The 288,358-nt window shown below is 39.5% G+C and overlaps 12 protein-coding genes across 15 annotated transcripts in view; 7 read left to right on the top strand and 5 right to left on the bottom strand.

Annotated features, from left to right (window-relative positions):
• The window catches only part of odc1 (ornithine decarboxylase 1), a 5,338-nt gene extending 2,072 nt beyond the window's left edge, over positions 1–3,266 (top strand). Inside the window, exons 4-11 of the mRNA XM_062440247.1 lie at positions 1–19; positions 144–316; positions 433–649; positions 737–820; positions 978–1,140; positions 1,262–1,377; positions 1,500–1,714; positions 1,810–3,266. The exon at positions 1–19 is cut by the window's left edge and continues 155 nt beyond it. Of these exons, the coding sequence (XP_062296231.1) occupies positions 1–19; positions 144–316; positions 433–649; positions 737–820; positions 978–1,140; positions 1,262–1,377; positions 1,500–1,714; positions 1,810–1,948 (1,126 nt within the window). The 3' untranslated portion in view covers positions 1,949–3,266. The remainder of the gene's footprint in view (positions 20–143; positions 317–432; positions 650–736; positions 821–977; positions 1,141–1,261; positions 1,378–1,499; positions 1,715–1,809) is intronic.
• A 1,630-nt stretch (positions 3,267–4,896) lies between these two features.
• Positions 4,897–9,049, bottom strand: LOC134000457 (G-protein coupled receptor family C group 6 member A-like). Its single transcript, XM_062439798.1, has 6 exons — positions 8,910–9,049; positions 8,504–8,813; positions 7,487–8,290; positions 6,483–6,700; positions 6,294–6,406; positions 4,897–5,822 (listed from the first exon to the last, which is right to left on the bottom strand). The coding sequence occupies exons 1-6, from the start codon at positions 9,047–9,049 to the stop codon at positions 4,897–4,899; spliced, it is 2,511 nt and encodes an 836-aa protein (XP_062295782.1).
• A 4,637-nt stretch (positions 9,050–13,686) lies between these two features.
• Positions 13,687–27,259, top strand: LOC134000456 (matrilin-3-like). The gene is made up of 8 exons (XM_062439797.1): positions 13,687–14,017; positions 16,942–17,622; positions 19,631–19,750; positions 23,254–23,373; positions 24,458–24,577; positions 25,191–25,316; positions 26,879–26,980; positions 27,207–27,259. The coding sequence occupies exons 1-8, from the start codon at positions 13,687–13,689 to the stop codon at positions 27,257–27,259; spliced, it is 1,653 nt and encodes a 550-aa protein (XP_062295781.1).
• Positions 27,260–29,657: 2,398 nt separating this feature from the next.
• On the top strand, positions 29,658–46,355 carry wdr35 (WD repeat domain 35). Of its 2 annotated transcripts, XM_062440201.1 has the most exons (28): positions 29,658–29,681; positions 29,783–29,900; positions 30,997–31,068; positions 31,176–31,268; positions 31,355–31,483; positions 31,641–31,774; positions 32,631–32,796; positions 32,903–33,048; positions 33,225–33,350; positions 34,380–34,565; positions 34,802–34,837; positions 34,946–35,006; positions 35,863–36,007; positions 36,387–36,456; positions 36,730–36,783; positions 36,880–36,989; positions 37,076–37,295; positions 37,411–37,491; positions 37,737–37,873; positions 39,342–39,545; positions 39,695–39,841; positions 40,761–40,893; positions 41,042–41,152; positions 41,910–42,074; positions 42,466–42,606; positions 44,312–44,468; positions 44,941–45,178; positions 45,811–46,355. In XM_062440201.1, the coding sequence occupies exons 1-28, from the start codon at positions 29,658–29,660 to the stop codon at positions 45,959–45,961; spliced, it is 3,555 nt and encodes a 1,184-aa protein (XP_062296185.1). In that variant the 3' UTR covers positions 45,962–46,355. The 2 variants fall into 2 exon arrangements, with proteins under 2 accessions (XP_062296185.1, XP_062296186.1); XM_062440202.1 differs by lacking the exon at positions 34,802–34,837.
• A 2,555-nt stretch (positions 46,356–48,910) lies between these two features.
• Positions 48,911–50,261, top strand: kcns3a (potassium voltage-gated channel, delayed-rectifier, subfamily S, member 3a). Its single transcript, XM_062439796.1, has one exon. The coding sequence runs from the start codon at positions 48,969–48,971 to the stop codon at positions 50,259–50,261; it is 1,293 nt and encodes a 430-aa protein (XP_062295780.1). The 5' UTR covers positions 48,911–48,968.
• An 8,071-nt stretch (positions 50,262–58,332) lies between these two features.
• fosl2 (FOS like 2, AP-1 transcription factor subunit) lies at positions 58,333–65,938 on the bottom strand. Its single transcript, XM_062440222.1, has 4 exons — positions 65,263–65,938; positions 62,316–62,570; positions 61,883–61,990; positions 58,333–60,315 (listed from the first exon to the last, which is right to left on the bottom strand). Exons 1-4 carry the CDS (start codon positions 65,389–65,391, stop codon positions 59,743–59,745), a joined length of 1,065 nt encoding a protein of 354 aa, XP_062296206.1. The 5' UTR covers positions 65,392–65,938; the 3' UTR covers positions 58,333–59,742.
• Positions 65,939–84,387: 18,449 nt separating this feature from the next.
• babam2 (BRISC and BRCA1 A complex member 2) lies at positions 84,388–164,540 on the bottom strand. Its single transcript, XM_062439927.1, has 12 exons — positions 164,456–164,540; positions 163,841–163,996; positions 161,674–161,750; positions 156,286–156,380; positions 139,388–139,582; positions 138,333–138,407; positions 111,701–111,810; positions 98,677–98,776; positions 87,322–87,392; positions 87,111–87,193; positions 86,842–86,995; positions 84,388–85,339 (listed from the first exon to the last, which is right to left on the bottom strand). Exons 2-12 carry the CDS (start codon positions 163,975–163,977, stop codon positions 85,276–85,278), a joined length of 1,161 nt encoding a protein of 386 aa, XP_062295911.1. The 5' UTR covers positions 163,978–163,996; positions 164,456–164,540; the 3' UTR covers positions 84,388–85,275.
• rbks (ribokinase) lies at positions 164,052–201,629 on the top strand. Of its 3 annotated transcripts, none has more exons than XM_062439929.1 (9): positions 164,052–164,074; positions 167,317–167,378; positions 176,581–176,713; positions 177,748–177,811; positions 178,335–178,397; positions 179,354–179,518; positions 185,436–185,527; positions 192,622–192,810; positions 200,987–201,629. In XM_062439929.1, exons 2-9 carry the CDS (start codon positions 167,320–167,322, stop codon positions 201,158–201,160), a joined length of 939 nt encoding a protein of 312 aa, XP_062295913.1. In that variant the 5' UTR covers positions 164,052–164,074; positions 167,317–167,319; the 3' UTR covers positions 201,161–201,629. The 3 variants fall into 3 exon arrangements, with proteins under 3 accessions (XP_062295913.1, XP_062295912.1, XP_062295914.1); XM_062439928.1 differs by lacking the exon at positions 164,052–164,074 and adding an exon at positions 164,765–164,822; XM_062439930.1 differs by lacking the exon at positions 164,052–164,074 and having other exon boundaries at positions 167,317–167,373; positions 176,585–176,713.
• A 120-nt stretch (positions 201,630–201,749) lies between these two features.
• Positions 201,750–203,697, bottom strand: mrpl33 (mitochondrial ribosomal protein L33). The gene is made up of 4 exons (XM_062439931.1): positions 203,560–203,697; positions 203,161–203,179; positions 202,959–203,065; positions 201,750–201,887 (listed from the first exon to the last, which is right to left on the bottom strand). Exons 1-4 carry the CDS (start codon positions 203,579–203,581, stop codon positions 201,838–201,840), a joined length of 198 nt encoding a protein of 65 aa, XP_062295915.1. The 5' UTR covers positions 203,582–203,697; the 3' UTR covers positions 201,750–201,837.
• Positions 203,698–225,347: 21,650 nt separating this feature from the next.
• si:dkey-16j16.4 (uncharacterized) lies at positions 225,348–246,014 on the top strand. The gene is made up of 5 exons (XM_062440500.1): positions 225,348–225,963; positions 235,332–235,413; positions 235,594–236,105; positions 240,131–240,184; positions 244,744–246,014. The coding sequence occupies exons 1-5, from the start codon at positions 225,895–225,897 to the stop codon at positions 244,867–244,869; spliced, it is 843 nt and encodes a 280-aa protein (XP_062296484.1). The 5' UTR covers positions 225,348–225,894; the 3' UTR covers positions 244,870–246,014.
• A 1,651-nt stretch (positions 246,015–247,665) lies between these two features.
• slc4a1ap (solute carrier family 4 member 1 adaptor protein) lies at positions 247,666–255,152 on the bottom strand. The gene is made up of 14 exons (XM_062440397.1): positions 254,231–255,152; positions 252,953–253,175; positions 252,723–252,851; positions 252,572–252,632; positions 252,341–252,480; positions 252,093–252,253; positions 251,137–251,206; positions 250,851–251,040; positions 250,593–250,689; positions 250,211–250,484; positions 249,737–249,835; positions 249,569–249,645; positions 249,342–249,411; positions 247,666–248,852 (listed from the first exon to the last, which is right to left on the bottom strand). The coding sequence occupies exons 1-14, from the start codon at positions 255,041–255,043 to the stop codon at positions 248,803–248,805; spliced, it is 2,454 nt and encodes an 817-aa protein (XP_062296381.1). The 5' UTR covers positions 255,044–255,152; the 3' UTR covers positions 247,666–248,802.
• A 131-nt stretch (positions 255,153–255,283) lies between these two features.
• supt7l (SPT7 like, STAGA complex subunit gamma) lies at positions 255,284–260,448 on the top strand. Its single transcript, XM_062440398.1, has 5 exons — positions 255,284–255,345; positions 256,389–256,877; positions 256,969–257,293; positions 258,922–259,159; positions 259,986–260,448. Exons 2-5 carry the CDS (start codon positions 256,441–256,443, stop codon positions 260,282–260,284), a joined length of 1,299 nt encoding a protein of 432 aa, XP_062296382.1. The 5' UTR covers positions 255,284–255,345; positions 256,389–256,440; the 3' UTR covers positions 260,285–260,448.
• Positions 260,449–288,358: the final 27,910 nt, after the last annotated feature.

Below are 288,358 nucleotides of genomic sequence, written 5' to 3'. Positions count from 1 at the left end.
TTTTGACTGTGCCAGCAAGGTGCGTGTTTTTAAAAGTTGTCTGAATAATGTGATACAAAGCTCTGTTGGTGAAGTGCTGAAATGGCATTTTAAATTATTACTTACTACTTTTCACTGACTGTTGGTGTCACCTCTTCCTCCAGACGGAGATTCAGCTGGTTCAGTCTCTGGGCGTGGATCCAAGCAGAATCATCTATGCCAACCCTTGCAAGCAGGTTTCTCAGATTAAGTATGCGTCGGCCCACGGCGTCCAGATGATGACTTTTGATAGCGAGGTGGAACTGATGAAAGTGGCCCGCTATCATGACAACGCCAAGTAAGGCTCTTTACAGCAGGCTAGTCATTATCATCCATGATATGAGGGCGTTAGCAGTGTTTACATATCAGCCATTTATGACATTTCCACTTACTGATTGCTTGCTTTGTTCTCAGGTTGGTGCTGCGTATCGCCACGGATGACTCAAAGGCTGTGTGTCGCCTCAGCGTGAAGTTTGGGGCGCCACTCAAAGCTTGTCGGGGTCTCCTCGAGCGGGCCAAGGAACTGGGGCTGGATGTGATTGGTGTGAGCTTCCATGTCGGCAGCGGCTGCACTGACCCAGAGACCTACATGCAGGCTATCACTGATGCCCGCTGTGTCTTCGATATGGGGGTGAGTTGTGACAGATGTATACACATGAAACAGTGATTGATGTGGGTTTTCAATCGGCAAAGTAAACTAAGACATGACTCCCTTTAGGATGAGCTGGGCTTCAACATGAACCTGTTGGACATCGGCGGTGGTTTCCCTGGCTCAGACGATGCTGAACTCAAATTTGAAGAGGTGTGTTTAATATTTCTCAGGCTAAGTATCATTCCCACGATTGCCTTGTCAGCCTAACTGAATCTAACATGGTAGTACAGCTAACAACTTTGTGTGTTTTTTCTTTTTTTTTTTTAAATATTCGGTCTTCATTTCAACACTTTTTTTTTCATGTTAGATCACAGCTGTTATCAATCCAGCCCTGGACAAGTATTTCCCCACTGACTGTGGTGTGAGGATCATTGCTGAGCCAGGGCGCTTCTATGTGGCCTCTGCTTACACTCTGGTGGTCAACATCATTGCCAAGAAGGTCATCATTGACGATGAATCAGCCTCTGATGGTAAAAGCCTCGATTTAAGGAAACTTGGCAATATTTTTGAGAAAAGAAACCCTGTTTATTCTGAACATTTGTCATCAGCAATTTCCAGTAGTTAAATGGATGATTTATGCTTTTGTCACAGAGGAAGATGAAGGGACCAATGATAAGACCCTGATGTACTACGTCAACGATGGAGTGTACGGATCTTTCAACTGTATACTTTATGACCATGCTCACTGTCTGCCAGTATTGCATAAGGTAAGCAAAAGTCAAGAATTAAAATGGCGACCATGTTTCTTGTCTCATGGGTCAAGACAAGTTGTAATAAACATGTTTAACCTTGTGTCCCTCACCTTTTTTTTTCTTTTCTCTACCAATAGAAGCCAAAGCCAGATGAGGTCATGTACCCCTGCAGTATCTGGGGCCCAACATGCGACGGCCTTGATCGTATTGTCGAGCAGTGCAGCCTGCCGGACATGCAGGTGGGTGACTGGCTGGTTTTCGAAAACATGGGCGCCTACACCGTCGCCGCCTCCTCCACCTTCAACGGCTTTCAGAGACCAGACATGCATTACGTCATGTCCCGCCCCGCCTGGTGAGTACATGTCACAGAAGCATTATCTGGCAGGTTCAAATGCATTTTGTGTTCCTGACTGAATCTTTAACTCTACATGCGTTTTCCCTCTCCAGGCAACAAGTGCAGCAGATCTGTTCCCAGGGCCTGCCAGCTCCTGCGGAGGAGTCCTGCCTGTTTGAAGTGCCAGCCTGCTGTGGCCGAGAGAGCAACTTGGAGATGCCCACCAAGCCCTGCCAGGCCCATGTGGTTTAAACACATTCTGTATCACAGCAGTGTTTCCCAGATCTAGCATCTCTTGCCATTTAATTATTGGACAAGGTTCTTTTAATTTTTTTTTCCTTCTTCCAAAATGTACGTGAAATTTCAAGGCCAGTTACTTGACAGGAGAACGAGAGGAGCACGTTGTCGCACACATTTCGGTGTTCTGTATGGAAGTTGGGGATCAACCCTCGATGACATGAGGCTGAATCACACTCTGAGTGTCTCTGTGGGTTCCAGGCGTACTGTTACAGGGCAGCTCTGTACATGAAATTGGTACTGAAGTCGTTCAGACCTGTATATACGGTGAACGACTGTAAGAACTGTATTCATGAATAACCTATTTGCGGAACTAAAAGACAACAGGGAGAGAAACAGTTGCTTTCCAAATAAACTTCACTGAAGGTGAATCCCATCACCACAGGACTCACAACACTTGAAACTTGTAGCAATAAGTCCAAGAGGTGAAGGGTTACTTATACACTATTAACTCAATAAAATAACAAATAATCATTCTAATAATTCTCTAGTTTACGTTTATTGAACTGTTGCCCCCTCGAAGCCTTGTTAACAGCTGATTTCACAGCCTTAGCTAGTAACTCGCAAAGATGTGGTCGGAGGAGTGATTTAATTCCTCAACAATGGCTGCTATTTTTATATTTATCTTTTTCCATGATCTCCACTTCTGTACAGAACCCCTCAAGTGTTAATCATCTAGATTTGAACATTTCCATAAGCACCATATTCAATATTTTTTGACTTTTCTCGAAGCAATAGGATATCAGTGTTTGTGTTCAGTTAATGGCTCCCATGCAAAAGTTAATTATGTGCAGTCCCACTCAGAAACTCGCATTAAATAATATATACATGCATCATACTATGCATGTCAAAACATCACAGAGTATTACCCTGTACTGAAATGGCTTAAGCATGTGAAACTTAGTTGGATCCAAACACAAGACATTTTTAGGTCTCTATGTAAAGCATGTGTTTTATCCTATTTGTTGTAGTCACTAGAACACTACAGATGCCACCACATCCAAAACAAATCTTCAAGGTTAACACTTCTCCATGGGGACTCAAAAAGCAGACTGCACCTCTCCTCTTCTCCTCCTTATTTTATGTTATTATCATGTTTTCTAACCTGTAGAAAGCAAGAAGTCTGTTCATGATATTAATAAGAAGACGTGTTTAATCATACATTCAAAATGGATACGAAAGAGACGGGATTGCAAATTCATATGCTTTCCTATGGAAACTTTTTTGAAGTTTTGTATTTTTTTAATAAATAAAACATTAGGTGCAGAGCCGAATTATGGTTGTTGTGTGTTTTGTACGTATGGAACAAAAATAAAAGCCACTGAGATATATAGTTGGATGTTAAGCTTCACTGTGCAGAATTTTTAAGGAGTGGGCCAAAAAGCCTGATTTGTGACATCACAGCTAGTCTGGAGCCAATCCTGATTAAATATTTGACTTCCACAAGTGTGATGTGGAAAATTGAAGCCTCTAATGCACATACACTGATAATGGACTTTAAAGTGAAACAGGAGACATTTTGTGTCCAGCAGTTAAACTTAATATAATATTTACACATTATAGAGGTGAAGGAGGAGATATAATTTTAAGAAACAAAGTGATTTTAGTTAGTTACTTTTTGTGGAAAACCATTAATCAGACACGCATTATTATTCTGCTTGTAACAGTAATGTGTCTTAAAGCATGTTTGGAGGGGATTTATAAGTAAACTGGAAGCAGGATGTTTCAAGAGCTCCATCTAGTGTTTGTAAAAAGGAAGTGTTTTAATCATCTCAACATTCTCAACATGGCATATACAGTTGAGGTGCCTTTTAAAAAGTCAAATTTCAGTTAATTTTCCTTCCCAATCAACTGTGCTTTAAACACAATGCAAAGTAATTGATCTGGCATTGCAGTGTGCAATCCACACACACTAACAAATCTCCTTTCTCAAATAACGTTCATGCTCAGACATGTGCAAGTCATTTCTGACCTTTATTTTATACAAAACAAAAACTGGATTGTGACATGTCAAACTTGAAAGGTTCATCCATTGCAGTTTCATTGAGAAGAATTTCACACCAAAGTTTTCTTTAAATTTAAACTGTTAAGGGTAAGAGAATTAATGTAGAGTTAAAGTAGACAGTATGATGAAACATTTCATATCTTTCTTTACAAAAATGCTGCTTAAATCTTCTAAACAATTGCAGTACAAAATGGTAAATCCTACTTTAAGTGAAGGACAAAACTATGTTTAAGAGATAAAACAAGCCAACTGCTGACAATACATTTTCATAAATGTACCAATTTTTTTTTTTTAAAGCTATACATCTCTCACACCAGTTTGCATATACACTTAAACAGAAACTGTATCACTCAGTAATGTCAGTTAGTCACGAGTTAATCACAGTGATCACGTCACATTCATATATGATTGTCTGAGTAATCCTATCTGAAAGAGAATATGATTGAAAATAAAAATAAAAAATACAGAAAAATGGACAATATACATATTTATAGGTGGGTCACAATTTAAGACAAAGGTCAGTAAGGATCGTATGCAAAAGCTTAATGTCTTTACAAAACATCTCATGATTTAATAGTGGTGGTTGTAACCAGGGATGCACTGATATGACACTGGGCTTTGGGTATCGGCCAGTACCGAGTCCCGATCTGATACCAGTGTTTAATGAATAAGCTGTATGTATCATTCTTTTATGTGCAAAGGCCTTTAAGCATTGCTTTTTTAACATTGTCAAACAAAATGGAACAAATAATAACATAGATATAAATTTGCTGAATTGAAACTTATAATGGTATCATACCAGATCGGCCCATATCAAATATCAGTGTCGGGATCAGTGCAGCTGCTCAGATGATAATTACCCTGCAACTGCAAAGGATTTATGGATGTGCGTATTGGATCAGGATTTCACCACACTGATACCTTTCTGCTCATAATGCTTCCTAATATACTCAGTAATGGCGTTCTCATTATTAATCTCCTTTTTGAACACCATAATGTAACACTTGGGGGCCAAGTGACATACGAGGATGCTGTAGGTAGAAATGAGAATGGCGGCGATTTCTATTGCTTGTTCATATTTCCCAATCGAACTGATATAAACAGGGGTGAAGACGATCCAAATGATTAGAAACAGAAGCATACTGATGGTGATTAAACTTGCATTTTTATATAAATCTGGCAGTTGCTTTCCTTTGAATGCAAACAGGAAACAGATGAAGGCCAAGAGAGCATTGTAACATAACATGGCTATAAAGAAAGCAATGGAGCCTTTATGACAGTGCAGCAGGATGGTCTTAATTGCTCTTTCCTCTTTTGGATATGGGTGGTTAAAGTACAGCCATGGCACACACAAGGCCAACTGGATCCCGGAGATAATGGCCACCAAAGCCACCGGTTGATTGAGCCTCTTTAGCCAGGATCCTATCTCCAAGTCAAAGCTGAAGCCTACTAAGATTTGGAGCAGGTTGGCCAGAATGCAGGAGATACAGAGGGAAAAGGCTATGCCGAACAAAGGCAGGCCAAGCATGCAGGAAGCCTTAGTGGGTTTTCCTATGAAGCTGAATGTAAGGCAGAAGCAGGCCAGCAAGGAAAAAAGCTCCAAGAAACACAAGTAACCTCCGACCGCCTTTACAACGGGAGTGCTACGATAGATCGTAAACAAAACAGCAAACGCAACAGTAATAATGATCCCCAAGACTGCAAATGAACTCAAAATTACAGTGAAGGGATCTTTCCAAGCTAGGAATACAATAGTTTTATTCAAACACTTATTCCTTTCTTGAGATGAATACTGATCCGTGCTGCAGGGTTTACACTCCCCACCTATAGGAACACACAAAGAAATGCAGTTTCAACAGTGGAATCATTTAGCATGAATTGGAGGATAAAAAGGTTACGTGAGACTTCTAGTCTACTGATTTTCATAAATGAGGAAGTACTAAACCACAGCATCTGATTAGCATCTGATTAGCATCACATGCAGTTGCGTGACAGTAGAGTAATGCAACATTGAATGCGGACCTGTCTTTGGATACAATGATAATTTAACCTGAACATACTTTTTGACCTATGAGAGAGTTTCCAGTTTTCAAAGTGTTTAGTATGTACATTTTCTTTGAGGATTATATAATAATGTAATAAATCAGACGTTTTTTAATTTTTTAAATTTTAGATTTTTAGAGATGGGATGGGACTTTTCCTATTAGAGGTGGTGGATATTTTATACGGGAAGAAAACTGTTTAGTTATGTGCAGACAATGTTATGTTGTTTGAGATTATTATTACAATACTTACGGTCCCCCAAGGAAAAGTCTCCTTCTAAACATGAAACACACCGATAGCAGCAACGGCCATCTTGCTTTTTCAGCTCTTGTCCTGGTTTACACTTCTTAGAGCAGTGGTAAGCACTTTCCTTTAAAGACAAAACAGAGTCAGCACTCATACATTATTTGGGGGGCATAAATATGTAATGAAATTTTTGACCTCACCATTTCTGTGCGCATTTTTTTAACAAGATCATCTGGGACGTGAATTTTTCCATTTGGCCAGTACTCTCCAATGGTTTCTATGCGCATGGGCTGCATGGATTGAGTCATGTTCCAATATACAATGTCATATCCCAAACTGGGGTCTCCATGGGAGTCAAAGAATATATGCGTGGTGTCCACAGTGAAGTTGACTCTCCTGATTTCCATGAGAAGCTGTGAAGAGAGAACATAAACAACACTACACTGATGTCTGGGAAAACCAAGAAATATTAAATGACAACAGCTGTAATCCATAAAGGGAGAACTATCTCATATTTTTTAGAGAATACTTCCAAAAAAGTTGGAAATTTTGCAGTATGTTAGTATATTTTGTCAATAACAAAAAAATACATTGTAATTTTTGTTTGTTTACAGAAATAGTTAGACATACTGGGAAATAACTTAATACCACTATTTTCACAACTGTCATATAAAAGGTAAATCCAGCCAGCAGCCACTTATAGCCTAGCATAAAGACTGCTTATTTACATTACTATTATTGTTATTATTATTTACATACAAAAACCAGAGAGTTACAAATTAGGTGCAATTTCAAAGTTGTAAATTTAGCAATTTGTAAGAAATAGACATAGCACATAACCCCATAAAAACACAAATGACAAATTTTTATATATGTATTTTTAAATACTTTATATTTTTGAATGGATAAAAAACTTAACTCCATAAAAAAGGAAATGCATACACCAATGTGTATTTTATTTTACTTTATTTCTTTGTTTGATTTGTTCTTATTTCAGCATTTTAAATCTTCCATACAATATTTCCCAATTTGTAGTCTTTAATCTTTACACTAAACTTAACTGGTAGCCATAACCTTATATTTACTGGACTATTATAACAGTCTTTTGATTTTTTCTTCTACCTCTGCAAGACAGCATTTCCCAAAAAAGCTTTAATAACATACTACCATAATGTGCCAGAAAGATAATTCTACTGTACCTCGGAGGCTGTAAACTTGGCACTGCGTTGACACTGTTGGTTGTTGCATTTCAGCAAACGTCTGAGACCTTCAACGATGACTTGTACAGCTAAGTACAAACTGTATGATTCATCCTGGTCAATGTAACTGGCCAAGCAGCTTGGGTCCAGACACCGCTTTGACCCCCGTTGGCAGTTTGTGAACAAGTTGTTGTCCTTAGACTGACCCGAACAGAATGGATATTTAGTCAGATAATGTTCAAGGATGGTATTGGTGGTTCCACTGAACATTGACATGACGTAGTCCTTAAAACCAGGCACCTCATTCTTCTTAAAGATGAATCCGAAAACCTGCCCGGCCCTCTCAATGTCTCGCATTGCTGAGATCTTTGACGAGGTGGACCATGTATCACTTGCAATCCAAGTTCTGTTGATGTTGTATTGAATAGCTTTTTTTATAATGATTGCAACATTGGAGGCCTTGGTGAACAGGACAATGGCTTCGGCAGAGGAATTTTTGAGTTTGCTGACCATATTCTCCAACTTCTTAACGGCTTGGGGTGTGTTCTTGGAAAAGTAACCGGGCAGTATGTCAATAAATTCAATGCAGATGTCCTTCATTTTAATTAAGTTGTCCCTAAGCCGATCACTGCCATACTTCCCATACTCATCATCACTTCCTATAATGGCCACTGTTTTCCAGTTGAACTTCTTCACCAGCTCAGCAATGGCCTTTGTCTGATATTCATCACTCGATACTGTACGGAGAAAAGTGGGGAACTTCAACTTCTTGCTGAGAAGCTCACTCGTCGATGCATGACTAATCTGTGGAAAACAGGAATAAACCAATTGTTCTGCATGCAGTTCAGGAACAGTGATGCATTCAAAGTCAAAATAATTGCTATTATATTAGTAAAGTTACAAACTCGTAGATTAAGACAGGAATCCTGTCATAATCCTCATTAGCTCATGTTAATCATTAGCCCAAAATTATACATTTTGCAAATCTGACAGTATCAAGTACAAGTGAAGACAAACCTGGGCAACTGATGACAGAGCAACAACTCGTGCGACAGCTATGGACACTTCAGAAAACCTCTCACCAATCACCACCTTTGTTCTGGGTTCAGGTAAAGCAGATTGAATGTTTACAGGGAAACAGCTCTGAGGGTGTGACTGGTTCTCCAGCAGCTTCAGTGTGGCTCTAATGGCCAAGGTGACATCTCCACAAGTGTCATAGATGTCATATCCAATGGTGATGTTGGGTAGAGCCCTTGGTGTGCCTCGGTTTATTTCTCTGATTGCGTATATCAACACTTGAGTGTGTAGGAAGATTTTAATATCATAGCTGTGAAAATTGGTATAAGTAATGAAATGAATACAAGTTCATAAAGTGAAGTTATACGTCATTTAAATGGATTCATTTCAGTGAGGTCATACTTACGCAGTACAGGAGATTGGTCCTGGCGTTGTTGTTCTATTGGTGTTTAAGTGAATAGGGAAAAGTCCTCCAATGATGATATCCCCTGGAGAATATGCATGCAGAAAGACATTCTCTCCTGAACACAGGCAAAATATGCTCATTACGAAAAATAACTTGAACCAGAACATTGTGGATGCACAGGCTCAAAACACATGTGCATTGGTTCCTCTCTCAACAGTATGAACCGATTCTTGAACAACACCTCAATAACTTCCTCTTCTGGGGAAGTCAGACAGGATCATTTGCATTGTCAGACACATTCAATATTCTAATGCAAAGCACAAACACATCGCACACATCAAAGGTACTCGACTGGCACGAGAACAACATGGTGATTTGAACTGTTCACAGAGGATGATTCATTCCTCATGAGTCTGTATGAACCTTGTGTTCAGTGGATAAACTGGTCTAGAATTGGGCAGGTCTCTGAATTTGACTGCATTTTGAATGTTGGAGTGCCCCCCCCAAAAAAAATAAAAACCTGCCTGCACTATAGTCCTGGTAAACTGTGCTCACTGAGTATTAAAATATTCTATTAAAATAGGGATTTTTATTTATTATTGTTTTTTGTTCACAACGACTCAAACAATCTTAGAAATACTAGATACTGTGTCTGTGAATACATCCGAGGCCCCAGAGGTCATTTATAGTAAGTTATTACTTATACCTACCAGTTGAGGTCAGGATTGTGAAACTTATTCATTTAACCAGGAAACATATGGTATATGTAGATATGACAAAATGGATATTTTTACTTCTTACTTGTTCCAGTCAATTACAACATATTCTGACTAGACTGTTCATCATTCATGACTATTACATTGAAGACAATGAATGTAACACTTTCATGATTATTGCTCTCTCATGTTTCTATTGCAGTAGTCTATTGCAAGTATGAATGTTAATACAATTATATAGTATGTATAATTGTATAGTATGAAAATGTGCACTATTAAAGGCTATGTAAGAATGAATTTAGGGGGTCTTTAATTTCCTAATAATTCCCATGGAAGGTTTTGTAGGAAGAAAAGAGTCATTTGTGAAGAAAGAATATTTATTTGTAAATGGAAAATGTGTTCTTTGTGTATGCTGAATTTTACGATAGCCTGTAGACATGTTCAGCTGACTCTTGTGGTAAAAGGACTCATTAATGGATTAATGCTGGCAATTAAAGTAAAAGTTCACAATTTTTCAAGTCTGTCTAAAAAAAACCAGCCAGGTTTGGCTGGTCATTTGGATGGCTGAAGGTTCATATTAGCTTCAGATCAACTTTGAAATACATTTTTGCACAGAAGGAGGACTGTGGATTTTGTCCCCCACATTATGAAGGGGTCTTCTAATGGTCAGTGTGAACAGGAGGAATGGTTATGGCAAGAAAAATGTGTTTCAGTTCCTTTGGGCACCTGACTGTTGTTTTATGAAAGACTTGAAAAACTGTGAGCCTATCCTTTGAAAGAGCATTGATCATTTTACACATTAGTTTCACTACTCGGCTTGTAAAAACAGCCTAAATATTTATTCTGTGGCTCTTTGATTTTGACCTTTGTTTTTTAGTAGTCTGTCTTGAGAGTCCCCAACATTATGGAAGTATGATTCCAAATTGACTTGGCTAAAGTTAGAAAGAGATTGGCAGATTCGAACGTCAGCGATCAATAGCTCACAAACGAAACATTGTTAAAACTCTCTTTCCTATCGTAGTAACGTAGAATATTGACTACAAACTAATTTTCGCCAAAACGAGTCATCCTCCAGGCTGCAGGAAATATATTGCTCTCTATGCGCTGCGGGCGGAGAAGCGAGCGATTAGGGACCGTTTACAAAGTGCATTACCAAAGCGAAAAATATTCAATATCTCCACTTTTATTCACTGTAGTCTCACCAAATTCACTCCACACATCAACGGTCACCTGATAATCATACTACTATAGTCATTTCAGGAAAACATTTTTTTTGCATATTTTTGGGGAATTTTATTTTGAAATATCGTCAATAGTGTTAATATTATACAGTGTAGGATGACCAAAATCATGCTACACAACAAGGGTCACCTGATAATCATACTACAACAGTCATTTCAGAATAATGTGTTTTTGCATATTTTTTGGGAATTTTATTGTGAAAAATCGTCAATAACGTTAATATTATACAGTGTAGGATGACCAAAATCATGCTACACAACAATGGTCACCTGATAATCATACTACAACAGTGATTTCAGGAAAAAAAAAAGTTTGCATATTTTTGGGGAATTTTATTGTGAAAAATCGTCAATAGCGTTAATATTATACACTGTATACTCACCAAAATCATACTACACAACAAGGGTCACCTGATAATCATACTACAAGAGTGATTTCAGGAAAAAAAACTTTTTGCATATTTTTGGGGAATTTTATTTTGAAATATCGTCAATAGCGTTAATATTATACACTGTATACTCACCAAAATCATGCTAGACAACAATGGTCACCTGATAATCATACTACAACAGTGATTTCAGGAGGAAAAAAAAGTTTGCATATTTTTGGGGAATTTTATTGTGAAAAATCATCAATAGGGTTAATATTATACAGTGTAGGATGACCAAAATCATGCTACACAACAATGGTCACCTGATAATCTTACTACAACAGTGATTTCAGGAAAAAAAAAAGTTTGCATATTTTTCGGGAATTTTATTTTGAAATATCATCAATAGCGTTAATATTATACACTGTAGGATGACCAAAATCATGATACACAACAAGGGTCACCTGATAATCATACTACAACAGTCATTTCAGAAAAAAAAAAGTTTGCATATTTTTGGGGAATTTTATTTTGAAATATCGTCAATAGCGTTAATATTATACAGTGTAGGATGACCAAAATCATGCTACACAACAAGGGTCACCTGATAATCGTACTACAACAGTTATTTCAGAAAAATGTGTTTTTGCATATTTTTGGGGAATTTTATTGTGAAAAATCATCAATAGCGTTAATATTATACACTGTAGGATGACCAAAATCATGATACACAACAAGGGTCACCTGATAATCGTACTACAACAGTCATTTCAGAAAAAAAAATCTTTTTGCATATTTTTGGGGAATTTTATTGTGAAAAATCGTCAATAGCGTTAATATTATACACTGTATACTCACCAGAATCATACTACACAACAATGGTCACCTGATAATCATACTACAACAGTGATTTCAGGAAAAAAAAAAGTTTGAATATTTTTGGGGAATTTTATTTTGAAATATCTTCAATAGCGTTAATATTATACAGTGTAGGATGACCAAAATCATGCTACACAACAAGGGTCACCTGATAATCGTACTACAACAGTTATTTCAGAAAAATGTGTTTTTGCATATTTTTGAGGAATTTTATTGTGAAAAATCGTCAATAGCGTTAATATTATACAGTGTAGGATGACCAAAATCATGCTACACAACAAGGGTCACCTGATAATCATACTAAAACAGTCATTTCAGAAAAAAAAAATCTTTTTGCATATTTTTGGGGAATTTTATTGTGAAAAATCGTCAATAGCGTTAATATTATACACTGTATACTCACCAAAATCATGCTACCCAACAAGGGTCACCTGATAATCATACTACAACAGTGATTTCAGGAAAAAAAAAAAGTTTGCATATTTTTGGGGAATTTTATTGTGAAAAATCGTGAATAGAGTTAATATTATACACTGTAGGATGACCAAAATCATGATACACAACAAGGGTCACCTGATAATCATACTACAACAGTCATTTCAGAAAAAAAAAAGAGTGAAGTAATATAGTGAAGACTACTGTGTATAATATTGAAGCTATTGAAGGGAAATCAATGGAACGACAGCACATGACAGTGATGATATTGAAGTATTATACACAAGCACATTTTGTAACAATAACTGTTGTAGTGTGATTATCAGGTGACCGTTGGTGTGTGGAGTGAATTTGGTGAGACTACAGTGAATAAAAGTGGAGATATTGAATATTTTTCGCTTTGGTACTGCACTTTGTAGACGGTCCCTAAGCGCTCGCCTCTCCGCACGCAGCGCATAGAGAGCAATATATTTTCTGCAGCCTGGAGGACGACTCGTTTTGGCGAAAATTAGTTTGTAGTCAATAATCTACATTACTACGATAGGAAAGAGACATTTTTTATGTTTTAACAATGTTTCGTTTGTGAGCTATTGATAGCTGAAGTTCGAATCTGCCAATCTCTTTCTAACTTTACCCAAGTTCCAAATTGATTGAGAACTCCTTCAGTTGGAATTATTCAATTGAAGGTGTGGCCTACTGGGCACTCGACACTTTCATGAAACTTTCCAGGAAAATGTAAATGATAATTTTATAATTACAATTACGATATAGTAATAATGTAATTGGCTATTTCTTATGACGGACCCATAACAGAAATACAATTGTACATTAACAAATAATCAATCTTCATGCGCGTGGCTGTAATGTCACAATTTCATCAAATCCTGAAATCTGGGAGAAATAAATTGATTCCTGTTTTTCAAGCGCAGAATGATGTGAAACCAACACAGCCACACTCACTCAAACTCACCATACACCTCTTGCACTTCCCTCACATGTCAGTGGATTGGGCCTCTTGTTCCCCACGCCCTGTGCGCAGTGGTGGAGCAGATCATATAAATAGGCTACAGTCCGCTGAGGCAGTGGACCGAAGGACACCCAGAGCCAGAAGGAAAACCCATCGTGTGCAGGCGACATGATTTCATTAACGTGGGGACTGATGTGTTTCATTTCCATTCAAGTATCGGGATCCCTGGCAATTGCCCCCAAGTTTGGGTCACGCCACCGGCAGATCCACTCAATCAGTCCCTCAGTCTCCCGAGTGTCCCCGCGTGTCTCTACAAGGGGCCATCAGCGCCCTGGCAATGTCAAATCCATCGAACTAACCTCTGATGAAATGCCAAGTGTTGAACGTTTTCAAGACGTCCAGCTGATTGAATACAACGGCCGAGGCTTCCAGCAGAAGGGTGGACGGACAGGTACCAACAACTACCTGACGCAGGACATAGGGACTGCTGTCAATGGAGGTTAGTTGGTAGATGTCATGTGTCTTGTATGTTTGTTGTCAGTATCCATCCACCTGTGTGTGCTGTGCTGCAATAATCTTTTAATGTATCTTTCCCATGCATGCATGGTTTGTACACATTTGTGAAGTTGTGAACAGTGGTGGAAAAAGTATTCAGATCCTGTACTTCATTAAAAGTACCAATACAGCAATGAAAAAAAAAACTCCATTACAATTAAAAGTCTTGCATGACAATTCCTGCTTCAGTAAAAGTACTGCAGTATTATGAGTGATGTAGTATGCAGTATTACAGTAAAAGTACTGCAGTATTATGAGTGATGTAGTATGCAGTATTACAGTAAAAGTACTGCAGTATTATGAGTGATGTAATATGCAGTATTACAGTAAAAGTAGTGGTTTGGTCCCTCTGACTGATATATTATTATATATGACATCATTAGATTATTAATACTGAAGCATCAGTGTGTAAGCAGCATCTTACTGTTGGAGCTTGTTTCAACTACTTTATATACAGTTAGCTGGATCAGTCCAGTGATTCTCAACCTAGGGATGGGGCCCCTCCAAAGGGTCAGCAGATAAATGTGAGGGGTGGTGAGATGATTAATGGGAGAGGAAAGAAGACAAAACACAGTTCTGATACACAAATGTGTTTTCAGTTTTTAGACTTTTTCTCTAATCTTTTTGGTAAAATATTGGAACAAAATTATACTTGATTAAATGTACTAATTACTTTGTAGCAGTGGTTGTGAAATGGCCTAAAATGTTTAACTTTTTTGGACTAGCTATAAAAGTTTTTCGTCTTTTTGCATACTTTTATCAATTTATTATAACTTATCATATCAGGGACCTGAGTAATTATATAATGTATGCACTGTAGTCTGTGTGCAGTCAGTATCACCCAGTTTGTGCTTTGTAATGTATCTGCAATGACATTCATACTTTCCACATTTTTTGAAAAACATGTGTTCAGATGGTATTTCCAGAATCCAGAAATGTTTTATAATCCAGACAGCTGGGTAAAAAAAATCTGTCCACTGCAAAATAAAAAATAAAAAAAGGCTATAATGTTGTTCTCATGTTGCAGCTATAGCCAGAAATGAATGTTTTGTATGACAAGAAACTCATTATTTTTTAATGAAAATATGAAATAACGGAATGTATTATCAATTTAGACAAAGCTGCAGCATTTAGTAGATTATTAGTAGTGAATTAAATATGTTAGTAAGTCACAGGTTCTAGCTTTTCAAATGTGAAAATGTGCTGCTTTCTGTCATATCAGTAAAGTGAATATCTTTTTTTTTAACTGTTGGTAGTAGTTGGAAATTACACAACTGGCATTTTTCACTATTTTCTGACAATTCATAGACTAAATCAATTAATCGAGAAAATATTAGTCGCATTAACCAGTAGCCCAAGTTACTTATAATAATTAATATTTCATTTTGTTTCAGTCGGTACAAGTTGAGCATACACATGTAATTTTTGGCTACTGTCTTTGGTTGGATGAGGAAACAGTGGTTCAATTTAGGAAATAGGGTTAAAAAACTTTTTTTATAATGCAGAGGATGAAATATTTTAAAGGTTTCAGGGTTCTGGGAATACATTCAGAGAAGTGTGGTGTTCAGTTGGTTTTTAGTTACCAACGAAACTTATACTTAGTTCTGTAAGTTAAATGTATGGGTTATAGATGTGTTGTTCATAATTTAACAGCTAGGCCTATAAGAGCATCAACAGAGTACAACCTAAAACTGTCAACAGTCATAATAAAAATATCAATGCCAACTCTACATTATAGATTTTAGTTATAAGTTATTAGCTTTCACAAGGCTGTACAACATTCAAAATTAAACAATATGATTGCATCACTGAACAGTAAAAGATACACTAAACATTTGTCCTCTGCCCAAAAAGCTCTATTTCCTTCTGTGACACATATGGAAAGTGTTATTAAGCTAATAATCATGTATGTCCTTGCCCATGTCAGTTTGCTTGAGTTAAATCAAAGCATGATCCAACACGTCCCCCCAGTGCCTTTTTCCCTCTCTCTTGGCAAAGCTGGTGGCACTAATTCTGGGTTTTATTGCTATTAGCCCTCCCATCACCAGCCGCTCTCACAGCTGCAACACAAAGCAGCACCATCTGCATCTTGTCAGCCTGCTCGAGACTGGAGCAGCTCTCCTGCATCCACCAGAGACTGAGCATTAAAGTTGAAATCTAATCATGCAACCCTCAAAAGGCATAGTTGGAGTTGTGGACAGCCTTTACTGGCCCATTTTAAAGACCTTGTCCGGATATGTTTTAAGACATCATCTGCTTTCGGTAATAATTTGTGTCTGATGTGGACATTTTCCACAAACAAAACACATATTTGAGGGTAGGGGGACTTTAAAGTCTCACAATTAATTGGCATTAAAAGCCACTGCAGCCCTCTTAACATATTCATCTCATAAAGTTTGTTTCTCATTTATTAGGTTGAAAAGTTTAACATTTCTTGGAAAGGACTTCATGGAAAAGTCCACTGATACTGAAGTTAGGAATTAGTTGAAAATGAGTCATGCTGTTCAGAATATTAATTTACGCCTTGGTTAATGGTATTGATTGACTTTAAGGTACTTAAAGTCTCTTAAAGTCTCCCCAGGTAATAGGTGTAGGGGTTTTGTTACTAGTATTTCCATCATGATGTGATGAGTTAAAGTAATCAACACTGAGATGAGATGAGTGGGATTTAAGAATGCTGTATTGAGATACTGTATAAAAATTTCAAGGAATATCTTCAGCCCCAGCAGATGAACACATACACATGAACCTATTGATCTATCTCAACATCAGTTAACACCAGTAGCTCTGGTTATTTTTTAGTATCTTTGGTGGTTGTAGTATTGTAATGTTAATCCAAAAACAATTCATCACATCTATTTTTTACAGCAACAAGATCAAACTGCAGAAATCGGCCTATAGACCTGGTGTTCATCATCGACAGTTCCCGCAGTGTACGTCCTGCTGAGTTTGAAAAGGCCAAGGAGTTCCTGCAAGACATGGTGGACAGCTTGGAGGTCGGCTCAGATTCCACACGAGTAGGCCTCGTCAATTATGCCAGCACAGTGCAGATCGAGTTCCTACTCAAGACCTATTTTGACAAGTCTGCCATGAAACAGGCCCTGGCCCGAATTGAGCCCTTGTCTTCAGGTACCATGACAGGCATGGCCATCCAGACTGCCATGGAGAAAGCTTTCACAGCGGAGGCAGGGGCCAGAACTACCTCAACGAGCATCACCAAAGTAGCCATCATAGTGACGGACGGGAGGCCTCAGGACAAGGTGGAAGAGGTATCGGCCGCTGCTCGGGCATCTGGGATTGAGATCTACGCAGTGGGAGTAGACAGAGCTGATATGATGTCCCTCCGCCTCATGGCCAGCCAACCTCTGGATGACCATGTCTTCTATGTGGAGACCTATGGTGTCATAGAGAAGCTCACTTCCAAATTTAGGGAAACCTTGTGTGGTAAGGATGATGAGGGAAGTGGAAATGATGATTACGGACTAGGCCTAGGTGACAGAAAAGACGGTAATGGGATAAATAATGAAAACGTCGATAAAGGAAATGATGGTATGTCAAATTCATCCTTTTAAATACACTTGTGATCATATGGGCAGCACCATAGGGGGAATTTCCATTCTAAAGTGAGTGGTCTTCTTCTTTGGTCTTAAGAACAAGGGCAGGGTACTAGTAATCAACCGCCACTTGTTGTGTTTAGATTTCCCTCAAAAAGGTGTTCACTACATTACTGTTGCCATGCAGATGGTGATACAGTAGTGTTGTGTATTTAATGCAGTCAGCATTAAACATGTACAATATGCCATGTGCTAACCAATGTAAAGAAGAAGAGAAACCACTGATTACAGGTTGATCTGCCAATTCAGAGCAAATCCTACAACCTTGAGTACTTTAAAATGGTTTAAACCTAATATGATGCTGCCTATACGTTTCACAGAGTTAGCACTTTGCGCTGCTTCTTTTGCCTTATGCCGTGCTGTCTAGGCCCACAGTTTGGACTGTTCTTACTGAACATTAATGGCCATTTATAGCTGAAATACGCCAGGAACGGACGTGGCATGTCACATAGGCAGGCCTGAGCTTGGTTTTCTACCAGCTAAACCAGCTCCATCTCCATAACTGCATGTATAATGAGTTGGTTATGCAGGGTTTGGAAATGTGGGCTTTATTAACTAATATTGAATGAATTAACTACATTGGTTTGACTAAGAGAACATGGATACACATTTGATTGATTTTATTTAAATGTGCAATGAAGAAAACCCCACAAGGTTTCACTGCTGTGTCGATTGCTTCTAGTACAAAAACAGATATATTATGATACACATTTTTCTATACAGTTGTATGTAGTTTTTATCTTTTAGAGGGCCACGTGATCACATGTAGAGAAAAAAAATAGACAAGCCACACAAAAATAGATGTGTCAGTGTAGCGGCTTCAGTTCATTATAATGGACACATTCTGTTACGGCCATGCTGCAACAGACACGCCATGCCATGTCCGTGCCTGGTGTATTTTGGCCGATATCCTGCGGGGCAAAACTACACTAGCTTGTGAATTAGCTTGCGCTAAATTCGACTAAAACTTACTTAAGCTGAAATTTTTAGAATTACAGATATTTTTAAGAAAACATATGACATTATAAACGAAATATGCCCTGTTTAAAAGAATACCATGACATTTTGGGAAATATGGTTTATTTGCTTTTTGCAGAGCATTAGATGAGAAGATTGATTTAGAAAATGGATAAAAATTACCTGTGATGTGAGACATTTACATATATTCTACATATACTTATTTATATTTATTTTAATACTTAATACGTATTGGCTACAGGAATGCCTGATCGTTGCCATTACAAGTTTGGGTGATATCCGAAATTGGAAAATAAGAACTGACTTTGTAGTTCAGACTTTCTCGGTGGAGGTACAGTAACGCAAAAGTATCCAATTTTAAAATAATTACATTTCTCTTTCCAACTTTTGGTAGCACCCAAACTAGCATGATAACTGCTAAAGTTAACGATGCTAGTCACACAACATCCTCTGTGGTGTCAAATTTATTGCGCACAAATCATGGCTTACTTTTAGCCATGTATATGACAGCTTTAATCGGAGGACTGTGTTAAACCAATTCCTCTGTGTTTCACCAAGACCAACGCCTGTCTATCTACAACAGTGTCGTTATTACTGAAGACGTGGCATTAGACTGTTGCTTTCAGCAGAGTTTGTGTTTGCATGGTCTGCACTGCATGGAATTTCTGTCGGAAAATGAAGATGGAAAGATTCAAAAAACAGTGCAACATTTGAAAGTGACAAATGACTGTGTCTCCTCCTTTTACAAATAACACAGGATTTAAAATAACAGCAAAAAAAACCACTATAACATCCCTAGAGTTGAAGCACAGAGATCAAGCAAACTAATCTGCATGCGGCTACGTAGAATTCAAATTTGCACAATGGCAAATTTGCATACTTACAACTTACTAATATTCCTGTAACACAAAATTATTGATTTCATTAGACTTAAGCCAATCAGACATTGGAGTATTTCTTTTCAGGTCTGGATGCATGTGCCCGAGGACACAATTGCCAACACATTTGTGTCAACAGTGGAGACTCATACAACTGCCAGTGTCGTGCAGGCTATGTCTTGAACCCGGACCAGAAAACATGCTCACGTAAGAATCTTTGTCTCTGACTTCATGTTTTTGTCCAGTGTCTCAGGGTCACAAACCCCCACTGTTTTTGCTTTTGCATGATCATGCAATGCAATGACCAATGCTGAAGGTTAAATGTTGAATGAATCTTGTTTAAACATTGATTTTAGGTTGGAAAAAGCCTCATTAAAGGTAAAAATCTGGATATGGAATAAGTTGTAAGTAAGTTGGACACTTTGTTTTGCAGACACACTGCATACCATCCCTTGTTACTAATGTTTTGGGTTGCCCTAAATAGATTGGCAGATTCTATTCAGCATCGCAAATGAGCGGGAAATAATAAAGGCCTGGTGTGATGAGAAGCACAAATGCCAACTGTTATCTCTAGACTGAACTATTTTAGTCAGACATGAGAGTGTTTCTTTCCAGTTTCAGATGCATGTGCCCAGGGACATGACTGCCAGCATATTTGTACCAACAATGATGACTCTTACATCTGCTCATGTCAACTGGGATATGTGTTGAATGCAGACCAGAAAACATGCTCAAGTAAGAACATGGATTTTCTCAATAGTTTTGATATGTATGTGTCAGTAAATGGCTTTTCACCATATTTCAGATGCTTGGAAGGCATTCCCACACACATTAAGGCTGGTGTGTACTGTCTTAGGTTCTGAGACAAATATAGTGTCATAAATACATCAGGAAAGGTAACGCAGTTCTCAGCTTGAATGGGAAAGAGACTTGAAGACTAAATGCAACACTCTCTGTTGCTCATCTGCTAACATCTTCACTCACTACTAGGTTAGCAGAACGTTTCTGTGTTCACAATTACAATTCATGATCATGCTTCTATTTTAGATAAATTTGGCCCTCTGAAGAGGCTTTGTAGGTCCAGTGGGGTAGAAGCACCAAACTGTGCAACCAGTCTAGGCTGCTAGTCTGTACATGGGCAATAGCTTAATCCTGCATTACTTTAATTTTCTGGCCACTTGGACACAGTGGAACTCATGCTCCTCACTTAAGTAAATATAGGTCCAATATTTACTCTCATTTCAGCTCTGTTTTGGTCTCCACCAACCTCGGAGAAAAACATCTTCAGCTGTTCAATGCTTCACTTAGTTTACCAGCCAGCTGCTTACTTTGTCTGTTTGCGGTCTAGCATACAGTTTTCACTGTTCACATGTTCAACATGAGAGCGCTGAGACTGAATCAGCAGAAAAAATCTACAGCCCCTAAAAACCAAAACAAAGAGCTAAAAGAAGCTAAAGAGTTCATGGAGCTGAGAGGAACAGAGAGGAGTGATTATCCTCTGTTGATTTGTCACTATGAGAGTCAACAACATTACACAGTCATTTGATTCATTGCTAGCATGGAAATATTGATAGAGGCAACTTTAAGCTTTGGTTATGTACTGTGGAGCCAGAAAATACAAATTTGGGCTGAATACTGTTGTGTAGAGCTCATCACTGAAAGTTAACTAAACCTCTATTCCCTATACATGAAGAGTGGGCAGTAAAAACTTAATGGGTCTCAAGGAGAGCATTAGAATTACAGGGACAACCCCTCATCAACTAATCCTGATTTGCAGAACCTACGCAAATGTTTAGTACCCAGAGCACTGATGTACCATTTAGAGATGGATGCGTGTTTATACAATACAATTGACTCAGAGATGCTTGACTTATTTAATTAGACAGAGCCATTCACATGTGAAAGCGTTCTTTTCAGGTAGAGATACATGTGCACAGGGACATGACTGCCAGCATATTTGTGTTAGCAGTGATGATTTGTATGTCTTCCAGCGTCGAATGCAGATCAGAAAACATAGAGGCAATCTCAAAGTTGAGCTCAGCCTGAATAACTTGGAGACTTGGGGGCGATAATTACTGCCGAAGCATGGAGCATGGTGTAGTTATAGTTCTTATGAATCGCCAAAGGCCAGTGGCCAACAAGTCAACCTGTCTTTGTCTGATGTCATGTAACATCAGTTACATCATCTTTTTTCAGGTGCTGGTCCATGTGCCCATGGACATGATTGTCAGCACATTTGTGAAAACAGTGATGACTCATACATCTGTATGTGTCATGAGGGATATGTGTTGAATGCAGACCAGAAAACATGTTCACGTAAGACCCCTGGCTGTACATGTAATGTACATGTCTAAGTGTTGTGACTCAGGTTTAATATTAATAGTTTGTTGGCTAAATGCAGAAAAAGGTAGAGAGCATTTGACTGTGAGCGTCATCTTTCTTTTCAGTTAGTGGGTCGGATACATGTCCCCAGGGACATGACTGCCAACAGATTTGTATAAACATTGATGGCTCGTATGTCTGCAAGTGTGAGATGGGATATATTTTGAATGCAGACCAGAAAACATGCTCACGTAAGAACCTGTGCCTTACGTTTTGTGCATATGTTTTATTGCTTATTTGCTTATCATAAGCTCAACATTGGGTCTTTTTCTTTTCTGATGGTGTTAGACCATGTTAGATATGAAAGTGTCTTTTTTTAGGTTTATCTACATTTTGAACCTAATTTTAGTAGTTTTGGCAATGATTTTTCTTGGTTATCACAACATTGTACTCACCAAATCAATGACTAAGATGACTTTTCAGGTGTGGATACATGTGCCCAGGGACATGACTGCATGCATATTTGTGTCAGAAGTGGCGACTCTGAGATCTGCATGTGTCATGAGGGATATGTGTTGAATGCAGACCAAAAAACATGTTCACGTAAGACCCCTGGCTGTACATGTAATGTACATGTCTAAGTGTTGTGACTCAGGTTTAATATTAATAGTTTGTTGGCTAAATGCAGAAAAAGGTAGAGAGCATTTGACTGTGAGCATCATCTTTCTTTTCAGTTAGTGGGTCAGATGTTTGTCCCCAGGGACATGACTGCCAACAGATTTGTATAAACATTGATGGCTCATTTATCTGCAAGTGTGAGATGGGATATATTTTGAATGCAGACCAGAAAACATGCTCACGTAAGAACCTGTGCCTTATGTTTTTTTAGGTTTATCTACATCTTGAGACTTATTCTCATAGTTTTGGTAATGATTTCTGTTGGTTAAGATAACATTTTTCTCACCAAAGTAATGACTAAGATGACTTTTCAGGTGTGGATACATGTCCCCAGGGACATGACTGCCAACAGATATGTATAAACATTGATGGTTCGTATGTCTGCAAGTGTGAGATGGGATATATTTTGAATGCAGACCAGAAAACATGCTCACGTAAGAACCTGTGCCTTTTATTGGACTGTTTATGGTTTACTACAATCATATTTTTAAATGTAAAAAAGACATAGAACACATGGCAGTGGCCTTTATTATAAGCTCCACATTGGGTCTTTTTCTTTTCTGATGGTGTTAGACCATGTTAGATTCGAAAGTGTCTTATTTTTTAGTTTTATCTACATCTTGAAACTGATTTTCGCAGTTTTGGCAATGTTTTTTCTTGGTTATCACAACATTGTACTCACCAAAGTAATGACTAAGATGACTTTTCAGGTGTGGATACATGTGCCCAGGGACATGACTGCCAACATATTTGTGTCAGAAGTGGCGACTCTGAGATCTGCATGTGTCATGAGGGATATGTGTTGAATGCAGACCAGAAAACATGCTCACGTAAGACCCATGGCTGTAATTTACTAAGTCTAAGTGTTGTGACTCAGGTTTACTATTAATAGTTTGTTGGTTAAATGCAGAAAAAGGTAGAGGGCATTTGACTGTGGGCGTCATCTTTCTTTACAGTCAGTGGTGTGGATGCTTGTCCCCAGGGACATGACTGCCAACAGATTTGTATAAAAATTGATGGCTCATTTATCTGCAAATGTGAGATGGGATATATTTTGAATGCAGACCAGAAAACATGCTCACGTAAGAACCTGTGCCTTATGTTTTTTTTTAGTTTTTTTTTGGGTTTATCTACATCTTGAGACTTATTCTCATAGTTTTGGTAATGATTTCTGTTGGTTAAGATAACATTATACTCACCAAAGTAATGACTAAGATGACTTTTCAGGTGTGGATACATGTGCCCAGGGACATGACTGCCAGCATGTTTGCGTCAGAAGTGGCGACTCTGAGATCTGCATATGTCATGAGGGATATGTGTTGAATGCAGACCAGAAAACATGTTCACGTAAGACAACTAAACTGTAAAAATGGTGCATATACCCAAATTAAATTCTTTTAGGTGCTTGACTACATTTTACAGAAGCATTCTTCTAGGGGAATGAACATTTATGATAGCACTGGTGTTAAAAGGGACTCCAAAGTGTCATTTGGACAGCAAGCACATATCAGTCACATATAGGGTCTTTTTTGCCTTAATTCTTGACACTAATAGTGGAGATATGGACAGGAAATATAGAGTGAGAAGGGGGATGATATGTATCAAAGGTCCATTGACGAAATTGATGTTCAAGATGTCGTGGTGATTCGGTGTACGTATTAACCACCAGACTACAAGAGCATCCCAATAATGACCTTATTTTTAACAGGTAGGAAGGGGGGCTGAAACACCTAGAAGTATGATATACATAGCCATTGTTGACTGGTGGCCCACTAAAAGCTCAAGTGCTCCTTGACAGATATCATCAATTGTAAAAGGAACAAATGCAGTTGCCAGACAGAGGCTTCAGTAGGCCAAGCTCCTCTACACTGATGCCATGAGATGTCAGTCACATATTAACATGTCTCTTTTCAGGTTCTGATCCATGTGCCAATGGACATGATTGCCAGCACATTTGTATAAATAATGATGACTCATACATCTGCGATTGTCATGAGGGATATGTGTTGAATCCAGATATGAAAACATGCTCACGTAAGAACTTGGACTCTTTCTTCTAGATGTGATGAAGTGCCTCAGGTTTGCTTTGAAGTGCACAAACATAATGACCCACCATAGACTTTATTGCTCACTAAGGGCTTACTGATTTATGCAAATCGAGTCAGTCAGATGTGGAAGTGTTTCTTTTCAGGTTCAGATACATGTGACCAGGGACATGACTGCCAGCATATTTGTGTCAGAAGTGATGACTCATATATCTGCAAGTGTGAAGCAGGATATGTATTGAATGCAGACGGGAAAACATGCTCACGTAAGCACCTGGACTTTTTCTATATACCTAACAGTATTTGATGACTATGAGTTGATCCCGCATCTCAGATTTTCAAAGCACCACTTATCAAGCTACAAAGCATCCCTACAGGATCTGGACAGTTGGAGCTGGTGAGGCAGGTAGTCTTGAAGACACCCCACATATCTCCTATTGTGCATAGTGTCTTCCATTGTTTTAGGCCTGTGCAAATATGCAGAAATGTGGGAGCATATGGCATGTGGCTTCCCTCTCTTGTAAATGTGGCTCTACAAAAAACTAAGTGATTGTTTTTCCTGATCATAAAACTGTTACTGAGGTACCACTTTCTCTTTGCAGGTTCTCAAACTGATGCATGTGCCATGGGACACGACTGCCAACACATCTGTTTCAACAATGGGAACTCGTACATCTGCAAGTGTCAAGTGGGATACGTATTGAACATGGATCAGAAAACATGCTCACGTAAGAAACCTTTCGAGTGAAAATTGGTGCAATATCAAGATATTTTGTCTTATTCCATAACAGCTCCAAAGACTTCTGCAACAAAACGTGCTGAGGCACTTGTATCGAGCTAGACACATATACCTGTTGTTACAGTTTGACAAGTGATTCCATGAATATTATGGGAACAGTAGTCAAGTTCCTTGGCTGAGTTATCAAGCCAGTTAGATGTGGGAGTGTCTTTTTCCAGGCTCGGATGCATGTGCTCAGGGACATGACTGCCAGCATATTTGTATCAGCAATGGTGAATCATACAGCTGCAAGTGTCGAGTGGGATATGTTTTGAATGCAGACCAGAAAACATGTTCACGTAAGAATCTGCTCTTTTTTCCTCAACATACATAATCATGACTGTGGATTGAATGTTAAGTTGTCTATACTGTACAAGTCCTTCTAGCCCAGCATTTCTCACCAAACCCTGAGCTCCAGAGCATTACAGTCTACTGAAACTAGTATTGAGCTCAACTGGAGCTGAGGAGATGTGTCAGACCGGTGCTAACTTACCAAGTGGTGTGGCATATATGGACATGGTTTCAATGAACCCTCAAAGGAAATATGATCAACCAAAGTTATAACAACTGACCAGGAGTGCTCTTTATCGATGATATTTGAAGAGGCTTTATGAAAGAAGAGTTGAACTGTGTGCTGGACTAAATCTTCCTAACTATGCAAAAGGATTTTAGGTGAGATTCCAGTTTTCCAAATGCTATCATATCATTTCATATTTTACGCAAGCTTAAATCATCTAAAAGGGTATATAGGTTTGACCATTTTCTAAGCAGATGTGTCTAAATGTCTTTCTTTTTTTAATCTTCAGTTGTGGAGAAGTCTGCAGTTGACTGCAACCAAGACTACTGGGCCCAACATCATTTATAGCAAAGAATATAACTACATAAAAGTGTGCTGTGCTTGGGGTGTGAGGAATGAGAGACTGCTAAGGCACTTGTGGTGGTGGTGTGAGGTCACAGGGAACTTTGGTCCAACAAAGGACCAAAGAATTGGTTGAAATTGGTTTGCCTCTTCTTTATGTTATTTGCTGTGATTGTATATGTGTCAGTGATTTGGTGTATCTGTGTATGTAGGTATATTGCCCAAATGATGTTAACATGGATCTTAAAATCCCAGTTTAAGCTAATCACACCTGATGTCAGTAACTCCTTGTTTTAAGTTAACAAAGTGATTTTAAACATATTTCCTGATCTCACTCATATAAGTGGAATCATGCTTATGTCTGATCTTAGCTATACTGTTCAGTCATATCCATTGTGCTTATGTTATTTATTCAAAAACAACACAGAACTTTTCAGATTTTGTCATCACATTGTTTTTGTCACAAAGACTCATATTGAACATGGAGCCTACACAGGTTTCTAGACTCGATCCACAAAGAGAAACATAAAACGGCGTCTGTCGCTTTTTCTTCTTAGCAGCCCAATCGAGTATTACAAACAGGCCATGCTACAAATGGTAAAATGACACTGACGTACTTTGACTGTCTCTGTATTTTTTGCTCGTTCTTTCAGAGGAAATGAGAAGTGAAATAACTCAAGATGCCTGCAAGTGTGAAGCTCAGATTTTGTTCCAGACGAAAGTGCAGTCGACTATTCAGGAGTTGAGCAGAAAACATATCCTTTTGCTTCTCATAGTGATCCCAAGATGACGCAGATTGAATTTAATATTAAGATTATAAAATATCTGGTTAACATTTTCTAAAGGTTAGCCATTTGGACAGATATCTTTTTGTTCTATTAGTATATTGGTGTCAATCTCAGTGTTAATTTTGAGTCTGCTGATTTCTAGTATTCTTTAATGAATGTCAAGTATTGTGATGTTCCTTAACTTTCTGTCCACTTGATGAACTTTCAGAGAAAGTGAACCTGCTCGACAGCCAGCAGCAGTATTAAAAACAGCGAAGACGTCAGAGGACATGTTGAGGGCTAGCAATGTATTCATTTTTTTGACCAGCAGAAATCATTTGAACCCTCAAAATCTGTTAACTTTTAGTAACATGTCTAAAAACTGGTATTGATTCATCATTCAGTATACTGTTAGTACCTTTGTTTTATATTATAAAATCATATGTTTGCAGTCACAACACTGTTTTGAGGTTGGCTATAACTGGTTTAAATGTTTACATGTACCTGTCTGATTGTAAGAAAAGCAACATTTCCCCCAACGGTTGTATAAAATTTAGACCTTGTAAGATAATTAGTGAATTTATCTAATAGATAGAAGTGTATTTTTTGTTAAAATGTGACATGTTTCAAGTTTAAACTATACTTTTACAGTGAATGATTTAATTATTTTTGGTGGAAAACATGTTGTACCACATCCTTGTGTATTAACTGCTCTGAGAGCAGTTCATTAGTTTTCTAGGTACGATGCAAAGCCTCAACCCATGAATATAAAACAACTAATCTCTTATGCAACAAGATGTTCGTTGTTACCCTTCTGATGGCATTACTATACAGAAAAAACCCAAGCCTGAGCCAGTTGGCCTACAGCAGAGTTACATCATAATGAATTACTGTAATCCTTTACATTGATTCCTAAAATATTTCGGGAAAAGAAATGTATTACACAACGTTGAATGGTACTTTTCTGTTTGTTACAAGTAGCCTACATTTGTTTTTTGGAGAGTGGGAAAACAACATAGGGAGTTAAAGGATTGATTGGACCGCATTACTTACAATACTCACTTCAATACAATACACACTCATGGCAAAAGTTTTGGACCAGAGTTTCTATTTTCTAAACTGGCTATGTTCATGGCATATTTTGATGCTTTTGTGATAGAAAACAACTTGTCTGTATAACCTGTTTTCTATTGTAAATATAGTTGCACATGGACAATAAATATTCTGAGACAATGGATCCTATAACTGTTGTATTGTGTGTTTTTACCCTTAGCTTCCAAGACACTTTTTATGTATGATGTGGACTTTTAGCATCTTAACACAAATCATTCTTGAGCAGAATTACTTAAAATGTACTTAAAATGTTGAAGTACGTCTACTCCACTACAGTTCAGAGGGTCACATTATAGTTTTAATCCACTTTATTTATTTGACAGATGGCTACAAGTAACTATAGATTTAAAGTTTACATTAAAAAAAAAAAAAGATTCACTGATAAAATACAACAAATTGTTAATATTAAATTGATGGTAGGCTAGGCCAGGGGTTCTCAAACTTAATGGGGTCGGGGACCCCTAATGGCGCAAAATATTTTGCAAGGACCCCCTCTTAATCACAACACAAATTTAGGCTTACAACTTACATCATATAGGCTTAATATCTGTTCTGTCAAATACATTGGAACATTTTATTACCAGAACATGTTATGTTGATACCTCAATAGTTTCAAACAGAATCATTTCATTGCATTTTGGCCTAACTTGACCTGTAGCAAACTGTTTCAAGGACCCCCTGGCAATGGCCTGGGGACCCCCGGGGGTCCCCGGACCCCACTTTGAGAACCACTGGGCTAGGCTACTCAACCATTCGATTTGTGACCCCTTGTGAAAAAGCAGTCTTCTGTTTGGACTCTTGTATAATACTCTAGTATTGCTGTAGAGATTGATAAGGCCCCTAAGACAAATTTGTATTTTGTGCTATTGGGATATACAGTTAATATTGACTCAAGGATTTTGAATGCAGGACTTTACTTGTAATGGGGTACCTTTTAGTAAGTAGGCTTAAATAGGCTAATATTTCACCATACTTTTATGGACTCAGTTTTGCAATGGCCAACATCAAGTATATTTATAATGTTGCAGTAGATTCAAGTAAGTGTAACCCTGTGAAGCCAAATAACGTAGAAATAGCTTTTCCTCAAAACTGGAATCAAACTAGAGTACAAAAAAATTCGCGCGAACAAGAAAAAACTACAACTCCCATAAAGCCCCATTCAATTCCAGCGCTTCCGGTTTACGGTTACCACGGGAGACCCAGGGAAGCTACAGCCTCTGAGTCTACACATGAGACGAAAACGTCGCGCTTGACACGTTTTCACATTAAAATGTTCTAATGTTATTCAATATTATCGTAGCCGGACTTTAAATATATGACGTTACATATAAAGTTAACCGTCTTTTGTACTTAGTAGCTGTGTCGCGTCAGGCAGTCAACTAAACGCTAGCTAAGCTAACGGTGCAGGCTAACGTTATATACACTACTTCGAGGCCAGAGGATGTGGATAGGAAAAGTTGGCCCAATTTAGCTGTCTGGTTTGATAAGTTAGACTAGTGTCTTCACTCATGTTAATTAATATAACAAACTTTGGGTTGACGTCATTACCATCATGTTTATCTATCTCAGCAAGAAGGTGAGTGCTGCACAACAACCTGTGACACCTCCTGTGTTACTAATAATGTTAAATAAATGAAGGTTAACATGTCTTTGGCCGTCATTTCCTGCGTTTTATAGATTGCTATCCCCAACAATATTCATCTGAAATGTGTGTCCTGGAACAAAGATCAAGGCTTCATTGCTTGTGGAGGAGATGATGGTCTCCTGAGAGTGCTCAAGCTTGAAACTCAAACAGGTGAGTTTAGGGTGTGGAGTGAACAGCCTGCACAGCCCTGGATTACTTTCATGATTCCCAGGCTACACATGGATGGAATTGCATTTAGCATGAGAGTGAATACCTGGCAAACTGTATAAATATCACACATGCAATACACAGTGCACACACAAATTATAATGTTTGACCAGTGAAATATTACTGAATCAAAAAGGACCCATATGCCTCCTAAAATCACTGCAGTACAGTCACAGTGTCCACATGTCTCTCATGTGCCTGCAGACTAGCTCTGAAAACTCTTATTGAGTGGTTGGGGTCCCTTTTATATGCTTGGTAAGACTTGATATGACATAATAATAATAATACTTAAATGTCATAATAATATTTTAATTAACAAAAATTACATTCTAGCCCAAGGACAATGGGCAACATTGGTAATATGGCAGATGTTTGAAGAGTGGCAGCATAAATACTTGTTTGTTGTTTAAATGTCCACTGCTGATTGTTTCCCTATACTGTGATGCTGTGTGTGCCTAGTTTCAGGTATTTGCATCAGTGATATTGCGTTTCTCTGCTCACATTTAAATATACCACCTTTTTTTTGGCTGTTATTTTACTCAGTGTCAGAATACAATTGGCGTAAATGATACTACAAAAACCCAACATTTTTGGCTCTGGTGAGTAACGTCACATACATTTAGGTATGTGTTCAAGTTTATTTGTCGCAGTCTGAGCAGTTATGTAATACCCATGTGATTGAGATTTGAGGGTTTTTGAAACAACAGCTCTTACAGCTTGTAAGAAATCTTCTGAAACTTTCGAAACCCTTTTTGGCGCAGTTCTGGTGCCTCGGTGTCCGGTCACTGTAAGTAGAAACGGTAACACCTTGTCCACTCCATCTGTTTATTGGTTATTATGATGGAAACCAAACAGAAAAATGACAAACAATGAAGTGAAAGAAACAGAAAAAAAATGGTATTACCATAAACTAAAATACTTCGATACTACATGTTGGTGTCAGCCTTTTTGACACATCTTTCACATTCCCCTCACTGAGAATAGTTTGAACATTGTTGCTGTTCTGAGCCTGATCTCTTTCCCTGTACTTTCTCAACAGATGATGCCAAACTTAAAGGACTTGCTGCACCCAGTAACCTGTCAATGAATCAGACTCTAGATGGACACAGTGGTGAGTAATACAGTATGATAGCTGCTAAACCTTATGTCATTAGAATAGTAGTACAGTAGTAGTAGTAGTAAAATATCTGACACTGATGATTATTATTCCACTTGCAGGTGCAGTACAAGTGGTTACATGGAACGAACAGTATGAAAAGCTTACTACCAGTGACCAGAATGGACTTATTATTGTATGGATGCTTTACAAAGGTAATGACTGCAGTCTAACCTAAACTACAGGTTGTTTTGGAATAAATCTAGTTTTTATAGTCGTTTGCCTTTGTTTGTTTTGTAAGGTGCGTGGTACGAGGAGATGATCAACAACAGGAACAAATCAGTGGTGAGGAGTATGAGTTGGAACGCTGATGGTCAAAAGATCTGCATCGTGTATGAAGATGGGGCGGTCATTGTCGGATCTGTAGACGGTAAACAACCTTACAGCATGATTACTAAAATGTAATTAATCACTTAGGCTCCTTTGACAAGGATTGCTTTGTTCACATGCTGTGGGTGAATAGAAATGAGCACATACAGAAGGATAAAGACCTTTTTTTTCTTTTCTCTTTTTCTTTTTTTTTGTAGGTAACCGGATTTGGGGAAAGGAGCTAAAGGGAAATCAGCTTGCTCATGTGGCGTGGTCACCAGACAGCAAGATCCTCCTCTTCGGCATGGCCAACGGGGAAGTCCAAATCTACGATAATCAAGGGAACTTTATTGTGAGAGCACAAGCTTATGTTAAATAGAACTGTCATGGTGTCTAGTATGCACTCATGTAGTACTAAATGGCTTCCCTACTTTATTGGCAACAAACTTTTGGTATTTTGATAGCTATCAGAGGGCATCTTATCTGACAAAACATTAGTCTCTTTTAGCCTTTTCGTGAATGAACATGATCTTGTTTATTATCCGCAAATATATGCATGATTTTAAAATTGGACACAGAAAAGACAGTTTTGCACCACGTCTATATGAAATGGATTTGTCATGATAACTGCTTTTTGTTGGACGATATATTGTCTCAGAAATAATCGTGATAAACAATATTATTGTCGTTTGAAGATCATTTTATACCACTGATATAATGATAATATAATAGCATAATAATGCAAGGGGGGCAGGGGGTGGGACTGGAGAGTGGGTGCTACTCTTCTGTAAAAACACAGACTGCCATTATGGTTGGGGACAGAGTTATTTACCTTTAATTCTTCTGCAGTCTCCACTTAGGGCATGCACAGTGAGGAATGGAGGACACTACTTACTTAGCCAATTTGACATGGATAGCTGCTCATGTGAAGTGTAGCAATATTGAGGTCATGTCCATATAAAATAGGATAAGTCCATATATAGACATGATGATGCTAATAATTACGTTATTTTTTGATAAGTCAATAATGTAATAATTGTGACAGGCCTATTAACAAATATTGCGCCTCCTGTGATTTGAAAATTGCAGTCGGCCATGTTGGGATATTAATCAAATTTCGATTCATTGTTCAGCCCTACTTTAAAGTGATTCTCTCATTCTGTCACATTGCTTTTACTACACATTAGCTTATTTGTGTTGTGTTTCAGATGAAAATGACCATCAGCTGCCTCACTAATTCCACTGGAGCCATCAGTATAGCAGGTATCCACTGGTATGCAGGAACTGGGGGTTATGTTGAACCAGATTGTCCATGTCTCGCTATCTGTTTTGACAATGGAAGATGTCAGATCATGCGCTACGAGAATGATGAAAGTAAGCAACCAAAAAAAAACCCAGAAAGAAAATCTTGGATAAGATTGCAGTGTGTTTTCCAGTTTACACTTAAATGAAATGTTTACTTTTCTTTTTTTTCCTGCAGACCCAGTGTGTATTGACACTATGATGAACGTGGTCAGCATCCAGTGGAATCATTGTGGCAGTGTGCTGGCAGTGGCAGGCTCCCTCAGAGCTGCAAATATGGACAAAGAATTCAATGTGGTGCAGTTCTACACACCATTTGGGGAGGTGAGAGTGACAATTTTGTTCCCATGTGTAAGGATGTACACATGAAAATCAGATGTAAATTAGAGGTCATTGTCATAAATAGCATAGACATATCTATCAACCCTCACTCTCTCAAATTCCATACAAAGATAAAGATTTAAAATGTGTGTCTTAAATGTTCTTTGGTGTTTGAACAGCATTTGAGAACTCTGAAGGTACCCGGGAAGCAGATGTCAGGAGTCGGCTGGGAGGGAGGAGGGCTGCGTATTGGCCTGGCTGTGGACTCCTACATCTACTTCGCCAATATAAGACCAGATTACAAGGTATATGCCAACACCTGCTGGGCTGAAAAACAAGATGTTCCAAGGTGCTCTTTTTCCTATTATTGAAATAAGCTTAGAGAAGTCCTTAGACACTGGCATACGTATGTTTAAACACACTAGACAGTTTTAATCTCACAGGCCAGAATTAATAATATACTGATATTGAAAATGATCACAACTGCACCTGTCTTTTAAATAAAAAATCTTTCTTTTGGTTTACATCATGGCAGTTTTTCCATATTTATAAATTTGTAATTGACTTTTGGCTCTTTGTATCCCTTCATTTCTATTTGGTAGAAAGTAACTAATATCATATGTTCCTGTATCAAAATCAGTTTCCAAATCACACACATGATTTCGCACATTAACTATTTAGTGATGGATAGATAGATAGATAGATAGATAGATAGATAGATAGATAGATAGATAGATAGATTGAAACGCAATGAATTGTCACCTACCGTGGCTGTAACCTCTACTTATTTTAAGCTATTGTTCAATATTACAACTAATAAAGGAACAAAGGAGTTTTTAAATTGATTCAACGTACACCTCTGAGCTGTGTCTTCTACCTGATGGTAACAACTCATATTCAGAGTACTGTAAATACAGATAATGTACATAATGTAGAGGGATATTAGTCATAATAGAGTAACAAGATGTGACCAATTACCCTCATGAAGTAGTGTTAAGATTATTATCCTCTACTCTGTATACTGTCAACTCCAACACATTTTCTGAATTACATTCTTTGAAATATTTAATGGATAGTTTAACATTATAACTCATTTTCATTGCCTGAAAAACAGTTAGTACTTAGGAGCAGTAGCTACTGCGCTCTATCTGCAAGATATGAAAATGTGTCTTTTATCTCTTAATTATATTTACATGGTTGAAAAGAATTGAGGACTTTTCAGTATGTAGTTTTAGAGGTCGTTGACCTGACTTGTCTATGAGCACATGCTTCCCAGGGCTTAGAAATCTCACATAAAAGGTGAATCTCATCAAGTGTTTCTTGTTTCTGTACAGTGGGGCTACTGTTGCAGCACAGTGGTGTACGCCTACACCAAGCCAGAGCGCCAAGAGTACTGCGTGGTGTTCTGGGACACCAAAAACAACGAGAAGTTTGTCAAATATGTTAAAAGCTTAATGTCCATCACCACATCAGGGGACTTCTGCATCTTGGCCAGCAAGGCAGATAACACCCAGCCTCAGGTAGTAACACTATCAGATTATATGTTCCAACATAATGATATTTACCACACTGCAGGTTGAGTTTATGTGCTTGTTACTTACTGTATGACTCAGACTTATCTATTGATTCTGACAGATGTATTCTAAGTCTGTTAGTAGAGTTAGAGGCAACATAGAGATCTAGTATCACTATTGGTTCTCTGCTGTCTTTCATCCTTTTTTTTTTTTTTTTTTTTTTTTAAACCATTGTTGCACAGGAGGATGCTGAGTTAGAGTCTGGGAGTCATGCAAGGGTAACGTATGAATTAAAAAATCACATAATCAAAATGAGGACTTTTTCTTTAGATATTAACTCATACATTGACCTGTAAAATAATCAAGCACTGCTGTGTGTTTTTCAGTATGTCCTGATTCTGTGCAACTCCATTGGGACTCCATTGGACTCGAAATACATTGACATTGGTGAGTTTGGTGTACATGTAGGTAGATTAATATTGTTATGCTATGTTAACACACCCTTTGAACTCAACATACCCTCCACCAAACACGGTATGTGTCCTGCAAGTTTGCATATATAGAAGTAAAATTTTCAGGCAGCATAGCAACAAGTTGGTGAAACTCCTAATTTACCATTAGATTGATGTTTTTCTTCAAGCCAATGTGAGAGATCACACCATCTGTATGAAGAAATTGTGGTGGGCATTCCGCCTCCTTCCGCCCACAGTTAAATCTCTCATGGGCTCACAGCATCCTATAGCAAATAGATAGTGAGCACCGGGCATCTTTATATCTCACAGATGTTCAGCATTCCGTTTCGGCACAACGTGGCCGAATGTTTGCTGAGAAGTTCAGGCCAAGACAGTTCAAAGACTACAGAAATGAAAGGTTTCAGTGGTCTGAAAGGGTTCCAGATATCCCACCTTGGTTAAATAAAAGGAGAGGGATTTGTGAAGTGTACATTTTCCTGGAAGTGAGTCCTTTTGTGGCTTGGTGGCTTTATTTTTTTTTTTTACCAGGCCAGTCAAAGAGCGTGTGTCTTTACAAATATACAGTATTATTCTAGAAGAACACCCCAGGACTTTGTTGTTGGAATAAGTTCACACAGACAATAGTTCTAATAACTATTCATATGTATGGATACTGTACGGTTTTAGATAAACAAGAGCCCAAACAAACGTTTAAGATGTTTTTGATTGGTGACCTTGGTAACGGAAGTCCTCCACATCACAAACTTGATGCCAGATACAGTGGACATACATGATCTTGGATACAAATGATTAAAAACCTTCTAAAATGTGTCCCTTGTCTCCTTGGTCAGATCCACAGTTTGTCACCATGACCAAAACACATGTGATCGCTGCATCCAAAGAGGCTTTCTACTTGTGGCAGTACCGAGTGGCAAAGAAATTAACTGCCTTGGAGATCAACCAAGTGACCAGAACTAAGAAGGAGGGAAGGGAGAGGTGAGGTTTAACATTTTAACAGAGTGGAGCTGGAACTAAAAACTGGAAGTCACAGAGAGAGTAAGACCAAGTTGGTGGATTGGGGAAGAAATACAACACCCATTGCCAGGACTTAGAGTACACATCAAGCAGATCATGGAAAGTTACAGGAAGGCAAGATAACGACAAGGTTAGATTCTATGAGTGAGTGGCAAAACCTGTAAAAGGACTCATTCATCTGAATGAAATGCCACTGAGGTTCCAGACAGGCTGGGCATGACCTAATGTTCTGCCAGGGCTATCTTAGCACCTGGACCAAAAGTCCCCTTAGTGGGTAATTATTTGTCTGGCTGGCTGTCTCCAGCTCTTTCTCATTTGTCTTCACTTCCTGCCTTTCTAGGGTCTACCACATTGACAGTAATCCATCTGGATCCCATGACAGTAGTCCAGATTTTGCAAAAGCCTTCACAGTAAGTGACATTTTTATTAACAAAATCAAAAGTCTAGTTCATAAATTCACTTCTGAAGCATTTTCAGTAAAGTATGTCAGGGATTTTGGCTCTCCATCTGCAGTTTGTGAATTCCTTTCTGTCTTAATTCATTCAAATAAATACTATATCATAAATTATCATATTTTGACATTTTAACATTATAATATTTTTTATTATGGGGGTAATGAAGTCATAGTTCTTCTACAAAGCACATACAATGTCATGAAGTGTATGATTCTGTTCTATTTCCAGGCAACACGAGATCCCATCTGTTGTATTACAGCAACAGACAAGACATTGATTGTGGTTTGTACATCTTGTTTTCTATTATAGAATTTTGAATGATGCAAACTGAAGAGTAAAATCAAGGTAAAGTCTCTTCTGTTTTATTTGTGCTCACAGGGCAGAGAGTCTGGCACTATCCACAAATACAGCCTCCCAAATGTTGTTCTCATCCAGAAATACACTTTGAACAACAGAGCCTACTATCTATCTTTGAACTGCAACTCCAGGCAAGCACAGATTGGTGTTTATGCAGATCATCTTTTTAAAGAAATCCGTCATGAATCATCTCAACACAGATCATTATTTTCTTTAGTCGACTGGCCATAATCGACATCGCAGGCGTGCTGACTTTGTTGGACCTGGAAGTGCGTGGCTCCACAGACGACGGCACTGGCAATCAAGCATCTGCTGGAGATCCGTCCAAGTTTGAGCGCAAGGATGTTTGGGATATGAAGTGGGCAAATGACAATCCTGACCTGTTTGCTATGATGGAGAAGACCAGGATGTACGTCTTCAGGAACCTGGACCCAGAGGTGAGTGGAGTGTCTGGTGTTTGTATGATGATCAAATGGTATCAGACTTACATTGTCTTATTGTTCAATCTGAGTGAGATTATTGTTGCAATATTTTATCGCATCTTTAAAACAGGAACCCATCCAAACATCTGGATACATCTGCAACTTTGAAGACCTGGAAATCAAATCTGTCCTGCTCGATGAAATCATGAAGGTAAATTTGGTGTTATTTGAGTAGCGACAGAATCACACACATACCATATAAACACCTATTTTCTTATGGTGTTAAGTAAAATATCTATTTTTCATCTTAAGCATCGTAAAGCAGAAAGATTTACAATACTGTGGTAACAGCTAGAGATAATAGGCATGAGGCAGGAGTTTTTATTACCTAGAAATGATCAAATGTGTACTTTCTATCTGCTGATTGACATTCACTTATGTAATGTTGCCTTCCAGGATCCAGAGAGGCCGAACAAAGACAACCTCATCAACTTTGAAATCCGCTCCCTGAGAGACAGTCGTGCGCTGATTGAGAAAGTGGGGATTGAAGATGCTTCACAGTTCATTGAAGACAATCCTCACCCAAGACTCTGGTAAATGCAAAATTGTCGTGCTTTTGATTCATGCATGGGCATTGGTTACATTTTCAAATTTAAAGGTGTACTATGCAGGGTTTGTCAGTTGGAGTTTGTAAACATACAGCATATATATATATATATATATATATACATATATATATATATATATATATATATATATATATATATATACATATATATATATATACATATATATATATATACATTCTAAACAAATACAAACAAAAAAACACATCCACACCTCCACACCACCCTGCAGGATAAATTCTTTGTCCACATAGATGGATTTAGTGTGAATGCAAAGCTTCATCCTGTTTGCTGTGGTTTCTCTGCTCTGTGTGTGTGTGTGAGTGTGTGTGTGTGTAGCTCAGCCCTAACCTCGGTCAAGCAGACACTCAGACCTGCTGCTCTTTGATACAGAGACAGAGGAGAGAAACGGAAACATAGATGTATCCTGGTTGCTACACTACGAGTCCCGACCTCATACCCTGTATGCTGTCATTGGCTGGGGGCTATGCACCCATTACTCAAAGGTTGACTTCCAGAAATGTCCTGAACACTGCAAGATAATAAGAAGATAAGAAAATACACACAGAGGGCAGAGTTTCTGTAGATGCATACTAGTGGGTTATAGGTGATGATTGAAAGGGTTACTTTTGTATGAGTCTATACATTGATTTTTAGGAAAATCCTGCATAGCATTCCTTTAAAATAAAGACTTTATTTTTTTGGTTTGTTAGTATAGCCATGTATTAATTATTCTGCTGGACTTCTTCTGGAAAAAACATTTTTTTTAGGTAGCTCATTGTTCTCCAATCAAAATATAAAAGTTTTCATGAACTGCATATATAGGTTGAATCATTGTTGTGTCATCTGGTGAAAGAGATATGTGCAATTTAAAATTATTTACTTGACAACCAAAGATTGCACCTTATTTTTACATCTTCTATATTTGAGATAAAAGTGAAAAAAGTAACCATATCACCACTAAATAACTGATGTCACTCTGATATTTTCCATGTGAGCATATTGTGTGTGCAGGTGTGGGAGGATGATGGCAGTGTTAGTGATTTATAGTAAGTCTTTTGAAGCGGCACTGTGACAGCTGAGGTTTATGTGTGTTCTCTGGCTGACATGCCACTTTTTGCAATATCCCTCAAAATCTGACAACTTCAAGCATGGTCCTTCCTGTCCTAGGAGTCAGTTCCAGTCTGATCTTTACACTCTAATCAAGTCATTGAGTAATTGAATGTGGCAGATTAATTTTATACAGATGATTAGATCACTTCTTTACTGATTTACTGTTAAAAGTCATTAGTGACTACTTACAGAGGTTGACTTCTAGCTCAATAGCTCCATTCCAGTTTAGATCTCAATTAATCAAAGTGGGATGGGTATTGTGATTTCCACGTATACATCTTGCCATGTAACTGCCCCCCTCTCTCTATTATCAACCTGTCAGGCGTCTGCTGGCTGAGGCGGCCCTCCAGAAACTAGACCTGAAGACGGCTGAGCAGGCCTTTGTCCGTTGCAAAGACTACCAGGGCATCGAGTTTGTGAAACGCCTGGGCAACCTGCAGAACGAACCCATGAAACAGGCTGAGGTGGCAGCTTACTTCAGCAGGTTTGAGGAAGCTGAGCGCATGTACCTGGACATGGATCGCAGGTACACTGAGCCATATTTGTTGATAACGTCATCCCCTAATGAATTCAACTCTTGTTTCCTCTCTGATTTCATCCTGATGTTACCGTACAAGATTAATTGCTACCATGTTTCAGGCATGATGGTAATTGGATGTTTGTCTTTGTGTGTAGGGATCTTGCCATCAGCCTCAGGATCAAGCTGGGAGATTGGTTCAGGGTGCTCCAGCTGCTCAAAACAGGCTCTGGTGACTCTGATGATGCTCTGCTGGAGCAGGCTTACAATGCCATTGGAGATTACTTCGCTGACAGACAGAAGTGGTAACGGGCCTTTTTCTCTCATTATCTGTTTAGTGTATAAATACTGTATAGTTTTCTCATGTTAGAAGTGCAAATCTACTTAGAGTTAACAGTTACACTTTCATTTAACCCTCCATATTTAGCCTGTACAATAATAACAGACCTCACTACTGACCATGAAAACTACTATATTGAGGGTTAATTAAATAATTGAAATACATTGAAAGGCTATTGCAGACAAAACATAAGTAGTGAAGTCCGAAAAAATTTGGTTAGGATTTCATTTGACTCAAGGTCCACTTACTGGGATTCTGTGGCCTTCATCAGCAGATAGTTTACTCATTTGTCTTGAGAGTAAAAAACAATATTTATAAATAAATGAAACCTTCATTAATTTTACAAATTCAATTTTCAATTCAATTTTCACATTCATATTATATATGAAGGCATATTTTAGATGATTACAACTGTGTTATATTACCTCCTATTAACCATTCCTTATCTGTTTATAGGAGTTTTAGTTGATACATTTATCAATGAACACATACAGTGTCCTTATATCTGCTTACAACTATTATAGCTTGTTATAAATTGTTTATTCACTCATTATAAATGATCAATCGGAGGAGTTAAAGTCATGTGTTAGCAATATTCAACAAGTGTGACAGTGTTTTATATTCATTGTGTAGGGAAATGCTTACCTTGAAGAGCATTAAGCAATAAAGAAATAGACTAAATGTATACTTTAAAGTATACGTTCATTCAATCTCAACACCATTTACTATCATTAGTTAGTATATTTAGGAAATACTAAACAGCAAAAATACAGATTAATTATCTGTGCCATTGCTGTTTTTAATGTCACCATTTAACAGCAAAGGTAATATGATTGTTAAAAAAATCATGACTAAATAAAAGTATCGATTCCTCTTTTTTCCAGGGTCAATGCTGTGCAGTATTACCTTCAGGGTCGTAACCAGGAGAGGCTGGCAGAATGCTACTACATGTTAGAGGACTACGACGACCTAGAGAGGCTGACCATCCTGCTACCAGAGAATCATAAACTTTTGCCTGTGAGCCATATGTTCAAAATTGATCAAAAATACGAACTGTTTGATATCATCTACAGTATGAGCTTTATGCTGTAGTTTCGCACCTCTATAAATATGCACCAACTCTACAGCTTTGCATCTACTGCCATTTTCCACCTCTGTGTCACAGGAGATTGGTCAGATGTTTGCCACCGTGGGCATGTGTGAACAGGCTGTGAACGCCTACCTTAAGTGCAACCAGCCCAAAGCTGCCGTGGACACGTGTGTCCATCTGAACCAGGTGAGAGACAGACGGAAAACTTGTGGCGCCGGTGTTTCACAGTGACACACATGGCATTCTTCCCGTGATCTGCAGATGATAAACACACTGCTGAACAGCTTTGGACCACAGCGGACACTGTGGCACCTGCTGTCCTCCTACTCTAGTCCTCTTCCTGAGTGATGTTTAGCCCTGGAGTGTGAAACCTACGCGCAAAATGTGCTCTTTCAATGAACATTTTTAACATTTGGTTAAAGAAAAATGGTCGCTTAGGTGTTGAGGTTGGAGACAGGAAATGATACGATTATGTGGCTGCAGGTAAACTGCACCTGCTGAACTTTGCAAGAATGTCCTGCCTCATCTGACTTCAGTTTAAAGGATGTTAAAATTGTGCTTTAATTGACCCGGTGTTAATCCAAAAAGAGAGTTCATTAGAAATCGTGACCTCCTCCCATCCGGGTTGTTCCTCCTGCTGTGTTAATGCTACGTTTTTGACATTGAAATGAACCAGCTGTCTCTAACCGTTTCCACTTAAGCTTCCTGTTGCTATAGATAGATCTAAAAAGACAGTGTCCTTTCATGTCTAACTGTTGTGGTTTTACCATAAGTAAGATCTGCAGCTGCAGGGTTTGAGTGCTTGTGTAAGAAATCACTTCACTTAAAAAGTCACTCACTGTCTAATTTCAAATGAATCCTGCTTTTAAGATCAGAACATTATGATTAATATGCTGCATGCTGTAGTAATTATGTTGTTTTTTATGTTGCCATCGTCCCACAGTGGAACAAAGCAGTGGAACTGGCCAGGACCCACAACATGAAGGAGATCAAATCTCTTCTTTCCAAATATGCTTCACATCTTCTTGAGAAGAATAAAACTCTGGAGGCGGTGGAACTGTATCAGAAAGCGCACCATTTCCTTGATGCAGCCAAACTCATGTTTAAGGTGAGCTTGTTTTTCTATAAAGTTGGAAAAAATGTTGAACTTCATTATTAAGCTTATGTGGTTTCCAGCACATCCTAATGAAGATTTCTGCTCCGAAACAACAAAAAGTACATTTTTAGTGGAGTTGAAATGACGTAGTGATTGTTCATCTTTCAGCTTCCATCAGCATCTTATAAAGCTGTATTTTAAAAGTGGTTAATAAGTATTTATACAGTATTCATGGATGTATTTCAAAAAGAGAGAGAAAGACTTAAAAACTGGGCCCTGTGTGCTACATGCAGAATAATAAAATGTAGGCATTTATACATTGTATTACAGTATATAGCTAATTAATTGCTGGGATGAATTGTTTGTGAGAATATATTATGGCGTGTGTGGGTGTTGTCTACAGATAGCAGATGAGGAGGCAAAGAAAAGGACTCGACCGCTGCGGGTGAAGAAGCTTTATGTGCTGGCAGCACGTCTTGTTGAAAATTACCATGAGCAGGTGAAGACGTCACAGCAGACTAAAGCCAAAGGGAAGAAGTCTGAGGTACATGATACAATATCATCTATGCTATTAATATACTTTTTAATTTTGCTTGTGAATTATTTTAGAGCTATGCAAAGTCATTGTAAATGTATAGTAAGGTGAGTTATACTGCAGTGGTTCTCAACCTTTACGAGTGGTGACCCTCACATCTCAAAACAACATGAATCTTAATTTCACTTATGTCAGTTCTATAAGATGCAAGTTTACACAGCAGACCTTTGTTGATGGATCACAAAATAAATGATTCAGTTTAGCATTTTAGTTTGGATGGGTGATAACATCCAGCTCCAGCTACAGGTAGACATAAAGCTTGTACCAGTATTAACCACAAGAGGGCAGAGAAAGACCATGTCTGTGCAAAAGTCTTCATGTCCTGCTGCAGGTAAACTGCCACCTGAATACTGAACTGGTGTCAAAGTTCAGTATTCCGTTCATTATGTACCCTCACACATTTTAGTGGGATGGCTGGGCCTGCTTATTTGAACAAAACAACTGTACATAGTGATGAAGTTACACCATTGGCCAGCTGAATGCTGCCACTTCCTACATCTGTTTCAAATAAAAAGCCCTGTAACATTTTATTAATCCAGTCACTTATTCAGGTTGTTAATACAGAACTAGAAAAAGCAAAACAAAAGACAAATACCAGACACAGAAAGAGAAAAACAAAGCAAAAAGAAAACACAAATAAAAGAGAGGCCCAGGGGTGGTCCATAAGCCAAGGCAAGTTTGCCTAATCCAAGACAGAATAATGCGCATGATACATACAATAATTATAAATAAGCAGTCTCATGGACTAAATAAGCATGCCATTTTTTCCACCTTTTTTTACCCAGCTCTTTTTGGAGGCGTATGGAATAGGTCATTTGCTTTAAGACATGTAGATGTTTACAATGTAAACAAAGATAACTATAGTGGGGCAGTTTTTCTGGAGCCAACATTTTGTGATAGCCTTTTTGCTCGCAGCCAGCAATACCTTAAAAAGATAAATGTCCTTTTTGCTGAGTCCTTCTGGGATATGTCCAAGATAAAGGGTTGTGAATGATGTATAAACATTAAATCACAGAACCTTTGAAATGATCTTTGTCACTTCCTTCCAGAAAATCTGGATGGAGGGGCACGACCAAAATATGTGGGCATGATCAGCCATGACCTCTCCACATTCCCTCCAACAACTCAGTTGTGTACCAGTCTGTTTGGACTTCTGCTTAGGAGTAATGAAAAAGCAAATTAAGTTTTTCCAACAAAAGTCTCTCCAGGTCCAGGAGTTAGTGGAAGATGATTGTGTTTCCCAGGCATCCAACCACATGTCCTCTGTTATCTCAATGTTCAACTCTTTTTCCCATCGTTGTTTTACATAGTCTGTGGTGTCCGTATTCAATGAAGTGATGCCATGGTATAACTTACTTATAAGACCTTTGTTGCTCCCAAAGTTATAAGCGTCCACAAATATATGAATAATTTCTGGTGGATCTGTTGGGTTACGACCCTTCAACTTTTTACAAAAATAATCACGAAGCTGAAAATAACATAAACTATTTTGCATATGGAGGATATACTAGATTTTGACCTAGTCTTGTTTTCTCCACAATCATCTGGCAACGTCCAGAAATTCGGGGGGTCACAACCCCCAGGTTGAGAATCACTGATATACTGTACTGTATACCATTTTACATATCATTCATTTACTTCATACTGTAATCAGGCAACATCTGCACTTGCTGGGCTGCTTGAGGAAGACGCGACCTCTGCAGACAATAGGATTGTGGACTTTGCGTGGCGTGGAGCGGAGGCGTATCACTTCTTTCTGCTGGCTCAAAGGCAGCTGTATGAAGGCTACATGGAGAACGCCATGCAAACAGGTACCCCATCACACAGGACAATTCCCCATATTAATAATTAAAATTCAGTGTTTTTCCATACCGTCTCAAAGACAGCAGCTTAATACATGAGCTGTAATTGTTTTGTTTTGTTCTCTTGACATATTTGTGAAGTAATTATTTTCTTTTTTGTAACATTTGTACACATTAATATGTTATTATCATAATACGTTAGATGCCTACTTTTAGATCACTTTTCACTGTCACCTCAGTTGAAGCGTCATTACACTGACTACACTGACTATCACTTTAGGATCAAATTTAAAACATTCCATTATCTACATGGCAGTACATGTCGAGCATGCTGAACTATTAAACTGCTACTTTAATGTCTGTGTTCATCTGACTGTGTTCAGCGTCTCCTATTTGTCACACTGACATAACTTACATCTAAGGAGACTGAGCTTTTTTAGATTTCCTCATCATAGCAGTGTTTTCAACTCATTCTTAAAAGCCCTTCACCTCCGTGAGTATGAGGACATCATCCCTTCAGTGGAGATCTACTCTCTGCTCGCCATTTGCGCCTCAGCCAACCGGGCCTTCGGCACATGCTCACAGGCCTTCATCAAGCTGGAGTCCCTAGAGAGTCTGGAACCCGAACAGCGTCAGCAGTACGAGGATCTGGCCCTGGAGATTTTTACCAAGCACGCCCCAAAGGATGCCCGCATCATAGAACAGAGATCATCAGAGGGGTGAGGGCACAAATGAGTTCATGTCAAATTATGGCTCCAGACACTGATGGGAGGAACAGTTCCAATAACATTTTCTTTTCTATGTCAGTTTGAGTGCAGCCTGTTCTTCCTACATGTGTTTAGCTTAGCTCAGGTGATTAATGCACACTTTAGATAACAAGGGACAACAATACAATTCATCCAAAACTGTACATTTAGCATATAATAAAGGAAGTAGTTTAAATTGCTAGCATTAAAACATTTTTTATTTTCATTAATTTACATGTATACTGCATAATATTTTACATGTGAAATATTTCCTATGATGGATTCTTTTTCATAGGCTTATTTTGAAATATTAGACGTGTTAGAAGTAGCACTTGACAAAAATATCTAAATTAAATTACAGTTAAGTGCATCATTTAATTGGAAAGTTGACCAATAGGCCATCCTCTGAAACTTTTTGTCTGTCATTAAAAGGATAGTTCCCATTTTTTGAAGTGGGATTGTATGTGGTACTTATCCATAGGTACTGACTATGGATGGGTACCTCATATAACCCAACTTCAAAAAATGCAAACCATCCCTTTAACCCATCTGTTAAAAATCCCTAATAAACTTCAACAAATTTGTTTTTTTTCCCCCCCTTTTAGGTCAGAGGGAAAGTTGCCTACATGCATTGTGACAGGTCTACCGATCCAGGAGTACCAGTTCTGGATGTGCAGTGTGTGTAAACACTGTGCTCAAGAGCAGGAGATCAGCAAATATAACTGCTGCCCGCTGTGTCACACTCCTGTAGCCTGAAGATCAATCCTATAAGACACCACATTTCACTGCACTGAAGTGTACTTTCATATACGTTTCTTTTTTATGAGTTTGTCTGTCTAATAATAGTTAAAAGTATTTTAAATGTTGTAAATACTTTGATGAATATAACTGCTTTGTTAAAGGTGCAGTCTGTAGAATTTAGTGGCATCTAGAGGAATAGACTTGGCAGAAATGGTATATAACATTCATACGTATGTTTTAATTAGTGTATAATTACCTGAATATAAGAATCATTGTGTTTTTGTTACCTTAGAATGAGTCCTTTATACTTAGAGAGGGAGCGGGTCCCCTTCCATTAAAGTTGGTTCTAGAAATGGTGTTTCACATTTTTTACAGCTATCGTAGGTTCTCTGACATGCTTATGGGAGGGGGCTTGGAGGGGTATGCAGTTGGTTGATGTCACTAAATCCAACACACTGGTCCTATAACTATTTTTATATGGAAGTCAACAGTAAATAAACTGTCAACACAATATATATTCTGATTGGATTTCATTTTTCGGAACATTTAATGTCATGTGTTGCATTCTTGACCACTGTAGATGATGTGTGAAATACTGCCATGCAAGGACATGTGGCTTTCAGACAATTCTCAACAGCTAGATGTTTTGAAAAATTAACAATCAATGGCAGCACCGTCTGACGTGTTTGCTGATAACATCACTGCACTCGGAACAGTCTTTTACAAATAAACATCTGAGCTGAGCAGTTCTAAGGAGCTCTTAAGTGGTGTATCTGACAACCAGATTAAATACCTCTTTAAGTTGGGTCCTCTACTGGGTCAGTTTACTCAATGATGAGGGAAGCACTTTCACATCTGTGGACTGAAAGATCTGGTTTTAATTTATCCTGCAAGCGGAAAACTGTCAATACATCAGGATGTTTCGACCATCCAAAACAGTTTCATTACAATGAAATCACTGCTGCTGGATATAACAAAAGTTAATAAACACAACCTCGTGCAGTCACTGTATTAGTTTTCTCGTTTGCTGTTTGGTTGTCAGCTGATAGTCTTCTTATGCCATCTGCTGTCAGTAAATTGCATTACTGAGTAGGATACAGCATCTGGAACAGTTTTGCATATTGTATATTTTCTGTAGTGTGTTACCACTACAGCATCACATGGCTGGGCTAACATTTTAAAAATGTACACTTTGCATACTGTATATTCCTCCTCCTAAGTCACTCATTCGGTTTGCAAATGAATCTTGTTTAAAATAGTTCTCAATTGTTGTGTCCACTTATGAACAAGCACCAGTACATGGTCATTTTAACATACATGTCTACAATGTTCAGTAGTTACTGAACTTTACTATAGGCCACGATGGTCATGAGGGGCAATACTCATAATTATTAGTCATATGTCAGAGTATTAATGTGATATGTTTGTGTCACAGCACTCAACCTTTTGACACACATTTAGTCATTCTAATCTATTGCCTGCATCTCTCTTGCACACTTTTACTGCTGCCTCTGCTTTCAAGTCATCAACACTGATTCAGTGTTGCATGCCCATCATGTCCAACATTGGGTGTGTGGTGCATTTATAAGCTGGATTTACTATTACTATAGTTGTGTGGTTTTATGTGTTAAAACCATTTAATTGAGTTCTTGTGCCTCATGCTCCCCTCTGCTGTTGGCCCTTTGCATTAGTTTCTATGCTTATATTCCCCAAAAGGTTTATTCTCATTGGAGACCAAAAGTCAGCGCAGCAAACTCAAATGTCCCTGAAAATATCCACACTAACGAGGAAACAAATGAGTATTGCGTAACCAGCCCCTGTAGAATAATGTGAGCACTTAGCCGGAACAGTCATAAAATATTTACAATGATACTTTTGGTACATCTTAAGTGACCCGTACACTGGTGTCACTCAACACATTCAAAGTCTACTGTGTAGCCTGTTAGTGGAGGGAGAGATGTGTCCCTGATCATCTGTCCTGCTGGAGGCTGCGTCCCTCCCTGCGCCGCCGGACTCGCACACTTCACAGCGCCGGACACCGCGCACTGTAACCAGGCACAGAACATCTGCTCCACCGGCAGAGCATGGACAGGTAAGGTGTAAAAACTATCTGCAGTTTCTGTAACTATTAAGAGAAGTTTGAACTAGAAGTAATAGTTTTCTGGCTGCGAGCATGGACAATTAATTATATTTTGTGCACAATTTTGCTGTCTGATTCTCTGTGTTATTTTAACACGCACAAAGTCTCCTTTATTTCTCCTCAGTATTTTTGCTTTATTATGCTTCGCCATCAAGTCTTTTTTAAGCCGACAACCAAATATGTCAAGTCTGACCTTGGCTTGCTATTCACTGCAGTTTGCGGATTACACTGTAGAAGTAAGAGAGTGCAACTCCTTTAAAGCTACAAGCAAGGCTGACCGCAGTTATTGATGACCTGACCAGAACTAAGCCAATGTATGTAAAGAATATTGGTCATGTTAGGTATCATGTTAAACTGCACTAATGGTGCACTTACTGAAATGTTTGTGGCTATGCGCTGGGCTTTCAGTGGCCAAAGCATTTCATTTACTGAGCAAGTTTTTTGTGTTTAATGGCTTTGGTTAATTTCTGCAGCTGGTTTTGGACATCATCTTAACATTTTTGATAATGTTGTTCACTGCATGCAGTATTTATGCAGGCATGTTGTCATGATGTGTAACACGTGAACAGTGACACAAATAAAGAATGTGTTTCATGTCTATCGGAAACATTTGATCCCTTCATTGTATTCTTGTATTGAAATAGAAAAGCTCAGCCAGTGATCTGCTGTCATTTAACCATACCATTACACGGTGTCACAGACACCAAGATGCAACCTAATACTTGACAATCATGACGTAATGCATGTCAATGTGATCAGATGACATACTAGAAAGTGTAAGAGGTTTACTAATCCCAGTTTCTTTATGTACAGGCAACGGAGCCTCTGAGATTTTCAGCGAGGACAACTTCACTGTCTCCAGGAGCTGTTCATTGTTCCATCATGGTGTACGGGCAGATCTTTCATCGACACAGTCCTGATGATTGCTTCATTAATGTTAATGTTGGGGGTTTCAAACAAAGAATGGAACACGACATTCTGAAACGGTTCCCTCAGACACGTCTGGGACGTCTTCTGTGTTGCAGCTCCAAAGAAGCAATCCTGGAGCTCTGCGATGACTTCAGTCCCTCTGACAAGGAGTACTATTTTGACCGCAATCCTCATTTTTTTTGTTATGTTCTGAACTTTTACCTCACAGGCAAAATCCACCTTGTGGACGGGTTGTGTGTAGTCTCCTTTTGTCAAGAAATTGAGTATTGGGGAATCAAGGAGCGTCACCTCGACTTCTGCTGCAGTAGCAAATTCCATGAACTAATGGAGCTTTCTGAGGATAAGGGCTGGGATCAGGGGAGTGGGGATCAGCAGCTCCATAGCTCAGACTCCTCTATTGATGAGCTGTCTGCTTTGGACGAGGACATAGAAATGTTTGATGGCACCTGGTGTGCAGACGTCCGCAGGAATATTTGGATCCAACTTGAGAATCCAGGTTACTCCACTTCCGCCAAAGCGATGGCGATAGCGTCTTTAACTGTTGTCATTGTCTCCATTGTAGCCATGTGTGTCCACAGCATGCCAGACTTTCATCAGGTGGATCTCAATGAGAAGGAGATTGAAAACCCAGTGCTGACCTTCTTTGAGAACCTCTGTGTCCTGTTCTTCTCGGCAGAATTTATTCTTCGTTTGGCTGTTGCACCATCGGCCAGGAAGTTCTTGTGCAGCCCTCTCAATATTATTGACTTAATGTCAGTTATGCCATTCTATGTCACTTTGGCCTGTGATATAATGGACGAAGGCGAGAACCCAGACCTTGAGAACGTCGGTAAAGTGGTGCAGATCTTAAGGTTGATGCGAGTGTTTCGCATCCTAAAACTGGCTCGCCACTCAGCTGGACTACGCTCTCTTGGTGCCACACTTCGACATAGCTCCCATGACGTCGGACTTCTCATCCTTTTCTTGTCTGTGGGCATTTCCATGTTCTCTGCTCTCATTTACTGTGTAGAAAAAGAATCTCAGGAGTCAGAGCTGCAGTCTATCCCCATTGGCTGGTGGTGGGCCACCATTAGCATGACTACGGTGGGATACGGGGACACCTTTCCCGTTACACTTAGTGGGAAGGTGATAGCAACACTATGCATCATCTGTGGACTGCTTATCGTGGCGTTGCCCATCACTAACATCTTCAATAAGTTTTCCAAGTTCTATGAGAGGCAAAAACGCTTAGAGCTGAAGCAATAACTGAACCCTGAAAGAACTCTAAAAAGTGGAAGAATGTTACAGAGCCGTCCAGGTTGCAATGTCAAGAACTTTAATTCAAATTCATGTATCATGCATAACTTATAAGAAGATAACTTTCTAAGGGTTAGCCACACAATATACAGTAACAAATTTGGTTTAAAAAGTCTCGTTTTCCACTGTTGTAACGAAACTAATTGTTTAGCATTTTGGAAAATATTTTTATTTGCTTCCATGCTGCAAGTTAGATGAGAAGAATGATACGACTCACATTTTTGTTAGCTAAAGACAGTAACTGAAGCCAGTAACCACTTAGCTTAGCTTAGCATAAAGACTGGAAACTAGGTGATATGGTTAGCCCTGCTAAAGATTAATTAAACAAACAAGGTATAAAGTGTTACTTAGTGAGCTTCAGGCTTGCTGGAAGGCCAGGCTTCCCCTTTTCCACTGTTTATGCCAAGCTAAGCTAACCAGCTCCAACTATATATTTTGTGTACATGTATGAGAAAGGGTATCTTTCTTCTTCTCTTGCACTCGGCAAGAAAGTAAACTGTTCCTTCAACAACATTGACTTCATTTTGTGGACAAGTCAAGACGAGTGTAATACCCCCTTTTCAAGCCATTAAACGTGCTTCATGAGACAGCGCATAAAGTCGCTTTCATTCTTGTATTTGTAGTAGGATTTTAAAACTCCACATAGACATGACAGTGTTTTGTAGTTCTCCTTTCTCCGGGCCAGTTTCCATTCCCACCATGATGTTTCACTCCTCAACTGTTATTGATCCACGTGTCTTGTTGTCACATTGCTGTATTTTATTTCAAAAGGCTTTTAATTGCTTAATCCAGTGAGAAGCCCCTAGCTGTTTGCTGGGTTATCACTGTAATGAGTTCTTAATCAATGTGCCTGGGTCGAGAACAGTTGAAATCAATAGGAATCTTTACGGCATGCTAAATTCACAGTTCATCCCACGATGAGTATCAAGATCTGCCGCCTTAAAAACAGAGAAGAATAAACAAGACAATAAAGTTATTGAGTCTGGGATTGTCTTATCATCATTAGCAGGATTTATATATTTTTCAATTCAGCTGTTTCCAGGTTATATTTCACACTTAATGTGAACAAACATGTCAAGGTGTGCTGCTGTAATGTTCTCCCTCTCGCTGCAACACTGTTTCCCACAGTCACCCTCATCAACAGTATCTGTGTGTTTCTATCTGTGTTATCTTTTAAACAGATAACAATGTACCAATCAATAAAAACAGGGGTAATATCAGAGTTGCCCTCCAAAGAATGCCAATACTGCAGACAACACAAACCATGATCTCACTTTAATTGATTTCCATATAAATCATGGCCGCTACAATACAATCAATAGTAAAGTGGTGATCTTCAGTCAGATTATTCTCATTGGCAGCTGACGAACATTTGCAGCATTTTGCAGCGGTCAGCTGTCAGGGAATTGCTAAGTAGCTTGTGGCTTCAGCCCTTAAATAAACGTTGACGTCAGCACTCAGGGGTATGGTCACCTTTTATGCTTGGGTGTCTCGTCCTGTGTCCTTCATTCACGCTCAAAGTGGCAAAGTATTTTACACTGATTTAGTTCATTGCTTATGTCTTCTGAACTGAAAGTCACCGTCAGCAAAAATCTTTGGTCATCTCTGTACTGAAGGACAGTCAGGTGGTATGTTACACAGGAACATAGAGATACTGTGTCTCTGTCTAAAAGCCTGAAGTCATGCTATCCTCGCCATGATGCAGGTTGGAAGTACCTCTAAATATGCCATATGGTGTATTGAATTCAGATCCAGATTGTTTTCTAATTAGTCACTTTATGAAATCATATCAACCACATCATAGTAAAAATAAACATAGAAATTCCTTGTTGCGAAGTACCTGTGATAGAATACATTAATTCATATTTCCTTCGCATTCACACCTATTGATTCCTATCAACTGACACAGTTTTATCTGGGCTTCTTTATCAGTTTAATGGCCCACTCAGTTTTTTTTTCACAGCAAGCTTTAAGTTACAGATACATGTACATAATAGTATTGAGGACGTTATAGCTGGAAAATAAGCACTTGGTGTGTTCGCTGATTGGTCATAATTGAAAATATACGCCTACCTTGCAAACACTGTTCACCGATCATTAATGTAAAACCTTCCAGCGCTGGTAGTGGGACTATGCTTTTGTTTATGTTTGAATCATGGATTGTGCCTTTTAAAATAAAATAAAAAAAGGTATTAACCATGGTCATATACCCACCAAACAGTTCAACTCTGATACTTATACCAGCATCAACATCCAGCACCTTCAATACTCAGTCTAAACTAAACACATCTGTTGCTCTTTCAATAGGCATTGAACTACACCACCATGCCGCCTAGTAGTCTATAGTCTAGCTAGTAGTCTGTAATTATGCAGTAAATTCTCTTTTCTCATTTCCCCAAGACAATTATTCATTTAAGAACTTGTTTCAGTGTTACTATTACCAATTTTCCCATTTAACTTACAATTGCCTGTATAGACCTTTTCAGAGCAAACATTTTAACATGCCATAGCAGAAAAAGCACAGAAATGTTTTTAATTACTTTAATTCTTCCAAGAGTTAAAAATATGAATAAAACTAACAGTTTTAGTGTGGTCACTCCATATAAAGGCAGCAGATGCAGCTGCTTGGCACTGGTAAACTTAAAGGAAATGTTCAAACAAAAGTACTTTTTAATCAAATGTTTTTTTTAAATTAGGAACAGACCCTGAAAAGTTCAATAAAACCACTTGAAGCTGAAGGACAAAAGAGAAAAAAAGTCACATTGCATCATTTTTATTTTCAGACACAGTTAACTGCAGCAGACCTGCTCAGGTGAGCAAGACAGATACAAAATATAACAGTATATGTTCCCATGACTGCATATAATTAGTGATCGTGACCCCCCCACATAAGCATTTACCATTTATTTAAGCCGGTTCTTGCTCAGACAAACTTTTCTGTTGCTTAACAGTCTGATCAGATATCATCCTCTGCCCAGTAGACAGCCTCCCTACATATATGGTAAGAAACATAATCTTATTCCGTTTGGCATAATGTGAGTTTAAGTTGCAGAGATCTGAAATGAATAGCCTTGGACTACTTATCCTCTGAAAGTTATCACACACTTTTATCAAAAAAAAAGTAACTGAAAACCACCTCTGGGCGTTTTGTTTTTTGAAAGTAGGATATGACACGAGTATCTAAGAATAACTCTTGCAGCTTCATCTTGAACACTCTGCAGATAATAACGGCTGCGCAGCAGTTCTCTCAGCTATCAAATAACCCACATGTCTCAATCTCTCCATGTTAAATGTTTGCTGTTAGCCGTTTACAGCTTTGCTAGTTTCACAGTGGCTTCACAAGAGAGAAATCAATATCCTTTTAATTACCCTTTTGGGGTTATCAGCTTTTCTGCTTACTCAGCACACACACACACACACGTCTACTTGTAATGAACTTGTCGTGTTCAAATGAAGGCCGTTTTTTGTTCCTCTAATGTATCCTTACTTTCAGTGTATGAAATATTAACAAGGAAGAATAAAAGGTCACAACTGTGATTGTATATCTTTAATTCACTGTAAGTTGTAATCAGATCTCGGCGCAGGAATCGATTTAAACCAAGCATACATGATAATGACAGGAAAGGGAGAGAAGAGAGGAAGTTTATGACAGCATGCGCTCATGTCTGCTTAGCTTATGTGTTTGAGTGTGTAGGTGTGTGTATAGCAGCATATTTCCTTAACATAACGATTAAAAACCTATAAAGACGAGAACAGAGATCATGTGACAAAAGCACAGTTGAGTCCATGTAACGGTCTCATCTATCACAGCTCTTTTAAAAGCAGGCAAATTCATTTGTAACTATTCAATTACATAATGTCCCTCTGTGCCGACCACCTGACTCAGACCGACCAGGCTGCAACATCCCAGAAACTCAGTGTTTGATTTCAAGGAAAAGTGCCCCTGCTAGGATTTCAGCTATTGATATTTGAAGGGTGATGGTTGGAAAAAATATATACAATCACATTACACTCCTCTGACATATCAAAATGAATAAATGTCGTTACTCTGCGTCTGAATGTCAGCAGCTGAGCCAAACTCCACTGCGGTGTCTCAGAGGTCAGGATCAGATTTTTCTGTAAGACATGAAGATTGATTTTTAGGGATGTCTAGAAAAACAAATAAAAAGCAAATCAAACTGAAACAAGATATTTAAAAAGCTGTTAATACAAGAGGGGGCACATTACTGCACAAATAAAAAAACGAAGCACAGATATAACAGAGAGTAAAAGTTTGTTTTAAAAAGTGATCTCAAAGATGTTTCTGATTCAGCTGGGGTTCGATAACTTCCTAAAGATGAAGCTCTAGCTGTTACAGTAGACTATCATATACTTATTTGATGCATTTTGGACCCGCACTTTTACAGTTCAAGTATTTAAAACAGACATTTACAGCATGACAGCAGCAAAAGTAAGCGTGCTGTTGCTGAGGACAGAGAGTGAAGGCAATACAGTTCACAACTCCAGTACCTGCTGTCAAGCATCAGACAGAAGCTGCCTTCAGTCAGATTATTTATATAAGAAAAAATCACTATCTTCACTTAAAAATATAGCGTCAGACTCTTTAATGCATGCTGGAAGTGCTGTGCTTAAGATGTTTTTCTACTGCTGCCTTTTCAGAGGATATTGACATTATGCTAGAAAACATCAATATGGTCAAGGATATAGGCTTGTGGTCTTTGTTCAATAAAGCAGTGAGACAACAGTGTTAACAACTGAGAAAGCATGCATTATGTATTCAACAGTGATACCTTTTTATCTTCCTTTAACCATTTTTAAAAACTGTGTTTCTCTATCTGAACCCCTTGAAATGAGCCTGAATTTCGATCTCCTAAGAAAACCCCATTTCAGAGCAGTGGAATATACTGTGGCCTAAAAATGATACTTTTTTAAAAAGGTAGTTGTACATGTGATAAGGTACCTAAACTGAAATTGTCCACATGTACTGTCAACAATCCAACATAGCAAATTACAGCACATATTTAATAAGCCTTAATGTGTAAAAATCATTTAGTTGAATTTGTTTTGCCTTAACTTGCTGTAATTCCAGTTATAAGTTTATTTAAAATGCTATACACGATACTATGATGCATTTTTATATGGACATCAACAGTGAATTAAGTGTTACATTAAGTCAATCATTTATAATTTAAACATGATTACAATTTTGTTTGGAAAGGATTTCTTACTGGTCACCAACCAGTAATATAGCAATAATACCTATATTAGCAGATAAGTGATAACAACGGCCTTCTGTGTGCTAGTCTGTGCTCACAGATGATACATTTGTTAGTTTAATTTTGAATGTATCCACTTAGAAGAATTAGGATGTTATTGCTTGTTGTCTTTATCTTATAATCATGAGTGTATAGTGCTCTCCAGTGGACTTGTGGTGTAATTAACCTGTTTTTCATTGACAGTCTTTCCTTGAAGTTAAGGTTGTATTTATTTGTAATCAATGACTATACTGTATACTATAATATGAATATAATATAAAACACACCCAAATGTATTATTTATCATTGATATATTGGAGCGAGAAGTATTACTGCCAGAAGTATTCCCAATGTCAAACCCAACACCAGATTAAAAACTCTGAAATACAGATAGATTTATCTGTTGTTAACAGGTTTAATCAGGGTTAGGGTTGAGTGTAACGGATATTCATTTATATGTAAAAGTTCCACACTGCAAGTTTAATAATATAAAAGTCATAGTTATATTTGTCTTTAACTCTGCCTGCTACACAGAGCTTTCCTAGGCTATTTAAAATGACTATAGCATCAGTAGTTTTAACTATAACCTACCAATTAACATCTAGACAGAGTCAATAGATAAATAGTGTCAGTAAAAACAGCAGCTACATGTTTGTGAGCTTCCACTCACATTAAATAATCAACAGTGGTGGCTAACATAGTGTTGATAATTGCAATTCAGTCATAGTTGTAGATAGGGGGTCCGTTTCATCATGAATATAGAAGCCAAAGTAGATCATTGCTGGTAACAAGTTGGTTTAGTTGAAGTTAATTTGCGACATTATCGTGCATGCATTTGGTGAGACTGTGCCCCCCTTTAAAAACATTGACTGAGAGGAACTAAATAATACTGCGTTGCAGTTCCTCTTGTGACCACTAGATGGCACTAAACACTCATTATTAGAACATATCTAAATCTTTCATTTAACCCTTGGATCACGTGTAGCACAGTTAAACTATTAAGCTACAGGCATTTAGTGGTGTTTATTCTGTCCACTTAGGCTGGTATTATAGTATTGATCTGTCATCACAACTGTCAGTTGCAGAGATAGAAAATCATTTTCCAAATATGTACTTTGTCTATATCATTATGACAGACTACAAGTTCAACCTTTCAGTGAGAGGATAGTGTATTATACTCTATTTATGAATTAACTCTGGAAGTGCCATTTCATTCTTAGCTTTTTCAAATTAATTGGTAACAAAGTGAAAATGCTGCATTTAACTGAATTAAATACCAACGTGGTATATAATTTTAAAAACTGTGAACATAGATTATAAATGACTGCCCTCTCTTGGTGAAATGTCAGTATTGCAGTTTTCTGGCACCAACAGAATGCCTTCTTATTGTGTATTTGGGAACTAGTTTCTATTGACATTAGATGTTGGTTGTGGATTAAACTTGTATTTTTACTACTTCAATATAAACATTAGAGGATGTTTGTTTATTGTTAAAGCCTACACTGACCATATGAATCACCTCTGAGTGTGCTGCTGGGAAATTAGATTGGTATAAGTCACATTGTTGATAATATTGTTCTGTTGTTGCTCTAACAGTCTTCAAATAGGCCCATTAAACTCTCAGATTAATTATTTCCTTAACATTTTCCAGAAGGTTTAAACTGTTAAATTTAATTTTTAGCAGTTTCACAGTAGCAGCTCCTTCCCGTTTTACTTGTCATAAATCTGGGCTGTAGGCTTTCGTCTTTCCACCAGCCAAGATAGTCAAAATATTGTCATTGGTTCTTGTTCTGACTGATCTGAATGATGAATATGAATAAATACGTTGCTAAGAGATTGAATTATAGCCTTTTGATAAATGTCATAAGGACTACTGTCTATGTGTGTGCATTCCCATGAACAAGACAAGACAATTCCAAGTTGAAAATGATTTTTTAATTATTATTATTCATTTAAATTAACAAACACTGCTATACATATTGCTGTTTTTATTAATTTTGAATCATTTTAAACAGTTAAAGCATTTGGAAAATAAGTAATAGTAGTTGAAAACAGGCGACAGACAGTAGATGACATGTACAGTAGAAGATCTACAGTCAATGGCTTTCCTATGTGTGTCAAGGGGCTCCGGAAAGTTTCAACATAGAGACACGTCAGACTTGCCCACAGTAATGTTTTTGGTTATCATTTCACCTCTTTGTTGTCACACAGGACCACAGAGTTCCTCTTGCATCCACATGAACCCCATGCATGTCAAAAGATAAATAACCGACATGTTCTTTCCAAACAAGTAGCAGCAGCTTGTATTGAATTGCAAAGTCAGTTTTCTGCATCCAGCGCAACCAAAAGTCTTCCAGCCACAACTTTTATCCCTCAGCTAACAAAGAGGCTTTGAGCAAAGATGACAACCCCCCTTTTGACCCTGACATTATATTCATTAGGAATGTTTGAAGTAAACAAAAAAGTCCCAAATATCGCTGTCCTGTCCTTTTCAGTGCACGGTATTGAAAACCCTCATCCCTTTAAGATACACACATGTAAAAATCAAGAAAAAGAAGTGCTTTGTGGAACTTCAGCGACATTACATCCTCTTTCATCTCAGGCCAGCTGTAGAGAGAGTCTTCTTATACCTTCCTTATTGTGAAGAACTAGTTACTGTATCTGGCCCTTTTTTTAGCCAATAAGGCTTCCACTAGTGACAAAGTTTCTACCGAGTACCTCAATGTTGGCGTATGCTCATACACCCATAAATCAGCACATCTGAGTTGAATTTAAACATCATTTTCTTTACTAAAAGTGACAGATTTACAAACACAGTATAAACAGGGTTGACATCATTGGCAGCTGGCGACAGTCTAGACCACAGTGGCTTTTTCAAATTTGAGCAAAATCCCTCCTTTTAGACAAAGACTGACGAATTATGGGATTACATGTGTCATACAAACCTTTTTGGCTTTGTGAAACCTGACCTGCCCTGAATGGCAGTGTTGAAAAAGGTAAGACCTTTATTTAGAGAGCGTAAGAAACAAAGCAAGAGAACAACAGAGTCTGGTGGAGGAGGGTTTTCTTCAAATGTTTAGGTTGTCTTTGTAACGGAGCAAAAAGACCTTTCTTGATGTGACACGATGGATCGATGTGTTTCGTCCCTCCTCATATAGTACCACCGCTGCAACACTTTGGCTAGACCGTACAACAGCCTGCAGTCCTGCAATGTTCTCCACGATGGGGTTCTACTATACATGAGAGATATCCCTGACATCAATGTAAATCACATACACTTTGTCATAAACATGTTGTAAAGTTCAGATACAGAATCACTGAGGAAAAGCACACCGATACTACTGTAGTCAAGCCACTATGGCAAAATAGACAGTATAGAGTACTGAGGAACTAGTCATTGATTTAAAGTTGGCTCGTATCCTTCGCAACACTGAGGATTGCCAGGTCACCCTTTGGGCGACCATGTTGCTTTTCTACAGGCAGATCAAGGAGAGGACAATGTCGCAACAAAACACTTTGTAAAATTTCTCAGCACAGGTCATAAATACAATTAAAGAGATGGAAATAACGTCAGAAATGTGTACACACTCGTAGTAGCGATTCCTGATCAAGGTCCGAGTTCGTGAGATGTGAAAGGACAAATCTAAATGGGAAAAAAGAGAAAGTCTTTGCTCATTGTCTCTTTCTCTCCTCAGAAATTCCAGTAAAATGCTGACCTCGTTTAGTGATTTATTGATTCGTCTTGGCGGAGTGCAAGTGTCGGCCACATGGCTTTAAACATTTTTCAAAAAATATATATATTAAGAACGCGCTCTCAAGTTGTAATCACATCAACTCACAACTGCCAGATTTAGGCATGTCTTTCTTTAAAATTGTCTGCCCAGTAAACAAGTTGACACTCTGGAGTTGAAATGGCAAAGGGATGACACTTTTTAGAATTGGTGCACACACTTTTACAAGTATAAAATTTTACACTGAAGCAGAACAAGAAGAAACACACAGCATAGCCCTTGTGGGTCTCCCTGCGGAGGGAAGACATCTCACATGGTCAGCTTGGTCTGGACTTTAAAATGTGCTCTTGGGTCTTTAAAGACACTGGAGGGGGACGCGCAGTTGATCCTCATGCTTGCCTTCGGCCACAGTGTTTGTTTCTCCATGCCATGCCCAACCCTCGCTCAGAGGGCCAGCAGAGTGGGCGAGTTGAGGGAGTCTGAAGACTGGTCTCCGCTGCTGCTGCTGCGCCGGTGGGCCTTGGAGCAGGACTCGGAAGAGGGCGAGGGGCTCTCTTGCTCCAGCATACTCGGGTAGGTGAATATGAGACTTGGGGCGTTGGGCGTTGCTGCAGGGGTGGACGCCGCCACCACCGGTGTATTCAGGCTATCTCCATCTGTGCAGTACATCCCGCTGACAATGCCGCCACCCAGGCAGATGGGCTTGATGACAGAGCGTTGGGGCTTACCCACGCCGTCCTCGCTGTCGTCCGGCTCTTGCTTCACCACCACTTGGTTCATGTGGTTTCGGGTGCCCATGCTGGGGCGCATGGTCAGGGAGAGGGGGGCACACTGCTGCTGATGCTGTTGATGCTGCTGATGCTGCTGGTGCCCTGATGACTGATGGCGTTCATCAATGGGCAGCTTGCACACGGGATTATGAGCAACCAGCATGAACTCCAGCTTGTCTTTCTCCTTCTGCAGGTTCTCGATCTCCTTCTGCAGGTCTGCTTTCTCCTCCTCCAGCTTCTCAGTCTCCTGTTCAGAGAGGAACACAGCATAAAGGTGAGCACTTGAGCTTGAGTACAAGTAGGTTTTTAAATAAAATTGTTTTTGAGCATTTTTTGACAGCTACAGTAAAGACCTAACAGAAAACAAGAGGAAACATTGGGAAAGGCATGAAAGAAAGGTCCACAACTAGATGCAAACCAAAAACGCTGTATTTCTACATGTTCACCGTAACCCCTTGGTCACCCTTAAGCAGGTTTGTTTTAACTTTATAAAAACAGATGCTGCAGCATACTTTTTATGGACATTCAGCGAGAAAATGCCAAGACACTGAGAGCATATCTTCAGAAAATGATGTTTTTTTAACACTGAGGTAGTCAAATGTTCTGAGTATTTCTTTACATTGCCAAAAGATGGCACTGTTTGTTTGCTACAGATTTCTAAACATAGAAAGTAGCACCAGTTCTACAATCAGCACATTAAATCAAGACGTTTCATGGGCCATTTAGACATACAACATATAATCTTGAAGCCTTCTGCTCGAATTTGAGTGTCACGTAATGACAGTGTATTGTTTGTGTCTCGGAGATATGAGATCTGCGTCAATAATGTGTCACATTAAAGACATTTCATAAAAGCTTCCGCCAGTGTCTGAGGAGAGGGCAGATAAAGATAAACTGACATGCTGTCTGAGAACTTTGACTCATGGGCAAAGGTATGAGGAAGTTGTTCAGGAGGAGCCAAGAAAGGAGGTGGCCAGTGAGAAACTTCAAGTAATGTAGCAATGAATGATATCAGTCAATCAAAGAGGAGACGTTGCAGCTCCTTCATTTCATTGGAAAGTGGCATTTCCTTATTTGGAATTTTAAAAAACAGGCGTGTGAAGACGGAAAGGGGCGTCTCATTTTTCCCTGGAAGCAGTAGCTGTGGTGTGTGTGTGGGTGTGTGGGTGGGTGTGTGTGTGTGCACAGCATGTCCGTATGTGGGATTGTGAGACAAGCAATTTGCCCCTTTTACAAAATGTCCAGCATTCATGGAGACAGCTGCCTACAGCAAATTCCATTCCTGGGGGTTTTTAAGGTCTGACAAGCTCAACCTCACTGTAATTCGGCTAATTAGTCCATTTAGATGCCGTTACTGTCTGCCAGGCAGGGCCGCGAGACAGCCCTACCTCTGTCTAGAGCTGCCCGAGACAAAAAGCTTTTCATCGCCTGTCATCTTTTCACTCAGACCTTGCACTCAGAGACACAGCGACAGTCAAACCAGTAATACAAGGTTGTAAATTTAGGTGTGGAGTTAAATCACTCATGAAAAAGCTGGACTCTTGCCAGACTTATGAACAAGTAGGACTTTTTTTCCCCCCTTGTACACCATGTATTCGTGTTGCCTTTCTTTTTTTTATGTTCTGCATCAATTGTACCCATGTCAAATTTTGCCAGGAAAAAAAACAGGAAGGATATTGCTTGCATGGTAGACTGGGCTGCTGAATAAAAAGGAACTAGATAACCCAGTGCTTAAGCTGATTTGTGGTCTTTTTTATACGACTGAAGCGGAACCTGGTAAAAGATTCTGATCAAGTTTTCAGATTTCTACTCACCCCTTGCAGCAACTCGGTGAGCTCTCGCCTCCGGTTGCGGCATTTGGCGGCGGCTAACTTATTCCTCTCACGCCTCACTCTCCTTTTCTCCTCTTCCTCTGGGGTGAGCTAAGGGCAAAGTAGGAAGGAACATGGCAGGTAAAATAAGCTATTTGACAGACGCACACAATCAATATGAAGCCAAGAAGCAGAGTATAAACAAGAACTGGATTCTGCTGGCTGGCTCTGAGCTGAATAACAATGATACAAAGGCAGAGAGTTTATTGGCATGATAAAATCAATGATGGTATGAAGGATTCGCTGTCAGTGCAAAACCACTTTTAGAGCACTGTGAAGACTGTCTGAAGCAAAAACTCTATAAAAAGAAATGAATCTACCTTTTGATTAAAACAGTAGCTCTTTTTACTACTCTCTTTCACCCTAAATCTCTCACCTGCTCGTCCCTCTTGCGTCGGCCCCTGGCGTCCCCGATGGAACGGATGACCCCGGGCCGAGCCAGCGTGTTGTGCCCCAGCAGCCCCGGACCATTGGTCAGGTGATGGCTGTACGGGTGGGAGCGGGAATAAGGGTTGGACATGGAGGTGATAACTGTAGGCTGCACCATCCACTGTAGATCTTGGCTTGTCGTGATTGCATTGATGGTGGGGATGAAGGCACTATTGGAGCCGGGCATATCAACTCGGTACTTCTGCAAGATGGAGAAATGAAGAGATATATGATGAGAAGGGGGCGAGCGAGGTAAGCTGTTAAAAAGTGGCGGTGGACACAAATGGGGGATCTAGTTTGTACGCTGCTGTGGTGTCAATGCATGCAACTTAATCACATCTTAGGTTGTGTCTGTGAGTCCGGGCTCATATCGCTGACAGCTAAATCACTGAGATATATACACACCACCCACCATTATCAAATTCACACATTTTCCACATTTCAAGCTTATAGTAATGATTCAATCCACATAGGCAAAACAGTGTGTATGTAACCCCTGGAGTGGAACAGTGACACATGCTGTGAATCATGTGGGAAAGCCCAAGGTGTCCTGTGCATCTCACTTTACTATAATAACCATGAGATAAAACACTGCACTGGGTAGGTGTTACACAAGTCTGGACCGGCAGGAGGGTAAATATGAATTTGATTGGGCAGATGCAGAATGTAGTCTCACAGGAACATAAACCTTCTTCCCAAATCCAGAAGATTAATTATTCCACTTGGAATTATTGAGAATTTAAAATCCAATAAGTGACAGAAGTAATGATTTTATTATTGGAATCAAGCTTTAGTTCAAAAAAATGTTTCTAATGAATTTGAATTGTGTTGTGAGGACATCTCAAGTCATATTGTGATGCAGAATGGTATGTTTCTGGTCCAGAGACATGACTCTAATCTCTTAACTTTTGGCATTAAGTCCTCAAATAGCAAGACACTCCCTTTTTAATCTTCATATAAGCTCCGACTTTAAATGTACACATGTCTACATTCTACATGTATGAGTAAGAATGACTGGCAACATGATCACCAGTGTGAGAACCGGTGATCAGTATTACTTCATGTCTCTGGAGTCCAGAAACAGACGGGCTGCCAGCCTTTGCGCGTAATTTACGCACGTCCCTCCATCCCCGTTATTCCCGACTTTCCGTCGGATATCCCGGCAGTCTTTTGGAACTTTGTTTATCTGGTGAGTCATTGTGTATGGGATTTGTTAAGCACATGTGAAACGCGGTCAGTTCCAGTAAAGGGGGAAGCAGCCAGCTGTAACAAGCCAGACGGTTTGCCAGAATTATGTGTGCGGAATTTCTGGACAACTTGGATTCAAAATGGGAGCATTTCCAATTCCCATTAAAAGAAAAAAACAAAAGCAAAAAACAATGAATGTCGAAATTGTTTGCAATCAAGTGTGAAGGATTTAGTAAAGTAATAATATTAAATACACAAAAAGCACCAGGTTAACTAATAAAACTTATAGTCTTAAAAAAATTCCACCTGTCTAATAAAAAAAGACAGAATGTCTTGTTTTGATATGTCTCAATAAAGCTAACGAAGAGGTCATGTTCCAGCCCGCTCTAATGGGAAACAGGCAGCCAGTGTGATTACAGGGAACCAGAGCAATGATAAATATGGGCCAAAAGTCGTTAACCGTAATGTTGCGTGAGGCTGAGAAGGCTTTTCCACAGGAGTGAACTAAACGCAAGACTTCGGTGCGGGTAAACAACTTGCCTCTTCCCGGATTTATATCCTATTATTGTGAATATGGGCACGGCGTCCTAAACACATTACACTGGCACACCTACAGAATATGTACATGGCTGTCTGTGTCTTCCCTGAGGAAGATATACAAAAATAAACTGTGATGAAAGGCAGCAGATGGATTACAGGGATTTTTGAAACAATCTCTCTCTTCAGCAGCGATTTGATTAATGGCATGTTCTCGACAAGGAAATACTAAAGACAGCCCTGATAAAATCAGAGCATAGTCTGACTCCATGACCATGCGATAACAAATGCAAAAAACAGTCCACACATGTATAAAAATATGATTATTTATCAAAAATAGCGACTATAACTCACTAAGTAAAATAACCTTCTGCAACAATACACGCTTTAGAGGTGGACTATTAATGCCTGCATCGAGCAGTACATGCCTGTTGCATTCTCCACTATCTATCTCTACCCGGTTTATTGCCAGGCTTGCGCAAATGGTATGTATGTGGGAAAGGATTTGTCGTTCTCATAATTCAAGCGTGTAACATGCGGCTCAAACGGGGTGCTACAGGCGCGAACATCCCCTAAATGTGATAGTTTTACGCACGGATAGAAAAGGTGACAGCGCAAGAAAAAAAGAGATATTGGATCCATGATTAACATTAGGAAATGTGATTATTTCTTTTGTACAAAAGCGCACTAATCACCTCACATCTGTGTGTGCAGCCTGTACATCCGAGATGTGTTTTAACACATGGATCAATGCTAGAATGATTTTATAATTACCAACAAGATACGCACTTAATGACCGGTGCGCACATTTCCTGTGACACTGCGTTCACTTTGGTATCTGATCAAACATCATCATCATCATCATCATCATCATTAGATAGAGTAGGTGACAGAATTCAGAAGGTATGTGTCCATGATAGTTGTATGTAGTTTGGGGGTCTTTCATCTGTTGAGTCACAGATCTGTGTCATTGGGTTCATCCGTTTTTTTCCCGAGCGACCTGAAGAATTCCTATTAACGCGCGGTGCCACGATATAGACATACATGTACACGAATAACAGGAACAAGCTGCAAGTCATAGAGGTTGTGAACATGAAATCATTGCCAATTGCAGATAGATATACATGTGTATATGTATGTCGCCACATCCCGGTGTTTCTTTGTGTTACCTGATAGGCTGAGGTAGAGATCGGACTGCCGATCGTGCTGCTGCCGCTTGTGAAAGACTCTGGCTGGGCCGGAGAGGTGCTGCTGCCGCGGGACGAGGTGTCGTAGTTCCCGGAGTAGTCCTGGTACATGATCCAGGAAAGAGTAAGATTTCAGTAGACTGTTTGAGCTCTGAAAGCTTTCTTTCTTTCTTTTTTAAATCCTCGCAGTAAAAAGGCACCAACAGAAAAAAAAAATCCACTGACTTGGAACGTCGTTAATTTTGGATATCCAAGAGAAGAGTTTGGCAAAGAAAACGTGCAATTATGCTCCTCTAAACTAACCTAAAACATCTTACAAATATTGCCAGTTTGAATAAATATTGTCTTGTGTATACTGGTAAAAACCTATTTCTTATTGTCCTTTTATTATATCTTGAGCCGCAGGTTGACTTACTCTACACTATTATAGATCCTCTCAGGTGCGCAAACTTCAACCTAAAGCGAGCAGCACACCTTCAGCAGTCCAGTGGAGACAAGTGAACCTGTAGTTACAGCGTGACTCACAGGTTAACATTCGCTTTAAAGCCTATTGCCTGTTTAATCTTCTGAATATTTTCCGTCCTTCTTGCCTACTCTTCACTCTATCTGCGCTCTCTGCTGTTCACGGAACAGTTTCTAACTTTTTTTTTCTTTTCCTTTTTACCACACTTCCTAGAGATGACTCACTTCAATGGCACTATGAAGAAGTGCAACGGCTTTTCAACACCAACGAAATACTACGTCACGCCTGGGCGTTGCGACTTGGTCCAGGGAGGGGTCGTCTCTGGATAAGGCAGTGAAAAGGAAAGATCCGCTGTGACCATCGTTTGCCCAGCGGACAGTGGAGATATAGTGGAGCTGTGTGGATACAGTAAAAGCAGCAAAAAATACTTCTCGGAGTATTTATTTTTTGTTACGGACGTCAGAGCCTGCTGTGAAGTTCACTATTTGTCTGACTTGCTTCGGTCCATTGACGCATGTTTCCTAAAATGGGCAGTTGCGTCAGAGAGCGCGTGTGGGTTTCCTTGGTAAAGGAAGCGTCAAACACTGGAGGGATTCCCTCCCCTCGCGCGCTGCACTCCGGACTCGGAGCTCACAGAGCTCGGGTCCCGGTCCGGTTCTTCGTGCAGTAAAACGAACGTAACACCAGCTTCAAAATAACATAAAAGAGCGCGTGGACGTGGCGGTGTACTGCGGCGTGGCGCACGTGTAGTGTCGCTACACATGTAGTAATGGAGTAGAGTGAGTTTAAGAGCATTAAGCATGTCTTGGACGTTTGTCTCTGAAGAAATGAAGTCGATATTTGCATCTGAGCTCAGTTCAATAAACTATAATACATCCACAGCAGAGCGCGTGCACCAAACCCCGTTATTTCTACTGCTTAAAGACCCGTGAGCACTACATCTATTATTCCTGTTAATAAAGAGCTCTGAAAAAATGATTGGACATGCAGTGTTTCTGCACAATTGAGTCCGTGTTATTTAGTGGCGACGCATTGTGCGTAATTTGGAGAGGTGGCACGGAGCGGGGAAAAAAGGATGGCACAAAACACAACATGTTCCGAATGGTCAGATTAATATGGCCCACTGGTTAGGTTTACATCACAGTAGCGTAGCTGCTTCAAAGGAATCTCAGTGAAATGTGGGCTAATTGTAATTCGGACGCACCTCATAAACAAGGGCACAGCGCCCAGAATATGACACGTTACACGATATGAAATGGCGTATTAAGTATAATCCAATCTACTATGGTTCCTATTTTAATCTGTATCACCATAACTGGTTATGCTGAGCTCTCTTAAAGCTGTTTGCCGCGCATATCTTTGCCAGAAAAGAGTCGTTCCCATCAAAAAAACAAAAAAACAAAAAAAAGTTTCAACTGCAGTGTTCAGTGTTCAGTGGGGGAAGTTGTGTGGAGGGAAAATAATCTGCAGGGGGGTTTTCTGAGGTGACCAGTCGCTACGCGGAGGGACTGAGTTCCTTTTGCTTGCTCATAACGTGAACACGTCAATTATACACTCCAGCCCTCCAATATGTCACCATTTCCAAAGTCACTGGGTGTCATTTTCGCTGCATTACCTTTTGACCTGTGCAGTGATCTGTAACTCCCTGTGTGGAGAGGCTGCTCATCCACAGCACTGCACTGCACAGCACTGCGGCGCAATCAGCTTTTTATTATTATTGTTATTATTATTTCGTGAAACATCGACAGAAAGCACGCAGATGTTCAATAAATCTTTATTTGAATGATATTAATTAATGATTAATGTTTATCATCTGCCAGCGGCACAGCTTTTGAGCGGTAACGGTGTTGCTAAGCGACACCGTTCCTGCTAAATTGCTTGGGGGAAATCTAATCTGCCATAGTCCTATAATTAATGCTGTAATATCATTTGAGATGCACCCATCGGCGTCAATTTGGGTGCAGCAAGGTATGGCACTGTGACAGGTTCTGCTTCCATATGAGTCCAAATTTGATCTTTAAGTACATAATGAGATATCAAGCAAAAAAACAACAACAAAACAACAAACTGGGAGAGACAACAAACAGTGCTGCGTGATGCCTGTCAGTCAGACGTTATTGCTCCAAATTGCCATTAGTTTTCCTGGATTTGGATGATAAATGACACATTCAGGGACTTATTAAAAACGTGAGGGAGTGCTTAAGCGCCGAAGTGCAGAGGCAGCCGATCACTTACTGAGAATCAGAGGAGAGGGTCAGGCCAGGTGACAGGTTTCTGGGTCATCGTGCGCACTGAGACCTGAGGATACGCAGCTTATTGCGCCATAGATAAATCGGTGTCCATCCATCATACATCATAAGGAATCGGCTCCATACAGTACATCTCATCCAGCCTGCAGTCTATATGCAAGAGGCTTACCTTGCACAAGGGTGTGGTAGACGTGTTATAGGTGTTTGTTACGCAAGAGCTCTAATGCACCCTTCAAGCACCCCTCTGTAACCTGCTAAACTATCAGTCTAGTCAGCTATACGTGTGGTGGAGATATACATAGCAACGTCAGAGCGTGACAATACATTTTTACATGTGACAATCCTGCATTAAGAAGTTTAACTTATTCAAAAGTATCAATATAGCTTATAAATAAAATTGCAGAATTGCCTGTATCATATAACATCATATCACTGCATTACTTAATGTAACTACGTGTAATATATATAATAATACAATACAATACAACATAACAATACAATACAAAACAATACAAACATAACAATATAATAAAACTACTTTATATACTGTTTGATGCTTTAATCTATTAAACATAATCATATTTTATTAACTGATCGCATGTTTTAGATTTAAAATAATAATAATCTGCAAAAACAACTAGCTGTCAGATAAATAGAGTGCAGGAATAAAGTATGTAAATGAAATGAAAATACTCCTATAAAGCACAAGTAGAACACTTACCACTCTTATTAAATATTTCAGATTGAACACACAAGGAGCAGCTTATTCACAGAGTGCACTTGGCATCTAGCAATATTAATTAAAATACACTTTTTTTCAGTTTGCCACTGTTAAATGTCTCATCTTTCATCATTAAGAGCCCTGCTTAGTGGAACAGTGCTGGGTCATTGATGGGCACTCGACTCGTAGTTTCTACATCTCCCACAGCACTTAAAAGCAGCATCAAAAACAAACTGTAACAGGAGTTTGACCATGAATATATTATTGTTCATGTGCTCTATGGTATGCAATTTATAAGATTATAAATTAGCAAGGAAACAGCTCAGGAAGAAACTATTTGAACTGAAGCTTTTCCTCAAGTTCAGAATTCACAGAAATGATTATATCTACTGTTAGACTTCATTTTTCTATCTTTTGTTTTCTTTTTGCCCTTGCGTCACTCACCTGTCAGAACGTAATAACTTAACCTGGATAATAAGTCGAGATGATCAGCATGGTTAATCTCACAGCTCAGGTGCTCCCAGCAGGACAGACGCAGGCTCCAAAGTGCTGACTAGCAGAGTGGAGAGTGGGTTAAACTACAATCAGTGTGACTGACAGTGGGATTTGTTGCTGTGTTATTGGCCTGTTAACACACTCAGTATTTGCTGTTTTTTGATGCAGGGCGCACGGTTGACAATGACATGAAATCCATTGAATCCTATCTAAATGACACTGTTTTCTCTGACAATGCAGTGGCAAAACATGTGCTCTGTCACGGTGTCTTTTGCAAGTTGGACTTTTTAAAATAGAAATCTAATCAGCGGTTTCATCAGGATGCCCACTGTGCAAAAACATGGCTTTAAAAAAGAGGCTGGATGCCAGACTGGCAGACAGCTCCTGTGAATTAAAGTAACCATCCTTCAGTGATTTCATTTACTGGTTGCCTTGGTGACTCATGTAAGGCAGTCAAACACAACAACGCGGAGGGATAATTTGATCGTTCTTGACCTCCGGAGTGTGGGATTGCTGAGAGGAGAATATGAATTCATTGGCTGTATGTCCTCAAATGAAGCCAATCAACATCCAGGTATGCAAAAAAGCACCGCAGCAAATCCACAACATCTTCCTCTAGTTTATATGCAGTCTGTTTATCCGACAATCACGTACACCGATGTCACGTCAACCTCCTTTGCTGTGGTTTCAGCTTGAATGTCAAAAATGATCAGATTATTAAGGGACAGTTTCAAGTGGGATGAAAGAACATTGCAATTGCAGGTGAACTGAGAACAGGCCCAAAATAGTGTATCCTGTTGGTGTTTTAAAGGTGTATTTCACCAATTTTACACTTTAAGGTCAGGTTGCTTTTCATCAGGAGGAGTATTACTAGAGTTATCTCAATTTGGGATTGGAGACGAGACATTTCTAATAGAAACTCTTCATTACAAACAGGGATAATAGAGCTTGATAAAAAAAAAAACAGGGTGACATGTAGCAAAACATACTATCAAGCTGCATTATGGGAATTGTAGGATCCAGTAGTTTGACAAATTTGAAGGAATAAACATCAAAATATTAAAATCTGTCTCACACGGTTCCCCTAAAGTACTCCTTAAAAAGAGACTTTTATAGTTTAAAAATAAATAATATATGGATTTTAATACCACTGTTAAGTCATCTAAAGTTATAATTTGCCGTTTTGAGAGAATGGGCTTTAGATAAGAAGATTGAGACCGCTTTTATATCTGTCTGTTAAACATAAAGCTACCTCTAGTAGCTAGTTAGCTTAGCATAAAGCTCTAGTCTGGCTCTTGGGAGTCTTATCATCACCATCAGCTTGTCCAAGGTAAACTTAAGGAAGTTAATGTGTTTATAAAACTGCAATGGTTTAATACTTTGGGTTTTCGTCCAGATTATAAAAATAAGATAAGTGGATTTCAAGAGGCCTGAACTTTTGGACAGAGCCAGGCTTTTTCATCTCATTTCCAGTCTTTCAGCTTAGCTAAGCCATTTTCTGACTGTAGCCCTATATGTACGAGAAATATTGTAATATGTGAGTGATCTCTTGTCAAGAAAGAAAATACACACATTTCCCCACAATGTCAAACCGTTTCTTTTATCAGTGATGTAAAGGAACACAACTGGTTGATTTTTCCACAAATAAGAACAGCCTCCACAACTGTCCAGTCTGAATATTTTATCTTGCTGAGAATTGATTATGTGAAGAGTCTGTACTTATTTAAATATCAGTCAGCATGGATTAAAAAAAAAACAACACAAAAACCAAACAAACAAAGTTACAAGTTGTGAGAATAGTTTATTTCCCTGCAGAGCTAAGATGTGGTTACAGTGTTGCAACCTGAAACCTGCCTACACATCAGCACTGCATGTGGAGCTCAATCTCTGTTTACAGTAAACAGATTGCAGTTTTTAACCGTTTGATTTCTTTTATAAGAGAGAGAGAGAGAGAAAAAATGATGATCAGAATTGTTTGCTGGACCTGGAAAATGAAGGATGAGCAGCTCTGGAATCCCAGAGAGGTGAGAATTAGTGGGTGGGAGCATCTTATTAAATGACATCACGTAGCAACTAACTGTTTCTTTGCTTGTTGGCTGCTGCAGTAAGGAAATAAACCTCATCTGACCTCATCTGACTCAACTCCAGCCTTAACTTGTTTTCATGTCTTTGTGCAGGTCTAAAGGTGGGAAAAAAATCTCAAATGAGACTGTAGTGAAGCAATGTGCTTAAATGCTATAATTTACAGCACACACACACACACACACACACACAGCTCTGCTTAATCAAATGACCACAAGCAAATAGCCGCAGAGAAACACACAATTACCTGTACTGAGCTTCCACCACCTTCCAATCAGCACACATGAGCGCACTCTGACTGTAACTTCACAAACATTAAGGTATCAGTTCCTGATACAATGGAAGGAAGTGCGTCACAGGCACGCTGTACCTCGAGACAAAGAAGAATGGAACGCCGCTCGGGCGAAAAACAGCAGAGTGAGAAAGGGGAAATGTTGGAGCTTGTGTTGGAAGAAGTGAACAAATAACAGGGTCCTACTGAAAGAAAAGGCTGTGAGTGGTCGGGGGACTTCTGAGCGGTCAACACAAGCCACCTGCGGCTGGCAAATAAACAGGACCCTCTTGACGTTCCTTTCCACTTTTACTGGACGTGCCCGCGCTACATTGTGAACGCCTGTTTTTCAGTGGAAGAAAATAAAAACACAACCCCCTCCCCACCGCCTCCAACAACACTATAAAGCGAGGAAAGGAAACTTTTTTTGGCCTTCTTGACAAAAATAATGGGGTTGTATGTATTTTGTTTTTTGGTCTTTCGGCGTTGTTGTTTTCCCCGTCGTTGGCCTGAAACAGTCAAATCAAATAGTGTTTCTGAGTGACGCGTCTCAGTGCAGCCACAGTGCACACACAATGGGCGAGTTTATCTCACTCCGTCAACAAGGTTGTCAGTGTAATTTATGAGTATGCAGGTCTGAGAGCAGGCTGAGGGCCGTGCAGCTTGGAATGTTAATGGGTTTTGGTTGAGATGTCCTCCTGTTTTTTGGCATCAGCTGCAAAAAAAAAAAAAAAAAAAAAAAAAGCCTTCACTCTACCACTCAACAAAAAAAAAAAAAAAAAAAAAAAAAAGGAAGCTAAATCGTTTTTTTTATCCATCCTTGGACATTTTTTGGTACTGATTGTTTACTTCACTCCACTTCCCAGAAGTCACCTGTCAGACAGAAATATGTGGGTGACATTGTTTCACCTTGGAATTTCGGTTCATGACGTTTGAGTTTCAAGACTTTGATGTGTTCAAGCCAGAGAACCCATTTCTTCTGGAAGCGTGGAAACATAAACACACCTCTTCAAGATTTTTCCCAGGATGTGGCCAACAACAAGCCCCAACGCTTTTCTGCTCATCTGAATCATGCTGACTATTACTGTAAAGATACAGTTTTTGTCCATATTGCTGCTGAGTCTGTTAATCGAGCAGAACTGGAAGGGGGAAAAAAAACAAAACTTCACTGCATATCCTGTTAAAGCTTAAGGGAAGATTAGAGCTGTTGGCTTGTCTCGAGATGCAATCTTGCATTTCTCAGTGTTAACATACAGAATTCTTTGTGTTTCAGCTGCGTGTGCGCCAATATATCTCAGCTCGGTCGCCTCACGCGTCACTCCGAGGTTTATCTCCGCTGCCGAATAATCCACATTGTTTCTGCTCGATTTATCTGAGTCCTCAGTGGAAAATCTGTTGTGGAATCAGATGGAGAAGATAGCAGTGTTGTAACTGATGAGCTTTCACGTTGCCCACCCCACCGCTGCCTCGATGATATCTTACTACTTGTTATGTCTATTGAATATTGTATGTTCATTTAGCAAGCGTGACAGCAAGCTTTGGATTTGAATGCATATAAGTGTATTGTGGGAAGAGGTTTATGTGCTGTTAAAGCTATCATTACTCACTCAATTGTCAATCAATCAATATTCTAATAATTTGGGATGTCACAAAATACAAGATATTTATGTGTAATACAGAATACATAGGTAGGTAATAAATAGGTTTAATATTTGTAATACTTTTACAGAAATGATGGTTTTCATACCAAAATACTTGTATTTAATCCAAAGTAACAGTAGTCTCTAACTGTAATATATTACTAGAATTAAAATTGAGCCTGTGCTTTGTAATTATTTTATACATTTTTTCCTTTTTCATATTAAGATGTAATCTAGTAATAACTACTAAAACTGTCCATGCATGTCAGCATGATTCATGAATCAGTCTAAATGATATTCTTATTCCCCACACTGACATTTGTCACACTATTTACATAAATTATACATACAGTAAATTATTATGTCATCAGTTCGTGGAAGTGGAAGTGGTTTCAGTGTAACAGTGACACACTCGCTACGCAATCAACAAAACCTAAAGCAGCAGGAAGATGAAAATGAGTTGCGGTCTACATGTTTCTGAATGAAAACCATAAATTTGTCACAGTGGAAGCAGGGTTTATTCTTCGAGGGAGATCATCAGATAAGTGCTCGGACACTGGTTGGCTCCTACGCGGCTGTATCCAGGTTTGCTGTTAATAAATGGAATCATAAATAATTATAATATATGGAAGCTACAAATTCATTCAAAAGTCTTACTGGCTACTTAATACTGCTTATAGTGATAACATAGTATGTTATGAAAACTCAGCGTGGTGGCTGACATGTGAGACTACAGCCTGGATGTGATATCTACCTGCAGATACCTATGGATGGATTAAACAGTGTGTTGTCTGGACTAATATAAGATGTACGCATTAGGATGTCCAGCTGATTAGATTACAGCCTACAGTAATGACCCAATTACCTTTTACTTACAAGGCCAAGACACATTCTATCTTACATCATTTTGCTGGGATGCAGGTTCCATTTTTTTAAAGCGTTGTTTAACATAGCACATCTACTGTGTGGTCCTGAATGATATGAGTTTAGGTTTTTCTTTATCATTCTTACACTAGGACTAACTACCTGTTTACTGCAGTATAAGAACAATATTGCTTCTTCATTTGTTCATGTCTCCTGAATCACAAAGTGGTTAAAATACTAACTTTTTACCTGGTACATGCATTTCATGTTATTGTATTAATAAAGCCTGATTTGATATATATATATATTTTAGATTTTGTATCATTAAGTCATGTCCACATGTATGTCCAGAATGAAAAAAAGTTTATAATGTTAAACAAATCCCCATCACAGTGTCATTTTCTGTAAAAAATTATGAAAAGGGAGTGACACGCTTCATAAATTAATGTGGAGTAATCTAATAAATGTAACTTTTCTTTGACAATTTGAAGTGAAATTGTATTTTTTGTTTAAAAAAACGAGGCAGTTGACATGTTAAATTCATATTTCAAGAGTAAGGGCCTGATTTAATAAAGGTTTGCGTGTTTAAAAACGTGTGCAAACTTGACATCACTTGCAAAAAATGTGCAAGCTGATCTACTAACGCAGCGCACTGAGGTTTGTGTCTTTCAACTGTGCAAGATAGTACGCGCTGTCCATTTAGTACGTTTACCATAATGAATGTAATATTAGTAGTTTACCATAATGAATGTAATATGAGGCGTTTCAACCCCAGTGTGCAAAATACAGGGAGGAGAAAATGCAAATATGTTATTTAGCACGCGCATTGTGATTTACCAAACCTGAAGGTATTATTTCTGATGCTAACTGCGTCTATAAATAATACCTTTCATTTACTAACAGCATTGACTTTGTCACTAATACTCTCCCATATGTTGGTTTCTCTGGTAATATTTGTTTTTGTTATAACTCAATATATTAGTTAACCTCTTCCACTAGAACCTGATCACATTTCATTTTGGGCTTGCAGCTTTCTGCTCGTCCAAACTCTCCATGAAGACACAAACCCCTCATTTAAATACCGCTGTCTGCACCCTGTTGCACCTGTTTTCATTTACGCAATTATTCTTAGTAGATCACCCGCAAAACGCACGCAAACGGCACGCGCAATCTATTGCACCGTGCACGCAATTTAGTACCCGCTATTTGGGATCTTAGTAAATCAGGCCCCAAGAGTCTAAAAATAAAGTAAATAACATGTTTTTAATTGTTGGTATCCAAAAAAGAAACTTTTACACGTAGGAAAACATTAGATTTTAAAAATGTATTTCATGTTTCATGTGTTATTTCATTTTTTAGGTTTAACATGTCTTTCATTTTGTTGTTTTCTTTAAAAAAAAAGTTTGCCCTTGATGAAAATTTGGATCATGCAAAGTAGAAATGGCATCCGTTTCATAGAATGACTCAGCCTCGGTCTTTTAGCATGATTGTTACCTTTGACATATATATTTTGAACTACCTTTACACACTTATCTCTGTTTAATATGAATCAGCTTTAAACATTAAAAGGTCATCTGCAATCTATGTTTTCAACCAGCTCTTGGAAATAACATTAGTTTCGTTAGCTAGCTGCAGCTCATAGCATATGCGAGCAACACTTGTAATTTCTGCCAGCTATAAATAAGAAGCCTGCTCTTGTCTAACCCTGTTTGAAACAAGGAACCATTGTTTGAAACATACAAAGAATTTTGTGATTTTGTGCATAGGATGGTCAGTTAAAAACTCATGTGTGAAACATGAAGACACAGTAAGTAGACAAATAGAAAAATGGAAACTAGGAATCCAACTCAACCATTTTTTTTAAAACATAGACTCTATTCATTTCCTTCATTTAAAATCTAGAGGCTTCTGACCTGATTTTATCAAATCAATATACACAGAAAATCCACTTAGAGTTAGCCATTTATAAAGCAACCTTCCCTCGTATTTAAAAAAAAAAAAAAAAGAAAAAGTTAAAAAACTGGTTCTACAACACTACTGACAGCAATGTAAGCCAAAAAGCCAGAAGGTTGACTTGTTGTCTTATAGTATTGAGAAACTTTTTTAAGTAACTCTCATCATAAAAACTGCTTGCACACTCCAAAAGTGAACGTGAAAGGGTTAATATAGATTTCCTTATGCAATCACCCCTGACTGACTGATACATCCTGACAGCTGTCAATCAAGAACCTATACGTTGAAACATAAGATTTAAGATTTAATATCTACTTAATGAGACAACAGTTTTACAAAATTGGGACACTCATTACAGAAAATTCAGTATTTCAGTCTGTAGTGTGTGCTTGGAAAGCGATAATTGATTAAAAAACAAATGTGGAATTGCAGGAATGGGGAAGGAAAGAGGCGGGGGTGGCGGTTGATCTTCTTCCTGGGGTCGACTCCTCCGGTGCGTCCATTCCTTCCGGCTCGATGGAGGCTTAATGTGAGTGTGGAAAAGTGGAAAATTTAATTAGGCTGCCAAGGGGGGTTTGTGTCACTTGGCACGAGCCATCTCCCTCCACCCCCCACCATCCACCCACTACCACCACCAACCCCCCTCCACCTCCACTTTTGCCTTCCTCCTCCTCCTCCTCCCACCCTCACTCACCCTTTGCTCTTATCTCATTTGCTGCAACGACAGCGGTGTTTGCTCTCCTATCTTGTATTTTTACCCATAGTCCTTCAGGACATGACCTACTGGGCCAAGGGAGCAGATAGAGGTCAACAGTTTACAGCTTTTTTTGCCTCTTATGTGACATTAAAACTCAAGACTTCCACCCCAGCACTGCACTACACGCGTCATTTTAGATTGTAGCTTATATGTAGCGTCTGATATTAACCCTTACATACTGTTTAGGGTCTAATTTGACCCATTTTTACACTTGAGAGAGGAAAAAAAACACCTTAAAAACTTTCCTTTTAGCCAGAAATGTGATGCCTTATATTAATAATGACTGATGAAGTATTCATGAATGATTTGTGCTTCTGAAATTATGTATAGAGGATAAATATGAGTTGATACTGGGAAATACCCGAATGTGAACAGTATATAAGGGTTAATTGATAGCAGAGTTGAAAAAGATGACCAAATAGTTTACTGCAAGTACATTTGTGTGTGTCAAATTTCAAACTAGGACATTTGGTTTAATTCATTTTCTGAATTGAAGCTAATAAGATAACCCTAACAGCTGATAACGGAATATTTTTGCCCATTTTATGTAATAAAGCCGATAATCTAATTTTCGCTAGGTAAAAAAAAAAAAACCCTTACAAATGTTATAACTGGAGCCAATAACGTTAACATGAAAGTGTGAAACTTTATATCTATAGAATGAAACTTAAATAAAGTGATATTCGTTTATTATTACGTTATTGGCTCCAGTTATTAAATTTGTGACGTTTTTTTTTGCCTAGCCAATAACGTAATAATTTATTATTATTCGCAAAAAGTTATTGCGCTATTAGTTCAGAAATTGTATTATGTTATTGACAGGTTATTACGTTATCGTTATTTAAAACAGGCAGAATTATGACGTTATCTGTTATTACGTTATTGGCTGCTACATGCCTTGTTTTATGAAAATACAACTGCCTCAGCTATGGCTGAATTAACCTGTTAGTATACCCTAGATTTTGACCTTACACCCTCTATGCATCATGTATATTGCGTATGTCACCAAGTTACCATTACGCACATTGCACACAGCTGACTATACATGGCAACTTCATTAAATACCCAGAAAAGAACCAGTACACCTCTGCTGGAATAAAAACGTATCTGCCGGTTAGTTATTAGTGAAGGATTAAACACAACTTCATTTAGGAATAGGAGGAAGTGCAATTTAAACTAAAACAATAAAGGTCTTCAAACTCGATCTTGAGACCCCTCTTTACAAGACAGTCACAAGATTAGCCGGCCTTAGTTGATTCTGTGCCTAAGGCCAACTTAGACAGACAACAGCACTGTGCGAGAAAACGTAGTCCCCTCTTTCATTGAATGGGACCACTGTGTTGATGCAAATGATGACACAAAGAATTCCAGCTAAAAAATTAAGTGTCTAGTGTGTGGAAGTGAGAAAGGCTCTTTACAGAACTATCATGTTTCATGTGTAACCAGGAAAGTCTCCCCCATTCAACAATTCACACACACATTCATGCACTGATGGCAAATTGGGGTCCAGTATCTTGCCTAGGGACACTTGGACATGTGGACTGGTCTGCTGACCTTCTGATTAGTGAATGATCAAATGCTGTAGATTTGGCAAAAATATCAAACTCAGATTGTAATGGAATATTGACACAAGTTGGATGTAGCTCATATGCTAATACTGTAGCAGCTTTTTGACAAAAAGGTGCATTATGTTCAGAAGGATAATCAGTGTTTCTTTGTCTAAGTGTGTGTACTGTATGACAGGCCTGGCTTATAAAATGAATAGAAAACTTTTAGCCTTAATCTCATACGGCCTCGTGTACAGAAACAACATTTAAACTGCGACTTGACATGTTATTAAACTGATGCGTGAGGCGAGCTTCATCACGTGGCCGCATCACATCCACTCAGGCTCAAATGAAAAGTTTCCTCCAACTCGTCAGGAAATATGCTCATCCCTTGTGTGTGTGTGCACTCTTCCAACTTCCGACGCATGGATATTTATTTTTTTGGAAGAGGGGCGTTGGGGGGGGGGTAGTGAAGGGAAGGGAAGCAGGAGAGGATGGTGGTGATGGTGGTGGCGGTGGTGGTGGCGGCGGCAGCGGTGGAGGGATGAAGGAGTCTTGTCACATTACATGTACCTGTCTGTGCGCGTCTTTACTCGCAGCTGTCATCTCACCTGACAGGTCTATCAGTGTCCACGGCTGATCAGAACGCGTCCCTCAGCCTGACAGGATGAACTGACAGCGCCGCAATCCAGAATGACAGCTCCTCAGGTAGCTGGCGGTGGGAGGCAGGGATGTAGGGGAAGGAAGGAGAGAGGAGAGGGGAGGGTGATGGGGGTGAGAGGCAAGAAGAAGGCCGCCGAGGAGTAAAAGAACACACACACACAGACACACACACACAAGGCGGGAGGAGTAAATTAAAAGTCAGTACACACCCTGGAATAATCTGATTTCTCCTGAATTTTTGCTGTCTGATCGTAAAGAGATTCTGTGCAATTGTTGCCAAACATTAACTTTTAAACCCCACTCCATTAAAAGCCTTGAATCCTCTTCCTGCCAAAGAAAACACAGGGGTGCCAGTTTGACTATTTTTGAGCAAATTGACTCTCATCTTCTACGACAATCAAGCACGTTGAACCGAGGCCAAACTGCTCGCTTAATGCAGGGGAACCAAAACAGAGAGAGAGAGAGAGAGAGAGAGAGAGAGAGAGATGTATTCCAGAGAAAAAACACCTGCGGGATGTGCTTTGGTTTTAACCCGTGAGAGGTTTAAATCAAGTGTCTATGATCACACCCAGGGGAGAATGCGGAGGAAAGGGAGGGAGGGAGCTCGTTCCCCTCTCCGACAAAAATCTGTCTTTATCTTGTCAAAAGCCCTCGAAAACAAGCCCATCCAGTACGCCTCTACAAGACCAAGACGAGACAAAAAAAAACTGGGAAAAACCTACAAGCTCCAGAGCGAAAGATTCATTTGATCAGCTTAGCTACGCTCTCCTGGCTTCTCGTGTACGAGGAGTAATTAGCAATTAACAATCAGGATTTAGCTAGATCCAGTTATTATCTGTAACCGGGAGGGGGGGGTGAGGGGGGTATCTGCTGCTTTGACTTCAGAGTGCATTATAATTCTAGTGCTACTTCAGTTTGATATAAAAAAAAATTTAAAAAAAGAAGAGTGAGGGACCCGCGCAGTAATTCTCTCATTTTCACGACATCTCTGGGCCATTTTTTTTTTTTTCAAATTCCCAGATCAAACAGGCTGTAACAAAAGGCCCCAAATCCCCCCTCCGCTCTCCTCCTCCTGCTCTCTCTTTCCAAAATTAGTTAAGCCTCTCAGCTCCATCATCCTCAACATGGCTCGCATCAACAACCCTACGCTGCATCGCAAATGCTGCATAGCCTCTGAAATCCACCCCTCCTCTTCCTCTCTCTCTCTAACACACACACACACACTCCTCTTCAACCCCCCCCCCCTCCAAACATGCTAAAGATGAGGGGGAAGAGAAAAAAAGAAAACTCCCCATATGTCACTCTGAATTTGTACTTGCAGACAAAACACAAAGTACCCCACGGTCACTAGAGTTTGTGATTTCCCCCCCCTCCACCCCCCCTCTTTCACTTGGTTAACTGTTTGTCTTTGTCTTTTCTGGGGGGAATATAAGTCAAAAGGCTGTGGTACACACTAAATAAAAAGAAGAAAAGAAAAGAATCAGGCGAGGCTGACAGATTGGGCGATTTGGACACGGTGACAGGAGAGACAAGTAAACAATCTGGGATAAGGACCGTACCGCTCTGACATATTCAGGCCTTTTTGGACGCTCTCGTTTCCTTCTGATTACCTCCTTGCTGCTGCTGCCCCAGCTGTTTACCGTCTCGGGGCGCAAGGTGATGATTCAGGACTTTCAATCACTCTCCCACACTTTCCCTCCTTCGCTGTTATCATCTCTCCATACTCACATATTCACTCCCCGCGTCTATGCCGTACTCCCGCCGGCTCGAGTCTTCGACAACTTACTTTCCCCACTCCTCAAAAGTTTCCGGCAAGTAGCCCGACTTCTGAGGTGAAGTGGGGTGAGTGATGCTAAGAGCCAACTCCGGGTTATTGCCCGGGAAGGTGCTCGTTGCTGAGCTTTAAGTGATCCTGTTTCACACACTTGTCAGTTCTCCGGGCTGGCAGGTCCTTACTGCCTCCAAGCTAGCTGCTTATAGGGTTGTCACCAGAGCAGTTAATGTTAATCTAATGCTAATATTCATGTTTGCAGGCTCCCTCGAGCTAAGGACACCTGCTTCTAGAGCAGACGGTCCTCTTTTAGGAGCCGCAAGGCCATGCCTTCCAATCAGATGTTCATTACTCTTGGTGTGTTAGTTTTGGTTAGGTTGTCTGTCCTGCCACCAGCAAGGCGAGGAAAGAAGATGGAATTCTCACCTCCAGTCATGCAACAGAGGAAAGAAAACGGTAAAAACAAAGCAGACACCACTAAATCACACATTCAACCTCTAAGGGTAAAATCATCTGAATCATCTTCAATCGTTCCTCAAATCGAGTCCCGGTCCAGCAAAGTGTCAACTCAGCCGGACCATTAAACCCCCCCCCCCCCCCAAAAAAAAAACAAACCTCACTCTCATCAATTTAATCATCCCCCGTCCAGAGATTCCAAGCTAATTATTCCAGCCTTTAATTATTCCATCCGACTGCCGTTGAGATCTCTTAAAGACGGCTGGATTAGTGGATTTGGAGTATTAGCTTGGAGGGTTGGCAGACCTCTGCACTGTGATTCAGGGGGCTGAGAAACACATCTTCAAAAGGTACCTTGAGCAGCACCTTCACAGGATCATTACACGGGATAAATCCGTGTTAAGTTGCTTAAAAGCGTGTAAAGGTGAGCCATGTTTGGGCACAGACACTTTTGAGGGAGGAGGCTAACTAAATGTGACTTAAGCAGTGCGAGAGCGACACAGTTACAGCCACTTTGGAGGGAATTGTGTACAAGTTGTGCCAACTTGGGTTAACATCAAGGACCGAGTTAAACTTCAGGAGTGCTTTTTCAGATTCACAGTCAAAGTTGGGGTACTTTTCCTCAATGCAATGTCATGTTCTGTATTCAAGGGAATGGCTTTAAAGCTAATGATTCAATCACTCTTGTTATTTCAGCTAATGTAAATCCTCCATTCACTTCTGGCAAACTGAGATTCTCACACACACACACACACACACACACACACACACACACACACACACACACACACACACAGAGCTTAATTCAACGCCAAGATTCGTCACTATTGAAAATCAATTGATACTTTCTGGGTGCAAAGTCGTGATGTCTAGAGTTGACTGTCAAGTTAAACTATTCTTTGCCCGTGCTCGTTAAAGATGCTACCCATCATCCCAGCTACCCCTCCTTTGAACTCGCTCCCTCTCGAACACACCCCCTAGCTCTCCAAAATGAGAGCAGCTCGTCTCGTGGCTGACAACAGAGATGTTTTGAAAGCAGGTCGGGAAAGGTTAGAGCAAGAAACATGGAGCGGGGCAGTAAAAAAGACAAAAAGAATCTTGCTTTTTAATTATTTTATTAAGAGCCTTGATGCTATTAAATGCCCCAGATACATTCACCCTATAGTTCTCAATTAGACTTGACAGTTGCTGCATTACCAACAATAAATATAGCAAAGGGCTGCGCCTAAGGCCAGGAAGGACCCCTAACTATGACCCTCATATTTAATGATGAAAACAAGCAAGCACACACTCTGCCTCACTCTCAAGCACATGCATGTGCACATTCATGCATGGGAATATTTGTGCGCGCGCACACACACACTCAAACACACTCATCCTCTGTGCTGTGGCTCCTTATTACACAAGTACAGCGGGGGCCTGTAAGAACACTTCATTACTAATTCACAGCATCTCTGTGATTTATAAGATTTATAAAAGTACACAGTTGAAGACCAAGAAGTATTTTCAAGATGTATTATATGTGTAAGGAGGTACACAAATAATGAAGAACCTGTGTTATGGAAAATCATTTCCCTTAAAATGTGTTATCATTTATTCAGTAGTGTTTTTTAGTATTATGTTTTTGCCAAACTGGTCAGGAGGTTCACCACTTTGTTTAAACTGAAATATCTTAGCAATTATAGAATGGATTGTCATGAAATTTCCATTGTGTCCCAGCAGATGAATTGTGTTGTGTGTGTAGGCACCACCAGCAGGTTTACATTTTCACTCATCAATCAAAATATCTACTATTTACTGAATGGATTCCCTCCAAACTAGGTAAAGGATGTTCAGGGTTCTCAGGTGACTTGAGTGATCATCTGGTCCTCTAAGACATTCTTTTAATCACTAAACAGTTTTGTTATTACTTATTATTATTAAGTGTTCAAATTGTGTGCAGAGATTAGTGTTCTTTTCCTGTGTTTCATTTACCTCAGAAGATGTTGGGAATGACGTCACACCCGAGTTTGAAGTGTTCCAGTTTAGAAGTCAGAAAACCAGTGCTAGCCCGGTTAGCTATTGATAGCAATACCAGTTGCTAAACATGCATTTGGCTATATTTTGCGCATACAAACAGTGTAGCGACATGTCCACTGATAGAAGTTGGACAGTGCTGTTTGTAGGACTTCTAAATGAGACACAAATAAGACAAAACTGCTAATAAACAGGATATTAGTACAACTTTTACACTGGATTTTGAGTTCAGGACTGGTGAGGTTCTTCTGACCTTCCGACTTCTTGGGGAATGCCAGTTTAATTTTCCGATTGGGAACTCGGAAATTCTGACTTCCGAGTACAAATGGAATGCACCATTAGTGTTTAGCGTTATATAATGGTCAAAATGTTAGCATGCTAGCATCACATGGTAAACTAAGTTGGTGAACATTGTAAACAACAGCTGCAACAACATGGTTATGTCATTGTGAGCATGTTAGCATATTGATTTTAGCATGTAGCTCAAAACATTAGCAGGCAGCTCCAACCCAAGTGGGCTGCTGCCACTCTAAAGAAAATGCGCCACTGAAATTGAAGTTAATGATGACTCGTTTTAAAGTTCATTTTAGTGGTGCTTGAGTTAGCTGAATTGGTAGTGAAATGAAACTAGAATCAGCTTCAAAGTTTGATTATCTAATGTTCATGACTCGCCAAAGGCTACGAGTCGTGCCATATTGTGTTTTCCCAATTTTAAACGACTTTTGCTGCTTGTTGAGATTAAAGAATGTGGATAACAGCAGCAGTATGGTACAGGTGGTGAGTAGGATTGGAGGTAGCTGGGAGCTGCAGTTGTTGTGATGTGCCCTGCTGCCGTCTATTCAAAATGCAGATCATCAATACCGCCGGGAACCAGACGTGGCGGCACACACTCGCTGTTCCTATTACTTCTTTTTCAAAATGCAAACAAAATGTTCTTAAAACTTTTCAAAGGACAACAGATGAAAAAAAAACACTCCTGAAAATAACCAACACAAGTTTTCCCACGACGAACACAAAAATCACACTTTTTTTATTTGATCTCACCTCAAACCACAAGTGTCCACTGACAAGGATGTTTCTAGGGTATAAAACCATGATTATTTCCTAACTCAACCATCAAACAACACTGCAGACAAAGGACAAAAACATGACACGCACATCAGGGGAAACATTTTACTGAATAGAAATGACAAAATAACACATTTCTCAGTAACTTACAGTACATGTGTGTCATGTCAGTTATAGACTTCACATGGCTTTCTATGGTCAGAATGAACACACGGTATTCTGATCACTACAAGACAAGCTGGAGATCCTTTGAACATGAACAGAACTCGTATCAAAGCAAAACCAAATCATATGTGTGACAAAGATAAACAGCTACCACAGGTGTTTTGTCCCTATAGCTCTTTGAGATGTTCAAGAGGTTAATGATTTACATATTGTTTGCATATTAACAAATATCTGCTCACAGTGCACCATTTCTGAGTGGAGTGTTGTTAGCTCGACCCTTTTGTGGTTTGACTGCTTGAATCCAGGCGTCATTGGAACAGCACGATAAAGCGATACTAGCTATCGTCAGCCTGGAGAGACAGATTGTACGAGTTGTCACTTGTAGTTCTTGTCACCCAGAGAAAAAAGTTTGGGTTTCTGCTATTTTCTTTTCCACGTAATCTCGGCGTAACTTACTTACTTGTTACTTACTTGTGTCCGCAACACTAATTAAGTGTTTGGACTGATCTCAGAGATTTTTTTGGGAGTTTTAGCTGTAGTGCCTGGACAATTCAGCAAAGTGATTTCTCAACTACAACTATAATGAAAAGTGAAAGTGTTGAATAAGAGGAAACCATCTCAAAGTCAAACAGTGTGGAACTGACAGAGTCATTCTCACTGTACTAGTGGAGTACAGTACATTTCACAAATGTAAGTATGCATACTCAAGAACAGGTACACGCAAACACACACACACACGCTCACATACATACATACATACATACATACTCCCACAGGCAACTCTCCAGGCTTGTCTTTAAAAGCTAGAAGGGTACTAGAGTTTCCCATTGGCAAAGGCTCCCTCTTGGAACTGAGGGATGAAGCTCTTGAAGTATGCCCTGGATGAGCGAAAGAAAGAGAGAGGGGGAGGGGAGGAGGGGGAAATGATAGAGTAGAGCAAATAAAACATCAAAATGTGACAATAATTGGGATTGAACTGCTTCAAAGCATTGAACAAATTCACTGGGTCAGTCCCAACCCCGGCATGTATCAAGAGTGCAGATGAAAGGCAGTTTTCTGTCTACATGTTTTCGTGCTGTTGAGGGAAAAACCAGAGACATAACTCAACTACCAGCAAAAAATCAAAGAGTAAAAAGAAAAAAAGAAAAAAAAGTCAACAAGGTATGTAGCCACATATTCAAGTCTGTGTATGCAAGTGTGTGTAATTGTGTCAAGTCAGACTTAAAGCACAACGATTTATATTTATTTTCTTCTTTCTTCCTGAAGTTAAATGAGAAAATTGATGCCACTCTCACATCTGTCTGTTTAATATGCAGATGGGGTCAGCCACATGTTAACTTAGCTTAGCACAAAGACCTTAAACGGGGAAACAGCTAGTATGGTTGCATCCAGAGGTCGGTTAATTACATCAGAAAAAATGATGATAAAAACTTTCCGGGGGAAACTTTTGACCCCTAAAAAATGTTACATCTCTATATTTCTGCTGAAATAGAAGTATGTTAGAGAGGAAAATTGAAATAATGAGTTTAAACTGCAGATGAATAGTTAGTTTACTAGTTTGGTTAGCTGGCTGGTTGCACCGCACTTGGATCCCTCTCAGCTCAAGGGAGTAATTTGTGTTCAGACTCAGAGACGAGCATTTGAAATGATTTATGTGTAATTTGTATAAATATGTAGAGTTTTTTGTTGAAAAGCTGCTTGCCCTGCTATACACAGTTTTGCTAAAGTTATGCTCCCTGAATCTCTTGAGTGCAAAGTTATCATGACCCATAATCAAAAGCACCACAATTATGAGAATAATACCTATTTTTAAAATTACCAGAATTTTCCTTAAAAACAACCTGTCCTGGTCAAATCCAGAAACAGATTTTAAACTAATCTGCAGATATTTTTTTGGCAAGAACGGATAGGTAAACGAGTACAAAAAACAAGCAATCATATATAACTTACAAGTCAAATACATCATGTATTTCTGTATTTCTTTCTATAAGTCTCTGAGATCTTTCAAATATTTACAGCAGTTATTAATCTTTGCCCTGCAAAGAGCAAACACTGTTCAACACACACCATTCTCTAATGGGGTCATGCCAGTTTATGTGTATTGAGGGTGGATAAAATCTGTAAAGATAACAAACAGCCTGTGTGCTGCACATTCTACACAACACAGGCCTATTATATTAAATATAAAGCATATCATACATTGTGTTTTTCTCATGAATTAGGTGGTATGACGTAATAAATAGCTTTACTGGGCTTTGTGGTCTTGGGAGAATGCATTTGACTTACATTAAGTCTATGCATTAAATGATCTAAATAGGTTTTAAACCCACACAGAACATATGGTGTAATTTCTAAATTATGCTGGTTAGGTTCTACTTACTTTGCCCTCTTGGCCATCTCATTGCCGTCCCAGCGTGGGCTGTATGGATAAGACTTCTGCACCTGAGAATAGAGCTGACCGCTGTTGGTGAAGTGGTAAACAGACTGGAAGGTGAGGGTGGGCTGGTCCCTGGGAAAGTACAGGGGGAGATCCACTACGAGAAAGCAGAGGGACACAATGAGAGAGGATCTTAAGGTAACTGTATAATGATACAGGTAGATCAAAATCAGAGCCAAGCATGGAGAAGTGTTTTTTTTCTTCTTTCCTACCATGCACTAGGAAGCAAAAGTCCTTCCACATGAGTAGAAGTGTTAGTTTTGTGAATCCCTCCGCATCGTACTCCACCACTCCCCTGCAATACACACAACGATTATGTTATTCACGTGTCTGCAAGGCCTCACTAAGTCTTTTTACACAGAGGACAGACTTATTGTGATCACTTCAATGCAGGATGTGGTCCTTTCTCTTTAGTGAACTCACGTTCCAAAGTGGCTGAGGAACGCAGCGATGTACTCCCTCCTCTTGTGATAGCCTTGGATGACATACTGCACCTACACAGAGGGAAGTAGAAGGATTAGCAGACAGTAGAAAGAAACAAAAAGAAAAACAGTTTGAACACTGGTAGTGGCTTAATGAGAGATATGCTACTTCAAAATCATATAAAGAGTGACTTATGAAGGGAAAAAGGGTTAGTGTTAGGGTTAGGGCTCCCTAAGGATGATTTTTCTGGATATTTGTGCATTTTAGATTAAAGTTAAAAAAAACAAATGTGTTTACACTGTGCATGAACAGTGTAAGCTGAAGTAAAGTAGATATGCACCTCATACTTTTTCTTGGTAACTGTCACTATAAAAGTGTATCAGCACAAAACAAGTAAAGTAATAATATAACAATCAATCAGTCAAACTTTATTTATTTAGCACCTTTCAGACAGGTTACAGTAGACCTGTAACAATAATTAATTATAGACTTGTTGTACAATAACATCATTATCATCACCATCATCTATATATGGACTTATCATATGATACCTGGACATGAATCATTGTTTTGACCTCAATATTTCCACACTTCACATTAGCAGCTAAGAGGCTATTCATGTCACATTGGTTAAGCAAGTAGTGTCCTCCATTGCTCACTGTGTACGTCCTGAGTGGAGACTGTAAAAGAATTAAAGGTAAATAACTCTGTCCCCAACCATAATGACAGTCTGAGGCGTAGTGCCCACTCTCCAATCCTACCCCCCGGCCCCCCTTGCATTATTATGCTATTATATAATCATTATATCAGTGGTATAAAATGATCTTCAAATGACAATTATATCGTTTATCGCGATTATTTCTGACACGATATATCGTTCAATAAAAGTAGTTATCGTGACAGGCCTACGTTACAGTTGATTAGCAAGCTGATATTAAGACAGAACAAGTGTAGATCAAGGACAAAACAAGAAAGAATTAAACAAAAACAAAAATACAGAAATGATAGTGTTCATGTAGTTCCAGTATAGCCTCATGTTATGTTGATATATGAAAGGAGAATGATCCGAATCAGTTCCACTCAGACTACAGAGTGAAAAGTATGAAAAAAAGAAGTAGGGGATTAGTACAAGGTATCACTTATAAAAGTCAGATACATTTAAGGCATTGGAACAGATTTTGGGAGAGAAAAATTGTATTGGCGCACCAGTAAAGGAAAGAAACAGATTTAATGATGTGATGTTGAAATAGTTTACTCCCTTTAAGAAAAAAACTAACACCTGCCTGAAGAACTGATATGTTGCTAGGCTGTTTTTTTTTATGAATTTTGATTAATAAAGGGATGTTGGGATGAGATGTCTCTATTGCCAAACCACAGAAATTCCGAATCTAGTTCATGAAATGTTATTATACAGTATAATTCTAATCTTAATTTATTCTCTTGCAGCAGCATATCTTATTTTCCAGATTATTTGAATGGAATTTTGAATGTATTTGCTTGGTGACAGGAGAGAGGGGGTTGAGAGGTGATAAAGATTGTAAACAGTGGTGAGGGGTCTCACACCGCTTGCCCTTGCAGCAACATTCATTTGCACAAATCCCCCCCTTTAAACGAATAAGAATATTGTGTTTATTATTTTCCATCACGTCCACTCCACTTCCCTCTCATCCCCCTCAGCACCTGTCCTGTCCGCGTTGGTTTCAGGCTCTCTTTCTTGCCCTGGATTTAGGCCTCTTAGGCGGGTGCTTCCTCCCACTCTGTGTGCAGCCTGAGAGGAAAAAAAGGCTTGCAGAGAGAGAGAGAGCCTTTCAGAGCGAACCTACCCAGAATGTAAACAATGCCGTGGCTGGGAGAAAGATTAACAGAGGTGAACATTGTAATGGTTGCTTTCAGTTTGAAAAAAACAGACGGCTCGGAGCACAAAAGTAGTATTACATTCAATCTTTGTACAGGCGAATTTAAATGTCACACGGGTACAAAGTCTTTAGCTTTACCACCTGACAGCCAAATAAGCTGGTGTTAAAAGCTCTAACATAGAATCTGTCAAATGTAACTAGGGAAGACTGTCTGCTGCAAGTGCTGTGTTAATTTTAATACAATTTCTCCATTTCAGTTTTTCTGAGAAATGCTTGATTAAAATGGGGTAACCATTTCAGTAAATCTCATGAACAACAAGCAACCTGGTGCATCCTGTCAGGAAAGGAGCTGATTGCCAGTCAGTCGGTGCAATCTTCCTGTTTTTCCCGTATAAATATAATTAGTTGGAACTTTAGACTTGTTGTTGACATATTAAAATAAAGCTTCTACTCATGTGAGCGGCGTGCTTTCATTGCGTGTCGACGGGTGTGATTAACGATTATCTTTAAAGCTGTTCGGCTGTTGAGCATCCCGGGCAGGTGAGAAGGCCTGTGGTCAGCCATCCAGGCATGAAGGTGACCAGGTCTAATTCATCTACTGGAGAGAGACCGATCCTCAGCAGGAGACTGATGTATTAATGCACGGGGCCACGCTCAAGATTATTGGATGAAGTGAAAAAACAAACAAAGAGCGCCTCGGCTCTTTCTCCTCGTCAAATTAAGACACTTTTCTGCACTGTAAAAGTAACTTTTGACGTGCAAAGTCACATATTTAATGAGTCAGGAGATTGTTTAGACATTGGTTGCCATGGCAGCCTGGCGGTCCTTTCCTATTTTCATTTTAAATCTAATTTTTCTGAATTAAAAGTCAATTTTAGAATAGCAACTCTTATCAATTACATCAAAATGGCAGAAATAACTGGTAAAAATCACAATGAAGTGGTGCCATGGTTTAAAAACAAACTTTGGGAGCTGCTGATCTATTAATCAAGTAAATGAGACAAGACAAGATCATTAGCATGTGTATGATTCAGCTCAGTAGATGACAGCGATCGATCATGTTGCAGCGTGTTGTAACGGCAGCCAAAAAAAAACAACAGCTTCAAAGAGTTTAGGAAACAGCTCAGTCACAATCAGCTGGTGGAACGTACAAGCACTGTTGCTGATTGAACAGCACTTTTAAGAAAGTTTGAAGTCTGATTATCGACAATGATATGTTTTGCCCGCCAAGGGGTCCAATCTGGCCCACTGGATAACTTTGCAAAGTATGAAAATGACAGAAAATGACAAAATATTTTTGCTCACCATTCACAGTCAAAAACGTCCAACTTGAGATAACTGACTTGCAATGTGATTCACATTTCAAAGACACATTTTCCTCTGAGGGCTTGAGTTTCATATTAATATTGCTCGAATTTAAAGTCAGAAAAATATATAAATATTGAATTGAGTTGTCTTTATTGTCATTGCATTGACGTCAATACAATGACATTTAAAACAGCTCCATCCTCGGTCATCACTCACACACACATCTCATACTTAAATAAAAGGAGTAGATAAAATAAAATATGTACACAAATAGATATACACCCATACCCATGCACACATACATACATAAAATCATCATTTAAAGTGCATAGATGATGTATAAAGTGCATTTAGCGATTGCACACAGTTCCCTGGCACAGAAACAGGTCATGAGGCTAATATATATATATATATATACTGCACAGTTGAACTCAAAGTAGTAGTATACTTAGAATTATTATTATAGATATTATGCAATGGTTTTTCTGGTTTGGCCTACTTGAGATCAGATTGGTTTGAATGTTGCTCTATTAGATTGAAGTTAATTTAAGATGAATTCATTTTAGTTTTGTAGTGTTTACTATAACCAACATGCTAGAGGAAGACAATCCACTTTCTATGTAAAGATTGAGGAAAATATATCTTTAAAATAGTAGGAAAAAAAAATCCAACAGCAGTCATACATTTGCAAAAAGATGTTGGAAGTAAAATAAACAGTCGCTCTGCCTGGCAATGCAAGAGTACAGTATTGCAGTATTACATCCTTTCTAATACCGAGACTTTATGAGTTCAATTAAGCTGCTTCCAAGAATTGTTTCCTGTTTCTCATTTACACAAATGTAGTAAAAGTGATTGAGGTTGAGTTGAGGACAGGATATATGATGAATAAAGCTGGAGACAGTATTTCCAGTATTACCCACTGCTGCTGTTGCATGGTCGTGATTACTCATCAACTGTGTATGAATGACGGCGGGGTTTTTGTGTGTGTGTGTGTGTGTGTGTGTGTGTGTGAGGAAAGTAGTAATCTCTGATACACAGTGTTATGTATTTGTATTTGTGTGTGTGTGTGTGTGTGACGGGTCTCATCTCAGCAAGAGCTCTTAAACACAGCCGCGTATTGTGACTCAGCCTCCTGTTCAATTATGTTTACATGGGACAGCGGAGGCGGCAATCGAGCTTTTCTCCAAAGCTGCAAGGTCACATACTCTATAAGCTGTTTGTTTAGTTACGCTGCATGGTGTGTGTCCAAGTGTTGTGTGTGTTCGTGTTTCAAGGGAACTGTGGATCACTGAACTATCACACCCATGCCGAGAAAACGATTTCCCGCCCCCCTCGTCGTCACTCTCTTTCAAGCAGCCGAGTCCTCCCATTGGCCGCCTGGAGCTCCGACTGATGCAAGACAGGTGATCTTGCTCTGCAGGTATTCAAACGTGCCTGCACCCATCGCTACCTCGCCCGCGCATCCATTTATTGTGTTTCTTCGTGTGTGTGTGTGTGTGTGTATGTGTGGGGAGTGTGATGCAATAACGCCGGAAGTGCTTCCTGCTGTGTGATTAAGAAATCTCTCCTCTCTCTCTCTCGCTGTGTGTGTGTTTTTTGTCACATACACAGTCACATCACCTCCAGCTTCCATATCATAAAGGGCGACTGATCTGATATCTTACTGCAAATTTATTTGAGAAATCAATGCGTTTTTTGTGGGTTATGATATGATAAGATCTGCATACAGTATGTGTCAAAATCCAAATACTAAAACTTAAAAATTGCAGTGGAATAAAAAAAAGAATAATCAGAGAGAGGGAGAGAAAGTATCTGACATTGCTGTCTACTTGATGGCATTTATGAATAATTAAATACAGTCTTCGTTATGGCGTGTCACTACATGTTGATGAAAGGTGGAAGTGCACACAGTATGCTACTAATTGGATGTCAGCCACAGTGGAGAAGTCACATGAAATTGTGATTTGTCTGTTTTCTTCATATTTTCTCTTCTCAGCTTCAACCCGAAGCACAATCCACTCACACGCGCCATCACTCTTTTCTTTACATACAGAGAAGGAGTGACTGTATAGCGATCACATTAGCAGAAACAATCTGTTGTCTGCCCCTGTGAAAGCATGCGTATTTACTGACAGCGAAAGCAGGGATGCTTATGATCAGCAACAGATTAAATAAGCTTATGGTGAGTGAAGCTGAAGTTATACAGTCTAAAAACACTACGTTTAAATTTGGTTATGATGCATGGGCCTCTACGGATTGAGAGATATAGATCTGCTGAACACCTGACCGCACCCACCAATCACAGCTGGTCCTGGTCAGGTGTGATCTGCTCTAGTTATGATCACACCCAGCTTTGATGAAGCGTGGTACCAGTGCGAGCAGGATTAATAGACTGGGTGGAGTCACTCTTAAAACCAAGCCAAACCAATTTCCCAATCGACAAAGTTGGTTGAGAAATCGAGTCAAACTGGACTGTCTTCTTAAATTGTAATATACTAAAATACTGTGTCAGTTATTTAAAAACCTTCAGTATGTCTTTAGCGTGCAGCTCAGAATGCAAATGTGCTGATTTAATAAAGATTTATTATTGGAGTTGAGTGGTTTTGGTGAGGTTTGTCATCTAAATTTTGGTGAAAAGTATAATTCTTTAAGGCCTTTTATAAGACATATGTCACATATCGATGTCATATGTGAATAAGCTCAGAGCCACTTTTATGCACAGTACCAGTTAGGCCTGTCACAATAATTATGTAATCAACTTACCGTACAATGACGTAATTATTGACATCATCATGTCTATATATGGACTTGTAGTATGATGCATGGACATGACCTTGTTCTTTTTTTTTACCTCAATATTGCAACACTTCACTTTAGCAGCTAAGAGTCTATTCATTTCACATTGGCTAAGCGAGTAGTGTCCTCCATTCCTCACTGTGTACGTCCTGAGTGGAGACTGCAGAATAATTAAAGGTAAATAACTCTGTCCCCAACCATAATGGCAGTCTGAAGCGTAGTGCCCAATCTCTAATCCCAACCCCGGCCCAGATTGCATTATTATGCTTTTATATTATCATTACATCAATGGTATAAAGTGGTCTTCAAATGACAATAATATTGTTTATCGCGATTATTTCTGAGACAATATATCATCCAATAAAAGTAGATATCATAACAGGCCTACTTTACAGTTGATTAGCAAGCTGATACAATTGTAGATCAAGGACAAAACAAGAAAGAATGAAACAAAAATACAACAACCCAAAAGACAGAAATGATAGTGTTTATGTAGTTCCAGTATAGCCTCATGTTATGTTGATATATGAAAGGAGAATGATCCGAATCAGTTCCACTCAGACTACAGAGAGAAATAGTAGGAAAATAAAGCAGTAGGGGATTAGTACAAGGTATCACTCATAAAAGTCATATACATTTGAGGTATTGGAACAGATTTTGGGAGAGAAAAATGGCATTGGTGCACCAGTAAAGGAAAGAAACTGGTTTAATGATGTGATGTTAAAATGGGTTACTCCCTTTCAATACACAACTCTAATTTAAACAGTAGTCACATTACGTAATGTAGTCACATTTGCGTAAAGACTGCAGCAGCACAAGGTGCACGGAGAGACATCAAGTGCACATCCTGCTTGCCTGATTAAGATCACTGCAGTATATTTCTAATGCAAGTATCTCCTGTGTTCAAAGAAAATCGATTTTGTGCACTAACAGTAAACACTATGAATGAACAGATTTTATGTTAAGGAGATTCTTCTCATGTCGGAGGAGTCAATAAATCATTATTCCCCTCACAGTCTAGAAAAAAAGAATAAATATCCTTGTACAACCACCAGCCGTCTCTTTCCTGATATTTTCTTTAACTTTCATTCATGGCAGCTACATAAGTGAATAACCAACAAAAGGACACAGGAAGTGAGCAACCGTGGATCCGACAGGATTTATTCAGTTGCTTTTATGTTGTAACTTCATATCATTAAATGCCTGTGCACCTTTGGACATAATAAACTAGGCATCAGAATCTTCTATCTAATAAATTATCAAATTGATGAGAAAAATGAAAGTGTGATTCACTAGAAGAGAAGAGGCCAGTGTCCTTCAGGCTGACGATAGCTATTAATTAAAGCTTCAACAGCAAATAGGTTGTAAAAACCCATCAAGTGATGAAGCCTGTGAGAGGACATAAAACGCTCTTCTTTCTTGATTCTATTAAACTGCATCTCACCACTGTTTGCCAGTAATGATACAGCATTTCTCTCATGCAACAGGTGCTTAAGAGGAACATTAATGTAAGTCAATATGTCTGAGTGACTTCTGAAGAATCTTTTGGACATATTTTGGGCAAAAGTGGTGAGAAACAAATGTTTTATACTTCACAATGTTGCGGTTGGTGTTTATGAGTGAGATGCCACATCAGTAATAGCGGCTCATTTACTCGGTGATCGCAGTGCAGAAAAAAAAGTAAAGAAAATCGTCTTCCTCCTCAAACATAAATAGAAAAAGAAATATATAGAAAAGCGTCGACCAGACGATCATTATGATTGTTTTTGTTGACGGTGCTTTTCCTCCTACTGTCTACTTTGCATAGTATGTGTGAAAAAAGCAATGAGGGATGCCAGCAATGAGAACACACATATATATATATATAAATATATATACCAGCTATAAATCTAAATGCTGGGAATGGATGGATGGTTACACAGAGAATATATCAGGATACAGACTGCAATTTAATAGCAAGTGTAAATTGGTGTAAATGTAATAGGCTAACACTGGTGGTGTCGTAACTGAAAAGCAGTGACCTAGATCGCACAAGATAAAGAGAAACCTGATAAACAGTATGATTGGTTGAAGCAGACACTTGACATACTTTGATTAGTAATTACTCCCAGCCCTTTTCTTTTAGGCCAATTTCTTCACTGTCTGTTACTTTGACACATTCAAAGCGACTAATTCCTTGTCTCGTTGATCACATGTACGTATCGCACGTGAAGGTGAGCACTCAGAACCCCTCAGGGCCTATCAGCTTTTTGAAGCCAATTTCCATGAGTCATTGTTTCAGTGATGCCATCGGCTAAGCACATCATGGTCACAGTCACAGCTGAGGTATGTGGCAGTATCAGCCGTGTGTCTATATAATCACAGCATCTGGAATAAGTGGGAGGAAATTAGCGATGGTGTTAAAAGAACAAAATGACTACACAGCCTGTCCTCAGAAACATTACAAGGATCTTTTTGTGTTGATGATTGAAAGATGTCTGATTCTTCTCAACCATTCTTTGACCTCAATCTCACAAACAATATCAGATATATACAGAAGACTTCATGTCTTTGCTCTGTCTTCCTTTCACTCACGTTCTCTGCTTGCTTTCTCTTGGCTCAGTTCACACACAACCTCAACAATTAGCCATAATCATGAGGACGTCGCTCAAAATGGGTTGTAAAAGGTTGTTTAATGGAAATGGTGGTAATGGTTATGAGTCACTGTACACCTTCCAGTATCGCAGTTTGGAAGTTATGTAGCTACAGCTGCAGCGAAATCTAAACTGCTTTAGCTGATTAGCCAGTTTGCTATCTAGCTAGATTAGCTAACATTTTTATGACACTCTTCTCCCTGGAAGCTACTTTAATAGCACATTCATCATTGGGCTAAAAAAATAAGGGTTGAACAAAAAATAACTAATAAATATATTGTTTGAATTCATTTGAATGCAACCCAAGTAGCTTAACCAGTGTTTACATGCAGTTCATTTGTTTTGCCACACTGTTGTGACAAGCTAAATGGCTAACCTGGTTACAGACCTATACATCACCTCACCACATCTATAGAACAAATTCCAGTGATTTGGTGACTTCGAATTTGTTGTCATGATAATGTTGCTGCTGGGTGGGTGCATTTTTTTAAAGGCAGCTAACATCCTTACACTTTAGACGGTTTGTTGTCATGATTATCCATTCACAGCTAGCTAGTTTCCTCCATTTTCCATTAAAAGAGTACTCAACCAACTTGGTGTTGCACTCCTAAACCTATGTTTCCAGGTTCATAGTTTAAAGTTTAAAAAAGGGGAAGTCTTTTTTGTTTCATTCCTCTTGGTGCCTACATTACCCACAGTGCAACTTGACCCAATTCAATCGTCTATACAGATTTGAGTGTGTTCTGCTAATAACGGCTAATGTACCCTAGAGTTGCTAGCCTCCAACAGAGATGAGGAGCAGACTATGGAGGTCTGCTAACCTCATTTCCCTCTAACTCCAGACCCCCAGATTTTTTTCATTTTCAAACTTGTAGTCTCCAGCTCCACCTGTTGCTTTATCAGAGTTCACACAGCTCCCTCTTGTTTTCACATACAGTTTACAGCATTACTCCCAAAAACCTGGAAACATAATTTTATGCTTCAAATATGTGTTCAACTGTAATCCAGAAATCCATTGTCTACTTTGCAGAGAGGGCATCAGTGAGTACAACAGATCAGCATGATAGTGTGTAACTCACTGCACTTACACACTGAAAATGTGCAATCTGAACAGATCATTTTAGTTTGACGATGCAACTATTTTCCCACGTTCAAAGGACAGTTTCAATTTTAAATTCAAAGTTACAACAGCAAACAACATACTATGATATATACTGTAGGGCTATTTAACTGCTGTTTTACATACTCCTTTATGTCTGTTGTGTTGGCTGTGCTCCTTACAGTGCTTTCAGGGGAGCAAGATATTTGTTGCAGCATTTGCAACACACCTTTGTTAAAAAGCACAATCATAATCCCCTCAAGATCTTTTTTTTTGTGCATTTTTAAAATGCTTTCAAATTCAGCAGCAGTAGCTGGCCAGCATGGTTACACTTTGCATACTGTGTGAAACCAAAGGTCCTGGGTGATGTGGGTTAAAGGCAGTGCATGTTTTGCACTGTGCACTTAGTAATTAGTACTTCCTTTCTTAAAGAGGGATGGTGACATTCTGAGCAACACTCCTCTTTCCTCCTGTCACTCTGCTTTTATCTGCTGTTGACTCTGCTTTTCAAGCATAGGCTGTGGCTTCCAATGATTCTATTTAGTGAAGTGGAGGGAGCAGCTCTAACACTGCTGGATTTTAACAACCACAGACATGGAGGTCAGTCAGGGACAAAAGTGTTCCGGACACACTGAGTACGTTGGTTAGAGTCCAGGTGTATATGGAGATATGAGGGGGGCATATCTGTGTGCATTATGTGTGCGTGTGTGTGGGTGGGTGGGGGGATGGGCATCTCCCCTGAGGGAAAATGGCATTACATCATGTCTACACTGCATATCTACCTGTCAACCTGCAGAGGCCAAGGAGCGCTCAGACAGCCTATGGAGGTTGGCCAGTACGCCCCCATCGATGCAGATGACAGACACACGTGCATGAATGCACATTAACACACACACATACACACACAGCTTCAGCACTGACGAAAGTGGACACATGCTTTGCTGCACTATGGCTTAGGCCGTATTCAGACCAAATCAGGCGGTGCAGCATACCGCTGCAGGGTTGAGCGGAGGTGTGTGGGGGTGTGGGCGTGTTTGTGCTCTGGAACTTAACCACTGTGAAACAATCAGAAAGTAACGTTTTATTGATCTGATTCACCGGCTTTCTCGCTACCAACGCTCTCTCTCTTCATTCACTCTCTAGCTCGCTTGACCACAGCTGCTCTCCCTCGCTGGCTGGTGCTCTGAACTCTTTCTCTCTTTTTCTCTCATCTTTTTAAAAAATGAGTCAGGAAGCCAACAGTGTGGCCTAACTTTAGTTTCAACATTATCAAATGAAGAGAAATGTCCTCTCCTCTTCCTGGTAACACCTTTGCCCTCCCTCAGGACAGGGTTTTTATGACTCTGATCAGTCTGATCACCAGCAGTGACTAACCATCACAGCGTGACGTTGGGTTGGTCTTTTCGGCTCACCGCCTGACTCAGTCTGAAAGCAACCTTACAAATCCTGTATGCACTAAATGATCACACACACACACTTAAGAAGTAAAAAATCTTGCTATCAATTAAAATATCTGAAACTAAGGGTTATAAAAATAAAGAACCCAAAGAGAGAATATTTCTGTGTGATGAAGACATCAACGTCTACACAACACACAAAGTGCATTTAACCACACTACTGTTTGTAAAAGTAAAGTGACTTATACTGTAGCAAACACTTTTACCTTGTTGGTGAGTAACTGGCACACTTGGGGGACATAGTCAATTAGGCACCCTCCACTGGGGAATGCTGGGATGTGAAGTGCAGAGGAGCCTCCCAGAGCACTGTTAGAGAAAGAAAGGATAAGAAAATGTCAACAGATAGCCAGTAAATAGATCCATGTAGATTACACAGATCTGCTCATGGTCTGGGATAATAATACTGTCACATTCTTTCTGCCACATCAACAGTGTTTAGGACCATTTGCATCTTTGTGCGACCACCTGACTTTATGGAAATGAATATAAGCGACTAAGCAGAAACAAACCCCACACTGCGCACATTCGTTCGCTGCCATCTACTGAATGAAGTTGTGGAATTAAAAAATAAAGAAGTGACTCATGCCTGTGGAATCCTCATTCTCCTTCACTGGTTCATTTATTCTTTTGACGTCTTCCTGATTCAATCCTGCAGCACAGCTCCATTAGTGATTAGTGCATGCTTGTTTAATCAGGAAATCTGCTGTTGCAGCTCCCCTATGACTAACCAACCAAAGTAGTCACTCCCTCATTTTTTTCTCATCTGGGGAAAAATAAGGGGGAATACCCTGAGGACAGGTTAAAGGTCTTAAGGAGATGCGTATTGGCTTTTATTGCTCATTTTAAGACACATATAGAGGGAGTTGCTTCCGCTGCTTTCTATTTTCATCTTGTTCTTGATTATAAGCCGGAAAGGCACAGGACATTTAGAAATGCTGTGATATAATTTTTAAAAGCAAAGGCAAAGTGGACTGGACTGCCATTCACCAGGTTAAGCATGCGTGGAATGATGCATGTAAATAGCATACATAATGTAACATGATGTCAAATGTCAAAGATCACATATGTTGATATGCAGCCCTCGGGGCATGTTCTTGAGTTGATCAGAAAGTCTGTGATGTGAAAACAATAATTATATATCTGAAAGGTGGAACAACAGCAGTGAGTCACAGACCACAGCCATGATCCCACCAATTCCATAACATCATCACTCCATGGCCAGGAAGACATAGCGGTTCTTCCCACAATGTGTGAAAATATTTTCCACATTTCTACAGGCTGAGAGACAACGGCAAACCATGAAACCCTGAGAATTGCACAATGCTGAAAATTCCAAAGAAGAGTTGTGGGAGTTTAGGGGAGGAAGGTGGAGCACGGCATCATCCGCTCCACCTTACTGTCATGACCCAATACCACAAATATTTATGGGAAAAACGATGTCTTAACAGAGGTCAACACATGGTCAACAGTGACTGTACTCATAATCCTTACTGTACATGCACTTGGCCTATGAGATGTGTTGTAAGTGTTGTAGAAAACAACTGGTTTCTGATCAGCTGTTGTGTGACAAATAATGGCTTCATGACAGCCTGAATTTACAGAACTTTGTTGAAGATAAGAATCACACCCATGGATCTTCCACAGAGATTAAAATATGTAAAGCTTTTACTCCAAATCACTGGTCTAAGTTTAGTCTTTTTTGGAACTGATGCTCAACTGAATATTAATAAGGTCTTATTCACAGAGAAGCCATGCAAACTGTCATGAAACCATTTTCTTTGTCAAAATCCTTTTCAACGAGGAGAGCAGCCTTTGAAAATGAAAATCTAAATGATGCCCATCTATCCACCCACAGATCTAAGAATAGCCCTGTATCATTCAGATGGAAATGCGGACAGAGGCACAAAATAGATGGTGGTGTGTTCGTCACTCATTTATGTCAATGGCAGGCATGTGAACAAATGTGATGCATTTTGGATTTCAATGGTTTGCTTCTGAAACACTCACTTGAGTGTTTGAGAGACCACTCTGACACTGGCCATTTATGCTGCCATTAAACAATTATTTGAGGTTTTGCAACTTTCAAGACTTGATTGTTGGAGATGTTGTAAAGCTGTGGTTACCAACTGGTAACATCGTCAGGGTCCAAACGTTCGCTTATACATTAGCATCATGTTGCACCAGCTAATTGTAAATCCATTAAGTTTGTGGGTAAAATCTGTCTGAAGTTCTTAGTTACAAATGATTTGTTTAATCAATATGTAGAAAAGGCAGAAAAGAAGATAGAAAATGTCTTATCTAGACTTTAATAATGTGTACATCGGTTGCTAGGAAACATCTGTAGTGCTGTCTGATAAGAAACAACCACATATGTAAAAAGTAGGTCACTGTAACATCATGACCTGTAAGGTAACTTCCAAAAGTAACAGCTTTAGGGGTCAAACTGTATTGTCATAATGTTTGGTACATTTGAGGTAGATTTTGGGTTTTTCCAAGAAATATGATGTGAAGTTTCAGGTCAGATAGATCAACCATATTCCATATTGCCTCATTTGCTCTTCTATCTAACCAGGTCAGATTGTAGCAAGTTAACTTTAGTTTTGTCACTTGGTTCATTCAGCGAGCTAACGCGACAGTTCCACCTGGCAGTTGTTAGATGTAAATATTTAGTAACAACTCATCTATACATTAGATCTCATTTGTGTGCAACAATCATTTCAATAATTTAATGATGGGTAAATCTACACTAAGTTACACTTTAGTTACTAGGCTAAATTTGAATTAAAAACAGCTGCTGCAACTGCCCAAAGTCCACATACAGGAGACAATGCTAACCTATGAGCTCACCTCAACTGTGATTCACTAAACAAAAGCTAAAACAACGTAGGCTACATTTGGGGCTTAAAACTCAATAAAATAAGAAGCATTGTAATTAGGGCTTACAACCAACATTTAAAAAAAAAGAAAACACTAAAATCATTGTAATAACAGGCACTGTTTCAGGTTTATTCAGGCTACTAAAAACAGTTTAAAACAGGTCTGTTCTGATAAAAGTCTGATAAAAAAAAGTCCGATAAAAACATACCAAAACAATAAGACAATTAAACAGCTACAGTACTAGTTTTTACTTTCAGTTTGAGTAGAAAAAGGTTGAATATATTTGATTTCATTATTGTTTAGCCTCTTATGAATCAAGCTAGCAGCTCCTCTCGTCAAACGTCGTACAAACAGTAAATGTTACCAGTTACTTCTAAACATTTAAAATGCATAGTCCTGAAATCTCCCACATTTCAAACACAGTTTTTCCATATGAAGCTGACCCACTTGCGATCCACTAAGAATGGACCCATACAGCTAGAATCTAAAAGATGACTGAAACTAAAGTTTTCTGCCTCTAAAACAAGCACAACCACCTGAGCAGAAAAATGCTGACTGTAGAATCCATTTCTTGAACATGAGTCATATTTTACTGTGGGAGGCTGCATGAACTCTACTTAGGTGCCAAACCTGAGAGTCAAATGTTTGACAAGCAATACTTTATCTCGAGGTCAAGCTGAGAGTAAGATTTACCCTAGGCAGCAAGTTTCAACTCTGCACCGCATATTTGAGCAGGTCAGGGTAAGATATCCTGACTTTTAGCTTATATTATGGGTCAAGCACAAAAAAACAATGAATTCTTCATTTCCCATGATACAACCAGTATAATCTTTTTGTTAGATGCTGGTAAATCCTCTTTTAAATCTCTCGTTGTTACTAAGGCTTTCTTGTAGGGCTTTCTGCATATTTAGAGTCTAACGTCTAACAAATCAGTTTTGGGATGATTGCTGGGACTATAAAAGATTTGATAATAAGAATCATCTATCAATTAACGTGCCAGTAATATCAGACTTCAAATATAAGCTTTAAAACGAGCCTCCTGTGGGTGGGCTCAGAATCTAGACATAATGGTGTTTTACTTTCTGAGTGGCACCCTGAAGAGTCCCCCCATTCTGTCTCCACTGGTGACACCGCTCTCAACACTACCCACACACACTGGAGTCATCATGCACACTTGCTGCCTAAAGCAACCCCTCTGAGCAATGCAACCTACTGTATGACATATTTACAGTAGACAGTGTATATGCACACATGTAAACAAACATGCACACACTCATGCTGTACAGTGACAGGGCTGCCTGTGACTTCATCAACCGGAGAGATTATCCTTCTGTGACTCAGGTGGATGGTGACGAAGCTTGGTTTGTTTGTTTATGCGTGGTTTTGTGTCTGTGTGTGATAGAGAAAGAGAGAGTGAGAGAAAAGGGTGTGTATGACAGTGAAGTGACAGCGTGAGAGCAGATAAAGGCTCAATTGGAAGGAGGGCAGACATGATTCATTACCAAAGTGAAAGATAAGGCCCAAGAAGGGCTGCTTGGAGATTCAAATGTAGTTTCAAAGCAGCAACATTTCCATTTTGATTGCCTTCTTCATTTCCTAAAAGCCTGGAGGGCCCTCAAAGGCCCACATATGACTCTGCCTGTTGACTGTTTGGACTAAATAATGTCCTATTCCTCTGTGACTGGACAATATGCCCTTGGCCTATGACAATAGGAGTAAGTAACCTTTCTGTTGATGAGGTGACCATCCTGGCATAACAGTGCAGACATTTTACTCAGATTCTCTATTCATCATCCACGTGGATAAAACCAGATTAATAAGAGCCTGAGGCCACAACTATTACACTCTCTCACTAGTATATTATAAGGTTAGGCAACAGGATGACATTCTTTTGTCCATTGTCACTCCTTCAACTGAAGGTAGCTAAAGTATTTTACTGCAGGGTCGGAGCCTGTGGTAAAATCAGCACTGCCTGTCTGCCTGTCTGTCAGATATATCACTGGAATACTAACCATTTAAATAGAATGTCTGAACTTCTGTGATTTCTCTTGAACAGCCCCACTGGAGTGCTGCAGGTGAGTTGTTTAATGCAATGTAGGGAACCACTGAACAACTGGTGATGTAGAACTCTGCTTCTAGAGGTTAACTATTTGCTTCACATTTGACTGCAGATGAAGCAGAAATGAAAACGATGGAAATATACTGTACAATAGCGGGGGAACTCTAAACTGTGGGACTTGCAGGTTCTTGATAATTCCTTGTCCCCAAAGTTAAAGTCATCAGTGATGAAGGGCCAAAGGTGAACTCAGGTCCTATAGTGATCATGCGATAATTAATCCTGGCACACACCACAGTGTGCACCACAAAAAAAGAACCATAATGCTTTTTTATTCAAGGCCCACTCAGCTCAGCTTACAATGAGTGATGGAGGTCATTCATAAACACAAAAAAACTGCCAGAGTCGGAAGAGTTTTTGGTTATTTCAGATGACAGATTTCTGTATTTGTATTTTCTCTGTTTGGAAAAAGTGTCACATTTAGCAACATTTGAATCAGAACCTGATGATAGTTGTTGGGTTGCTAGCTGATGTTGCCAGGCCACTATCAATCACATCTCTGTGTGTGTGTAACACTGAGCAGTTGCTGCTGCAGACAAGGGGTATTTTTCATAAAACTCAGCATCGTTTCCCATTGCGTTCCCACTGCTGCGGTTACTACAGTTGCCATGGTCACACGGCGAGAGTCTTTGAAACTTGAGCCATCATGAACTCCAACAGCGGTAGCTAAGAGATGCGTGCGACGGTTATCCTACTTCCTTTTGTCGCCGCTAACCTTGGTGTTTAAAACTCAAACAATACCTGAGAGTGTTTTAGTCCAAGGATATTTAAATAGTAAAATTGGATACAATGCTTTCAACATTTCTCTTTCTCTCTCACACACACAAATAAATCTAATATAATACAATTGAGAGTGGAAATGTGTGTTCAGAAATATGTATGATATCTCTGATGCACAGTTATGGATATGCTTTTACTGTATGTAGTCTTTTTGATCCTTTCTCACTTTTCACAGCAATTACATTTTTTCCATTTCATTTATTCTTCTCATCTTTTTCTGATTGTCTCTCATTTTTATGCATTAAATATGTACAATGGGACTCCCTCCTTTGTACTGCTTTGCAATAGTTTGGGCACTGCTACATAAATAAGTATTACTTAATAACAATATATACAGTTTTTTTATAGATGTACATGTATGAACACAATTATTAGCAGCCAATAAACTGTCTTTAGATAACTTTAGATATATGACATATATATATATATATGAATATATTTTTGTCTTTACAACAACATTTTAATTAGCAGAAGTGATCAGATGCAGTTATGTCTTGACTACTTTGAAGATATCTAGCAAAAATAACACATATTATATACTAGCCACAGACATTTAAAATGGCATACATACTGAGGAAACCTTGTTGCCAATAACAAAGCATCTTAAAACTCACTTCACACAGTTATAGAAAAAAAACATAACGCAGAAGTCTTCAAGGAGACAAGAAGGAGGAAGAAGTGGCGGAGTGCTTTGAGCCGCTGAGAGTGAGAGAAGTGTCTGCGCTGACGTTTCAGACCGTTGAGTGGGTTTTGCCTGGGTTAGCGATGAATTTATTTTATCAGACTGACGATTTCTGAGAGTGACAAGATGTTCACAAAACCTTGAAAAATATCTGATCGAAATGCAAAGATTTTCAAAGGCTATAAAACACCTCTACAGACCCTGGAGAAGGGACACACACAAACTGTACACCCACACAGGCACACGCACACACATACTCACACACATCAGTAACCAGGCGAGCACGCACGCACGTACGCACGCACGCACACACACACGCACACACACACACACACACACACACACACACACACACACACAGAGGCACCTAAAGGCAAATGCAGATACACAAACATTAGTGCACTGCAGCCTAAAACTGTCTCTCTGTGTTGATTTTTCTGGGCTCCTAAATCTGGTTTGGGGGCAGAGACGGTGCCCACTCGATTCTTTTATGCAATGCAGCAGGTTTTCTGGGGGAAGGAGAGATGTATCCAACTCATCTCATGGGCACGGTACAATCAGGTAAACGAGAAGTGAAAGTGAAAATGAAAATGAAAAGAGCGATGAGTCTGGTTATAAAACGGTTGTGGGGAGACGCACAAAATAAATCAGGTAAGAATAAAAACGATTCCGCAGATGTGAGGGTCGTCTTGATATTTGTAGAGACGAGTTTAACACTGAAATGCTGTGAAATTCTTACAGGCTGCAATGTTATACAGATAAGTCCCCGTAAACCATGTGAATGAGAATTTTACTACTGCGACTTCTTGAAAGGGACCAATTATGGGACCAATTTATACTTTTAGGTTTACACAAATGATGACTCTAAAATAGATGTATTTATGTGTATTAGAAGTCACAAGTAAATATTTTGAATAAACCCCCACCACCATCCTTTAGACTTTAGCCATTGTCATCACATACAGGTGTGGAATTCCCTGAGCCTTGCCACGGCACAGGTGGTTGTGACTCAGGTTGACACTCTGTAGTTTGACACTGGTCATTTTTAGCTAGCGTGTAAGATAACGTCTCTGCGGGCTGGAAACAGCTCTGCATTAAAACAGTGAGTTACTACTCTGAAGAAGAGCATGTAGCTTGAAACGTCACTCACCTGGTCATCCCATTAAACCTGCATTTGAAAAGGGAGCTACTTTCTTCTTTCTTTTGTACTTTAGTTAGTAGTGAGACATGAAATCCAGGAAGTTTGAGTAACGGATCTGTAACTCTCAAAGGTTATCAGCAGGCCCACATGGAATCTGCGCCCACAGAATTCCAATGAGACTTCCACAGATTTCCACAGATTTCCCACCAATTGAGATGCTGTATGTAAAATGCATGTGTAATCCTGTGTCCCTGTGTTAATTGCTTATCCCCTATTGTATGCTAAATATGTCATAAAATCAGTATTTTTACATGATTATGTCTTTTCTTGTAAAATCGTTCAAAATGTTTGCTCGTGTACTCAGGGGCCTTTCCAAAAGTTCACCCAGTCAAATGGGACTTTGTGTAAGTCGCTGGTCACACTGGACATATAACTTCACTATTTGTGAGTCGTAGTACCTAACAGAGCAATATGAGGAGAGACAGGAAGAGATATGGGTTTTGATATCAGTGGCAAAAACCTTGTTTTCATTCCTAGAACAATGTGGCTGAGCTCTAATTCACTAAAAACAATCTTTGTTATCTTAAGTAAATATTATCTATCACATTCTATTTATCAATTCTGCAGATTTTCATTATGGATCACTGCTGAAAACTGTTTGGGTCTGCTTATCAGATAACAAACATGCGCACTAGTTTATAATATATTGAACTCAATGACACAATTTTAAAACTTTGGAAAGAAACTAGCTATTTTATGTGAGGTTGACAGTAGAAATACTGCATTTAAATTACAAAGATATCTACAAGGAGTGTGTCCATGGACAGTGACTTCAACTCCAAGGAGACGTATACAGGCAAGTTTTGAGCAGACATGCTTTTTTTTTTTTTTTTTTAAATACACAGTATGTATGATGTTGAAAAAAGAAATCTCCTGCATTAATACATGGGGTTCCTCTGAAAAAACAGTGACCGGTTTTCGTGCCATCTGCAGAACAGTGCCTCCATGTATAGTAAACAGGTCAGTAAAATGATGAAAACAGTGTTGCCTAAAGCCACAGAAGCATACTTCATCTACGTTAGCTCTGCCGAAATGGTTTGATGTTAAAAAAACTCCACAGGGACGGATACGTTTGATGTGTGTCGTCTGAAAACATCAGTCCAATCTGATAGCTGCTCATATATTTAATTAGACCGGTTTCTTCTTGCACTGTGATATTAGAATCCTCGGCAAAACCACAAACCTCATATTATGGTCTGAAGAAATGACAACAAATTCTATCCAAAGACGCCTCCGAAAGCTGAGGCATTCTCTAAATGTCTCCATCTATTTAATACCTAACGTTTGTTTAAACGAGTGGGGAGGAAAAACCGTATGATCTACACAGTGAAACTCAGATGATCATCATGCTTTTCACAATATATTTTCTTCTAGGCGTCCTGTAAAACATTATATAACACACGAACACTGAATCTTAAGCAGGTGAATCTCTAAGCCTACACAATTACAGAGTTTTGACTCCTCATAATCAATACTTTCTACAGAAAAAGCAGCACATACGGCAGTACAGTCCCATCAAAGAGAGGAGCCGATGCATCTGTCTACATACACTGTACATTATTGGTAAAAATGTGGGTGTCTGTCGGGGTATTTCAACATCTTTTTTTCCCCCCCTTTGCCGCTCTGTAAGGCAGAAAGCATTACAGCGATGGTCTGTTTGAAGACAGAGGAAGAAAAAGCAACAGAGAGAGCAAGAAAGAGAGAGGGAGAGGGAATAGAAATAGAGGTATAACACTGTAGCTCAGGGGGGCTTACGAGTTCTCGTTCGGAGCTCTTAGATCCGAGCCCCTGCTGAAGGAGCGTAAAAGTGAGATATCAAACAACTCAGGAGTGATGGGAGAGAAGAGTAGAGAGGTGAAGGAAAGAGAAAAGGAGAGAGAGAGGGAAAAGCTCTCCTCTCCCGTGTGTTGTGTGTGTGTGTTTTTTTTTCTTCTTCTTTTTCTCTCTCTCCTCTTCCTCGCTGCCGTTTCATTCGAGCGAGGGACGACCTTGCTGGGTAGAGCACAGCGCTTCTTTCTCTTTTAAGTCCCACTCACTCTCTCGGTTCCCTTTGAGGATCAGCCAGAGGGATCAGCAGAGGAGAGGGAGTGATAGAAAAACGGAGAAAGACGGAGAGAGAAGAGACAGGCGGCAGACATGTAAAAAACAGGAGGGGAGAGAGGAGGCAGGATTGGGGGGGGGGGGTTGGAGAGATAAGACCGAGGAGACAAGAGTTAAAAACTGGAAAAAGTGAGTTAAAAAAAAAAAAAAGTGAGCTAGACAGGAGAGCAGGGAAGGGCATAAGGAAAGGCGAGGGGAGGAAAGGATGAGTGTGGAGGATGAATGGTCAGTCAACAGAATGATGGACAAATTACAGGAAGGAGAAAGTCCCACACCAGACAGAAAGAACCCCAAAACATTTGAAAGCTGAATAGATGTAGCAGATATGAGTGAAACTGTGCTGCCAAAAACAAATCTGAGCTGCTATATTCACCATTTCATGAAAAATAAAAACTGATTTAAACAATTTCCAAAAGCTGTTTTGATGTGAATTTTATACCCTCTCCCCCACCCCACCTCCTCCCCATTTCATGATCCTGTGAACATTGGCAGTAGCTCGGGTTAATGCAGAACCTCCTGAACGTCGCCGTCTATCAAAACTCGCTGGCTAGAAAAACAGAGGAATGTGCCGGGGCGCGCTGCAAAACAAATGAGTTTTTTCCTCCTCGCTGGAGCCGATGCAGAGATAATGGGCAGCTACACAAGAAGACCAAAGACTAACAAGGGTCAGTAAGGACATGAAGTGAAAAACTAACAGGGTAACAGATCTGCATAAACACACGTAGAGCGAAGAGAGGCTTGGCTCGCACACATCGGCATGCTAAATTAAGGAGCATCCGACGACGAGCGCGACACGAAAAGCGCTCATGCACGAAACTCGTACACACATGCCATCGTTTGTCTTCAAACAACGGTGAGGAAGACATACATTTTTCGCCCCGGGTCGTGAATTAACACACTCCCACACAGCTGACAAAAAGGTGCACAAAAGCATGTAGCGGAGCAGCATTCAAACGCGCGGCCCTTCATATGCATATGTGCAAATATCTCGAGACAAAAAAAGAGGCAACATTAAGCAGCGGGAGAAGGTGGTAAATGAGAGACTGGCTCAATGCGGTGCTTTTTTAGATTGTTCTTAAAGGGTTTAGATGAGGAAAGGGTTTGTTTTATAGCCTCTCCTCGTTTATCGACCCCCCCCATCAACCACCCATTTCTACCCCCCCCCTCGCCACAGCTCCCCACTTCCTGCCCCTCCACTATTACTGCCTTTAGCCTCCTTCTGTCTGTTCTCCTCAACTGGCAGAGGAGGAGAGCCTCTAACACCACTGCAACGGCTTCGGTCTGGTCTGCAGCCTCAGTAAGGTCAGTCTCTCACACACACACACACACACACACACACAAACACACACACACAGGCAAAACAAGCAGACATATGCGGTGAACACACACATATATCTACATATCAACCTAAAGCATTCTGCTACACCATCACAACACTCTTGATGAATACCTCTTGAACCGAATGAACTTTCAGTGCAGAAAGGTGTCCATCATGGTAAAATATGTCAATATTCACTGTCAATTATTAAGATGAAGGATACACATGGAGGACACGTATGCTCACACAGTGCAAGTACATATGCATATTAAGGGCAGACTTTTCTTACTGCCACAGGGAGCAAAAGCATGAATATCAAATTAAAACCTAAAGGTTGTGTACTTGTTTTTGCATGAAGTGTTGGATGCTACATTAAAAACATACATGAGACCTCCTGGAGGTTGCGCTGTATCAAGGTTAGTTGCATTGTCTCTTGTAGTTGTAGGCGATACAACAATACAGTCATATTATTGCTTAAATGTGTTTTTACACATGCACAGCACGGGGGAAAATGAGCATTATGTAGGACAAGCAGTAGGTAGGTGACCTTTGTTTTGCATGCTGTAATTAGGGTATTATGTTGCCGTCCTTGCATGTGGATAAATTTGTCTGTACATGTTGGAGAGCTGTGTGTGTGTGTGTGTGTGAGTTCATGCTTCTGCCATTAAGCTATAGTGTGAGAGATAAGATATAAACCACAAAAGAGACAAGAGAGATAATGTGCAGAATGGCATGAAAATGGCAGGAGGCCGAACAGTGAAGAAAGCTTTTGATTACTGTAAAAAACAATAACAACAACTGAAGAGCATGGAAAATGAGGAGGAAAAAGCAACATGGTGAGACAGAGTGAGAGAGAGAGAGAGGCATAGTGGTGGTGGTGCTGGGAGAGTGTTGGGGGGGGGGGGGGGGGGGGGGGGGGGCGGCAGAGGTCTGTTAACCTGGTGCGACGGGGCGTGTGCTTGTAAATAAACATCAGCCTGAGATTATTCTGAGCACGAAAGCCCAGACCGTGGGGGCCCTGAGGTCAGAGTGGGCCCATACCTGACAGACACACACACACACACACACACACACACACACACACACACACACACACACACACACACACACACACACACACACACACACACACACACACACAGACTTACATCCACACCTACAAGAACACATACTTTGTGTTGCCACTAAAGCCTATTTAAATACCGGTGCATGCCACACACACACACACACACACACACACAAACACACACACACACACACACACACACACACACACACACACACACACACACACACACACACACACACACACACACACACACACACACACACACACTTACATTTTGCCACATAAAATCCCACAAGCATGCATGCATCCAGACACTCATCTACACATACAGACACACACTAAACAAGACAAAAAGTGGGTTTGAACAGGGAGACTACACACGCTGCTGAAGTCCCCACTCTCACAGTGGCCACAGACTCACAAAAAAAAAATTCCACACAAGCTTGCATGCAACACCCCAGACATCCAGTCATCCCTCGCTCAGACGCTGTGTGTCATCCATCTAATTTTTTTTTGTTTTTTTTGTTCTTCCCTTATTGTTTTTGAGGAACCGAATGATGAGTCCAGACACTGAGATGTGGGATTATTCACAATGACATAATATGTCCCTTGATTCACACAATATTCACGCTAATCTGTCAACTACATCTTGTTTCCTCCAAATCAGAAGCAGTGGTGAGTGTGGGCCCAGATCACTTTTGGTTGACCTTCTTCCTCCCTCTGGTTGTCAAGGTATTTTGATGTTACAGAGAGTTACTGCAACAAATTTACAGATTTTTTTTTATTCTACCCTGTGAGGACTGTGTGTGTGCGAGACATCCTTAAACAGAATTTGCATGTGGATACAATCTTGAGTGCTTAATAAAAGGTTTATACTAATTTAGTAGAGTGGCAAGACTGTAGATTGTGACTAACATTACTATTTTTTTCATCACCACTATGAAACAAGTTTATTTAAATGATAATGGTCCAACAAAGCTAATGTTAGCCTCACATTCACATGTCAATAGAACAAAAAAAACAACAAAAGGTGATCATCTTATCAGGTTACTGCACAATCGACTGAGTGACCGGTTGATGTACTTACTGTTCGATGCTTGGGGAAAGGTAGAGTTTAGGGAAGACTTGGGTAGCTTCAGCATCCTCAAAGCTCACTGACAGAAGGGCCACATCCTCTCCAGGGTCCAGCGCTGTGTCCTGAAAGAGACAAAGTCAAGTGGGGAATATTATTCAGTGAAAACACAATCCATAAGATTAAGAGCAATGAGATGTGGCCTGTGACTTTTTCATATAGTACATGCAAGGGATTGTTAGGGTTAAGATTTGGGGTATGCTTAAAACAAAGTGTGTACTAAGTGTTGTATGCATTCAAAGGTAAATCTGTTCCAAATGAGCACACATGAAGGAAGAGAACAAAAGCCTGCCATCATAAAGAGAGGCAGCATGTGATAATTGTTCAGAGGGGTATGAACAAAGCATGCTTTCAGACAGATTCTTATCAAGGGGAGTAATGGTGTTGTACATCAAAAAAGTGATGGAAGTAGTGTGAAGAATAAAAAATGAGAGCTTGAGCTAGAAGGGTGGGGGTGGATATACCTGGCCAATCACTGTTTGACCTGGACTGTTGCTGCTGTTGTTGGATTGTCAACTACTGAAATCAAAACCAAAATTTGTCAGGAGCCCTGCAGTGGTCAAAGGTTTAAGGCTTTGACCAAGAACCGCAATAACCCCGGTTCATGTCTGACCTGGAATTCTTTGTTGATTGGATGAGGAAATACTTGAACTGTACAGAAAACCAACCCTGATGACTGCAGGTTTCTAAGTGTGCACAACAAGTGTGCAAATCCCAAAAAAATTGAAGGGGGTGGAAAGACACCAGAAGAAACATCTGTTTCGTTTCATGCCACATTAGCCTCAACAGCTGCAACATGAGGCTGAGCTGATGACTGGAAGCACCAATCAAATCATGTGTGAGATGGATGCAGAGGCCACCCGGAGCTGCGCGCTGCAACCCTCGTCTGTCTCTCCGAGGTTCTAATTTCTCGTTCTGTGATGTGTTTCCTAGAGCATGGCTACTTCTGAGGCACTGCCATTAGTGCAATTCCACATCAAGTACCATTCCGGGCTCTCTGTCCCCCGACAGAGGCTCGGCAGCGTTAATCAAATGTCTTACAGACGGTTTGAACTCATCCATTTGTTATAATCGCTGCCCGCCGTGGTGAGAGGAAATCTAACCACCATACATGATGGACAGAGGCACAGTGCAACCAGTTTGCAGCGAGGCAGCTTCCAAATGTGATCAGGCCTATGAACTAATTACCATGCTTTTTCACAAAACCGAACTGACTATTGGTTTGAGAAAAATATGGCTGAGTGGGCGGAGGGAAAAATTTCTTCACTGAGCATTTACTCCCCAAGTGGAGTGGAATTAATTACTTTGCATGTAATCTAATTATTTCAACCATTTAAGAAAAACGTACAAATTAATTCGAATGAGCGAAATCAATAAAAAAATACCTAGCTGCAGCTGCAGTGTACGACATATATCTAAAGCACAAGAAGCAGCTGTAAATAGCTTTGAATGGGAAATAGTGGGAGTGTAATATGGAATATTAAAGTCTTTATTACATCAACATTCATACAGTAGCCAAAGCAGATATCCACCATTGCAACAATGGCTGCAGCTCTGTTCACTGTCACAATCTGCCTTGTCATGGCAGATACATTAGGGGTAAAGACATAGGGAGTAGAAGGGAGGCAGTGAAAGACGGCAGGGTGTGCGGCATCCAAAAGTGTCGCCTGATGGAATCAGCTCACATCAATATAGTCTGCATCAGTAAACAAGAACTGCTCTCTGTCTCACAGCAGCGCTCGCGGCTTCTGCCTCTGACGATATGGGACAGATAGGAAGAGGCACAGAGATGTGGGGCCGCGGTGGATGTGGGGTTTGGGAAAAGATTGTTTTGCTCCAGTTTGTAGCTGTCAAGTCCCGTTTTGATCTTCAAAGGTGATTTAATGGATGCTTCCTTTGGACTGGGACAGAGTAAACAGATGGATGAGAACCAACAGCAAGGTGAGAGGGGCCAGTAGAGGAGCACGGGGGCAGCTCGGCACAGGCTGCAGCCGACCATCCAACGATTGGGTCAGACCAAAGGCGCTGTTGAAGGGAGCCTTTTTTGTGGAATGATTCAGACTCATCTCGTCCCAGCAGACAGCGAAGAGCTGTCACAAGTCATATTACATCAGTGAAACAAACAAGCAAAAAACTAAAGGCGGACCCTTTAACTTTTAGCTATTGCCATTCTAAATTAATGTGCTGTGCAAAGGAACTGAATTACATAGATAAAAATAGTCCTTTTTGTCTTGTTTAGTTAAGAAGAACTATACATCAAACTTTGCATGAAGTTTTCAAGTTTGATTGCCAATAATCGCTTGGAATATGTTCTTTCATAAATTAAAAAATGTAATAGATGGGGTTTCTGGTGCCTTATTTCTAATGTCAGACAGACCTTAAGTTGGGACACACATGAATTACTACTGTATTGGTTCATTGTGTGTAAAGTGTTCCTGGATATTCATTAATCCACACAGTTGGCATGAATGAAAACTGTTAATAGAGAATGATAGCTGGCTCTGATCATTCTTACAGTAGTAAAACTGGCTCATGTACAGCGTTTCCTGGTTTGTTAAACTGGTTTTATTGTCTTTATTCAAAGCAGACGACACTGAGTGACTTGATTTTATTACAGTCCTCATAAACAGGAAGCACAAAGCATGCATTTAATCTCTGTGCATATTTCTGAGCTACTGTAGCCTTCATGTTAATCTGATCAATCAATTCAGACTCGTGTTAAAAATTTGAAATGTCCGCAACATATTCACACTGTAAATGTGACCTTTGTGTTGACTCATTAAACCCATTAAATGTATGTAATGAGATGCATACAGTGTCTAAAAGCAGCTCTGAAGACAGACTGTTTTCTTGATACTTGTTGCAGAAATGCAAGGGATTTTAGGGGGAATAAAAAGTGAGTAATACTCTTTTTCCAACTTCTTTGAGTAGAGAATTCGGCTACAATTTGTAAATTCTTTGTGCGAGCTGTTGCAAAATAGGTTAATACTTGTGTGACCCTTATCAGACTCCAGTAGACAAGGAAATACAGCTGACCGACGTCTGACATCGTAAAAAGAAAGATTTTCCAAAAGTCTTGTCAAAAAGCCGGTATAAGGAATCACATCAGCAAACCATAGCTTCATGACCGCTAAAGCCCCCCTGACCTGCAGCTTCAAGCACTTAAACCGATGATCCCTGATGCACGGAGGATGTACGACTTGCTTCTAAAACACAATTTGAAATACTGTATCTTCTTCAATCTCCAAAGCTGCTCAAATTTCATGACGCCATTTTCCGGAGGAGAAAACGTTTTTATACTTCTGAAGTGGAACGTTGAAAGTAAATTAAAGTGTGGAGGGGCAATGCAAAGGATTTTACTTGACAGCTGGTTTCAGTTACGGAATACACAGTACGCTGAAGGGGTGTCCTTGCAATGTGGTGGTTATTTAGAGGCATTTGAAAAACCTTCTCATGATCTCTCTTATTTCTCCCCAAACTCTGCGAATCTATTCAGGAAGCTTGTGAAAAGATATCCTAATGAGAACAAAAGCTGACCTTTTAACCTGCCTGCCTTGAAACCATTACTTAAATTGAAACAGAACAGCTTTTTCCCTCTGTAATGAAATAAAAGCCCCAAAATGGCTATTAATGTTTCTCTACGCACATACACACATCTTCAGCCCTTTTAACCAAATACACTTGAGGGCAACTGCTGCTTGCTTATGTAAAGAGTTAGCAGAGAACGAACATTAAAAAAAAGCCTTTTCTCCACAGGCCACAGGCAGGACCTTAATGAAGAGGCTTCTTTGTTGGTAAGTAATGAGCACTGAAATGGCCTAGGTCAGAGGACTGCAAGACAAGGCGGGCATCCTGCAGGGATGGTGGTTCGATGTTAAGGCAGTATTTACTACATGCCCTTAGAGAAAGTGACTCAACTGCTCAAGGACTGGATTTAAGAGAGCGGGTGAAGAGTTTGCACGATTGTGTGTGTGTGTGGGCATCAAGGTTAGAGGGTGCCTCCGAGTCAAAACCCTTTCACGTGGCCGGTGCCCCAATGTCTTCCTTCGTCCTTACTCTTTCAGACACATTGGTCCAGGAACACATACATATACACACACACACACACACACACACTCAAACGCGCAGACACTTTTTCCTTGTGTCCGTCCTTGTGTCTCCTGATGCCCCGGCCTGTGGCATCTCCTCTGTGTCGCATGTGACAGGTTGGAGATGTGACAGCTGTCCTTATGCCAGACCAAGTCTGGCCAAAGTCACAACACACACAAACACACTCATCGGCAAACGCTACATGGGGGCTCTACTGCAGGGCTAGTACGGAGGAGGTAAGGGCACTTTGTCCGCCTTCTTCGCCCAACTTTAAATGTCACGTCCAACGTAATGGGGTGGATTGACTGACAGCAGGGTTGTTGTGCAAGGACATGTCCAGCTTCTAGGCGAGCTTTGAGTGCCCCTGTACATATGTTGGACACAGTGCCTCAACCTCTGTGAAGCATTTTGGATGCAAGAAAATCCAGAAAACTACAAAAAAATTGGTGGGCGGCTGTAAACCGAGTTGGGGATTATGAGGAAATCTGGTACTAACCTTGGTGATCAGGGCCGACTTCGAACTTACATGTACAGTCCAGTCTCACAGGAATGGACATCAGTTATCTCTATGAGCACAGGGAGGTATCTTCCTGTGCACATTTACTACATCAATTTAAATAAAAATTAGCTTTTACTAACACTGAGCTAGTCACCTTGGTAGGATCAGGAACAACTGGAAAGAGACACCATGCTGCTCTGAAAGAACGAGGACACATTGTGACGAAACACCTCCTACCAGTGTCCTGCCAGTATCATTTGATTGCAGAATCACAGTACAGAAGTATAGAAGTTTTATACCTGTAGCTCTGGACCTGCAGCTCTAATCTAACTAGTGCCACATATGGGCAACACAGCAGCAGTTTAGAGCTGCAGCAGTAGATAGAGAAGTCCTGAGCTGCAGCTGATCGGTCTTATTAGAAAGGAACAGTTAAAATAAAGCCAATCATAATATTACCATTTTTTCACTGTACTTTACTGTGTTTTGTCCACCTCAGCTTGCCAGTGATGTAACATTGCTTTCCTTTACCACAGCCAAACTCTACAGACAGAGTTCATTCTGCTGTTTAATCCAGTGAAAATTAGTGTGTGAATGTGAAAATGTATTTTAGTGTGAGCGACAGTCTGGTGAGTCACTCTGAGTTCAGATACTGACAAAAGTCTAATAAAGTAAATGTAATATTTTTGAACCAGTACCTTTAGTATTTGGGTCAAGAAGCTCATGATAAATTAGATTTAGTAGCTACAGCTGTTATTCAGTATTTCAGATACAAATCGAATCAGCATTAACGTGAATACAAGCATTGGATTAGGCTCGGTAGATTGCCAATATCAAAGGAATCCGATCAGGACCAGAAAACTTAATCGGGACTTCTTTATAATAGAGAAATGCCAATGAGTGCCATCTACAGACAAAGAGAATAATAGCTCTGTTTCTGAGTATTTGAGATTTTAAATGTTACACACCTGCTAAATGTAAAGATTTATGTACCTTCGAGTGGTTAAGAGCGCATGCCATGTACTCGGCGGACCCCGGTTCGAGTCCCGGCCAGTGGACCTTTCTGCATGTCACACCCCCCTCTCTCTCCCGTAATTTCCTTTCTCTCTACTTTCAAATAAAGTAGAACTATGCCAGAGAAACTATGCCAGAGAAAATCTTTAAAAAAAAAAAAAGAAGATTTTTGATGATTAAGATTTATATACCTTGAGCTTACACCTTGAGCTTGAGAAGGTCAAGTGTCTAGAAAAACATAAGCCGGTGCTTCTTTCATAGAAATAATTTAAAACAAAGAAATAAAAATCCATTTACAAAAGTTTGGTGTTTTAACACCCAGAAGCTGTTTTTCTATTTCAGCATTTCATGATCACTGGTTAAGAAGTAAGCAGTAAGTGTGACACTTGAGTTTGTGATTCATGACCCAGTTGCATTAAGAGCTTCACATCTGAAGAGTTGAAAATAATCCAAATTCTACAAATGCAACTGAAATCCTTCCAAGAAAATCAGATTTGACCTGATATTAGGTCAGATCACTATTATGCTACGGCTCAGAACTCTTTATAACGATTTGTTGAGATATGTTTGTAGGACTTGCTATATATCCGCTCCTGCAAATCAGCTATTTGTGCCTGTTCAGGTGTATTTAAAGAGTCAATAGTTAAATAAAAGGTTGAAAATTACAAAATGAAAGAAGTAAGGTAAATTAATACACACAATTTACACTAAAATTACTTTTTATTCAACTGTTTATTTCATGCACTCTAATTGAAATTGATGTCATTCACCTAAATAAGAATAAAATAAATAAAATAAAATAAATGTCTTATAGACTATAGATTAAGAACTTATCTCAGAGCAGCTCGAAAATCTGTCCTCTATGTTCAGAGTCAAGAGCGTTGGTCAAAGAGCATTGACCAGTATAACTCACTGAATAATTGTTGTCAACAGAATCTAATGAATGAATGTCTGACATAATGAGTTATGTGCTTATGTCAGCCGTTTCGTAGGTTTGATGGAGACTTACGCCATCACACCCTAAGGGAGAAGAAAAGCACGGGGTCAAGGTGGCAGCTGCCAAAATGTCTTACTGCGTGACATGAAATGTTCTGATTGAGAAAGAGAGTTGAAGATATTATTCCTAATGATGTTGTGCTGCTGCTGCTGCTGCTTGTGGGGAGGGGATGAGTAGAGCAGTGGTGTACTCCAGGGGCCATGATGATCCTACCCGCCCCCCACCTCAAAATAAAGAACATGCAAGCGCAAGCACAAGTCACAGTGGACCAAAGTGGCACGCATGTCCAAAAGGACCTAATGTCCTCTTCTGTAAATATCTGCCCTTTCCTATGTTCAGTCCCGCTGTTTCTCAAACTCTCTCCTCTCCAACAAACTCTTAGCTCATGCTTTAACTTCACACTGAAGTGAAACAAGTTTGGTGGATGATTAACTGGGCGACACTGTGTCACCACATAGCTTTAACCCCCGTGCCAGGGCTCAATTTTTGTCATGAGGACAATGGGCAAGAGATTACAGAACACACATGCTCCACCTGGAATGGTGTTGGTAGAACCAACCAAACACACCTAAACACTGCCCTGTTGCCACAGTCACTTTGTGTGCTTTGTGCACCAGGGTGTGTTTGCAAACTGTAGAATAAGAACGTGCACGTGTGTGTTTGCGTGTGCCTCTTTTTGTCAAGCATGCAAGTTTTCTAGTATAATGGGTGCGGCGTCAAAAAGGTTACTCTATCCAGAATTAGTTGCAAATGTTACAAAGTTACTCAGTTTGTGACAGCAGCTGTTCTGTCTTTAGTATAAAACACATTGTAGATTAAAATGTAGCTCTCCTAACTGGGCTACAGGTTTTTGAGCAATTACTGTCATCTAAATACAGTATTGATGTGTACAAAATAGCTGGTGTTTCAGATTTCGAGTGAGCCTTTCAAACCACTGTATGGTAAAAATAATGCAGATCATCTTAATCTACTATAAGTTTGTTAGTATAAGCAATGGCATTAGAGGTAAAACAGTCATTTGAATGGAATGCGATACACTGCAATAAACCAGAGCTTTGGTGGTGATCATCATGGCCTTTTAATAAATCACTCTAATCCAACATGATGGAAATACAAGAAGCTGTAACGACCTGAAATAAGTTACAAGTGCAGTGTGTGTTGCAAAAGAATTAACCAATGGTGCCTCCGCCCCAAAAACCCACACGCTTACTTGCAGCATTCACTGCTTGGAAATGAAATTGAATAAGACGCACATCACTGAGTCATAACCATTGGGTGAAACATAGGTCAATATATAGGTTAATGCAAGCAGCAGGGCCAACAGTACAGTCAATACGAGTCACTCGAGGTCAAGACACAAAATGCATATAGAATCAAATTGGAAAAGATTCAAAATGTGTGTATTGTTTACACTACACTGTAATACAGTCAGGATTTTAAAGTTAAGAAGCACTTGCGGGGATCTAACACATGGTGTTTTATCAATGATCTTTTCTCTTCTAATACTCTTCTTTTCTCAAATCTGGGCCGCAAGCCAAAATCTTTAAGTTCTCCGCAACAATAACTGGCAGATGACCAATTGGTGTACCAATGAGACACTTAAGCAAGCTGATCACATTTCACACTAGTCATATATGTGACTGTGGCCAAGTGTCACTGATAATGTGTCATTGATAACATGTTGCAGGCCTCCACTGTATGGTCTGAGTGAATCCCGGGTGTGTGATGCTAGAGCTTCGAGCCACAAAGGGTGAGTCAAGTACGTGTGTTTGTATGTGGAGAACTGCATGACTGTGTGTTTCAAGAAGTGAATGGACACATGTTGTATGTGTACAGTGATGACGCAGTGACCTACAAATCAAGTGACATTTGACTTCTACAGCTTGCCATCGGAACAACATCTCAGATTCAAGATTTAAAAGGGTTAGGGTTAGGGTTGAGTAGGGTTATGGTTTGGGGAGTTAGGGTTAGAGATTAAAGCCTCTATTTTCCTTATCTTACCTCACTTTTCCCACATTCACTACAAACTTACAGTTGAAACCAAGACTTTCAGCGGAAGCCTCGACACATTGGTTTTGTTACTGTGGCATTTTCTGGGGTGATAATTGTAATTGTATTAATATTGCTTCACTAACAGTGTTGCAGGGTGTTTTTGTCCCAATGCGCCATTAATGAGAGTATTCCGGCGTTTTGAACCAGTACAGACTCTTACTCTGATTTGAGACCGATGGGATGTTGGGCCTAAACAACCGTGAAATACGGGCACTCACTGACATTACAAATCATTTAGCTCATGACAGAAATTACATTTTTCATGAGCGATGGTCTCAGCACAGAAAAACCATGCAAACATATGCAGATATACAGTATAGGAAACAATCTGACATGCATCTCAACATGCCTGCTGCTCCACAAGGACTATAGAAATTTTCATATTTGAATCCTCCAAAGTCTTATCTGTTTCTTTTTTGTTTTTTTAAAGAACCATAAATGAGCTGCAATGCATATCTCTAACTTCTCTGAGGTCTAGTCGATCGAGGCTGAATGAATGTCACAGCGGTGCTTTAATATTTATAACTAAACCCTGCTGACAAAAGCGGATTCACTGTGATCTTTACTAATACATAACTGTGATTTGTGCTACCACATGGGAACTATAAGAGATAAAAATATCCCACATATCCTTCATGTGGGTTAGTAATAATATACAATTCATAATATTCATTTAAAATAATGGACAAATCGAAAATGGAGTGCTTTTTCAAGTCTGATCAACAAGCTGCTTAGAAACTATTAGCTCTAAAGCCTTCATTTGTATTTTTATATAATGCTTTGGAGAAAAGTAAATAGAGGGAACACTTGAGCACAGATAGTCAGATTCTTCTTTAATCGTGGGGCTTTTTTTTGAAGTCATTGGTAAGCCAAGAGTAAGCTAAGGCCAAGACACACAAATGAGCACAGACAGGCAACATACAGGGACACAATTTCACCCCGAAGCCACCAATGTGTTGATAAAATGCCTACAGAAGGCAGAATTGGGCGCAGAGAAGGACGACGGATTGAGAGTAAAATGAAAGCCGAATAATATCAAAGGTTGAAGTGAAAAGAAAGGAATATAAAAAAACAACAACAATAAAGGATTAGGAAGAACAACATTTGGAGGTGTTACAGGGAAAAACAACATATAGATAGTGTACAACTTGATATAGAGCGAGGGCGGAAAGTAGGCCAGATGGAAGTAATTCCATGGAGGCGTGGAGAACTGTGGGGGGACGGAGAGGAAGAGGAGGAGGAGGAAGGGGAGGAGGAGGAGGAGGGGTGGTGGGGTTCTCCTGAGACTGTAACGCTGCAATCCTGTGATGCTCAGCTGGGGGTACAAGCAGGTGGGTGGGAATCTTCGTTTAGAGACGCAGTGTGGGTGGTGATGGGGGTAGGTGGGGGGGGGGGGGGGGGGGGGGATGGGGAGGTGGTAGGGGGCACGAGGGGAGGGAGGTTAAGGGAGGGGGTTGTCGGTGATTGCGTATTGCAGTTTCGCCGAAGGAGACAGGAGTGGGTCGTGACCTTTGGTATCAGGGAGTCATATTGGGGTCACTGGAGCATTAGAAGGAGGATGGGAGCTCGGCGCTCTCTTACCACCCATCCCGAGGCTGTGACTCCCACCTCCTCAGAGGAAGGCTGAGGTGCTCTCCTTCCTCTCCCTGAATACTCATTTACTTCCTCACTTCAAAAAGCGAGGTGACGGAAGCTTCCGAAGTCTCCTGAAAGGCACATGACATTTCATCATTTCCTGACATCGAAGACGAGCGCTTCATCTATTTATATTTATATTGACTCGCTGGGATGTAAAGAACATCAATAAAGGGGGATGGGTTTCTTTCTTTTTTTTTCAATCGGCAAAAATGGAATTGTTTAAGTAATGTGTAAGCTTGATAGAAAACTACATATGCAACACACACAAAGAAAACATACTTAAAAGATGAAACAAAACCCCACTCATTACAAAAGATAAACTAATAAAAACAAATAGCCCCCAGTGTCATCATCATCAAGATGAGACATACTGTGTGAATATGTTCTGACTGCATGTAGGCTATGACATCATCAGGCAAGAGGTGACTCAGTGAGGAATATGTTGTTTATCATTTGCAAACAATTATCAATTCACTATCGTCAGAGGCGTTCTGTGGTATTAGTCATTGCATGTGGTCGCACACCTTGTTATGATATGATACAGCGAGACTGAACAGGCTAACAGTGTGTCATCATCAATAGGAGGATGGCGTCTCTAAATAAAGGTTACTTGCTTTAGCGTGGCGGCTCAATAAAAATTAAAAAGAGAAAGAGAAGAACGGGGAAGAGGAGGGGGGGGAAAAACCCAGGCGTGAAGATTAGAGCTGTCATAAAGCAAAGAGAAAGTGAAAGGGAATAAAAAGGTCAAGGAGCTCACATTTTCTGTTCATTGCTTATCACCTCATCGTCGCTGCGAGGCTCTGGTGCCATAGTCGTGTGTCACAACATGGAATGATGGAGAATGCCTGACTCCTCCACCTCGGGGGGCCACGACCTTTCTGGCGACCCGTCTGTCAACGCGGCACCGGGGTTTGTCGCTCCCGTTGCTGCCGCTGAGTGACGGGTCAGTCAATGGAAGGGCGCTGATGGAGGCGAAGGCATCGACGCACGCAGCAATCGCCACCTATATCTAAACATGACTCAAACCCCCGTGAACTTGTCTTGTTTACACGTGTGGTTTTATTATTTTATTGCTTGTGCGAAGCAAAGAGGACACAAACATGAATGTAAAGTCCATTCAGAGGGCCTGCGCAGGTGTTTTCAGCTACTTAGGTTAATTAGACCCCTGCTCAGGCTAAAGTTGGGTGGAGCTGGATGCTGGGGATTATGTGAGGTGACTAAACACTATGTACAAACAAGAAGGAGAAAGGTAGAGGGCTGCATCGCTCAGACATTTGAGTTGAAGCTCACGAGATGACACAGCATTTAATTTTTTTTTTATACTTTTGATTTCAGTTTGAGTGTGTGGGATTTACCTGTACTTCAGGAAGTCTCACACATATTTTTTTTGTTTTCATAACTGCGTGGTGAAACTCATTAAGCAGCAGAGTAGGAGGAAGGCTGTGAGGCAGGCGATGAGTGCAAGGACAGTGACAGAGGATAGCAATAATAAAGTCTTAAAGCAATGAAATACTTTTTTTATTGGTTGGTTTTTATTGGTTGGTCTCAACAACTATCCCTATCTATTCATATTCTGGCTTTTCCTTTCATGTCATCAGCAGGTCACATTGTTCACTGTCTCATATTTCAACTACTATCCAAGTTCTCACACCTCTATTTACTCCAGATTCTCAGGTTATATAATTATGTTAAAACTTGAAAGGATCGGGTCGAGCACATTGGTATTCTTGCTTCTTCACTGTATGTGGAAATATTGTCACTGTGTAATATTTCAACATCTACTTGCATGGATTGGCACACGATTTTGTACAATTACCGGTATCAATTCTATTACTGATCCGAATGTATTCTTTTTAAAATAACATATTCTTTAGCAATTAAAAAGATAAGAGTAAGAGTAAAGAACTGAACTAATAAGAAGTATCGATATGAGTGGCAGTATTGATAAAATCCCAGTGATACCCATCCCTGGTGGCATTAGCTTAACTGGACTATGTCTCTTCCTTGATTAATAAGGATCGATGTCCTCCACGGAAAGAGTGCAAGTTGTGTATGTCCACCAGAGTTGCATGTTTGCACAGTGTACTTTTACATGCCTTTTACATGTGTTATATTCTGCCTAAGTTACTTATGCTCTATATTTTTATTCTGTATTTAGAAGGATGTATTGTATGCCTGTGTTTTGAACGATGAGTCACATCTAAGATTATTCTCTATCAAGACAGACAATAAAGTGTCTGAATCTGGGTGGTCCAGGCAACGTCATCAGCATATGTACTTACAAGAAGCATGTTTAGGGCCTTAGTCTTGCTTACTTATAGAATTCTATTGTTACCCTGTTAGCTGATCTAGCTCCAACAAGTTATGCTTGCAACCCCGGCGAATTGCTTCCACTTCTGCCTGTTTTTTCCCACCTAACCTGCTCTGACAGGTGCCACGCAACATGAGAATGAAGTGTATCAATCACAATCTGTAGTCCTCACATTTGTTGGTGGTATGATGATTATATCATTATGTGTTGTAAATCATTATAAGTATGTTTTAATTGTGACCTGCCAAGAACTGACGGTGTCAAATACCTTCAAACCAACTCACATCAGTGGCAACGTACAGTGTATGTGTATTCTGCACACAGTCTTTCACAAGTAAATGAACAAAAATTGAATTAAAACCAAAATGTTTCTCTTGGTTTGTCCTTTATAGCCTGAGCTGACTTCTCTAAAAACCACACACAGTTTAACTTAAGCCAGCGGCAGAGAGCTACTGGAGTTTAACAGTAACGGTTACATCATAACCCGAAGATCAACTTCAAATATTTACATTCGGCTTGCGAGGTGTTTCAGGGCGTGGGCATCATTAATCACAAATTGATATTTACAAGGACATGGATGAAGTACTTTTTGGTTTCGTGGGCTTTCTATTTTTAGGCTTAAGACCGAGGTTCCAGTACAGTTTTTCCACTTGTCTACATGCCCCATCATATCTACTCCAGGCCAATCGTTGGCTTCATTCTTTACACTCAGTTATAATGACTTCTTACTTCTCATGACTTTTGCACACAATGCCATTTAGATCAGTATAATTAATTAGCACATTATGATTTATCTCCATACCATAACAGCAAGCAACGACTAAAATAACTTTTTAAACACTTTTATCTGACATTTACCAGAAACACTTGTTTCAATATAACTAGGAAATTTCTAGATAAGTAAAACTGGAGCTTCCAAAGAATTTCACTCACTCATGATGTTATCTTAGGCCCAGTTCCAATGTCCACTCCACTGAACACTCTAACTTTAATGTAGGCCTTCTGTTTGATCAGTTTAAATGCTTCAGTTGCAAAAGCTTGCGAGTTATTTAAATACTGTGTGTGGGAAATGGCACGGCACTTTGTGGAATCCTTTTAACAAGGCACAGTTGTTCTAAAAAGGCAATATTTCACGTGTGGTTTAATAAAATGGCGTATTTGTTGTTGACTTCTTGGATATAGTATCATCTTTTTATAGAATAAGGAATAAAACATATCTTTTTCATCATGATTAGTTAATATACACCATATAAAACATAAGCTTGCACACATTCTAAACATTTCCCAATTGACTAAATGGAGCAGAAGGTTTTGGAGAACATGGGATAAGAGGGAGAAGAAAAAAAGAATCTACTAATGGTAGTTCTGTACGCAGTATTGAAGGTTGCACATCCCTCCTGTACGTCATAAATGTCAGTTAAGACAAGGATCTGCTTTGATGATGATGCAATTAAGCAGAGGCCCTGGTAACATAGTCCACAGGGACATAAAAGATGAGAACTCTTCTAGAATGAAAAGCTCAGAAGATGTAGGAATAGTAAGATTGATGGAACTACTGCATTTATATGATGCCTTTCCAGTATTCCGGACACTCAAAGTGCTTTTCACTAAAAGCCACATTCACCCATTCACACCAATGCGAGGTGCCAACCTGCTGGGATCAGGATCTAATCTAATACTGAGTCACATGCAAACACTCACACACTGATGCCACAAACTTCAGAAGCAATTTGGAGTTCAGTATCTTTCCCAAGGACACTCTGACATGTGGACTGGAGGAGTCAAGGAACGAACCATCAATATTCCGACTAGTGGATGACCCGCTCTAAGTCTTCAGTCACAGCAGCCCCAAATTACACAAGCACTGATGGAATCACTTATATTCCTAACTAATGTGAATACTTCTCCAGCCAGTTTTTGCTGTTGTAGTGGAAGCAGGAATGTAATGTTTACACTACAGCAGGCGCTTTTTCTGCTGTAATAACAGACAAGCTAAACATCATCAACAATCAGTGAACAGAGACCATCAAAATAAAATGCGTATTTCTCGTTAGAAATATCATCAAAACATATTTTAAAAATATTTCGTTTTCCACTGAGAATAAAAGGAATGTCAGAATAAAATGGGGATTTTTTTGTTTGTTTGTTTGAGCAGTCATGTGACATGGACGCAGGCCACGAGAAAAGAACAGACCAAAAAACGAATATGTTGTACGCTGTGGACCAACATTTTGATTTGAGACTGGTTTAATGCACTAATGACTACAAATATTATACTGCATGCATCTGTGTCAGCTCTCCTCAAACATTACTTGTTTACACGCTAGTGCACAGGTGCCCTTTGATTTCAGCATGACCATCGTATGGCTGCGCTTCGCTCTCTCTTCGTGACAGCCTGAAACGCCAGTGAGATGAAAGCAGGTTACTATTAAGCAGGGCAGCTTCATCCAGACGCCTTTTAAACTTTCTCGTTGTGTGACTTTTTCCTCAGACGGCCCCGGAAGATTTGCAGCACCAGATGTTAAACCACCTGGCAGCAATCACAGCAGGGTTCCCAAATACATGGAGCCTGTGAACAAGACCGATCACATACAAAGTTCTGGACCTCCAACAAGGAAGCTCAATCATCTAACACACTGTAGACTGTGGATGCAAGCTCAATGTCGTCTTGTTCATGCCAGCTTTAATAGAATAGGAACAAATTAGAGAAAGCTTGTTTACAAGGAAACATTTCATCATTGTGGAATAACACTAGAATATTTTAAGAGCTCACATTGATGGCAAAAGGGTTGTTTGTAGCTTATAAATTGTGAATTGCCAACAATTAATAGTATCAAAATTTGAAGTGTTATAACGAAAATGTGTACCCAATGGGTGGATATTGTAGTCTAATTAAAATATCAATTTAAATACTACTATAAATAAATCTTACAGCCAAATAGTAATAACGAGCATTCAATAGTGTCTATACTGAGGCTCAACGTCCTCACCCTAAATTCAACACAGTGTCTGACGAAACACTGACGTTAGATAATAACCCACAACCCACCGACCCACTGTATCCTTCTCTTTTGAAACTGCAGAGTTTCAGTTTGCTGCATCAGCAAAACTCAGAAGAGCAGTGTGCATTTCCTGCCATCAGTTTGAACTCGATGTCATCGAATAGAAAATGTCAGTCATTATTGCTTTTGAATGATAATAAATAAATATACGTCAACCGATTAAACGGGTAATCACGTTTTTATTACAGCTTTAACGTGAAGATATAAAGATCTTGAGTGTAAAAAAAATTAATAAAAAAATCTTATTTGAACACACTTCTTATTTCTGTTTTAGAGCTGTTACGCCTGACATTTAAATTCATCTTCAAGAGCATACCAAGCTATAATACATCCACCGTTTAAAAGCCACATAATTGTTTATCTGCGTGGAAGCATTGGCTGGCCTTTTCAGATTTCAGTCGCACACTGCATTAGTGAAGCCCAAACTGGCAATTACTTGACGATGTCTTTTGGGCAACTTGCTTTCCTACTAAATGCCATGTCTCAGTGCTACACAGATATGCCATCACTCAGCAATGGGACTTTGAAAAGCACTATGAAAACAAAATGAATGCATCTTAATATGCTTTGGTTTACCCTGAATTTTTAGAACTGGTAAATTTGAAATCTTCTCACATTCATTGAAAAGGGGTTATATAGTGGCCATTTTACACAGGAAATGCAAAATGCACCAATTTCTATCAATCCTCAATTACTGCAATTAACAATATGATGATCAAAGTTTAATCTTTGCATGAAATTGTGTGAAATTTTTATCTTGGATAAATAAGTAAACATTTGTTAAATTTCACCACACTTAATATTTGTTGTGTCCTTACAGTGCTGTAATAAAAAAAATTGACAGCAGATACAGCAGGAAAACACTACTTTTAGTATAGCTACAGTAGAGTCTTAACAAAAAAACCAAAAAAAAGAGAGATGAGACTGAGAAGGCAGAGCTGAAGCTAGGAGCAGCACACTCTGGGCATTATGGGAGTAACCTGCAATTATTTTATAGCTCTTAAGATTCCTGAGCTCTTAGTCAGTGTTTACCGTGCAAGGGCACGGCAAGGCCACAAATTACAACCACTTGCTTTGGCACCAAATACTCAACAGTCACGCACAGGCCCGAGCTTTCTCTCAGAGTAACAGATGAGCCAGGAATAGAAAGACAAAAAAGCTAATGGATGGAGGGTGGCCATTAGGTCATTTTTATATTTTTGTTTTTCCATCCGTCATATGATCACCCGAATTGCTAACACTGTTGTCTTTGAACCTGCATGATGTAGATACGGCTAATTTTAGTCTATTCTCTCTCGGCCAAAGTGACAACAACTCTTTTGACTCAAAGTGAAGACATGTGGTGAAAACCCACAACTAGCAGGTCAAACCAACAGAGGAGTAAGACAGTCAAAGTTCACAGCAGACACAAGCTCCATTGAACCCCCCCCCCCCTCCGACACAGCAAATGACACATTGAGCCTGACAGACAGCAGAGTCGGCTGTAAATGGACAACTGAGGCCCATTTTAATAACAGCCCTAATGGATCTCTAATGATGGGTGTTGTGGTCACACTTGATGATGTTACAGCCGCGGTCTCCTTTGTCAAATTCGCTTTGTTCATATGGTGACAGTGTATGTGCATAGTATGAGAGTGTGTTCATGTGGTGTGTCATAGGTTACTGTTGGGGATTCATTTCAGACTGAGGACCTGTTAACGGGGGACCGGTCTTCCAATTGTGACAAAAGTCGTGTCCCCAATTGGGAAAAAAATGATATTTTGGTCAGCGGTTAAGGTTAGAGTTAGGATTAAGCTTAGACAAGTAGTGGTTATGGTTAGGTTGAGGGTAAATCTCCAGGAAATTAATGCAAGTCTGTGTAATATCTCTAACAGTGACCATGGTCTGATAAATGTGTGTGTGTGGATGTGTCTGTGTATATGTGTAGTGGCCACAATGTTGTTTTCCAGGTCTGTGCAGAGAATTGTGAAAGATTCATCATGTGATGCAGCTGGCTATCTTCAGCCACGACTTCTCCAAAAGCTCAACTGCCACGCAGAGGGGGGACGTAAGCTGGACAGAAAACCTCAACAACGAAAGCCTCATGAGCGGTTGAGAAAGGAGCAACAATTATGTGGCAATCGGAAAGGCAAGGTAACCGCAGCTGCTGCAAACTGATGAGGTTTGTGGCTAATCTCTGAGGTAGACGAGTCTTCAAAAAAAAATATGGACAACAACAACAACAACATAAAAAAAAGAAAATGTGGACAAACACACAAACAAGCATGTCTATTGGCCTGAGGGGACCCAAAAAGGTGCTCGTCGCCAGCGCTGATTCAGCAGTGTAGGCCGTCCCATAAGTGGCTTTGTGTCACTCTCCAGCTGCCTTAATCTGGGCTTTGTGAGAAGGAGGTGTTGAGTCAAAGTGTTTTTTTTTTTGCTAAAGAGCAGTCAGGTGCTGAGATTGATAAGACTTTGTAAATAATGGGACTGTACTGTAAATGCAACCATGAAGATTTTTTACAGTTTTGTTTCTTCTTTTTTATTTTAACTGTAAAAATGTTATTGTTAGACATGGTTGAATGTAATGCGGGTCCATCTGCAGATGTTATGTTATAGGTCTGGTAATCCTGTGATTTAAGCAAGTTATAGAAAATTCATACTATTGCAGCGGAACTCCACTTATAGTAAAAGTCGGACTGCAACAATACAATGTTTGAAAATCCTGTACAATGTCATGCCGTTATGAAAAAATGTATCAGGATTTTTCTGTCTTTGCCAGTGACAGATCTGACTGCCAACTATGATACTACATATATTAGGAAAGTGTAGTGCAGTGTAGTGTATATGATTTCTAAAACAAGAAAAACATTGGAATTACTTGAGAAATCCCAATTTACCTTTAAATTGAGTGAATCAATACCTAAAATGTACAACTATATAAAAGACTACATTCCATCCATGTGAGTATTAAGAGAACTGGATACTATTTTCCAAGATGACGTCATTTTCATTTCAAAGAAAGCTGCATATTGAAAGTATACGCCAACATTGTTTTTTATCAGTGTTCTACATTTTTAAGGACATAGTTGAGCTGAAACTATTAAATGATTGATTAGAAAAATATACTGCAACAATGAATCACTATTTAAGTTGTTCAGTGAGCAAAAATGCAAAAATATTCCCCTGTTCTAACTTTTGTATAATTGTGAACTCAATATTTGTGAGTTTTGGACTGTTGGTTGGACAAAACCAACAATGTGTGCTCTAGACATTTTTTTTCACAGAAATTATACTGATACAACTTTATTTGATTAGCTCAATTTGTGATACAAACAATATTTTTTTAAATATGTGTGATATTTTTTTTAATAACAGTTTTATTGCAATGGTTCTACTTGGACCAACACTTCATCAAGCCACATTTACCACAGATCCAAAGCACTATTCCTGGGGCCTTGGTGGAGTGCCTTGTACCTTAATGCATGTCATCTACTGTAAGTTATTTACATTTTTTATTACATTTTCTATTCTTTGGGTTTTCTAGAAAATCACTTCTTCATGCGATTGAGGCCAATTTGCATATTTTGCTTCAAAACAACAGCTGTAACATAATAAATACTGTGAATCAACTATTTTAGATGCACAAATTCAAATTCTACCTCAACGTTATGAGATTCATTCATCTTAAAGAAGCGATACATCATTCACCACGCTCAGTTTAATGACAAAAATGTATCATTAGATGAATTTTGATTAGCTCTAAATTCAATTAGACTTGAATGACAAGCATTTATCAACATTAGTGTTCAACTGCAAACATGCCTCTGATTACTGCTCAAATAACAGCTCCATTTCTTTGCTGAAAATGAGTTCATTACTAGGCCATGACTGCTGGTAAAGTGGTCTATTTTAAACCCTAACTTGAAGACGCACAATATCTGCCAATACAGAAACACATAGATATGAAGAGTGGGCTGGTGGAATCAATTGATTTGAACAAACACCTACTTCAGCGCCCTGAATTAATCAAAAGCTGACCTCGTGCCATCGACGACGCTTCTTGTTTGATCCCTTTGTGAACCATTTAGCAATAAAATGGTGAGAACATTCTTAAAACAGGCTATAGGTTAAATAGATGCTTGTCTTTTTTTAGTGGGGATGTCAAAAGTGAAATTGTGCAGAAATTAAAAAAAGCACTGTGGTAAGCTTTGAGTGGAGGATAATCATTCAACGGACATTTTGAACTCTGCATTTTTGAATACCCTTGAGCAATTTAGCAATGTAAACAAGATGGTATTAGAAGAGCGTATTAAATAGTATATTAACAATCTATCTGTTTAGCTGAGATGCATCTTTCAAAAAAAGAATGTGGTTTCACAAAACAGAACCACATTTTTAAGATTGCAACACATAATATTGTGTATGTGACATTTGAACTGTGTCTAAAATCACATACTTCTGTTAAACATACTTCTGTGTAGTACACTGTGTACACTATGTACTTGCACAGTGTGCATATTTTGACAGGGTAGTGTTGTCTCAAATCAAACTTAGTCGTTGCGCTCTTACCGGAAATGATGATTAGCTAGTTAGCATTAGCATTTGCGTTATTTACTGCGGTATCGAATCATTATAGACTGTTAATTTAACCCAATAAACCTACTGATGGCTTATATCTGACAACAGTGTAGTGGTGCTTAGTGCAAAAAACACATGGCGGCAATGTTCACCATAGTAACAACGTTTCCAGTTTGAAAAGTGCTCCCTCCCCTTCCTCTACGTAGCCTAGATGGCGACCATTGAGGGCGACAAGTGTCCATAGTTATACACTCAACTTTTTAACCCTTTTGAGTCTTCCATCCGGGTACTCATAGTGCACTGCATTTTTCATACTTCTAAGTACAGAAATACGAGATTTGAGACACAGCATTGGATTATAAATACTGGCTTATTACGACAATGTTACACTAATTACACCAATACTAATGCTAATACTAATATTAGCACCAAAACCTTTCCCCTTACATTCAGTCTACTGTTCAATAACGTTAAAATCAAGCAATTTAACTAAAGTCTCAGCTGTAGCCATTGTCAAATTATCACAGACAAGAAAACACTCATGTCAGGGCCATGACGACAATGAGGACTTGATGCAGCTCTTATGCTGAGAGCCCTCTGCATAGACAGTGAGATTGTGACGCGCTTGCCTCGCACTCCCCCACTAACCCCAGCTATACCCTCAATCTGTCCTCAGCTCCTCCACTGTGCCCTGGGGGGTAGGGGGGGGCTGCGCTCTCACCCTCCTGCTACTGAGGTAGAAGACAGTGGCATTGTTAAACACAGCCCCGAGGACAGTCAGGAACATGTTCTGAGAGGTTCGTTAGGGGGAACTTTTCATGTTTTCTCCCCCTCTGTGAAGTGTTTCCTGAAGCTTATTTGGAGCACTTTCAACAGCATTAAGATAAAAGCAGGAACTATTATTAAAATGAGAGCGGTCGAGACCCACATGGCCTCCACTTTGCTTTAAACGATATACAAATGTAATCAAGATTTTAACTCGCACAGACAACCCCAGAAAAGACAGTTACAGTATGTGGACATTTCTTTCACGATTTAAGCTGATTTGAGCACTCAGTTTTTACTTTAATTTTCTCATTTACCAAAAAACTCACTTTGTTTAGGAATGCAACATTTGCTCAAGGCTAATTCAAGTGTTGATATTTGGATGAAAGAATAAAAAGAAAAAAAGAAAAACCCAGAAAAAAACAAACAGGAAATGAAAAGGAAGTAGAGAGATAATCGAGTCAGTGACGCTGGCACAGCAAATGAAAAGAAAGAGAGAGAGCCCACGGCTCTGCTTCACCCTGACCCTCCCCTGTCAGTTACTGCCTGTGGAGCTTCGGAGGTTAAAGTGGGTGTGTGGAGGGAAAGGGGAAGGGGAGGGGGAGGTTGATGCAGGACCAAAAATAATTAGGGTAAAAATAATTAGATGTAAGTGCTCTTGTTGAAGCATGCAAAAGCTTGTGCAGGGAAAAAAAAACAACGAGTATACAGGGATGCCCGGGGCTAAATGCAGCCCTCCCTCAGGTCAGCTTTGAAAGGAGGTAAATTGACCGGAGGGAGTGGGATACCAGTTGATGGGCACTGAAGAGGCTTAGGATAAAAAAAGATTCACATCTGGACTTAAGTAACCTCTGGAAAATACATCGGATCAGATAATATTAAAGCTGGGACCTAAAGGATACAAACATTGATCAATAGAAGCATTTCACTGATAAGTCAATTAGAAATCACATCCCAGAAACTTCTTATCAATCATATGATCGTCATGTTATTCTTTAGGTATCCAAAGATGGATAGACTGGAGAGATGACCACCCCTTTAGAGGAAGCTTCAGACTAAACAGGCTAGTGATATATACCGTTAACTGTGTTGAAAATGGACAGATATGCTTCTGTTTTCTACACAGGCCTCATAACGGCTCGCCTTTCACTTCTGCTATATGCGTGTAACTGTGACACAAAGCATATTTTTACACTTTCACTAAAATTTCATCCGTGTAGATTTAGCATGAACAGCATGTTTACTAAAGCAGCCGCGGCTATTGGTCTGTTTGCAAGTTTACACACAACGCGTTCAGGCACAGCACTGACCGCATATTGTCAGCGCAGAGAGCCCAAAATGGAATCAGAATGGATGAAAATAGACTTGAAGTGTAAGTTATGCGCCTGTGTAGACAGCTGTACTGATTAAAATAAGGTGTATTTGTTCTGTGAGATGAGCATGAGACAGGCGACTTAAAAACACATTGGAAATACTATAGATACTGGAAGCATCTGTGCTGTACCACCTCTGCTGCTTCATGCTTGTCAGTGTGGGTAGGCCTGTCATGATACTTTTGTCAAACGATATATTGTCTCGCGATAAACGATATTATTGTCATTTAAAGACTATTTTATGTCACTGATATAATGGTAATATAATAGCAAAATAAAGCAAGGGCAAAGGCAACAAGTCACTCACTTCCCATGGAAACGCTGCACTGCTTGGAGCTTCAGTGGGTTTTTACATTAAGTTTATCACCTGAAGCATCACCACCCAATTAAGCATGCAGGGTCCAAGCATTGACATTGTTAAAAATCAGCATTTAGACTCATCCATCCAGTGATATTTGCAACGGGACAATTTATAGAAACCTCAACCAAAAAAATGGACCAGTAAGTGTGTGGTTTTTTTTAAACATTTATGGACATGGTGCTGATATGTCCTGACAAAAAATGAGGGTTTTTAACTGATGAATATAACTGTCCACAAGATTTGTGGCTGTAAACATTTCATATGTGAAATGTATGCTTACAAAACTGAAAACTAAAAAGTATCATATTACGTATTTATTTATGAGCTGTATAGGCATAATATGTTTTAAATCTTTTGGGAATTCTAAGCTTAAAGGAGTCTTTAGCTCAACAGAAATAGTGATTTTGCACATATAACATAGTATGTGCATAATATGGCTCAAGTGTATGAAATCTAAGATCTTAACTCAAGTGCCTGCTGGGTTTACCACAGCACACCAAGTCCAACTACTTCATCTTTTACACACCATACCACAAGACTTGGGTCACCTGGAACATCCTACTGGATCAATGGTAGCTGTTTGAGGACCCAAACTACACACCAGCTAAACACATGCACACACATACGCACACATGCACGCTGCAGTCGCTTTGGAGCTGGTGACATAGGTCAACGCTTGTGGGGGAAACAAAGCTCAAGTGAAGCGAGAGCAGAGGGCTCAGTCACGAATGTGGCGTCACTCCACACTGATCAGTGTGGACGTTTAGAGGCAAGCCGCCGCTGCACATGCACACACTCTGCTCTAGAGATGGAGGACGGACAGACAAACAGCTTTCTGAGATGCAAAATGACATAATTTGAAGCAAAGATGGTGTTTGGAATTAAAGGGAAAATGTCATTTGAATCCTGGAGTAGCATGAAACCAGGTAGAAAATGTATATGTGATGGAATTAGAGATACAAAGGAACTCATGATAAATGTAGGGCAGAACGTTTTATGTTTTGCTTCCTATGACTGTCCCAAAGAAGCCTAACCGATATTAACGACTATGCTATGCAGTGCGAGGTCAAAGGCCGACGCTATTTGAGAGCTTACGAGTAAAGGCAACTTCAAAAACTGGCGACAACCCGGAGGTCAAGGTACGATCAAAGAATGAGACACTACAACAGTGCCCAAGAGGACAGCATGCCCTTTCAAAATGGGGAGAAATCTGCCAACATCCATCTGTGTGCATTTCACTATCCATCCTTCCATCTCCCCTTGCTCGGGTGTCCTTCCCTGCTCTTTCATTTTTGAATATGACAGGCTGCCCCGCTTTTTTTTGTTTTTTTTTGTTAAATAATGAAATAAATAAATCAACTAGCATCCCTCCCCCCTCCCATCCTCCCCCCCTTCCCCTCCCCCCCGCCTGAGGCTGGGCAGCACATGCAGGAAGGTAAACATGTCCACTGTGGTGAGCTCAGACCACGCGGATGCTTCACTCCAGGTAACGGTCGTCCTCCACAGCTCTGCGCCCACCGGCAACATCTCGGCGTTCACTAGCCGTGCAGAGTAGCCTGTGTCTGAACAGATTTCCGCTTCAGTGCCAAATCCCCCCCCCCCCTCCTCCCTCCCTCCCCATCCTCCTCCTCCTCCCCTCCCCTCCCTCCCTCCAGCAAGGACATCCATGGATTTGATGGGGAGGCTGATTCAAATCAGGGTTAACTGTCTGACCTCTACCTACAGTACCTGTCTGACGGCTTATAATCTGTCTGCAGAGCATCACCTTTTTGATTGTTGCAGTGTTCACTTTCCTAGCAAAGGATTATCTGCTATGAATACACCCAAACTCTTTCTGAAGGCTTAAAGGAGATATTTGTTTAGTGCTCCTTCTTCTTCTTCCCAGATTATGCAAAAAGATTCATAGCAAATACACTAAAAACTGAAAGCTTCAGATACTGTCTTTCTTATACCGCTCCGTTAGATTCTGTGGCTTTTGAGGACACTCGCTTCAACTTCAGCAAATACCTCCTTGTTAATGACCTGGGATGGCTCCATTCTTGCTCGGTTGCAACATTGACCCACAAGCAGAGGAAAACTGGTAAGGCAGAGAAAGCATGCAACGTTCTTCCGCAAAATGTCACTTGCGATCCGTTAAAACGGTTGCGTTCGCCAATGAGCTTCGATTTGAACAAACGTGGGGTTCCAGTGCTCCTTTGCAGTGATTATATAGGGCAATATCTGTCTTGCTCGGACTGGAAAATGCTGTAGGAGTGAATTAATCGCAGTTGAACCGCTCCATCGCGACGTATTTACGGAGTAACTTGAGGTGAAGAAATGCGCGATGCACCAAAGCGAACCGACTCGAGTCGAGATGCCGTTTCGAGCTGACAAAGCTAATTGCATGACAACTGTCAAACTGAGGATTCAGGTCATCGCTTTGGCGTACAGTACATTTGTGTTCCTAGAGTCCAGCCTATGTGCTGCATAATCCTGTTCCTCTGTAATGCGTAGGTGGACAAGGTGTAGGCTGATGTTCATTACTTTCCTCTCTGTGAGTCGATACTCTTCCTTAGTCTTCAAGAGCTCCCCGTTGTGATGCTGTGTATACCCTTGCTGCCAAATACAGCATTATACTCTGTGTGTGTGTGTGTGTGTGTGTGTGTGTGTGTGTGTGTGTGTGTGTGTGTGTGTGTGTGTGTGTGTGTGTGTGTGTGGTAAAACAACATAATACTTTTTGATTAGAGTGACAGGGATGTCCCCCATTTCCAAGATTCATTCTTCAGAAAAATCACTAAATATTACAGAGACGACTTCTTTGACAATAATGTGTCAATGGCTATAAAGTCACCACCACCCACTGGTTAAAATGTGTGCCTCGCTTTTGAAAGCCTTGGCATAGAAACCTACCGGGTCTGCAGCAAGTGACAGCATGCTGGGGCTTGTTTGGGGGAAAAAATTGTCACCAACCAAGCCCCCCCCCCTCCTCAGGGCTGAGTCTAGAAACTTTCCCCAAAGATATGCAGGTAAAGAAAGAGAGAATGAAAACAACAATGCCAGTCTAAAATTTGACTGACTTTAGATGAGTCTGCCAAAAGCCTGCAGAGAGGGAGAGAGAGAGAGAGAGAGAGAGAGAGAGAGAGAGAGATGGATCATTGCGCTGCAGGTCTGAGAGACGTGGGGACGAAAAGGCTGATGTGAGGCTGATGATGGTTGCTGTTTCCCTTATGTTTACCATCATTTCCCCATCGCAAACAAGAGGCCAGGCTGGAAAAGGCCAGAGAGCTGAGGCCTCCAGCATGCAGGCAGTCGAAGATGAGAGAGGGGCGGGTGGGGGAGCGTGGGGGGGGTGACATAGAGTGAAAAGACAACTACAGATAAGGGAGAGAGTGGGAAAGAGGGGGAAAAGGCAATCACTGATACGAGAGAGCGAGAGAGAGAGAGAGAGAGAGAGAGAGAGAGAGAGAGAGAGAGAGAGAGAACGCATGGGCTAAGCTGCCTCCAGACACCACGCAGCTCAGAGCAGATCGAGAGTGACGGCTTGCTGATTAGTCAACTCACAGCCCCCAAGACCGGAGTCTGCATACATGTACACACACACACGCACATACACATACACACACACACACACACATATAACACACATGCACGCACACAGGCCTGCACTCGACTTAAATAAACCCCCGCTGCTATCGGTTGCACACATGCAAAACACACGAATACACACGCATGCAAACAAATGAGCATGTCATATCTTCATTAAGCTCGTATTGTGACAGAATCTACCTTGAGAGCGACTTAGGCTGTAGCGCTGTCTGCAAGGTGTGCAGTACGTGTATACATAACGTTAAGGTGTGTCAACGTGCGTAATGAGGTTGGTGTTGAATTACCTTGAGGAGATAGACTGGGATGTTGCTGAAGTCCACGGGGAGTTTGAGGAGGAAACGGGCTGAAAACTCTCCCGTCTGAAATGGAAGAAACGGAGGTAAAGAAGTTTCGTAGCATAGAGGTCAATCCAATAAAAATGATCAATTGTAATATAAAATGAAAAAAAGGGGGGGGGGAAACAACAAGTGTCTTGATTTAGATCAGGAAAAACCTATTTGAAGAATACATAACAAGCCTGACACTATAACCATATAACCACATTTTCACAATATGTGAACACAAGGTTATTTAGGAAGACTTTCATTATTTAGTGATAAATAATAATAAATTATGCAGTAGGATGCTTCAAAATCAATAAGAGATCAATGGTTTCCTAAGAGCGTGCTGTACCATCCTGCTGTGCCTTGAGGATAGGCTGCAAGATATTTCATGTCAGTCATTTATTGTGCAGGATAATTAAAGCAAGTTAAATTGAGGTGATATTTACATTATAGTTTCAGTTATATTAAAACAGAATCTGCAAATGTTACAATCATAGTATTAAAAATGTTTATTATACTGTAACAGCTCAGCTAATGACAACTCTTGTTTGCTGGTTGTCATAGAAATGCAACATGTTTTATTACTTATCATGTAGATGGCGCAGAATATTATTAACTGAATTTGGTCAAAGTAAACATTCTAATCAAAAGCATCTGATTCTAACTTGACTGACACTGGCTCTTCTGTACACTCCAACAGACAGTCTTAATTAACATGCCATTTCCTATGGAAATTTCATCTGAGGGCTGAATATTCAATTAAACTGTAAATAAATCAACTGTGTATAATTATATATCAGAATTTGATTCTATAAATAAAGAGGGTAATGAAAAATAAATGTCATCTCTTGCCTTGAGAATCACAAGTGTTTCTGCTCTCAACTCAAGACTGACCATTACAGTTGGATGAATACCATGTAAACAGTGTTTATCAGTGAAGAAATCTACCTTTATGTATGTTATAATAGAGGCACTTTGTAAAACGTAGGTAACCGCACACTTGCAGTGGTCCTTACCCAGCTGTTCTTGTGACCGGCATAGATCTCCATGTTGCGGCTATAGTTTGGATCCTCCAGCAGACTGTCGTACTCAAAGAGCAGCCTGGAGCTTTCGCGGAGACGCTGGCACTGGTAGTGGTGGTACTGCTGGATAAGCTCCTTCACCAGCTGGAGCAAACATTCTGGGTTCCCAGCATCCCACTGGACCAAGTGCTGAGGTCGACACCAGAGAAGACAGACGATGAGACACAACATTTAGCTCCGTTTAAAAGAAAAAAAGGTTCAATGATATTAGCACGTAAAATAAATGCACCATTATTATACTTAGAGTGAGAAAACTAACAAAGACGATTAGCAGCTTTATTTGGCATCTACTACATTTTCTGTTGGGGCAGATTTGGTGAGAAATCTGACTTGATTTCAGGCACAAGAAGAGATTTCTATGTGGCATACAGCATAAAGAGGATGCTGCTCTTCAAACACAAACTGAAATAAAGATTTTTTTTAAATTTGTCCCAACTGCAAGATAAGAAACATCGGGGTTAAAAGATTTTTTTTTTTTATGTTGGAGAAAATGACTCTCTTTTCAGAACAGAAAGACACAGCAGTCTAACACACGTTGAATTTACTTGCATAAAAGTGGTCAGAGGACAACCTCTAAAGAGCTAATATATCTGAACAACCCATTAAGATACAGAATGGCACTTGAGTCTACATAGGAAATGTTGGACATTAATAATAGCAGTATTATGGAGGGTAGTCAGTGGTACTATTAATAGCAAGCGCATAAGAATAAGGACATGGTAAGGGAAAAAAAGACTGAGCCTGGGAGAAGTCCTAATCCTGACGAACGGTACTTCCCATTAGCAGATCAGAGGGAACAGGGCTGTGCTACAGGATGTCCTGTTGCCACAGACTCATTTAGATTGAAATGGAAAACTACTGGGTCTGACCTCTGCTATCTGCTCCTTCTATCTGACCTCTTAAGCTGTATTGAATGGTAGATAGAGATTTTTATGGACATTATATATCCGTAACATGGGGAAATATATCACACCCAAGAGATTTATTTGTAGGAGTTTATTATGGTGCTGCAATTTGGCAAAAGCTGACTCCCATTTCTGCCTTTGCTTACATAATAATTATGACCATGCTGACTCAAAGTATTGAAGCTCGTTACACCTTCCAAGTCTGAATGGTTCGGGCGCTCGAGCCAAGGGCTGAAGCAAGTGACCGATGCAAATACGGTACAAAACTACAATGATATGCAACCGCCTGTCACACATCAGTAAACAGAGCTGACTAAATTTGACCCTCTACGGGACTCTACCAAATGCAAACCTGTCCATTGATGCATAAGGAAAAAAATACCTATAATTAATGCCAACAACAGCTTGCAAAAGTAATTTTCTGTAAACACGTCAGGTCCAATAATGACAAATGCATGGCTGAGCTCTTGAGAATGAATGCTGTGAGAGCGTTTTTAATGAAGAAGTACAACATACAAATCAAGACCAGAGCAAAATACAAACATAACTGGCTTAATGAGTTTAGGGTTTGGACTTTGAAATAACTGCGCTTGTTATTTTTTAACAGATTCATGCTCCCTTGAGGGAATGATACCTGTCAATTCCAGTTGTCACGCAATCTCTACCTTTTCATATTGATGTAATCTGGTACACATCCTCTTGGAGAGCAGTAAGAATGAATGTGAAACTCTGAAAAGTTTTTCCCCCCTTGAAATATCCAATGTAATGAGTGTTAGTATTTGAGATAAACAAGGGTAATAAGTGGTTTCTTTTTGGTCCATGGGTAAAAAAAAAAGTGAAAGCGATTCGTTTCCACAGCTCATTCTGATAGTGAAACAGTGCTGGCATGCTTAAAACTATGAGTAGACAAACAACAGGCTTTGCAAACCTGATTACATAACTGCGATGCCAAAGTAAGTGTGAAACTTGTGTTCATCATTGTTTCTCCCATGCCTTGCTGGAGCACACAAGCCAATTAAATGCAGGACAATCTTAATGATGAGAAAATGAGGATATAAAGAGCCATTTCTGGTGTCTACTGAGTGGGAGGAATTGTTCCAGATGTGCTGGAAATGATGTAATTATTAATGCCAATTATATTAAGGTGTCAGAAGGAGGATGTCTTTGGCATTAGCTTGTCTCCCTGTCTGTCTGTCTGCCTGTCTGTCTGTCTGCCTGGCAGCTCGTATCAGCCCAATGGAGAAAGCTTCCATTGTTCTGGAGCGACTCACATCCCTCGCAATGGCAAGGGCAGGCTAAACAGAGACAGTGACCTCATCGTCCTGATCCACCAGTGGTTACCAGCAATGCCGGGATTCCCGAAATGAGGGGGCGATGCAAACAAGGATGGGCATTGTCCAAAAGAGGCAGCCAGTGCCCCGGGCAGGAACGAGCTGAAACTGAGGAGAGACTGAGGAAGTGCTGTGTCAGGATTGTGACACAGAGTATCAGTGAAACGCAACTGAGGAGGAGGAGGAGAGGCAAGGGAGGAGGGCTTGGAGGTGGGAGAAGAGGAAGAAAAAAAAAAAAAGAAGAAAAACACATGGAGAGCTAAAGCAAGTAGGCCAAGGCCAATGAAAACAGGCTGGATACTCTTGCAGTCTTGGTTTCATTGGAAGGAAATAATGACGTTTCCGACAAAACAGAACTTCTATAATAAAAAATAACAAGTGAAGCGACGACAGCTGCTGTTCAACTTTAATAATGTGTAAATGTCACAGTTATGATGCACATATGTGATGCTGAAAGATATGTTTTTCTTTCTATGACAACTGTTGTTTAGAAAAAGCACAGGGATATCGAAGTATGTTGAGACAAGAGTGAAGGAGAAACACTCCCTCAATAATTACAGCTAAGGTAACCTCAGCTGCTACGTTGGATCTCTTCCATGCCCAATGACGGAGGAGCTGAGCTTGTACTAGGCGGCTCCCAGGTTAAGTAGGGTGTTGCTGGAGAAGAGCTAAGTTGACTCCTCCCCATATAAATAAAGTCTTTTATGTATATTTTAACAAGACTTAATGTCTACAGCCATGCTAGGAGCTCTGAAAAATCTGTGCTCAGGCACAGCAGGGATTTAAGCTACTTTAAAACCAGCTAACATGCTTTCAGTGGCAATGCTATCATGCTTATATTTAGCAGGTATAATGTTTAACATGTGTTACATATGTTATGTTCATAGTTCAGTAAGTATTTGGTCATAAACCAAAGTAATGGACAGATGTACATTTTGGCTTGATGATGGGTTCCAAAGAAAAGTCAAGGGATCACTAAAGTTAGTACAATGAATCCTGAGGGAGATATGAATGTCTGCACCAAATTTAATGTCAATAAATCTAATAGACATCTTGTTCAAAACTACAAATATCAACCTGCCAGAAAAGTCAGGATCACCTAAATGTATCCTTTGGGAACCATGACAGTCTGTGCAAAATGGATGTATAGTTAAAGGCTCACTGAAGTTAGTAGGGTTCACCTTGTCTGGACCACAGTTGAATTTTACGGTAATACAGTACTGTGCAAAAGTCATTTAGGTTTAAGAGAGCCAGGTTCCTGCTATTGCTATATGCTTGTGTACATAGTTCGTGTATTTTCTGTTTGGTGGCATAAGACTTTTGCACAGTACTGTACATCCAGCGGTTGCTGACATATTTCATTCTGACCAAACAGGCCAACCGACTGACTGACCATCCTAGAGCCATGCTGCTAGCTCACAGTTATGGCCTATAAAAGCACATTGTACAGCTACATCTTCTATTGTACCGTATGTTCTGACTTTGAGTTAACAAGGTAGTGCAATAAACACAAAGTACAGCTGAAGCTAATAGGAATGTTACTAGTTCAGTAAGTATTTGGTCATAAACCAAAGTATTGGACAAATGTACATTTTGGCTTCATGATGGGTTCCAAAGAAAAGTCAGGGGATCACTAAAGTTAGTACAATGAATCCTGAGGGGGATATGAATGTCTGCACCAAATTAATGTCAACAAATCCAATAGTTCTCAAGACATCTTGTTCAAAACTACAAATATCAACCTCACAGTGGTGCCAGAAAAGTCGGGATAACCCAAATCAATATTTATCCTTTGGGAAGCATGAAAGTCTGTACAAAATAGATGCATAGTCAGGCTCTCGCTGAAGTTAGTAGCATTCATGTGGACCATAGATGAACAAAATGTCATGGTCATACATCCAGTGCTTGCTGACATATTTCATTCTGACCAAACAGGCCGACCGACTGACTGACAGAGCATCCTAGAGCCACGCTGCTAGCACACAGTTATTGCCTATAAAAGCACATTGTACTGCTTCATCTTGTATTGTACCGAATGTTCAGACTTTGAGTTAACAAGGTAGTGCTTGAATGCTGCAGCAAAACATTGGTCAAACATAAAGGGGGAGAGAGAGAGAGAGAGAGAGTGAAAAGCACTGAGCCAAAAAGCAATGTCCATGTGTTGCTATGTGTGTGTGTTTGTGTTTAGACATGTGAGTCTGTACAGACTCTTCACTGAATTGATTTTATTCGCTCTGCTGAAGGCTGTGAGTGCCAAAACAAATCTATGTTTTCTTTTTCATGAATAGGATAAGCCCTGCGGAAAATGTACAGATTTGATACATAAAAAACAAAAGATGCAATAGTCACAATCTAGGCTATTTGAAAGCTGAGATTTAACTGATGAACTGAAAAAAAATCCATCTACATGCCCTCTAGTTCATGCTGTATGGAGGGAACATCTTTCTTAGGGCTTTAACCACAGGGGGTAGATATCATAGCACTCAACAATACTCACTGGTTCAATCTGGACCTTATAATCCAATTATTTTGTCACAACACACTGGTTAAACCTGTATCAAATGATTAAGCCTAAACTTGGCTTATGATAAAAACCTGTCATCTGTATTAAATAAACCACTTTTTTAAAAATAAGCACATATATAATAAAACAAATAATAATCATATTACCTTAAGATATTAGGATTTGATTCTATATCAATGTTAAAAACTGCATATTAAAAATATATTGGATTAGCATTAGGATTTTGCGTTTTGGGTAATCAGCAGGGGTTTCTCGCCAATACTAACACAAAGTCAAAATAGCACATTTAGCAGAACATCATGCCTTTTAAAAGAAAATACAGTTTTTTTCTACCTTTTGATTAATATTGATTTCCTTTAAACCTTAGGCATTAGGCATCTGGCAAAGTGCAGCTTTGATAAATAAAAATTAAGAAAATACTTGTAGAAAAATGTACATATTTTGTCGGTTACCTCAATTCCAACTCTCTGTGCCAATGCAGGAAGTACTAGTAAAAAGCAGAAAAGGATTATGTAAGGCAAAACTTAAATGTAATTAAAAATGTCATAAGAGCAGCTGTATGTGTCTATTTAATATCCTATCATCAGTTACGTAACATAATTAAGAGTGTACCGCCATGCTATCGGCTCTGTGAGGTTGCAGACATCAGAATATAAAAATGGTCAAAATTGCAATGCTAACATTAAGATTTTTAGCAAGTATATTTACCATGTTCACAATGTTTACCATGGTTTCAATTAAAAACCAAAAATGCCAATCTGGTAGTAAAGAAAAAGTCGGCGGATCAACAAGTCTGAGGTATACTACTCTGAACCAAAAATGTCCGCTACTGGTTGCGCTACAGGAAAAGCAAGAGGATCACCGAAGTCATTCAAATGTATCCTCTGAGGGCCTTGATCTAACAATCTGTAGAAAATGCAATGCAAGATATTTAATTGTGTCAACCTCATGTTGGTGGTAGAGGAAAAGTTAGGGAACCACCAAATTCAGCAGGGTTAATCCTCTGGAGATCATGAATGTCTGTACAGAATTTTACAGCATTCCATCCGACTGTTGTTGAAATATTGCAGTCACAAACATGATGGACCAAGATCACAATCTCTGGAGCCAAGCTGCCAGCATGGCTAAAAACAACCCAACAGATAGTATTATTTTAATAAAGAGAATACAGTTGATGAATGATTGCATCAAACTTGTAAAGACCTTTCAGCATATGTTGAGGAGCAATGATTCCTGTAAACTATCATTTTTGGGGTCTACTAAATTGTAAATATGTTGAGGATAAATGAAGAACTCAGGAACAGTGTTTTCCTTTAAGAACAAAATGTACACCTAAATTGGGCATCTTCACACTGAATAGACCCAAGTTGACAGAATTATGTCTTCCTGTGCCATCCGTCTGTACCATCTTTGATCCAAATATTTATCTTAGGCCAATGAGAGAGAGACTGGCATCTGAAAATGCAAGATAATTATATAGGCCAAGAGAAGATATTTGTTTTTACGTCTTAAATGTGATTTTTATAGATGCTGGCAACCTGATCCAATAAATCGCTGTAGACTTGAAAGTGTGAGGCATTAAAAAACTCCCAAGTATTAAATTAATCTCTGTTAGTCTCTAATTCAAGTGTGGGCTCACACCCTGTTTCGCCCCCGGAGAGTGCCAAGTCTAAGATCATGCTAAATTGCTCTTGTCATGTGTTTAAGACACTTGGCATTCTCAGCCCAGTGTTTTTTCACTGTGATCCACACGGTTTGTGTCCAACACAGTGCAACTAGTTGACAGAAAAAGCAGTTTTCTGACTACTTTTAATGTGGTTCAGTTACTGCTTTAACCCAGCACTAGTGCACATTGAGGGCTGATGCTATTGTCCCGTCTTAGTCTTGGCACTTGTGTTTCTTATTTTCTCCCATCCATCAGCTGGTGTTTAGGAACTGCCAAACCACTTTCCACCAGCCATCTCTGGTTGCAAACAATAGCCTGCCCACTAAAAGCATTCCCAGACCTGTCAGTGAGCCCTGCCAATAATAAACCCTAATAAAAGTTGGAACGCATTATTCCCTAAAGCAGGAAGGAAGCAGGAGCAACAGTTGGTACACTATGCCCAGGTTGACATAATTTTGCTTTATGGGCCATCTGAGATCCATTGTTAGAACAGTAACAGGGGACGAGCTGGAGCAGTAGATAGGAAATGCTCACCAATGCTTGGCATTCAGGATTACCATGGGGTAACATGAAGTTGTGAATGTTTCCTTTTCCTAGATGGGAGAATGCTTAGATTGACTTTAAACACCATTTTTCAGTGGGAGTTGTCCTGACGTTTAAATGGCAAACAATATCTCATTGTAAAAGAACATAACTTCTCTGAGGAGTCTTAATTTTGATTAAAAAGTGGGAAACAACACTTAATCTAAGAAAGCATGACAGATTACTGGCCAATGAGCCTCACTAACATGAAAGCCCTAGGATATTAAATATGTTTTTATTATCAACAAATCCAGTGAAATACTGAACCGGTAATGTCAGTTTGTCTCTCAATACTTCCCACCTTCCCTACCCTGACTGTGGCACTCAGCCCCAAGACCACTGATTACTACTCAACATGTACATTTTTAAAAACAAAATATCAAATATTTAGTTTCACTTTAAAAAATGACAGAACAACAGTTGGACATTGTACTTTGTAGCAAAGGTTACTATTTTCAGCAGTGGATTGATACACATCTGGAATTTAAGGCAGTAAACTATAATGCCTATGTTGTACAGAAGGAACATATCATCAAGTGATATATCAGGCTTTGGCTACACAAGACTAAACTTGTTAGTGGGCTAAAATTAATTGCTTGTTTTGAACTTCCCAAGTGATTGGTTGATAATAAGAAAATAAATCACCATAAACATGAATCACCTTTAGGACTTATAGTTTCTACATTCCAGAGTCTATGATACCCTGTCAATATGCTTGACATTTTCTGTCAAACACTTAAAAGGACACAGGATTAAATTAAAGGGTGTGGGGAAAAACCAGTACTTAAGTGGTGAATTGATCACATACAAAATCGCCTCTTTTAACACCTGAGACTAACATAAACCAGTTTAAGTATCTCTAAGGATCTCTCAGACAGTATGTCTGTATTCCTGCTGCCCTGCAGGAATAGACAGGCTTTATGAGACATGAAAAATCATTGCACATATACTGTATAGTGAATGTGTATATATATTGTGCATAGACTGAGCCACAAGTGGATCTGGGATATGAGGTGCATCTGGATTATCACTAAGATTATTACAGATATAAAGATCGGTATAATAATCTGTTGAACTGAGCAGAATAGTCGATTTCTTTCCATTGTTAGAAATATGTAAATGATTCTCTCAATCTGGTCATGCACTTAACAGACCCAAATGTAGCCAATTGCTGCTGGCCAGGTGCAAGAAAAAGAGCCAAACAACGACAAATCCACGCAGTGCTGTTGAGGGAAATTCTGCTGGAATTTCCAGGGTAACTAGACAGAGCCTGTCGCTGAAACACACAGCAAAGGACTGCAGGATGGATAAGTGGAAACATGTTGATGCTGTATCTAGGGAGGTCATCGAGGCTAACCCCAGGTCTCGGCCAAACATACACACAGACTGAGAAAGATGCAAAACACTGGGGAACTCCCGAAATGTTTAGTGCCTGCATGCATCGCTGGACAAGTCTAGACCAGACAAATGATACATTACACACAAGAAGGGCACCGAGGGGTAGACGAGCATTAGTATAAGGTGAGTAAAAAGAGAGGTTACAATTGTAGTTCGCCTTTTGTATTTGCTGTTCAGCACATACACACTTACTCCTTATCCATGGTAAAGGATTACTGGGGGGGGGGATACTGTGGCTAAAAGGACGCAAGAGCCCAAGAATGTTGTTCGGTTTGCGGACATAAGTGGTGAAACACGCCAAAACATTTATTTTTTTCCTGCAGTGAAGTGTCCTGCTTCTCCTGAGGTTTCCACTTGTCTATCTGAGATTTCTGGACCTCGCATTATTTCCGTCCCCTAATTCAGCGTGGGCGACCTGGAACTCTTGGGTTGTTTATCCAAATCAGTGTCAGTGATCTAAGGTACACAGGATTTGCAGTTCCGGGGCCAAAACATACAAAGCCACCTGTACAATCCTTTCATGGCCTGGGCTGTTTAATTTGGACAATTGCAATATCTATAACTCACGGCACACATGTGGGTGTGTGTGGTAAGTGTGTACAACAAATCATGGATGTGAAAGGAGGTCAGAAAATGTATGATTACAGAATAGTGCATCTCAACCACGCTATGACCATATCACCAAAACAAAAACAAGCAAAATATGCCATCATTAACAATCATAGCCGGACATGCTGAGAGATTTGTGCGCTGAATTTAAATCTTTGTATGTCAAACACATTCAGCTGCTTCATAATTCATGCATATTTTATACAAATATTTGTGCAAAATGATGCATTAAAAATCAAACTCTGGTCTGTAGTCATCATTTACTGAATTAGGGAAGAACAAAAGAACCATGTGATGCAACAGTACATCTTCTGCGTAAGGGATTTAGGTTGTATTCCCTCCCTTCCTGCCCATCTCTTTGTCATTTCCTCTTCTCTGGTCATTGGTCAACACTGGGTCGACCTACTCTCTTGTATTGCTTTCACCAAGCTCGGTGAACACGTGTCTTCTCGAAGTCTTCTCCACTGAGCTGACTCCCCTCCACCCAGGCAAAGGTCAACACAGCCCACATCACTATTAACATGTGGTTCTTGCTCGAATGGAGCGCTTTGTCACTGATAACAGGCTATTAGGAAAGAGGTTCTGTGGGGACTTGATAAAAGATGAAGGAGAGAGTGTCCAAAAATGTGCACTGTTGCATCATTTTTACGATCTACTGCGACTCAGAACCCCGCCTTCAGAAAAGTTGTAAACACTTTCATCTCTGTCTGTGTGTGTGTGTGTGTGTGTGTGTGTGTGTGTGAGAGAGAGAGTGTGTGCGCGGGGTCATTTCTGTCTGTAACTTTCCGAAACTGAAAAGCCAACATTCACACCCAGGTCAAGCAGTGATTGGTCAGCTGTGCAGAGGAGAGGAAGGAGAGTAGAGATTTCTGGCACAGCTTTACCTATTTCAGAAGTACAATAAAAAAATGTAAAAAGAAGTGTAAACATCTTTATACTACAAGTGTTGCTGGAGTTTGACCCTTTTGGAGGTATGAATGACTCTCAGGAGATACAGTATGATTTAAACAATATTACATCTCCCCTCCACCTTTCTCCTCTCTATGATGATCAGATCTGCCTTCGAGTGAAGTTGTTAAGACCAACTATAAATAAATTTGATTTCGGATATAGTTGGACCACACGTCATATGAATCAGTTCTAATTGACCATAAACCAACCCATAGACTTTATTGGTTTTAGGTATGTGCAACTATACATGACGGTAATATATATACAGCAACTGAATGTGTATGCTGTACACAAACACATAGGTTCTTAAAAACACTACCCCAAACTAAGGCGCGACTAGCCCAACACACACCTTTAGTCACCGAGCACATTTAACTGGGTTTGCATTACTTTTCAATTCCCATGGTGAAACCAACATCGCATGTTCCATACTATTTAAAACTTCAACTACAGTCTCATTTTGTCCACCACAGTTGAGTCGTCTTTGATAAGCCGCCTTTTAACTGCCGAATGTTATCAATTAAATCCTTAGGTTATATAGCCATAAGTGTGTCAGAGTGGTTAAGTGATGATTAAAGTTAAATGGCCAATCATGTGACAATTTAGAGCTTATTTCCAGGTTGAAAGGGACAATGCCTTCCTCTTTACCCAAAATAAACCCAGTAGATTGGCAGATGACTTTCCACTGTCTTTGCCCGATTGGACTTACAAAGCTGGTGCAAGGGGTTAACACGAGTGACCAGTTCAAAAACAAGCCTCACAGTATGTGTTCCAAAGCTCTCAGAGGTGGGGAACTGTCCTGGTGGCCAATTAGCCACGGTCTGGATGCCATTTAGCCTACATTTGCACTTGCCAGTGAACCCTTGCGCCTTAGCAACAACGCAACACCGAACCTCAATAAATGTATGGCAGACTTTGCTCATATTCCATGGCTCATGCAACTGTTCTGCTATAAAAGGTTTATTTGTGGGGCATGTGGCCTCTCGTCATCCAGCTGGAGTATTTAAGTCTCTTTCATCCCTCATGCATTGTGGTTTAAAATGTTGAAAGGACTTTTCTTAATAACCGCTGAGGTTTGAGGATTTCTTCATTATTGCTGTTGTCACATTTCAGGTTTGAATTACTACACCTTCAAAAGGGCGACATGGAGGTATTTTGGTGGAAGTTTTATTTCATAGAAGAAGATTTGCTATATGGACGCTGTACCATGCAGCTGTTTTTGTCCTGTCATTTCTTTAATTTCATTTTTTTAAAGCAGAATTAAGTTTCTCTGTCTAAACAGAAACTTGGATAACAAACCTACTCAAGGCCTGGTGACAGTAGGGAAAAACACAAGGCTAAACAGGGATTCTAATGATACCCTTGGCTGGCTGTAAACAAGAGCAATGTGTTGCTGAGACATCAAGAATTCAACCAAGCACTGACAGGGGGACCTAAAATTAGCCTAATGTTTACCCCCCTTTGGAACAGAACCTCATAATTTTGTTACCAAGTAAATAGGTCAGATTTTACTGTAACTATGTGTTTTACAAATTACCAGGAAATATTACGCCGGTAACTGGTTCATTTGTTTTAAGGGAATTCTTTTGGAATTCATACTGATGGTAACACTTTACCAGGGGAATTGGGGATACATTTAAAGAACTACTGGGAACCCAGGGTTCTAAAGAGTTAGAGGGGGAAGTACTTACTGAAAACGTACAGGAAAAAGGGAGTGAGTAGGAGAGGAGGATCTTGGGCAGAGACACAGACACAGGAAGATTATGAAAGCATGAACAGAAAAACACAGCGAGAATATAAGTGAGAAAATAAACAAGCGGTGGGCTGCCAAGCACTGGCTCAGCAGAGGTACTTCCCCTTATGTGCACAGCTGGATTTATGAGACGGTGAGCAATACTCCCCTCTCCTCTTCCAGACTCTGACACAAGCAGGGGAATTTAGCTGCTCCATGCTAGGCAGCTTCAAAAATAGCACTGGATAGCTGCATGGCAGTTGCCTACAAGGAAGTGCTCATAGGAGTGTAGATCTCCACTAATACCTAATAATCTCTCCACTCAACACTGTGCTGAGTCTATGACAGCCCAAAGACCTTTATGTCATAATCAACATTGTACACGGTAACAGATTTGTTACATATGGTTAGCAAAAGGTGGTCTGATGACAGTGTTACAGACCACACAGTCACCAATATCAGTATGTTCCTTCCGTTTCTTTAGCATAAATGCAAATAGCAAATGATATGGTTTTACAGCTATGTGGATAAAAGATAGCAGCAAGAAAAACTTTGATTTTGGACATAAAACAGCATTGGCCTGGATAAAATTTGGGGTTTTGCAGAATGAACCAATATTGATATTCTTGCAATGGCAATATGGGGTCACAGGGTCACAAAAATAAAAAAAGGTTTCTGCCTGTATGGAACATGAATGCTAACATCAAATGATATATCAATAGCAAAAGTTTTCATTCAAATTTAGAGCAAATTTTTAGAAAATCAGCAAAACAAAATGTGAATTTTTGAGCGTTGCCATCCACTACTGTTGTGTAGTGGTAAATAGTGAAGTGTAGTATAGTGTAATGTAATATAGAGTAGTGTAGTGTGATGTTGTGTAATGTAGAGTAATGTAGTGTGATATACTGTAATGAAAAGTAATGTAGTGTAGTGCAATACAGTGTAATGTAGTGTAATATAGTGCAGTGTTGAGTAGTGTTGTGTAATGTAGTGCAGTGCAGAGTAGTGTAGTCTAATAGTGCAATGTAGAGTAGTGTAGTATAATATAGTGTAATGTAGAGTAATGTAATGTAATATAGTACAATGAGGAGTAGTGTAGTATAGATTAATATAGTATAATATAGAGAAGTGTAGTGTAATTAGTGTAATATAATATAATGTAGTGTAAAGTAGTGTAATGTAGTGTAATGTAGAGTAGTTTTGTGTAATATAGTGTAATGTAGAGTAATATAGTGTAATGTAGAGTAGTGTTATGTAATATAGTGTAATGTAGTTTTGTGTAATATAGTGTAGTTTAATATAGTGTAATGTAGAGTAGTGTTATGTAATATAGTGTAATGTAGAGTAGTTTTGTGTAATATAGTGTAATGTAGAGTAGTGTAATATAGTATAATGTAGAGTTGAATATAGTGTAATGTAGAGTAGTGTTATGTAATATAGTGTAATGTAGAGTAGTTTTGTGTAATAAAGTGTAGAGTAGTTTTGTGTAATATAGTGTAGAGTAGTTTTGTGTAATATAGTGTAATGTAGAGTAGTGTAATATAGTATAATGTAGAGTTGAATATAGTGTAATGTAGAGTAGTGTTATGTAATATATTGTAATGTAGAGTAGTTTTGTGTAATAAAGTGTAGAGTAGTTTTGTGTAATATAGTGTAGAGTAGTTTTGTGTAATATAGTGTAATGTAGAGTAGTGTAATATAGTATAATGTAGAGTTGAATATAGTGTAATGTAGAGTAGTGTTATGTAATATAGTGTAATGTAGAGTAGTTTTGTGTAATAAAGTGTAGAATAGTTTTGTGTAATATAGTGTAGAGTAGTTTTGTGTAATATAGTGTAATGTAGAGTAGTGTAGTGTAATATAGTGTAATGTAGAGTAGTGTAGTGTAATATAGTGTAATGTAGAGTAGTTTTGTGTAATATAGTGTAATGTAGAGTAGTGTTATGTAATATAGTGTAATGTAGTTTTGTGTAATAGTTTAGTTTAATATAGTGTAATGTAGAGTAGTGTTATGTAATATAGTGTAATGTAGAGTAGTTTTGTGTAATATAGTGTAATGTAGAGTAGTGTAATATAGTATAATGTAGAGTTGAATATAGTGTAATGTAGAGTAGTGTTATGTAATATAGTGTAATGTAGAGTAGTTTTGTGTAATAAAGTGTAGAGTAGTTTTGTGTAATATAGTGTAGAGTAGTTTTGTGTAATATAGTGTAATGTAGAGTAGTGTAATATAGTATAATGTAGAGTTGAATATAGTGTAATGTAGAGTAGTGTTATGTAATATAGTGTAATGTAGAGTAGTTTTGTGTAATAAAGTGTAGAATAGTTTTGTGTAATATAGTGTAGAGTAGTTTTGTGTAATATAGTGTAATGTAGAGTAGTTTTGTGTAATATAGTGTAATAATGTAGAGTAGTTTTGTGTAATATAGTGTAATGTAGAGTAGTGTTATGTAATATAGTGTAATGTAGAGTAGTTTTGTGTAATATAGTGTAATGTAGAGTAGTTTTGTGTAATATAGTGTAGAGTAGTTTTGTGTAATATAGTGTAATGTAGAGTAGTGTAATATAGTATAATGTAGAGTTGAATATAGTGTAATGTAGAGTAGTGTTATGTAATATAGTGTAATGTAGAGTAGTTTTGTGTAATAAAGTGTAGAATAGTTTTGTGTAATATAGTGTAGAGTAGTTTTGTGTAATATAGTGTAATGTAGAGTAGTTTTGTGTAATATAGTGTAATGTAGAGTAGTGTAGTGTAATATAGTGTAATGTAGAGTAGTTTTGTGTAATATAGTGTAATGTAGAGTAGTGTTATGTAATATAGTGTAATGTAGAGTAGTTTTGTGTAATATAGTGTAATAATGTAGAGTAGTTTTGTGTAATATAGTGTAATGTAGAGTAGTGTTATGTAATATAGTGTAATGTAGAGTAGTTTTGTGTAATATAGTGTAATGTAGAGTAGTTTTGTGTAATATAGTGTAATGTAGAGTAGTATAGTCTAGCGCATGTGAATCTAAGGAGTTGGTTCATGGAGATAAACAGCTGGTGCCGCTAACTCTTTTCAGTGCAGAAGAAGAGGGTGCGGGGGAGATGACGTCATAAAGAAAGCGCCAGTCTAACCTCAAACGATGGTAAACCAAGTGGAAAATATGAGGAAAATATCACATTGTTTATTTCATAATTTGAGGAACATTACAGACTTCTTTTCTTCTGAAGTTTTAATCTGATGCCATTTTTCCTCTGTTCAGAAGAGTAGGAGCATGAGTGACATTTGACCCACATGATTTACATTGGTTGTGATTTATATGAGTCTTTTCCATTGCACTTTGCCATAGTCATAAACCATCTTTTCCACCTCAACTAAACCTAAAACCTTTTTTTGCAATATTTTGACCTTTTTTCTCTCTCCAAATTTCTGGTATATCCACTTAGTTTTGTTGTGGTTTGGCATTTTTGCCTTTATTGGATAGTGGCCAGTGAAGAGGAGAAACAGGAAACAAGATAAGACAGAAATGATGATATACAACAAAGGTCTCTGACTGGAATCAAACCAGTTGCGATTATGTGGAATGTGCAGTAAACATTTCAGGTTACTCCCACTATTTATATGCATAATTTTAAAATGCACATGAATACCGGTGGATGGGAAATGTAATTTATGTGATCATTAGCTTTTGCAATATGGTCAACACAAACAGACAAACATAAAGGTGAACACAAGAGTAAACACATAGGCTATGCAGTTTGGCAGCAGTGTCTTTCTGCCTTTGAAGCTCACATCCAACCGGTTTTTATCATTCCCGGCAGAGACAGATTTCCTTTTGTGAGAGACGGAAATGTATTTTCTTTTCTTTTGTTGGTACATTGTGCTTGCCTTAATATGGAGTGTAAAGTCTTGACAGGAACAGGACTGACAAGGTAGGGCAAAACAAATAAGTGAGAGGGTTTTCTGCCAAGGCCAATGTTTTACAAAGTCTGTTATTCCCTCCTGCTGTGTTGAAAGTTTGCTCTTCAGCCTAAAACTATTTTAAACAGCCCGGGCCTGTGGTGGAAAAATCTGGTAAAACTCAATGTCAAATGAAATTATACAAAAGAATATTCATCACATTTCCTGATAGCATGCCCTGCTTCAACCTTTCCATCTCTAAGAATCTCAAGATGTTCAAAACATTCCAGGACTAGAGCATTTAAAAAAAAAAACCTGACATGCTGAAATATGCATTTACATACGCATTAACCAGAAAATTATGGTCATGTTGCATGTGTAGCTGCTTGTATTAATACATAAGTAAACATTAAAACTACACCCCCTTTTTGAGTAAGTACACACTGCTGATGCAATCTATCACTGAAAACCAGTTTTCATACCGGACGCAAGTTATTTACAAAGTCTGCATACTTTATCTCGTGAATTCTGGTTAAAAGCACAGAAACTTTAGAAGCAAGTTCTTTAGAAACATGCTTTAAGAAAAGGACGTTCATTTTCAAATGTGATATTTGCACGAACAAATGAATTTGTCCTCCAGGTGAATTCACAGGAGGCCTGGCATTACTACGAACCTGTTTCTTACAGATAAATTCGACCTACATGTTCTGCTACAACCCATTTATCCTGTTTAGGCTAACTTGCAAGTGATTCACGGCTCTACAGAGATGACCAGATCTGCAGATAAACAGTAAGTCAAAACAGAGCTTATGGCATGATAAACTGCAACTGCCAATTATTGCAACATCTCCAGCTATCTAACACCACACACACACCCACAGTGGCTGCAGAGTGTTAGTTAGCTTTTATGAAAAAAGGAAGAAAAAAAAAAAAGGGTGTATGTGGCAGAGCTTCAAACTCCCTCTGGCTACTGTGAGCAGTGAAGTTGTGATCAGCAGTTTGAGGCATCTGTCTGACATTTAAGACCACATAGGAGAACCACGCAAACACGGCGGATGGAAAGGAAAAGATCTTTCTTTTAAGTGGGAAAAGACAAAAAAAGAACAAAAACAAATCATGGGTGCAGAGAAATCAAATAAATCATTTATTTACTATAAAATAATCTCATTTACTTCCGTCGCCGTTTTTTAAAAACTTTCTTCTGGAAAAAATCAAGAGATAATGATTCTCACATGATGCCTGGATACTCACCGGTAATTCCGAAGGTTCGGGGAGAAACTCAGCGTCTTCTCCAAAAATAAAATCTGGAGGCAATTCCGGATACCGTGCATTAAATATGATATCCCCTGGAAGAAAAGAGGAAAGCTGATTAGTGTCTTGATTGATGACCTACCGCACCGATTCAGACTACCACGCAGGCCTCACGCAACAGCTGACTTGCTTCTGCTGCAAAATAACCAAAGAGTATCAGAGGATTGACCCAAGTTTCACCTCGCATGCTTGCACTGTTTCTGCGAGAAAAAAACTCTTAATCTTAATAAGGCATTGTGAAGTTCATTTGAAATATGCCAAATGGGGTGTTTTACACATTCTACTATCAAGATGTGGAGAATAGTTTTTGAACATTGTTGAAATGTGGGTAACTGCAGCATGAACAAACAAAAAATGATCTTATCCCCTACGTCCTGACGGCTGAATCTGACATGAAAAGGCTTGTTGAGGCGGTCGGTTTGTCTGCACGATAAGAATTTGAGCTCTGGGGTCTTTTTTTTTTTTTTTTTTTTTAAGCACCTAAAATGATGAGCAAACCTGACATTTACCAGTGAAGCCACTCAAATCCTGCCAAACAGGTCTGTCTCATGAGGATAATTGCATAGATCTTCTAATAAGCTACCCGTGGATAGATGTCTGCTTTTTATAGGATTTTTAAAAAGGAGGGAAACAAATAGGTGCTTAACACAGGCATTTAAAATAATGCAGAATTAATTACTAATGCATTCTGATGAGATATGGAATAATACTACAGATTGGCCCTGGTTGAGGCAAGGACAAGATATCCCAACATGATCACATAACGCACTGCTTAGGCTGGTTCACAATGTTCTGATATTATGTTACACAATTCTATTTGTGTGCTGCAAGAGACTGTTCTGTTCTGCTTTTTTTCTTTTTTTCTTTTTTTTGGTCTTTCCAGCGACAGCGAAAAAAGAGAGACAAACGTACACATATGGAAGTATTTTTCCAGAGGAGAAGAGTCAAACGAGGAGACGAGAGAGGATGTGCTCACGAACGCTGCTGGAAGTCAGTCAAAGACGTTACTGGCGTGACTCCAGACGGGAAAAAGGAGGTCTCAGAAACGGCAACCTTTACAGGTTGTAACATACGCTTTTATATATTGCTTTGTTTAATACATCCTTGAGACAGCCTCCACACATGCAGTGTAGTCTGGTAACACACATACACACATACACACACACACACACACACATACACACGCGGGTCTGCATAACGTGCCTTCACCAAGTCTCCAATCAAAGGGAATAATGACACACATGGCTCTGGATAACGTGCCCTCACAAAGTCCTTCCTTCTATTTCAGCCAGACTTCTTATTGAGGTCATAAGGGCGTAATATGTACAACAACAAAGGCCACAAATTGTTGTTTAGGAGCACAAGAAGAAGTGCAGAAGTGGAAAGGTAGGGAGGGGGTGGGGTGGAGTGTGGGGTGGAGTGTGGGGTGGAGCGGGTCGGGCATGCATTAGCGGCGCTTAGCTGTGCCGCACTTTTGCACGCTATCAATACGCAGGTCCATAGACCTGCAGACACCGACCTGCAGCCCTGCATCCTTGATAAAAACAAACAGTCTTCCTCAGGCCAGAGCACAGGAAAGCACAAGCGACGAGTTCAACAGCTGCACAGATGTCACGTGCCACGCCAGAATGCCAGCGCGGTCTGTTTTTGTTTTGTTTTTTGGATGTTTTTTGTTTTTTTTCCTCTCAGGTTGCAGTCTTCATGTCTCCGTGAATTAAAGACTTCTTCCCGAACTGTGACAGAGTAAAGACGGGGTAGGCTACATGACCGCATCACAATATCAAAAACACCTATTTCACAAAGGAGTACATTATGTTTTATTCCAGGTAAATCTAATTACCTCTTGTTGTTGTTACATAACATCACTTAACGTCTACTGGAAGGAAACTATGCTCCAAAATTACTCAAGAGCTCAAGTGTTGGAAGCAGCAGCAGGTTTGAAATCTCATCCTGTTTTCACACAGATGGTGACAAACACTTCTATGTGTTTCCAAAGTAACTCCATAACTGTGTTGTATATTCTTAAAGCTTACATGTACACATTCCTCGAGTCTCGCCACAACATCCTCACACAGGTCACATCCATTACTGCCAAGACAGATTTTTAGCAAATTTTGCTCAATAAGCAAAACCTACTTCCCCTAACTAACTGTGGGTTTTTTTCCCCCCAAGCAAGCCCACATTTACTCCATACATAACACACACACAACGGAAACTCAGACGCACACTTGATGATTTTGGCATGTCCAAATAAGTGGTGGAAAATAACCAATAACATGTAGTCAAGTACTGTACAAATTTGAAGTATTTGTACTTAACTTAGGTATTTCCATTTGATGCTATTTTATACTTCCATTGCACTACATTTCAGAGGGAAATGACAATATAAAAAGCTTTTAAAATACAACACATTGTAAAAGTATTTTTTTGTCTTTTGACTTCTTACAAGAAGCAGTGTGTAGTCAGGGTCACAATTCAGCTCCTCCACACACACATTATCTACACTACTTCTTGGTGCTTCCGTCTCTACATTTTTACCACCTGTGTCATTGCTGTGTGACTCCTGGTGAGAAACATATCTCTCACACACTCCAATCTACAAATGAAACTTGCTCAGAGATGGAAAGTAACTAAGTACATTTACTCAAGTACAATTTTGTTAAGGTACTTGTACCTTACTTGAATATTACCAAGTAAGATACAAGTACAAAGTTTCCATCCTCTTTGTCTTTTGACATCTTACAAAAAGCAGTGTGTAGCCGAGTGAAGCCAGTGGTTTCCAAACTTTTTTGGCTTTTGTGTATTCATGGTCACATTTCAGATGTCTATGAGTTGTTAACAGCTCCACCAAATAGTGTTTTTCCCTCTAAACTTCTCACATGGTTTCATTTCAATAAAAGTTCAAATGATCCAATATTTCAGCAAAAATCAAAGATTAGAGAAAAAGTCCAAAAACTGAAAACACATTTGTGTATCAGAACTTAGTTTTTTCTTCTTTCCTCTCCCATTAATCATCTCACCACCCCTCACATTTATCTGCTGACCCTTTGTAGGGGCCCAACCCCTAGGTTGGGAACCACTGGACTAAACTAGCTAACTGTATATAAAGTAGTGTAAACTAGCTCCACCTCCAGCAGCTACAGCAGTAACATGCTGCTCTAACACTGATGCTTCACTATTAATAATCTAATGATGTCATATATAATAATATATCAGTCAGAGGGACCAAACCACTACTTTTACTGTAATACTGCATACTACATCACTCATAATACTGCAGTACTTTTACTGTAATACTGCATACTACATCACTCATAATACTGCAGTACTTTTACTGTAATACTGCATACTACATCACTCATAATACTAATGTACTTTTACAATGCATACTACATCACTCATAATACTGCAGTACTTTTACTGTAATACTGCATACTACATCACTCATAATACTGCAGTACTTTTACAATGCATACTACATCACTCATAATACTGCAGTACTTTTACTGTAATACTGCATACTACATCACTCATAATACAGCAGTACTTTTACTGTAATACTGCATACTACATCACTCATAATACAGCAGTACTTTTAATGTAATACTGCATACTACATCACTCATAATACAGCAGTACTTTTACTGTAATACTGCATACTACATCACTCATAATACTAATGTACTTTTACTGTAATACTGCATACTACATCACTCATAATACTGATGTACTTTTACTGTAATACTGCATACTACATCACTCATAATACTGCAGTACTTTTACTGTAATACGGCATACTACATCACTCATAATACTTATGTACTTTTACTGTAATACTGCATACTACATCACTCATAATACTGCAGTACTTTTACTGTAATGCTGCATACTACATCACTCATAATACTAATGTACTTTTACTGTAATACTGCATACTACATCACTCATAATACTAATGTACTTTTACTGTAATACTGCATACTACATCAAGCTCATAATACTAATGTACTTTTACTGTAATACTGCATACTACATCACTTATAATACTAATGTACTTTTACTGTAATACTGCATACTACATCACTCATAATACTAATGTACTTTTACTGTAATACTGCATACTACATCAAGCTCATAATACTTATTACAAATTATTGTAATACTTTTATTTTTTACATTGCTGTACAGGTACTTGATTTTTTTTTAGACCTGCACATGAACATTCTACTGTTACATTAGGTTTTACTCATCAGCAGAATCACTTCAGCATATTCAGTTCAGCGTTCCTCTATTAAGTTACCAGGTTTTGTAGACCCCCACACACACAGTCACTCCTAACAAATTATCACTTTCTGCACTGATAACACGATGGGTAACAAAACTGGTGCCCACACAAAATTGATGAAAGATGGTGGCTGATGTGTGAGCATGGGTCTCATGACTCACATTACTTCCAGTAACACAAGGTTAAAATAATTCTAAACCATGATAGGAATCACTCCACAACATGTAGTGATATTGCCCATCGGGCACATTAAGAAGCATGCCTATGGGGGAAAATCTTCTGATGTGGGTTCTCTCTCAGAAGTGAGGGACCCTTCCAGTAAAGTTCAGTTGCACAAACAAAGTTTACTGGTATCATTTCACTTCATTGAGCATCATCGTCATCATCATCATCAAAAAAATAGTCATCATGTTTTTGTGTTTTAGGAATTCCTGTGGGTGTTCTTGGCCGATTGCTTGCTTAGTGAAATACATTCCTATGGTGGCGTTTGGATAATGATGCATTTTGTTCAAGTGATGATTCTCAATGTTGACATGGTTTTTATCCACTGTCTTCAGAGTTCTCCTTACCTCAAAAAAAGACTTTTGAAGCTTCTTAGAAATTTAGACTGACTCATTTCTCCATGAGAAAAGACAATATCTTAGATCATTTTGTAGCATTAATATGGCTACAGGATGTGGCTGTTGTTGCAGCCCATTTCAATATTTAGTGCTTGTATGATTTGAAGTGAAAGTACCTCTAATCTTCAAAGCAGCCCGCTGTGAGACAGAAGTGGACCCTTGTGCCCCCAAACACTGATCAAGGTTGGCTTTAAATGTTTTATCTGGAATCAAATTAATTCAGCTCTGACACACTCTACTCTTTTTTGTTAAAGTGCCGTCCTGTTGCTCTGGACAATGAGTCAATTAACCTGAGCTCGGTGGGCGAACTGCATTATCGAAACGCTGTCATGGCTCTTACATTTTTAAGAGTGCAAAGAAACAAACAAATGGATGGAAGAAGATGGGATTAAAATGTGCTTTAAACTGTGATTGGATACTTACATTTAAGGGTTTCTCCAGCGTAGGGGATGTGAAGTTTAAAGCGATCGCAGCAGGGACCGGGGGTCAGAGATGTACATCTGAACAAGGAAGTGAATGAACACAATATAAGAGTCAGCAAGCACATTTGGTCTGACAGTCTGAGAGCAGGTAAGAGTAAACAGGAACAAACAGGCACTTTGGGTGTAAACTTGGACATCAGACTTCCGGATTTCAGCTTGCATTAACATGAGTTCATCTTATCCATACAAACTGGTTAGTGTTTGTACAACACTAAGAAACAGCCTGACAATAGGACCACCCATTGCACGCAGCTGGTCAACTAATGAAATGTCAATTGGCTGCTGTGTGTCTTTTAATTCTCCATTCACACCATATGGTAAGTACTTAAGGCATTAACTCAAACGTGTTAATTTGTCTAGATTTTTCCAAATAGGTAAAATGTCATGATGTTGTTGCTGGTGTTTTAAAAGGGATTTAGGTTACTTAGGCCCATTTTTTCTCTCATTCAACCTGCATGCCCCTGATGGGGTATGAATTCAATCATAAAAAACAATATATGTACTAGGCATAGGTATTTTGGATTTATAATACAGTTTTATGTTAAAAGAAGAATTGTTCATTTGTTTGTTTAAAATGAATTAGACCAAGCTAATCGTTTCTTATAATTTACTTAAATGGGACTTATTTGTTTTTCCTTCATTTTCAGTTATATAAACATATATTGTTACAATGTTAGATGTTCATATTAATCGTGGCCAAAGTGTCAAATAATGACGTAAATGTATGTAGAAGTAATCCCTGTGAGCAAAAAGCACAAGCTCAGACTGCACTGAACACTCGGTTTCCAACAGTTTTTTCTATTTTCAGCCCGAGATGACATCAGCTCGTGACTGATTTCTATATAGGAGAATAAAAGATGAGGAACTGTGTTAGAATATATGTAGTTCTTTAATTAAACAGTCAAAACTTTATGTATAACATTGCAAATGACTGGTGAGAAAAATCCTATCACTCATTGAGATGATATTACATGCACTGCTATTGATGGGCCCTAATAATACATTCACAAGTTTAAAGGTCCCCTCCAGTCCTGTTTTAAGATGTATTTTGTATACAAAAAAGGTAAATCCTTAAAGTTAAGTTTTAATCCTTAAAATGACATCTACTCCTTCTACTTCATTACAAATTCAAGAAAATACAGAAAATGATATCTTTAATTTTGAACTGCTGGATAGAAGTATCCACATCACACTTGTCTGATTTGCATACTGGAACATGACTGGTTTTAACACTAGCTGTGTTTAAAATGGATTACTTTATGTATAAGAACTTTGGTACTTTTGGGGATAATTAAACATGTATATATAAGGTAATATTCATATATGTGTATATTTTCACTGGGATTTAGTTTTAATTTTTTTATGTTTGTTATGTACATTGGGATCTATTGAATGACTAATGTAAAAAGGGTAGGTGTTATAAGTAAATGCTTCAGCCTACACCTTTTCATTCAGAAACTGCTGTGTTTATGTATTTAGTTGTTGTTATTTTTATTATTTTTCCCTTTTGTTTTCTAACTATTTCTAAGGAAGATGAAGAAAACAAGGACATATGATTATTTACTTTATTTATCATGTATATTTGAGTTTAATGACTAAACTAAACTAAACTGATGTCACAAATCACGCTCGCAGGACAATCCATTAAAACTGGATTTTCACTTAGTTCAAAGACACTTTCCACTTCCAGCAAATGAATGTGAAAACAGCTTTCTAATGTCAAACTCTGCACATACATCATTCTGCACATCCAACTGAAGGAACAAGAAGAAAAACATATGTCTGAGTGGAGGGAGCCTTTCAAACACAGTAATAAGTACTTTAAAACGTATGTTTGCATATCTGCTGAGAGTTGAATGCCTATTATCTAATAATCCCACTGAATATTTAAATAATTCACTTTCAGATACTGGGCCAATCTATGACATGTAATTTACTTATGAATCAAAAAGAGAATATAGATATGTATGTATTTTGTTTGCAGTGATTGGTCTTAATCGCATATAATTTGAATGCGGTGTCCCTGTGATGCCGCATTCAAATAAAATGCGATATGACTCCTGTGTTTGACTCTTGAGGGAAAGTGTGGGGCAAAACCTCCACCTCACCCAGTTTTGAGGTCTGTGACACGGAGACAGTTGGTGGAGTCCAGTCCCACACGGCCGTCCCGAACCACGCTACAGAGCAGGGGCCGCAGCTCGGGAGAGATCCGGTGCAGTGCGACCTCAGGGGACATGCTGCTCATCGTGTCCGCTCCGAGCAGTCTGTGGACAAGACACACAACCAGACGATGAACGGGACAACGCAATAAGAGTCAAAGAATGTGAGCTGCATCACGTACTGTAGGTGACACGAGCATGTTTGTTTCCTGGTGTTATGGAAATGTTGGTATGCATGTAAGAACCGGTTTCCTATTGTAAGATTTTGGCTTTTTTGGGCGCGAGTTAAAAGTGAGCCAACATGAAATTGTGTCTTAAATAAAATAATATGACTTAACAGGTCCATAGCAAAACATTGAGAAAAAGTCTGGACATTATTTTTTTATGACACCTGCCACCTCCCCTTGTTTATAAACTGACATGTAGGCTGACTGCTCGTTAGCTATGGCTAGTTTACCCCACACTTTGTCAAACTGCGACAATTTAAACGTTTGGTTAGGTAAAAAAAACAACATGTCGAGCATTATTCATTGAAATATAACCCGCTGTGTGTGTTAAGAGTACCTGAAAGAGCTGGAAAGTCAGATATTTTAAGCGTTGGCTCCAATGTTTACTTCATACTCTCAAACATTTCCGCTACATGTTGTTTGGGTCCTTAGCCGCTAAGCCGTCCGTGACAATGCCTGCTGGTACAATTAGTATTGTCATCCGCAGATGCGTATTTATTAAAATAACATTACTGAGAAAAGCGTATTTTTTATTTATATACGTATGCATGAGCAATTTGACGCAAAAGTGAATGCGTAGGCGGTGATTTAATGACAACAATGAGTCCGGCAGTAGCTGTAGCATAGTGGCTGGTATTACGTACTTTGACCGTGTTGTGTGTCTGCAGCAGTTCATTCTGCTTGAGCATAACATTATATGCAAGGTAAATAATGTGTCGCATTTGTTTAACCTACATTAGTTCGTCTCAACACACTTTATTTTCAGCAGTTAAAGTTAGCTTTCGTCTAATTAAGCTGTTACGTATTCCTTTAGTGTTGTTATGACTTATTATTCCACAATAGTCCTACTAGCTAATCTTTCCACTGGTGTAAATTAAATATTTGACTAATGTTGCTCACGTAGTTGCGTTAAAGTTGTAGCTTAATATTTACGTTTCATAACATGGCGTTTATCAGAGACGTTACTAATTGCGCAGTAACTATTGAGCCAATACTACACAATTACGTTATGCATTAAACATAGCTGTTTACATAACATTGAAGTACACCTTACAGGAATATACATAAATAATATATAACTCACTATTTGTATTTTATTCATATACCTTATGCATGCTATAAATAATATATGTGCTTTAAATATGTAGTTTGTTACTTCAGCAAGTAGCCATAAGTATATAGTGAGAAGTACTAAGTTAAAGGACGTGTTCACAATTTTGTAAGTGTGCCTTAAAACAATAGTCAGGTGCCAAAATGAGCATTTAAACAGGTTTTTCTTGCTGTAATCATTCCTCCTGTTCATACTGACATACCATTAGGAGATCCCTTCATAATGCACTTACAATGTAAGTAATGGAGGGCAAAATCCACAGTCCCCCTTCTGTGTAAACATGTACAGTATTTAAAAATTTGATCTGAAGCTAATATGAAGCTTCAGTTGTCTAAATGAGTCAAATCAAGTCTTCTATGTTCGAACGTTACAGTCTTTTTAGTGGCAAAGTCCCTCTTTTTGTTACTATACTTCCACCACAGCTCAACAGGGAAACACAAAGAGGGAATTTGATGCTAAAAAGACTAAATGTGTCAGATATACACTTGATATGACTAGATCAGATTGCTGAAGCCTCATATAAGCTTCACATTTACTTTTAAATGACTGTGGACACACTGGATTTTGGCCCTTATTGCTTCCACTGAAAGCACGTTGGACTTGCAAGAGCAGTGGTGTTTCTACATCAGGCCAGTGTTTATGATACATAGCTGGGAAATTCCACTTACATGGAAGTGATTCAGAAGTGCCACAGCAAAATATGGTTATCATCCAACCATTGCTAGTGTATTGCATGCGACAATATAAGGGGTCTTATTAGATGAGCGTCCAGCTACAGTTTAGATTTCTTTTGAGCATTATTTGGAAAATATGACACCAGGAATGAAAAAACAAACTTAGCGTGCATGTGTTTACTGGAATTGGGGGGGGTGGGGGTGTTATGAAAGCAGAAGATGTATTTTAGTGATTATAGTCATTATCTAAAATTTTTAAAGCATTTTTTCAACATAAATGGTCATATCATTGTAATAACAATCATTATCCAGTTAAGTCTCGAGTTCCCAAACCAGATAAAGGCAAAATATTTCATCTTACTAGTTTTTAAAAATGGGCCCAACAAGCATTTAGTGTTCATTTTGCTCACGGCTCAGTCTAAACTGTTTAACCCTGATTTGCATTTAGACTAAACTCCATGAATGTATGACTGCAGTCACGTTTGAGCACACTTTGCTCAATTAAGTCCCCCAAAATAAGTGTGTGTCAACATGTAAATCATCTCTTAATTCATTCATTTCGCTGTTTAGCTTGAGGCCGAGAGGAACCTTATGAATAATGGTTAAATACGCACTTTCACATGAAACCATATCTACTGTCCAAACACTTATTCAGGTTGGTAATTCGGCCTAAAATTCAACTTTCAAGGGAGAATTTTAAGACCGTCCCCCGCTGTTTCAAGCGGTCGGACAATGCGGATCCCATAATATTCACCTGCAGTGGAAGAGTGGAGCGTTCTAGGCTAGCTTTTCATGCCTTGCAGAGGGGAAAAACAATATGATGCGAGATGTGGGAGAGAGGGAGAGAGAGAGAGAAATTGAGCCATCCTACAGCCAGCGGCCAGGCTTTCCAAGTCTTCCACTGCCTAGGAAGAGATTTGAAGAGATTAACACACTAGCATTAGCTCCGATACAAGCCGAGGATTGAATTAATTAAAGACTTTGCCGGGCTGCCGGTGCATTCACGTGGCGTAGCATTGAAATATCCCCCACACCCCCAGTAAGATTGGAACCTGTCCAACTCAGCCGAGCGATGAATGCTCTATTTTTACCTTCCTTTCCTTGTTTCAGTCGAGCTCATGCTAATGTGGGAGATAAATAATATCAAGTGATTTTTGTTTGGAGGCTGTTGAGAAACTAGTTTACATATTTAGCCTGAAATGCCCCCCTCAGGATGCTGCTTTGTTAGTTCTTGTCCTGATTTATGAGCAAGTTTTACTGGAAAGGCCTGGACCAGTGTTGTTCAGAAATTTAAGAATCTCCTCAAATCATCAACATGTTGCTCAAAATGAAGAATTTTAATCTTGTACTTTGAGATGTTTCATGTCCAGAAGTGATAGCGACCAACAAATAACACAAATGTGTCTTAATCAGATCATGACTGAAGAGGCTTTTGATGTGATGGTGGTTGGTTCCTGTATGACTGACTTGGTGAGGTGAGTAAACTCTAATTGATTATGAGCTAAATGAAACAAACTCAATCTGCTTCCTTAAAGTAACAATAAATCAGTCTTCTTACTTTAAGAGAAGTCTTGCTACAAAATCTCCAAATCTGGGTTCAGGAAACTCCTCCGCTTCCTCAGGTGTGCCCAACAGGAAGCAGCGCATTGAGCAAGTTTTTTGTTACCATATTAGGTAGTATTTCCAAAATGTACTGCGTAGTTTCTCAACCTTCAGGTCAAGACCCCTTGCAGTATTGCTTAATATGTAAATGATTTTGCAAGACGTCTCTTAGTTTGATAAATACTTCTGACAAAAACTTCAAGTTCAAGTACAAGATGATGTCTGTCTGAATGTCTGAAACTGTCACGACAGCTATATCTATATAAACTGAGATGTTCCTTAAAAGACCAGGCAACCTAATTAACAAATTAAAATGAATCCTACAGGACACACACATATTATCTTGAGTGTGTAGTGTTTAAATGATATGTATGATCATTGATCATAGATGTGTATCATCATTTCTGTTAAAGTTTAAATACCTTGTTTTATAGCACAGGGAGCAGTATTTTGAGCATATTTGTAGTAGAGCTGCAACAATCAGTCAGTTAATCAATTGGTCGATTGACAGAACATTAATCGTTTGTTTTGTTTCATTATTATAAAAAAATTAAATGCTGAAATTGTCTGGTTGCAGCTGTTTGTTTGTTTTTGTTTTACTCTTTTATGAAATAAAACTGCATATCTGACATTTTAGGTTTCATCTTAAGCTTTAATGTTTAAATTAAAGCTTTCAAGATTGAGCTTTTTAATGTTAAGCTTGAACAATTAATCGAGAAAATAATCGACAAATTAATGATTAATAAAAAATTATTGTTAGTTGCAGCCATCATTTATAGAACTATTTGTCTGACTTTTAGTGTTCCCCAACCTGTGGGTTTTTGTTATTGTAGATAAATGTTAAAAATGAAGGGTCACAAGGTAAGGCAGTGGTCTCCAACCCTGCTCCTGGAGAGCTACTGCCCTGCATGTTTTAGGTATCTCCCCACTCTAACACACCTGATTTTAATTAGTAGCTTGTTATCAAGCATCAACAAGGGAGGGATGGTGACCTCATTTAAGTTCTTAGCTAACGTGGATAGACAAAATATTAACTCTATATTTTTCCCCTTTTACATCTTTATTTCTGTTTTTTCTTGTGAAATGTTCTTGACTCCTTTTGGCTTCTTAAAATCCTTAAAATGAAATAGTCTAAAAAGGAACAAGACCAAGAGTCTACAGCCACGCTAGCAGCTCTGTAGCTATGTACAGCAGTGCTTTGAGCTAAATGCTAATGTCAGCATGCAAACACGCTCTCAATGACAATGCTAACATCCACCATGTTAGTTTGGTGTGCTATATCATGCTTACATTTGTTAATTGGCGCTAAAACCCAAAGTGCATGTGAGGCTGATGGGAATGTATACAGCCGATTGTGATTAGTTTAGCAGATATTTGGTCATAAACCAAAATATGACACACAAATACAAATTTGGACTTTTTATGGAAATGCTATCAATCCATCCAATAGCTGTTGAGATGTTTCAGTCTGGACCAAAGTGATGGACTAGCAGGCCAAATGACATTGACATTCTAGCTAGCTTGGCTAAAAAGGTTAAACTGAACATAACTTAAAACCACGCTATGGCCATTACCTGGGACTAAAGTTCACAAATACACATTACTTCATTTTACAGGGTCACAAGCCAAAACCACTGTTTTTAACTAGTACAGTTTCACCACAATGGCTTAGACCTAAAACATGTTTCCCTTATGTTGTTATTAATCACCACAACAACCAGCACCATTTTCCTTCAGGCATTTTATTTTGACATGCATACTTGTGGAAAATAAGGCATATGGGTTGAAGGGTGTTTTCCATCATGGCTTGAAATGGACTGCACAGTTCTGTCTACACAGGAATAGAGGAAGTGGTCTAAACTTAGATAATGCTTCTGGCTCAGTCCCAAAAGCCTCAAATGTTATAGGGAACAATAATGATCATTTTTGCTACTGTCTGTTTTTATATTTGATTTTAAAACCCAACTTCAAATAGTTAAATCAGCTGTTGTTCTAAGATATAAAAATTAATTACACCAGTAAGGTTTTATTGTTGTGATCACCACATGTCAAATCCGCCTCAGGTTTTAAAGATTCAAAGTTTGCAGATGGTAATTGGCGCTAACGTAACTGTTAGCGTTGCATCACCTTGGTACGTGGTGTGATTCGTGCAACCAAATAGGATCCTTTCCCACAAACTGTTAGTCATCAACTCCAGTTACAATGAATTAGTTGAAAACAATTTGTCACCCTCATTTACCATAACCTTTCATGACGCAACCAAACTAATACATGACGTAGACACATTGTCACAAAGGCTACCAGCCAACCGAACTTCCAGCTGTCAGCGCTCGAGCTTGTGCAACAGTTTCATTAGAAAGCTCGTATTATATATATGCAAAACTCGAAGGTTCGTGGGGGGGGGGGATCTTAACAAAAAACCACAATTTGTGCTGCTGGGAAGAAAAAAGTTTCATTGAATTCTCGTAAGCGTCGAAGTTGTCACATTTTAAGTTGTCGCTCCAAGTGTTCCACAAGTCCCCCACTTATCAAAAACACATGCCTTCTCTTACTGAGTTTTTTTTTTTCTCTTTTTTTTTTTGGAAAGTATTTATTTTGTTGCTCATTAGCAAATCAAGTCATGACTCTGCGCTTTGAAGGGCAGGAGTTGTCAATTAAGAGCCCTAATAAGCTAACGGGAAATGGCCTGTTTTTTTGGAAAAGTGTGTGTGTGTGCGGTTGTGGCGTTTGGGGCTTTTTGGATGGAGGTCAGAATTGAGGGAGGGGAGGAAGGGGGGGTTAGTTGGAATACATTCACACCCCTTCAAAGTGATATGCATGGCTTTGAAGTTAGAAATCCAGTTGTCTTGAAACAGCCAGTGTTTGTGCGGCGATATACAATTGAGTGACAGACAGTGAAGGCACATGCACACACACACTCACACACACACACACACACCCCCACACACACACACACACACACACACACACACACACACACACACACACACACACACACACACACACACACACACACACACTCTCTCTGGCACTCTTTCTGCTTCTGCCTCACCATTCAAACACACAACTGTAATACAAATCGCTGTAACATGTTGTTATAAAATATCAGTCTGCCTGTAGAGCATACTATGCTCCTTTTTTTTTTTTTTTTTTTTTACAGCATGTTGTTTGGTAGTAAAAGCTTGTGTGTAATTGGCTTCTATCTGCAGTGCACAGAGAGGAGGAGCAGAGCCAGCCAGAATTTTAACCCATTGTCAAAGCCATACAGTGCCCCCTACTGCCTCAGTCTACTGAGTGGAGACACTTTTCTTTTTTCTTTTTTTTTACCTGCAGACCTGCAGCTGAAACCTGAGTTTCACTGAATTTTCTGGAGCAGATCCAAAATTGTACCACAGGATTGTTTCTATGAAAACACACTAATCACACTTTTATCCAATGTTTTTATTAGAACAGTTCTCACATTTGAGCTCTATAACTGTCAGGGTGTCAGTCTGTTAAATTCAATTTCTTAAAATTTTACTCAGTGTATGCAATTGTAGCTGAAGCATTCAAGTGTTAAATGATAGATAGATAGATAGATAGATAGATAGATAGATAGATAGATAGATAGATAGATAGATAGATAGATAGATAGATAGATAGATAGATAGTCGGTGGGTCAGTCGTGAGGTAGATAGATAGATAGATAGATAGATAGATAGATAGATAGATAGATAGATAGATAGATAGATAGATAGATAGATAGATAGATAGATAGATAGATAGATAGATAGATAGTCGGTTGGTCGGTCGTGAGGTAGATAGATAGATAGATAGATAGATAGATAGATAGATAGATAGATAGATAGATAGATAGATAGATAGATAGATAGATAGATAGATACACACTTTATTGATCCCTCACAGGAAATGATTTGGTTAAAGCAGGTACATTACATAAAACACATTTGTAACTATCCACAGGATACTAAAATAGTAAGTAAAATATCCCAAACTTTTAATAATAATAACAGAACAAAATATATGTAACAAATAATAATTAAATACTAGAAAATATGCCCTGCAGTATCTAAAAATATCTGAAAGATATTGTAATTGTAATTTATATGTAGGTAAGTGCAATTAGTAAAACCTCCTGTATAACCTTTCAGGCTATGTTTTAGTGCAGTGGTTGCCAACCTTTTTGCCCCATGATTCAAATGAAGGAATGTGTACCTGTGACTCATATGTCAATGTGTTGTGAGAATTTTTTTTTGGAGGTCTGAAAATGTACAGTAAGTTAGTGTTAAGTTAAAAAGACAAATATAAGAGAGAAGGCAGGATAAAGAATATTATTTTTATTGTTAGGTAAGGCACTACAAGACAGTGTTGCTTACAAGTGACTGACTGTTGTCTCCTTTTTTCTACACCATAAGCTGTGTCACAGATCTGTGTCTGGCAACCTTTTATGCAAATGTTAAAAAAAGAAACAAATATGTGATGTTTCCATAAGTGCGACCAATTCAGAGACTGAACAGGTTGATAAGTGGCTTATTATATCCCCAGATGTAGGCCGCTTCTGACCGCCGAGTGAATAATAGCAACACGCACGTGGCTCCAACAAATGGTCTGACCACACAAAAATAAACACCCACGTCCTACTCCGACACTGAACCTCTTGTTAGCAAAAGCAGCTTTACCGTGTCCATGTAAGGTACAGTATGCTGTCTTTGCTCAACCTGTTCTTCGTGAAGTCCCTTCACCTTGCCCTGATTTACCGGATCTTCAACCAAAAGGGGACATTCTCAGACAAGGACCATTATAGAAAATGAGAACAAAAACTCTTCATGAAGAGCTACTATTTTTGAGACATCAGTTGTAGGTTATCATACTTAAATGGCTCCTGTGTTTAGTTTAACCATGTAGTATCCATACTTGTTACTCTGCAATTTTACATGCTGTATTTGTTGATTGAAGTCTGATTTTTTTTAAATGTTACTGTGAAGTACTTTGGATACTGTGTGCGGAACTGGAAAGACAAGCTGTAGTTCAAACCTCGGAAACAGCATTTCAGTTTGTTTTTGCCCAAGTCTACTTCCCCACGTTCTTCACCAACAGCTGAGGAATGAATTTAATAGAGTCAGAGCACAGGGAAATGAGAGCCAGCCTAAAAGCAAACACTCACCCACCACGTCACTGAACACCTGCTTTGGTTCCGTGGGAGAATAACGCACTGAGGTTGCACTTTAGCACATAACTGTCCTGTTTGTTTGGCGCACTCACCACAGACAACAATAGCCATGTGTGTCTCTCTCTCTGGGCACAAGGAGACGTGGGTGGGTTTATTTAAGAATTTCCAAATGTGTTTATTAAACCTCACCATATGTTAAAACTTTATGTCTCGTTTAAATGTGAAGATCAAAAATGACACCACAACATCAGTTTTCTTGGTATTTTCGTAAAACAGGAAGGCAGATAATTGGTTGTGTCCTGTGTAGGAAGGTCACATGACAAAAGCCTTTCACCTACAATACATGACAAAGAGGCTGACTTGGTAAGTTTAGTCTCATCATGCACTAAACAAAAGGACAAGCAGGGGAACTACAGTTCACATCATACATAGATTAATTGTCTCATGGCTCTAGTTTTGTACTAAAGAGGCAGATAAAACAATGGTATTCATTTTCTCATCTAACTCAGCAGGAAAGCAAATTAACCTTTTCTCCAATGTTTAAGCAACCTCTACCAAAATGACCTTAAAATCCCCCAAAAGTTTGTGAAAGTGTCCCCCAAATCTAAGAAATGCTTCTTAAATCAGATATACTGCTACTATCACTTACACATGCAGAATGCAGAAAATCAAATGATGATGCTGATATCTTATCTTCTTCCATTAAAAACATCATTTATTGAATACCTTTGCAGCTTATGTGAAGAAAACAGACCTTATGAAACAGAATTTCCAAACACAAAATTTGTGTCTGTACACTAAATTAGAAGCCACCACCTGTAGCCAGTTAGTTTAGCTAAGCACAAAGATTGATATGGGGAAAGTGGTAGCCCGACTCTGTTCAAACAAAGTTCCAAACAATATGTGTCCATCAGTCTTTTCCAGTGGTGGAAGAGGTATTCAAAGCCTTTAGTTAAGTAAAGGTATCAATACAGTAATTTAAAAATACTCCATTACAAATAAGTCCTGCATGAAAAATCCTCCTTAAGTAAAAGTACATAAGTAATATGAGCTTGATGTAGTATGCAGTATTACAGTAAAAGTACTGCAGTATTATGAGTGATGTAGTATGCAGTATTACAGTAAAAGTACATTAGTATTATGAGTGATGTAGTATGCAGTATTACAGTAAGAGTACATTAGTATTATGAGTGATGTAGTATGCAGTATTACAGTAAAAGTACATTAGTATTATGAGTGATGTAGTATGCAGTATTACAGTAAAAGTACATTAGTATTATGAGTGATGTAGTATGCAGTATTACAGTAAAAGTACTGCAGTATTATGAGTGATGTAGTATGCAGTATTACAGTAAAGGTACTGCAGTATTATGAGTGATGTAGTATGCAGTATTACAGTAAAAGTACTGCAGTATTGTGAGTGATGTAGTATGCAGTATTACAGTAAAGGTACTGCAGTATTATGAGTGATGTAGTATGCAGTATTACAGTAAAAGTACTGCAGTATTATGAGTGATGTAGTATGCAGTATTACAGTAAAGAGTACATTAGTAGTATGAGTGATGTAGTATGCAGTATTACAGTAAAAGTACTGCAGTATTATGAGTGATGTAGTATGCAGTATTACAGTAAAAGTACTGCAGTATTATGAGTGATGTAGTATGCAGTATTACAGTAAAAGTAGTGGTTTGGTCCCTCTGACTGATATATTATTATATATGACATCATTAGATTATTAATAGTGAAGCATCAGTGTTAGAGCAGCATGTTACTGTTGTAGCTGCTGGAGGTGGAGCTAGTTTACACTACTTTATATACAGTTAGCTAGTTTAGTCCAGTGGTTCCCAACCTAGGGATGGGGCCTCTCCAAAGGGTCAGCAGATAAATGTGAGGGGTGGTGAGATGATTAATGGGAGAGAAAAGAAGAAAACACTAAGTTCTGATATACAAATGTGTTTTCAGTTTTTGGATTTTTTCTCTAAACTTTGATTTTTGCTGAAATATTGGATCATTTGAACATTTATTGAAAGGAAACCATGTGAGAAGTTTGGAGGGAAAAAACACTGTTTGGTGGAGCTGTTGACAACTCAATCAATCAATCAATCTTTATTTGTATAGCGCCAAATCACAACAAAGTCATCTCAAGGCACTTTACACATAGAGCAGGTCTAAACTCAGACATCTCAAATGTGAGCCCGACTAGACAAAAGCCAAAAAGGTTGGAAACCACTGGTTTTATCTTTAACAATGTGTTGTATTTTGAAAGCTTGATATATTATCCATTGTTTCAAATCTCCGTCTGAAAACTAACTAAAGCTGTCAAATAAATGTAGTGGAATCGAAACTACAATATTTCCCTCTGAAATTAAGTGGAGTGGAAGTATAAAGTAGCATCAATAGAAATACCCAAGTAACACGTTATATCTCATTTAACCTGATAAAGCATGTTGTGGTTTTTGGGGTGGAAATGTGCCAGTTCTTGGCTGGGCACAATAACTTCCTGGAGTTCCATTTTTACAAAGTGTGAAACATAGTCTCTTAGTATTTGTAAATTGGAGTGTGTGAGAGATATTTTTCTCACCAAGAGTCACACAGCAATGACACAGGTGGTAAAAATGTAGAGACGGAAGCACCAAGAAGTAGTGTAGATAATGTGTGTGTGGAGGAGCTGAGTGTGTGCGTGCGTATTTACATGTGTTCGGCCTTTGTTCCGTTTCCTTCTCACCATACTTCAGCCTCACTGACCCTACATCCTGTTATAGCTTGAGGCATTTTAGTGTTTTCACACGCCGGTGCAAAAACAGCAGCAACCTCCAGTGTTTGCCATCAGCGTCTCAGTTACTGGAAATCCTGGGATTGACTGAACTTACTGTAATAGCACACCTGCCACAAACACACTCACACACACACACAAAAGTGTAAAAAAGAGCAACAACAGGGTGAAAAACAAGTTTATGACAACATTTTGCCATCCGCAAATCCTTTGGCTCTGGGCAGCACTGGACAGGGGCCAAACCACAGCGTCCTCACATACAGTATGAAGCCGTCTGTTGTCTCTCCCCCATGTTACTCACCATCCACTGTGGCTCTGTGATTGGAGGAATCAAGAAACAGACAGCTCACCCTTAGGGCACCCACCTGTGGCATATCAACCTTGAGGGGAGGGGAGGGACTTTACCCAACCCTGATGAGTCAGGCATTACTGGTGCCAGTGTCAAGTTGAGACATCTATGCCATTTGCCTGTTGCATCATTTGCAAATCTGGAGACATTGCACAGGCATAACTGACTGAATGTCTAGGCAACATACTACTTTATTAGGGTGATGAAGCACTTTTTGAGGCCATGATTTGTCTGTTTTTATTGCAACTGTTGCATATGAGTATGGAATATGGGAAAGGTGAAAAACACTCCAGGGGAAAAAAAGTTTCCTATTCATTCATTCTGGCAACATTTGCGTTTTGTTGACCTTTCAGTGAAAGACCTTCACAAAACCAAGTGATATAATCCTCTGCAGACTGTACAAAAAGCTCTCATTTGTGTGTTTTTTGTACATTTTCCAAGTATAAATAAATAGTTTAACCAGGGAATGATTTGGCCCTGAAGGATTTCCTTCACAGTTTGACGTTTCCCCTTGTACCTTGGTTTCAATGCGGAACACTCACAATGCTAAAAAAGAAATTTTTCAAAATTTGAACAAAATCCAACAAAGTTTTGTCTGTGATTTGAAGAGAGTGGAGAATCGAGATGAAAAAGACATTTCAAATTCAAAATCCAAGCATGTTTAAGCATCTGTGTAAATAGAGGAACCTGACTTTTCTTTGGTCGCTAAATTCCATCAGGTAAATTCTTTTACTTAATCCGTACTCTTCGAGATTGTGCAAACCACCTGTGTTTTACCTCCAGCCAGGCACCAAGGCTACCTAAAGCAGGGGAAACCATCCACGGCCAGAAGTTCTTCATCGGCTTCGGAGGAAAAGGGGCCAATCAATGCATACAGGCGGCAAGACTGGGGGCTAAGACAGCTATGGTTGGCAAGGTACGCGCAACAGCATCAAGTTCAGAGCCATATACTGCAACTGTGCCGTATTAGTTTGTGTTTCAGTGTGTGTTTGTTTGGATCCAAGCGCAAATGTGTTTACGTCTGCAGAAAAAAAAGATTTGTTCAACCTTTGTCTAGTCCATGTCTTAGTCACCACAAATTATCAGCCATCAGCTAACTTAGTCCACCAACAAGTTAACAACTCCCAAAAACCATTGTTCACACTTAAGTCATTTCACCACATCAACTCTCCGCGCCTCATTTTCTCTTGATCAATACCATACCGCATGCATACGCCCACCCACGCTTGCGCGCCTTCAAACAAGCCTATTCCCATACCATACAACCTCAAGTCTCCAATCAGTAAGCTCAGAGTAACCTTTCAACCCGAGCACTAAAGCAACGAGGCCCCACCTCTGTCAGAACAAAGAGACCCAATCGATAACAACCCAGTGCGGGAGGAGCTCTCCGGGCATGGGGAGAACCCAAAAATAGACACCCGGGCTTGTCAAAAACATCCAAGACGGAAGGCCGTTCTTCAAAGAGAATGGGGCCAAGCAGCCAATACCAGCCCAACCCGCTATCACAAGCAGCTAGAAGTGCCCGCGTTTTGGCACGTTTTTTGAAAAGCGTGGGTTCGAAGTAGGCGCCTCTGGGCAAGGTGGGGACCCCTCCACAACCCAAAGTAGCTACAGATGTGGACATCCCAGTGCGGATCAGGCGAAGAGGGGAAGGAGGGGAAGAAAACGAAAAGCGAGGTGGGCATGAAGAGGCGTGAAGGCGGGGTTATCGTGTCTTCAAGGCTTGGCGCAGCTGGTCGTGTGTTTGCACGTGTGTGCGTTTGTTGACTTTTGTGTGTTCGTTGTTGCACATTTTCGGCGGCGGCACTTTGCCAGTATGCTGGCAGGGCACACGAAAATCCAACCCAACTGAGGTTTGAGTATACCACTTTTCAAAAGTTGCCGCTAACCAAGTCTGACCCCGCTTGACACTCTCTTTGTTGTAATCGTTTTGCTTTCCATCTTTCCTAGGTTGGTAAAGACTTCTTTGGAGACAATTATATCCAGAATTTCAAGGACAATGGCGTACACACTGGTAAGATACATGCTTGTTTTGCTTTACATGCCAATTTGGTTGCCATTTCCATGTTGCAAGGCACAAAGATCACATTCAAGGCCATGCTTTTCAATCTGCATTTTGTACATTCTTTGTTGTTACTCAAGGCTTTTGGATATACAGGAAAGTTTCACTATTTTTGAAAGAACCTAGTGTTATTATGGCCAGTGATTGTTAAGCTAAACAGATTTTTTGTAAAATGAAGTTGCTTTTCAAAGGCTATGCTCAGTACACATTTTAGACTCCAGATGTTTGTGGCCTGTTTACTTTTCGTAGCCAAAACCAGTGATACAGCCAAATGCACTTGCAAGCAATTAGTAGAGATTAGCATGCTGACATTTTTGTCTTTTTATAGATGTGTTTGTTGAAAGTTTTTGGCCACAGCCTGAAGAAGAAAAATAAAACAAGAAAAAATAAGAGTTTATTTTTTTGTGCAGAGAGACAAATAATGCTGTCAAACTCTGTTCTGCACCTTTCATCTTCCCTCTTCTCTATCTCTCAGACTTTGTAGGGCAGACCTCTGACGCAGCCACAGGAGCTGCCTCCATCATTGTTAACGATGCAGGTAAATGCTCTTGCCGCCAGCCTATACCACCCTGCTGAGATCCTAAAAGCTCTTGGAGTTGTAGAAATGGAAGCATGCACACACAACCGAGAGTGCGTGTGTACTTCAAACACACTATTTCTCACACACACACACACACAAACACACACACACTGCACACCCATGCGTTCAAGTAAGGCCATAGACTCACCACTACTCAAGTGACTGTAATCACTGCATATACACAGATGCACTCGCATACACAAATGCTTAAGTGCACCAAACAATGCTTAGTATCTGCAGGTTCCAATCAAGCACAATCCAAGCATTTTCACACGGAGAGCAATTTCTGTTAGGTGATGTGTTGCATCTGCATCCTTTTTCTACCATTTTCACATAGACAGGAAATGTTTTAGAATACATCCTCTTGTACAATGAATTGTTTTGCAAGTAGACACAGGTGTATCTAAATGTGGTACATTGGGAGATAGAAATGCACTAATAAAAATCCATAAAACACTGTGCTCTTGCCATTGTGCACTAGTGTGAAAAGGTCAATTAACAATATGTGTTTAGCTCTTTCCCATATGGGTAAAAAGGAACCAAAACCAATAAGTAAACTATAAACATAGATATAGAAATATGAGCATTTATGTGTTTAAAATTGGGTTCCAGTATTTTGTAAGTTACAGTATAATGACAAATTGTGTTTATGCTTAATAAACAATTGAATGCCATGGTTCATTTAAAGTAAATTGATTTTGTAATTGATAAATGTCTTGAAGGCAGATGGATTAGGTTACTGAAGAGTGTCATTGAAGTCCCATTACACTGTACAGATGTCAGTCGGTTTGTTGCCCCTAGTAAAAATAGAATGTACAGTATATCACATAGCCCCAATTTAACCCCCATTATGGACCTGAGAGTTCCCATGGAGTCTGGCAGTCATCGTTCCCTCTTTCATTGTCCATGGACAGGTGAGAATGCCATTGTGATCGTGGCTGGTGCCAACATGCTACTAGGCAGTGAGGAACTGCAGAAAGTTCTTCCAGCCATCAGCTGCGCCAAAGTGCTGGTTTGCCAGCTGGAGATCAGCCCGAAAACATCTTTGCAGGCTTTACGCATGGCTCAGGAGAACAAAGGTGAGTGGGTGTCAGTGTACTGTGTGACACTGTAGTCTGCAGCACGTGTGCAGGTCATGAAAAAGTCAGAAATTATCTACGATTGTATAAAAAAGCATAAAAGAATTGTATACATATATTATGAAGACACTGTTACATAACATTTCTCTGCTGTTTATCTGTAAGCTTAGTATATATGGCTAGACACATTGATTCAGTCTTTATTTTCATGCATGGCCCTGCTGTGTTCATTAAATACTGGAGGACCATTTAACAGGACGGAAGCAAGTTCATTAATCTAGCCAATCAATGAGGTCTAAAAGAGCAGCTCAGGCCAAGGTAAGAGTAGAAAACAGACACTCTTATGGGTGCAAACCAACAGTTTGACAGCAATGAAAAGGAAGATTATGTTTATTTACATATCAGCCAAAATATGTCTTATCTATCTATCTATCTATCTATCTATCTATCTATCTATCTATCTATCTATCTATCTATCTATCTATCTATCTATCTATCTATCTATCTATCTATCTATCTATCTATGTTTATATGGATACTTTTTTCCAGCTATAGAAAACGATTAGAATCCATTTTTGCTGCTGTGAGTTCAAATAGAGCTCACTCTGCATTTTCCGTGAGAAAGCAAACTACATTTTGTGTGACCAGTAATTTATGGTGGCTAATGTTAGCCAACTTGACTTCACTGGGTCAGTTTGCTGACTGTATGACTCCATGTGTGCTACTCTATCATTTCACAGATACACACAGATCTTATCTCAAAGTTACAACAAGTTGCAGACACATTCAGCAGTAGACATGTGTTTTGTCTCCCCCACTCGCATTCTGGCAGTGGTCTAAAGGCATCAGTACACTTCAACCAAAGAGAATGTTGTAACTACGGACAATTCAACAAGCACACCCACTCACACATCCATCATCCAGGTGTGTGTAAGTGTGAAATTAAGCTGGAGCTACTTTCTTTTTTCACTCTTAACACAACTGCTTCATCACTTTGTGTGTGTACAAACAAGTGTAACACAATGTTATGGTATCATCTACAAGGTTAGGAGACAGGAACAGCAGAGCGCTTTTGCCTTCAGACGTAGTCAGAAGATATTAGTTTGTTCCAAGGATACGCAAGCCTTAAAGACAAGTTTAAAGCAACTGACTCGAGAGGATCCGGTAATTACCACTTATGGCCACATTAGCAGCTCTTCAGCAGAATACTTCGAGATCATTGATCTTCTCTGTCTCTTTTATTAATCTATTCGTTTATCAGTGATTTATACACTCTGACCTCACTGTCATAATACCATTTTGTCAGATAGAATACAGTCATTAGGCTTTTCTGTTTGTATTCTACATTTGTATTGCTACAGAGAGAGGCTTCCCACGAACTCCTATCACTTTATCAAATAAAGAGTGGGAAGTGGACAAACTTTAAATGGAAATGTATTTAGATGAATGTTTGTTCTTTATCGACCACCATATTTGTACATGCATTCCTAGAAACCCAACAGAATGCTTGTAGTCCTGCATAAACAACGAAGCCTTGTTTTTTAACCACCACCCTCTCCCTCCGTCCCTTCCTCGTTCCACCTTTTCCTGATAACCAGGTTACCGAGCTAGTCATCTCGAACAGCATCCTATTATTAGAAGCCCTCCACGTCATTCGAGATGTCTGGGGAGCCTCTCGCCCCTGTCATCAGGGCCTGTCGCCGGTAATCGCTCGCTACAGGCTGCCAGAACCAAAGAGTCGCAGCCATAACTGTGTTGCAGATGGGATACCCAGATGGCCTCGCCGAACGCCACCCTCCTTCCCTCCCCGCCGCGTCGACCGTACCGCGGGATTAGGCTCGGCATGTGGCAGGAGAGATGCAAAGCGAACGTCGACACTTGGCAAAGATGCCACCTCGACGGTGCCGCGCCACAGCGTTGCGTAAATTGAGTTCTCTGGAGAGAATGGGTGTTAATGGGTTTTGCGGTGAGGATTTAATGACGCGGGGGTGAGGCGCCGCTCAAATTACGCAAATGTCACCATCAAGCCACACATACTGCGGATGCCAGCTCTTGACACTTATCAAGATAACCTATTGAGAAGAGTTTATTCTCCTCCCGTGTAATCATTTGAGAAGAAAACACTAATGTATACGTCATTTTATTGCCTTCTTACTATTTAAGATCCAGAAGTTGATGGAGGTAATTCTGAGAAGTGAGGAAATGGTAGGAGTTGTGTAGTTTCACTCTTTCTTTCTTCTTCCGTCTTCACCCCGTACCCCCTCCCTCCATCCTCATCCTCCCGCCCTCTCCTTGTTTGAGCAAGAAGCCGCTTTTATATTTCTCACCAGATGCAATTAGAGCCTCTTAAAGCCCTTTCACATACTCACTGATGACTCATTTCTTTTGTGTGTGTGTGTGTCTGTGTGTGTGTATGTGCATGCACGTGCATGTTCATGCATGTAAAAGTGTGTGAGTGATCTCGGCCTTTCTCCAGCTCCCTCTGCCCTTGTTTTCCATCCACCTTTCCCTCTCAAATCGACCACAGCAACAAATTGTATTTTTGTACTTTATAAAACGTTTCTCCCAGCGTTCTTGGCCGACTCTTCCAGCACATATGCGACCAGACTTTGAACCTCCGAGCAAAAAAGCCCAGAGTCATGACACACACACACACGCACACACACACACACTCCTGCCAGACATGACTCAGTACGCACACAGCCCAGTATTACCACATCTGTCCCAGCAGCTGTGTGTGTGTGTGTGTGTGTGCGTGTGTATATTTGTTGATGTGCCTGAGTGTATTTGTGTGGTTTCTCTAACACCTGGACAGCAAAACAAAGCAACCTGAGATTGACACTCTGGTTAATGTGACGTCTACAGTAGCGGCTCCTTGCATCAACGAGGCGGATTCCTTCATGCATCAGTGTATGACGGATCTCACACAAGCTGCTCATGTGCGCATATTGATAAGCTTCCATCCTCAGCAGTGTCCCAGTTGCTTATTGCATGTATACTTCATGAGCGCATGCATTTGACATCATCAGCACCGAAGTGACAAACACTGTGGTCACGCCACAGATGGCAGATACGGGAACAGATAGCGGAAGATAAAAATTATACTTATTCTACAGTGTAGTCCACAACGGCAAACAATAATACAGTTATTGACAATACTCTGTGTAAGACAACAGCATGAGTAAGCCTGTTCACCATTAATCTTATTTACATAGCATATGCGGTTAGCGCTTCACCTCAAAAAGATGTTGTGACTGATGGATGTCTATTAATGCCACTAAGTAGTTCACATATGTTACCGCAATTAACAACATTATCAAGCTTACATAATCAGCACAGGGTTCAGTGTGTATTTGAGCTTCTGAGGAAAGAAACTTTCTCTTATTGAAGATTCAAGATTGTTTATTGACAGTACAGTTGTACAGAAGAGAGAAAAATAGTTGAGGGTTTTTGCTAGAAACCTTTTCTGTATCACTCACCTGCTGTTGCCTGTTAATTGTCATTTAATGCACGATTGATTTGATTCATCTTCTAATCTCCCTTTGTTTTAATGCTCTTATTTCTTTTTGTGTTTTTTATATTGTGTGAAGCACATTGTATTGCTTTTTTTTTTTTGCATCAATCAAGTAGGTTGCGTGGTGCATTTTTTGACCACATTTAAAGGCAAAAGTGTTTATACCTGTAAAGAACTGGCACACTAAAGGCAGGCTGACCTACTATCATAAGCTTTTCCTGGCTGCCTTTTGTATTGTGTCTTTTATTGTGGTTCAACACAATAAAATGTTGTAAATGAATATACCGTCACACATTTTCAGACAGTCTCACCTTAATAGGCATCCGTCGTGTTGCACACAGGAAGTAGTTGTGTCAAGAAGAAAAAGTCAAAAGAGTCAAAATGATTCTGCTGCTGGAAGAAAAGGGAGGAGGAGAGAGGAGGAGCCTTTAGGCATAATTTAATTTAATGTTTGAGAAAAGCCAACCAGTGTCTTCATCAAGGTGAAGGTAATAGAAATAAATTGATTACACCTATTGACAATAAACCAGAAGTTATACAAATAAAACACTATTCCAGTCATTTCACAAATATGAATGTAATCAAGGTAACGATACGATAGCTGTACTACTCAAAACATCAAGTATGCCATCCTATCACTATCTGTTTCTTCTTTTAGATCCAGATATAATAAGGCATAACATTTGAAAATTCCAATAGATTTCCATTTCTATTTACTCGCAGACTGAGTAAAAGCTTTTAATGTTATGTAATGAAATGCTTGCGTTGCCGGAGAGAGACAATTTTTTTTTTTTTTTCTGACCATCTTTTTCATCTTCAAGAGCAATTCAATGTTCTTCACAGTCACTGCTGGGGAAATTTGAAGAGCACTTGGCCTCTGCTCTCTTTATGTGTGTATATGTTAAATATTAAAATCTAAATTGACATACAATTAAATTGTCTGTGAGCACTCAAAGTAGGAATAGCATTTGAAAATTAAAAGAGGAGATGAGAAGCAGATACAGAAGGCTGAGGAAAAGGCAAGGGAAAAAATAGAAGAAGCCTCTTTTTATGCAGAACGGAGACATCGACATCTCGCACTTGTCTTGGAAACCAAATTGATTAAAACTGAGGTGAAATTCAGTTGACAGAGACAGGAAGAGACTAGTGTCACTTTTTTTTTTTTTTTTTTTGCAACATGGCCTTGGCTCATGTGGTTATACATACAGTACGGTATGAGTGTGTGTGTTGAGAAAAAGGGAGACATTATTTCCACTTTCACTAGCGAGCAACGCAGCATCCACCTCAAAGCGCCAGGTGGCCAAAGCCCTGCGCAAACCCACGCAGATGCTCTCGGGCCCACGCAAACACACACACACACACACACACACACACACACACACACACACACACACACACACACACACACACACACACACACACACACACACACACAGAAAGTAGGCACACACTTTTACACAACAGACTTTGATGTCACCAACGCTAAACATATATTTCCTTCTCTCTCTCCCTCTCTCTCTCTCTCTCTCTCTCCCTCTCTCTCTCTCTCTCTCTCTCTCTCTCTCTCTCTCTCTCTCTCTCTCTCTCTCTTACACACACACACACGTACACACACTTGCATGAGGCTTTATTTTGTACACAGAGATATCGGAATTAATCGCGTCGTCCAGCTGGGCTTATCCTCACACATACACAGAAATCATGGTATTAGATGCATTAAAGCTTGCCGCTCATGAATATGCATCAGAGAGTGATGTGCAACACGTACAGAGGATTACTTCTGACAAACACTCTTGCTCTTTCTCTCTCTCTCGCTCTCTCTCTCTCTCGCCCTCTCTTGCGCTCCTTAACACACACAGAAAGGGTCACAACTCATCTCACCCACACACTGACACACATATATAGGGTTATATACCTCATGCTGAGTCTTTTTTTCCACACATACGATCCTGGAAATGCAGGGGTTACAGCTGCGGGATGTTTCCAGCAGCCTTTTTTTTTTTACTGCTGCGATCTTTTCTGGGGAATGCTAATTTAATCGTTTAAAAGGTGTCTTTTTATAGAAGCTTATCCACTTGAGCTTTGCCTGCAAGAGCAATCCCCAGCGGTAGCCCACTACCCTTTGTTCCCATTGAAAGCTTAATTAAGGTAATGCCAGACCTTGACAGTGAAGCTTAGCAAATGGAGGAAAAAAAAAAAAAGCATCACACAATTGTAAAATGTGTCACTGGGGGACATTGAGAAAATGTGTCCCTAAAAGAGCGAGCTGACAGCTATAACTGGGTGCATTATTTAGAACAATTATATTTTTCACCCCTGCGTGTTATCCTGAGTGACCTGTACATTATACTGTTTGACACCACGGTCAATAAAAATGGATTACCGTCTGCTTTCTCGTTGCAGTGAAGACGATATTCAACCCAGCGCCGGCCATTCCTGACTTGGATCCAGATTTCTACAGAGTCTCTGATGTATTTTGCTGTAATGAGTCTGAGGTAATGAATCACACACGCACACACACTTTATTAGGTACACCTGTTCAATTGCTTGTTAACACAAGTATTTAATCAGCAAATTATGTGGCAGCAACTCAAGACATAGTCAAGACAATCTGCTGAAGTTCAAACTAAGCGTCAGAATGGGTAAGAAAGGTGATTTAAGTGACTTGTTGGTGCCAGACAAGCTGGTTCGAGTATTTCATTAACTTTTGATCTGGGATGGGATTTTCACGCATAGCCACCACTAGAGTTTACAGAGAATGGTCCGAAAGAGAGAAAATATCCAGTGAGCGGCAGTTCTCTAGGTGAAAATGCCTTGTTGATGCCAGAGGTCAGAGAAGACTGGCAAGACTGGTTCAAACTGATAGAAATGCAACAGTAACTCAAATAACCGCTCTTTACAACCGAGGAAGAGCATCTCTGAACGTACAACATGATATGTTACAGCAGCAGAAGACCAGACCAGGTGCCACTGTCAACAAACGACAAGAAATTGAAGCTACCATTCACAGAGGTTCACCAAATTTGGACAACAGAAGATAGGAAAAACGTTGCCTGGTCTGATGAGTCTTGATTTCAACAGCAACGTTCGGATGGTGGGGTCAGATTTTGAAAGAATGGATCCATCCTACCTTGTATCAACCGTTCAGACTGGTGGTGGTGTAATGGTGTGGGGGATTTTTCTTGGCACCCTTTGGGCCCCTTAGTACCAACTGAGCATCGTACAGCCTAGTATTGACCTGAGTATTGTTGCTGACCATGCCTATCCCTTTATGACCACAGTGTACCTGTCTTCTAGTGGCTACTTCCAGCAGGATAACACACCATGTCACAAAGCTCAAATCATCTAAAACTGGTTTCTTAAACATGACAATGAGTTCACTGTACTCAAATGCCCTCATTTGGGATGTGGTGGAACAGGAGATTTGCATCATGAACCTGCAGCCAACAAATCTGCATATCATGTCAATATGGACCAAAATCTCTGAGGAATGTTTCCAGCACCTTGTTTATCTCTTCCACAAAGAATAAGGACAGTGCTGAAGGCAAAAGGGGGTCAAACCCGGTACCAGCCAGGTGTACCTAATAAAGTGACTAGACAGTGTATCTCACAGTATTTATCACAGCAGAATTAATGGATCACACAATAACTGCTGTTCTCATATGTGTACACACATTAAAAAGTATGCAAAAGGAAATTGAAACTTTTTCTTTCTGAAATGACTCACCAGCAGATTTTTATCGGCTGTAACTAACTAGCTAATTAAGCTAACTTTAGCTCCATGAGTTCTTTGAACAGGCTGTCTCCAACTGGCTTTTTAATGTTTCCAGCCCATTTAAAATAAGATTCAAGCTCATGTCCCACACAAAAAGTGACCATCCTCAGTAGATGATGATGCATGTAGAGCATGTATTTCATTGTAAAGTTAGTTAGCCATATAAGTGATAAAGAAAAAATTATTTAGCTTGTTCGTAGTTGCAAACAGTATATTTCATAATATAATGCTATCTCAAGTAAAGACGGCTGAGGTTGCTGTAGCTTAAACAACCCAAACAGGGACAGAGTTGCTAATATTAGCCTAAACTATGATAGCATCCATGACTGTTTTTCACACATTGTGGAAGTATCACAGTGGATGTGCTAGCTGTGAACGAGGCTTTGTTAATTAAACCGCTAATCATACAAACTAATGTAGTCAGTTATTTATATACTCCTTATATAAGGCCAGTTACCAATGTAAGCTAATTAATGGTAAATGCTAATGATTACAGCTTACAGTATAGCAGATAACTCACGGTTAAGAGAGGTGGGCCGGCTGTGCTAAGTTACAGTTGCTAAGCTATAATTGGACTTATTGTTTGAAGGAGGGGTTTAGCAGATAGTCAACTCAGGATTGTTAAAATCAACACATAGTACACTTTAAATATGTTCAATCAACACTTAGTAACAGTAGAAGACTTGTGTGGTCCTAAGTTATGAAAAGGTAGAAGAAAATATTTCTCCTCGTGTGAAAGGAAAAGATCAGAGGTCTGAGATGTTATGAGCACCCACACATACACACAGCTTTTCAAAGTGACTCAACTTTACCTCCTGGGTCATGACCCTCATCAGCACATCAATAGCACCACTGTAGCCTTTAGCAATACATGGAAACTCTCTGGTATGAAGAGGGGAGTACATATCTCTCCACACTTTTACGGTAAAAACGAGTGTCATGGCACCTCACGTCTTGACTGTCAGGTGATGACAGATGAGCGACGGGGCAGGGATAGATGGGAATCGTAATAAAAACAATAGGACAGATGTGCTCTTTGGCTGAGTCAGCCGCCCCCTTGGGGATAAAGTGGATGTGAGTTTGCCCTGGAGCAACTATTTGATGTGGTGATGCAGGGCGGAGAGATGCTGTAGCCAGGTGTGGGAACATGAAAGGGAGAGTTGACGAAAGCACAACATGTCTTTTTCTTCTTTTTAAAGAGTGTCAGGTCATGGAGGTACAGTCATGTTATATATTATGCAGTGTGCAGAGGTGGAAAGAGCAAAATAAATATCCCACACAGGTACCAGCACTTTTATAGCATTTGTTTTAATGATAAACAGTTTAAAGTGACATTTTTCAGTCTATGATTAAATATTAAAGACTCAAATTTCAAATTCAGTACATTGTTGTCTGCAACTGTTGTTACTGCAAATAAGTAGCTTTACGTAAGTGGACTTTAAAAGTGTAATACTGCATGTCAAATACAGTGTGTTCTTTACTGTTGTCATTTACCCAGTTTTCAGTCAACAAGCCAGCTGCACAAGTTCTTGTGTGTGATGAAGTATAGTAAATATAGTATTTGACCCTGAGTGGATACACATAGGTCTTGTTTCTAGTCATACAGTCACCAATAATAAAAGCTTTTGAATGTGTACATTTTATCGAAGCAGTAGACCTTGATTTTTCTGGGCTTCTCGTGAGCAGACTTTGGTTTAAATGTTTTAAAACTGCAAATATGGTTTCAGTTCAATAGCCGTTTCTGGTCCAAAAATAATAATAATAATAATAATAAAAATCATTAACATTTTAAGAGTATGTCACACAAAAAAAGAATGTAAAATGTATATTAGAACTTTTTTGTAATAATAAATACATAATATTATTATATTATATTATGTTAATAATATAATTATGTCAATTAATCATAATACTTGCATAGTGGTCAAGGGCCAATTTTGTGGAAAACAAAATATTTTTTTACTTTTAATATTTTATGTAAGTATCTGATAATACTTTTCTTAATGTACTTATTTTAGTAGGATTTTAAATGCAGGATTTTTAGTTGTAATTAAGTATTTTTATATAGAAGTATTGGAACTGGAATTGTCTGTATCTATGAACCTCACCAGCCAAAGGCAAAATAACAACACTACATACCATGTTTATAATGCCTCATCACAACAATTAATCACTGAATATTTCTCGATATCAATATTTTTTTAAAGTCACATTTTTTACCTTTGCAATACACATGCTTTAGTTTTTAAATACATTTAATTATTCACTAAAGTAGGTATAAATCAAATGTACATGTCTTATGATCTAATGTTTCTGCTGCATTCCTCACTGAAACTCTTAAGCTCTGTTATGCATATAGTTGTGAACCTCTAAATATTTGAAAATACTATAATTTTTTATGTAGTTTCACATTATTTGTACTGAGGTTTGAACCAGATGCTTGCTCGAGTGTCCATTTATGTCATCAACATTTTAAAAAATACCAGTACTTTTGCCTCATTTTCCTATTCAAACAATATATGGTGTGATGCTAATGAGGACATGAAAAGGTCAGGAAATATAGTAATAGAATACAGTAATAAATGTAAATTTAAATAGCTTCAGTCAATATATTAATGTACTTGACCAACTAATTCAAGAGAAGAAACTTAGAATATACAAATATAAAATAAAAAGAGTGGGATTTGCTGAAATAATAACTCATGGCATACATTTTAAATCTGAACTATGGGTAAAGGAAAATTGAAAACTGCATGTTATAAGTATAAATACACAAAATTACCGTAATGACAGCTCATTATTTCCACCCCTCGGCGATGTCTCTAAATATACATATTCTTGGAAGGACACCCACCAAATGAACAGTATAATACTGCATATGTTTTTTTTTTAAAAGGCACCCACTTGTGTGCGTATGATGCATACAAGCACACTCACACACACTCACACACACACACACACATACTGAGAGAGAGAGAGAGACGTAATTCAACTTTCTCATATTCTTGTACACAGAGGGAGGTAGATTGATTCCCTGCCCTGGTGTGAAGCTGATGACTAACAAAAACGGCTCTTTTTCTCTTTTGGCATCCGAAAGCACCAGGGTGGCTGCGGGCTCTAAAAGCACCGATACACTCCGCGGTTTATTTTTGAACTGTCCAAGGTCATTGTTCACTTTGACAGATCACAAAAAGCGAGAAGGATCAGATCGTCAGACCCTCATTCAGCACCGGTGTCAGCCGTGTCTTGACCCTCCCCTGTGGGGTTAGCTTGCATACACGGTGTACAGGTGTGTGTGTGTGTGTGTGTGTGTGTGTGTGTGTGTGTGTGTGTGGTCTCACTGTACCATGCTCAGGCTGAGAGAGGGAGAGAGGAGGAGGTTATAGAGGGGGGTTTTAAGGCTGACAAAGTGCAGGAACTCTTTGATCCTCAGCCCACATAGTCCGCTGAAGTGCTTCATAGAGAGGGGAATTATCTTTGATGTCCACCTGACGAGCTCACGTGCAAAAATGGACCCACCATTTTTATCATTCGGCAATCTGAAAGGGATCTCACACACTTTTATAGCAGCATAGAGTAACAATGATATTTTTTATGCTCCTATGTTATCCAAACTGTAAAGAGGAAGTCCAACTTAAAATAGAAATCACGGTGCTTCATCTCTTTAACAAGGATCACATATGGAATCACTTTGATTTTTAATTAGTCACATAACAGGATTTTTTAACACAACACACACATTTTTTCTACATGCGGTTTTGTGAATAAACTAAGATATTTTAAAAAATGTTTTTCTGCAGTACTTAATTTATTATTAATTCATAGCAGGTCATTTAGTGTGTTTCTGTTTTAGTATAATCTTTTTTTTAAATTAGTACAATAACACTAATACAATATTAATGTGACACTAAGTGACAAAAAATACTGAGAGTGTGAGAGTGTACAATCAGTATCAAAGGAATTTCAAAATAAGACAGGAGACAAAATAGAGAGCAAAAAGCATTAATAAATAAAAGACAAAATGTACATTTGAGAGTTAAATTAGATGCGTGTGATAGTGTGTGTGTGTGAGTGGGTTTTGTCTGTATATCTATTTTTGTGTTAAAACAAAAATAGGTAGAGGGGAAAAGAAAAACAAAAAAAACAAAATCGGTAAGATAAATGTTCAGATAGTAAAAATGAATCATGACAGTATTAAACAATTTCTTTCACTCAATTAGCACAACAGACTTTCAATTTGAGAAACTCAAAAAACACAAAATTGGCCTCAATATCAGAATATTTTATCTGATTGTATCATTTCAGTTTCAGTTCATCAGAGTGTTATTGTTTGTGTTCATCACTGAATTTTAATTGTTGCATTTCAAACTAAAATTGTCATCATCAAATAATGCTGTCAAACTGTTACTCAATTCTCCTCAAAACAGTCCGCAATGATGGATTCTTCAAGATTTTACTCATAGTGATGATAAAAAATGTGAAATTTATACAGGAGTCAGTTTTCCAAAGTAAACTTTTTCACACATTTTCTTTCTATTCAGGACACTAAACCTTGAATATTTCAATCATGAAAATTTACTAAAATGATCTAAAATACAGTAAGTCACAATAATACTGTATTAAACCACAATCCACACTCAAATAGACACGTTGCAAAGATCAGTGATCTGTACGCTTACCAATAAATGTGCTGATGTGTCTGTTTATCAGGTGTCTGTATTCTGAGGACTGAACATGTGACTTTGTGTTTTTCACTTTGCATTCATACGTATGCAGTATTTTGTGTTTAAAGGTATGAATTTGGTTCTTTCAGTTAGGAGTTTAGCACATTGAAATTTTGTTGTCTGACCCAAATTAATTGTAAAATACTGTAATAAGAATTTGATTAACCCTAAAAACTGATTTTGTGGGTGGCTTTCAGGTCTGATCAAGTCATTTCAGTCAGTCAGTAAAAATGAGTATGAATAGTAAAGACATCATTTTAGATACCTGATACTATTTAATCTCACAGAAACTGCTGCACAATTACCTTTAATCTCCAGACAATAATATTGTCTACCTTCTTTTTTAAGGATGCCCCTTTATTGCGGAAGAACTGCTGTGGTTCAGAGTTTCCTTGACGTTCCTCAAACATCAGCTGTTGAGTCCTGCTTTGTCACTGTTTAGTCATTTTGGAGCCAGATGAAGCAGAGCAGTCAGAGGATATTCTCTTTGAAAGTCTTTGGCCCACAGACTGCTGACGAATCCAGCAAATCCTTAACAGACTGTGTTTGTTTTATGAGTCTGGCTGACCACGGTCAGTGTGTAATTAGAAATGACTCACACCAGAACTGTTAATACGAAACAGTAAACTATAGCAAGTAAGCAATAGAGTCGTAATGGACTACTAATTAGGGTTCCTTAGACATAGTAAATGATTGTGATATATTTAACCGTGTTCATTAGAGCTTTTATTTTTTATTAGATTTTATTTTCAAAGGCAAAAAAGACTCAAGCCATTGCTTCGATATCTTGCATGTCACACACAGTCAGTGGTACAGGGTTTCGGCCTTGGGGAATTTCCATAATGCAGGTCTTTATTTATACTCCTAGTATCCCACACCGCTGCTGGTTTTGTCGTATCTTTAATTTTAATTCCTAACCTCTGATTAACTTGGCCCCCAGTTGAAAGATAAAAAAGACACTGGTTTAGACAAAAATGTGAAAGAAATAGTATCCCATGATCATCCTACGTTTTGTATATGAAGAGTGTCTCGGGTATATGATTATATATGATCAGTAACCCTGCATTTTTGTCCTGCTGTGTCCATCCAGGCTGAGCTGCTCACAGGTTCCTCAGTAACTAATGTGGAGGAGGCACATCGCGCCGGGCAGGAGCTGCTGAAGCGAGGCTGTGGGTCAGTCATCATTACTTTGGGACCCCAAGGCTGCGTGGTGCTCAAGGAGAAGGAGTCTATCTCAAAACATGTTCCAACTACGGCAACCACAGCAGTGGACACTACAGTAAGGATATACTATATATACTATATATAATGTGACAATTATGTCTTCAATTAGTCAATTAATTATGTAGTCTATAAAATTCCAAAAAATCTAATGCTTGTTTTGTTCTACCAACATCCCAAAATCCAAAGATGTTTAATTTCCAGTGATATGTATAAAAAAGATATATCAGGAAAAAATACATTGTAAAAGATTGAACCAAAGAAGGTTTACATGTTTAGCCTTATATATAAATATGAATAGGCTTATATTATAAAGCTTGAACCAAAGGTTTAGCATTTTTAGCTTTATATATATAAGTAACTATCACTATTTTGTTACGCTACTACATTTTATACAGATATTTATGGCCCAGACTTTTCCTCTAGAGCCACATTGAGATTGACATTTGTGGTTATGGGTGAGATGTCAAGATAACTATTGGATGGATTTCCATGAAATGTGGTTCAGAAATGAAATGTTCCCCTCGGGATGAATTGTAATTTTTGGTGATTTAGCTTTTCATCTAATCCAAATCATCAAGTGAAACATTTCAGTTTGTCCAAAACTTTGATGAAAGACTAAATAACTGCATCATTAACTAATATTCCCAATGTAAATAATGTTATCATCAGCGTATTGGTATTATCGTTGTGACCACATTAGCATGCTGATTTTAACTCAAATCAACACTGTGCAGCCTGAGCCTCAGATTCATTTCTTAACTGTTTGTTTTAAATTATTTGATTATTAATTTAACCTTAAAATGAAAAAAGAAAATAGTGAAAGGGTCAGTCACAGTCGCTCAGAGCTCAAGGTGGCGCCTTCATCTAATTCCAAAGTTACTCAACTTCTAATTATGTAATCCAGAAAATAAGCTAATTGTTTCATTTCTGAGGGCCAGATAATATCTTCTACATTCCTTTTCATAATTTGTACTGTTTGATATTATGTAAGGTTTAATTTCATCCTTTAAGTGATAAGAATTTTTATTACAGAAATCAATCTTTTCCATCTCAGTAGTAGGTAATAGCTGAGGAGAAGGTGAGGCCACTAACCATATTAGTAAGAGGGAAAATCGCTAAAATGGAAAATTATGTAGTTGTGCCACCTCCTGATTGTCATGCAAAAACTGGAAGGAATTTCTCTCATAATTGGTATTTTTCTGTAATAACAGCGGAACATCCTCAGATTCCACTCTGCTTTTCAATAACAAAACTTTGTCACGCACCGCTTTAATCTGCACATTCATCATGTTGCTACTCTGAGCTACTGATCTGTGTGTTGCTCAAGTGGAACGGTTTAAGATCATAGGGATGTGGTGACCATGGTCTGTCTCCCCCCCTTCCTGATTCTAATCTTTAAAAGGAGACCAGCGATGCTTGACTCATTTCACACCGGCCTCTGTAGCTTGTTTTCGTCATAGTAGTCTCAGCTAGATGTTTGCATTTCCTGCCTCTGAGGGTTTTGTGGGCACTGTGTTCTACCGACCAAGTACGTCATCACACAGAGGTGTTAATCATGTCTTTGTGCTCACCATGCTTGAATTAAAGGCTTTTAATTGTTTGTGTAATGGATTCTTTTACCGAATAGTCCCCCCTAGGAACTTTTATTGTGCTGTAATTTCCAAAAAGCTGTTCATCATGCAGTGTAGTAAAAACGGGTTAAACAAACGGTAAGCATGTAGTCATTGTTTTACATGAAACCCAAATCACACCTTTTGAAAGTGAGAAAAAAAAGCATAGCAAAAAGTAGTAAAAAGTTAGACTTGAGTGTGTGTGTTTGCAGCTTATAAATCAAGGTCACTCTGGCATCTCCGGAACAAAGGGCTCGCTTTCTGGAAACGGTGTGTGACCTGCTCCGTGCCCCCACGTTTCTAAGCAGACACACATATAACCCTTATTCACCGTCTCTTCACTCTCCCTGCTTCCCAGTAGCCCCCAGGAGAGAAGAATTTACCCGACACCCCCCCTCCGCTCTTCTCCCATGACTCACCTCTTGGGCCTGCATCAGTCAGCAGAAAGCTGCGCAGCCTTGCTGTGGTCGGGCCTGCTGTATGTCCCCCCGCACACACACACACACACCCCACCCTTTCTGTTCTTTGATGGGCCCATAAATTCTGGAGTGTTTAACTCTTTTGGACATCATAATCCCTCTTCCAGTAAAGCCCTTTTCTTTTCTTTTTTTACTGGAGAGAGGGAAAAAAACAACAGGTTGTTATCAAGATCATCATTCACTTCTTTTAGCCTGTCTGGTAACGTAGGCCTGTTAGTTATGATTACCTCTTATGTTATTACTGCTTTGATTGTTTTTTTGTTTTTTTTTCTTTCTCTAGAAGTAATGACAGAAATGTCTTTGAAAGATTGGCTCCCAGCTTGTCAGCTCTAGGATTTGCTCTATTGTCAATAGTATCAGACTATGATTTGAGGCCGTATTTCAGCCTGTGATTCTTCGATATCATCACAATGACTCACTTGCGGTTTCTTGCTATTTTAGCTAAGCTACCGCTCAGCTGGGCAACACTGGTGGCATGACGTGTTACTGATTGGATAAGAATCCCACTTTTACTGTTCTTATTTGGAAGCATTCAGTCGCTTTGTGTCCTTTGAACGATCTAGCTTTGTTAACGATGTGACATTATGGCGGTGAAATCGTTTAGCCTATCTCTGACTGTAACTCTGTCATCATCTGAAGCCTTCTGCTCCTCCTGCATCTGCCTGAATAACACATTTTACATGGCATGAGCAATTATGGTCTGAATCAGGGTCATGAATCTGGATGAATAACAAAGCAAAGCTTCTCATCTACTGTGGCTCCCCCTTTATCCATGTCTCCCTTTTGTCTTAAATTGAGTGCAGGCTTCCCTCACTGAGATCAGAGCCTTGGCTGTTTTGTGTGGACAGTTAGATGAGGCTACAGTACACACACAAACACACACCCAGTGCCTCTTTGCCCCAGCAGGACGTGGGTGGCCTCAGTTTCCACTGTTCCGGGAGGTCCACTGTGTACGGCGAAAGGTAGACAGTACTGTCTAAACCAGACATTACAGCTGTACGGTGGGTCTGGACAGTCAAATTGTTCCCAGTCTTCTCTCATGACTGGAGACGTGTAAGGACCAATGGCACGATTCCTTCCTGGAAGCCAAAGGTAAGGGAATACCTCCTGAGCACTGCATTCCTTAACCCTGCAAACTTTGGGGTCAGTATGACACAGTGAGAAAACTGCCACATCACCATCTTTTAATGGATCACACATGCTCCAGCAGCTGCTGTTTAGCAACCCAGATGTTCGGCCGGTCCTCTGCCAGTGTGTGTTGCATCGTCATGTAGATCAGTGTTGCACACAAAAGGGTGAAAGAGGATGAAGACAAATCACTGCAGATGCATCAAAGATTTAAAAGGTCTAATTGGTCCAATTAAATGTGTTTTTAATCTCCGAAGCTTCCTCCCTCGTTACCTCGGAGGAGTCGTCCCCGGCTGTTTGCAAGTCATACTGGAAGCTTCCGGACGTGGAAGCCACTGTGAGTCAATGCTGCCCCTGAGTTGGTCTTTACTCTCCCTAGGGTGCCTTTCATTGACAAAGGCGGTAGGCTTCAGGAGTTAACTGCACATAGCTCCATCTGTCATAGCAATATGGGAATCAAGATCGCAGAAGGCCTCTGGGTGAGAAACACAGTCATAGGTTCCAAAGGTTCAGTGAGCACCGCAAACTCTGTAACATGAAAGACTTGGTGTGGAGCTCTATTTGATATCTGCTTTTTCTATAAGTGTTGTGTTCCTGTATATCTTTGCTGCGTAGCACTCATTGCTGTGGTGCTTCTGCGCTGCACTTTACAAAGATCACTTGTCAATCAAAGCGTGTGGGTGCTGCTGTATTCTTTGTCCTTGGATTTTCTGTTGATGGACTTGGACTGAGTTTCTGTATGCGCTCCTTTGTTTGTCTGTACAGCCATGGCGGTTACTGCCGCTTGTGTTAACTATTCAGTTTCTTCTTCTATTTATTCCAAACACACCACTCATGCTGCTGTCAGAAGCGTGAAAAAAAAGGTCACATCTCTGTCAGTGAAAGCCGACCAAATACAAAAGAGCTGCAAATTGGAAAGCTTTCAACATCTATATAGATTTGCTTGTTGCGTTAAATTGAACAATTTACTCATTCGGACGTCATTTTATTTTAAATGTTCTAAATTAATAACGTGATTTTGATAGATTGAATTTAACTAAACCGAAACAATAAAGGTTCCAGGAAGATGGTTTGATTCGTGCAAAACATAGAAGTCCTATAGCTCACTTTTATTGCATCATCACTTTAAAAACACATCCAACTCTAGAGACCTTCCAAAATCATACTTTGGTAATTTGTTGAGCTTATCACAAACAAATCTGCCATCCTAATTTCTAACTTCAGTATGAGCACCAGCAGAGAACAGGCAGAGAAATGGCACGAAGGTCAAGAAGCGTTGGACGAAGCCGACCAGCACGAGCATCACAGCTCATCCGCGGCAAGCGCTTGTGTCACTTGATTGACAGGCCTCCAGATCTAACCTTCACTAAACTGTGTCGAGGGCAGCGGCAGCGGGGCTGAAGGGGGCAACGCTTGTCAGTCTCGTTGAGCTTCATTCAGTAGATCCAGTAGCGTCACATGCCAGTCTCAGGGAAGGAGACGTTGTTAATAAGACACATAAAGGTTGAATGGTGGCTCGTACAGTCACTTGAAGTTGAATTGAAGTTTAGATGGGGAAGAGTGACGTCTTGTGTCGGTAATTATCAAGATTTCTTTGTTATCATTTGTCAATACTCATATACACTTAAATGAAATTCAGTTCATTTACAGAATAAACTATTTAAACCAACTTAACTACTAAGAATGTAAGATAAACTTAGCAAATATGTTAAGAAAGTTTCAAAAAGATAGAGGATTTATATAAATACACATAAGTACACAAGTATAAAAGCCTTAAAGTAGCAGCATAGGTAAACATGAGGTAGTGCAATGAGTTTGCAGAAGGTACTTTTTTAGATGTGTTGGCTCAGTAGAAAAAGACAAACATATAAAAATGACATTTTTGGTCTCTTATATGACTTTTATAGTCCCATTAGTTTTGTATTATTGGGCCATCGAGCATCAGAAATTCTCTTTCTATGATAGTACGTGTGTTTTTTGGTTACTTACCATTTACTGTACACTAAAACAAGCATTTGGGGGTGACTCAAAGAGCAAGAAGTTTTCATTTGAGGGTAGAGATTACTCATTTGTAATTAGAAGTATTTGACGTAACTCGTGCAAAAATAAGTTAACATTACTAACAGCTTTGTGAGGCTGTACTGAGGGAAATGCTAACAATATGCTACAATGATACTAACTACTACTATGACACATAATGCTAGTATGATAGTAAAACTATCAGTATGCTAACATGCTCACAGTGACAAAGCTAGCATGTTAATGTTTTTTCACCAACTTAGCCTGTTAGCATGCTAAGATTCGCTAATTAAAGCTAAACTCAAAGCACAGCTGAGGCTGATTTGAATGTCAAATAAAGGCCACAAGGATTTGAATCTTATAAGCAACTGACTAAATACTAAGTACTGTTGAAGTTTAAATTTTAACTTTGAAACCCATATATATAAATATTCATGGTCTGAATTCCCCTCCTTAATACAGTTTCCAGGAGGTAATTCGACATTCTTGTTGGGAGCTTCAGACATATAGTAGACAGAACGCAATGCAGTAGGACAGAGGGCTGATGTAATGCATTCAGACTCTGTTGCTCATCAACAGTAGCCTGTTCTAGTGTGAAATTGTCATCATGAATTTAGGCCTAACTTTCAATCCAAAAAAGCAACTTGATTTGTTGACTTGACTTGAATTTTAGGTCCAAAAACAACTAGTTAAATTAACTTTATTGAATACTGGACTCTTGAATTTAGATATATGAACATTACACACTTAAATTTAAAGTTTTAGTAAATGCACAGCTGGAAATTCCAGACGTTCTAATGAGGAAAAGAAAGATATCCTACCACATCTATTCACGCAGACGAGTTTCAAAGTAAACATTTCAGTTCTATAAATATTTTACAAATGTTAATACTGTCTGTCTTTTAATCCTGAAAATAATATTTATTGTGTTTCATTGTGTAATTGTCCTTATGCCAAGTTAAGCCCTAAATACTAGTATTAACCTTCTAAAACTTGTTCCAGCCGCACCCTGTTGTAGTCTGAGTAGACAAAGGTGGATGTTTGGCAGGGATTTGGGGATAGATTACTTAAGTATCAACAGGTAATTCAAAACATAAAGGGAGAAAGAACTGATAAGATGCAATAATGATTGATTGTCACGACTATGAAGACCAAGATGTTCTTTTTTCTATCATTATTGCCATATCTGTACTCTACTCCTTTGATCATCAGTCCCCAAGCATCAACCCCCAGTCAAGAGTGGTATCATCGTTTCAACCATGACGTACAACCTGGGAGACGTGCCAGAGCCAAACCGTTGGGACTGCATCACCAAAGCCTTATTTCCAAACCCTCACTGTATTGTAGCCCAGCCCAGCTACCAGACAGGAGACATAAACACACCATGGGTTTAAACATGGAAATCCACCAGGCCTGTGAAATGTTTGAGCTCTGATCTCACTCTTTCCAGCATCTCTCCCGTCCAGGAGTGACACCGGTGCTGTGCACTCCTAGGATCAGAGGGTGGGGGTGCAAATATTGCCCTTTTCAAAATTCAAATCAAAAGCACTTTTTTTCTCTTCATGCGTTGCTGTTATCGGTTATCTGGCTGGTCACGCCAAAAAAAGATATAAACAGGAGACACAATACAATATCTGCTTTTTGCACCCCCCCCCCCCCCGCACATGCCCTGTCTATCGTGGACCTTGTTTGGCCCTCTCTGTTTCTAGTGCCGTGTCAATCACGGCATGGCTCCCTCTGCCCTGGCCTGGGTCAGGGTGAGGGTTTATGTTTTCTGCCCCGTGTCACTGATTCATCCCCGCACAACTGACAACCTTCTCTCTCAGCCTGTTCACTGGCAAAACCTAGACAAAAGGGTTAGTCTGAGGTTGGCAGGGTGAGGAGGGGGTGGGTTGGGAAGGCGAGGGGCATCAGAGGTGCTCAGAAGAGAGAGTGCAATGAACTCTTTTCAGAGCTAAAGTGATGACTAATGGAGCAGGCTTGTGAGAACCGGCGTTGGGGGGCCGTTTGTGGTTAAACATGAGCGTGTCGCCACATACCATTGTGCCTTTTCCCATCAGCGACCCCCCCTCCTCCTCCCCCCTCCTTCCCTCCACCCCCCTCTTTGGAGTCCCGTCCCAGCCAACCCCCCTCCAGGGCGTAGACAGCACATTCCATCTCTATCAATAGATGAGGAGGGGGAAAGGATGATTTATCTGTTCATACAGATAGCCAAAACCAGAGCTGTTGGCAGTTCTGGTTGAAACCACTGATGGTTGATGAACAAAGCACTCATATACTACCAAACTGACTCTGAAAAACTATTAACAAGCCTAAAGTTTTTACTATTTGTTCCTTAACCTTTATTTGGCAATTAGACAGCATAATGCCAGGTATTTTAAATCCAGCAGTCATTTGAACAGATGTCAATGCACCTAATTTTATTTTAATTCTGAAAAAATATTCAGCTTTTCTTAATATTAAAGGGTGTTGTATAACAATCATACAATATCCTACCTAATTTAACATGTCTATTTGAATTATTATATCATTAATTATTATTCTGTTGGTGTAATGAAGAGATCTATGTGCTTGTAATTACTCATAAAAAAGATGTTTCTATTAAAGTGCTGACAGACACTTTCACACATAGCCAAGAATTCAGTAACTCATTATAAACTAGTTGAGACTTCAGGCAGCAAAACTTGATTTGGAACAACTGTCAAATGCCATAGCACCCCCTACTGTTGACAGATCACCCATTTTCAAAATGAACCTCACGTTCAATGTTCCTGTGCTATTCACGTAACACTATGACACTTTAATTTTAAAACACATTTGGGCTTGTGTGTTTGACGTCACCTCCATATCATGAAGCCCCAGATCTAACCCCCCTTGTATTTTATATATTATGATCTTGCTTATAGAGAGGCTGCTCTGTGCTACACTGTGGAACTCTTTGCACTTCAGGTAAAATTTAATAAAGCAACGCTGTGATATTGTTTTTTGTCCTCAGGGTGCTGGAGACAGCTTTATTGGAGCACTGGCATTTTACATGGCTCATTATCCCACAATGCCTCTGGAGGAGAGCGCCCGAAGAGCCAATCAAGTGGCGGCAGTGAGCGTCCAGGCCATTGGGACGCAGATCTCGTATCCCTTCAAAAAGGACCTACCAGCTGAGCTGTTCTGAGAGCAGCAAACTGACACCTAGTACTGGACCCAGACTGGAATGGGTCTGACTGAACTGGGAACATAACTGTCTTATTAAATGTGCTGCCTTCAGGAACTACTGAGAATTGTAAATGGAACAAATTATATATTTTTTATAAAGCAGAGCAGAATAATAATTATATGTATCGTGCCTATATGACAACAAGCCTAATGATAACACAGAAGCTCAACTCTTTATAAATTAATGACTGACGAGCATCTCAGCACTTATACAACCCATAATTGACTTAATTTATTTAATTTCCTCAAGTAGACAATGTTTCATAAGTGGTTTGTGAACAGTTACCCAGTTTTAATAAAAGCTGTGCAACACTTATATGAATCATAATCAGTGATACTGTTTAGAGCAGCACCATAACTATGTCATTCCACGACCCCCACAGACAAAGACAGATGTGGTGGTCCCAATAAATAACATCTCTTCTACACATGAGTGGTAGTTTCTTCTTTTAGGTGGTAATGAAGGTTTCCATCTTCAATGACCTGGTGCCGTGGAACAGAGCATAGAGGCCTTTTGATACATCCATGATGAAATCCTCTGAAAACAACTCAGTAGAGCACTTTGTATAATGCACGACTGTTAAATTGTCTGTTTAAACCGTTGCAGGTTTTTGTTGTCCATGTTTCTGTGCATTGTTAAATCGATCTGATCTTCCTCTTTTCAAAAAACAGGACGTGCTTGTTCACTGCAAAGACAGAAAGCAGGTCGTTAATGTAGGTCACAGGGTGTGAACAGAGTAAACAAATAACTTGTATAGACAGTACACGGACTACATGCTTAGTCTTAAGGACAATGACTGGTTATGCACTTTGAGGCACAATAGGGACTTGCTTGTAGTTGACGTGATATAGAACGTTAACGGCCCAATTCTCAATTCAAGTTTCAGATGAGACATAATGTTGAAGAAATTAACATAATACATCCCCTTACAACTGGCTCATACCAGGTTTATGATGCATACTGACTTTCAATTCATTCAAGATCATCTTCATTATTTTCTGAGGTAATTATTTGGTGCAGAAACTGAGTGAATTTAACGATTACTCAATAATCAAAATAGTTGTGGATTCATTATCTGTCAGTCTACTAATCATTGCAGCCCTATCTCAATGGTCTAATTAGGTGGTTTCCCAAGTATGACACCAGTATAAAAGTTTAGATATAACAAGCTTTCTTCACAGAAAACATTTTGACAGTAAAAATAAAAAAGCACATACAGTATGTAACTAATAACATTAACAGTGCTTCTATTATATTCAAGCTTGAACAACACCTGACCCTGTATCATAATCTGATTTAATGCAAATGAGGTTGCACATACAAGGAATGCAAGTAAGTAAAAAAAACTGCCACAAAAAGCAGGTGGTATAAATACACATGTAAAAATATATTCTATGTGAATAGAGTTTCAGAAATGGTGTACAAGATATTGACTAGTAATATGCAAATATTCACAGTACAAACAGTATATCATTGTATGTAATATACAGCTAAATGGAATTCAGCCTTCGATACACCTATGCTTTTCCTACTGTGACATGTCAACATGTTTTCCATTTTTAAACAGCCCTATGATATAAAATAAGCCTGAAAGGTGCAGTTTTCTGTTGCTATTTAATCTCACTACTAATCATGACATTTACAGGTAGCAGGTTTGTCATTACTTTATTTCTTTTATTACAATACATATTAATAAAAAGTTTCCACGTGTATCTGTCATCTTTGGCCCTAACACAGCTGATCAGGGACATCTTACCGACTGGATCATGTTTGCGCAGTACCAGTTTCTCTGTGAGTCGGTTCCTCTTAGTGTTGAAGAAATAACCTGTCCCTGCAGCACTCATCATCTGCACCAGCACTGTCCTGCAGGAGCAAGTCAACAACATCACTGATCAACCACCAACCATTCAAGTATTTAACGTTTCATTTTTTAATAAAATCACCAACTTTTGACTTACTTGGATTTAGCCTTGGCCACTGTAGTATGAAACAGAAGAGAACACGTGTAAATGAATGAGGCATGATAACAAGAGTGAAGCTTAGCGAGCTAATACTGTGCTACTGTATTTTCAAGGGGAAGGCTAACAGTTAGCTACTAGCTCGGAATAGAACTAATAGAAACTAACGTGACAATATTTGACAATGGCGGAGCAGTTACACAAAGATAAAACATAAAGTAAGTACAGGCAACAGAATAACTAGATAAAAACAAACACCGTAATATAAATAGACGCAAAATGATAGACAGCGTCATTAGCATCTAGCTATCGAAGCAAACTGCTTGTTAAATGTACGTTAGAGATAGCTTTACATATGCACGCACCACCCTCTTTGTGTGTGTACATTAATATACTCACAGTTAACGGTGGTGAGGAACATTTTGTAGTCTTTAAATCACTTGTTGAACGAGATATTACAGCATGAATGTGTTAGCTGCGTTAGCTTCAGTAAGTCACATTGAGAGGTTAGTACTTCCGGTGTTACAGCGTATTTGGTCACCCGTCAAGTTCTGTGACCTGCAGTGTTGTAAGATCCTTTACTGAAGTATCAACACAACAATGTAACCATCATTTAAGTTGTTTTTAAATTAAAACATATTATTTTGAGTCTCTAAACTGTATAAAAAATAATAAAAATGTATCTGATATCAAAATCTATATAGAATGTTTTAATTGAAGATATCTGTCACTTATACCTTTACTTTTTATTTATTTAGTTATTTATTTGACTTTATTTCTGTTGAAATGATTTTACCTTCTTTATATCTCTTTTTATTTTTGGACTGGAATGACTGGTTGCTTGTTTATTCTATTATATAAGCCTATTCTGTTCAATAAAGAATAAGGGGGGGAAATGCCACAATGTAAAATAATTAAGAAGTAAAAATGCAATTAAAAGCCTACTTAAAGTACTAAAGTGAAAGTACTGATTATGCAGAAAATGGCCTTATAATTTTCTGCAGAATTACTTTAACTTTAGTACTTTATTTAAATGTAACTGGTAATAATACTTTACTTTTAAATAAGTAGAATTTTGAATGCAGGATTTTTATTTGAAATTTACCAGTAATTAAGTATTTTACATTGTGGATACTTTTACTTAAGAAAAGGATCTGAGTACTTGTACGTGTTCAGCTGACTTTATGATGGAGTCACATTTCTCTTATTAACATTAACATCATTAGTGTACACTGCACAGGTCTATTTAGCAACACACAAAAATGTCCAAGTTATAGTTTATACACCCTGTACCAGAAAATGACCCTGCAGGTCAAATCTACCAGCAGGTTAAATTTCAGTGTGATCTGTCCAACCTTTAGTTATTGTTTTGGGGGAGGGAGGGTTATCTCAAAACGTTTTTTAAAAAGCATACCACAATCATAATTAAATTAAAACTTTCTACATAAGATTACTGACAACATTATACAGGCATGAAAAAGCTTTGGTAAGACAATAGGACAATCTTGTACAATACAAAAAAAAATGGAATTTGTGAAAGTGATTTACTGGCTAATCAAAAGAAAACAAAAAATAGAAAACCATATTTTTGCTGGTCGCTCATACACTATTTAACATACATGAATAAAGTACTACACACACATGATCAAGCTGTAGAATAGGAATTAAAACAAAAAGCCAATGGGGACATAATGGTACTGAAACAGAAAGCAAAGGTAAGAGCAAAGGACCACTTCACAGCGACCTCCTTGAGGCCAGACATGGTGCTTACATCTGCCTTCTCTAAGTAGGTGCTCCTAATAGAGCTGATTGTCCCCTGGGAAAACCACATAAAAGAGGCAAACGGAAAGAAGCGGTCCAAGTATTAAGAGCTGGTGGAGCAGTGCCGGACTCACGGCTGGAAAGCTCGCTGTGAGCCCACTGAGGTAGGGTGTAGAGGCTTTGCTGGTCGCTCATTGTGCAAGCTCTACACCCCTTCTTGGCATCACAGGAGCTGCCATAAGGAGAGTCGTAAAGTCCCCCATAGAGGCTGCGGAGAAGGAGAAGGCCTCTAGGTAGCTTTGGATCATTAGGTCAGAACCATGGGCCAATGCTGCTGGGACACAAGTCAGGGTCTGATCAACCCTGGCTGGGTCACCTGAGTGAGGGTAAGATAAGATAAGATAAGATGCCTTTATTCTTACTGTATTGCACAGATATATGAATGAAGTTTTTTTAAAATTGGGTTGCAGAGTCACTGTGTGTGTTTATTGAAAGTCTAGATGGCTTTAGGAAAGAAACTGTTCAAGAGTCTGTTGGTGCGTGCTTTCATTGACCTGTACCACCTCCCTGAAGGCAGAAGGTCAAAATGTCTGATGCTGCGAGACCCGAAACACCCGATGATCTCAGGAACATCACTTATGATGTGTCCCAGCACATCCTAGGATGTATCCTTAAGCCAAGTAGTAGTAATGGTTCTCCAGCTATGTGCATATAATTGTTTTTGTTAGTAAGGATAATGTAAAGTTGAGGTGTTTTGAAATTGAGGTTATGAACAGTAATGAAACTTTGGAAGTGAAGCAGTGTCTCTTTCTCATAGCATCACAACATTGTTAATAAATGAAGCAGGCGAAGACATGACTGCAGAGTTTCAGACCGTTGTCTACATTGCTCTTTGTAAGGACTAATTTAGGCGGGATCATGTGAAGTCTGGAGATTCCTTTGTGTCTTAAAAATGAACACTGTTAGACATCAAACAACACCATCCACAAGGTGTGGCTCTGGTACACTGTCTACTATAAATACAATTCAAGAAACCACTGGTGTCATTTAAGTAGGAGGGTAGACTGGGGATGGTGAACATGAAATCTTTTCTTCTTGCATGTCTGAGAAGGCCTTGTGTATCTAGGCAAGACAAAAAAGAGCAGACTTAAGGGGTCATATATTTCTTAGAGTAAAAATAAATTCACCAGCCCTCAAAGGGATATATCGACATTTTAGGAAATACGCTTATTCGTGCTCTTGCAGAGAGTTAGATGAAAAAAAACTAAATCAATTCCACCCTTATATTTAGTCAGTCACAGTGACTTCCTGGAATCTTGTCATTGTCATAAGGTTGCCAAGCAACCAGTGGAGTCTCGAGGAAGTCACATAAAACCCGCAAAACCACACCTGGTTGTTTTTACGCTTTGGGTTTGGTAAAAATAAAGCAAATTGACCTTTGGGTTTAATGAGGCTAGATCTTTCCCCTTGTTTCCAGTCTTTGTGTTAAGCTAAGCTAACCATCTCCTGGCTATAACTGCTTTTCTCAAAATGTCAAACCATTTCTTTAAAGCCACCATCAGTGTTCTGATTGAGTTAAATCATCCTGTAGGGCATTTTTGCAAAGGACTATTAAATTAGTTGACAGGGCGTATCATATTAGTGTTTATCTACCACAATCGTCCCCTCAAAAAGCACAGTGATTGTTTTTTTCACTTAACTATTTTTATCATTCCAAAATAGTGCCTCATTTTCTACAGTATGGTTGTACATTAAGTATAGCATCACTGTAGATTTTGGGTGAATTGAATCATTTCTTAGGGGTTTAGAACAGGTGTATACAGTCCTTTAATCTGATTATCCCAAAAGAATCAGTGTGAGCCAATTGAGACGCTGAAATAAGTGACTGGTGTGACAGGGGAAAATCTCAGGCCTTTGATGAGGAGGTGGATGTGAGCTTAACTGAAGGATTTAACAGATAAATTCCCTCCTTTACAGACCTTACAAAAGACATTTAAATTCTGTCTGTTCAACATTCGGGTCCTTGTGAATGTTGAGGGGATTCTTGGTTTGGATTTTTTCTCTTATGTCTACACAAACCTCATTAGCCTCTGCTGGGCAAAAGGGGGCATTGAGGTCTTCCAGTAGTTCCTGTTCTTTTGCCAGACATTAGTGGTTGCCATGAGAGCAAATGAGCATCTTCTGAGAATTTCTAACCGAGATGGGATTCTTAAATTCAGTTGTGGTGAATGTGGTTGTGTAATACTTTTCCTAACAGAAAGAATCAAAGAGTTTCTAAAAGGGGGGCCTTCCAACCGTGTACCCAAGTATTATTTTCCTCTAAAACCATGATTCAGGCATATTGTAACTTATTTTATTCATTCAGTTGTGCTACATTTAAGTTCATTTTCATCTTAATTTGTTTTAATTCTCTTCCATGAATTAAATTAAAAAATGATGGAAAAAGATCAGAATGTTCTTTATTGCCGGTCATCATGTCTCTAGCCTCAGGGGAAACAACTCAGATTTCATGAATGGACTATAAGGGAAGAAACAGAAGACACTTTGGAATGTCCCAAAACCTTATTCAAAGCCTTTTTTCCCCCCTCAAACGACTTGGCAGATGAATGTATCTGATACTTATGTCACCATGGAAGTCCCCTTTACGCCCTTTAGAAAGAAGTAACCTTATATCCTCATTTGTAGAAACACTGGAGAAAAGGAGGTTTATGTTTGAAACGGTTTTCATAACTGGGCATGCTCAGAGAATGTGTTGGGATGATATTGCTAATTACTGGTTTCAGTCTCATGACGTTTTACCTCTCAGGGCACAATAGAGGCAGTCATACAAAGACTTTGATGCTACATCAGTGACAAAAGACCAGTTTGTCTGGATACCTGAACAACAGTCAATTAAAACTGTAAAATATATTAAGCATCATGAACTGGGCTGAAAGGAAACATGATGGAAATGGGTACAGGAATAGTTGTTAGCTAAGATTAGCTGTAAGTTCATATAGTTTAACACTGTTTAACAATGTTTTCTAAATGTTGATTATGATAACTCCATATTTCACGTATTAGCCGGGAATTCAAAGCAGCTTTCTGGTTGTTTCTGCAAACAATTTAGCAAACTGTTCACTGCTAACCCATCCAGCACACATGGTGCAACATTAGCATTTATTTGAAGTAAGTCCAATATTCACTCTACGTTTTGGGTCTCCACAAACCCCCTACATTATATCCACCTCTCGTTGCGGTTAAACACTCAAACTATGTTATATCTAGCTCTTTTAGAGGTTAAACACACTTTGTTCACCAGCTAATCGCTAACTTAGCCTAGCTGACATCTGGTGCTTGGCAAGTAGCCTGCCCTGCATAGCCTAAAGACTTTTACCTTAAAATACCTGCCTACCACTGCAGTAAACAAGAGAGCAGTGAGAGTGAACCAAAACCGTAAAGTTGCAGTCCATAAAACCAAATTAATTAGCTTAATGATGCTAAAAGGTTCTGTAGAGCTAAGGGGAACAGCAGAGTAAGGTAATAATTCTTTTAAGTGTTTGTCATTACAGATGACACCTTTCACATTACACATTTGATCCAGCTTAACATAAAATATTGATTAGTGCAGCTTTAAATAAATGCCAATGGTTAACAAGTGTGTATATTGGTGTCATGTCTTCTATTACTTGTTATAAGCCAAGAGGTACTTGATTTTTTTTAGCAAGTTAGCATTTTTTATTATTTTTTATTATATATCCATCTCTTCTAGCTCTTTGAAATTCATGTTTATTGTTTGGACAGTGTTAACATTTTAATAGCCACTTAAATTGGGCTTACTTTGTTAAAGATTCCAATTTCCCACATTCAGCCTATGTTCATATGACTCTCAAATGTTTTATTGAGGGATTCCTGAAGAGGGAATCATGTCATTGCTATACGATGAGAAAATAATCATAAAAAAACAGTGGGTGGCATATCTCTGAAATCACTGATGGCCCTTCAACAATCTCTCCAGTGTATTTTCTGGCATCCGGTGTATTTTGGACAGTATGCCGCCCGTCACACAGGAAGAACAATGCCCAAGATGTTGTTTCCCTTCACAGCTTATCTTCATTTTATTTTTTTAAAGAAGATCCAGTGGTCTATGTGACATTCAGGTCCCACTAGAGCAAAGATTAGATGAAAACAAGAAGTAGTAAGTGAACATCTACTAATGAGCCTAAATGGAGCTGTATTGGTAAGCCCAGTGGGGGCAAGCCATGCATTAAAGCGGAAATGAACATGAATTTTATTGGACAGGCCGAGGAGCGCTGTAACCAGGCAGGGAGCAGCTGTCAGGATGTGTGTGTGGAGGAGCTTGCGTCACTGAGGGATAATTCTGAGAAGGAGGCTGAGACCACTAGCTCCAGCTTCAGCTCTCCTCCTCCTCCACCCCACCCACTCAGCGCTCTCTACAGCCACTCTGGACGTTAGCTACTCTTTCCTTCTCCCACTTCATTGCACTTATACTCTTCATTGTATTTCACATGCTCTTTCTTCTCGTCCACAGCTTATTTTCCAGCTCCTGTATCACTTACGCACATTTATATTTTAGACTTTTGAACTCAGGTTCTAATCAAAAGGGTATACGGTGAATGAACAGGTGATGGTTCAATGCCGTGTAAGTTTTTAGATCTATTATGAACAAAACAATGCAGTAGGAACATTTTTTTAGATACTGCAGTGCACTTTCACTTGCACTTTTTGCACATTGAGTATTTTATTGTTATTTATCACATATATATATAAACACATACATATATACACACATATGTATATATATATATACATATATTTGTTTTAGCAGTACAACGTTTTTTGGGTATTTTTAGTTATACATAGTTTTTTTCCCATTGGATAGAGATGTGTTTCTATGTGATGTTATGTGTGGATGTGGATGGTGTAAACCAAGCAATTTCCTGTGAATTGTCACACTGTCATCTGCTTTTTTTTTTGTTCGACCTATTTTACACTTATGGTCAATAAAAATTGTGACCCTTCTAACTAGGTATGGGTATGTAGACCTCAAAATCTGCCAAAACAGCTGGAGGAAACAGGACAGCAGATTTAAAACCGAGCACACTCAAAATTAAAAATAGAGTTTGTTTTGTTATTAATAAACTTCCATACACCTTCACTCTTCTGCCCTTCACTAATTCACAAACTTACTTCTTCACAACCTTTCTACCAATTGAGAAAGACTGACTGTCACTCTGACTTATTTACTGTTGACATACTCAATGATGTAGTTTCTAAATTAAATGTAGTCTAATTGAATTAACAACCAAAGCACAAGCTGATTAGGTACATGTGTACTGTTGTTGATTGCTTCTGCTGGCTGATTATTATTAAAACATTTTTGCAGCATGTGCACAGCTCCAGCACAAACACATCTGTGCACATACATACACACACACACAGAGAGAGAGAGAGAGAGAGAGAGAGAGAGAGAGAGAGAGAAAGATACAGACAACCTCCACTAAACAAGCCCCATATTATTAGCTGTCACAACAACGGTTTGCTGTTCTTTTGACCTACCAACCCGATCGCAGTAGGTGACATGATGACTCACAAACACACGCACGCACACACACACACACACACACACACACAGAATCACAGGCACCAAACACCACAACTCCCCAGCTTGCGTCAGCACAATGCCCTATTAAGTATTATATAAAGGGAAGGAATAAATAACAATGGATGATCTGGCGAAGTGCTTTTATCATTTCACCTCACCATGTCTAAATTGTATAGCATACAATAGCAAATGGTCTATAGTTTGTACCTTTGACAGGGTGCAGGGAAGGTATGACCTTTAAAGCAAAGGAGGAGGACAGTGCCTACAGCTTAACATCAGAAGTATTATCATTTATCATAAAAAGGGACCAGTAGTGCTCAGCTTTAATCATAAGTGTATATACCATAGATGTATCTGGAGTTATGAGGGACATCACAGAGACATTTTTAATGATTACATTACATGAAATTAACAAAATGGAATAAGATTTTTTAAAAGGCTCAAACCTTACCTCATTGATGCAATCTTCAGTATGTCCCAAAATATGAAAGCACCTGAGAAAACAAACACAGTGATTATGTTGATTATTAGTGGGTCTAAACATTGCAAAATTTTCTCTGTAAGTGGTGCTGGAGAAAAGGTCAGGGGTTCATTCTTTGGGAAGCAAATGTGCTCATTAAATTCGCGGGGAATCCGCTTATTAGATTATTAGTCATCATGGAAATGTCTACAGTCAGGCTGGAGGAAAGGCTAGAGTTCAACAAAAACATTATGTTTCAGTACAGTACTTTGTCAAGTGTTGGTCAAAGGGAGATTTTGATGAAAGAGAGATGCCAAATAAAATGTGTTCTTTGGTCAAATTCACATGTCAACAGGCTAGTTCATAAGCACATACACAACAGTTGAAAAAAGAAATGGCCCACTGCTGCCCAGAAATGGTGCTAATACATTAAAAAAAAAAGATGTTAGCAGCCATGTTAGCAGTGAGGCTGTTCTTACACACAGTGGTGCTTTAAGCTAAATGCTAATGTCAGAATGCTAAAATCCTCACAATAACAATGCTAAAATGCTGAGGCTAAGAAGGTGTAATATTCACCATGTTGACCATCAAAAGACTAAAAGTTTACAGCCATGTTAGCAGCTCTGTGAGGCTGTTCTTATGCACAGTGGTACTTTAAGCTAAATGCTAATGTCAGAATGCTAACATGTTCACAGTGACAATGCTGAGGTTAAGTGGGTATAATCTTCATCATGTTTTAGCTTAATGTGTTAGTATGCTAGTAGTATATCCATGATGGTTGGTACCTTGGACAGTTCCCTGGTGGTCCTGGGGTTACCACCTTGGACAATGGTCTTAACACACCTTGGTGCTGTAATTGGTTTAAGTGTTCAGTTCAGCATATTTGTAGTGACTCAGAAGCCTCCAGACATATAAAGTCACATCTGGAAAATAAAATCACAAAGGGAAATGAATGCTGATCTGGCTGGGGAAAACAATTACTGCTAAATGAGCTTCATAGAAATGCACTGTGGTATTGGGAACCATGCATATTTACCAAAAGTTCGATAGCTTTATCTACAGAGACCAGTACGTTTTAGATACCTTGCGGTATAGACTTTCAAAGGATCACCATACTTGTAATCTGGCCAGTAGATTTTTATGATATTCTGCTCTAGACTAAAGTGCTAATCAACTTTAATTTGCTTAAAGGAGAAGTTCAACATTTTTGGAATTGCAGTATGACAGTATTTGCTTTTTTGCCATGGAGCAAGTGAGAAGATTGATACCACTCACATATCTGTTAAATACACTATAAGGTCAGAGCTAGCAGCTGGTTAGATAAGCTTGGCATAATGACTGGAAACAGCTGGCCTTTGTGTTGAAGTGGGAAAAGTCACAGTTGACAGCGATTGCTCATTCAAGATCTTAATCAATTAACTCAGCAGCCCGTTAAGTAATGCTGAAATCAAGCAAAGCAGTGGGTCTGAACCACTGGAAATTGTAGGTGGCTGATTTTGTCGACTTTTAGAACATTTTATTATGTTTTTTACGCCCACCTCTTCATCATCGCAGCGCTGCACCAAAAAGATGTTCTTACTCACCAACAAAAACCACCATAGGTACCGTCAGCGTGTCCTCACATTCAGCCTCTAATTCATTATCAGTGGGGCTGTTCCAGAAAACGCTGCTAGATCACATCACACACTACTCTCTCTCTCTCTATCTCTCTCTCTCTCTCTCTCTCTCTCTCTCTCTCTCTCTCTCTCTCTCTCTCTCTCTCTCTCTCTCTCTCTCTCTCTCTCTCTCTCTCTCTCTCTCTCTCTCTCTCTCTCTCTCTCTCTCTCTCTATCGCTCTCTCCCTCTCTCTCTGTGTCTCTATCCAAAGCTTTTGAAGCAACTTGTGTATGTCTGTATGTCTTAATCCAGCTGTCCAACATCATTGAGGAAAATGGGGGAATTCTCTCCCAGGGTGGATTTTTGCTTTCAGCGTGACCCAGATTTAACTGTTCATGTTCAGTTTTGCAATGAGAAGATCTAATCTCTTGTTTACATGGCGCCGCAAATCTCATTTTGGTTTTGTTCTTGTGTAAATCCACTAAACAGCATTTGCATTTGAACGTGCTGTATTATCAGTATCCTCTGTACTATTTATAAGATGTGCTTTTTTTTATAATCATCATTTGCTACCAGGGTCTTATGCAATGCTCATTAAAAGTCATAGTGAAGTGCCGGTACAGGCGGAAAATGGTAATAGCAGAATGGTCTGAATTGTTTTTCCACTTGCGTAAATGGGTATGATTGTGTCAGATATGATGTCATGCACTGATGTGCATCAGGTCGCTATGGTTACACCAATCTTGTGATAGTTGAGCCCCTCAGATTGGCTTTCCACACAGGCAACAGGTCTGTGATGTTGATTTTATGGTCTGAAAAGTTGGGTCAGGTAAATAATAGAATACCTTGAAAATAATTTAAAAAACAAGATTCTGATCATTGATGTGTATAAAATCAGTGACACACTGATGTAGGGTTAAAATTCTTAGAACACATTGTCTCTGCCTTTTCTGAATCATGCCTGAACCCTGTAACATTTCCCAAAGTGTGGGACAAAATTTCCTTTTCACACCAAAAGTGTCAGTTCCTGCTCCTCTATATTCAGCGCAGGCCTATATTTAGGCTCGCTTGATGAGTCTACAATAGCCTGCTACTTTACATAGTCATCCTGATGACCACTGCGTTGTTAGGAGTAATGTTATAAAACAGGCAGCCAGTGTGTCCTCCTCCCATCTGTTCTCTCTCCTCTGTCTCTATTTCTCTGTGTTCCATGACGCAAAGCCTGAGTGGGAGTGGACAAACCTTCTGCTCCCTGAGAGGACTGAGTGGGCCGCTGCCATCCGCTGTGCGCGCGCCAGAGATGGAGCCAGAGATGGAGGTATATGGAGAAGAGAGAGAGAGGGGGGGAGAAAAGATAGAGAGAGAGAGAGATGAGAGTGAGGATGGGTTGGATGTGGCACAGGGGAGACATTTGAATTTAAAGAAGAAAAAAAAAGAGTCCTCTCCACATTAGCTGCTATTAGCTGCTATGCTCCAATATGTTCTAACTTTGTCTTTCTGCTGTTAGGTACAAGCTTTTTAACTGAAAACAGCTGCATTGCTATAGCTAGAGACTACACCAATGAGAGCAAAACAGTAAGATGAAAGACACTAAAACGCAGATATATATATACTGTAGTTAATCTATTATTCATATTAAACTATTGATTGGCACAAAGTCATTATATAATTGAATTAAGCAATTCATTAACTGGCCCTTTTTGTCCTCTATGGTTGACCCTGATAGAACTGACCTCTCCTCCTACATATTGGCACTACAACACCTCACTCCCACTTCTACAGCTGCCTGTTACTGACCCCAGCAAGCTAAGCAGGCTGGTTAATTAGAACCGAAACACAAAATGTGCAGTGAAGAGATTTATCTTGTAAAATGCTGCTTATAAAAACGACTTTGTCATGTGCTTTTTTAAACTTCAGAAAGAGTCTCGTGACAGTGGTCATAAACACCAGTGGGTTTTAAGGCTATATATTATTTTAATAAACAGAAACCCTGTTAGTTTGCACATGTTTTTTCACTCTGAGCCAAGATGCAGTAAAAACATTATTACTCCAATTTAAGTATTGTCACAAAATCACATTGTTCCCCATGCTATTTAAATGTGTCCAGTAAAACAACATGAAGTCAGGAATGGAGCGCCCTCTTTGTGACCTCCATCTATTTTATCATCCCTTCCTCTCTTCCTGCCTTCCGCTGCTTATCTTTAGAAACTTGCCCCTTGTGAAGCATAGGTGGCTATTTTACAATTTGGCTAAATCCAGCTCTGAGGTAACAAGTGACACCTTCTGTTTCCATGCTTCCGGTCGCTAGGCAACCTCAGCAATTATGCCACTGCCAAGAGAGGGAAGGGAGGAAGTAGCACCCCGAGGCCCCCTGCCTCCGATCATCTTGGCCGCGACCGGTCAGGCTCCATCCTTTATCTAAGTGCAGTGCTTCCATACCAGGCCAGTGACGAGGTCCGCCTCAGCATGATGAGTTTCCTACTGCTCTCATTAAATCAGCTCTCTTTCCTTTGCTCTACAGATACAGCCGGCTGTAGGGAGGTATATGATGGAGTCGCTGATTGCACCAAAACACTCTGCTGCCCTCTGTTGTTCCACACAGATAAATAATGGATATCTGTAAGGTTGAATTTAAAAGTTCAAAAATGAGTCTAATTAAAAACTTATAGGTAATTAAAAAAACATTTATGGTACCAAAATGAAATAGGTTAAATAAATGTAAGCAATATAATATCTGCTTCAAACTCATCTCTGTTAACAATAAATCAAAGCTGCCCTGGATCATTAACCAAGCAAGTTAAATAACCAGCACATTCTAAACTCAGCTATCAGTTGAAAGAAAAGCCAACATCATCACAGAGGATCTCTCCCACCCCCGGCACAAGTCTTTCCAATTACTACTATCAGGCCACCCCTATAAAGCTCCCTTGGCCAAAAAAAACACATACCGGAACTCCTTCATTCCCATTGCCATAAGCATTTTACACCAAAAATCAAACAACAGTGTACTTTTTATATTGTATTCCTGTGTTTTAGGAGAATGAATTGTATGTCTGAATTTTAAATGATGAGCCACGTCTAAGACAAATTTCTGTCACGACAGACAATAAAGTTTCTGAATCTGAATCTATAAGGTTAAAAGAAAAAAGTGACGAGTTAGTACAGTCAAGTAAAAACTAAATTAAAACTAAATCAGGCTTGTATGGGCCTGAAAGGTCAGAGTATGAAGGTCACAAAGAGTCTTAAGGGTAATCAGTAAGATCTTAAAATCAATTCTGAAATATAATAGTAAACATATGGGTGCTCAGGTCTTTTAGTTCTGGAGTGAATTTTATGGATTTTAAAATACCTGTGTTTATTAAAAACAATATATCAAAAAATTTGCATTCAAACATGTTGTTGTATTTATCATATTCTATCAAATGTTCTCCTGGACCATTAAATAGTGATTATGATTTCCATAAGATTAATCACATACATTAAACATGTATTAATGACTGATGGGGAATTTATGAATGTGAATTGGTATAGAGACTAATTATGAGTCAGAGGAGTAAGAGTTAAGATTTGTTCCCCCTCCTCCAAATATATTCATATAACATCTTATCCAGCTCCTAATATGTGCTGTGACACTGAGCAATAATGAAACATAGACTGATCTAGAGGTTCCTTCTGTTTTGGTAACAGTACCCTACCATAGAAATAGCTTTCACTAACCATAAATTAAATTATAGTTTTTCCAATAATTAGAACAAAATTTTGAATTTAAGTAATTGTTTTACATTCTTACAAATGTAACAATTCCTAGATCCTAGATCCCATAACAGTCTGATATATTACAAGTTTTAATTGGAAAATACGGATTTATCCAAATTCATCTTTATGGCTGAAACACTGTTAAACTCATTTATACAACACAGTACCTTGTGCTAATGGACTTGGATAGTTGGCTAGTTTGAAATCCTTCCCCACTGCATTAATTATGACTATGAGGAGTGATATTTTACATGGTGTAGTACAGTCTCACCACTTCCATCAACCAGCAGCTGCAGGCAGATAAACCCACTGCATTATGCAGATAAAGAGTCAGATATATTTCAGAGGAGTTGGTGGAGACCGAAAACAGCTTCAAGGAAAGTGAATACCGGACTTACTTTTTTTTTTTTTTTTTTTTTTTTAAATATATACAAATAAATACAAAAGAGGATGAAAACAACCTTACAAAAAATAATCCAATTCATGGTCATTCTATTATGTTCTCTGGCTGAATTTATCATAGAGAAAATAATTTGTTGCAATAAAGAGGTTGTGTACCACAGTATCATTTTGTATCCAGTAACACAGCTTTTTGACAAAAACAAGGCTTGTACCACCAATCAGAAATCAATTACACTCCCTCGGGTCAACATGACCTGCTGGTAGATAAACACACAAACACATTGAACCACTATGTTGACGTGGTCAGACAGCAACTGCACATTAATTTGACTTTTGACGCTGACAACAGGACATAAATCAAGGTTGTGTTTCCAGAGAGAGATGCTGTGTTTTCCATTCAGTTTCGCCACACTTTGTTCCACTGGAATGAAGGCGACTGTAATAATACTCAAATAGAAATATGCTCCAGAGGAAAGTTGTGCTTTTAAATACCAGCATGCTGTGGCTAACATCTGATATAGCACTTGTAATTTTAAATTCCCTCCCCTGCAGAGATATTTCTAGCAAGGTGTCACTGTAAGTAAATATTAACCTCTAGAGTTATAGACAAACTAAATTGAAATGACTGAAAGGTCAGATTAAAAAGATTAAAATAGCTCAGATCATTGGAAAAAAATATGTTGTTCCTTAGTGATGTCACATGTTAAAGATCAACACAGACCAGGGCACAAGCCAGACTTGTGGTCAAAGGAGCTATCTTTAGCAACGGTGCCTGTATCAGCTGTTTAACCTGCAACTTAGATCATTTCTCTTTTTTTCCCCTCTAGAGTCATCATAAATCTCTGGTCAGTCAGCGTTTAAAAATCATGACATCATATGAAACCATGTGTTTTTTGTCATCCATCTAACCCTTTGGGTTACAGCATAAAGGGATATTTTACTCAGAATAGCAAGTGTCATCTTTTTTTATCAACATCTGTGAGATCAGCGTGTCTGCTTTGGGTCAACACACATGTGGTGTTGTTTCTTAACATGTGACACACCTACAGTATGACAACATATGTTCTTATCATGTGTTGAGTAGTAAAGTTCAAAGTGTCACATTGCGTGTTGTTCCAAAAAAGATATTTTAAGGGAAGTTTGTGACTATGTTGACGCCTATTCGTTTTTGTGCTGAGAGTTCGACAAGACGATCAATGACATGAGGGTGGTGTCTCATCGTCTGGAGGGGATTATCTTAGTTTAGCCTAAAGACTGGAAAAAACTGGCCTGACCTCTGTTATATAAAATAACACATACATCTTGTGTGTTTATTCCACGCACAAACAAAAATGGAAAAATTACAAGCTGGGATTTTCAGGGGAAGTTTGAAAGAGCTAAATTATTCCTTGGCAAACTCGGACTCTAAACTCAAATAAACATACTTGTTGAAAATGTCAACGTACTCCTCTGGAATGCAACAATTTTAATAGCCTTTTGAGATGGGTATGCTATACACTGTACAGAAACCCCTTAACAGCTTGTTGGAATACAGGCAGGAGTGGAAAATAAGATACAGATATTTTTAAAATATTTTGTACATTTTGGATTTTATGAGTTGTATCTCCCAGGATACGTTGCCCTATTAAGGCATGAAAATGTTCGTAATGGTAAACCATTTCATGTTTTATTTGATGAGGAAGTGATACATTCTTGTTTACCCTAGTCATTAACATCACACATACTAGTTTTTAAACTAATTTGATCATTTCTACCAATGTATAGGACCCCCACGAGCTTCAATTCTCCCAATCCAGTTCTACCAATTCCTTTTTTTCACTAATTCTAAAAAGGACAAGGCACATACAATCGAACAACCATCTTAACCAACTAAGCCATTGATTGACTTCAAGCACTGGGACATCTGGGCAAAGGTAGTCTGTCTCTGCCTATCCCCAAAATACTGATGCTCAATGCTAAGTTATTAAAACCAAAACTTTTGCACGCAATGTTCCACCTGACCAACCAAAAGCAACTGAGGTTAACGAAATACCAGACAGGTTGAGTAATACACATTGACCAATCTTATACCCCACATACAGACATTTCAAAAGTTGCTGATTAACACCATGAACACCTTTAGACCATTTTATTTTAAACAGCATGCTAGGACATTAGTCATAATTAGTATTGTTCTATTAAAATTAACTATGATTCATTTATAATTACTTACCACAGTGTAGGCATGCCCTGCACCACAAATAAGTCATGATCATTTCTGATCAGGCTGACCAAACAATGACAATGACAAGTTATGTGACTTACTAATACCAGATACAACTTTTGATAAATGATAACTTGTCTGGGTGAAAACCTTCAACCATGGTTTTAACAGGGTGTTAAACAGTGTGTATCTTCTGTGGCATATTGCCTGTTAAAGGGTTAACCTCTAACAGTAAGTTACACCACAGTTTGTTCCTTGTAATATCACCTCCTCTCTGTTCTCCAAATATCTGAAGGGTATTTGTGTGTATTCCCAAACTCAGTTTACTTTACAGTAACCATGTGGCAAAGCTTATGATGTTGTATTTCTGTCAACAAAGATTCTCCAAATGTGTTAGGACATTTGAGATCTTATCAGCAACAACACTCAAAAAGTAGCTGGAAAGTTGAAGTGAAATTTGATGAAATGCTGTATGTCACAGGATATTCAGACGTATGTCAAAATAAACACAAATATAGCCACAACATTATCCAAACCGTTAGCTATTAGCTAAACCAATAAAAATGAACCAAAATGTCCATGGCAGTTGCAGTGTCTTGAGCTACATGCTAACGTCAGCATGCAAACATACCCACAATTACGATGTTAGGTTGCTGTTTAGCAGGTATAAGGTTATTTGTGTAGCATGTTCGTATGCCAACCATTGCTAATTATCACTAAACAGCATTTAGTATGTATATTAACCAAAGTATTAGACAATTCAAAATATGGAAAAAGCATCACGTGAGGACAATTAATGTTCGTACAAACGTTTAAAGTAAGGCATCCAACACTTGATATATTTCAGTTAGTAGGATATGGACCAAGGGTCTTTAGCCACACAGCTAGCAAGGCCAAAAAGAAGTTTTGGTCACATTTTGTATTTATTAGACAAAAATATGTTATGCTACAAGAAATACGTTTACAAATATAGATTATTTGTGGTGTAGAATAAAAAAGTCACTGGTTACATATGATATTACAGCAGTGTGGTCCAAACCGTACCTGTTTGCTAAACCAAGAAAACTGAACTAAAAACATATTCAGTTTTGTTGGTTTAGCTAACAGGTAACAACCAAAAACATTGCTTAGTGAAAGTATCATGTTATAACAAAAATATTTTATCGTGATAATGATTATATATAATGATTAGATGTTTCTCATTAAAAATACCTATTCATGTTAGTACAAGTACATTTTCTTGATTTAATGATGATATTATTTGTGTAGGACATGTACATAACATGAACTTAAGATACATAGCACAGCATTTATAGCCTAAGCTAGTTTGCAGTTAGCATCCCTAGATAGTCTTTTTTAAAAATACATAAAGCTCATGCTTGAAATGTATGTACGTGTGTTAAAGTAGAGCCCCATGTGAAATACACATGAAACTGCAGAAGACGTTTTAGCACAAATCACAAAACTCAGCAATACATATGCACACATTACAACACAAAACTCAACCACAAAGTATATACAAAGCAGCACAAAAACACAAACAACTCACAAACATGGCATAAAGGTTTCATAAATAAGCACCAGATCAGATCATGACCTCATGATTGATCCCTCTTCAACAGCTGTTTTCAGTTAGGGTTTAAAATGTTCCCAATCATGATCCATTTTGAGTTTAAACAGACTGTATCTGTATCTTATAAAAATGTCATTATTAATGCTGCTTAAATGGTTTTGTGTGAACATTTGAATTAAGAGCAGTTTTAAAAACCATTGATTCCTTCATGCAGTTCGGAGGAAGAATACATCTCATGTCTAAATTCATTCTTCGTAAGGGTGTGTTGCCACAGGCCCAAGTGCGCTATTGTGTAAACAGGACCTGTGAAGCAACGGGATAGAGATCCAGAGAGTGAGACAAGTATTGCGTAAGTAAGCCTGTGCTTTGTGAGGATTCTTTTTCAATCAGTGAACAGAAAATAGCAGCCTGGAAGACTAAAAGTAGCCTCTCCACCACAGATGGCCCCCACGCTTTCCGCCAGTGGGTCAGTGGGTGAGGGAAGAGTGGTGGGGAGTGGAGGCGAGAGGAGAGGCTGTGGCCGTGTGCCGCCATCCAGGGGAGAGTGTGGGCGACGCAGGCAGCAGGAAAGAGTAAGACAAGGACTTCCAAGGCCAAGTGGGCCGAGGTTTGAAGTATACACTGCTAAAAATGGACATGATGACGCTCTGAGGTCAGCCGGTTGATTTGTCATCAGCTATTTCAGCAATGTTAAACAACTGACGAGGGAGAGGGAAAATGTTGACATCACCGGTGCATGCTCACATCACTTGCCCCCACATTTTTCCGATTGTGCAATCATTAAGGGTGGAGAAATCAAACAATGTTTCCTGGATTCGAGATTGTGCCATATTTGGTAAGCAGGACAATACTGGGTCAAAGGGGTTTGATATACTGGGATCATAGCGTCACCTTTAGGTCACTCAAGATCTTCTTTGCGCTTCTCTTGTTTGCTCTTCCCTTCTCTTATCTTCTCTTTCAAGTATGGTTTCATGTCCTGTAAATGTGGCTCTGTCCTCTGAATCTTTGTGTCCACTTAAACCTAGGACAATGAAATGTGCAATGATGAGTAACCCTCATGAGCCAATAATGACTTTTTGATGCAACATTTTCTTTTCTTTTTTACTGCAACTTCTCTTACATATCATGGAATTACTTAGACACAGATGAATGGTAAATGACTAAACCTCAAATGAGGAAGAGAGAAACATTCCTTGTTAAACAGATTAAGGAAATGATGTCTAATACAACGTTAGAGTGCGTGGATGATGTGCTTTTTGTTTTTCAGTGTCCAAACACACAGACGAATGAACAGCCTTCTCACTGCCAAACACTTCAAATGTGAACATGTGGAACCTGCTCAACCTACACGCCACGTGATCCCTGCAGTATCACCAAGCTGCCAGCAGAGAGCAAACAAGACTAGGGCTTACACAGTAAATAAATGGGTTTGCCGTGGCTCATACAGTACATTCGTGTATGGTATGGTATTGGAAACTTAACATACATTTTTCCATAGTGAAAAAATACTGAATAATTGCTGGATAAGAGTGCACTCCCTTAAATTTACAGAGCTGGCCACTCAATAAAGGAACTCCTCCAGCAAGCTATTGAATTTCTATTTACAGTAGTGTGTTGGAGGTGGATGCACATTATTTAACTTGACTCATCCTCATCTTCTTACATGGGATGTATTTTATTTGCCTTTTTCAGATGGAGAAATTGTAAATTGTGGAGTATTTCTATAAGAATAGATCATAATTCTTACCAGTTTTTTACTTTTGGTAAGGTCAGAGGTCATATTAGTGGCAGAAACTTCAAATATACACTAACACCCCCCACACGCTGTTCAAAGGATTTGTGACTAATCGTGCAATCTAGGATCTTTTCTTTGCTGTAATCCATTTATTCCTTGCTTCTAAAGGAATACAGATGCTGCCCTCTTGTGGCCAGAAATGTCAAGACACGGGCCCAGAAAATGAGTCAAGCAGCCCCATTAGTCTTCTTAATAATTTCACAAGCACAGTGCATGATCCTAACTATAATGTAGCTTTTGTTTTGTCGTGATTTCAGGACAATTTATATTCATTAGAGGGAAGAAGAAAAAAACTCGCCCAGACCTCGTTGGCTATATTCAGCGGTAAATTGGATTTGCATTGAGCTTGACCTGGAGCCAAGCCACAGGTTCCTCGGATAGTTTACTAGGTCATTGACCGGACGTGTTAAGTGAGAAAGCCTCTCACACACAAATAAGTGAGCCAGAAGCATTTAAAGGCATAGCAAGCTGTTTGTGTGTGAAATGTAAGTAGAAAATACTGGCTGAAAGAATGTACACCAATCTAACAACAACAGCAGTCATTTAAGTAAGGAATGTTAATGCTACTCAATAACCAGCACTGCTATGCAAAACCATTATGATGGAATATGTTAAGCAAGAAACTGTGTTGATTAGTGTAATTAAGGGCTTTACATTGTCAAATTCCTCATATGCATAAACACATTTCTCCAATAAATATGAATCTTATGATGATTATGATTGAAATCTGCTCTACTTAATACAGATAATAGTTTTTGAATGGATGTATTTCTTCAAAAAATTAACTTCAAGACAATAGCATCTGCAGCTATGTTGCAGGACATGCGTGCAACATATGCAAGCATGCATCTACATCTCAGAGAAGACAGCGGGTGCAAAGAATGACATCACTGAAACTGGATGCCTCACTTACACCAATTATACCTGACATTTGCTCTTCTACTTCCTATCTGTCTCTCTCTGTGTGTCTCACTGTCTTTCTTTCTCTCTATGCCGGAGTTTTAAAAAAAAGATCCGGTTGTTGTAGGATATTGGAGTATCACTAAGAATAACAAGCGTACACACAGGAGGATATAATATGATGGGAATATTACTTTAATTCAGATTTGGATGCTTGTCTGTCGTTGAGAGAACAGCACCTGCAGCTATTTCACAGTTTCACAATGTTTGCATACAATAGTAAGAAACGTCCCTGTGTATGATTGAAATCTTGACTAACTACAACTCTAAAATGCTACTGTCATACATCAGTAATAATAATAATAATAATCAAAAAATGCAATAGTATGGCACTCACACAGGCAATTTTCCTGCATTGAGTGCTTTAGGTCAGTGGTCACTAACCCTGCTCCTGGAGAACTACTACCCTGCATGTTTTAGGTATCTCCCCACTATAACACACCTGATTCTAATAATTAACTCGCTATCAAGTCCTTGACAAGCTTCAGCTGCTTAGTAACGAGCTAGTAATTAGAAACAGGTGTGTTAGAGTGGCGACATACCTACAACATGCAGGGCAGTGGCTCCACAGGAGCAGGGTTGGTCACTGCTTTAGATACATTTGCTGATAATATGTACATACTTTCACTTGAGTAACATTTTCAATGCAGTGTTTTACTTCAAACTTGACATTTTGCCATTTGGTACTACTACTTTTATACCACCAGTTAAATTATAACTTGTTATCTACTTAATCAGTGATAGTGAAAGCAGCTTTGCATCATTAGATCATCTAAGCAGTGAATAATGGATACTGTCAAGTTTAGGGAGGAAAGGTAACTTTGTTCTGTTTATGACATCCTGTTTGTGTATGTGCCCATATACGTATGTATGCATTGACAGATTTGCATTAGTTTGACTCACACAATGGTGAGATGAGGCTGAGAATGTCATTCTTATCACAGCAGGGAAAGTACAGCTGCAACTGATAACGTTAACGATGGCTCGGTTCCACACACCAGAAGGCTGTTTTCACTTTTATCTGCTGAAGGAGAGTTTCTCTGGGCTCTACTTTAACACACGTACATACATTTCAAGCATGATTTGTGTCATGGAAAGTAGTTTGGAAGTCAATCACAGTTCCAGTATGCAACTCTTACTCAAGTGTGATGTGGAAACTTGAAGCCTCCAGTGCACAAATACTGAGAATGAACTTTTCACTGAAGTAGGAGAGATTGTGTGTCTGGCAGTTCAACTATCAGAATGAAAAATATTTACGTATCTGAATGTCTCAATAAAAAGGAAGAAATAGTCATAATTTGACTAAGGTGATTGCACTTTTTGGTAGAATAAACATATCAGGCACACATTATTATTTCATGCAATTCCAAGTATCTTTAAGAGACTTAAAATATTTGTGAAGAGGCTCTTTAATGTTTTTAACGCACAACCCTTTTTTTTTGGCACTTACACCACTTACGCCTGTTGACTATTTCAACATCCCCTTTCAAGTTTATTTATTATAAGGGATGTGGCATTACACTGAAAACAAAGCAAATAGATTGAATGACATGGCTTTCAGTTTGTTAAAAGTGTGGCCTGGTGTATATTTTTAAAGAGGGACACTGCTGACAGAATATAGATATTTGAACTTGTTATCATATGAAAACACATATGGCTTTATTCCATTTAAGTGTCATTGCAGCATGCACAATAGCACCTAAATTAAAACAGCATTAATTTTTGTTATTACATCCTGTGTGTGAAAAATCTTGATTGGTGAGTCATTAGAAGGATTTAAAATAACTTAATTGCAAGTATGCATGTTAAAAACACAACTACTCTGATGCAATGATAGTTTTTACTATGTTCGCTTCACTAACTTACCTCTTGAACCTTATTTAAGGGCACATACAATATGATCCTGATATGAAAGAGGGAAGTAAACAGACAGATAATGTGGCTTTAACTCCTAACCCTCCTCCTTGAGAGAGTAACGTGACGTCACAAGCAGCGCAGCCAATCAGAGAGCTTAGATGCTCAGGCTGGAGGAGCACTCTGTGTGTTCGTGCGAGCTGGCGTGCATTTGGTTGTGTGTATGTGTGTGAGTGAGTGAGTGAGTGTGAGTGTCTGAATGCGAACAAGTTGATATTAATTTTTTCATTTTTTTTTTTTTCATTTTTCTTAACATTTTTTGAATGAAGCTCCGTGAGTAATTCGGCTGAGCTGCGAAGAGAGAGGTCGTCTGTCAGAGCCGACCGAGGAACAAGAAAAAAGAAAGACTTTTCCAACAACACAACAACAGCAGACTCCAATGAACTCGAAAATAACAAGTTTGCTACGCACAGCCTTTGAAAACAAGCCACATCTACGCAGTTTAATTTATCTCCTTTTTCGACACCAGCTAACTCGCAGCTAAGACTTTGCAGCTTTTTTTTTTTTTTTTTTTTTTTTTTTTTTTTAAGTATATGTGTGGTTGTCAGTTTGCAAGTCAAGTGATAGTCCTGTGTGCCTTCTTTATATAAATGAGCTAAAGCTGTTCATGTTAAGCTAATGAAGTCGTAACCGTCGCATAAGAGACAGTTATAAAAAATAAAAAAAACACGTCATTGTAGGGGATAAGCCATAAGCTACTCACGCAAAAATGCTAAAGACTCTGACGAAGAAGCTAAGAAGACACTCGCTCAATGAGATACATCCTTTTCAACTGAAGGTAAGTTTGTCTAAGTTGCTTCATATTGTAATAGTGCTGTCGTAACGTCATTTAAAGCCATTGCTAGTAGTTGTCAGCTCACTTGCGCAGTACTGAAATACTACAGTTCAGTGCAGATGAGGATACGTGAGCTTGTTTGTGAACAGCGTGGCTTTACTTTTTGTCTTGTGACTTGTTCATGTGTAGGCCAGTTGACTACGCAGTAGCTTAAAAACTCACAGTTATCAGCCTGTAACCTGAACGGGGTTATAGTGAGTTCATTATCTTTCTCTTTCTCTTTCACACACACACATACACACACACACAAGCTGGCATTGCATCGACTTTCATTCATTGTGGTTAGCCTTAACCTAACCTCAATTTTACACCTCACCACTAACCATAACCAGAGCTTCAGATTTGTTGTCTCATTAGGACTGAGATTTGGTCCCTATGAGGGTAACAGGTCCCAAAGTTGGTGTGTATAGCGGAAAAGGTCCCACTGAGGTAGCACAAAACGTATACACACACACACACACACACACACACACACACACACACACACACACACACACACACAGAGACTATTTCAATAGAGTGGCTCAGCTGCTTTCATGGCTGGACTGTAAGTATACTGTCTGTCTCCCTGTGTGTGTGTGTGTGTGTGTTCTGATTAAGCATGTGTCGTTTGAGGTATTTTCCTTCCTCTAAGCACCTCAGACCCTTTTATTACCACGTTAAGGGGGAATTTTTCTCTTCATGGCTTACAGATGTTTACAAGAAGAAACTAGAGATCTACATCACTCCACTAACACATCAGTAAACATGCAGCATGTCAACAAACTGTCCCCCCCCCCTCCTCCACTCCACACACACACTCACACAGATGGACACTCATTGACTCATCAGCTCAGCAGTTCAGCTGTTTGTCATTCGAGCAAGTAAATCGTACGTGTGTGTGCGCACGTATGTGAGTGAGTGAGAATAATGTGTCCTCACTAACTGGCCAGAGTACTCTGGTGTGGAAGGGAGGATAATCTATTTAAGTGGCATACTCATACCTGTGAAGCTACTAGTCCAGGTTCTTCATCTACAGAGGGAACAGCTTGTTTCCAAGAGGTTGATGTGTGTGCGTGCGTGCGTGTGTGTGTGTGTGTGTGTGTGTGTGTGTGTGTGTGTGTGTGTGTGTGTGTGTGTGTGTGTGTGTGTGTGTGTGTGTGTGTGTGTGTGTGTGTGTGAGAGAGAGTGTGAGTGTGGTGGGAGTAGCAATGGAAGCTCATTAGGATGTGTACAAAGACTTTAAAAAAAATAAACACTTCAGTAAAAACCTTATTGTTGTGAAATGTAATTGTCCAGACATGTTCAGTGTTTTTCACCCTGCAATTTTCCACAACAGATTCCATGGCAGTGCCTCCCTGCTCACTTTACATAATGCCTCTTTTTTTTTTTTGGTGAGGAGAAGGGTGAATTGTATCCGGCATGGGTCACTAACTTGCTCCATCCACAACGCTATTATTGTGTGTCAACCAACTGTATAGACGCATGGCAGCCATTTTGTGCCAAAGGGGGCTCCCGTCCAAAGGCATGGCTGGCTGAGGATATGAGGGAGGGGGGGGGGGGAGTGTGCCGTCCCTATTGTCTGCTTGTGTTTGTGTGTTTGTTGCTCTGCTCAGCGGTCGTGGGATTCTTTCAGAACACCCTCGTGTTTCTTTGCCCCGACAACTTCAGTGAGTACGGCAGTTGTTGCCGCTGATGGGAATCAATAGACTGGAACTGTTCTTTTTTTAAAGGGGTACTCTAAATGACTTACCACGCTTCCAAGAAAGTTGGGAGAGAATTGACACAGCAGAGGATGGAATAACCTGAGTCTGTGGATCAAACTCTGGAGACACTGCATGCTACAAGGGATAAAACTGACTAATTTCATTTTTGATTATGGGTGAAAATGGTGAAAAATGTCAATCACTGTTTCCCAAAGCCAACAGCAATGTCTTCAAATGTCTTCTTTCTGACCTGACCATTGCTGACCAATCCACAACCCAAATATATTTAGTTAATACTTGATAATAAACCAGAAAACATTTATATTTGTGAAGCTGGAATCAGACAATTTCGACTTTTTTTTTGTTAATAATTATTGATTCCTATAGATCAGTGTTTGTCAATCTTTTTCATATCAGGGACCTCTAAAGTGACTCAAATTACACCACAGACCCCCACCTGATAAGATTTTTGCTTTCAGATGTTTTATTACACAATGTATGAAACCCAAGACCAAAGCATTCATACATTCTGTCATAATGTTACTTATGGATGGAATTATAGTGAAAATAAATGATTCAACCTTTTTGCTCGGCACCCCCTGGAACTACCTTAAAGACCCCTTGGGGTCCCTGGACCCCACTTTGAGAGCCATTGCTATCAGTTAATCAACTAATCAGTGCAGCTCCACGCAAAACAATGAAACCATTATACAAATTTTTTTTTTTTACTACATTTCCCACAATGCTACTGAGTGGTAGATTTTGTTCGAGCTTTCTTGCATAAGTAAATAAATGGCCCTGTGTGTTCGAACTGTACATTCACACTTTGTAAAGCAGGCTTTTTTTTACAAAGTCTCATAGCAAGAACTGATGACAAGATGTAAGTTCCCTCCACATTCAGAGAAGATGATTTACAACCGTTTTCACTCAATGAAGTACTTCCCATGACAAGTAAACTCATCTTCATGTGTCAAATCAGTGGTGTGCCCCTTTAAAAATGAACCAACAGTCTTATTTGATTAAAAGAATCAAGTAGTGAAAGTACTTAAAGGTGTAGTCATCATTGGTTATTTTAGGTATCCTGTTTTTGTTCATGTCAGCAAACTGAGCAAAAGTAGCAGTATCAGTCAGCCACTGCTGGCCAGATGTGAAGCCAGTTTCACTCCATGTTTCCTGTGTGCTTTAATAGTGATACTCATGGTTTTGAGTTGGTCATTTGTTCTAGCAGAGGGTTTTCCTACATCATCATGCTTTTCAGAGGTAGCTCAGGTGATATGTTAGTTTGAAGCGTATTGGGTGAAATGGTTAAAAAAATGTTATCGCCATCATTTTTTGTATCAGTCAGTATTGATATATATCATGATGATTTGAACATTAAAGTTCCCTTCAAGTTAAAATTCTGTTAGGATTTCCTTAGAGTGGATTCACAATGTGAAAAATTAACAAGAATTGTGTCAGCTTCAAACTGAAAATTAAATTGAATAAATCAATTATACAATAATAAACTTCAATCTCGACGTCCTTGCTCACTCCAATGTCACAGCATTTTTACTGTCAAATATGAAGAAGTCACCTATCATTATGTAGAAATGATTAAGTAGCAGTTTAAACTACAAAGTTTACACCTCAAACTCATGTACAATTAAAAATGTCAACAAACACCTGATAACTGCTCCAGTTCTTTATCATTTGATTATAGATCTATAGCTGTCACACAATAAGACACAAATAGACCTTTTAAACTTGTTAATCACTGAAATAACAGACCTGATGAAAAATAGCAATAAAAACAGCTAGAACCTGCAGAATATGTTTAAATAAAATATTACATCCTTTTCAGGCTCAGGATGATTGTATAGGAGACACTCAGCTGTGTGACATCATGTTTTCCTGAAGGAGCCGAGACATACTGAAACAGAGAAGAAGGAAGGAAGGAGTCTTTGGCTTATAAAGAATAGAGTTACAAGAGTTTTGTGATTTGATTCATGACTCATTCAACCTTTATTTCCTGAAAATGAAAAGCTATTGTTTTTGCAGTCATTCCTGTAGTGTTACTGATATATTAATATCAGTTTTCACAACAGATGAATTGTTTACTGTCCTGTCAGATCAGCTTACCAATCAATAAAGACATTTAATTAAAGGAGCCGTCCAGTAAAAAACTTGAGCTGAGGATCCATTTTTATTATAATGTTATTGTTGCCCTTTTTGTTGTTGCTGTGCATCTCTCTCTCACTCTCCCTCTATAATTAAAACGGTAGCGTGCAGTTTGTTTAGCTTAGTCAGCTGTTTATAATACTGCCATATGATAGGTTATAAATAGCTTAATTCCTATGATTTGATTGTTGTTGTGCATTGTCAGCCACTATATCAAAGTTTCTAGTTCTGTTATAGTTTAAAGTTTATATGGTGATGAGTAGAGTGCAGTTTGGTTTATATGGTCCAGTCCTAGTCTGAGGTCTATCTCAGTGGTCACTGGGCTAATGACCATTAGAGGACTGGGACTACAGGTCTCTCAGCCCCTGTTACACCACTTTTCCCAGGAGCTCACTCTAATCAAGACTACTTCCACCACACTATGAGGAAGATTCAGTGGAGTGTGTGTGTGTGTGTGTGTGTGTGTGTGTGAGGGATGGGTGGGTGGGAGAATCAACCACGTCTGACCCTGTGTGGTGTGTTTTCATGAGAGGAGGGGGGACGGAGTGTGACAGTGTCCATGTCAGTGTGGAAGGGCAGAGCAAAGCTGATATGTGTGTGAACTGGGCGGTGTGTGTGTGTACACTGTGACATTGCCATTGATCCAGCTTAGCAAGCTGCTCAGCGATGCAAGGGACTGACAAGGATTTCATTCAACTGTTCTTGACACACAAACACACAACTCTTTGTCCCGGCATGTACGCACAAAAGCAGTTATGCTTTCTTCACGCAAGGCTCACTTTCACTACACTCATATGTCTCCACTCTCTGAATGATATCCAGTTAGTCTGCTATTACTCTTCTTAACACACACTGCACACTGACTGTAATATCAATGAGAAGTGCAAGCTAGAAACTCTGAGGCTGTGCAGTTTTCTATACAATAATAATAAATCAGTCAGACTTTATTTGTATAGCACTTTTCATACATTGTAATGTAAAACTAAGTGCTTTACAAAGTGAGAACAAAACAAAAACAAAAAAGCAGGAAGTGACAAAAAACACTATCGTAACGCTCATGAATCCACAATGAGGAAACACCAGAGGTCACATTCAGAATACTCAAATCTAATAAAAGATTAATACAATCTAATAAATGAATAATAGAAGAAAGTCAGGATAAAATAAAAGTAGGTAAAGTAGGTAAAACCAGAAATGTGAGGTGGTGTATTAAAAGGAAAACAACGATAAAGAAGAAAATAAAATGATAAAAGAACTAAGAGGAGATGTGATGAAGTAAAATCAGCTATAAAATGTGGCTTATGAAGAAGAAGACAAAATCACAAATGTGCCAAATGTTTCATATTTGAGAGAATCTTTAAATGTGTTGAAACCTGCCAAATTATATATGAAAAAAACTGTCTTGACATTTTGTTTCCCTTTCACTTCCACAAGTACTTTTCTAAGAATGATAGATAACAGGTAGAGCAGAACAAATCATATCCTAACCCTAACCCTATATTTGCAAATATGTGCACTGTATGTTGCATTGTACATCAAATCATCATGTTAACATTAACTCACTTGACTGGCATTCAGTCAAAGGTTCAGACCAGAACCTGACCAGAGACCTGTCACTATAACTACTTTCATTGGACGATATATTGTCATTTGAAGATCATTTTATACCACTGATATAATGATAATATAATAGCATATTAATGAAAGTGGGGGTGGGATTGGAGAGTAAAAACACAGACTGTCATTATGGTTGGGGACAGAGTTATTTACCTTTAATTCTTCTGCAGTCTCCACTCAGGACGTACACAGCGAGGAATGGAGGACACTACTTGCTTAACCAATGTGACATGAATAGCTTCTTAGCTGCTAATGTGAAGTGTGGAAATACTGAGGTCAAAAAAATGATCTAAGTCATGTCCATGTATCATATGATAAGTCCATATATAGACATGATGTTGTTGATAATTAGGTTATTGTACGATAAGTCAATAATTATTGTGACAGGCCTACCCGACTGATATATCAGTCAGCTGATATTACAGATATATCGGTATCGGTTAATATGTTGTCTGATATGTGCCAATAATTTTATTTTTTATTTTCCATTCATAGCTCATTATAATTATTAAGTTTACTGTCTCAGTGCACTTACTTATGTTATACAATACATTTTATGGTGAAACTTTAAAATATCACATCTCCATTACATATCTTTATCAAGTGTTTGATAACCACATTTGAGTGATCATTGCAAAAAAGTATTCATGTATATATTCTGTACATGTAACATTGGCTACTATATCGATGTTGGATTTTTTTTTACTCACTAATATCAGTATCGGCATCATCTCCAAAACTCCAGTATGAGTCGGGTTCTAGTTCAGACCTGTAAATGGAACAGTGACAATACGCAGTGATAGAAATAGATAAACAGCATCCATACACTGCAGGTGTATGCTGCTCTCACAGCTGGCAGAAGTCTAAATCCTCACCTCCAACACTATTTGAATATTTGTCTAGCAAAGTAGCAGCGGAGCAAAATTTAGCAGCCGGATGAGACAATGAAAACCACCATCAGTGACCATCACTTGAAGATAATACTTAAAGGATGTATTACTTTTTAAAGCGTCCACAGACTAGCTCACAGCAGCAGCAGAGAGTCATTTTCACACTTTGTACTCTCACTCAGCACATTTCCCTCACTGTGTTTGTTTTGTGTGTGTGAATGCAACGCTAATGACTAATAAGCGTGTGGGGAAGGGTGTGACTGTGGGTGGTCCTTCCTGATTGAACATCACATCAGGTCGTGTTTGTGCGCATCATCTATACATTGTGTACTTATCTCGCTGTATGAATGCATCACATGTACTTTTACTCTCCTCAGAATACACGTGGGTGCTTTATAGTTAGTGTGTAATATCACTGCAGCCACAGCTTCACATGTGTGTGTTTTTTTTCTCTCTCTCTTGTTATCATAGCCAGGAGCACCGGAGTCATACCTCAGTTCATCCGAAACTGACACTTATGTGGAAAGGCGGTATCGATGCTTAGCTGCAGGGATTATAGTGTGAAGCTGCCTATCCAGGTTGGAGTGTTTGCAATCCAGGCTTAACTACAGCTTTATAAAGAACTGCGAGTGAGCCAGAAAACCTAGCCAGGTTTCATCAAAATGCATCAAACACTGTAACATCTGATGATGATGATGATGATGATGATGACGATGCAGACTGTAAATTCAGTCTTGGACATCAGTTTAGTTGCTGATTAGTAGATTTTATGGACTGCTGTAATATAATACAGTATGTGTCATATATGGATGAGAAAATTGATTAAACAGCATATTTTAGAGCTTTTTTCTTCTTTATTGAACAGAATATACAAACAATCAGTCATTCCAGTTTTTCAAAATAAAAGAAATTAGACATAAAGCTGCAATAAGGTTTAAAGTTTCAAAATAAAACTTAATCTATCTAGAATAATTTAAATGAAGGGATGTGAAAGGAAAGGAGAGGAAAGCTCATCCTGTCTAACCATAATAACACCAGGTAATTGTGAGAAATGACATCTGTCATGTTTGCTGAGTCTAAAAAGCTCACGCTCGACTCGAGGTTGACACACCACACACCGGGAGTGAAACTCAAAGTTCTAATACGGTGTGCGTGCGCTCACTCTTTGTTTTACACTCCCAGACAGACACGATTTGCATGTGTGTACTTTTTTATGGGGTGTTGACACAGACATCCTTTGCATAAGTAGTAATTCCCCAGATAGAGAGTACGAGTTATATTCAAGTTGTAGTCCATGACGATTTGGTGTGACAAAAAAACAACAGGTGTTGCTGTTTCAGTGTGTCAGCAGCCATCAGTGAAGCTACACATGCTTTATGTATTTCTGATGTTGTCTGATGCATTCACAGCCACTATGAGGAGGTCTCAAAGGAGAAGAAAAGGTCAAATTATTAGTGTCATCTCATATTTGACAGACTTCCAGGGGAAAAGACACACAGATCTAAAACAATGACTAATCATCCTGCTGACCTCACAGAGCAGGAACACACATCTCAACATCTCTTCCAAGCACAATTAAGACACCACAAAGTTTATGACCTACCAGCATCACTCCACTCTCTGTTCTTTTAACAGGATATCAGCTGCCTTGTGGACGCTGCCCAACTTTATAATAATTCACCCGAGCGTCAACCCCCAAAACTGCATTTTCCCCTCCCACAGTTATTCCTCCGCTGTTAATTTTTCCTATACAGAGTTAATGAAGCCAGTTTAACTCGAGAGCCAAAGTCTGGTACGCTGGCTGCGGGCCTGTTCATTGAGAATCCGTCCCTCAACTCGTGTAGCATTGAAAGGCAAGACAGCTGCACTCAGGCCTCGTCCAAATGTCAGTAATGATGATCTTACACTGGAATATTAGGCTGTATCCTCTGCTATCTTTATGCTAGTATATTCAACACTGTGCTGGGTCATCAGACTATAATTTCAGTGTTTTCACATCAGATTTTAATTTAGCATTTTTTAGAAACTACATGTGCACATAGTGGAGTTTACAATGACAATGGTGGTTTTGATTTCTAACATGTTGGACAGTTAGTGAAATGAAACAGTGGAATTCACACTCTAAATGAACTGAATGGTTTCTGTTTTGAGGCTGTGGCTCCTTTCTCCCCTTTCCCTCTTTCTCAAGAGCTTGAGAAAGAAGAGGACGTGTGTGTGTGTGTGTGTGCCTGCCTGCGTGCGTGCCTGCATTTGTGTGTCTGTGTGTGTGTGTGTGTGTGTTAGAGAGTAGAAGGGAGGACACTGTGTATGTCGGTGTGTATGCATGTGTGTAAGCATACGCACACACACACAAGCACACAAGCACAGATGGCAGCTGCTCAGCGAGGCCTCAGAGTGGTAATTACTGAGTGCGAGGCGCATTACTTAACTCTTAGCGTTGCAGTCTGCAGGGTATCTGTATTGTTGCTACTGCTGTAGACCAGGAATTGATTTTAAAGAGACAGTCTGTGGGGGGGGGGGGGAGAAAGAAGGAAGCAGCCTGAACTTAACTTGGACGGCATCCTCACTCTACCGGTGCTGCTTTTTTATGACTTAAAACATCCTTATTTAATGTAACGCAGCTGTAGGAATGACCTCAGATGTTGCAAATTAGGGTCTGTTTTTGTGGTCAGCTAGGAGAAATTTCGACTTTATATGGATGTGTGTGTTCATGTACGTCTGATAAACTGTATTGAATGTTTAACTGGGTTTGTGTGCCAGCTTCTGAGTGATGATTTAGTGCTACTTTGTAATTGATAATCTTGTCCTCAACTGACTTAATGAAACTGAATACAATTTTGAAGTCTTTTTGAGGGTTTTTTTCCAGCCCCTATCTATTTAATGGTTAATATTACTATCTATTATTACTAGTGTTACTATCTGGCATATTTGACCTACAGTGTGGGCTCCATCCTTTTTCCAGATTTCTTACCATGGCAGTGGTGAGGGAGGAGAGAGTGATGACTCAGAGGGAGAGAACCAGGAGCTTGCACAGATTGACAGAGGTATGTGCTCTCTGCCAGCCAATAGATGATGATACTCTCCATCACTTATTGATGATGATGTAATGCCCCCTCGATTGACCGCGCACAAAGTCGCTGTTGTAAATAAAGAGCGTTTTAAACTCTTTTGTATCAGCGCCTCCGCCTTCTCCTTTGACATTTCCTGTTTATTGGCTCATCCAGAGAGACGGAGAAATTGCGCCCTCACCCCTTTGGCCACCAGCCAGCAGCACAACCAGGGTCCCCTCTCTCCAGCGCGGTTACGACGCCTCCGCCTCCTGCTAGACGCCAACCTGGACCGCCACTCCTCGGAGGAAGAGCTGGAACGAATCAGCTGCGGGGACAACAGGAAGTGGGTGTCGCTCCCCCAGCGCCACGGCGATCACCACAGCAGCGCCTCCAGCGACGAGGAGGTGCGGGACCTGTTCGGCTGCGGGTCGCCGGCCGCCTCCGCCAGGCCACTCGTCGAGCCGGGCGCCTGCCTGGCCGCCTCCCCCAGCCCCGTGCTCTTCAGCTCCAGCCCACCACGTAGCCTCAAGCCACCCCCGATGCGCTTTCAGCTTCAGGTGGTGCAGCCAGTGGCACGGCCCATCATTTTGACCCATTTCGACCAGTCAGCACCTTACAGGAAGTACAGACACAGCTACGGTGGGGAACCAGGGAGGCCCAGTCTTGACCTGGAGAAAATGCAACAGGTTAGTTGTCCACACTGTAGTGAAACACTTCATTTTACTTGCCCATTGTGTCAAAAGGTATCTCATAATGTAATATACATTAAAACTATAATGAGCTTATGTTTAGAAACAGCAAAATCATCACCATGTTATTCTTTCAATGTAACACTTTGAACTGGGAGTATGGATGGCTGCTAGTTTGGCTTAATTATTGACTTAAAAACATGACAGTGGTGGAGGAAGATCCTTCACATATCTAAAACTTAATACTACATCATTAAACATAAAACTTTATTACAAGTAAAAGTGCTGTATTAAAATGTTACTTAAGTAAAATCACATATAACCAAATCAAAATGGCCACAGTGAGTGGTACACTATGATATATTTTATTAGGTTGTTCAACCTACTTTATATCCTATTGGGTAGTTTAATCTGTAGTGATGCATCATATTTGTTCAACTCATTGTATGTTTTAAACATTCATTTTGAATTTTAAAGCAACAGGGAGTTATAGGTGTCAAATAAGTACAGTAGACTTAGTTAAGAAGTAATATGAAATAAAAATAGTCAAGTAAAGTAGAAGCACCTCATATCTGTACATTATAACAGTAGTTGAGTAGATGCCCTGCAAAGTAACTATGTAGTCATGTTCTAAGGATAATTAGCAACTAATAACTGTTATCTGCATAATTGTTATATTAGTTATCTCTAATATCACTGATGCATTATTTATCCGTCAGTGAGTGTCAGTGGGGTGTTTAACTTGGAGAAAACCTTACTTCTTAATTAGCAGGGTCAAAATAAAGTCATATAACACACGTAATCACTATCAGGTTATTTCCTTCTTATTCTTTATGAAGTTTTCTGAGCTGCTTTTGTCTACGGGGCAGAAAAGAGGAACAAACATTTCCTCGAATTAAACAGGATATTTATAAAATACGCTGAACCTTTGTAACAGGATGTGATACATTATTTCACATGTCTTATTGTAAGCTAAATTCAATTTATGCTCCAAAATACTTTAAAGTATTCAGTGAGTGCCACTTTGTCTAAAAAAGTATATATATCCTGGCAGCATCAGTACAGTTGTTATGCCTCTGTAATAATGTGTGATTTCCAGTGAAAATGTCGAAAGCACCAAACAGATGAGCATTATGCCACCCACTGAACAACACAAACAGTTATGTTGGGCTGTGGATTTGCTCCATAAATACAAAGAGGTCTACCCTGTTTCCCTCCACACACACACACACACACACGCACGGCCACACAAAATGCGCACGCTCGCACAAGCAAACAAAGTCTTCCCTTTCCATAGCCGGACGCTCGCCACCACGGTGGTCTGGCTGGAGAGGGATGAAGGAGAGGGAGGCACGGACGGCAGATGTCCGCCCTCGTTTTCTCACAAAGGCTGGCAAGCGAGGGGAAACGATGGAGGGGTGGAGGCAGAAGGAGAGGATTAAATAAACAACAGAAAAACGACAGCCACTAATGAGTCATGGAGAAGCCGGTCCACTAATCATTAAAATCCAATAGACTTGTTGGCCCACACCACGGATGGGAAAGGGTGTGTGTGTGTGTATGTGTGTTTGCAGAGAGAGAGAAACTGCAGGTTTCAGGGGTCCATATGTCCATGGGGTTTTTAGAGGGAAGGAACAGATGATGAGAGACAGCGGGCAGCAATAAGAGGGGTGAAAAGGAAAAAAAAAAAAAGAAGAGGAGAGAGTGTGAGTGTGTGTCGCGCTGGGGTACGCGTCTATCATCCTGCCTGTCTTTTTGTGTCTGCGTGTGCATCCTCCTGTCTGTGAGTTTGTTGCTGTGTGTGTGTGTGTGTGTGTGTGTGTGTGTGTGTGTGTGTGTGTGTGTGTGTGTGTGTGTGTGTGTGTGTGTGTGTGTGTGTGTGTGTGTGTGTGTGTGTGTGTGTGTGTGTGTGTGTGCACTCAGTCAAGTGGAATGGGAGGTGCTGCAGGAATACAATAGGGGGCCTATAGAGGTAGCTTGCAGACAGGGCTCCAGTACCCCATTAACCCTTTAGCTGGACAACTTCCAGTCTCAAAGTAAGCCTTGACTTCCACACTGTCACCATGTCATTTGTTTCAGGGATGCTGCTTTGGAGTGTAAAAAAAAGCAATTTAAAGGTGTCATCCATGGGAATAGTGTGTGATATGTGAGGTAGGTGGAGGAGCAGTGCACTACTTATATTTAGGATGTGTTACAAAACATCCTTCATGTCATATTCCAAAATAAATCCATTTTAGACAGCAGACTTTTCAAATATCTCCTATTAGAGCTCCAATTGAGAAGTTATTATGTTATATATGAACTGGTGAAGATTCCTCTTTGATGTGGGAAGAATAAAAACCTGCGATCAAAGTTGTCATTGTTACACTGATCCACAACCATGTGACTGGCCTACATTCTTTTATTTCATCATTTTCCCTCCGAGGCAGAGTTAAAAGGTCAGCAGGTTGTTTTCTTTTCGTCTCTCATAATCCCCCGTGCATGTTAATCCACGTCCAATTGCTCAGATGTGGTGGCCCGATTGTTTGTTAACCTGATTACTGCAGGAGAGCAACAGTTTGCGTGGCAGATGTCCGTTTAGCAGCTCGTTCGATGACGTTTCGAAAAATTGTGGGATCTGCACACGCAAGTGGAACAGCTCTATAACAGAAGACAAAATATGCTTTGCTTAATGGGCTGTTACAGTGTTTAAACATGTAGTGGCTCTTCTTACAAGAGTACATTCTTGCCAGACATTTTTTAAGCGTAACATTGTTTTTGAGACTGTTCCTGACGTCTGAGGAGACACCGGCTTTCTGTTCATGTCATTAGAGTCTGAAAAGCAGCTTGCTGAGACATGAAACTTTCTCATGATGGGAACTTTGTCAAAGCATCATAACTTTAAAATGCAGATAAGCATTTGGAAGAGCAGATAAAAAAAACAAAAAACAGCTGTCCTAGATAAGGCTTATTTGGATGAGGTCATTTCAATTCTTCAATTTAAAACATCATAAGTCACTGAAAACAAAACATATCTAATAATTAAATGCAATAATGATAAAAATGATCCACTCTTAGAGCACACCTTAAAACTGTTATAAAGATTTTCCATTTTTATATTTTATTCTTTTTATTTTTAATGTGTGCGTCACTCCCAACCTGTTGGACGTCACTCATGTATGTGGAGGGGGCTTGTGTGGGCTGGTGGTGGTCACGATGACTCTATTGTGTAGGTTGAATCAAGACCAGGACAAAAAAACAAAACAATATCAGTTATCATTTTAATATCAAGTGAGATGATGTGTAAAGCAGAACCTTAGAAATTTGATAATTGTACAACACTGAGTCATTTGATCCCATACAGTATAAAAATGCTCATAATTTTTGCCTTATCTTGATGGGTTCTTTTTTTCTTGCACCCAAATGAACTGTGGTGCCATTGATTTAAAAAAGAAAAGGAAAAAAAAGATAAGGGTTGGCAGGAGGTGAGCATGAGGGCAAGTGCACACCAGCTCTCTCCCACATCACAACAGCAGGAGTCTTGTGTTTCTATTCTTCCTTGAGCTCCCTTCCCCCTTAGAAGGTACCTCCCCAACTCGAGACAATTCCATGATTGTGTGGTCCCTCCACCCCCGCTGCTTTTTTTTTTTTTGGAGAATAGTGTAGCTGCGTGGACATGGAGGGGAGTGGGAGACAGGATATTGCATAAGCTTCATTGACTGACTGTTTAGTGCGACAGCTGGATTCGCCCCACTTCCTTGATCATCTTGAATCAATTGACTGCCGATGTTCACGATGTTGCTCTTAAAATGTTTGAAAAGGTTTCATTTCAGTGAAATATACACAGTTAGAATCAACATTCACATGCACATAAACCTGGTATGTACACAGTGACTGTTTATTAAACTGTACAAGATAAAGCATGCAGAGTTCTGGGGTTTGTGAGACACATGACAGACGCTGCCGCAGAAGGTTTACTCATGTTGAGAGAAAGGAGCTGCATCCTCTTCATAGCTGTCATTCTACATTCTTGTCCTCCACAGAAAATGCTGCTGAAAAAGAACTGCGGAGGGAAAACGCGGACTATAAAGATCCGGGTGAGTTCATTTTTTATTCAACGTACACTTTCCCCAATCGTAAACGGACAAAAAACCCTTACTGTTGTATTTCTCCATGAAGAATGAGCTCAATTTACTCTAGGTTAAAACTTTTCTGTGATTGCCTGTCATAAAGATAAGTTGTTTACACAAGTGGTATGAATTTGAATACACACACACACACACACACACACACACACACACACACACACACACACACACACACACACACACACACACACACACACACACACACACACACACACACTCACACACTGCTGTTCCTTTTTATGCTCAACCACAATAGCCGGTCCAGATCAGGGTGTCCATTACAGCCACGATAAGGGTTGCTCGGGCCCCCGTGAACAGCCCGGCCCGTCTCGTCGCCAGCACCTTGATGTCCGTCCAACTGCATACTGTGACAGCATCTGGCAACAGCGTTTGTTCCCATGCCATTCGAGCAACAGAGCCATGCCTCAGACGTCTGCAAATCTGATAGCGCTATCACATTCCTTTTGCAAGACAGCACCCGAGCTAAACTTTGTCTTATAGGTATCAATGCGGTAAACAAAGCAACAAAAAGGGGAAAAATGCAGCCTCGTCTCTTTTTTCAGGTCGGTCTCATTTGATCTCTTGATCTGACTGAACAACCTTTAATCGCCTGGCTTTCCACTAGTCCCATTAGCAGTCTTAAAAGTGTACATTTTACTCTGCTAAATAGCTTTGTAAACACAAAGGTATTTTCTCCACAAGATTGCATCACCAATGATCTTCCTAGACCTGTCACAATAATTATCGGCTTATTGTACAATAATGTAATTATCACCATCATCATGTCTATATATGGACTTATCATATGATATATGGACTTGATATTGATAATTTTTTTGACTTCAGTATTGCCACACTTCACATTAGCAGCTATTCATGTCACATTGGCTAAACAAGTAGTGTCCTCCATTACTCACTGTTCACATCAATAATATAATTTATCGCGATTATTTCTGAGACAATATATCGTCCAACCAAAGTGGTTATCATGACAGGCCTAGTTCAGGCCTAAACATTATATTTTATAAACATCCACCAACTCAGCACTGCCACCGTGCACAGGTTTTTGGTAGAGTGTGTTTGTAGTGAGTGAGGGAAGCACGTCGGAAAAGCAGTCGGAGTGGAACAAGCCCAGGCATCTTGGCACGGAGCGGGCCACTCCAGAAGGATGCACAGTGTGGTGAGAAAAGTGACGTTATTATCACCTCGTGTGGGATGGTGTCAATGGAAAGCTCATCACACACTTGTTTATGTACACACACACACACACACACACACACACACACACACACACACATAAACCAAACTGTAACAGCATCTAGGTCGCTCCACATAGAAGCGAGACGTAGGTACGAGCAAATTTGTGTACATAAAGTGATGTTTGAGAGCGGTTGAGGGAGAACAAGAGAGTGGTGATGAGAGATGGAGCTGAGGAGGAGGAGGAAGAAGAGGAGGTAGAGTGTTTTCTCCTGTTTTTTGCGGTTCCCTCGTGGTGTATTTCCAGGGATGAAGTCATTTTCCATTTATAGCCTGACCGGCTGCTATCTGTTTAGCTCCGCTGATACACAGAGATATTGCTCATTATCTCGTGTTCTCACTAGTGGAGTTGGTAGTGTTGTCGTCCCCGTCGGTGACGTCTGTGGGCCCTGGGTCTGTTCCAGTTGATAGATTTCCTTGAAGATAGTACACAGCGAGTCTTGGGGATTGATGAGCCATTTGGAGGCTCGTGTTGACTCTCACTCCCCCTTTGTACCACTCTGTACCGCGAGCACATCCCACCTCTCCTCCTCTGTTACATCTTTTCTCTGCTGCTTTCTCTCTCTTTGTTTTTACCCCCCCCCCTCTCCTTTTATCTGTTGGACCCTCACTTTCCTGGCCTGGATCCAGGAGAGACACTGGACCTGGATGGGGCCCCTGCTTTGAGATTGGATTCAAGCATTCAAGCATGGGAGTTGTTAAGAGGTTGAGGAGGTCGATGGTGGTGGTAGTGAGTGTGTGTGTGTGTGTGTGTTGTAAGGGGTGGGTGGGGGGGTCATGTGGAAGCAGTATGAAAAACACAGCTTTGGCCGCTGCCGGTGAGGCCTTCCCCCTCTAGGGGTGTGTGTGTTTGGGAGGTGGGGGGCTGATGAGAGCTTCCCAGGCTGTAGCATGCAGAAGTGATGGCATCTGGTTCCAGCCACCGTACAGAAAGATTTTGGGGAGGTGAAGATTGATCGAGGTGAGGGAAATGGGCCAGATATGGAGAGAGTAAAAGGAAAATGTGCTTTGATTTTTTTTGATTGAAGGAAACTACATGACTTGGATGTGATGTAGTTATGTTTTGTTTTAGCATTAGAACACAATGATGTTAAAGGAATAGTTTGACATTTCTGAATATATGGTCATTAACTTTCTTTATTTTTCATGGAGAGTTAGATGAGAAGATTGATACAGCTCATGCCTGTCCATCATATATGAAGCTACAGCTTATCTCAGTACGAAGAATGCTGGAAATGTTTTTTCCATCTTGGTCTTTGTACGGATTAAATAAATAAGATATAACATGTTAACTAGTGAGCTTAAGGAATTGTGTTACCTTTGGGCAAAGCCACCGTAGCTGCTTACAATATGGCATGTGACTGATGGGGGTACCAGGCTAGCACTATCCATGCTTGTGTTATAAGAGCTGAATAGGGCACTGCCTCTCAGCCAATCAGCCAACTCGTGATATTGCAGCAAAAAATCCCCCTGAGGCCCAAAAAGTATTTTCCCCATAGACTACCAAGAGAAGTCTGTAAAACTGTTGACAAGACACCACGAACAGCAAACAAGGTCAATTATGACTCTTTCTATTATGAAGTTTTGATTCATGGAGGTTTCATTTTTGTAAAACCTACCTTGAGCTGAGAAAAGCCATTTTTAAAAATGGTGACATCATCACACTGTAAAGTCTATGGGCTGAGTGGGAACTCTTAATAGGATTTAATGAGTGCCATAATAGATATTTGAGCTATTACTATGTTTTGTATGAGACCACACTGCTTCCAGTCTTTACACTAAGCTGACCTGCTAGCGGCAGCGTCATATTTATCATCAGAGAGGTATCAATCATCTAATCTAAAAAAAAAAAAAAAAGTAAATAAGAACATTTCCCAGAATGTCAAACCATTGCAGCAAAAGAAGGCCTGATACCACTTGTTGAAAGTATTTCACATGTGCAGATTGGGGGCAAAATAAATATCTAGCAGCATGCTTTAGATGAGTGAGGTCTTACTGGTGTTTTAACTTAGTTTTCCAACTCCTGCATGTGATATTAGTGGTTTCCACAAACTGAAGGACTTGTGGGACTTGTACTTTGTTTGACCCGTCTGGGCCCTAAATGTCCATCAAACTGCAGATGTGACCAAGACAGAACTCCAAGGGGATTGCGAACGTGGACAAGGAGCCATCCTGATCTATGACTCCCCCGCAGTTGGACTGACTTGCAGCTACCATATGGAGAACAGTTCACATCTATTAAGTTTTACTGTAACTTGTTCCTCGAGCTGCGATTTGTCTCTCTACCTCTCACTTTTTTTTCCTTTTTTTTTTGCCTGTTTATATTAACATCAGTAGATAAAACCGCTCTAAGTGGTTATGGGAATTGTTGCCACGTTACTGCGGCTCAGTTGTCAGAGTCGAATCCCTGAAGATGTCGTCTGAAGTCATAGCAACACCTGTAGCCTCATATGCACTGCTAATGGAGCTTATTTCATATACACTGATGTCACTGAGTACTTTTCCAGCAGCAGTGGGCACTCTCTCACTATCTCACTCAGTCGCAGAGACGCATCCATGTCAAGTTTTCAGAGAGGTGCCTGCAAAGAGAAACATGCTTGACACCCGGCACACACACACAGCCCACGCTCACTTAAGCTTTCCGTTAGACCCATGGGAAAATGTACTAATTACACTGAGTCCATCTATCCCGAGGTTCTCTCTCTCTCTCTCTCTCTCTCTATCTCACCACCTTCTCACAAACTTCGCTCCCCTTCAGCAGGCTCTGGAGAAAGTGCTGCCTCACTGCCAAATCCAACAAAGTCATTTCCTGTCGTTTCCTGCAGGGAGGAAAATGACCAGGGCTAATTTTAGACGGAGGGCTTGTAGAGCCACAAGAAGCGAGGGTTCAGCTCAGAGGGGGGGAGGACGTCTGTGTGAGTTGAAAAGCATTTATGTCACCGAACCTGCTGCGCGAATGACAAAAAAAGGAAAGAGTGACAACGTAGTAACGAGGCGCAGTCATTTTCCCACCGCTGCTAGTATGCTTTTTTTCAGTTCCTTTTTCTCACAGTCTCATGACGCTGCTACACATTTACCAGCATCCAACATCACTACTTACACGAACCGATACACCAATAATACCAAAATGGCATGTCCCTTTGGCACATGCCATTTCCACCCGTTAAAACTCACAAGCTGGATTAACCCAAACATCTACTTCTTGACACGCCTGTCACTCAACACTTATGTCTCTCTTTTTACGTCTACAGAATTTGACCAGCAGTCGTCCCCCGCCCAGGTACACCTACGATCCCTCCATCTTCGCCTTCCGGTCCCTGAGCACAGTGCCCCCCTGCAGCCCCCTGACCCCGTCCGAGGATCCGCCCTGCTCATAAGGAAATTTACTCACTGCCAGATAATCTTCTCCCCACACCAGCCCCCCTTCTTCATTCCCAGACAGCTGCTTATTTTTATTTTTTTTTGTGGCTTCTGCAGCGTGACCAAGGAGCAACTGTTAATGAAACGGACCGCTAGAAAGACATTAGTATTGATGGTCGAACTATTGCACACTCAGGTAATCCCACCCTGTAAACGCTGTCACTTTGATCATTATTCTCCACGTGGAATCAACAGGAACATTTGGAGGATAAAATGGCCTAAACGAAACATTTCTAAGGATATTTCAGGTATTGCATATTGTATTGCCGTCACTGAAAAAGATCCTATGATTGGAAAAGGAACGATCAAGAAACACACATGGACGATGGACCAGAGGTGGTACAAAAGGGACAAGGCTACAACCTGACTTAAGTTTTGGGCTTTCAAGGGAAATAATGCATGTAAGACAATCAAATGGTTCCAAGGTTTCTTCCTTTGATGTGATTACTGGACATCTTGTAAGGTTCTTGGTAACTTCATATTCTAAACACAGCGAGGTGAGTCGACGGATATCCTGTAATTGTCGAGATGAAACAACCTTTGTTGGATGTGCTATTTGAATATGCAGGTCACGACGAGCTGTAACAAAAATGTATGATTGTAGTTGAATAGTCGACCTTTGACCTTTTGATGATGTACGTTTCTTAATGAATATTAGTCCAGGTCAAAGTTAAGTACTTGTATCCTCTTTTCTTGCATGAATTCCACTGTTTTGCAGAAAGAGCGGTATGTTGAAATAAGGAAGTATGAGTATAGTTTGCTGCACATTTGGCAAGTGTATCTGGTGCTGTGTTACGCATAGCCTACTTGTAGTGTGCCATTTTTTTCCAATATTGTACCTCATTACTTTCTAGGTAGAAGAGGACCACTGGTATATGTAAGACATCCCAGTGTTTCTAAAGATCTCTTAATGCCTTGAAATGACATTCCTGTTGTGTTGAATGAAACTTGAGGTAGTTCTCAGCTCTCGAAATGAGCTGATAATCGATTTAAACACAATGTCACCACTGTAACTAAGATTTCGCCGAAGTGAATGTAACAATGTGACATGTTTTTCGTCCCTTGTTGCACAAAATGAATCAATAAATGCCCTGTGGCCTCTTGTTAAGGAGATTATTTTTATTTGAATCAATATCATCTTGTGACATAAATACTCAGAGGTGATCAATTCAAGGAAATACATGATTGAAAGAGTGGAGGAACATAATGAATACAGATGCTTCCATTCAAGGCTCATTGAACGGTTGGTGATAAATTACTTGACCTCAACTCTACTGAACACCCACGGGAGATTTTGTATTGACGTGATGGACAGTGCTCTCACTGCTATCATCAAAACACCAAAGAAGGTATCTTTTAGAAGATTGCTATTCATTCCTCCAGTAGACCTCCAGAGACTTGTAGCATCTATGCCAAGAAGCATCAAAGCTAAATTTGTCACAAGATACTTTTCAAGATGTTTTTCTCTCCTTGAAACTCAGTGTTACCCTACCATAAATGTTGCTGAGGTATTTCCACATATGTTATTGGCAAAACAGCTCCTAAATCCCATAGCAAACAGTAAATCTTTAAAGCTGCACTAACTAGTATTTGTGATATTCATAATTGGTCAAATGGCAGTCCATAATGTGAATGTAGCTATCTGTGGAAGCAACCCCATATGGAATTATCCCCTGAATTCCCAGTTCACCTGAGCTCAACATAGCATATTAGCATATTTTAGCTAATTATGGTTTTAAGCTATTTTCAGTGAAAAAACATACTGTATATTACTTGTCTAGCATTAAACAGCACATAGACAAAGTTAGCAACGAAGTTAAAGATTTAGAAGTTAAAAATGCAGATATTTCCCTCAGGAGCTAGAAAACAGAAAAAGACAAACATAACCCCAAATAAATACTACTACTATTTTTAACCTTCTGCCCCTAAAGTGACCAAAAAAATAAATGCTGCTGTAACAGAATGTCTACTAGCCAATCTTGCCAAGTTCAAAACAAAACGCTAATATGAAGACATACTTAATATATAGGGTGCGTTCCATTTACCTCAGAAGTAGGAAGTTTGAGCTGGGAATGATGTCAAACCGAAGTTTGTTCGTTCAAGTTAGAAGTCAAGTTGAAATTTTCGACTGGAAACTCAGAAATTCTGACTTCCGAGTACAACTGGAATGCACCAATACTTGTTGACACTTGTTTAGCAGCTTGCATCCACCATCATGAGCTCCTTTAATTCCTTCATTCACCCATGTTGTACAAACTAGTTAAAGCTAGGTTGCTTGTTCAAGATGCTGTAGTCTGATCTTATTGCATACAACCACACAGATACAAACATACAAGGCCTGATAAGACAATATCTTGATCATGCCAAATAGCCCTGTAAACACTATAACCCTAATCAAGCCTGTTAGGAACCACTGCACCTCATCATAGGCTTATATTATAATCAGCGGAACGTCATCTTCAATGCGTGTGTGTACAAAGAGGATGTGCCAGGTGGAAGGACAAAGGACTCGTCTTATGCGTTTGAGGCAGAGAAATCTGTTTTCCATCAGTGATTAGTAGGTCACAGCACAGAACATCACGGCAAAGATCTGCAGCCAAGACCGCAAGCCTCTTTGTGCCAGATCATACCCTGAGAAACGCTCTTTGTGTGTGTGAGAGCTTGAAAGAGAGGAGAAAGAAAGTCTGACGTCAAAACTGGGTTGGGCATGTGGAAGGCCTGGTGGTCAACAGCAGAGGACGGGCAGGTGGAAAATTTGGAGGGAAGCGAATATATGAGGGTGTAATGGGGTGAATTTTAAGTGTGTTTAAAAAAAAAAAAAAAAAAGCACTTAGACCAACTTTCAGGTTATGTACAGACAATTTTATTAAACACTTTATATAAGAAAATACAGTTCACATTTAAAAGACAAAAAAAGAAGTGGAAAGTATGGCAGTAACCCAACTATACAGCACTGAGTGGGAATCCTGCTACGGGCAAACAAACACCAAAAGCTGACTCGCTCATAAAGACAATCTTGTTAAAAAGAGAACTTCGAAAAAGGTTGGGCAGTGTGTGTGTGTGTGTGTGTGTGTGTGTGAGTGTCTGTCTGAGTCTATAGACACACACACATACACTCCACTTACTGTAGCTTGAGTCATTATCAGCTTGTGTTTCATCCAGTAAGCCATCCAAGTGTCCAGATGGTCAGAAAAGCTGCTTCAATGCTCTCCCTCTTTTCTCCCCTTCCCTGCTACACACTCTCTCTCTCTCTCTTTCTTTCTCTCCTTTTGGAGAAAAAAATAAATAAATAAAAAGGTGATGCCAAGCCGATCAAGCCGATTGAAGCCAAAATAAGGGGAGGGGGATACAGATTGGATGTCAGGTGGATTTAAACTGAAAAGAGGAGCAGCTAAAAGACCAGAAAGCTGAATTCAGATCAGTTAAGCTGCTCCTGCTCTGTCCCTTTCTATTTTCTGCTTGGATGATGTAAAAGAGTGGAGAAAAAAAAGGGACAAAACTCAAGTTGTGGCCCATCTCTATTATATGCAGGGAGGAGAGGGGGGGTGGAAAGTGCCAGCGGGCCTACTGCCCAGTGTCTGCTCTGAAGGGAGGAGGGTGAAGGGGCAATTCCCCCCAAAAGGCTTGCCAACTTAATGTGGATTAGATTGGTGGGCTTTTTTATGTTTGAGAGTGCAAATAGCCTCAAAAAGATGAAGGGGTGTATGTCATCTCTACTTGTAGCTCTCTGAATCCCTTGATGACAGCAGTGAGAGGAGCTGGGACACTTCTGCCAAACCTCCCCCCCCCGCCACACACACAGGAAATGGGATGGGTGGAGGGTTAATGGTCAGAGCTGAAGACACTAGAAGCTGTGTGTTTTGGGGTTTTATCTCTTATGTTTTCCCCTCTCAGTAGCCATACTTTTCATTTAAGTGCGTGCGGCCGTCTCCGGTCTGATCTGTGAGTGCAGAAAAGCAACATTTCAGCGTCAAATCAATTCACATTTACACAGAAAACTAAATGCGAGAAGTTCATATAATAATAAACTCCTCATCTGTTGATTTGCAATCTATGTGTTAAAACAGAACACGGTGCAATCAGTCGTGACCCTGAGTGTGAAGCTGTTTGGCAGCTCTTCAAAGTTGATTTTACTCCAGTTTTATCTTATCATTTTAAGTGACTTTGATCTGCGTTCCTCGGCCAACAATGAAAACGTCGCTGCAATTTCTGCTGCTGCAAATGGACCATGAAAGCTTGTTTACTTCCTCTCACCATGTCCTTAAAAATCTGGGTTTTTCCCTCCCCTTTCAATCTTGTGCTCAGCAGCTCACGCACATGCAATGTTGTATTTTACAAATTGTCATCAATTAACTCTACATGGTTAATATACTAGATGACAGACTCAGGATCAGCTAGTCGGTGAATGTGTGAGTTTGGTGTAGTTTACCTGAAGGAGGCACCCACACACAATAATCAGGATCATCCTCTGGATACTGTCCTGACAGCTGCACGGGTGGCTGTGGAGACAAATGGGAGTAAATTCTATATACACACACATTTTCCTGTAAGTTAGAATTTAAGTTTATACCTGTCTGTGTGTGTGTGTGTGTGTGTGTGTGTGTGTGTGTGTGTGTGTGTGTGTGTGTGTGTGTGTGTGTGTGATTGTATATCTACCCTGCTGGGGCCCATGACTTTCTTCTTCCCTGGCTTTCTGGGACCCGGCTCTGTGTCTCTTCCTTCTGCTCTGGATTCTAGGGGGATAGTAGTGAGGTTAGAGCAGCAGCAGCACCAGAGTGTTATAGAGTGCAGGTTAACACAGCCACGATAAAACACAGAACCCACCTGTGCTGGATGTGGTCGGGGTCTGTTTGCTGCTCTGCGGTGGAGCCTGCTCCGCTGCTTTAACAGACTTGTTGCCTTTCCTCTGTTTGTGGCTTTGATCTGATGCAAAAATAACACAAGAATAATAAAATATGGATTATTTGAGGATGTGTGCACATCTACAATTCTCTAATGACCTTCACATTGCAGGTGTGAGTCATAAAGATATGACTGTATCTAAAAATGTCAAACTTAAATATGAGAAACTACATCAAAGCACTGCACTTTGCTGTTTATTACATCAATAAAAAATAAGAGGTTTTGAAAATGAACATTGAAGCATTAATAGCAAGCAATCTGTGGTTTCTATATATTACATATCTACTGCCACCCAGTGGTATTATGAGGTATTAATTATTATAATGTACAAAAATTGTAACAGGATTTTTAAAGAATGTTTCTTTATGGGGGTTAATGGTTATTTTGACATCTAACCCTTTGTATCTTGAGACTGTGCTGGTCTTTGCTGTCCTGAAGGGGATCTGTCTCTGGATATGGAGCTGCTGGATTCTTCAGAGTCCATGTGAGAGTCAGTGACACTCGCACACTCTTTATCATCGTCATCATCATCATCATCATCACCACCATCGTCCTCTTTTTTTTCAGCCTCCTCCTCTTCTTCTTCATCCTCCTCCTCCACTCCACTGGGTGGAAGTTCTTTCATGTTGAAGAGCTCTGCCGGCAAGTTTGGACGCTTAGGAGGTAACTTCTGTATGTATTCAATGGTAGAAAATAAAAGCAGAATAAAAGACAAACCTATTTTTTAAAAGGGAATTAAAGAGTCAGGTGATTAGAAAACATATGAAACAACACTGACCCCGATAGTACCGGTCTTCAGTTTGAATTTGCTTCCTCCCTTCATGGCTCCAAACAGTGGTAAAGTCCTCTTAGGTTTCTCTGACTCTGAGCTTCCACTGTCACACAAACACAGACCACAATGTTATCAAAGAGAATCTTGGACAATGGAATATATGTTGCTGTTTCTTCAGGTCAATATCAAGTGTTTTGTATTTCAACATCAAACATTCAGTTTTTGGGATGTTCCATAAAAATCTGATAGGATGTTGAGTGTCACCTGGGCAGCAGTGAGGGCATCTGCGCGGGTCGTGTGAGCTCCACCAGTTTACGGAGCCGCTGGGCATCTTTGCGCAGATCGGCCATGTGCACGTGAAGCTTCCTGCGCTCCACGGCGTCCATCGCTGCCTCACTTCGCACTGCTATCATGAAGGCGTCCAGCGAGTCCTCGTTGGAAGAGCCGGATGATCCTGAGAAGGAGGGGGGTGATGAGCAAAGTGAGACACACACACACACACACACTCAGTACACACACACAGGCTAGAGAGAGATAGAGGATGACTCACCTTTAGCATCACCGTTGAGCTTTTTCTGTGTCTCTGCCAACTCCTTCTCTACCTCTGACAGTTTGTTCACCTGTATGAAAGAAGGTGAATACATGAATTGAAGACAACAACAATACACATTGAAATATAAAAAACACTTTGCTTATATGCACATATAACAATACAACACAGAATGAAATAGAACACCTGTTTCACTATTCTATCTGCCAAAGTATGAAAATATGACAGAAGGTAGAGACAATATGAATTTACTATTATCATATTTTATCACTAGTTCCCAGCAATATAACCCTCCTGTTGTCCTTTCAGGTCAATTTTGACCAGAGAAGACAACAAGCGTTAACTCAAAATGAGGCCTATAGAACATAATTTCCAAAAATAAGTGTAAAACTTGTTGTAAAAAGTTGGCTAAAAGGTGTCACTCTTATACGTTATGCTTTATAAACAGTCAAACCAGACCAGATCAATTTTGACCCGGAAGGGAAAAAGGTTGTATGGTCCACAGGAAGACAACAGGAGGGGTATAACAATAATTCCCCAGGGTATAATTAATATATGCAACCTTTAAGTTCATTTATATTTCAGCTCAAATTAACATTTGTCCATTATGAGTGAATGAGTGGTTCATAGCTACTGCAACAAGCCCATCTGCATCATATGTGTAACTTCTCCTGACAATCAAATACAAAGATATTTAATAACTAACATCACTACCATTGAAAATTAAATACTTAAAGACTTTGTAATATCTTCTGAGGCTTTTATTTTGAAGAAACTGAATTCAGTGATTTGAGACTTTTCAAATACACTTACCTTCAACTCATTTCTAAAGCTAAATTATTCAATTGTTTCATTCTTCTAACTATAAAAGCACATGTTCCCTAACCTAAAACAGCACCTATAAGATGTGTGCTATTCTAATCTTTTTTTGACAGGAGATGTCGCTTGATTTTTACCAGAGATTCATAGGTGTCAGGCCGCTCGTCAGTCTTTCCCGCCTTCTTCATCCTCTCTTGCCTCTTCCTCTCAACGGTACCTGTGCGATCTAGGAAGGTGTCATCATCGCTGTCATAGTAGTCCTCGTCTTCCCAGTTCTTCTTTTTACGCTTGCGAGACACTGAGAAATAAAAACAGGAAGAACTCTTGTTACAATCCTAACCACTCGAAACTTCTCCACAATTCCTCCTTTTCATCTATGTCTTACCTGCTTCCTGTCGCAGCAGCCCTCTGGCTTCCAGCATCCGACAGGCCTCCAGGCAGCACTGGACCGCTGCATCTTTTTTCTTCCCTGTGTGCGTCACCTCGGCAACCAGCTGTCTACCCAGGGCGTCGTCCACTGGCAGCCTGACAGAGAGAGAGATTAACACAAAATGAGCCACAAGTAGCATCATCTTTACCTTCATTATCACAAATCTGGTGTTTTTAAGTCACTTACTTTATTCTGCAGAGCCAGCTGCCGTGACTTTGGTCTTCATACTCAAACTCCAGCTCCTCCCCTGAGATAAAAGGTCAACATACTTATACTTTCTTTTTATTTGCACATTGTCTTTGACATTGTGGCTCCTTGTGAGAAGAAGTGCTCTCACCTTCTCTGTCATAGAAGCCCTGTAAAGCCTTTTTAGGATCTTTGAGGTAGGCAGCTTCCTGGTCTTCTTGGAACTCTGTTGAAAAGGGGTTTTCCTCATTCTCGTCTTCCTCTGGGAGCACCTCCTCGTCTGTGGGAGGCAGATGGAGTGAAAGGGGAAAAAAATGTAACTTGCATCTTTACTTATTGGCTTTAAATGTGTTTCACAGAGGTGCCCAAATAAAAGCTCACCCATTCCCCAAGAGCAGCCTGAATCTTCGCCGGACACTTTGCCCTTGTTGCGTTCGCCGTCCCTCTTTTCCTCCCCCTCCTTCCCCTCTTCGTCGTCGTCATCGTCGTTGTCGGACCCGTCTCCCATCATCCTCTTCTCCAACTCCTCCTTCTGTTTCCTGGCTCGCTCCCTCAGCTCCGTCACTGTCAGCTCGGACTCTTCTTCCTCGTCAAAGTCTGGACCCTGCAGGAGAAGAGAAGAGAGAAGAGATCAGAGAGTAGTTCAGCATCAGCGTCAGATTTATAGACATGATTTGTAGCCTTGCTTAAGGATGATTCTGAACTATTTTATTGGTATGTTTTGAGGGAAGGAATGCTTGGTAGTTTCTTGTAAGAAATAAAAAATGATGAAGGAAAATGTAAAAAGGGCAGATGATGTAATGCAGGAGAAATGTCAAAGATATTTCACTTCTATTTAACTCTTCTGTCATCTTAAAGGAAAGTGTGATAGGTTGCTGTAACTGAGAGAAAGATCCTTTCCTAAAGCTATTACTAGAATGTAAGAGATGTTGAACTCACAAGATCCATCTGGGTTAACTACACTGGCTCCACACACACACAGGTCACTGCTCCTTCCTGACTCCAAACCAGTGCTAAACCCTGCACTCTGACCACTGCTCTCCTTTGGACACTAAGGTGTCTAATCACTCAGATGACCCTGCCCTCGTTCATCTTGGTTAAGTCTCTTCTCTGTTCTGGAATGAACTCTTCACTGGAAATTGTGTGACATCTTCAAATTCAGATTCAAGTAAATTGTGACAGACACTTTTCACCATTCCTTGACATTTTTTCCTTCGTTACTTACATTCAAATACAATAGCTATAATGTCAGGTGTCAGGATATATTAACATTATCTGTACCTCTTTACCTCTCTACCTCATTTCAAATATTTTGCTGCACACAAATGTAACGAGCTTCAGAAGAATATAAAGCTCTGTGACTTGTTTAAGTGTCAGTTTATCTATCTGTATGTGTAAACTTTTTGTACACAGGTCTCTCTTGACATAAAATGATTTATATCTCAATGAGACTTCCTGTTTAAAGGATTAAATAATTAAATAAATGCACAGTCATGTACATTAAAAGCTAATGAGCTTTTAATCTGAAATGTTTTTTTTGCAGTTTTTAGTAGTTAGTAGTAACACAAAATTTATAAAAACAAATAAAATCAAAAACTGTATAAATAGTTATTAGAATATATTGAGATTTGCGCGTGCAGGTGTGATGCGTGACCTCACCTGCAGTATGAACAGCCTCGTGCTCCCACCGAACTTTAACACGTGTCCTACTTTAATCCTGATGTAAGTCTTCGGGGGGATCTTATTCTTGTTCACCACTGTACCGTGCGTGCTGCCCAGGTCCTGGACGTAAAAGCCTCTCTCCTCCCCGGCAGACTGCTCCTCTCCCGGCTGCCCGCGGTACTGAATGACGGCATGGTACCTGGAGATAGAGGGGTGCTCCAGAGAGACGTCACACACAGGTAAGCGCCCCACCACGAAGTAGCTAGTGTGTGTGAGGGGCACAGTGTCCACTATGGTGCCGTTTTTCAGGATTTCTAGGGAGTAAGAAACATCAGGAGGTTTGCCCCCCCAGGTCGGCTCTGTGTATGGGAGAGGAGGGAATTTACCAGCTGGAGGACCTTTAGCAGGGAGCACCCTTGGTTTAGCTTCTGGTTTACTTCTAACAGGAGCAACTTCTTTTTCTTCATGAGCTTCTATCGTCTCTTCTTCCCCCTTTTCGGACGTTTTGCTTTCACTTACAGGACAGACAGGTACACTCTCAGTAGTATCTCCATCTTGAGCTCCGTTGTTGTCTTTTCTATGTCGTGTTTCTGTGGCTGCAGCTTTGGACGGAGCTGCGACGTTAGCGCGTTTAATGGCGAAAAAAGACGGTTTTTTAAAAGTGTCCTCTGTTTCTGGTTCAGTTTGCGGTACGTCTCTCTTTTCGGTGTCCTCTCCGTTTTCAGCAGCCAAGCACTCGTCTGTTTCCATCGCAGAATTCATGTCTTCTTTAGTTTTCACGCTCACGTCTGACTGCGGAGAGGCGGCCATGTTTGTGTGGTGCGGCTGTGAATGATGCTCGGGCTGTTTTAACAAGCTATGAAACTAAAAAAAACAACCAATAATACGTATACTCTGAGGTCTACTCTAAAAATGTATATTCGAAAAAATAAATAAAGCTACAACTACACACCATGTTTAAAGAATTCACCCATGTCAAAAATATTATTTTATCGCGGAACCAAACATCTTCACCGGAATGTTTCGCAGCAAGGACAGGAAAGCTTTAGTTCCTGTGAAGCTGTTCCGGGATACAAACATCATTAGTAACGTTTCAGCCGTCTTCCACTTATGTGAGTAACTGTTGCGTTTTTTACCTTTTAATACGATGTAACATATAACATGCATGCTAGGTACTTAACTGGCTAGCATGTAGCTTAGCCGCTGTGTTTGCTGATGTGTGTTTATTGTTTGTTTTTCGCTCTGAACTCCAGTCAGACTTAATTATGTGTTATCTTTGTAAACGTTAAACCTTCATGTCTGAATTGAAGCTATTCAAAAGTTAGTAAGTTAATGCTTGTTATTCTCACCGTCCTCTATATCAATGACAGTGCTGTTACAGGTTTTTAAATGTTGTCCATTGGGTTTCTACGTTGACCAGTTGTATTATGGTCATTGGAAGCAGTTGAAAACGTCCACAGGCATTTATATGGAAATCTAAACACTTGATTGGCTGTGCAGAATTTTTAATTATTAATATTTTTATAGTACCTTTTTAATATATGTTCCTGAGATTCATTAAAATACAATATTGATGCTCAGTGGATTAACCTGGTGAAAGTTAATCGAATTTAATTGATGTTCTTTTGGCACATGAAGGTAAACAGCACAAGTTTACATACCTAGAAAAACATAGTTAAGTGATAAACCCATTAACAATAATACTAGTAATAATTATTTGTTATTTATTTGTATCTTGTTAACAGCCTTTTTATAGAAAATTGATTTTAAAAGAGTTTTAAACAAGATATCCACTGAGCTACGTTGTCTGATTTTTAGTGGAAGGTCTTACAGTAAATGTAACCTGTGTCTCCAGCGGTGCCCTGAGCACCTAGAGCAACAGCTGTTCTGCAGATCTGAGAGTACCAGCAGGGGTGTATGGAGGAGAGGGTCAATAGTGTTAGATGGGGCAAAGCTGCTAAGTGATTTAAAAACAAGTAATACAAATTTAAAATCAACTCTCTAGTAGATTAAAGGTGATCTGAAATGTATTTAAAGTTATCCTCATCAAAGTGTGTGTGCACTTTTATGATCTCTGACATCCACTTTTGGTACATGCTTACAGCACATCATTGACTATGTTGGTCACTGTTATCTTTCTCTCCTGCTTTTTCAGTTTCCAGACTTGATGCAGGTTTGAATCCAGCTCGTGCCTTCGATTTGTAATCATGATGCGTTACTGGGGCGAGATCCCTGGACCTGCAGGGGCTCCTCCCAGCCGCAGCTCCTTCGACTTGCTCCAGCGTGAGTTCCGCTCGGTGGAGATGCAGGACCCCCCCCTGCACCAGCCCTCAGCCCAACGCCCGCGGCCCACCACCATGCTGGACATCCCCTCAGAGCCCTGCAGCCTCACCATCCACACGGTGCAGCTGTGCCAGCACGCCCGCCGCCTCCGTGGCCTCCTGGCAACGGCCCAAGCTCAGGGTCAGGGTCAGAGCTCCACAACCTCTGAGGGAGGCAGCAGGCTGGAGGACGGTGATACCAACCTGCCCCTGCGTCCTCCCACCCCACCTGTCATGCCAGATGATCTGCTACCAGCTGACAGCAAAGCCCCCCGGCAACCCTTCCAGCTCCGCCACAGTGACCCTGAAAGTGACTTCTATAAGTAAGTTAATCTGGCTTTATTTATTCATTTAGCAACTAGTCATCACGTAGCTCCTTTTAATGTTCTCCCTCTGTACTTACTCTGTCTTTAGGGGTAAAGGCGAGCCCGTCACAGAGCTGAGTTGGCCCTCTTGCAGACAGCTCCTCTATCAGTCCGTGGCCACCGTCCTGGCCCACGCCGGATTCGAGTCAGCTCAGGAGAGCGTGCTGGAGACCCTGACCGACCTGGTCCACGAACATTACCTGCGCTTGACCCGTCTGCTGCGCGTGGCGGTGGACCGGGAGGCGCGGCTGGGGGCCAGTCCCTTTCCAGACGTGGTAGAACAAGTGTTCCATGAGGTGGGCGTCGGCAGCGTGCTGGCCCTGCAGCGCTTCTGGCAAGTGCGCATCAAGGACTATCACAGCTACATGCTGCAGGTGAGGCTGGGAAGAGGTCAGAAAGGAGAAAGGCACAGGATATTGGGGGGGGGGGGGTTAGGGTTAGGATTAGGAATATGTATGCAAGACAATATAAACTCATTTCATTTGAATTCAATGAGCATTATTGGAAAGTTATGAGAACGATGTAGCCAAAGCATTAAAATACAATTTGTCCAAATATTTGAACAGTACAAAATAACAATATGAACACAACATGAACAACAATGATATATATATATATATAGTCTTCTCTCTCTCTTCAACCATCAGATATTTTTCCATTCTGTTTATACTGTAGTGTCTTATCTATACCTTTAGTATCTGTGGTTGTATTAAGCCATTATAGACAATGCTATGGGCAGGACTACTTTATTATTATATAATTTATATATAATATTAAATGGTAATATTGAATTTGTTAAGGATTTTGTATGAATGTGATGAAGTACCTTGGTATGTCAGGGGAATTTACTAGACTAGTACAAAAAAACAGTTTTCAGAAATACATTTCCAGAAAATGTAGTATACCACTGTGAATATTTTGATTATAATATTATATAAAACATGATAAATGATCCTGAAGCAGTTTAATATGCAGCAGAATGGGAGCTGTGACACAGACTAGCTGCTAGGGGGTTTCTCTCATCTCTATCTGAAACAATCTGTTGATCTATCAAATAGTCTGTCAACAGGAAATAAATCAATTAATGGTGTCATTAATTAAACAAAAGTACAAAACATTCTCTTGTTCTAGTTTCTGAGTAGATTTGCAGATTTTCTCAATTTTTTTTATCATTATAAATCGAGTATCTCTTGGTTTTGGGTGTAGTTGTTGGGCAACACAAGACATTTGAAGACCAGGTTCCCACAGCATTTTACAGTGCAAGTGGCCCACCCTGCCTTAAGTAAAGAGTTAGTCTACATCAACATTATGTCACACAGTAAAACACATGTATGTAATGACTGAGATGACAGTTTAAACCATCATCTTGTAACTCTGTTGATTACGAAAGAAATGTATCAGCTCAGCAGAAAACTGATCACATGGTACATTTGCTCATCAGTTATTAATCAGGGCAGCATGTGACTATGTTGGGGAAAATAAAACCTTCATAGTTATTAGTTTGGAAAAGTAGAGGCCAACAGTTTAATCAGTCTGCTAGTCACTTTCCTGAGGGAAACTGAAGGACATCATCTTACACTTTATTTGCCTTTTTAAAAAAATCTTAAAATAACCAGCAGATGAATCCATAAGGAATATAATCACATATGGCTCAGTTTGTGAAAAACCTCAAAAACGTTCTTAGTGTTTGATGTAACAGCTTCACCACAACAATGCTGAATCATCTCAGGAAGCAAGAAACACTTTAATACGAGTGAGAACAATAAAACATATGGCAACTCATGTGTGAGCTGCTTGAAAATGAGACAGAAACCAAACAGAGATTCACCGTCCTCAGTGCCAACATGACTTTTAAACATATACATGTGGGAGATTATCCTCAGTGTCTATGAGCAAAGCATTTAGAAACTGACCTGAGTCTAATATAATCTGTTCTTAGGTCATCATCTACCAACCTAAAACCAGTGAAATGGACTTAAAAAAAAATATTTTCTACTTTCAGGTCAGTAAGGAACTGTCAGAAGAATACGACCGTCTGGTGAATCCAGAAAAGGCTCTGGAGGACTCCAAACCCCCCAGGATTAAGGAGGAGCCCATGAGTGACATCTCCTTCCCTGTCAGTGAGGAACCAGAAGCTGACCTGGCCTCCGGGGACCAGGCTTTGCCCATGGGAGTTCTCGGGGCCCACGGGGAGCGGCTGTCCTCGGGCCTGGATGGTGACCATTCTCCTCATACCTCAGGTGAGGGTAGCTGTCCTGGTTTTTCCCCTCTCCCTCAAATACCAATACATGTGAAATATGGTTAGACATTTAAGAACTACCTCAGCATCTTTAACAATGCGAGCATTCATCTGTTTCTTTTTCATCTCTTTATAAACCTAGTTTGAGTCTAGCTTTTATTGAACTTTATCTCTTTATTTCATTTTACTTTTTATCTCTTTTGCCTCATTCACTCTCTCTAACTTTTCATAAACTTTTTCTCTTTCCCTTTGTTATTTTATTTTACTTTATTTAATTTTCAATTTTTAATTTAAAATTCTTACATTTTTATCATATTATATTCATTTATTTAATTTTAGATTTTTATTTTAAATGCTAAATCTTTTTTTTTCAAATTTGAATCATATTATTTTCTCTTATTTATTTTACTTTAGATTTTTATTAAAAATCCTAATTCTTTTTCTTTTTTTCTGTGTACATGTTTACAACTTATTTTTTTTATTTTCTCTTCTTTATTTTACTCTATTCATTTTTAGATTTTTATTGTAAATCCTAAATCTGTTTTTTAACCATTTATCACTTATTTTTTATTTTGTCTTATTTATTTTATTTAATTTTACATTTGTATCACTCTTATTTCTCACACGTGCATTGGTCCAATTCTTTCTTTATAATTTTTTTCTTTTTTGTTCCTTCTGTTCATGTTGTCCCCTGTCTTCACTTGTTCTGTCTTGTTATCAGATTGTCAATCAACTGTGAATCACTTTGGACTACATTAACCTGTATGAAAGCTGCTATATAGATAAAGTTAAAACACTACTAACATTTTTTTCACCTCTCTTACAAGGCGGCGGCGTGGCCAACAACTCCCCCTTGTGGCCTCAGGTGAAAATGGAGCCTCAAGACGGCGAGGAGGGCCAGGGCTCCGGGCATCACCACCATCACCACCACCACGGCGTCCTGGGTGGGGACGTGTTTGAGGAGGGGGGTCCCATGTCCACCATGAGCGAGTCAGGAGGAGCCATGGCGCCTTCTCCCGGAGGCGGGGCGTCAGATGGCAGCTACGCCTCACATTCGCCCGACTCCCTGATGGGCACATCGCCCGTCTTCAACCAGAGACCCAAGAAACGGGCGAAGAAGATGTGAAGCCATTTGAGACAGTGGACTCTGACTAAGAAAAAAAACTGAACTGCTGAGGAACAAAATATTTTGTAGTTTTTCACGTTTGTTTGTATGAGTATAGTTTTTCTTAAAATAGCTGAAGATGTTACCACCAAATATATTAATGGGGAGAATAAACATCTTTTCAAGTATCATTTTTCTTCATTTGTGTCATTAAATGCTTTTAGAAGATATAAGGAGTCTGACAATTAGTCTAATGAAAGAAGAGCAGGAAGAATCTAAGAGGTCCACAAGCAAATAATTTAGTTAAACAGCTTAATAATTCAGCAGAATGGTTTGTTTTCCCGAGCTATTAAGTCTTTTTCTCCTCACATACCAATTAGTGCCTGTGCTGTTCATTACGATTAAAAGATGCGCCGCCGAAAAGGAAAATGTATTGTCTCCCAGTAAACATGCCGTTGCATATTATGATGTATTTTCCAACCCCCCCCTCCCCCCCCTCGGCGGTGCACTTTGCACGTAGCTCAACACAGCGGAACGATCCACTCGGAGAAACGCACACTTCACACACACCTGTCAACCTGAAGCCACTCCGCTAAATTAGCATCTGTTTCAGTAATGAGGCAAAGCTGTGAATGCAACACCAGAGGCAATTATGGCTTGGTTTGTCTGCATCATGAAGGCAACATCAATCCAGACTTAACGGCAAATTAATTACAGCATGCATAATTCTCCATGCTGAATGAGCAGGGCCTGTTTTGAATACATGTGGTTTTCTTTTGTGGTGGACTCATTCATTTTTTCAATTAAGCAGGTAATAGTCTATAGAAATTGCTGATGGGGTCATATGTATTGATATCCAATTAGCCTCAATGATAGTTGATTTAGGCGTTTTTTGCACCATACCTTGAATAATGTGTGATTTGCATAGGTGGGAGTTTGAGAAGCTGGAAAACAAAATCAGTATTCCTGACTCATGATTGAAAAGGCTTCCATTGTAGATGCATTTAACTGTAGGCAACATAATCTGGTTCCAACATTCTTTTTCTGACATTTAGGTGGTAACATTACACATTTGCAGAAGGGAAAACCATAAACTCTCAAACTGTGGTCACCAATGTGGCCATCAATATCTCAGCAACTATTATATGAACTGCCCTGACATTTTATAGACATTCATAGCTCCCACAATATAATTCTAAAGACTCTGGCTTTCTTCTAGCGCCACCATGAGGTTGACATTTTGTGGTTTTGAGTGAAATATCTCACAGCTATTAGATGGAGGAAATTTGTTACAGATGAATTGTAGCAATTTTGTGTTTCGTTCTAATTAATCAATGTTAGCATGTTGCTAACACACTCAACTAAGATGGTGAAACCTGCAAAAAATAATACCTCTTAAACATCAGAGTATTAGCAACATGTGATCATGCACAAATTAATATGTTAATGTTAGCATTTAGCTCAAGTACAACCTCACAGAGCTGCTAGCATAGCTGTAGACTCTTACCATTGTTATACCTGAACAGTCATGATGTAAAAGCACAACTGATGGAAACCTGTTTCATGTATTACCATTTATTATCTTATTACAGTTTGATAAAGTTAGCCTAACCCTAACCCTAACGTAGGGCCTAATTTTGAAAAAAAAGTTAGAAATGTGGGAACATAGAGCTGTGGGAACATAGGGCCTAATTTTGAAAAAAAAGTTAGAAATGTGGGAACATAGAGCTGACCCCGTTTGACCTCTCAAGTCCTCAAGTCTAATTTATCAGCAGGAAGACTTTGTTTGTCAGTGCCTTCTAAAACTGTAACAAATGACCGTTAGAAAAGTGATTCATATAAATATTATCAAGGAAGCAAGAGATCATATCACCATATGGAGATATCATAGTTACCAGAATGAATGAGTATCATTACTGGGGTAGACCTGGTGCTTTTCATTCACCCTTACATCCCTTTTGTCGGGAACAATAGCAGTAACAAGGCTTTTGTGGACTACAAAACAACATGACGTGCAATTTATTTTCTCTCTCCAAATACTGTACAACATCATGTGCAAACGTCTCACAGCCATTAGCACTGGTTATTAGTAACAGAGGAATTGTGTGCATTCCTGTGTGAGCAGACATTTCCATCAGTATAACTGTAATCAGCAGGAAACAACAATGCTGTTCACTTGGAAACATGCTGAGCTTTGATCACCTTCAGTTTGGAGAACGATCAGTCGACTGATGCAGTTGTCTCTGACAACCTAGCCAGACCTGCCAACACTCCCATTTCCCCCACATTTCTGCTGTATTTTCACCGTCTCCTGCTGTGCTCTCGTTTTGTTGTTTCTTTCCCAGCAAACTTCTGTAATTTGCATGGCCATCAAACTGTATTATGAATAATTGTCATACACAAGGATCCATAAGGTTTTTTTTATGTTTGTCTGATGTTATCCAATTTGCCAGATCGTCTATGAAACACAATCTACACACACAACACACAATTTCAACCCATCTGTCACTATTAACTGATTCAAAGGGCGTGTGCACAGCTGCTCTCTGTACAGGCAGTCTGTCCTCCTGTCCTCTGTCCTCCTGTCCTCTGCTGCTGGTGTGAGTCATGGCTTGCAGGTACCACTACTAGACAGGAGGGGTTTACCTTACCTTACCTCACCTCACCTCACCTTAAGAATTTGCCAAATTTTAAGATGCATGGCATACTCAGATAATCAGTAAGGCTACATACAGACAGCTTTCATGTTATTAGTAAACCAGTAAGCTGTGGCTGTGGATGGGACACTGTGGGCAAAGCAGTTGGAAATATCTCTTCTCTACATGTTTGTGCTCATTGAACAGGTGGTTTCATGAAGTACGTATCAGCTTGACCAAATCATTGTCGGTCAGATAGCAGATGTGCTCTGAGATTGATTTGATATTAACATAGTGCTACTGTGGTGTGTTGTTGCAATGCTTAGACTGCTCATGTAGTCCAGTTGGTGGCACTAGTATACAGACTACAGACCTCATATGATAAGAGTGAAAGCCATTTCTGTGTGGTATAAAAGTGCAGTTATTAAAGTAGTCATGCTCCCCAGAACATATATAAAACAATGTATGTAACCTTTTGCAACAGTGACTAAAACATTTGATGGATCATATATCAAGAACATATGTTTTAAAGACAACAACCCATTATAAAACAAAGGCCACGGTGGGCCAGTGGCAGGGACACAGTAGCCTATGTGTTACTGTGTCTGTCTCACCTCTCCTATACTTCATTTTTGCAGTCAGTTTCTCTCAGAGGCCTCCCCATAAATATATTCTAATAATAAAATAAAATGTATTACTCCCACATCTGTGTCTTTTACTGAGTTTTGACATTTCATTATCAAAACATTCCACGTATTATCATATTTATTCTTTACCTGGTGTAGCAATCGAAACAGTGCTGTGTAATTTATGTCTAGTGCTTTTGTAACTTAAGGCCCCTCTTCTGAGGTCCATGCCTTTCCATATAAATGGGAAAAAAACAACATTACAAAAAAGGGGGAAAAATAACCTGGGCTGTAAATATCTGTTATGCTGCTGTCAGCTGAAATGACTAAAATAAATTTGCTTTGCTTGCCCTCAGTCAGACATTTGGGCTCGCTTTTTGGAAATAATGAGATCAAATGGTGGTGAGATGGGTGAGAGGCTGACATGTAGAGTAGCATTCAAACTTGCTATCAGTTTGTTTCTTGCTTTTGATTTTGTGGCAGTCACAATGGAAAACGCTGACTCACATAAATAGGTGGTGGTGAAAGGATGCAGAAATGTGACTTGTACGTTTTTGACAGAGAGGGATATACTGACTGGCAGCAAGTATCCAGAATGATACGAGGTCAACTTGTGTGAGCTGAAGCTTCAGGCTGCTGTCTGCTGATAGTAACATTTCTCTAAAACAGTGGACAGAGCCATGTATTCTGAAGCCACAGAGAAATGGCCCAAAATCTGAAAGTTTCCATTCATGGATCCTCTGGGAAGTAGTCTGAAAAACTTTTGTGACAACTGAGTCAGATGCTGGGTTATTTAGCACTGGATATGTTGACATCAGGAGAGGCTTCCGAAGTTTCACTTAGGAGTAAAAAACTTTCATATTGTGCTTTCTTCATGCTTCTGTTCCAAAGAAGAAGTCTTTTCTGAAGCCCCTTAATTTTGTCTGAAACCAAAAACACTATGCTGTTTCTGCCTTGCATTGATATATTGAGTTGATTTAACTGGTTAAATATATCGGAGTAGCTTTACCATCTCATCTTTTCTCAGTTCAAAAAGGCAATTAAGCACGTCCTCTTTGAAGCCACCTTACTTCACTGAGCTGCAAATGATCCGCTGCAAGTCTTTTACACAGCGCAGTAAACCACCTTGAGTTGAGTTCATTTTTCTTAATATAGTTAACAGTTTTCACAGCTACATTCATGACTTCATGCAGTTCTTGAGACATCTGCTTTGTTGCTAGACTTTCCCCTATGTAAGAAACAGTGGTGCCCTCTCTTGGATCTGTTTGACAACGCCACAATGTATTCCTGTCACTGATGCAGAACACCTGTGCAGTGTTTCCAATCAACACCTTTCTCAGTGAAGTACTCATCAAGGCAGCGCATTACATTATCTGCCGTTGTTCTTGAGGGAAGCTTTATGCAAAGCAGTAGATCCTCGTAAAGATTACTGTCCCTGCAGTATCACATAAAAACTAACAATAAAACGGTATGGCAAAGAATGGGCTTGCCTTTATTTCTGTTGTGCCTGAAGCCGATTCCTTTTCCTTCTGGCTATACCAAACATCCTGAATGCTTTGTGTTTGGGTTTCTCTGGAGCTTTGATGGTTTTAGCTCCTCATTTGAAACGATTTCATCACAATTGACACACTTTCAACTCAGCAGTACTGCCTGCCATTATGAATCCCAATTTATTGTATTCAGGGTCATATTTCCGCGCTTTGGAGCTTTTTCTAGTGCAGGATTGTCTCCCACATCCCTTTTTTTTATTTGAAGAATTGATCCATTTTATGTCTTTGTGTCTGACTTTTTTTTTTTAACTGATGTGAATTCTTGAGCACACTTAGATATACAAATAACTAGTTTGGTAAATTACCAAAAAACATAAATAATTTAATCAATTAAAGAATGTTTTTAATCTAACCATTTTGCAGTACCACTGCCTCTGCGGACTCGGAGGCCTACCAGTTAAGAATGGCTGGTCAACTCATTGGTGAAATATATCGCTCAAAGGAAGCCAGCATTGCCTGGCTTCCATTAGAGAAAAAAGGTTTTAGCCAATCAGATTGACGTTAGGTTTGATGAAGCTCAACAATGAAGGTCAATTCATCGTAAAAACAAACAAAAAACATGGAGGCCAGTTTGAAGCTGACTTTTTACCGATCAAATCACTGTCGTCATCATGAGAAAAAAAAAAACGCCTGCCTGAGTAGCGCCGGTGGAACCAGTGAGCAAGTCAGCAGAATGAATGCTGCCCGGGGACCTCAAGTTTCTAGTAAAAAATGACTTTGGTAAGCTTGCTTTTTGAGCTGCTACTGAAGATCAAACAGAACTCTAGGCCTACCCCAAAGCTGGACCTGACTCATGGGAGAGCTAAAGGAAAAGCTAGGTCTTTTTATGATGCGAGCTATGCTAGAATGGAGTGGCCTAGGGAAAGTATGAGGATAAACCAGCTTTTTTGCTGGCCTTGCCTCCTGTTTGACAGTGGCTCCTTGAACAGCCCATAGATCACAACATTGTGGCACCATCGTGTAGCCGGTTACGATGTCTTGTAATTGTACAAGATGTCTCTGATGACTCGTCTTATTAAGGGACATCCAAAATCTGACTTAAAGTTGTAATCCTTCATATTTTGGTCATGGTTGGTTTGGTGGTTACTGGTGATATCAACAGGTGTGGTTTAATACTACAGCCCTCTTTGTGCAGAAACTGAGTCTTGTTTCACTACTCTGTAGCAAAAACTGAAAATCCTCTACTGATGAAAAATACCAAACATTACCACATCTTTTTGGGTACATGTATATTTGATGAACAGCTGCTGTCAGCACCAACCATAGTGATAAATACATTGTGTTTTTTTTGGACTGCTTCATAATAACAACCACCTCATGTTCCACCATTTGGGCTAATTTAATAATGAAGCAGTGGCAGTAGGATATTCCGTTAGCATTAGCAGTAACATAAATCAGGTTTTATACAGGATTAGAAGAATGAATTGTAAACAGTGGAATTTAAAGTCAATTTAAATGGTGGATTGTTAACTAAAATGTCAAAATTGTAACAATAAAAGTCTGCAAACTTTTTGTTATGGAGCTACATTCTCACTTCAGTGCACTCAAGATATAAACAGCTGTGGTCATGTATTTACAATAAATAGGTGACACTAATCCAATCTATTTAGCACAAGTTGGTAATGTATTATGCATAACAATGCAATTATAAATGCTGAGAAAGTAAGTTTTTTAGCTTGAAAAAATAGAAAAAGTTTTTATAGCCTTATTATATTTGCGCTGTGGCAATGTGACCTCTCGTTTTGTCAACAGCTGCTGTGAGTTGCTTCGCGCTGGGGAGAAAAGATGTAATTACAAAAATGTCAAGATGGTTTTTGAGCAGGGGTCTCTGAGTGGGGCCAGACCATGGTGAGAGCTCAAGAAAAGGACCCCACCAAATGATTAATTACCTTTCTACGTGCAGAGTCATTAATTTAGCATGAAATTTAATCTCTCCAGCCGAGTTTGGAGTTTGTGAGTGGAATGAGGAATATGTTTAATTTCTACACGATGTGCTCAGATGGTACTTTGGGTGCCCGTTTGTCTGCTTCTGAACAATTCACGTGAAAAGTGGAAATGACAGTGTGTCATCGCTGGATTTCTCATTGGATTCCTCATAATTCTATTTACTAGTGCGGTGCCAAAATGTTCCTGTTTGAAATGGGCTGACTGCTTTGCCTCAGGTATTGCTGCTTCAGTGCATATAAAAATGAATACTTTTGATGTGAGGTGTGAATGAGTATCAACAACTAACTTTCTATTATACATTCTATTGAGTGCACTGTTATAGTGACTCTTTACTCAGTATAATGGTGGCTGGATTTGCAAATAAAATACACAACAGAGCCTTAGAAAAATGCACATCCTTATATAAAGTGGATCAATCATATTGGGCTCTTATATAATTTATTTTTCTGTGACTTCAGTTTGGATCATTTGAGTGGGTATATGTGCATATGCAAGTGTGTTTGAATGCATACTTGTGCTGTTCCTCAGGTTGTATCATATGGATAGATATTATATATGGCAGTAAGATACAGTATGTCCTGTCTTATTCTCCTCTGAGTATTTTTACTTTTGAGAGGTTATTTCATTCTTTGAAATCTGAAATTAATTAATCTAAAAAATCAGAAAAAATTAATTGTAGTACCTCTCTCTCTTTCTCAGCTGCCATGCTTGTGTAGTAGAAGTTTTTTACTAGAAGTTTCTCTGAAGAATCACAGACGATGGAGTGATGAATTTTTCTCTTTTACTCATTGCCAGCACGGAGAAGGACACACAGTCGTTCTCCTGAACAACAAACAGTTTCAGCATTATACTGTAGCTCCTAGTGGAAATTTAAGTAAGAGCGGGTAATAAAGTAACTGAATACTGATAACCTTTGCTAACCCCCTACTAGATCAGAAACGGTCAGTTTTACTACCAGGTGTCTTAGGTGTTTACAGAAGTTAAGGTACACAAAACCCTGAGGCTAAGGCGTTCACAGAAGTTAAGACACACACGACACAAAAAATCCCTCACCCTTGAATCACAGCATTCACATGAGTATCCTGTTCTTAATTACAGCTGCATTAGTTGGATGTAATGGATGAATGAAAAGGAGGATTGAAAACACAAACTAAGAGCGCCTGTCTTCATAGTAAATCATGTGTTCGGTGTTTGATACTTTTACAACAGTTAGTTCTGACCAGGTCATTTAATTAGACGATGCATGTTGAGTGCAGATACAGAGTACAACAGCACTGGGACTTAAACTATACATGTATCACTGTGCTTTACAGGAGTTCTAATTAGAATGAATGACATTAACGATCATTATGTCATGATTGTGGATTTGTTTTTGCCGTTTTGTTGTTTTGTTTGCTTGAGTTCTTGTTCGGAGGCTGGGCATGGCTTTCCTGATTGGATGGAGCTGCTGCTGCCTGTTGCACACCTGCTTCATATCTACCTAATCAGCCACAGCATGAGAACACTGGTCTCTAATTCATCGCCAGATTGTTTGAACTCTTCAATGTGGTAAACTGTTGGCTAAAAAACCTTTCAAGTGAAACTTCTAGTGACCGCTTAACTCGCCTTCTGGACTGAACCCTTGTCTAAATAATTCCTTTTTTTCCACTATCTACTGTTTCAGTGTCTGCTCTTGGGTCCTAGATAAACCGTATTGTCACAAATTATCTAAATTAGATTGTAACAAACTTTGCACATATTTCCACAAATTACATTTGAATTAAATTATGAATGGCTATCAGTAGAGGACGACGATAGGAAAAGAAACCTGGATATTTTAGTGCAAACCTCCAGGTCATCAGCTGAACTACACAAGTTAGAGAAGAAATGAAAATGAAGGTAACACTGTAAAGGCAAACAACACAGGCCTTGAACTGCTTTCAGACTTGGCTCAAGTCTCAAAAATACATATAAACAGCTACATTTGGTCTGTTAAGAAGATTGAGCTGAATACAGTCTTGAGGCGGTTTTATGGATCCGTCTGGACAACTAAAGGGAGATCTATAGCATCAGCAGCTACCTTGTGCTTCAAGCTTGTTTAAATCATTATATCAACAAGCCTCCGGTTAGCTGTTAATGGTATTTAATGCAGGACCCAGACCTCATATCAACTGATAATGTTTTCAAATGTGTAAAAGAGGACAGGGAATGACAGGGAAAACAACACAGCACCTGAAGACCAGTGCATCTTAAAATATTCAGAAACTGAATCCAGACTATCAAAAAGGTTTATTTAAAAAGGTCTGGTATGATATTTAGTTGCATTTTGGACTCGAGGGCAAACAGGGGAATTTGGATCTCAAACCTAACTCATTCAGCCTAAAATGTGATGAGAATAGAGCAAAGTATTTCACCATGATATTCAATGAAGAACCAAATAAATCATGAAGCCTCTGTGGAGAGAGAAAGAGAAAATCAGAGGGATGATATGTTTAAGGAGCAGGGAAATCCCTTCTCTGGGGGTAGCATCTCTTAAAAAAAAATTCCTGAGCAAAATTCTGTCTGGTGTAAAAGCCCTCTATCTGCAGCCAGGAGGGTAACAGCTCTGACAGACAGCTTCTGGTATACTGCCGTTCCCCTGGGAGTAAACCAGCTGTCACAGATGTTACCCAGGATGTGCAAAGAGGCAGGGACATACACATCTTACACCAACCACAGCTTGAGATGAGATGAGGTGAGATACTTTATATAAAAATACAGAGACTATGATGTGAATTCGTGGAACAAAAAGTTGCTAGAGACCATCCATGGACAATAATGCCTAACTTTTAACATTATCATATAAAGGGAGGTGTCCTCCCCTCATCTTGGGTTGCACAGGTGTGCCTGGGCTCATGACGTGCAGTGGCAGAGCCCAACAGCCCCACCCTGCTGCTGCAGAGCGGCTTGCCGTTCACTTGTTTATTCAGAGTTTATTCCAAGTGTTGAACATGTTGAATATCCAAGTTGCAGATTCCATTCAGGATATGTGAAGGACATACATACATACATGCATACATATAAACATACAGTACATACATACATGACTACATACAGGCAGACATACAGATATTCCTTCCTTCAGTAGAGAGATTGTAATCATATAAGAGATACTGTACATCTGCAGTGAAGGAAAATAATGAATTACAAGACCAGATGATTATATCAACAGAATGATGAATTGCCAGACATATAGGATGTGACAGATACAAAGGGTCCCTTGGTACACATGCCACTGTTGCAGCCATTTCACTGCACCCAAGAGATGAGAGAATTGATTGCACTGTGTCAGCGCCTTAGTCTGAATCAATGGATATTTTCTCTCTTGGGATGACCCAACTAAAAATGTAAAATGACTGCAAGATTTGATGCCGTCTCATCAATTTGGAATTCATCCATCGTCTGGTTCACTTTTTGTTTGAATCATGGCCAAAAACTCTTAATTAGGAGTTGCAAATGAAACCTATGAGAGTAATAAGTAATAAACTCTAAGTAGGAGTAATTATTCAAGTATTGAACAATGTTGGGGGTACTTGTGCCTTAGTGAAGCAGGTCTGCTTTATGTCCCTAGAGTCAGAACTAAACATGTCGAGGCAGTGTTCAGTTTTTATGCTTCACATATCTGGGACAAACTGCCAGAAACCTGCAGGTCTGCTGCAACTCTAAGTTCTATTAAGTAAATGGCTGAAGACTTTTCTATTTGTCACTGCCTTTTATTAAATCAGATTTGAGCCTTTTGATTTATTTCTTACACTGCACTGTAACTTTTACTCTCCTTGTTTATCTGTCTTATTCTATTTTAGCTTGTTTTTGTTTTCTATTCTCTTAGCCCATTTTTAATTGTATTTAAATGTCTTTTAATAATACATTTATTTTGCACTTGATCTTGATGCTTTTAATGTTTTATGTAAAGCACTATGAATTGCCTGGTGTTGTTGGGGCTCCATGTCATATTCCAGCTGAGTTGTTGTTAATAGTTCCACCAAAAATCAAACATCAAAGATTAATATAAATCTGTGAAGCAGAACTTTGTTTTTCATTTTTCCTACTCAGTTAATTATACCTCACAATCCCTCAGATTTACCTTTGGCGCTTTTCCATTACACAGTTCCAGCACTCGACTCAGCTCGCCTCGACTCGGTACGGTTCCAGGACAGACCTTTTCAATAACAAAAAAGTACCTACTCAACGTGGGCGGGGTCGTCATAGCACGGCCTCGCGAAACTGCCGTGACTTTGTTTTATACGCGACACAAAACAAATAAACAATGGAGGACATTGAGGCAGTGGTGTACTTGCTGCTGTATGAGGCTTTCTGTCACACACAAAGCAAGAAAATTGAGCCGTATGGCTGTAACTATGGTTGTAACGCTGTTGCCGGTATTTAAAAATGCCGGGTTTGATTCTTATGTGGGACGGCTCATGACTCTTCCAGCGACAACTCTTCTGACCAATCAGTGGCCGGCAGTCTGTTGACGTCATATTTAGTATTGGCTCGGCTCGCTTGGAACCTCACCAGAGCAGGTACTAAAAAAGTACCAGGTACCAGATACTATCCCTAGTGGAAACGCAAAAAGTCGTGCTGGAACTGTGTAGTGGAAAAGCGCCACTTGTGACCCTTTGAGGGGACCTGACCCCAAGGTTGGGAATCACTGGACTGTACCCAACTATATATAAAGAAGTTCAAACTAGCTCCACCTTGACCAGTTGCAACAGTAAAATGCAACATATATATATATAGATGTATCTGTCGTAACAATCTAATAATGTCATATAATCATATCTCAGTCACAGGGGCCATTTTGAAGAAGTATTCTTTTTATTTTTATACTTTGAATATATTTGACTGATAATACTATAGTTTTACTTAATGTCTGAATGCACAACTATTACTTGTAATCAAGTATTTATTACAATGTGTTGATATATCATGATGTAACACAACAATGAATTAAGACAGTCTGTTCCCTGGGGCTAAGATAAAGCTGAAAGTGTGCGAGATTATAAACTGAAAATAAGAATGTGGATAATATTCATACTCATCCTAAAAAAGTAAGACAGAAAAATTACTCTATGATCGAGCTGACCACTCCACCTTTTTCCTAAGGTAAGCCTTCCAGGCAGGCCTTGAACACAAGTCCCACCTCCTTCACAGTGATTGGCAGACCCTAACCCATAACCATAACCACAAAGCATTTGACTGGTAGAGCTCAGTGGGGGAGGCAGGAGTCAATGTCCATTTCCATGTAGCCCTCTGTAATGTGCTTTCATATGATTGCTTTCATCTTTATAGAATAAAGTAGACTCTGAAAATGGAACCACTCTACAGCAAATCCATTTTACTGGAAACAATATTGGTCTTTTGAAATGACACATTTCTGTGGCGCAGTACTCTGGGTTCTTTAGCGTCAGTTCATCATACTGCCACTGGAGGGCAGTCTTGTGCCACACACAAACTGCGGCTGGAGCGTTGCTTCATCTTCAAATGCAGGATTTAGCATTCTCCCAGTAACCACAGAGACCTGGGCACTCCCGGACCTTCTGAACGAGCAGTAGTTTCATGCCATCAGAATGCTGCAGAGTATTACAGGCTAGACGCTACCAAATAAATACATGTCCTGATTACATGGCAATAATTAGCTCACTATTGCTATTGCGTGTCCCTGTCCCTCTAGTATATCTGGATTGGGATGTAAGCCTGTCTAAGAAACAAAACCTGTAATTTCATACCAAACCACCAACCACAGTGCACAATCAATTGGATTTGTTCTTTGTCAAGATGAAAAATATTTCTGCAGGACTGTCAGTATTCAGGATTTTACCCACTGTGATGCCAGTTTTTGATCTTAATATGCATTTCACTTTGCTGAAAGGTGCACCTAAAAATCAGTTCTCAATCCCTAATTGCTTGTCAGTCGTGGCAGCCAGTTGTTGAGGTGGGTGTTTGCTCAAATCTGCCTTTGCAGCATAAAGGCTAGGGTAACCAATTAGAGATTGTGCCTGCATATAGCTGGCAGCATGCACACAAAAATAGCACCATGATTTTCTTATTCTATTCAACCACAATTGATATGGCCAGAGGTAATGTATTCACATCAGGTGCTGAAAGCACTTTAGATGATGGTATTGATATCGTAAAGAAGCCTTCAATCCCTCACCGCACCATCTACTGTACAGTACAAGCTCTTAGTGTTCATATTCATTATACTGGCTCAAATTTAAATGTGCCTGAAATTGCTTTTTCATGGGTAACAGGGCTAAAATTCAACTGTGTGCCTGTGCATTCATCGTTATGAGGGAAAGAATGTTGCTTTTGTTCTTTTTTGCTTCAGATTTCCTAGACATAAATTAGCACCATGCATAGCACATTGCAAATAGTGTGCAGGCTTAGTAAAATTACATCAGTCATTGCTAATAATAACATGTTACAGCGCACTTGTGTCAGTTTGACATGCTGGGTATTTTTTATGGGTCATGTACATTCTCGTCAAACCACTATTGTCCAGGAACTGTCCCAGAAAAAAAGGGTCACTGGGTCGGTTCACCTTCCGCCTTGTGGCCCATTCTTGGAAAGCCGACTGTAAAATCTGACGTCGGTTTGTCACACCACGGTTGTGAAGCTGTGACACTTTGATGAGTCCTCAGTGTCAGCTTGTTGATACTGAGTATATGACACCATTCCATTCCATCTCGCTATCCGTTGGCACATTCTCCAAAACTGTCAAAACACTCCGAGATTGTGCAAAACTGAGTGCAAGCGACGATAGCTGACAGAAAGATGCCACGGCTCGGAGTGGAGGCGCTCGTTTCTTTCTTTTTTTTCTTTTTTTTTTCTGATATGCGTGACACCATTCAATCATTATGGTTATTCATCGGCATTCCCTCCAAAACTGCTGAATTTTGATGTGCAGAGGGATGCCTGGCAGGGAGGGAGTTTGTTTACTGGGGATGAAATGGTGACCTTAAAGGTAAAAGTTAGCACAAGTCAGATACTGTAGAGAAGAGTCCCTATACTTTCTTTTGAAAATGCTGTATGTTTATTATGCCAACGTAACAGTGTGCCTGGGGATGAGACTAGAAAAACTTATATTGCCAAATATTTGGCATGAAAATGATTGAGTATTGCTGTACTGACTCTTAGATTTAAAACAATATTTGTGGTCTTTTCAATCTGTATTAGAATCAGAATATATTCACCAATTTTTTGTATTAGTGCCTGAAATTGTTATACAGTGTGACATGACAGTTATTGTACATAAAATGAAAATGGGGTATACTTTTCTTAAGTAACTCACTTTATCATTACTTTCTTAAGATCAAGGTAAAGGTACTTTATTCGTCACGCATACAGTTGTACAATGAAATTCAGTCTCTGGATTTAACCCATCCTAGGTATTAGGAGCAGTGGGCAGCCACTGTGCAGCACCTGGAGACCTTGTACCTTGTTCAAGGGCACTGACATAGAACTGGAGTCGGTCTCCAAGTTTCCTTGACCAAGGTACTTGTCAGTACCTTGGTCAAGGGCACTGACAGAAGAATTAACCTATCATGCATGTTTTAATCAATTGGAGAGAACTGAAGCACCTGGAGAAAACATATGCAAGCACAGGGAGAACATGCAAACTTCACAGAGAAGGCCACTGTCCCAGCCAGGTATAGAACCCAATACCAACAGTGCTAACCACCGAGCCACCATGCTGCCCTAGATTAAGCATATCTTTGTGCAAAGTCATTACATTTTGTATTATTTTTCTTAATCATCACACAAAGTCAGACATCTGTCCTCAGACTTTCAATATATTGTAGATTAATTCTGACAAATCCTGTTCTAAAATAATGCTTGTGACTCTTGCTGAGAATATTTTCCATGTTTTCCAGACATTTTTAGGATTCATCAGTAACAAAGCCTTTTTATTGTCATCATTTTAATATCAAACCAAATTAAATAGTGTCACACCCTCAGATGAACCTAGGATGAATTTCATGTATTATCACAAGACGAATCACAAAAGTTTGGAACATTGTCTGGTAAGTATTGTTTGTTAAGTCTGATAAATATTAACTACTGGTAAGTATGTATCACTCATATGACTGGTAAGTATTTATTGCTTATAACTATAGGTAAGTAAATCATTTTAGCAAGGTTGCTGAACAATGAGTTTATGCCTGCTGTCAAACATTCATTTAAAATATGAATTTCATACAGGGCCTAAGTTCATTCTAGTATATGAGTTAAACAACTGAATATTACAATTTAATAATATCTTTCTTGCTATGTCAGCTGAAGTTTTGTGTCTGTGTCTGTTCACACTTCATTATACATCAGCCAGTCATATTTCAAGAGCGTGGCAAACTGACTTAATGTCTTGGGTTCTGATATTCCACAGACAATTTGATTGTGATGATAGAAAATGCCTGAAAAGTCTGATTTCTTTGGCCAGACAAAAGCATTACTCTGTCCAAGTTGTTACATATAGTCCACCTACAGCTCCTCCTCACCATATATTCTTATGATATGTCCCACATACAGTTTGGCATCATATTTAACAAAAACAAACTGTCTTTCCATGTATTTTTCCTGTTCATCTGAACTTGTTGTCAAGGGGTCGTGTGTGTGTACACTGAAAGCAGAAAGATACCATAGATAGATATATTAAGGAGAAATATGCATCTCTACTTACCAAGTGGCTATCTTCTCTCCTCATGGGTTTGTCTCTGATGTTATTGATTAAGTACATAGTTTTTTAATTAATTACATCAGCGATCAGTGTGATTCCTCTTGACCATTACAGATACCAGACAGTTAATATGTACAGTGGGATCTAAAAGTCTGAGACCACTTGTCAAGATACTTCTATTATGCATCTTTGAAAAATGTACATGAATAATATCCTGTACTCAGAATAATTTATTCAGAATATCTGGTATGTCTTCCTTTTGCTTTAATGACAGCATGCACTTGAGCTGGCAAGGACTCCATAAGTTGGTGCAAAATGTGATGATTCATTTTATTCCAGCATTATTTGACAAAAGAGCTTCTTGTTATGTCAAAGACTGTCGGGCGTTCTCAGTTTTTAAGTGCACCCATAAATGTTCAGTGGGGTTGAAGTCAGGTTGACTGTGGTGGAAACGACTCCTTGGTTGTTCAAGTAGTTCTTGTAGAGCTTTGAGCTGAGTTTGAGGTCATCCTTCTCCACAAAGATCCAAACCAGAGGGTACAGCATGTCTCTGAAGATGAGTACTTTTCCTTTGTCATGGTGTTGTCAATTTGGATCATGTGTCCAACTCCAGAGCAGGAAAAACACCCATAGACTTGTCACCACCATGTTTCACTGTAGGTTTAATACTTTGGTATTGTTCTCTCTCCTGTTCGTGTCCTCACATACACCCTTCTGTTACTGATTTAAATGTCAAGCTTGTATTCAACAGTAAATAGGACTTTTTTCCCAGTCATCCTCTGTGATATGCTGGTATTTCTTAACCCACTCTAAGTGTTTTGCCTTGTTCCCTGTCTTGTGAAGTGGGTTAGAAGCTGCTACTTGTCCTCTGAGGCCACTACAACCCAGCCTTCTTTTGACACTGCTTTTGCTGATTGGAGTCTTGCGTTCTTTATCTAATAAATTCTGTATCTGTGATGAAGTTGCTTTTCTATCTCTCAGGGAACTAAGCTTGATGTATTGATCTTCTGATGGTGTGGTCACTTTTAGTGTGACTGATCGTGCTTTGGTTACAACTGATCCAGTTTCTGCAAAGCATTTTAGAGCTCCATTCACTGCCACCTTAGAAACCTTTGGTCTAGCCGTAATTTGACACTGAGGAAGTCCCTCTTCATTTAGAATAACAATTTAACTTCTTTCACTTTGTTCTGATGCCATGCTTCACACTATCATAATGCTACTGAATGGACAATAATCTGCTGGAAATCTGAGGCACAGCCATATTTATTGAACACTGGTTACTGGTTGAGTTACTTGAACGAGCCTCTGTTGAGTAGATCAAATCCACCTGTGTCATCTGAATGCTTCAGTGGAAGGGATACAACTCTTTTGTACAAAGTTAGTTAAGTCAAGTCAAGTAAATTGGTCATTAGACTTTGACTTTGGACCCCACTTCGATTATGTTTAAACGTTTGGTGGACAACTGTATGTTTCACTTTTCCAATCCTGGACATCCCTGTCTAACAGTACTGCTGGTCCAAATATCTATTGCATGGTACATGTGTACTCTCCTGTTTTTTATATGTAACTGACAAGCCTAACAATGTAAATAATGCATTTTATTTAAAGTTGCATTATAATGAATCACAGTTTGTTTCCCAATATTGTCACTCGCTGATTACTTTTCTCTCTTTCCACAGACATCCCCAACCTTGGTGGAGTACAGTTATCAAGGGTTCATCCATGCATGCATCAATTCCATCAGCCATCTTCCAGCTGTGTTGCATCCATCAAATGAATTTATCTCCAATGTGGCTGGGCAATATTTGAAAACATAAATCTCACAACGAGTCCATACCTTCTGATAAAAATTGTACACATACATAATGTGTGATAATATTTTCAAAACAGGTGCAATGGGTAACAAACTTTAATGATTTCACTTGTCAGTACATGTACACTCCAAACTAGTTATGTCACAAATCATACTCATAGCTACACATTTTAACCTCAAACACAAGATAAACGTTTTGCCTTCAGCAGATTAAATTAAAACAGTTTTCTAATGTCAAACTCACATACACTGCACATACATCATTCTGCACAGTAAAGCTCAAACATCCAACAGAGACAACAAGAAAAAACAAAACAAAACAAAATGCTGTTGTCTTTTCTAAAACATTGTTGGCATTTACCAAAAGATACATCCAACATGAAGAAGAAAGAGAACAGACACACTACAGGTTTGTGAAGCAAGTGAGTGGAGGCAAGAGAGTAAAAAGAGGGGGAAATAAAGGTAAGAGGGAGAGGAAGAACACAGAATGTGAGTGAATAGAGTGATGAATACATCATTTAAAAATGAACCGCCCTGTCAAATTTCAAGTTCTTTTATTGGTGAAAATACACATCTTGTTGAGGCTACAATCTATGAGGACAACTGGGATCAAATTCAGACAAAGAAAACTTGAAATAAGAACTTTACCAACTTTAGATTTTAGACTTAAGGGAGTGTGTGATGATACATAAAGAAAATGTAATTTCTCAAATTAGTAAAATGAACTCCATTAGTCAGAATTATGCCAGGGTAATCAAAATGTATGCAAGGATGCCTTACACTGTCTTCACCCAATTGACCAAATGACAAATTTGGTCATCACTCTGTTCAGCCACATTCTGACCTTGCTGATCTTTCCCAGATCTGCATTCCTCCAGAGACATTGCTTGTTGATAGAAGATGGATGATTTTCATCTCTGTAAGAGGTGCAGGAGGTCCTGTTTCTTTGTTCTGACAAGCTTCATACCTTTGATGTTGCTGCCACAGTGGATGAGTTGAAGGGGAAAGGGGAGAAGGTTCCTCCTTCTCAGACAACCCTAGCCAAACCACAACACATCCTGCCCAGGGTTGCTACTGGTAGTGTGTCTGGCTCTTTCTTCCCCATGTCAGCTTGTAGCATGTAGCTGTCCCCTTTAAACTACCCTTTTGGACCTAGACAGAATTAAATATTGAAATAGAAAAAAATTGGTTACAGACTATAGTCTTTTTTAAACAACATGTAGTTCGGTACATGTAGTTTAATTTATCATATAAACTGAAACATATTGCTTCAAAGACTACTTAATCTTAGTTTTTGAGGGCTTTTATTTAAAAAAAACCCCCCAAAAAACGATGTGTAAAAACGGGTCAGAATCATTATGATCTGACAATGATCGTAATGCTCTCCAGATTAAACTTTTGTGTCTTGGAGTTAGTCTGCAGCGTTACCTTTTTTCATTGATATTGCTTTCCAGTAGTCCTGCACCTACGTGACATGAGTATAATCATTGTCTTCAAACTGAATACTGATAACTGCCTCAGAAATACTGCTTGGTATTGTAGCATACTATATTAACTTGATCAAAGGATTATGCATATAGAATGAATATGAATACTTAAAAGGAATATAGTACACCTTGTCCAAGTATGGCTGGGAACTGTTGTCTTCTTTTCATCCCTTCTGGACAACTCTGTTTCTGATTCCACCATCTCTAAATAAATAAAGTAAAAAGTTACCTCCTCACTCCATTTTTTTTTTTTTTAAAACAATGTGTGCTTAAGGACTGAAAGAGTGAGAAACAATGCATGCATTCTTGTATGCAGGTATAAAATAGGGTAGGGACATTTTCACATTCAATTATATTTACATTTTAAATATTAATTTTGGTCTCGGGTTTGATAGTTGTGTAGATAGTCTTTCAATAAAATTAAATTACTGATCCAAGTTCAGTAAGTTTCTGACAAAATGTCCCTGCCCTAGTGAAAACTAAACCTTCACCCTTGCTTGTAGATAATTGGATAAATATGAAAAGAAATACACAAAATGACTGAGCCAACTTTAGCTAAACCACAACAACTTTTGCTCATGCTTTTGTCAATAGCTAATATGTTTTTGTTTTTTGTTTTTTACACAGAATTATACAGTATGTAAACCATGGGCTGTTTTATTGCTGTTCTCTGCAAACTGTGATTGTGTGTTGGGATCTTGGATCACACACAGAAGAATGTGCCTGTGGGTGTGTGTGTGGGGTGAAGAAGTGGGGAGAGGTCTAGTTCAGGTCAAGTTCAGTATGGCTGAGCTCAATCCTTCTTTCCAGCATCTATGGTAGTAAATCTCTGTCTTAACAGCAAGAAGTTCACAATAGTTAAAAATGCCATCTAATGTTGCCTACGACTACATGAAGCAAACAGACCTGATTGGATCCAAAGTTAGTGAAAATAAATGTTTACTAATTTATTATTTTTAAAGTAAGATTAGCAAGCCAAATAACATCACCACTCCCACATAAATGCTCTACATTTTACAGAGGAGTGATCTCACTCTGGCAGCGGGACAGATAAATTCAAATGCTGTCCCAATTATTTTTGCCCTCCAAGATACGCAAGTATGCACACAGAGGTAAGTAACACTGTTTACATAGTCAACTCGTGCTACTACAAGACTGTGAGTATTCCCTCTACCGCTGGATAATTCACAACATCTGAGTCAGAGATGGAAGATACATTTACAGAGGTGAGAAGCAACACAGTTAACATGGACCACCAGTAAAGTACTACAATACATTAAGGTGATAGTGTCGGAGTTGTTTCAGATGGTAATGAGTATATTGTGCTGGAAGAAGTGCATGATGACAGAAATTTGGTGTTGGATGCAGTCCTTCATCACAATGATGTGACACTACAACACTATGTTGAGGATTCATAGGTACAACACTTCAATGAGTAATGGCATTTCAGCCACTGCTGACCACAGTTATTTAGGAGTATCTCCCAATGCACTTAAACGCAAATTACATAGTAAAAATTCAGAAAGAGGGGGAAAAAAGATCGGTCAACTGCCGCAGAAGACTAAAACTGGAAAGACAGAAGACCAGATGATTGAAGAGGAAGATTTCCTGTTTAAGTAAGGTTATCAGTGAGCTGAAGCAGAAAATGCCCATCTCAACAGGCTGTGCAGAGATGCTGGAAGCCTCCTTTAGTGGAGTGCCAAAAGCAATACCCACCATAGTTAAGCAAAGGAAAAAGGTTAAAGTGTCTGAGAAGTAGCATTCATTCGCCATGACTGCATTTTTTTTCTGCAAAAGCTTATGCTTACATGTGTGAATGCTTTGACCTTGTTTTACCACATCCTTGTGGACAAAATCAAGCAAAATCAGCCTCTTCTGCGATCAAGTCTCATATGGAGAGCAGGAAACCTAATGGAAAAGATACCATGTGTGCCCTCATGATGGATAAAATGGCCATAGGTAAGCATGTGGAATATGCTGCTGGAAAATCCCATGGATACATGGACCTCAGCAGTGGCTTGGTCGATATAAGGCATCCACCAGCCAAAGATGCCGAAGACCTCATCCCTGTTGCAATCTATGATTCATGGAAGAACCCAGTAGCCTACTCTTCATTGATAGATTGACTGGGGAAGAGTGTTCAAATATCACCAAGGAGTCCAGTCTTTGACTCCATAATATCCAGCACATGTAATGTCATCAACATGTGACGTATATCATGGTACTTTGCCATGTTGTGATGCCTGAGAGCAAGCTTAGATGTGCATGACATGAAATCCTCATTTTCAAATCCAACAGATCCCACAAAAATGGTCAATGCAGTACTTGATGTGTGCACCATACTGAAACTGTTCAGCAATCGATTGACTGAAGGAAGGACATTGCAAACTCCAACAGGAAAAATCAGTTGGAAGTATCTGTAGGAGCTGAACAAATGGAGACCAAGGGAATACGACTTGGGAACATGCTGAAAATGGCCCATATACAGGAAGAAAACCTGAAGATGAAGGTGAAGCTTGCAGCCCAGGCTTTTAGCGGCAGCATGGCAGATGCTCTAGAGTATTGCAACACCCAGCTCCATCTGCCACAGTTCAGAGGATACAGAGAGATGGTGGAGTTCATGTCGCTGTCTTTGAATCCCCTAGAGAAGGATACAAAGCATGAGATAAGAACCCTCTAAAAAAGATTGTGCTGAAGAAGTACTGCTTAAGGCACAGAAATCTCTCCTTTAACTAAAAGATCGGAAAGGCTGGAAAACAAAAAACTTATAGATGTAGATGGCTTCATTGCCAGTTGCACATCTGTATGGATTGTTTTCCAGGAATTGTTTTGTAAGCCTACTGCCCAATGCTGTTACCTCCTCACTTACAAGCTGACACAGGATCACCTTGAGATGTTCTCTTCCTCTGTCAGAGCACGTCAACTCTACTGCAAGACAGTTCCCAGCTGCATATAAATATCTTCTAGTGAAGTTGCAAGTGAAGACTGGAACAAGCAATTGCCTCCTTCCTGACAACACCACCATTTTGGATGCGACACCTTTGTCAGCAAACACCTCGCAAAGGTATGACTTGAAGCCTGTTGAGCATGCAGAACCAGAGCTTGACTACCACCTTTGCTACATTGCCATGTTATTTAAATGAACAAATTAGCCTACCATACCCCATACTCCACATGGACAACAATGATCCATAATAATAACAATAAGCAACCACTTATGGCTGATTTAATGTTGGAACAAAATCAATATGACAAAGTCAAGCACACAATTTCATATAATCTATTATCAATTCAGGCATTTCAACAATATGTGAATAAGAGAACATGACCAAGAAACTTGAGGTAACTATGAAAGCTTTTTTATATGTATAACAAAGCAAATACATATTTCTCTTTTCGTGTTAAGTTCATGAAAACAGAGTAAGGCAACGGGCTAATTAGGTTAAATAACCAATAAACAATAAATGGTTAACTGGCAAAACAAAAATGAATGAATAATAAATTCATTAAAGTAGGTTTCACATAAAGTGAACATTTATGAGTCGGCTAAATGATCTTCCATTAAACCCATCAGTTCATGTCCAAATACGCGTGTTTCTCTCAGATGTTGAACTACAGTATATCTGACTGCTTTCAAGTGGCAACGATAAACATGATAGTAAAAGAAACATACAGACTGGTAGTCAAATATGAAGGTGAAAAGGTTAGAAACAGATATGAAAAATAAAGTTGGCATGTATTATGTCTGTTTGGTTATCAGGGGCTCTTAAACATAATGACCAGCAGCAAGACCAGAATGAACAAGTTTGAGCTTTACTGTTGTACCATTTGGGAACATGTTGATATGCAACGCCCCCAGAGAGACTTTCTTTTATGATCTCAAATGATCTGCTCCACAATACAACCTTTGCAAACCTAGAATATTCTTTGTGTTACTTGAGCACAATTAACTCATCCATTCCTTAAAACGCACCCTATTGAGACTCATTGTGTTCCTGAGAAGTTTGCGCTTTCTGCTCTGTGGTTATAAAATTTGTGGCCTTCAAATGCCTTTGCTACATAAATTATTCAATTACTCCTCCTTTTAAATGTGCAAGCGGAGATAGCATTTTGCTGCCAGAGAGAGAGGAGAGAATGAAATTAACCTCAGTTAACTCCCCATGCCCTTGACACCTGTATTATGATTTTCTATTAAAACCCTATCTTTCCCATAATGAATCCAGTCTTTCTACAAGAGAAGAGTCCCGTTTTCTGGACAAACTAAGTTTTGTTTGTGTTAAGCTGAACTCTCAAATGAGAGGCCAGCTGACAGAGTGGTACTGAATGCCTTGAAAGACCAATTAAAATATTCGTATTGTAAAATAGAGCTTTTTACACCAACTGTGCAAGGCGATGACTTGGCATTTACTGTTGAATTGAAAACCTGTCGGTGAAGGGCTGTGGATGCCTGTTTTTCATTTTCATTGTCATTTACTAGATTGTTTATACACTGCTCAAAAAAATAAAGGGAACACTTAAACAACACAATGTAACTCCAAGTCAATCACACTACTGTGAAATCAAACTGTCCACTTAGGAAGCAACACTGATTGACAATCAATTTCACATGCTGTTGTGCAACTGGAACAGACAACAGGTGGAAATTATAGGCAATTAGCAAGACACCCCCAATAAAGGAGTGGTTCTGCAGGTGGCGACCACAGACCACTTCTCAGTTCCTATGCTTTCTGGCTGATGTTTTGGTCACTTTTGAATGCTGGCGGTGCTTTCACTGTAGTGGTAGCATGAGACGGAGTCTACAACCCACACAAGTGGCTCAGATAGTGCAGCTCATCCAGGATGGCACATCAATACGAGCTGTGGCAAGTAGGTTTGCTGTGTCTGTCAGCGTAGTGTCCAGAGCATGGAGGCGCTACCAGGAGACAGGCCAGTACATCAGGAGACGTGGAGGAGGCCGTAGTAGGGCAACAACCCAGCAGCAGGACCGCTACCTCCACCTTTGTGCAAGGAGGAACAGGAGGAGCACTGCCAGAGCCCTGCAAAATGACCTCCAGCAGGCCACAAATGTGCATGTGTCTGCTCAAACGGTCAGAAACAGACTCCATGAGGGTGGTATGAGGGCCCGACGTCCACAGGTGGGGGTTGTGCTTACAGCCCAACACCGTGCAGGACGTTTGGCATTTGCCAGAGAACACCACGATTGGCAAATTCGCCACTGGCGCCCTGTGCTCTTCACAGATGAAAGCAGGTTCACACTGAGCACATGTGACAGACGTGACAGAGTCTGGAGACGCCGTGGAGAACGTTCTGCTGCCTGCAACATCCTCCAGCATGACCAGTTTGGCGGTGGGTCAGTAATGGTGTGGGGTGGCATTTCTTTGGGGGGCCGCACAGCCCTCCATGTGCTCGCCAGAGGTAGCCTGACTGCCATTAGGTACCAAGATGAGATCCTCAGACCCCTTGTGAGACCATATGCTGGTGCGGTTGGCCCTGGGTTCCTCCTAATGCAAGACAATGCTAGACCTCATGTGGCTGGAGTGTGTCTGCAGTTCCTGCAAGACGAAGGCATTGATGCTATGGACTGGCCCGCCCGTTCCCCAAACCTGAATCCAACTGAGCACATCTGGGACATCATGTCTCGCTCCATCCACCAACGCCACGTTGCACCACAGACTGTCCAGGAGTTGGTGGATGCTTTAGTCCAGGTCTGGGAGGAGATCCCTCAGGAGACCATCCGCCACCTCATCAGGAGCATGCCCAGGTGTTTTAGGGAGGTCATACGGGCACGTGGAGGCCACACACACTACTGAGCCTCATTTTGACTTGTTTTAAGGACATTACATCAAAGTTGGATCAGCCTGTTGTGTTTTTCCACTTTAATTTTGAGTGTGACTCCAAATCCAGACCTCCATGGGTTAATGAATTTGATTTCCATTGATATTTTTTGTTTGATTTTGTTGTCAGCACATTCAACTATGTAAAGAACAAAGTATTTAATAAAAATATTTCATTCATTCAGATCTAGGATGTGTTATTTTAGTGTTCCCTTTATTTTTTTGAGCAGTGTATGTTGTGAACTATGACATTGACAATCAATGCCAGATAGTAGTTGAATGTGTGCCTGGATGCATGATATTAAAATATAATATGGTTCTTTGTGGGTTAAAGGGTCAAAGCTGGGAGTGGGATTTCCATTGAGATTTGAGGGAGTTTTTGCTTGCAGCTGGTCAAGGAGTGAAACCCTTCAGAGCTTTTTTGTCTCATGTCTCCCTTACTCTGTTTCACTCTCCAGCAGCAAATAGAACGTAAGCTAGTGAACGGATGTTAGTGGATTGTTAGTTGTGGGGGAGGTGAGGCCTAATCTACTATGCAAGTGGCTGATATAAATTTCACTATATGCCCAAAGGTTTACATGTACATTTGCTTTGGGGATGTTTTATGATATGGGTTAGGCCCCCTTAGTTCCAATGAAGGGGAAAATCTACAAGGAATATATTAGCTTCTGTCTTTTAGCATGATAGTTAGCTTTGACATACATATTTTAGACTCCCTTTACAGACCTCTATCTGTTTAATATGAATCAGCTTCAAACATTAAAAGGTCATCTGCAAACTGTTTTTTAAACCAGCTCTTGGAATTAAGATTAGTTTCGTTAGTTAGCTGCAGCTGATAGCATCTGTATATATAATAATGTTTTTCTACCAGCTGGAAACTGTACCGTTGCAGTATTTTTTACTTTATAATGTAAATAGTTTAGTGCAGTTATGGATCAGATAATTGGAAGATGCTGAAAGGTGTATGAGTCCAGGGTGAGAGTGTTATAAATAGTCATGTTTTTTACTCTTTTATTTAATTTAATTAGATACACGTGATGAAGCATTAGTAAATAACATCACACACCTCTTCTCACCAGTCAGTAACATCAGACGCCTCCTCTCCTCGCCAGTCAGTAACATCAGGCACCTCCTTTCATCAGTCAGTAACATCATATACCTTTCGTCACCAGTCAGTAACATCAGACACCTCCTCTCTTCACCAGTCAGTAACATGAGACGTGTCCTCTCCTTGCCAGTCAATAAAATCAGAAAACTCCTCTCCTTGCCAGACAGTAGCATCAGACACCTCCTCTCCTCACATGGCAGTAACATCAAACACCCTGTCTCCTCTCCAGTCAACAACAGCCATTTTGAGCCCTCTAAAATTGGGAAGCGTAGCCAGGAGCTGTCTCATAAGACCTATCCTATTAAATATAACTGCCCACTACAGTCTAATTTGCCCCGCCACAATTTCATAATGAACTGAAAATACTTTTACACTTATCATAATCTTCATAATCATAAACTTCAGCAAAGCATCCCTTACTTCCAGGCAGCTACTACTACAACTAGTGCTACCCTGGGTTGTCAGATCCTGAGCATTTTTTAATATTTCAAGAAGAAAAACCAAAATCAAAAACCTTTAGCCAAACAGATTATTCGTAGGCTTTTGTCAAGAAGTAACCTGGAGTAACAGTGGAATTTTACATTACAGGAGAGACAGCTTCCCGTTGACTCTTAGAGAGGGACAGACATTCAAAGAGGGGCAATGGGGAACGTAGGTCCCATAGGGGTAGCAGTTGAGACAGCTTCCCCTGAGGGAGGGACAGCAGGTGAGTTTGACAGCAGAGAAAGAAATCTCTCAAATCTTTCAAACGTGTGTACATCAGACTGTATAGAATAACGCATAAAACAATCAAAATTACAAATCAGTTCTGAGATTATAAATTTAAAATTATGGATGTAAAAAAACCCTGAAAGATCAGAGACACCAAGTCAGTATTAGGGTCCAAATGTATTAAGAATGCCCCATTACGAACGTGGTTAGCAAATTAATTGATTCTTGTTCTACTTTTTAGGGTCGGTTTGTCACACTTGCAGGCAGCACAGGCCTCCTATAAAAAAGGTCCTAAAATGATAGCTTTTGTGCAGGTTGGGGATGTCTATTACAGAAAGGATTATCTAGAGCACCATATCAATTCTCAGCACCACCAACAGAGCGTTAAATGCTATGAATCCATTGCATTAGGTAATTTCTAAGCCTTTCTCCCATCACATCATCAACCCTTTCAAATCACGGTCCCAAGATTTTCAGATGCAGTTGAATGGGTAGTGTTCAGGGAGGCTACAATTAGTTGTCACTTAACCTTTCTTTTTTTTTAAATTAAGGATTCTGTCAAGAATGCCTTCACGCCTGTCATCATTGTGGAGCATGAAGCTATAATTGGGGGGTTCACATGCCTGTATTGGTTGGTCATTGGTTGGATAGCCCACTACACCAACTATGGAAAACTGCTAAGCTTGGACCAGCTCCTGGGCTGTGACTATTTCCTCAAGGTTAAAGTAAATACTTGTGCAAATACTTAATTTGTTCAGCCTTGATACATTGATCTAAAACTGGTATTTCTTTCCTAGTGAAAAAATATAGCATTTTTTCATTTTCTGATTTCAAGGTTGATCACAGGAACCACTACCATAGAGCAATGCTTTCATCTGCTCTATGAGAGCTTTAGTCATGATTCCTGTTTTCCTGCTTTCCCCAATTAACTCCTAATTTTTTGAGTCATATTTAACCCCTCATCATGCCTAATGCTGCTTTTGTTTCTTTCAGATACCTGGATAAAGAGGAACCTGTTTTTAACCAGTTGCTGACAGTAAGTGATGACAAGCCTAACACAGATTCGGTGCTGTTTGAAAAATGTGGGTTTTTATTTTTCTTTCTGATAATTGTATGGTACCAGTGTCCTGTCACATGACCTAGAAGACAGGACCACATGCAGCTACGGTGATGATGATCAGAACAACTCCCACCTTCAGACCCTGGCAAAAAGGTTTCTACCTGTGAAGAAGACCTTGATACTCCGGGGGTAGCAGTCTTTCAAGGAACACAAACATGGAGAAGAGGGATTTAAAGTGGGTGAATGATCCTGAGATATTGTATTGTGATCCCCAACATAAACACTATATCTCATTGGATGGTAAGAATTTTTTTTTTCTTCAGAATTAGTCATTCTTCGGTAGCAGGATCAAATCCCCAATCTAATGCTTATTGCTATGCTAGGCCTAAAACAGTTATCTATACGCTTACCTGTCATACTCATACAAGGAAAATCCTTGTAGTCATTCTGAAAATTCTTTATATTTCGTATTTTCAAAACTTTTTAAATTATTAAATTCAACCTACAGACACACCTTGTTTAATTAAATGTTGAAAAATAACACCTCATTAAAATGATTTCCCCAAGACAAGAATCAAGCCAAAGTAATGATCCTGCGGGCCAGATGTACACATTACTCAGCTGTTTG

This window comes from Scomber scombrus, chromosome 19 (genome assembly GCF_963691925.1).
Source record: "Scomber scombrus chromosome 19, fScoSco1.1, whole genome shotgun sequence".
Taxonomy (NCBI): domain Eukaryota; kingdom Metazoa; phylum Chordata; class Actinopteri; order Scombriformes; family Scombridae; genus Scomber; species Scomber scombrus.
Note: the sequence above shows the minus strand (reverse complement) of the source record. Positions and strands in the feature narration are given on the sequence as shown.

What these genes read in the sequence shown, in the direction of transcription:
- LOC134000457 (XM_062439798.1), bottom strand. Translation starts at nt 9,049, where the DNA reads ATGAGCATATTTTGCCTGTGTTCAGGAGAGAATGTCTTTCTGCATGCA. An exon ending in CTCTGTCATCAGTTGCCCAG is followed by an intron (nt 8,291 to 8,503) that starts GTTTGTCTTCAC and finishes TGTTTTCCACAG; the next exon opens with ATTAGTCATGCATCGACGAG. An exon ending in CCAAGTTTACAGCCTCCGAG is followed by an intron (nt 6,701 to 7,486) that starts GTACAGTAGAAT and finishes CTCTCTTCACAG; the next exon opens with CTTCTCATGGAAATCAGGAG.
- LOC134000456 (XM_062439797.1), top strand. Translation starts at nt 13,687, where the DNA reads ATGATTTCATTAACGTGGGGACTGATGTGTTTCATTTCCATTCAAGTA. An exon ending in AGACCAGAAAACATGCTCAC is followed by an intron (nt 23,374 to 24,457) that starts GTAAGACCCATG and finishes GTCTCTTTTCAG; the next exon opens with GTTCTGATCCATGTGCCAAT. An exon ending in AGATATGAAAACATGCTCAC is followed by an intron (nt 24,578 to 25,190) that starts GTAAGAACTTGG and finishes TTCTCTTTGCAG; the next exon opens with GTTCTCAAACTGATGCATGT.
- wdr35 (XM_062440201.1), top strand. Translation starts at nt 29,658, where the DNA reads ATGTTTATCTATCTCAGCAAGAAG. An exon ending in ATAATCAAGGGAACTTTATT is followed by an intron (nt 31,775 to 32,630) that starts GTGAGAGCACAA and finishes GTTGTGTTTCAG; the next exon opens with ATGAAAATGACCATCAGCTG. An exon ending in GGAGAACGCCATGCAAACAG is followed by an intron (nt 44,469 to 44,940) that starts GTACCCCATCAC and finishes CATTCTTAAAAG; the next exon opens with CCCTTCACCTCCGTGAGTAT.
- kcns3a (XM_062439796.1), top strand. Translation starts at nt 48,969, where the DNA reads ATGGTGTACGGGCAGATCTTTCATCGACACAGTCCTGATGATTGCTTC.
- fosl2 (XM_062440222.1), bottom strand. Translation starts at nt 65,391, where the DNA reads ATGTACCAGGACTACTCCGGGAACTACGACACCTCGTCCCGCGGCAGC. An exon ending in TCTCTACCTCAGCCTATCAG is followed by an intron (nt 62,571 to 65,262) that starts GTAACACAAAGA and finishes TCCATCTTGCAG; the next exon opens with AAGTACCGAGTTGATATGCC. An exon ending in GACGCAAGAGGGACGAGCAG is followed by an intron (nt 61,991 to 62,315) that starts GTGAGAGATTTA and finishes CTTTGCCCTTAG; the next exon opens with CTCACCCCAGAGGAAGAGGA.
- babam2 (XM_062439927.1), bottom strand. Translation starts at nt 163,977, where the DNA reads ATGAGCAGCATGTCCCCTGAGGTCGCACTGCACCGGATCTCTCCCGAG. An exon ending in GTCACAGACCTCAAAACTGG is followed by an intron (nt 161,751 to 163,840) that starts GTGAGGTGGAGG and finishes TTCCTTGTTCAG; the next exon opens with ATGTACATCTCTGACCCCCG. An exon ending in CTTTCCCCAAGCATCGAACA is followed by an intron (nt 98,777 to 111,700) that starts GTAAGTACATCA and finishes TTTCTCTAACAG; the next exon opens with TGCTCTGGGAGGCTCCTCTG.
- rbks (XM_062439929.1), top strand. Translation starts at nt 167,320, where the DNA reads ATGACTGAAGAGGCTTTTGATGTGATGGTGGTTGGTTCCTGTATGACT. An exon ending in AGACAGCTATGGTTGGCAAG is followed by an intron (nt 176,714 to 177,747) that starts GTACGCGCAACA and finishes CATCTTTCCTAG; the next exon opens with GTTGGTAAAGACTTCTTTGG. An exon ending in CATCATTGTTAACGATGCAG is followed by an intron (nt 178,398 to 179,353) that starts GTAAATGCTCTT and finishes GTCCATGGACAG; the next exon opens with GTGAGAATGCCATTGTGATC.
- mrpl33 (XM_062439931.1), bottom strand. Translation starts at nt 203,581, where the DNA reads ATGTTCCTCACCACCGTTAACT. An exon ending in GCGCAAACATGATCCAGTCG is followed by an intron (nt 201,888 to 202,958) that starts GTAAGATGTCCC and finishes CTGTCTTTGCAG; the next exon opens with TGAACAAGCACGTCCTGTTT.
- si:dkey-16j16.4 (XM_062440500.1), top strand. Translation starts at nt 225,895, where the DNA reads ATGCTAAAGACTCTGACGAAGAAGCTAAGAAGACACTCGCTCAATGAG. An exon ending in ACCTGGAGAAAATGCAACAG is followed by an intron (nt 236,106 to 240,130) that starts GTTAGTTGTCCA and finishes TGTCCTCCACAG; the next exon opens with AAAATGCTGCTGAAAAAGAA. An exon ending in CGCGGACTATAAAGATCCGG is followed by an intron (nt 240,185 to 244,743) that starts GTGAGTTCATTT and finishes TTACGTCTACAG; the next exon opens with AATTTGACCAGCAGTCGTCC.
- slc4a1ap (XM_062440397.1), bottom strand. Translation starts at nt 255,043, where the DNA reads ATGGCCGCCTCTCCGCAGTCAGACGTGAGCGTGAAAACTAAAGAAGAC. An exon ending in CTGACACCTATGAATCTCTG is followed by an intron (nt 251,207 to 252,092) that starts GTAAAAATCAAG and finishes TCTTTCATACAG; the next exon opens with GTGAACAAACTGTCAGAGGT. An exon ending in TGTGTGGGTGCCTCCTTCAG is followed by an intron (nt 248,853 to 249,341) that starts GTAAACTACACC and finishes CTGCACTCACAG; the next exon opens with ATCAGACCGGAGACGGCCGC.
- supt7l (XM_062440398.1), top strand. Translation starts at nt 256,441, where the DNA reads ATGATGCGTTACTGGGGCGAGATCCCTGGACCTGCAGGGGCTCCTCCC. An exon ending in ATCACAGCTACATGCTGCAG is followed by an intron (nt 257,294 to 258,921) that starts GTGAGGCTGGGA and finishes TTCTACTTTCAG; the next exon opens with GTCAGTAAGGAACTGTCAGA. An exon ending in CCATTCTCCTCATACCTCAG is followed by an intron (nt 259,160 to 259,985) that starts GTGAGGGTAGCT and finishes CTCTCTTACAAG; the next exon opens with GCGGCGGCGTGGCCAACAAC.